This window comes from Schistocerca piceifrons, chromosome 4 (assembly GCF_021461385.2).
Source record: "Schistocerca piceifrons isolate TAMUIC-IGC-003096 chromosome 4, iqSchPice1.1, whole genome shotgun sequence".
NCBI classification, from domain to species: Eukaryota; Metazoa; Arthropoda; class Insecta; order Orthoptera; family Acrididae; genus Schistocerca; species Schistocerca piceifrons.
Genome location: NC_060141.1, coordinates 221,703,908 through 221,992,265, shown reverse-complemented (window position 1 = coordinate 221,992,265; position 288,358 = coordinate 221,703,908). Strand labels below are relative to the sequence as shown.

The 288,358-nt window shown below is 39.5% G+C and overlaps 1 protein-coding gene across 1 annotated transcript; it reads right to left on the bottom strand.

Moving 5' to 3' along the window:
- Positions 1–81,164: 81,164 nt before the first annotated feature.
- On the bottom strand, positions 81,165–270,289 carry LOC124794887 (multicystatin). The gene is made up of 17 exons (XM_047258583.1): positions 270,118–270,289; positions 261,204–261,347; positions 250,626–250,730; positions 233,730–233,834; positions 208,688–208,831; positions 206,424–206,528; positions 189,346–189,450; positions 185,584–185,727; positions 161,609–161,713; positions 154,003–154,107; positions 152,627–152,782; positions 151,600–151,704; positions 121,064–121,168; positions 120,727–120,879; positions 115,644–115,748; positions 105,725–105,835; positions 81,165–81,500 (listed from the first exon to the last, which is right to left on the bottom strand). The coding sequence occupies exons 1-16, from the start codon at positions 270,205–270,207 to the stop codon at positions 105,749–105,751; spliced, it is 1,863 nt and encodes a 620-aa protein (XP_047114539.1). The 5' UTR covers positions 270,208–270,289; the 3' UTR covers positions 81,165–81,500; positions 105,725–105,748.
- Positions 270,290–288,358: the final 18,069 nt, after the last annotated feature.

The window sequence follows — 288,358 nt, the reverse complement described above, 5'->3', positions numbered from 1 at the left end:
AGTTACTAAATAAGAACACAATTATGATAATTGTAATAAATTACTTAGGTTTAACAATGGCATTTCAATACTATATTGAGCATAATGTTGCTAATGAGGTAGAAAAATATATGTTTAAATTTATAGATGATATCCAGGCATACAGGGTGTGAAATTTTAACATGTAAAACTGTCACCTCTAGTAACAACAACAGCTCCAACCCAACTGGGTATCGAGTTGACCTTTGCTTATATGAAAAAAAAATCACATATGTCAATTGCACACTGTTTTGTCTCTTAACCAGAGTTCTTCAGTTGTAACGGCTGGCTGAGTGATAGCGTTCTAGAGTCTCAACAATTCATTATCAGAAGTATAACACCTGCTGTCCAGATTATCAGCTATACAAACTAGACATGGTTGTGTTGTGTTCCGAGTAGCACACCATTCTGTCACTTCAGGTTCTGGAACTGTGTGATGATGATGATGAATGCAATGTGCAACATTTTTTTTCTCAGAGACACTGTCACGGAAAGAGAGGCACAAAGTGAGCATCAGCACAATTAGCTAGTGCAGGTTGCCTACATCAAGGGTAAGTATGCATTCAGGTACACACCTATTGTTCTCTTTTGATTGACAGGTACTTAACCTATTATTCTGCTAAGACGGTTAAGATCCCCTGGGGATAATCCATCCTTTTGACTGGCAGATCTTTAACCTATTGTTTTCCCATCCCTCCCCCTCCCTCTCCTCCTCTCAACCCCTCAGAAAACCTCCAAATCTCTCCCCCTCCCCTATCATGCCTGAGTTATTGGAATAGCCTCCTTTTACTCTATCAATTTGATTGACTACTTAATTAAGTTGATCAATTAATTAACCTCTCCCCGCCCCTGGTAAATTTCCATCCCCCCCCCTCCCCCAGCTCTCCCCCTCCCCTATCTATGGCGGAGAGGAATAATGTCACGACAGCAAATCAAATTACAAAGCAGAAGGAATATTGTTTATTTATACAAAAAATCAGTTTGTGAGGGTTGGATCTCTCTTGCTCATCATTCTCGGCTGGTTAGAAAGATGCAAATATACTTAAATCATCGCCGAAACCGATCGCACAAGGAGTACCATCATGAAACACCCATCACACTTAATTTCAGTGTTAAAAATCTTTCGATCGTGAACTACTCACCGTTCGCCATCCCCTGTCCACTGGACTACACAGAACACCACCCGCACAGGCTGCCTGGAGTCGGGGTGCACCGGCGACAGCCTGAGAAGCGGCAGCGCGCTCGGGTCCCGTGATAGACATACCAGATGTCACGCTAATCCTCCAACTAAAGTACCCAACAAATTCCTGTCGAAACATGTGCTCTCTTTCTATTTCTCCTCGTGTAACGTGCCACTGCCGGGGCAGCACGCACCTTCGGTCACAGTCAGACCTAACTGCAAACAAAACAGCGTTTACCCTGTAAACCCCTGTGGAATACCAACATACAGGAGAACTCCTTCCAACGCAAATGCCTGACTGAGAATCGATCGGTAAATACTGCTGAGGTTAATAAACAATTAACTCTCGGTCACATGATCGTGATGTAGAGGATATAAGGCAGATGTGGTACCTCACACAAACAAACTGACGATGTCACAAAACTAGTAGCCGGCTGGCTTGAAGTATACTTTGAAAAGACATCTGTGATGTCATCTCCCTTATATATACAGTACATATAACCTGTACATATGCTGTATATATAATATGTGTAGAAGTAATGTAAAAGTAATGTGACATGAGCGTTTTGCCAACAAAATAATTATAATTTCTATGTTGTGGGTGGTAATGGAATCCAATATTTTTCCATACAATATACCCTGATACAGCACTGAGTCACTAATAGCTTAGTGTAGTGTACAAGCTGCCTCTGGCACGCTATTTCTATAATCAAAAAGCATACTACTTAACACATGAGACGGAACTGTCAGTTTTTTGGAAGGAAATGTTATGATCATATTGTATTCATAGCATCATTTTCAGAATCGACTTATCTAGATATTACTTGTCTCAATATAGAATACTGATGGCTCACTGTAACAAAAATCACTTGCATCCTTTGGATGTATCTAATTACACAGCATTTTCTACTAACACTACCATAGTATTTGTGACTGAGTATCTCTAATGCAGAATATCCCAAATTTCTATTTATATACCACGTCTCCCATGTCTAAAGTATAATATAAACCATTATGTTTTGGCATATGTCCCAGAAGTACCATGTTTAATTACCAGAACACAAAGAATATGATGTGGGAAATCTGCTAAAGAGGCTGCATGCACTACACTTACCATTGTATGCACACTGACACCCACTAACCTAGTAGCGGCAATATGTCAGCCATGGCTATTTCTCCTCTGCTATAGAACATTTACATTACAACAGTAGAGCTACATATACATTTTATACTCGAAATTCTTAGTAGGGACTGGTTCTTTTTCTTAAGACTTGTGGAATAAAATTGTTTGTGGCAGCCAGTTCTAATTCGACAATATCTCTATAATTGATTGCATTGTAGCGAACAATGTTCTGTACTGAGAAAAAAATGATTTCCTGCTTTAATACAACGCTTCCGCTTCGATAGCATTTGCTACATTTAGACAGTCCTCCATACCATCAGACACAAACAATCCATTCCACAGTTATAAATCGTAGTTTAAAAGTATATTTCCTCCAAATGGTCTCGAGTTCTCCCTCGTTCGTTTTTTCCAATATGCCTATTGTTGCCACAGCATTGCTCCCATGTAGTAGAAGTGGTAGCTTCGTCTTGACATCATGTCTCTAGAACGTTTAGTCGTCACCCTACTAAAATACAAATGAATGACATTATCTTTCTCTGTACCTAGTGTTCCCAGCTTCTACAGCAAATTCTGGTTACTTCCGTAATACAATGCTATTTTTCTAAGCCTATGTATAAATCTGCATAGCATTACTAAAGTAATATGATGTATTGGTGTGAGCAACGAATTATGATTCATATGTTACAGATTTATTTTTTTTTTTTTTTTTTTGCGGTAGAATCAGAATTTTTCCATGTAGCACACCCTGACCGAGCATCTAGTCTTCATTAGCATACTGGAATGTACTTGTGAATGTACATGTTACTAGACGATACAGAACTGTGTATTACACGCCCAACATGTGTTTGTAGACAAAGAATTGTAATTGGTATGGAACATAGTTTGATATTGTCTGTGGTATACTTTCTTCTGCAACCTCAGGTCGTTGCTAGGCTACCAGTTTGTAGAATGTGAAGTGGTGTCTGACATGCTGTTCTCACACCACATAGCATTTGTTACTGAATGGTATAGAACTTTGTAGTACAGATCTTAACAGTAGTACTCTGCAGGGAATAAAATGATGTTTTCAACCCTATGGAAAACTGCCTATATAGATAGAAGGTGGTATTGTCTGTCAGTCATACATTTTGACTCTAAACTCAAATTTTTTAATGCTGGTCAGTGTTTTTAAAGGAAACATTAAGAGCATAATATAATGTTATCTATCATATTAAGAACTGACCTTTATACGTATTATCTGCCTTGACACAGAATGCTGATATGCAGTATATCACTTTGAACAAAAAACAGCTATATGCTTTGGCTATATATAACTATACATCAGATTTTTTCCTAACTCTATCATAGAATTTGTGTCTGCGTATCTCTAAGCCATTGTAAACTTTGTGGAATATAAAAGAAGTTTACTTATCTCTTCTGAAATAACCACCTGTGGAATAACAAGATGCACATCGTGAAGTCCATCACAGGCAGATGAAGTGTAGTCAACTTCATTTCTGCAGGGAGTGGAGGTTTATAAGTAGAACTTTTATATACCTCATAAGGTAGCAGTAAATGTCTTCAGATTCTTCGTTGTCGACGATTCCACCTATGTGTGATCACCCTCCACTAGCAACTGCAGTAAAGACAGGTATAATGTATTCCCCGTTTGTAACACCGAAAACGCAAGTAAAATACCTTCTGCGCCCTCTCCAAAATTTTTCGACGTTTAATATCCATTGATAACTTGTAATATACTGCTCATTCTGAATCTGTGAGCTCTATGACAGAAACTGTATTTAATGCGTAATTGATGTAATAACGTATTTATTTGTGAGTGTGTATAACTGACTGTAATTATAATGTAAATATTGTAAACTGCTGATTATCGCCAAGGGAACATTGTTTAGATGTATGGATAGCAATGACGAAATGGCAGTAGCTGTGCCGTTGCTTATCTTTGCGTATGAAGAGTGGTGTGAATAGTCACTGGCGTCAGAGTCTAACAAAAATATTGGAACCTCTTAGTAGACAGACACTTCAGAAAAGAGGTCGCACATCTTATGTGAGCTTACTTAGATACTCCAAACAATGGAAGCAGTTTTCATTAACTAAAGACATAGCTGCGGAATCAGCACTCTCTGCAAACATGAAGAAATGAATACGCCAAGGAACGTTTCCCAGCCAGGAAAGAGCGATCAATCTTCAGCCTCCTTCTGACACAGCAAATAGTGCAAATAAAATTAGACTTGCTATAAAGCACACAGAGACATTTAAGCAGTCGTTATTCTCAAGCTCTATCCTTTACTGGAACTGGATGAGATCTCAATATAATGCACAATAAAGAGTACCCTCTGTCACGCACTGCCACTAGTTCACTCTGTCGTGAGCTGCAGTCTGGTGACTTAGATGCTCATGACGGGGCGATCAGACGGACGCAGTACTTTTTTACTTCTGAAAGACATTCGACTCATTACCACATCAATGTTTATTAATGTAAGTGTGACTGCTAGAGGAATGAAACTAAAATTGGGAATTTCAGTTCGATTGGGGACTTTGTTGGAATTGGCATTATGTGGGAATATGCAGTGATTTTAACGTTTTACTATTTATTAACATATCGTAGCCGCTGCATCGATAATTTGATGGTTGGTGAGGTGGTATTGTCTGCTGACAACTCATGTCGCTCGCTTTCTGTTCTTGTATCTGAAATGCTGCAATAATGTGTCAAGTTATTGTAAACAAACGTTGCAGGGACTTCCATGTTTATATGTGGTATTTATGTGTAACAACCGTATCGTAACAATGGATATCAAGATATTGTATTCTGTCTAACAAAGGATATTAAATTGAAATAATCCTGTGCTGAGACAGTTATTCAGTAGGTAGGTGAGGAATGGGTGTCAATGGACCTGGATTACTTTCACCAATCGTCGCTACTAGATGCACTACCGCAGGGCTCAAACAGTAAGTACATCGATGCAAAATCACTACTGCAGTGCCAATAGGCAGAAATCACATACGTTGGCAGCGCTTTCTAGTAGAACAACAAGTTTAAATACTTTCTACTAGCTGCAAACAGTACTCAGAGTGACATTAAGCAACAATAGCGCATCTAGTATACATATTTCACACATTTTGCTCCCTTATAAGCATTTAATAAAATATCCTTGATTTCATTTGTTGCATATCGGTATTCTAAGGGCTCTTGAGACTGTTCTTTTGAGACATTAATCATTGGCACGGCATACCGGAAATGTTATTTCGGTAAAACATATATTAAAAAAATTATACCTGTAAATTATATTCAAGGAAATTATGCAAGTTTGTCGCAGTGCAACCTAATACTTCCAGCAATTTACATTATGTTAATACATTGTATATTCACCAAGTGCTCTCGATAATTCGTTCTTTTTACATTATGATTGTTGTATCAAATCCAGAACAAATACTTTGCAAATCTAAACCTAACCACTAACACCCAAACATAATCAAATATTAAAAGATTGTAGCAGACCAGCACATTCCTTCGTTGGGAACTGATAGAATAGTATATATGATATGCTGTATTTACTTAAATGAAAATACTCATCACAGAAGATGATGCCTGAATTCGCAACTACATCTTTTGCATCTCCGCAAGAGAGCTGCTAGCACATTATAAGCATCTTCTTACGTTTTATCTGGGAAGTTTGCACACATACTATCTCGTTTTCAGGACAACCTCTGATTGACTTCCGAAAGTATGATGGCTAAGACTATATCGTGCCACCACAGGGAGCCTTCAGCAACGTGCCACAGCCTCTCTACCAGGGCCATATTTAACCTATTGGAGGCCCTGAGCACATTAGGATAATGGGACCCCTATGACCTTGACAGAGCACTATTTTGTTAGAACAGACAAAGAAAGTAGATAAGCGAGGTTCTAGATATATTTTTATTTCTTTACAGCCACATTAAGTCAACAGATAATATAATATAACCCATAGAAATAATTCATTTAGTATTCACAGGTTAGTGCTTAGAATCTATGTTAATTGAAGAGGTATCCTTCTGGTTTTGAGATGGGCAAAATCGTTAATCAATTCTTCAAAATCTTTTTTTTTTCAGTGTATCACATTCCATGGACATCAGCGTCAAACTGGCCATTTCTCTTGAAGCCTCGTACTTCTTAACTCATTTTCTATTCTTTTCAATCTGGAGAAGGAGCATTCCGCACTGCAGTTGGTTACCACCATGGTTAAAAAGATTTTCAATGCGATTTCTACATTTATCAAGGTGTCTTCAATTTATTTTCTTTCAAAAAGCGACATATTGCCAATATATCATTAGTTCCCTAATTTTTACAATGAACAGTTTTCCAGTATTCTGTTAAATGCAGACATTTCGTTTCCAACTCTTGCTCGTTAGCGTCTTCATAATAAATTTCAACAAATTCTTTGCAACGTTGTCTTAACTCTTAGGAATTCAGAGTTTTCAAGCGAAAAAATAAATCAAAACGTTGACTAATGTTCGCATACGAACTTAATCGCTGGCTTAGATGAAGTTCAGAGTATCAGTTATGCGAAGAAAGGTTTCCAATTTGAATTTCTCTTTTCCATTCAGTTAGACTGACAGTGCCGAGCCATAAAAAAAACTGGCGTGAGGTTCTATGTTTTGTTTATTGAGAGAGATCTTTGTAACCAGATTCTGGTTTCTTTCTTTGGCGGACGATTCGAAGTCATCAAATTTATCCCTGAGGTTAATGATAGAATCATCAAGTGAAGCGAACAAATAAGTTGCAACGTGCAGTGTTATCATTTCTTTCTGAAGATAATTACATGTTTTGTCTATTCTTTTCAATATAGAGCTCAAGATTTCCGTTAGTATAAGACATTCTAGCTTTCCCTTTTACTGCACCAGCTTGGGCTGACCATTTGGTTTATGAAAGTCATCTAACAACTTTTTTTGAACCTAATATTCTGTCAATGTATTCCATCTGTGGGTAGAGATCGACAAAAGTTATACACTTCCTGAATCACTTCAAAAAACCTTGTAGCCTCTGATATACACCCAGCAGCTTGGACATCTACCAAGTACAGTGGATGTCCTGCACATGGTACAAAGGTGGCAAATTCATATTTCTCCTTGATTCTTACTTGTGGACTAGTATACTTCCCTGACACTTTGAAGCATTTTTGTAGCTTTGTCCACTGCAGTCTTTTATGGAAATATCGTGATTCTCTAAAGAATTCAAGATGGTTTCCGCTAAGTACTCATATTTATGGTCTTCATTAGGCATATATTTCAGGAACCTTTCAACAGGAACATGGTCTTTTACGTATCGGATCATAAAAGTTAGCTGGTCAACGTGAGACAGATCGGGCATACTGTCAACGCTAATGGAAAAAAATTAGCTGATTTAACTTCATTTATAATTTTTTTAGGATCTGTTTTCCCATTACATCAATAAACTCATTATGGATATTCGCTGATAAATACGAAGTGTTACCCTTTCCAGGATTCCCAAGTGTTTGTAAGTGATATGCAAGAAACGGATCGAATTCACTGAATAATTCCACACATCCCAAATAATTTACACTACCGGCAATTAAAATTGCTACACCACGAAGATTACGTGCTACAGACACGAAATTTAACCCACAGGAAGAAGATGCTGTGATATGCAAGTGATTAGCTTTTCAGAGCATTCACACAAGATTTGCGACGGTGGCGACATCTACAACGCGCTGACATGAGGAAAGTTTTTAACCGACTTCTCATACACAAATAGCAGCTGACCGGCGTTGCCTGGTGAAACGTTGTCGTGATGCCTCGTGTAAGGAGGTGAAATGCGTACCATCACGTTTCCGACTTTGATAAAGGTCGGATTGAAGTCTATCGCGATTGCGGATTATCGTATCGCGACATTTCTGCCCGCGTTGGTCGAGATCCAATGACTGTTAGCAGAATGTGGAATCGGTGGGTTCAGGAGGGGACGTTTGCAAGACAAGAACCATCTGCACGAACAGTTCGACGACGATTGCAGCAGCATGGACAATCAGCTCGGAGACCATGGTTGCGGTTACCCTTGACGCTGCATCACAGACAGGAGCGCCTGCGATGGTGTACTCAACGACGAACCTGGGTGCACGAATGGCGAAACGTCATTTTTTTGGATGAATCCAGGTTCTGTTTACAGCATCATGATGGTCGCATCCGTGTTTGGCGACATCGCGGTGAACGCACATAGGAAGCATATATTCGTCATCGCCATACTGGCGTATCACCCGGCGTGATGGTATGGGGTGCCATTGTTTACACTTCTCGGTCACCTCTTGTTCGCATTGAAGGCACTTTGAACAGTGGACGTTACATTTAGGATGTATTACGAGCCATGGCTCTACCCTTCATTCGATCGCTGCAAAACCCTACATTTCAGCAGGAAAATGCACGACCGCATGTTGCAGGTCCTGTGCGGGCCTTTCTGGATACAGATAATGTTCGACTGCTGCCCTGGTCAGCACATTCTCCAGATCTCTCACCAATTGAAAACGTCTAGTCAATGGTGGCCGAGCAACTGGCTCGTCACAATACGCCAGTCACTACTCGTGATGAACTGTGGTATCGTGCTGAAGCTGCATGGGCAGCTGTACCTGTACACGCCATCCAAGCTCTGTTTGAATCAATGCCCAGGCGTATCAAGGTCGTTATTACGGCCAGAGGTGGTTGTTCTGGGTACTGATTTCTCAGGATCTATGCACCCAATTTGCGTCAAAATGTCATCACGCGTCAGTTCTAGTGTAATATATTTGTCCAATGAATACTCGTTTATCATCTGCATTTCTTCTTGGTGTAGCAGTTTTAATGGCCAGTAGTGTACATTATAGGGAGATCCTGTCACCTCGAAAAGGAAGCCTTCTAGATTCCAAAAAATTTACAGCTACAATCTGTTTTAAGTATATTTCTCCAGTAATCCACCTGTTTTTATGTTGAGATAATAAGTCTACATCTAACAACCACTTTATTCAAGCCAGATAAATCATCATAGATATGCTGGGCTATTTTCATGTGTTAAAATTATATGCTTCCAATCGTTAGACCCATTCAGAGAGCATAGATTTACATCAGAAGGGTTGAATAAGTAGCATGTAAAACAAAATACACAGTTTTTGGAAGGCGAGTACGACAACCATTTTCTTTCGACACTTTCACTGTTTCTTAATGTGCGAATGAATAATACTTTGTTGAAATATCTAGTTACTGTTTTATTACCATCTTTGTATGTTCTGGATGGCTCGGAAAAGTCAGAATCTTTATCTCGAAAATATACAGGTCCCTTAGGAATCAAATTTTCGCTATTTCTTTCTGTAAAATTTTCATGAAAATAATCAGCGGGATCGTGTGATATTTCTTGTGGGTTGGATAACTTAATGGACACACTTGTCGGGATTGTGAGGTCACCAAAGTTGTTACACTTTCGTCATAGGGACGGACGCTTTCTAATTCAATCTCTTTTCCTAAATTGGTAAAAATTTTAATTTGGTGTAGAACTTGAACATTCAGAAAGTCCCGCAATTTGTGATCGACACGACTCATCGTGTGGAAGATTTATTATTTGATTGCAACTTACAGAAGTTGCTCCAGTAGTAGTAGTAAAATATGCTGTTAATTTGGTAACTTTTCAATTACTTCCTTCTGATGTACAGCTTTTTTTTTCCTTTTTGCAGGACCACTAGGATATGGCCGTTTCGACATTTTGTATTATAGTTCAGTATTTATTTTTACACCGAAAACAGTCACTAACACAGAAGAAAAACAGGTAAACGACGATTTAATCGAAGAATACCTCGGAGCACAGTCAGTAACAACTACGAACATAGCAACACTGCAGAGAAATACAAGGGAATTCCGCATCATCGAGTCGGTTTATTTAAGTTGGTCGGTAATGTTTAATTTTACGTCGCTGTTCGCTCCATGCGGAACTGTGCATTGCACAAAGCTAATAAGCAAGTAGATAGTGTAGTCAGTCATTATCGTTCGATTTTTTCGAAATTAATTTGTTTTTCGGTAGTAAATATCGGTTACCCTTTGGTGATCTGGCAGGAACAAGGAGGCTGTTATCGATCGCGGGGCCCTGGGCACGTGCCCGGAGTGCCCAGTGGGAAAGAGGGGCCTGCTCTCTACCTATTCTGTCTCTCTGAAAAAACATTCATATGACCAATACCTGAAGACTGCTCTAGCGTATGGGACCAGTATCAGGTTGGACTAACAGAAGACTTCGAGTGTTTACAAAGAAGAGTGGTGTGAATAGTCACAGGCGTACGTGACTGGCGTCACAGTCTAACAAAAATATAGGAACGTCTTAATTGAAAAATACTTCAGAAAAGAGGTCGCACATCTTATGCCAGCCTGCTTAGATACTCCACACAATGGAAGCGGTTTTCATTAATTAATGAAATAGCTGTGGAATCAGCACACTCTGCAAACATGGCGAAACGAATACTCCCAAAAACGTTTCCCAGCCTAGAAAGTGGAATCATTCTTCTGCCTCCTTCTTACCTAGCACATAGTGATCGTGCAAATAAAATTAGACTTGTTATAAAGCACACAGAGACATTTAAGCAGTCGTTATTCTGAAGCTTTATCCTTTCCTGGAGCCGGATTAGACATCAGGGACATTTCCAGAGCAGTTAAAACAGGCAAAAGTTGTACCTTTGCTCAAGATAGGTTTTGCAGAAGCCATAGAAAATTACCGGCCCATTTCCCTGCTGTCAGAATTCTCAAAAATAATACAAGCAGTTATGAAAGACAAATTAATAAATTACCTGAATAAATACAATCTTCTAAGCGAATCACAGTTTGGTCTCCGAAGTGGCAAAAATACGGAGTCAGCCACAGTAGAATTCACAAAAGTTGTACTTGATGCTCTTGATAAAGATGAGTGTGTCACAGGCGTTTGATACAGTCGACCACAAGATACTATTAAATAAATAAGAAGCATTAGGAATAAGAGGTGTAGCTAATGACTGGTTTCGATCATACCTAACAGATAGAGTACAAAGAGTACAGATAACACATACTTCAAATAGATCTAAAAATGTAGTAAAACACGTATCAGAACCAAAATACATTAATGCAGGGGTTCCGCAAGGTAGCATATCAGGACCAGTACCGTTCCTGATATACATCAATGACTTTCGCAGTAGTGTTACTCATGGTGACAAAGTCGTCTTCACTGATGACAGCAATATTATAGTAATTGAGAAAACAAGAGAACTCCTTGCCGAGAAAGCAAATGAAACTCTCAAGGAATTTTATGATTGGTCAATAAGTAATAAAGTGACATTGAACATAAAGAAAACTAATGCCATGAATTTCAGTTTGAAGATAAAAAATGTTATACAAATAAATGATAATAATAATGATTATAAAATATCCAACATTCACATAACACCTTCACTTTATGTTTTTTTTTGCCTTCTTTTTTTTCCTTTCTAGAAATACGTACCCTCAAGATATGCATGGCAGAATACTAACACCTCTACCTCTTTCTCAGCTCAACATCTCGCTCATAATGGAGGGATACTGACTCAGTTTTTCAGGATAGCAAATGGAAAGTTGCGGTACAGAAAGTGGCCCAGTGATCGCCAGTGTATGTGTGTGTGTGTGTGTGTGTGTGTGTGTGTGTGTGTGTGTGTGTGTGTAGTGAGTTAAGTGTTATGAAACACTGAAATATCTCACTGATAGTGAGATAATAGTGAACAATGTGGCATTACATTATTTAATAAGTTATTTGTAAAAAAGGTATCGTATACCAGGAGTAAATCTAATGATTGTCTCTAACTAGAAGTCTGTAAATATAAGTGTATACGAATTAGGTTATTTTAAATTCATCTAAATTTGTAAATACATGACAAGCCCTATATCACTGTAATAAGAGATCTACGGTTGAGTAAAGCTACTACTACTACTACTACTACTACCTTAATACACTGCACAATAAAGAGTACTCTCTGTCACGCACTGCCACTAATTCACAATGTCGTGAGCCGCTATCTCGTGACTTAGATGCAAATGACGAGGCAATCATATGGATGTAGTAATTTTTGACTTCTGAAGGGCATTCGACTCACTACCACATCAATGTTTATAAACGCAATTGTGACTGTGAGATCGATGAAACGAAATTTGCAAGTGGATGGAGTGGATATTTACGTGTACAAAAATGGCAGCACAAGTGGTCACAAGTTCGTTTGACTCATAAGAGAGCTTCACGAAAACTTTAAAAGTTGAAATGGTAAACTCTTTGAGAAAGACGTCAAGTGTTCGGTGAATGCTTACAAGTTTCAAGAAGTACATTTAAGTGAGGAATCTAGGAAAAGCGGTACATTATAACGCCCTTCGTAGCGCTGCTGTTGCAAGTTTTAAGTTTTTGAAACTGCTGGTGGACTGCAATCTTAATTGAAAAATCAATGCCTACAATTAATGAAACGTCTTACTTCGGCTATGTTTGCAATATGCATGGATGCTGGTACGTGATTTAAACACAAATGACACAAATAACAATACGTATTCTGAAAGGGATAGATGCTACTCATCATATTGTGGATATTCTGAGTCGCTGAAAGACACAACAAAAAGACTGGCGCAGAGTGAGCTTCCCTCCAACAAGGCCTCTTTCGAAAATAACTTACACACACACACACCCGCAAACGCAAGTCACACAGATAACCACAGTCTCTGGCAGCTGAGGCCAGCCTTGGTCTGGCTTCGGCTACCAGATACTTTCGTCATGTGTGCATCAGTTGCGTTTGTGTGTGTGTGTGTGTGTGTGTGTGTGTGTGTGTGTGTGTGCGCGCGCGCGCGCGTCATCTATTTTCGAAAAAGGCCACGTTGGCCGAAAGCTCACTTCCCAACAGTCTTTTTGTTGTGTCTATTGGGTGCGACTCAGCATCTCCACTATACAGGGTGGTCCATTGATCGTGACTAGGCCAAATATCTCACGAAATAAGCGTCAAACGAAAAAACTACAAAGGACGAAACTTGTCTAGCTTGTACGGGAAAACCAAATGGCGCTATGGTTGCCCCGCTAGATGGCGCTATCATAGGTCAAACGGATATCAACTGCGTTTTCTTAAATAGGAACCCCCATTTTTTATTACATATTCGTGTAGTACGTAAAGAAATATTAATGTTTTAGTTGAACCACTTTTTTCGCTTTGTGATAGATGGCGCTGTAATAGTCATAAACAAATGGCTCACAATTTACAGCTGGTAACAGGTAGGTTTTTTAAATTAAAATACAGAACGAAGTTACGTTTGAACATTTTATTTCAGTTGTTCCAATGTGATACATGTACCTTTGTGAACTTATCATTTCTGAGAACGCATGCTGTTACAGTGTGATTACCTGTAAATACCACATTAATGCAATAAATGCTCAAAATGATGTCCGTCGACCTCAATGCATTTGGCAATATGTGTAACGACATTCCTCTCAACAGCGAGTAGTTCGCCTTCTGTAATGTTCGCACATGCATTGACAATGCGCTGACGCATGTTCTCAGGCGTTGTCGGTGGATCACAATAGCAAATATCCTTCAACTTTCCCCACAGAAAGAAATCAGATACGGTGAACGTGCGGGCCATGATATAGTGCTTCGATGAACAATCCACCTGTCATGAAATATGGTGTTCAATACCGCTTCAACCGCACGCGAGCTATGTGCCGGACATCCATCATGCTGGAAGTACATCGCCATTCTGTCATGCAGTGAAACATCTTGTAGTAACATCGGTAGAACATTACATAGGAAATCAGCATACATTGCACCATTTAGACTGCCATCGATAAAATGGGGGCCAATTATCCTTCCTCCCATAATGCCGCACCATACATTAACCAGCCAAGGTCGCTGATGTTCCACTTGTCGCAGCCATCGTGGATTTTCCGTTGCCCAGTAGTGCATATTATACCGGTTTACGTTACCGCTGTTGGTGAATGACGCTTCGTCGCTAAATAGAAAGCGTGCAAAAAGTCTGTCATCATCCTGTAATTTCTCTTGTGCCCAGTGGCAGAGCTGCACACGACGTTCAAAGTCGTCACCATGTAATTCCTGGTGCATAGAAATATGGTACGGGTGCAATCGATGTTGATGTAGCATTCTCAACACCAACGTTTTTGAGATTCCCGATTCTCGCGCAATTTGTCTGCTACTCTTGTGCGGATTAGCCGCGATAGCAGCTAAAACACCTATTTGGGCATCATCATTTGTTGCAGGTCTTGGTTGACGTTTCACATGTGGCTGAACACTTCCTGTTTCCTTAAATAATGTAACTATCCGGCGAACGGTCCGGACACTTGGATGATGTCGTCCAGGATACCGAGCAGCATACATAACACACGCCCGTTGGGCATTTTGATCACAATAGCCATACATCAACACGATATCGACCATTCCCGCAATTGGTAAACGGTCCATTTTAACACGGATAATGTATCACGAAGCAAATACCGTCCGCACTGGCGGAATATTACGTGATACCATGTACTTATACGTTTGTGACTATTACAGCACCATCTACCACAAAGCGAAAACAGTGGTCCAACTAAAACATTCATATTTCTTTACGTACTACACGAATATGTAATAAAAAATAGGGATTCCTATTTTTAAAAAAACGCAGTTGATATCCGTTTGAGCTATAGCAGCGCCATCTAGCGGGCCAACCATAGTGCCATCTGGTTTCCCCCTTCAAGCTAAACGAGTTTCATTCTTTGTAGTTTTTTCATTTGATGCTTATTTCGTGAGATAGTTGGCCCAGTCACGATCAATGGACCACCCTTTATATATTCATTACCCCCTGAACCATGGACCCTACCGTTGGTGTGGAGGCTTGCCTGCCTCAGCGACACAGATAGCCGCAAAACAATTGGTTCAAATGGCTCTGAGCACTATGGGACTTAACATCTTAGGTCATCAGTCCCCAAGAACTTAGAACTACTTAAACCAAACTAACCGAAGGACATCACACACAACCATGCCCGAGGCAGGATTCGAACCTGCGACCGTAGCAGTCCTGCGGTTCCGGACTGCAGCGCCTAGAACCGCACGGCCACCGCGGCTGGCAGATAGCCGCACTGTAGGTGCAACCACAATGGAGCGGTATCTGTTGAGAGGCCAGACAAACGTGTGGTTCCTGAAGAGGGGCAGCAGTCTTTTCGGCAGTTGCAGGGGCAACAGTCTGGATGATTGATTGATCTGGCATTGTAACATTAACCAAAATGGCCCCGCTGTGCTGGTACTGCAAACAGCTGAAAGCAAGGGAAAACTACAGCCATAATTTTTCCTGAAGGCATGCAGATTTTCTGTATGGTTAAATGATGATGGCGTCCTCTTGGGTAAAATATTCTGGAGGTCAAATAGTGCCTCATTCAGATCTCTGGGTGGAGACTACTCAGGAGGATGTTGTTATCAGGAGAAACAAAACTGGCATTCTACAGATTGGAGTGTGGAATGTCAGATGCCTTAATCAGGCAGGTAGGTCAGAAAATTTAAAAAGGGAAATAGATAGGTTAAAGTTAGATATCGTGGGAATTCTTAATCAGGCAGGTAGGTCAGAAAATTTAAAAAGGGAAATGGATGGGTTAAAGGTAGATATAGTGGGAGTTAGTGAAGTTCGGTGGCAGGAGAAACAATACTTTTGGTGAGTGAATACAGTGTTATAAATACAAATTCACATAGGAATAATGCAGGAGTAGGTTTAATAATGAACAAAAAAATAGGAGTGCAGGTAAGCTACTGTAAACAGCATAGTGAACACACCTACCACAGTAGTACAAGTTTATATGCCGACGAGCTCCGCAGATGACGAAGAGATTGGAGAAATGTTTGGTGAGATAAAAGAAGTCATACAGATAGTGAGGGGAGACGAAAATTTAATAGTCATGGGGGGCTGGATTTCGGTAGTAGGAAAAGGAAAGGAAGGAAAAGTAGTTGGTGAATATGGAATGGGGATAAGGAATAAAAGAGTTTTGTTTCTCCTGATAACAGCATCCTCCTGAGTAGTCTCCATCCAGAGATCTAAATGGGGGACTATTTGACCTCCAGAATATTTTACCCAAGAGGACGCCATCATCATCTAACCATACAGAAAAGCTGCATGCCTTCAGGAAAAATTATGGCTGTAGTTTTCCCTTGCTTTCAGCTGTTTGCAGTACCAGCCTGGTGGAATTTTGCACAGAGCATAACTTAATTATAGCTAACACTTGGTTTAAGAATCATGAAAGAAAGTTTTATACGTGGAACAGACCTAGAGACACTGGAAGGTTTCAGATAGATTATATAATGGTAAGACAGAGATTTAGCAACCAGGTTTTAAATTGTAAGACATTTCCAGGTGCAGATGTATACTAAAACTGATGAAACTTCAAAAAGGTAGGAATTTAGGGAGATGGGACCTGATAAACTGAAAGAATCAGAGGTTCTTAGAGAGTTTCAGAGAGAGCATTAGAGCACGATTGACAAGAATGGGGGAAAGAAATACACTAGAAGAAGACTAGGTAGTTTTGAGAGATGAAATAGTGAAGGTAGCAGAGGATCAAGTAGGTAAAAAGATGAAGGCTATTAGAAATCCTTGGGATAACAGAAGAGATATCGAATTTAATTGAGGAAGGGAGGAAATATAAAAATACAGTAAACGAAGCAGCCAACAAGGAATACAAAAATGATATGGCTAAGCAGGGATGGCCAGAGGACAAATGTAAGGATGTACAGGTACAGATCACTACGGGTGGGATAGATACTGCCCACATGAAAATTAAAGAGACCTTTTGAAAAGAGAACCACTTTTATGAATATCAAGAGTTCAGATGGAAAACCAGTTCTAAGCAAAGAACGGAATGCAGAAAGGTGGACGGATTACAAAGAGGGTATATACAATAGTGATGTGCTGGGGGCAATATTATGGAAATGTAAGAGGACGTAGATGAACATGAAATGGGAGATATGATACTGCGTGATGAGTTTGACAGAGCATTGAAAGATCTGAGTCGAAACAAGACCCTAGGAGTAGACAACATTCCATTAAAACTACCAATAGCTTTGGGAGAGCCAACTCTGAGAAAACTCTACCACCTGTCGAGCAAGATGTATGAGACAGACGATCTCAAAGAAAGCAAGTGTTGACAGGTGCGAAAATTACCAAACTATCGGTTTAATAATTCACGGCTGCAAAATACTGCCACGAATACTTTACAAAAGAATGGAAATACTGGTAGAAGCCGACCCTGGGGTGGATCAGTTTGGATTCTATAGAAATTTTGGAACTCGTGAGGCAATACTGACCCTACAACGTATCTTAGAAGATAGATTAAGGGAAGGCAAACCTACATTTCTAGTATTTGTAGACTTGGAGAAAGCTTTGGACAATGGTGAGTGGAATACTCTCTGGCAAATTCTGAAGGTGGCAGGCGTAAAATACAGGGAGCAAAAGGCTATTTACATTTTGTACAGAAACCCGATGGCGGTTATAAGAGTGAAGGGGCAGTAGTTGGGAAGGGAGTGAGACAGGGTTGTAGCCTATCCCCGATGTTATTCAATCTGTATATTGTGCAAGCAGTAAAGGAAACAAAAGAAAAATTTGGAGTAGGAGTTAAAATCCATGGAGAAGAAATTAAAAGTTTGAGGTTCGCCAATGACGTCGTAATTCTGCCACAGACAGCAAAGGACCTGGAAGAGCAGTTGAATGGAATGGGCAGTATCTTGAAAGGAGGATATAAGATGAACAGGAACAAAAGCAAAACGAGGATAATGGAATGTAGTCGAATTAAATCAGGTTGATGGTGAGGGAATTAGATTAGGAAATGGGACACTTAAAGTAGTAGATGAGTTTTGATACTTGAGGAGCAAAATAACTGATGATGGTCGAAGTAGAGAGGATATAAAACGTAGACTGGCAATGGCAAGGAAAGCGTTTCTGCAGGAGAGAAATCTGTAAACATCGAGTATAGATTTAAGTGTCATGAGTCTTTTCTGAAAGTATTCGTAAAGAGTGTAACCATGCATGGAAGTGAAACATGGCCGATAAATAGTTTAGACAAGAAGAGAATAGAGGATTTCGAAATGTGGTGCTACAGAAAAATGCTGAAGATTAGATGGAAAGATCACATAACTAATGAGGAGGTACTGAATAGAATTGGGGAGAAGAAGAATTTGTGGCACAACTTGACCAGAAGAAGGGATCGGTTGGGAGGACACGTTCTGAGGAATCAAGGGATCACCAATTTAGTTTTGGAGGGCAGCGTGGAGGGTAAAAATCGTCGAGCGATACCAAGAGATGAATAACTAACCAGATTCAGGAGAACGTAGGTTGCAGTAGGTACTTCGAGACAAAGAAGCTTGCACATGATAGGGTAGCATGGAGAGCTGCATCAAACTAGTCTCTAGACTGAAGACCACAACAACAACATATTCATTAATGCTATAAGTATTTACCTTTTCTTTAAAAATATTGAGTACAACACTAGGACCAAGAACAATCTCTACAAAGACTTCAAGGGGCTAATATATACACGGAAAGAAGTCAAACACATGGACACACATTCACTCAACAAACTATCAATTCATACCAAATGTCATCATGTAGATAATGCGGGATGATTAAGACTGAATTAAAGAACTTTCATCAGGGCAATTCCTTTTGCTACATAGAATATCTTCAGAAAAATTCTTAAATTTAATGTTTGCAGTTATTTTATAATTAGTATTAGCAATGTAATGCAGTAATGTAAATCATTTCACTGTCATGTACTTAAATTAAATTTACTGTATATTTCTGACTTCTTTTGACACCGTTTACTGTATATTTCTGACTTATTTTTACATCCTAGGGAACACTCCACATGGCATACGATTAAAGTGTAATGTAAAAGCCTGAAAAGGTGAGATTAGACCAATTGCAGTGGGTATAGAGACATTTAAGCTCCTCTTGCTCTTCGTATGTGGAAGCAACAAAACCGAAAATTTGTTATAGTGAAGAATAGCCTCTGGCAAGAACCTGGCAGCTATTTTCAGAAAATGGATGCAGAGATAAGAAATTATGGAAGACTGTCATTTTGTTTGCCTTGCACTCCAAGCTGAAGTGTTATAGTATGGAAAGACTGTAAAACCCTTGTGATTTTATCATGTAAGATCGACACGGTTATCTGAGCATGTATCATATTGATATTCTTATCAGGAACACAGGCACAAGTAATCATCATTTATGAGTTATCAGTAATAGTTAGAAAATATTATCTCACGAATTGTTAATCGAGTGAAGAGATAATTTAGAGATATACATCTACAGGTTTGTTGGGGCAATGTAGGCTTACATCAAAGACAAGAGCAGACTCACAGATACTATAACTGGAGATGGCAATGATAAATTCTTGCACACAGGAAATCACCGGTAGCACTTAAAAAGTACAGATGCGTAAATTCTCAGGAGCTAGTGCTTAAATGGAATTTTCAACTAGTGGGAAAAAACACCTAGTATGCCACAGAGTGGTGACCTGAAAATTTTAATTTGACTCAGCTCTTTACAATACCCAAGGTAATTCTATGCTCAGCACCACAACCATCAAAGGATCTGTTGACCATTGGGTTAGCCGCAAAGCTGATAATCACAAACAACTACACGTTAAGTGCCAAAGTGACAACATGTCATCCATACAGCAGTATCTATGGTCACTGTGCCATTCCACGTGCAGAAGTTTCACGCTATAAACCCCCAATTTCCGATGTTTTTAAAAGGACCTTCGTAACAATACATCTGCGTCTATGGTCTCAGTAGCGAAATACAGATGTGTTAGAATCGTTACAGCGCCGAAACGCTATGTATGAAGTAGCAGCGCACAGAATCACGGTTTGAGGAGCCCTGTTTCATTTATGAATATGGGGTAAAAAGGTTTTAGTTTAGCCTGGGCCAATAGGCAATCTATAGCCATTCAAACATCTGTCTTGCCGTAGCTATTTTGCGGTATATTAACCAACGTTTCAACGATGAAAAGGAACTGGCACCCTGTCAAATTGTGCGAATCGATTAAGTCCTTTTGGAAAAGTCTTTAACTGGAATGAAATTAGTGCTGAGCTATGGCACTGTTTGTATGTGCACTGCTCGGATTGCGTGTGCAAAAACAATCACCTTCGTTCGGTCACCCTTAAATAACTCCGACTGGAGCGACACTGACGGTTCAAATTCGGTCCACCAGTGTATCGGACCTTGGTCTAACAAGGGGAGACTACGACGTTCGGATCACGATTTACTTCAAATTTTGTAATTTATTAGTTGCCCATCAGGGCAACATAATGTGCAAGTAGTAAAGTCGGCGATTTCTAGATAACCGCAAGAAAAGTTTTACGCATCAATGATGTGCCAGTGCTTTGCAACGCGGAGGACAAGCTGGCAGCGGTCATGAGGTTAGCATTCAAGTTCCGTAATCGGTGGATTACTAGATAGTCCCGGTCACCATTCTTTAAAAAATTTATATTTTGTTTAGCACTAGTTATATTATTTTGCACATACTACATCTTAAAGGCAATATGATGTAAAGACATGTGTATTTGCAAGAACTTTTTTTGAATTTCCATTGTTATTTGGCTGTTTACTAATTTTTATAATTTAAACTAATATTATGCGACTTTTATTTCTGTAAGCAAGTTAAAAACTTCATCAAATGCCTTCAGACTTGTTCATATTTGATTGGAAACGAACTAGAAATTGCTTCTCGTGAAGATACTATTAAAATACATTCAATCGAACATCACCAATTTTAGGCACCGATATTTACAATAACGTTGCGTTATGCATTGTTTGCATCCAGATTGTCGGAAGAGAGAACAGTTTTTAAAAATGTCAATGAGCTTTGTGGTACCTTAGAAACGTGGACGATGCCTTCTGCATATGGGAAAATTGCATTCACTCGTTGTTGCAGTTTAATGAATTTTTTCTGTTTCTGTATGAAAATTATCATCCAGCAACATGCAATGTCTAAAACACATATGACAATTACTCATACATTACCATCATATTCTGGCATACTGCGAGCCACTGAATTATTGAGTAATGCTATTTACACCTTTATTTATCGATGTTTGACTTGTTCTTTTCAAGCCTGTTCCTTATCTTTAAGACCTGTGTCTGCAGATCGAAGCATCCATGTGTGAAGACGATCTCGGTACGTTATCCGGTTGCAGGTAAAGTGATTTCCAAAATCACATTTTCAGTAAAGCATTATGCGTTTGGAAATTCAATACAAGTCTCTTTTCATCATATTACATTTCAAATGTAGTACGGATGGTGTTGAAAAAATTTAAATTACAAAGAGAAAATACAGGTTGGACGCGATCCAGCGAGCCAACGATTACGGAGCTCGAATGCTAACCACGTATCACTGCCTGCTCGTGCTCAACATCGCAAAGCACTGGTACAGCACTTAAACGCGTAAACTTCTCTTGCGATTTTCTCAAAATTACCTAAGTAGCACACCTACTACTTGCACACTAATGTTGTCCCAGTGGACTACTTGTTAAGATTATTTATTTAAAACAGACTACGAAGTGCATATGATTTACAAAAACGTGGTTCCTCACAGATAACCTTTACACACACACACACACAAAGGTTCAGTTTTGTGACAAAGACGAGCATCCTCTGTCCTACCGTCCAAAGATTCAATTGTACACATATCACAAAGATACAAAAAAACTCGCATCACATCCGCCAACTGGTTGGTCCCGTGACTGTGTTCTAATTCAAGATCCCCATTCAAGAATCTTTTCCTGACGTAGAAGTGACGGACTTCTATGTGCTTTGATTTTCGATGATATGTTGGATTTTTGGACAGTTTTGGTGTACTTGCATTGTCAACATACAGTGTAGGAGGTTTCATTTGTTTGGACGTTCCAGTCAATTCATACAACACCCTTTTTAACCAGATTAGCTCCTTTGCTCCTTCAGTGGCTGATATTATTTCTGCTTCCATAGTAGATGTTGCCACTGTCTTTTGTAATTGACTGGTCCATAATACAGTCCCATGACTGATAGTTGCGACGACACCTGTCAACGAACGTCTCGTGTCCTTGTCAACTGCATAATCAGCATCACTATAGACTTTCAACATCTCTTTGTTGTTGTACTTAATACCATAGTCCACTGTATTCTTCAAGTGCCTAAAAATTCGTTTTACTTGACTCCAGTCTTGAACTGTAGGATCTTCCATCGTTCTAGCAGTTTTGTTCAATGCGAAAGTAATGTCCAGATGTGAGACCGTAGCCCAATACATCAGACAACCCACTGCCTCTCGGCTGTGATCTTCTCTTTGACGTTATTTTCTTCACATCCAATTGGAGCAGGAACTCCATTAGACTCAGCCATTCCAAATCTTTTCAGAACTTCCTTTATATAATTTTTTTGGTTCACTGCTACTGACATGTCTTCATTTTGCTGTATCTTCATGTCCAAAAAGTTGTTGAGAGACCCTCTGGTTGTATGAAACTTCAGCTTCAACATTTCAATGAACTCTTCAATATGTGCTCTGTTGCTGCCCACAACTAAACGATCATCAACATAGCTTGCTACATATAGACAGTTCTTCTTGCTCCAATGAAGTCTAGGAAACGTTTGTTCCAATGATGTGGTGCCTGTGTGAGACCATACAGACTTTTCTTCAGCAAACAAACACGCCCAGTACCATCTTCAAAACTTTCAGGTTGTTCCATATATAAATCTTCTTCGAGTACACCATTTAGAATAGCTGTTTTCACATCAAAGTGGTCGAGCTTCAATTTTTCTGCAGCAGCCACTGCCAACAGAGTTCGAATTGTATCATAACGCATGACAGGGCTGAACGTTTCTTCATAGTCAATTCATTGTCTTTGTATGTGTCCTTTGGCCTCAAGTCGACCCCTGGAGCGAACTTCCTATTTTCTGCGGTTTTGCTGCGTAAGACTCATCGATTTTGCAAAATTCGTACACCCTTGGACACTCAACTAATATCCAAGTATTATTATCTTTCAGGAACTTTAATTCTTCATGAATGGTCTCCAGCCACTGATTTTCATTGCTAGACTGCAAGTCTTCTGCATATGAGCTTGGATCCTTGTCCCCGATGCTAGGAGTTCCAACCATTTATACATAATCTCCACTGTTCATCCATTCTGGTTTCTCCCTCTCGCATGTGCTTCTTCGTTTCTCACTCAAAACTTTGCTTCCTCCAGAACTTGATACCATATCCAAATCTTCTTCGTCTTTCGGAAATTGAAGTTGTCTCCAACTCGTCTTCCACTTCACTTACTCTTTCTGTTCTCTCGTCATGGCTGACAGCTTCTGATTCCTTTTCCTCGCCAGAAGTCTGATTAGGCTGACTCTGTTGAACAGTGTCTTCATCAGCAACTTCAAATTCAGCAGCATTAGTGCGCAGATTGCATACTACATCATGACTTACCGTTAGTACAACTTTTCTTTGAGGTGGAATCCAGACCCTAAGGCCATCTCTGTCATTTACTTACCCCACCAGATGTCCAAGCACAGCTTTGTTGACAAATTTTGAACGAAAATTCTTATTCACATGCACATAACATTCTGTTCCAAAGATTCTCAGATGACCCAGGTTGCCTACTGGTCGTCCATGCCACAGTTCATATGCAGGTTTGTTTTCAGTAGAGGACTTTTCAGTGCAATTTAAAAAATATGCAGCAGTAGTGCATGCTTCTGCCCACAGTTCCTTTGACAGTTTACTGGGGTTCACCATAGAATGTGCACATTCCACAATACTGCAGTTATCTTTTTCTGCAACACCATTTTACTGTCCTGTGTAAGACGGAGTGTTGCAATGCTCTATACCTCTGCTTGCCAGCAATTCCGAGATTTCTTGCTATTGAACTCTTTTCCTCCTTCACACCTGAACTGTTTGACAACATGACCATTTGTCTTGGCTTCATTCAAGAACTGATCCACGACGGTACTGACATCACTTTTCTGCTTAGGAAAGAAAATTTTACAGAACTTGCTAAAATCATCTTTGAAACATACGTAATAGCGAGCTTTTCTGAGAGACTCTGTAGGCATAGGTCCATTTACGTCAGCATGAATTTGTTCACCTGTAGCCATTGGTCGACTCATTCTGTTCCTGAATGGCAGTCTATGCATTTTTCCAAGCGCGAATTCATCACAGAATTCTTCTTTGCACCCATCCACATGATGTCCATCTGCTTCAAGATGCATTTCACTTGTCGTTTGTGTTGATGTCCAAATCTCTCATGGCAAACTTGCAGCAAATCTGATGATATCACCAAATTCACCTGAGCTGGCTGTATTGGTTTTACGACATGTTTGTCAAGAACGTAGAGACCATGACTGACATTACCAGTCATCATTGTTTGCACAGTCACTTTGTCTTCAATTTCGACACTTTTGTTATCACGTCTGGTGCAAAAACCTCTTCATGCAGCTGCTTTGATAGAGAACATGTGAGCACTCGCTTCAGGAACATACAGTAAATCTTTCAATTCACCGATTTTTCTGACATTATTCAACTGCATTTGACTTTTCACGGTTCCTTGTCCATGAGCCAACATGCTCACACCTCTTTTCCAAAAAGAAATCTTTTCAGGGATGGCGAACTTCGTATATGATACGAAATATTTTTATTTGCAGCGATGTGATTTGCGGCACCACTGTCACAGTACCAACTGTCGATTCCAACAAAGTTTTCAATTGAAGCAGTATAAACAAGTGACAAAAATGCGACATTCTTTTCCATGTTCTTTTCAGAATGATTGAGGCTTATTTTTTCTGTCTTTCTCGTTGGACACTGTTGCCCAGTGGCCTACCTGCCCACATTTGTGACAAGGAAATCTTCGTTTCGCACGTTCAGTATTCTTTTTCGATTTTTCACTACCGATATCGTCACTTTTGTTTTGCTAAATTTTCTTTTTAGGGCAACCACGTGCAGCAAACGTAGCTGATTCAACCATACCTTGATCACGCAGTTCAGTTGTCAGTTTCTCAATCAAAAGGTTCAGACTTTGATTTTCAGATGGAACTGTGTCCCACAGATCCTTGAAATTGTCATATTCTTTGCCTTGTAGCGACGCTCCCGCGCGCTAATTCAAGCTCGCCGGTGTGTGTGTGTGCTGTGCACGTGTGTCAGTGCAGTGGTGTGCGGTCGTAATTACTTTACGCGACGTTTGTGTAGTTCCGCGCCCAGCCTCTAGAGGCGCTGTGTTTTCTAGCTTTTATATACGTTCTGTTTATTATTATTATTATTCCTTGTTTTTTGAGTTAGTGAGTAGTTCCGTGCCTCCTGACTTGTGTGGACGAGTACTGTTTTCTCTCCTAACCACGGAAGTTTCCGAGGATTAGGGATCCTCTGTATAGGCCGGAAGCAAATTTTATAGCTCCGATCTGTCCATGCATGCCGGGCGTCGTCAGACACGCGCTCGCAATAAAGTTATTGTTGCTCAACTGAAGGTCTTCATTCTTCTGAATCACGTTAAGCAAGGGTCGGACAGCCACCAGTTTAGCTGAACCCGACAAGTCGTGACCCCGACGTGATTCAAGCAGAGACCGACGTAATTAAGAAGAAGCAGCCGTGAGCTACGCAAGTAACGAGCACATAATGACCGAACAGCAGGCCGTCTCCAGGATTGCAGTCCGTTTGCCGCCGTTCTGGCCCGACAACCCGGTACTCTGGTTCGCGCAGGCAGAGGCAAGTTTTAGCTGCGCTGGAATAACGGTCGAAGCAACTAAATTTGCGCTGATTGTGAGCCAACTCGACCAACGTTATGCAGCCGAGGTGCAGGACATAATCACAGCACCGCCCGAGGCTGGAGCTTATGCCAGGCTAAAATCAGAGTTGATTCGACGGGTGGCCACGTCACAAGAGGACCGGATACGTCAGGTTCTGACACAGGAAGAAATTGGCGACAGGAAGCCTTCTCAATACCTGCGACATCTACGCAGCAAAGTTGACACCGTTACTGTGCCAGACAGTCTGCTCAGAACGCTGTGGAGCAGTAGGTTGCAGCCGCAAATAAAAGCCATAATCGCCTCACAAACGGACATGCCGCTGGATGACGTGGCGCAGCTAGCAGACCGGATTCAGGACGCGAGCACACCGGCTCCGGTCAGCGCAGTCGCGGCGTTGGACAACAGTGCAAACAGTACCGCGTCTGCAGCACGAGCCGACCATGATTCTCTCGCTGCCAAGGTTGAGCTTTTGTGCGCCCAGGACAGTGCGCTGCTGGCACGTGACGACGACAATAATAGAAGAAGCCGATACAGACGGCGGCGTTCGAGAAGCAGATCTTCCGGCGGTACTACCACTCCGCAAGGCGAGGTACCGTTGTGCTGGTACCACCGACGATTCAGCGATCAGGCAAGGAAGTGCACATCGCCATGTTGGCACCCAAACGCCACCGGCGGTCGACAATAGGCGCAACCGACTGCCAGTTATCCTCCAAGCGCCTGATCGTTACCGATAGGAGTTCCGGCGTTAAGTTTTTAATTGACACTGGGTCGGACCTGAGTATCATACCACGAACAGCCATACATCGTTGCCGGCCGGCAACTGCCTTCCGTCTGACGGCTGCCAACAATTCTTCCATCGCAGCATATGGCACACAGAGGATGGAGCTTAATCTCGGCCTACGTCGCGCGTACGAGTGGAATTTTACAGTGGCTGACGTCACGGAGGCGATCGTCGGGGCTAATCTCCTCGCGCACTACCACCTGCTGCCGGACGTCGCGAACGCACGCTTGGTAGACAGCGTCACTGGCTTAGCAGTCACGGGTTTCCGTCGCAGCACCGCAACGCACAGTGCCAAGTTGGTCCATGCTACGGAGGGTGAGTACACTGAATTACTGCTTAACTATCCGAACTTGACCAGGCCGCCCGGCGCTCCCAGGTTCATACCACATGACACGGTGCATCACATTCAAACGACTGATGGTCCCCCAGTAGCATGCCGACCTAGGCGTCTCGCTCCGGACCGATTGAAGATAGCGAAGGCAGAATTTGACGCCATGATTCGCGAGGGCATAATGCGGCCATCTAAGAGCCCGTGGTCCTCCGCATTACATCTTGTTCCGAAGAAGGGTGGAGCTTGGCGCCCATGCGGTGACTACCGTGCGCTTAACGCGCGTATAGTGCCGGACAGATATCCCGTTCCGTTACTGAGGGATTATAATCACGCTTTACATGGTGCCACGGTGTTCACAGTTCTGGACTGCGCTAAAGCGTATACACAGATTCCGGTGGCCAATGACGACATTCCAAAGACTGCAATAATAACGCCTTTCGGTTTATTTGAAAGCAAATTTATGACTTTCGGTTTACGCAATGCCGCTCAGACCTGGCAAAGGTTTATAGACTCGGTTCTCTAGGGGCTGCCGTTCTGTTTCGCCTACCTGGACGATGTGTTAGTGTTCTCTGCTGACCACGATCAACACCGACAACATCTGCGAGAGATTTTCGAGCGATTGTAGCGTTACGGTGTCGTCTTGAACGTGGACAAGTGTGTTTTTGGGCAGTCAGAGGTGACATTTCTTGGCCATAAGATTTCTGCTGAAGGCTCTCTTCCTCTGTCCGAGAAGATGGACGCTATCTTGCAGCTACCCCAACCAAAAGAACTACGTCGTTTTTTGGGGATGCTCAATTTTTATCGACGACACCTTCCTCACGCTGCGGAGCTGCAGGAACCTTTGACGGCGGCATTATCAGGCCCTAAAGTAAATAGCAAGTCTCTGATACAGTGGACAGAGGACATGTGTTCTGCGTTCGAGGCAACAAAGAGGAACATGGCCGACGCGGCGCTTCTCGCACACCCTCGGCTCGACGCGCCATCAGCAATTGTCGTAGATGCGAGCCAGACGGCGATCGGTGCCGCGTTACAACAATGGTCCGACAACGCATGGCAGCCACTGGCGTATTATTCCCACAAGCTTTCGCCTGCACAGGGAAAATGGAGCACATATGATCGTGAGCTCCTGGCAGTATACCAGGCAGTGAAATATTTTCGCCCCCAAGTGGAAGAGCGAACTTTCACGATATATACAGACCACAAGCCACTCACGTTCGCCTTCCGTCGGAATAGTGTCAACTGCTCTCCCCGTCAATTTCATCACCTTGAGTTCGTGGCCCAGTTTACTACCGACATTAGACATATTTCTGGGATCGACAACATTGTTGCGGATTGCCTTTCACGGATCAGCAGTGTTTCCAGTACCATAGACTTTCCTGCACTGGCACAGGCACAGAGAGACGACGAAGAACTCCTTGCCTATGTTAAAGACACGGCTTCCGCATTGCAACTGAAACTCGTTGATGTTCCGGGGGAAGATACACAGCTATACTGCGACGTTTCTCGCGGCCGACCTCGTCCCTTTCTGACGCCGGCTTTTAGAAGACAAGCCTTTGATATAGTACATGGATTGTGCCATCCCGGGGTACGCCCGACATTCCGCCTAGTATCGCAACGTTTCGTGTGGCCAGGCATGCAAAAAGACTGCCGCAAGTGGGTCCAATCTTGTCTTCAGTGCCAACACTGCAAGATTAACCGCCATGTACACGTACCGATCGGCGACTTTCCGGATACCAACGCCCGCTTTGCCCACGTTCATTTAGATGTAGTCGGACCACTTCCACCTTCGAACGGGCAAAGATATCTGTTTACAATGATCGACCATTTTACGCGTTGGCCGGAGGCAGTGCCGGTGGATAATATCACAGCAGACACATTAGCTTCCGCTTTTGCAATGACTTGGTTGGCAAGATTTGGATGCCCACTACATATTACCACTGACCACGGACGGCAATTTGTATCAGACCTGTTCTCACAGCTGGCCAAGTTTTGTGGTTACACCCACCATAAGACCACAAGTTATCACCCAGCAAGCAACGGAATGATCGAACGCTGGCACCGTTGTTTGAAGGCCGCGCTGATGTGCCACGAAGAAACCTGGACAACCGCACTACCAGTGGTCTTGTTAGGCTTACGGACGACTTTCAAACCAGACCTGGGGTCGTCAGCGGCAGAACTGGTTTATGGAGAAACACTTGCCTTCCTGGTGACTTTGTAGACGCTGATGCCACAGAGACAGTTGCTACTGGCCAGCCGGATTTCTTGAGATGATTGAGGGACCATGTATCAAAGATTCGCCCTCCGAAAGCCACACGTCATGGCAAGCCGCCCACTTTCGTGCACCAGGACCTGGAACATTGTCGTCACGTCATGCTCCGCACTGAGGGCGTTAAACCGCCTCTACAAACTCCTTATTCTGGTCCATATGAAGTGCTACGGCGCAGTGCCCACACCATGGATATCCTAGTGAACGGCAAAACCACGACTGTTGCGTTGAATCGGGTTAAACCTGCGTATGTTTTTCCTGACACCCCACTAGCGGCGTCGTAGGCGTCCACCTACCGCTGTTCCAGACACTGACGCCACATCTCCGGCGCCGGCTCTTCAACATCCGCCGCCCAACGCAGCACAACATCCGCCTCCTGACGTTGTTCCTCCTCCTCCGACGAGGACGACCCGTTCTGGACGTCGGGTGCACTTTCCGGCGCGGTATCTCGACGCCGACGCTCCGCTTCCGCCCGGGGGGCTGATGTAGCGACGCTGCCGCGCGCTAATTCAAGCTCGCCGGTGTGTGTGTGTGCTGTGCGCGTGTGTCAGTGCAGTGGTGTGCGGTTGTAATTACTTTACGCGACATTTGTGTAGTTCCGCGCCCAGCCTCTAGAGGCGCTGTGTTTTCTAGCTTTTATATACGTTCTGTTTATTATTATTATTATTCCTTGTTTTTTGAGTTAGTGAGTAGTTCCGTGCTTCCTGACTTGTGTGGACGAGTACTGTTTTCTCTCCTAACTACGGAAGTTTCCGAGGATTAGGGATCCTCTGTATAGGCCGGAAGCAAATTTTATAGCTCCGATCTGTCCATGCATGCCGGGCGTCGTCAGACACGCGCTCGCAATAAAGTTATTATTGCTCAACTGAAGGTCTTCATTCTTCTGAATCACGTTAAGCGAGGGTCGGACAGCCACCAGTTTAGCTGAACCCGACAGCCTAATGAGGAGAGAATTCGGCCATTTAAAATTCTTTCCGACAAAACGTTTTCATTTTTTCTCTGCAATTCGTCTTTCAAATCCACGAAAAGCTTCTGGAGTTTCGCGACTATGTGACTGCTTCATTCGAATCGTGCATTTAACTAATCCCAAATTTTACTTGCATGCGTGCATGTTAACACGAGCTCGACAACGGAGTTTCCCAACGCACTTGCTTGTAAACTTGCTGCTCTCGCATCGTCTTTCAGCCACTGCTGATGTGCCGCGTTTTTCTCCACATTGCATCGTGCAGCAATTCGGGACATTTGTATGTACCGTTTACGACGTCTTCAATCGCATTTCCTCCCAACTGCAGCGACATGGGCCACTTCCACTTCGCCTGGTCTTCAGATGCACGAGTTTTTCCACTTGTATTTTGTAATCACCAACACCGGCTGCCATTTACGTCGAGCACACAAGCAATGGGCAAATTCACGTTATTTTAGTCACGAGGGAAAACAATTACTTCGCAGTTGTTCACACGTGGTGTGGGCCCATAACCTGTTAAGATTATTTATTTGAAACAGACTACGAAGTGCACGATTTACAAAAACGTGGTTCCTCACAGATAACTGTTACACACACACACAAAGGTTCAGTTTTGTAACAAGGACGAGCACCCTCCGTTCTACCGTCCAAAGATTTAATTGTAGACATATAACAAAAACATGTAAAACTCGCGTCACACAGATATTAAACTACATTTCATTTTCCTTTTAAAATTGATACTATTAAAAATGTACAAAGTTTGAAGTAAATCCGTGATCCAAATGTCCTGGCTTCCCCCTGTAAGGCAAGTTTTAACCTTTTAAAAAAGTGTTGCTCTGTTTAGATTTGATGTGCAAAGAACATCTCTTTCCGAGAGGTTTCAGAAGCGTGCCACTTTTATACTTTAACCTTAAACAATTCACTTCAAATTTTGCAAGAAGGTTGATAAATGGACGAAGTCAAGACAAAATTTTTCCTCCCCGTGACCTTTATCCATGGTCGAGATATGGTGGTCTAAAATCGAGCTAAATTAGCACTAAAATCGTTCTTAAGTGAGTTGAACTCGAGAAACGGTTTAAAGTGAATCAAATAAATAAAAAATGCATTCTTATGTCGGAATTGCAAGCTCGCTTTTAAAAATATAGCTTCTCATCGATTTTACAAGCAAAAGACGTTTTTAGTGAGTTTCTTATACGCGTCTCCTATGTTTGAAACTTGTGTGAATCGCTTCAAATTTTGTAAGAATGTAGACAAATAGACTGCTCAGGCAAAACACTATGACCATCTACCTAATAGCCGGTATGCCCGCTGTTGGCGATGCATTTTGTTATGGAAGCAGTGAGGCCTTGCTAGGTCACTGGAGGGAGTTAGGCTGCATTCACAATGCCACCAAAAACAGTCATCAGACACCATCGCCAGATGTCATCGGCCGATAGTGTGGTCATTGTGCTTCTGATCTCCCTCTTCAGTTTTTGGCATGATCAAAGGAGGTTAGGTAAGGTTAGAATCTATACTATGTATGAAGTAAGTTAGAGTTTAGCCTCTTAGGGTGGAGCGGATACCACGATGCCTCTGTGCTTGGATACGAGTACTGCATAGCGACTTCTGCTATTAAAGAGATGCCGAATGCATGTGAATGATCTTTCCTGTCTTGTAAAGAAACACGATGAGTACCATATACTCTGAGGGGGAAGGCGTGCCAGTCCCTGGCATGAATCCGCCTGGCAGATTACCGTCAAGGTCTGATGTGCTGGCCAGCTTGTGGATGGTTTTTAAGGCGATTTTCCTTCTACCTTGGCGAATGCAGGCTGGTTCCCCTTATTCCACCTCAGTTACACTGTGACAATAATTGCTGCACAAACACTGTTTCCACATACAGACACACCATCATTACTCTACCATGCAAACACTTGGGGTTACACTCACCTGGTATGAGATGTTCCTTGGGGGGAGGGGTGTCCACTGGAGGCTGAACCGCACAATAACCCTGGGTTCAGTGTGAGGCGGTAGTGGAGTGGGTGGACTGCTGTGGCCTGTTGTCAGGTTGTGAACCACTGGGGGCAACAGTGGGACAAAGCCTGTCCATCGTTTCTAGGTCCCAGTTTAAAACATACAAACATACTTATCATATATTCTGTCCTCAGTTATGAGAATAATGAGGCACGTATTGTGAATATATGAGACGATGGAAGAAACGTTTTTACATTTGGCGGTGACCTTGAAAAGCAAGTTAAAAGGGTTGGAACTTAAATAGTGGCAACTATTTATTCAGAACCGATACAATAGAGTTACATGTTTGCACCTGTTATTGTCCTTCAAAGTAGTCACCAGCGTTGTATAGAACCTGTTGCCAGCGATGTGGAAGGCATAATATACCGTTAGTAGAGTCTTTTATGTTGATAGTGCGAATGAAGCAGTCTACTGCCTGTCGAATCTCTGGAACAGTTCTGAAGCGAATGCCACGAAGTGGTTCCTTCATCTTTGGAATAAAATCAAGGTCACAAGGACTTAAGTCCAGGGAGTGTGGTGGATGGTACAGTATTTCCCAGTCCCATCGACTGAACAGAGCAGCCATAGCTTGCCCTGTAGGCGCCCACCATTGTCATGCAAAATGATGGATGGGTTGCACATAAAGTGTCGCCACTCCTTTCATAGAGCTGGTCACATGTTATGCTCCAAAAAGAAACAGTAATACTGTGAACTGACGGTCTGCCATGGAGGAACGTAATGCATTAAGATAACACCATCACAAGAATCACCATAACTTTCACCTTACTGGGGCTCTGAAGCACTTTTGGCTTTCGCGGCAAGCCATAATAACACCATTCGTAGGATTGGTGTTTCAGTTGTGGCTCATATGATGTGGCCCATGTCTCACCCAGTGTTATGATGCGGCATAAGAAAGCCTCTCCTTCACACTCATAGCACTCCAAGTGCGTCTGAGCAGTAACGTAACCCATCCATTTCTGCATTTCCATCAAGTCTTGCGGAACACATTGTGATGCTTGATTTGATTCCGAAGATGAAGGAACCACTTTGTGACGTTCGCTTCAGAACTGTTTCAGAGATTTGACAGGCAGTAGACTGCTCCATTCACACCATCAACAGAACTGGCTCTGCTAATTGTATAATACGCCTTCCACATCGCTGGCAATGGGCTCTATACAACGCTGGTGACTACTTTGAAGGGCAGTAACAGCTGCAAACATGTAACTCTTTTGTATCGGTTGTGAATAAATAGTTGCCACTATTTAAGTTCCAACCCTTGTATAAAGACTCTGTTTTGCAGTATTTGTTTTATGTTGTGCAGATGTACCTCAATTAACCTTCAATGACTGTCATTTAACACACGAGTGAAAGACAAGCATAAAGTGTCTTAAGATACTCTGATAAACTGCAGCACTTAAGAGTGGAAATACATACCATACACCACATTTGCAAACCACTTCTTATTAACAGAATCATTACAATATTGGTATAAAACGCCAGTAAGCAGTAATAATAATTTGTAGACAACTAATGATAATCTACCACCAAAAAGATCCAGTACAGAAGCTTTAAGCATGTAAGATACACCACCCTCTTCACTTGAACAAATAATTTTTTGAGGTTATAGTCTATGGTTAAAAGTTCCAATTTAGATTTTGCGTATTTGAGGTTTCGAATGGACCAGTGATTTCAGTCCATAGATTCGGAACTATATTCTGATTATGATATTTTCATCATCAGGATGCCACAAACTCACTCTTTCTTGGACTAAACTTATCAGTTTCTCACACTCTATATTTCGTGTGCCAGAATGCCAGTCGATTTGACCAAAAAAAACACAGATTTGAATTTTACTTATTGTTGTCTGAAGTTTGTACATTTGGGAGATAAGATCGACAGTAGTGTGAGGATTTGAAAAGATCAGCCATCTCCATCGTCAGCGGAATCCTCCTATATCGGAGCCACTGTGACCGCAGCCTTAGCACCACGTCTGAACACACAAGTCACCTAATTTCCGTCAATTATTGGGAAGGAGGCCATGAGCTCTGACACCACATTCAATAACATCCGAGGTGTGTTCAACTGGATTCAGACCTGGCGAGTTGGGGGGGGGGGGGGGGGCCAGCACATCAGCCACACTCCTGGTCTTGTGACATGGCGGACAATCTTGTCGATAAATGCCACTGCCATCAGGAAACGTGAGAGTCATGAGGGGGTGTACGCGGTCTGCAACCAGTGCATGATACACCTTGGCTGTCATGATGCCTCACATAAGCTACATTGGACATATGGATGCCCACATGAGTATTCTTCAAAGCATAACGGAGATGCCACCAGCTTGTCTCTGTCCCACAGTACGTGTGTCAAGGAGCTGCTCCCCTGAAATATGTTGGATTCATGCCCTCCCAATGGTATGATGAAGAAGGTATTGCGGTTCATGGTGGCGCAGTGGTTAGCACACTGGACTCGCATTCGGGAGGACGACGGTTCAATCCCGTCTCCAGCCATCCTGATTTAGGTTTTCCGTGATTTCCCTAAATTGTTTCAGGCAAATGCCGGGATGGTTCCTTTCAAAGGGCACAGCCGATTTCCTTCCCCATCCTTCCCTAACCCGAGCTAGCGCTCCGTCTCTAATGACCTCGTTGTCGACAGGACGTTAAACAATACTAACCTAACCTAACCTCGAGGTTCATTAGACCATACAATGCTCTGTCATTGCACCAGTGTCCAGTAACAATGGTCCTGCGTCCATTGCAGTCATAGTTGCTGATGTAATGGTGTTAACATTGGCACATGCATCGGTCGTCGACAGCAGAGGTCCATCGTTAGGAGTGTTTGGTGCATTGTGTGTTCAGATACATTTGTACTCTGCCCAGGATTAAAGTTTCATGTTAGTTCTGCCATAGTTCAGCGCCTGTCCTGTTTTACAATCTGCCCATCCTATGACATCCCACATCTGTATGAGGGGTGGCCACCCACCCCACGACATCTGGATGTGGTTTCATGCTTGTTTCATGATGTGTTGAAGACACTCACCACTCACAAGTCATTCAGTTTCTGACATGCTCATGCTGAGCGTCTGGGCCATCACAATCTGCCCTCAGTCAAACTCAGATGCATTGTGCATCTTTCCTACTTTACAGATGGACAGCAGGCTTACTGATACTACATACACTGTTCATGTGTCTGACAAGCAGTCATTCCTCACCAGGAGACACAGCTATGCCCTGGAATCGTTTACATTAATAGTAGGTCAGTGGTCATAATGTTCTGATGAAAGGACACCAACTGGAGTTTACCTTTGAGTTCTGAGGAAAAACTAAAAATAATGATAAGGTAAGTGAAAACCATTTTATTGCTTCCAAAAGTTATTAATTTCTGCGAATATAATGAAATAAAATGAAAGAAATTTGTTTGAGTTAAAAAAGGTATAACTACTTATGTAAAAGTATGGAAAAGAATTTTATTAGGGATTATTTGTAAGAAAGGTTACAAGTTCATTATAGAGTGAAACATGCTGCAGCACATTGAAGTCTTCATGAGGTGGAAGCTGACTGGCAGTAGCAGATGATGTTGGTGATGAAGACTCCCCAGACTGTGAATGTGTAGAGGTAGGGCTGAGAGGTGGCTGCTGTTGGCTGTCAAAATGGGAGTTGGCAACTGCAAGAGCAACAGTTCAATCAATTAGGTGAAAAGCTATTTTCAAAAATTCTTGGAATTGTGGGGCAGGGGTCATAGCTTCAAAATCTGGAAGCAAACTCAATAAAAAAATACTTTCTAGCATTATCATTTCAGGCCATCGTTTTTGACCTGATGTAAGTCACACCTATTTCATCAGCATCAGTTGACTGGATTTTCTTCCTTCCTTTATTTTTCTTGGAAATAATAATAATATAATAATAATAAAAATTTTATTGTCTTTAGGCCATTACAGCAATTGACAACGTCAAATGAAGTTACAATTTATAATGCAGTGTGATAAGGTATTGACTACTGGAATATTTTAGCTTATATTACAATAAATGTACAGTGGGTCATCTGTTGGATTACTGCATGTTACAGTTGAAGAATTTATTGATATCATAGAACGGGTGGGCAATAAATCATTCATGCAGTCTTTCTTTGAATGTATGTTCAGGAAGATCCTGTATAGCATGTGGCAGCCTATTAAATAGTTTGTGCACTGTGACTTCATAGCTGTTTATTGATTTTGATAGTCTGTGGTAAGGCATGTATATGTGTTTAATGCTTCTTGTGTTGTAACAATGTACATTTTCCCTGCGTTTCACATCTTGTAGGTTCTTCTTCGTAAAGATTAAGACATTGTATATGTAGAGGTTTATTACTGTCATAATTTTTTGTTTAGTAAATAAGGGTTTGCAATGAGCCTTATGTTAAGAATTTGTAATTATCCTAATGGCTTTCTTCTGCAATAATAGGATGTCGTGTATATGACTACAGTTACCTCACAAGATAATGCCATACTTTGGAAAATTGTAAAATAAGATGATCTGATGTATGTTTCAGGTACACAATTTCTGAGTTGTCTTAATAAATAAATTACTCTAGATAGCTTACTACTAATATAGTTTACATGTTGGCCCCAGGATAACTTTTCGTCTAAATAAACTCCCAGGAATTTAACAGAACTAGGGTCATCAGATAGTGGCTTGTCTCTTAGAGTGAAGATTATTTGCTGAGTTTTATTTTCATTTAGCAGGAAACCATTTGCTCTGAACCAATATGCTGCATGAGTGAGTGTATTTTCAGCACAGGTTTTAAGATCATTAAGATTGTTACTGCTATGAAGAAAAGTTGTATCATCTGCATACAATACAGTGGTGGATCTAATAAACGAGGGGAGGTCATTGATCATTATCAGAAACAGGAAGGGCCCCAGTACAGATTCCTGAGGCACACCTACTTTAACATTTTCTGTATTTGACATTTCCTTACCAACACAAACTACCTGTTTACGGTTGTTGAGATAAGCTTTTAATAGTCTGAGACTGTTTTCTTCGATGCCGTAGAATTCTAGTTTCTCTAGTAGTGGCGTGTCCTCAGCACAGTCGAAGGCCTTGCTTAGGTCACAGAATGAGACCTGAGCTAAGCCTTTGTTCTCAAAAACTTTGAGGATGTAACTGACTACCGTGTTGATTGCATGAATGGTCGACAGATTCTTCCTAAACCCGTATTGTGTAGCATTAATTATTCCTAGATTCTCAAAGTGAGATGATAATTTTTGGTACCTGATGCATTCTATTACCTTGGAGAATGCGGGTACTATTGAAATAGGCCTGTAATTAGATGGAGAGTCTTTATCTCCCTTTTTGTATACTGGGACAATCCTAGACAGTTTTAACTCACCAGGAAAATATCCCTCAAGTAAGCACTTGTTTATGCAATGGGTTAAAGGGTACAGAATGCAATCACACACTTTTTTAGCAGGTTGCATGATATGCCATATATATCTAAGCTATCAGATGATTTCAGTTGTTTTATGACCCCTTGAACATATCTAGGTGATACTTCGGAGAAGGTTAGCATGCTTGTATTTAGTGACTGTCTACTCCAATTTTGGGAGAGTAACTCTGATGGACTAATGTCTGGTTTGATAATTGCATCTCCTATTTCTTTCACTGAATTAATAAAAAACTCATTGAGTGTTTGTGGTGGGATATTAATTTTGTCTTTTTTAGTATCTGTGGCAGCACTGTTAATTACTTTCCAAGCGGTTTTGCATTTATTGGTGGAATTATGTATGCTGCTGGCATTGTAGGTTTTTTTTGCTTGCAGGATAGCTTTTTTGTATTCATTTCTGCACTCCACATAGGCTGATTTGGCACTGTCAGACTTCATACTGTTGTATATGTTGTACAGTAACAAAACTTTTTTCTTTAGATCTGTCAGCTGTTTAGTGTATCATATATTTTGTATGTTTTGAGATCTGGATTTGTGGCTGCTGTCCATTATTTTGATTTTCTTTATGGGAATACTATGGTTAAATGGGGTCAAGAATGCATTAAAAATCTATCAAATATTATTTTGGCTGGCAGGTCATTACTTGATGTGTAATGTCCATCGACACTACAATGGCCAAACCAGTCTCTGTCAGCAAGGGAATTACGAAAGAGATACCATTGCTTCAGTTTGCTCTGAACTTGGATTTATTGCCTTGTTTGCCTTATTTTCTCTTCTCATAACCCCATCTTCCTCTGGACACAAATTTATTGCGTCACTGATGGCCTTATCAGGTTCCTGTTCTCCATGAATTTCACAGACAACTGATGAGTCATCAACTTCTAATAATAGAGAGCCTGTAAACAATCTTTCACTGAAACAGAATGTTGAATTAATGAAATACTGGTCATTTATTTTATTCACTGAAAATGTGTTACTTACCTTATTTATTTTGTTTTACTTTATTTTTCAAATATATTATTTTTCAGTTGCCTGGCTACTGGCAGCTTTTTGAAACCTTTAGCTCAGTATTTCATTAAAGGGGAACAAACTTATTGGTTTTCTTGTAGCTGTGACAACTGTAAAGACCTGTTTGCAGCCTTTGTACATGGCAGTTCCTGATGGGAATGTGTGGAAGCATAGTGCATACTGCTGTCAGCAACTTTGAAGCATACCCCACTGCATCAGTTCAGTATGTGGCAAGCATGTCGGAATTAGAAAATTTGAAAAAGCAGGATCAAATTATTTTTGTTATGAAGATTATCCCTCTGTGCAACTTATGGCACATGCTGGTGCAAATGGCTGTTTCACAACCACTGATGTTGTAGACCAAGGAAGAAACAGTGATGGAGATGTATTCTGTTCGTAATGTTTAGGTCACTGGTTGGATCGAGGGAGACTGAATTTACCATGAGCACAGTTGCTGTATTTAGTCATAAATCAGGTTCCTGTGTACTATCCCTTCACTGCCAATGATGCCTTCTCTTTAAAAACCTATCTCATGGGGTCATACCCAAGAGCTACTCTGACAAATGAAAAATGGATTTTCACTCTTCGATTGACTGTAGGTCACAAGAATAGAATGCACATTTGGAATGCTCACATCAGACTTCTGTGTATTTGATGTGATGTTGATTGTTCAGGAAAAACAGTTAAACCCATAGTGCCTGCATGTCGCAGAACTACGTCCGGAAATCAGAAGGTGCTCCATATACACCTAAAAACCCTTAACTAGTCATGATAATTAAGATCCGTGGATTCATATGGACACAAATTTAAGTTCAGGGAATATTTTACAAAATATTTCATGATTCCCATTATAGCAGTTCCTCCACAGGGAAGAAGATTAATGGAAACAGCAATTATGCAATTCAGTTTGTTTTTATACATGCATTCACTTTTTTTTCATTTTAAGCACAATTGCCTTGGATGGTGGAAATAGGAACATGATGATTAGGTAGTAACTTATTACATAACTCGGCATTAATATTACACTGGAGTTCACTTTTTATTTACTTACACGTTTTTAGAGTTGATATTATGTTCATCTGCTTTGTTTGTAAGTAAATATTTAAAAAATTTCATAACTACTTATGCATGGTATTTTTATTTGCTACAGTATGTTAAGTATACAAATACTTGAATCAAATCTGAATTTCCACTTCTTGTACCACTGGATCTCATGCCCTTCAAACTTTGCCCCTGTTGCTGTACTCCTTGAGGTGAAAATCATATAAAATCAGATGTTTTTGTGACAGCTTCCACCAACCACAATTGGAATGAGATGGCTGTCATTTATTACCTGGAAATACAACACAGAATTGACTACTTGAAACATGAAACCATTTTTACAAGTTTCAACAAACTCGGTTTCACGAATCCAAACAATCTAGTGTTTCATGAAATGCAGTGTGCATGGTCTGTGTTAACATATCTACCTGCTGCAAGCAACTTCAGTTTCATGTTTCATGAAGACAGTTTCATGAAATGGATTTCTCCAGTGTGCACCTTGCCTTATTCGCCTGATTTTTCCCCTTGCAATTCCTTCTTGTTTCCAAACTGGAAGAGATTGCTTGCAGACAAGAAGTACTGCTCAAATGAGGAGGTTGTTGATGACAGGGTGCCCTTTCTTAAGTTGAATGTGTTTTCTTTCTTTCTTTCTTTCTTCCTTTTTTTCTCCCGTATATACTGTGTGGTACATCATAAGCTATTCTTTCACCAATTTCAAAAAGGTTAACAACGCTGAAAAAATACATATAAATTTCAAACAACATAAACAGCAGCTGAAAAGACAGTGAATTATGTTAATGTTACGACAAATCAAACTAAGAGTGTAGAAGGGTACATCAGTGCAAATCTTGCAAATTTAGTACAAATTAATCATGCTAAATTGGAATCAAATTTTTCTTGTGTATTGTTTTGTGTGTTAAGATCAAAAACAAATTCAAATGCTGGTTTTGATGATTTGCCACTTGAGTACAGTTAGGTAATGAAACATTGCAGGAACCTTTTGAAAGTACTCCTAAAAATGCCAACTAAATTTTGCATAGAATCCAAAATATAGTTTGTGAAACAAACTGCACAGTCTTATGTTATGCATTATCCTACAGTTTGTGTGCAAGGGAGAACACGATATAGATTCCACATAAATGAATTTGAAAACTGATATTGGAATTTTTGATACTGGTTGGAAAATATTATCCATGCAAAATGTTTAATGGTAGGGAAACAGTTAATGGAGAGAGTACGGCCTATGATGGGACCAATAGAAAATAATGTAATTGCTGAGAAAACATAAAATTTGGGAATGCAAAAACAGGTTTTGCTGTAAGTATACTGTTAGCTAGTTTATGTTTATAACATAGCACTATAGGAACAGCTCTGTGGTAATGATGAGCAGATGACAGTGTACTCAAGTTTGTAATTCACATTTATGGAGAAAATCTTTTGCCCCTACCAACATGAAAATCTGTGGGCACCCCTGCAGTAGTCACTGTATAGATGTTTTGTGATTCTACAAAGTGGTAAGTTGGAGGTTGTAATACTGCTTTCTGATCACCTTAGCTTGATGGCATCTCTGACAATGACAAGTATTGGGCTTCACTCTCACTTGAAGGGCTTATTTGCAACAGATTTATTTTAATTAGAGAGATTGTAAAACCAATGTAGATATTGTGGTGGCGGTGGTGGGGAGGGGGGGGGGGGGGAGGAGGAGGAGGAATACTACAAATAGTAGAATTGAAATGGAGTTATAATAAGATGCAGTAATCATCAATATCTTTCCAACAGTGCTTGTAGAATTAGACAGCAACTGTACAAACTCAATTGGCACAAAAAGGATAGCAAATGTGCCCAAAATGGATTATACTAAAATAAAAACCAAATGTGAGTAATTGATTGCATAGTACTTTGCCTCTATGTTAGTGGGCGAGGCCTCTTAATTAGAGTAATAGCTGAAAAATTATCATTAAATTACAAAGCGTTATCTGTTACACATAAATGTCAACCATGAGCCTAGCTGTAGAGGGGTGACATGCATGCCTCAACAATACAGATAGCCAAACCATAGGTGCAATGACATAGAAGAGACAGGGCCATTTCTACCATAAGGCAAAACTAGGCAGCTGCCTAGGGTGGCAAAATTTTAGGGGCATCAAAAGGTGAAAAAAATTAATTTCAAATCAGATGGCAAAAAAATTGAGCAAAGGAGGAGAAGAAATAAAAAGGGAAAAAATAATACACCAAATTGTTTTCAATAGCATATGGAACATTTACTTAATAAGTTTTTACTTACTTTGCTGAAAGTAAGCTCTTTGCCTCCACTTACCTCAAAAATAGATCAAAGATGACCTTGATTCATCTCTGTCAAGCACTGGAGTGGGGCACTTGTGCTTGCTTGCAATCACATTGCGACTTAATACCATACATCTCATAGTCCCTCTGTTTGTTTTTGTCTCTGCAGATCATCTGTCATGTGTCATTTGTATTGAGAGGTATTTCCTTTGGATAATCGAACACATAGTCACAAGCTGTGTTTCGTACTACCTAAAAGGAGTAAAAGATAAGTGCAATTCATTATGTAATAATGAGTTGGTGTCTGTCTGTAAGTCTGTCTATGAGTGTCTGAGATTTGCAGCATGAGAAAAGAACTACATTTTGTTTTCTCAAACAAATTAACTCTCATTTTCTTAAAATTTGATGTACACACAGAAATAATAATCAGGAAAAGAGTGCCACGATGTTTATATTGATGTGACATAATTGTAGAAATTGTGTTCCTTATGCTTGCAAGCTGTTGTCTCTGTATAATGTATACATTAGTGCATACTACAATCCCTATGTTGCATATTGCTCTTTGCTGGTGGTTCCATTCACACAAGTAACGTGCGAAAGGATATTTTTTGCTTTAAAGTGTACAGAGACTAGGCTTCCTGCACTGTTAGGACAAGAACTCTTAAAAGCATTTGTAACCTTGAACATTGAAACTGAGATTATTAACTTGAACCCAGACTCATCTTGGACAAATGATCAGAAGCCAATTGCTTAGACCACTGTGCGACTGGGGCACCTAATAAAAGTTGCAGAACTCTTAATAGAAAATGCTTAATTGCAAGAAAGTGGATGCTGAAAAAGATAAGATTTTTTCCTTCATTCTAAAAAATATTTCAGTTAAAACAGAAACGAAATAACATCACAATTAATTATCCAGATGACGTAGTGTGATGTTTCAGCATCTCTATCATCAGCCTAGCATAATATCTAAATTCAAGAAAAATTCATTCATACCAGAAATTTGTTCCACGTCTTTATTATTCCACTTTCTTACAATTAAATAAAATTAGTAATTGATGTAAATATGGTTGCACAAGTATATTCAGTTGAGTTACAGTTGAAAATGTTCAGCACATTCTTTCTACTTCAATTATTTTGGGAAATTTCAAATAAGAAACTGAGAACATTTGTTGTCTTCAATCAGTTTTAAAGGAATTAAAGACCAAGCATGAAAATTGAGGACTATCTGCAGGAATGAGGATGTCTAGTCACCTTAGTTTAATGATTAAAACTATAGTGAGTGATTTGCATTGTTGTGTGATAATGGAAGAGGGGAGCAGATTTTAAGTTCTTGCCTAGGGTGGCAGACACCTAGCAACAGGCCTGAGTAGAGGCCAGACTAAAATATGATTACTGAAGAGAGGCAACATTCAAGTCAAGTGGATAAGATAACCCAATTGAGATAATGAAGTTCTTATATCCATTTGAAGTATGAGTACAGAAGTACAATCATCCCAACCAAGTATGTATTGTTTCCTTTTTTCTTATCACTTGGTGAAAAAAATGGCACAGAGACCACTGCAAGATGTGATATGGTGCAATATGGTGCCCCTTCTTTTTTCACCTCCTTAACTTCAGTGGCTTCATTAATAACAATTTTTGTGACATCATATTATCATATTTTGGATTCAAGAATTCTGAATAAAGTGCAAATAGCTTGATATTTCATAGAGTAAAGTAAACTACCATTATATTTCTATGTGGCTAAACCTTCCCACATACACCTGATAGGTTCATAGGATAATCCTCTCAGAGAGTGGCAGAAAAAATACAGGAGATACGTAAATTGGTTTCTTTGTTCTGTAGGTATTTCAAAGCCCAGAAAAAACTCTTTATACTCCCAAGTCTTATGAAAATGAAGATATCCTCCCAATAAATGCGGCAGTCCTACTGTTACACAAAGATATCCAACTATCTCCCTATGTAAGTTCCTCAAATTATTTTGCATTCTTGTTTTTAATATTCTGTTCTGGCTAAAATCAGCATCATATCATAATTGCTTACATATATTTTATGTGCCTATGCAGATAGTGTAATATAATATTAATTATTGTGTCATTGTTTCCTTAATTCTATGAATCTGTTTTCATATTTGTACCAAGTTATTTAAGCATGTTTCAACAAACCCAAGACAAATAAAAGTAAATAAATCTATTGTATATAGGATTTACTACTTCTGTTTTATCTTCTTCAGAAAACTTCACTGTTCTAAAGCAGCAGGGAAAATATGCTACAGTCATATATTTCTGTGATTGTTTTTGAGGTACTAATAATATTGTTTCCTTTTCAGGAAGAGCAAAGATGTAAAAATCATTGCAAGCAAAATCAACAGGATGAAAGTCATTATACAAGACCTTATATACTGTATTTATCACCCAAGTCACTTGAAGAGAATAAATAGTTCTTGATATACTTTAGTGTGCAAGAAAGCCTCTAAACCTGGTAAAATATGGCACACAACTGTGATACATGCAAGCTTCTATAAATACTATATAATTCTCTCTCTCTCTCACACAACTTTTTTTTTTTTTTTTTTTTTTTTTTTTTTTTTTTTTTTTTTTTTTTTTTAAAAAAAGTAGAGAGTCCTTTATCAGAAAGTTTACACATTTACACATGCAACTAATAGGGATGGGATGTACTGTTGGTACCCTGGCTTTTGCCAGGTGTCAATATGCAATTTTGAGCAACTTTTATGTTTTTGTATAACTAGGTTATAAACTTAGTATATAATTGAAAAGCAAATATTTGTAAATGTAATTCCAGATGGATAACAGACATCCTCTTATATTATATTGTTTAATGTCTTTGTTGTTTTGGTCTAATATTTTTCATAAGTGTTATTAAAAGAAAAAAAACCAATGAAATGTTCTGTTATTAAATCCATGATGGAATAATGACAATATTATGAAAGGGATAGATTTCTACCAGCCATACAGTACAAATGTTCAGCCACAGACAGGTGCAACAAAAACACTGCCAAGCATGTGAGCTTTTAACTGAAAGGTCTTCTTCCGAAGTAGACAGCACACACATTCACATAAGCACAAGTCATGCACACATGACCATTGTCTCTGGCCATTGAGGCCAGACTGCACACAACTGCACATGATGGGAGAAGTCTGGGTGGTAGGAGTTTAGGGGGACGCTGGGGCAGAGAGGGAGAGGGATAGCATGATAGGGGGGGGGGGGCGATGGTAAAGTGCTGCTTGTGAGAATGTGCAGGGGTGTGGTGGGAAAGGGCTCCTAGTTGCAGTCAGGAGGTTAGAAGGGGTGGGGGAGTGACAAAGGGGAGAAGTAGAGGATGGGAAGACTAGTGGTGAAATAGAAGGCTGTGTAGTGCTGGAGTGGGAACAGGGAAGGAATAGGTGGGTGAAGGACCAGAGGCTAACAAAAGTTGAGGCAAGGAGGTTATGGAAATGTAAAATATATTGCACAGTTCAGCAAAGCTCGTGTTGGTAGGGAGGATCCAGGTCATGTGGGATGTGAAGCAGTCACTGAAGTGATGAATGTTGTGTTGGGTAGCTTGCTCAGCAACTGAGTGGTCCAGCTATCTCTTGGTCACAGTTTATCAGTGACTATTCATGTGTACAGACAGCTTGTTGTATTGGTTGTCATGTCCATATATAATGCAGCACGGGTGGTTGCCGATTAGTTTATGGATCACCAGACTGGTTTCACAGGTAGCCTTGCCTTTGATGGGATAGGTGATGCTTGTGACTGGACTGGAGTAGGAGGTGGTGGGAGGATTTAAGGGACAGGTCTTGCATCTATGTCTATTACAGGGACATGAGCCATGAGGCCAGGGGTTGGGACAAGCGGTGGAGTAGGAATGAAAAAGGATATTGTGTAGATTCAGTGGGTGGCAGAATACCACTACGGGAGAGGTGGTAAGCAAAGTTGGTGGAATATTCCTCATTTCAGGGCACGGTGAGAAGTAGTCAAATCCCATGGCAGAGAATGTGATTCAGTTGCTCAAGTACTGGATGTTACAAGTTACAAGGGGAATGCTCCTTTGTGGCCAAATGGTTGGAGTGTTGGAAATGGTGAGTGGCTGGTGAGATAAGGCATAGGATATCTGTTTCTGTACAAGATTTGGAGGTCTCAGTGAGACCCTCTGTATTTTTTGACAGGTACTGCCTATTGCCCGTAATCTACCTTTTATATAAAAGACACAGCCATTTCCTCCAACAACTCTCTACAGTGCCATCCCAGTTCCTTTACCACACAGGTCCTGCTCCATACTATTGATGCCACATCTCTTTACATCAACATCCCAAATCCCCATGGCCTTGTTGCTACTGAACATTACCTTTCCCAATGCCCAGCTGATTCTGAACCTACAACCTTCTTCCTGGTCAGTATGACCAACTATATCCTTACCTGCAATTACTTCACCTCTGAAGGCATCACCTACAAACAAATCCATGGTAAGACAATGGGTACCCTTATGACATCATCTTACGCCAACCTATTCATGTATCATCTAGAGGAATCCTTCCTAACTGTCCAGATTTATGTATGATATCTTTTTGATCTGGATCGAGGGAGAGGACACCCTATCCACATTCCTCCAGAAAGATAACACTTTCTCTTGCATTCAGTTCACTTGGTCATGTTCAATCCAACAAGCCACTTTCCTTGATGTTGATCTTCACCTCAGAGATAGATACATTAGAACCTTCATCAATGTCAAACCTACTAGCCACCTCCATTTCAACAGCTGCCAGCCATTCCATACCAAGAAGTTTCTTCCATACAGCCTAGCCACCCATAGCCATTGCATCTGTAATGACAAGCAGTCCTTCTCCAAATATGCCAAGTGTCTCACTGAGGCCTTCACAGAAACAGATCTCCCATGTCTTATCTCTCCAGTCACTCACCATGTCCTAGACTCCCACCATTTGGCCACAAAGAACCATTCCCTTTGTAACTCGTACCACTCAGGACTGTAGACACTGAATCACACTTTCTGTTAGGGTTTTGACTGCCTCTCATTGTACCCTGAAATGAGGAATGTCCTTCCCATCTATCCTTTCCATCCTTCCCACAGTGGCATTCCACTGCCTGCTGTAGAACCTGTTCAATAGCCCTGTCCATTCTTACTCCACCCATGCCACGAATAACTTCTCTCATGGCTCCTATCACTGAAACAGACCTAGATGCAAGACCTGTCTCTTAAATCCTCCCACCACCATCTATTCTAGTCTAGACATAAGCATCACCTATCCTGTCAAAGTCAGGGCTACCTGTTAAACCAGCCATGTGATCTACAAACTAAGCTGCAGTCACTGTGCTGCATTCTACATGGAAATGACTACCAACGCAAGCTGTCTGTCTACATGAATAGCCACCATAAAATTGTGACCAAAAGAAAGCTGGACCATCCAGTTACTGAGCACGCTGCCCAACACAATGTTCTTCAGTCAAGTGGGTGCTTCAAAGCATACACCACCTAGATCCACCCTGCCAACACTAGATTTGTTTAACTGCACAATATATTCTACAGTCCTGTAACCCCCTCCCCCCCCCCCCCCCCCCAGCCAGAACTTTTGTTAGTCTCTGTCCATCACCCACCTACCCTCTTCCTTGCTCCCATTCCAGCACTACACAGCCTTGTATTTCACCAACACACCCACTGCAGCTCAACATCTCCTCTACTTCTCTCCTTTTACACTCCTCTACTCCTTCTAACCTCCTGACTGCCCTACCCCACCCTCACCACATTCCTGCACATTCCCACAAGCAGAACTTTACTGTCCTCCACATCTGTCCTGCTAGCCCTCTCTCTTCCTGCCCCAGCCTCCTCCTTACACCTACCACCCAGATTACTTCTCCCATTACGTGCAGTTGCTTGCAGTCTGGCCTCAGTGGCCAGACAGTAGTCATGTGTGTGTGTGTGTGTGTGTGTGTGTGTGTGTGTGTGTGTGTGATGCGTGCATGGATGTTTGTGTGTGTTGTCTATTTTAGAGGCTGGCCTTTAGACTGAAAGCTCATATGTTTAGCAGTCTTTTTGTTGCACCTGTTTGCAGCTCAACATCTCCTCTATATGGTGAGTAGCAATCTATCCTTTTCATGATATTGACAAATGTTCTGCTATATTAAGTAGCAGTGAAATTGGTGATATGCTGTTTGTTCCCTGCATGTGTGTTCAGTTATAGACAGGGTAGTTTTTTAACTGTTAACAGACTGGCAAAAGATGTTCCAGAGACTATATCCATTGTGCCAGAAAGTTACTGAGAGCATCTAAAGTTCTGTGTTGTTCTTAATAGTTACTCCTTGATTTTGTACATGATATTTAATATAAATGAAAATTGATTTTCTATTTCTTGAATGATGAATGAAGTGGGTCAATGTAATTAGCACCTGTATGAAGTGTTGTTGTCTGTTTGTCTTTGACAGACTGGAGGCAACAGGCATCAGAGGACTGGGAGGAAACTGTTTGAGTCCTATCTCCAAGATTGCAAATTCATCTCAAAACAGACAAAAAAATAAATTGGGTGTAAGATGCTAATAAACTGGGAGCAGGTGTCCCATAGGGTAGGGTTCTTGTCCCCCTATTATTCTTGATCTACATAGATAACATTATAAGCCCCAACAGTTCATTCCAAATTATTTCACTTGCAGGTGATACGAGGATAATTCTAAATGATGACAGAAAATCCTTATCCATTACAGCTGAAAAAAAGTTCTGAGATGTGTGCTATGATGGTTTCATGCTAACAAGTTAACACTTAATTTATATAAAATAAATTACATACATATGATAAAGTAAATGAGAAGGATGATGTCCACTTATTATTCAGTGACCAGGAGAAAACATGATCTACAAAACTTTTGAGTGTGTGCATTGATCATGACTTGTGCTGGAAAGACCATGTCATAAACACATCTCAAAAACTCAATTCTACATCTTTTGCACCTAGAATAATTTGTAGAGTTTGTAGTACAGCATGTGTAAGATTAGTGGGTTTTTCTTGTTTCAGTTCTATTGTTCCTTATGGAATAGTGTTATGGGTTGTAACAAAATCTCACTTGACAGAGAGTTTTAAATTTCAGAAAATATCCATTAGAATAATTGCACACAGCTCTCCACAAAAATACTGCATCTCTTTATTCGTGCATTTAAAAATAATTACATTGCCATCTTTGTGTGTATTCAAAAGTGTACTGCATACATGAAAACATTTGAGTTATTCACATACATATTCAGGTTTCCTTAACTACAGTACATGAATCAGTAAGAGTTTGCATGTAGAAAGAGCAAGAAAAACACAAACACAAGAACATATGAATCATTCTGGAATAAAGCTGTATAATGCTTTGCCAGTTTGCATCAAGGGGATGGAAGATGAGAGAAAATTTAAGTTAGATTAAAAAGTTACCTGTTAAATACATGTTTTTAGAACATAGAGGAATATTTGGAATTCCTAAATCACTAACAGATACTTTTATTTTCTTCATTGAATCATGCTTCCTTCATTGTAATATTATGAAAAGGATACACTGCAAGTCACTATATAGCAGAGATGCTGAGTTGCAGACAGGCATAATAAATAGACAGTCAAACAAGTAAACTTTAAGCCAGAAAAGCCTCCACCCAAATTAGACAACATACATACACACACACTCATGCAAATGCAGCTCACACACACATAACCATAGTCTCTGTCTGCTGAAGCTGGACTGTAAGCAGCAGTGCATGACGGGAGAAGCAATCTGGGTGGTGGAGGTAAGGAGGAGGCTGGAGTGAGGAGGGGGACGGATAACAGGGTAGGGATGGAGGATGGTAAAGTGCTGCTTGTGGGCGCATACAACGATGAGATGGAGAGAGAGTAGGGCAGCTAGGTGCAGTCAGGAGATTCGACACAGGGCAGGGGGTGTGGGGGGAATGGGGGCAGTGATATAGGAGAGAAGTAAGAAGACTGTGGGTGCATTGGTGGATAGAGGGCTGCATAGTGCTGGAATGGGAGCAGGGAAGAAGAAAGGTGGGTACAGGACAATGATTAATGAAGGTTGAGCCCATGTGATGGCCTGGGTGGCTAGGCTGTCCCTTCCAAGAAGTCCCTTCCATGCAGCCTAGCCTTCACATCAGTAGTTATGAGCAGCCCATCTCAAATTATACTAGGGGTCACACTAAGGCCTTCGCAGACTGCACTTACCCTCCCAACCTTGTACAGAAACAGATCTCTGTTTCTCCAGGCACCCCCATGTCCCAAAGTCCCACTGTTCAGCCACAGAGGAGCATTCCCTTTGTGACTCAGTCCTCAGGACTGGAGGAACTGAATCATATTTTCTGTCAGGGTTTCAACTATCTCTCGTTGTGCCCTGAAATGAGGAATGTTCTACCCATTATCCTTCCAGCCACTCACACAGTGGTATTCTGCCATCCACCAAACCTACACAATATCCTTGTCCATCCCCGCATGACAACAGCTTCCACCCCCTTGCCTCAATGCTCACGTCTATGTAATAGTCCTAGATGCAAACTCCAGAAAAGAGCCATAAGAATAATAACCAAAAATACTAGTCAAGCTCATTGTAAAGATCTATTCAGAATACTGGGGATTTTAACTGCTCCATGTGAATACATTTACCAGTCAGTTGAACACATCAAAAATAACATTGGTATTACTGCACAAACAGCTCTGTCCATTACCATGCAACAAGAAATAAACTCAACTTACATTTACCAACAAAAAATAAACATAACACTCAAAACAGCATTTTCTACCAAGGAATGAAACTGTACAATAAATTACCAAAAGAGATTAAGAAATTTCAAAAATACGCTTATTTAAAAATGCAGCTAAAAAGTACCTGTTATGCAATACATTTTATGCATTGAAGGATTACTTAGCTAAAACAGAGTAGGAGTTTGATAAAAAATGTCATACAAATAAATAATAATAATAATGATTATAAAATAACCAACATTCCACGTAACTACTTCACTTTAAGTTTTTTTCCTTTCTAGAAATACTTACCCCCCCCCCCCCCCCCCAAGCTATGCATGGCACAATACTAACACCTCTTTCTCTTTCTGAGCTCAACATCTCACACATTATGGAGAGATGCTGACTCAGTTTTAAAGGATAGCAAATGGGAAGCTGCGGTACAGAAACTGGTCCAGAGATCACCAGTGTGTGTGTGTGTGTGTGTGTGTGTGTGTGTGTGTGTGTGTGTGTGTATGTAGTGAGTGAAGTGTTATGAAACAATGTGTGTATAGTGTGTGCAGTGATTGATAGTGAGATATGAGTGAACAATGTGGCATTACATTATTTAATAAATTATTTGTAAAAAAAGTATTGTATACCACTACTCTAACTAGAAGTCTGTAAATACATGTGTATATGAATTAGCTTATTTGAAATTGATTTAAATTTGTAAATACTTTGGCGTGTCCTGTATCCTTGCAAAAAGAGATCTATGGATGAATAAAGCCACTACTACTACTACTACTAGTTGGCCCATACATCCTATCACCACCACCTAATGCAGTCTGGTCACATGCATCAACTATCCCATCAGAGGCAGGGCTACCTGTGAAAAAGGTCATGTGATCTACAAGCTAAGCTGCATCCATCGTGCTGCACTTCACATGGGCATCACAATGAACAAGCAGTCTGTCCACATCAATGGCCACCGACAAACTGTGTCAAGAAACAGCTGGACCACCTAGCTGGTGAGCACCCTGCCCAAGACAACATTCTTCATTTTAATGACTGCTTCACAGCCTGTGACATCTGGATTCTTCCTGCCAACAGCAGCTTTCCTGAACTGCATAGTTGGGAACTCTCCCTGCAATATATCTTACATTCCTGTAACCCTATTCATCTCAAACTTAGTTACTCATTGTCCTATACCAACCTTTCCCCTTCCCACTCCAGCACTACACAGCCCTCTATTCCACAAACACACCCATGGTCTTTTTACTTCTCCTTTTCTGCTGCCACCCCCTGCTGCCCACTGCCCTTTGTTAACCTCCCAGCTGCACCCATCTACCCTATCCTCTCTCCATCTCACCTCTGTATGCTCCACAAGCAGCACTTTATTGCCTCTTCCCATACCCTGCTACTCCCCCCTCCCCCCAGGCTCCTCCTTACCTCCACCACCCAGCTTGCTTCTCCCATTGTGTGTGTTGTTACTCGCAGTCTGACCTCGGCAGCCAGAGACTGTGGTCATGCATGTGCGAGTTGCATTTGTGTGAGCATGTGTGTGTATGTTGTCTAATTCAGGTTGAATGTCTTTCTGGCAAGAAGCTGAGTTGTTTGACTGTCTTTTTTTGTGCCTGTCTGTGACTCAGCATCTACACTATATGAGTAGCAATCTGTCCTTTTTATAATACTGTCATTACTCCATCTTGGATTTCTCATTGTTTGATTTTGTCCTGATATTAGATTTTATATTTTTGTTTGTACACTGTTCTAACTCTAAGAGATGTGATAAATGTGTTTTCCAAAGTTTTTACTGCATATATGTCAAATCATTATATACTTGTTCAGAGAGCATGTATAAGACCAATGCCTTAGTTCATTGTATCAATTTTCTTAATACAATGCAAAAAGTTAATTTGTACTTATTATATTAATTTGTGGAATTGTGCTGTGTGTGTGCTGTACGGTATTATGACAATTCCTGTATCTCGTAAGTAAGGCAAAGCTAACATCCACTACTCAACGGACTGTGTAAAATGGCATTACAATTTCCTGCCATCTTTCCACATACTAAAAGTTGTTAGTCCAGTTCACAGCTAAAAATCATAATTAAATTTATATCTGAGAACTTTCAGGACCATGGAGATGTGCACAGAAGGCCCAGGTAAGTTATCTCTGCAAAGGTTGCATTCCTATTAACTTCAATGCTGTTAAACCACTATATAATTACTAACAAACTTACAGTGCTGAATAGCTATTTAAATATCAATAAGCAGTGAGCAGTAGGATTTTTCCCAAAGTAAATTATTCTGATACTAATCACAGAAATCATTATGATTTTTTTGGTTTTAATGGGAGATCACTTGCCACACATATGCACCCTACAAAATTACTATAGCTATCTCAATATAAAAAACCAACTTTCCTTAAATGTGCAAAATACGTACCCTTTAACATTAGTGTATCACACTACATTAAATGTGGCTTCCTGTATCAAGACTTTAGGTGTTGTAAATATCTACATCTACATCAACATCTATACTCTGCAAACCACTGTGAGGAGCATGGCAGAGCGTACATCCCATTGTACCAGTTATTATGATTTCTTCCTGTTCCATTCACATATGGAATGCAGGAAGAATGGCTGAATGCATCTCTGCGTGCAGTAAATATTCTAATCTTATCCTTGCAATTCCTATGTGAGCAATATATAGGAAGTTGCGGTATATTCCTAGAGTAATCATTTAAAGACAGTTCTTGATACTTTGTTAATATACTTTCTGGGGACAGTTTGCCTCTGTCTTCAAGAATCTTCCAGTTCAGTTCCCTCTATACCTCTATGACACTATCCCCTGGCTTAAACAGACCTGTGAACATTCGTGCTGACCTTCTCTGTGTATGTTCAATATCCCCTGTTAGTCCTGTTGAGTACAAGTCCCACACAATTGAGCAATATTCTAGAACCAGTTGCACAAGTGATTTGTAAGCAATCTCCTTTGTAGACTGATTGCACTTACGCAGTATTTTACTGATAAACCAAAGTCTACCAGCTGCTTTACCCATGACTGAACCTATGTGATCATTCCATTTCACATAACTACAGTGTTACACCCAGGTATTTGTATGAGTTGCCTAATTCCAACAGTGACTCACTGATATTATAGTCAAAGAATGCAATGTTTTTATGTTTTGTGGAGTGCAAAATTCTACATTTCTGAACATTTATAGCAAGTTGCCAGTCTCTGCTCCACTATGAAATCTTATCAAGATCAGAATGAATATTTATGCAACTTCTTTCAGATAGAACTTCATTACAGATAACTGCACATCTCCAAAAAGTCTGATTTACTATTATAATAATACTGCCTGCAAGGTCATCAGTATGCAACATGAACAGCAAGGATCCCAGCACCCTTTCATGGGGCACACCCCCTCAGTCCAGTCACAAATTTCACTTGATACCCCATATAATCATACTTTTGACAATAAGTGTAGTGTGGTACTGAATCAAATGCTTTTCAGAAATCAAGAAGTACTGCATCTGCCTGATTGCCTTGGGTTTCACATGGTTGATGTTTTCAGAATCCATGCTGGTTGGCACTGAGGAGGTCATTCTGTTCAAGATACCTCATTATGCATGAGCTCAGAATATGTTATAAGGTTCTGCAACAAATCGATGTCAAGGATATAGGACTGTGTTTTGTGGGTCACTTCTACTGCCCTTCTTGTAAATGGTTGTGTGACCTGTGTCTTTTTCCAAGAATTGGGCATGATTTTTTTGTCTGAGTGACCTACAATGGATTGTAGTTGGAAGAGGGGTTAACTCAGCCACAAATTCAGTATAGAATCTCACAGGAATTCAATTGGGCCAGGGAGTTTTGTTCAGTTTTAATGATTTCAGCTGTTTCTCAACACCTCTGACACTAATACTTATTTCATTCATCTTTTTAGTGGAATGAGGATTAAATTGGGGCAATTCTCGTGGGTCTTTCTTTCTAAAGAAACGTTTGAAAACAGAGTGTCCTCGGAGTCTTTTGCGACAGCATGCAAGAATAAAACATTATCAGTTATCAAGCCGCATCAGTTTGAATAAAATCCTCAAGCTTTCAATGACCATCTCCGCCATCATCATCAGGAGTTCACTGACTGCCGGGGCTGCTACAGTTTCTCACTCATATAGGCATGAGGACATCATCAGCAGCCAATCAGACCCAATGTGGGGCGCGCGCATAAGTTGACCCGGGCAACTAGTGGAGCTATTGCCCATGGCAGCACCAGTGATGTCAGGTGGTGCCAGGAGCAGGCACCACGTTTGAAACTGCCACTCCTGCATCATGCATCAGTCTTGGCTTACTTTTGATGTACAACACCCACCCCCATGCCCTGCTCAGTGCGTACCCCTGGTCTCTGTTGAAATTTTTGTTGTTTAAGTGAATCTCAGCTGCTTCCTTTATAACAGAGTCCTAATATGTAGATGCAGGAGCCAACACTTTTGTATTTTTGAACTGTATTTTATGTCCGTTCTCTAGGCAATGCTCCACTATGGTCGACTTGTCAAGCTCCCTTTGTTTTATATGGCGCTTGTGCTCAGTACATCGCTCCACAACCATGCAAATTGTTTGTCTCATATACATGCTGCCACATTTATAGGGTACACCATACATGCCAGACACTCAAAGAGCAGCATTTTTCATCTGGAATCATTAAGTTGTTCCATCACATCCTGTTGTTATTGTTGTTGTTGTGGTCTTCAGTCCTGAGACTGGTTTGATGCAGATCTCCATGCTACTCTATCCTGTGCAAGCTTCTTCAACTCCCAGTACTTACTGCAACCTACATGCTTCTGAATCTGCTTAGTGTATTCATCTCTTGGTCTCCCTCTACGATTTTTACCCTCCACGCTGCCCTCCAATGCTAAATTTGTGATCCCATGATGCCTCAGAACATGTCCTACCAACAGGTCCCTTCTTCTTGTCAAGTTATGCCACAAACTCCTCTTCTCCCCAATTCTATTCAATACCTCCTCATTAGTTATGTGATCTACCCATCTAATCTTCAGCATTCTTCTGTAGCACCACATTTTGAAAGCTTCTATTCTCTTCTTGTCCAAACTATTTATCGTCCATGTTTCACTTTCATACATGGCTACACTCCATACAAATACTTTCAGAAACGACTTCCTCACACTTAAATCTATACTCGATGTTAACAAATTTCTCTTCTTCAGAAATGCTTTCCTTGCCATTGTCAGTCTACATTTTATATCCTCTCTACTTCAACCATCATCAGTTATTTTGCTCCCCAAATAGCAAAACTCCTTTACTACTTTAAGTGTCTCATTTCCTAATCTCATTCCCTCAGCATCACCCAACTTAATTTGACTACATTCCATTATCCTCATTTTTCTTTTGTTGATGTTCATCTTATATCCTCCTTTCAAGACACTGTCCATTCCATTCAACTGTTCTTCCAAGTGCTTTGCTGTCTCTGACAGAATTACAATGTCATCGGCGAACCTCAAAGTTTTTATTTCTTCTCCATGGATTTTAATACCTACTCCAAATTTTTCTTTTGTTTCCTTTACTGCTTGGTCAATATACAGATTGAATAACATCAGGGAGAGGCTGCAACCCTGTCTCACTCCCTTCCCAACCACTGCTTCCCCAAGGTCGGCTTCTACCAGTTTTTCCATTTGTCTGTAAAGAATTCGCATTAGTATTTTGCAGCTGTGACTTATTAAACTGATAGTTCGGTAATTTTCACATCTGTCAACACCTGCTTTCTTTGGGATTGGAATTATTATATTCTTCTTGAAGTCTGAGGGTATTTCACCTGTCTCATACATCTTGCTCACCAGATGGTACAGTTTTGTCAGGACTGACTCTCCCAAGGCCGCCAGTAGTTCTAATGGAATGTTGTCTACTCCTGGGGCCTTGTTTCGACTCAGGTCTTTCAGTGCTCTGTCAAACTCTTCACGCAGTATCGTATCTCCCATTTCATCTTCATCTACATCCTCTTCCATTTACATAATATTGTCCTCAAGTACATCACCCTTGTATAGACCCTCTATATACTCCTTCTATCTTTCTGCTTTCCCTTCTTTGCTTAGAACTGTATTTCCATCTGAGCTCTTGATATTCATACAGGTTGCTTTCTTTTCTTCAAAGGTCTCTTTAATTTTCCTGTAGGCAGTATCTATCTTGCCCCTAGTGAGATAAGCCTCTACACCCTTACATTTGTCCTCTAGCCATCCCTGATTACCCATTTTGCACTTCCTGTTGATCTCATTTTTGAGACGTTTGTATTCCTTTTTGCCTGCTTCATTTACTGCATTTTTGTATTTTCTCCTCTCTTCAATTAAATTCAATATTTCTTCTGTTACCCAAGGATTTCTACTAGCCCTCGTCTTTTTACCTACTTGGTCCTCTGCTGCCTTCACTACTTCATCCCTCAGAGCTACCCATTCTTCTTCTACTGTATGCCTTTCCCCCATTCCTGTCAATTGTTCCCTTATGCTCTCCCTGAAACTCTGTACAACCTCTGGTTTAGTCAGTTTATCCAGGTCCCATCTCCTAAAATTCCCACCTTTTTGCAGTTTCTTCAGTTTTAATCTACAGTTCATAGCCAATAGATTGTGGTCAGAGTCCACATCTGCCCCTCGAATTGTCTTACAATTTAAAACCTGGTTCCTAAATCTCTGTCTTACCATTATATAATCTATCTGATACCTTCTAGTATCTCCAGGATTCTTCTATGTATACAACCTTCTTTCATGCTTCTTGAACCAAGTGTTAGCTATGATTAAGTTATGCTCTGTGCAAAATTCTACCAGGCGGCTTCCTCTTTCATTTCTTAGCCCCAATCCATATTCACATACTATGTTTCCTTCTCTCCCTTTTCCTACACTCGAATTCCAGTCACCCTTGACTACTAAATTTTCGTCTCCCTTCACTACCTGAATAATTTCTTTCATGTCATCATACATTTCTTCAATTTCTTCATCATCTGCAGAGGTAGTTGGCATATAAACTTGTACTACTGTAGTAGGCAAGGGAATCGTGTCTATCTTGACCACAATAATGCGTTCACTATGCTGTTTGTAGTAGCTTATCCACACTCCTATTTTTTTATTCATTATTAAACGTACTCCTGCAATACTCCTATTTGATTTTTTATTTATAACCTTGTATTCAGCTGACCAAAAGTCTTGTTCCTCCTGCCACCAAACTTCACTAATTCCCACTATATCTATCTTTAGCCTATCCATTTCCCTTTTTAAATTTTCTAACCTACCTGCCTGATTAAGGGATCTGACATTCCACGCTCTGATCCGTAGAACCCTAGTTTTCTTTCTCCTGGTAACGACGTTTTCTTGAGTAGTCCCCGCCCGGAGATCCGAATGAGGGACTATTTTACCTCTGGAATATTTTACCCAAGAGGATGCCATCATCATTTAACCATACAGTAAAGCTGCATGCCCTCGGGAAAAATTACAGCTGTAGTTTCCCCTTGCTTTCAGCCGTTCACAGTACCAGCACAGCAAGGCCATTTTGGTTAGTGTTACAAGGCCAGATCAGTCAATCATCCAGACTGTTGCCCCTGCAACTACTGAAAAGGCTGCTGCCCCTCTTCAGGAACCACACGTTTGTCTGGTCTCTCAACAGGTACCCCTTCATTGTGGTTGCACCTACGGTACGGCCATCTGTATCGCTGAGGCACACAAGCCTCCCCACCAACAGCAAGGTCCATGGTTCACGTCCTAATTACAACGTACTTTTTTTACTGTGATGAATATTATGAGATGACGGATGGCACAGCCATGGGATCACCACTGTCTCCAGCAGTCACAAATTTCTTTATGGAGCACTTTGAGGAGCGGGCTCTACAAACTGCATTACGGCCATCTTGCTTTCTATGATATGTTGATGACACCTTCCTGATATGGCCTCCTGGTGAAGATATGCTACAGCAGTCGCCAATCACATGAATGGTGTCCATCCCAACATTAAATTTACTGTTGAGATGTAGAAGCATGGCAAGCTACCTTTCTTGGATGTTTTGGTTGAGAGGAAGGCAGGAGGCCACCATGGTCATTCGGTGTTCCGGAAACCAACACACACTGATCGGTACTTGAACGCCAATAGTTTCCACCACCCTGTACACAAGAAAGCGGTCCTGAAGACGTTGGTTCATAGAGCCAAGATTATCTCTCGTAACGACCACCTACAGTCTGAATTGCAGAACTTAAAACGTTTTTTCGGGGAAAATGGATGCAGCAAAAGTGACATCGCAAGCACTTTCATAAGCCACCAATGAAAGACATCTGGTTAATCAGTAGAAGAGGCCAAATGGACTGCATTCCTGCCATATTGTGGAGCAACTAGCAGCAAGTTAGGACGTCTGCTGCAGAAACATGAGCTAAGACCAGTGTTCTGCCCCGCCCTCAAGATACGAGATATGTTGCTCCCCGTTAAAGACGACATTGCTCTTTGAGTGTCCAGCATGTATGGTATACTCTTTGAATGTGGCAGCATGTATATTGGACAAACAATTCGCATGGTTGTGAAGCATTGTACTGAGCACAAGTGCCGGAAGAAACAAAGGGGGCTTGATTAGTTGGCCATAGCGTTATAAAGGAAGTGGCCGAGATTCATTAAAACAACAACATTTTGAACAGAGACCAGTGGTACACACTCAGCAGTGCATGGGAGCAGGCATTGGACATCGAAAAATAGCAAAGACAGATGCATCACAGAGAGAGGCAGTTTCAAACGTGGCAACTGCCCCTGGCACTACCTTAAGTCACCAGTGCTGCCACGGGCAATAGTTTTGCTAGTTGCCCGGGTCGACTTATGCCCGCGCCACATTAGGTTTATCTGATTGGCTGCTGATGATGTCATCATGCCTATATAAGTGAGAAACCATAGCGGCCTAGGCAGTCAGTGAACTCCTGATGATGGCAGATGGTCATCGAAAGCTCGAGGATTTTATTCCAACTGACGTGGCTTGAAAACCGAGAATATTTTATTCATTTGAAAACAGAGTTAGGCATTTCAGCTTTTGCTTTGCCACACTCAATATCAGTTCCTTTCTCATTTGCCAGGGACTGGACACTAACTCTAATATACTAATAGCCTTTATGTACGCCCAGAATTTTCTTTTTTAAGGTCGGGTGAATGATCACTTGCCAATATCCTGCTGCAGTAGTCACTGAAAGCATCATACATTGTTCTCTTGATAGCAAAATATGTTTCAAATGGCTCTGAGCACTATGGGACTTAACTGCTAAGGTCATCAGTCCCCTAGAACTTAGAACTACTTAAATTTAACTAATCTAAAGACATCCCACACGATTCGAACCTGCAACCGTAGAGGTCATGCGGTTCCAGACTGTAGCGCCTAGAACCGCTTGGCCACTCCGGCCGGCTAAATATGTTTCATTCAGCATCTCTGTATCTATAGCCATATGCTTTGTTTTACAAATGTTTTTTGGAATGTTGTCATATGTATTGTAGAGGTTGCGTAAAGTATATTTATTGTAGATATTTGTGTGAAGTGGCTAATTCATGTACTGTAATCTGTTCCATCTGGTGCTGGTGTAACTGTGCTGAGCTTTGAATTGTCACAGGTTCCTCCCACACAAATTGCAGTCCACACAATCTTAATGAGGCAGACTTATTTTCTCCATTTCTCTCTCCAGTGCCAGTCTTGGTAGTAGTATCTCATCAGCTATAATTCGTTTCTGAGCTAATAGTCTTGTACTGATATAGCAATTTTCTTTTCCTATTTTCTGAGTAGGATTAGGAACAGTAGATAGACACATTTGGAATGTATATGATTTTTATTTTTATGTTGTATTTTAATCATAGGCTTCATATAAGACTTTAATCTGTGTATTCCCTAACAGGTATTCATATAGATGTAGTTTTTTTGTATAGTTAAAACTCTCACAAAATACAGAAGGGAACATAAGAAAAATGTTGAGAATGTTCAGTTCATGGAGGAAGTCAATCAAAGATATCTCAGCAAATTAGTGCTGATCCTTAAATGTACATTTTGCAACAGCTAAGTACACCAGTTACCAATGTAGCCACATTCACAACTAAACACAGAACAAATCTTTACTCAGCAAAATGAAGTGGCTGCCAGTGTAGCCACAGTGCCAACGAAACAAGATGAAATCTTTAATCGGGAGAATGAACTGCTATGACTATAGGAAATTTACTACCAGCTCGTCCATATTGTCTAAAAAGGTTACAAGCATGTCTATTAAGAAGGATCTGGCTGTAGTGACTTGCCATGTTATGCAGTTAGCAAGACAGCAGACTAATCAAGTGGTATGAGTTGCGAATGAGAGTGTCAAATTAAAAAGAGCTAAGGATCAATTTGCTCTCAATAAGCAGAAGGTGTCAACAGAGATATCCGAAATTAAACAGCAACAGGAAGAAAGAAATCTTCAAGTCAAACAGCTGTCACAGAAAGTAGTTAATATTCCTTCAGATGAAGGGGATTTTGTTGTATAATTATTTGCATGAAGCAGACTTGAATGCCCACTTCCAGTCTAAAGAGGAACAAGTTGAACAGAATGTCAACCAAACCATTCAAGTTGCAGTACAAAATTGGCCTAGAGCAAATTCTTTGGTCAGTCCACAACTAAAATAGACTTACATGAACTGAAGGACAAGTTAGGCCCAGATTTTCTCATGTGGAAAGGTCACTTAGCTGAAAAAATAGGGAATGTGGCTCAGTACCTTGAAGAGGTCCAGGCTAATCCAGTCCAGGTTAATCCAGCTCAGGACAGCTTCTGAGAAGCAGGTAGACTCAGACAATGAGCCCTGGATCACATTTTGAATATTTGCAGCCTTGTGATCCCTCTGCTAATATACAGGGTGGTCCACCTGAAGTTTCAGATGAGATTATCTTGAAAACTATACATCATGTAAAAATAGTGGGTAAGACAAGTTCTTAACCTCAAGTGGGGACATCAAATGATACTACACGTGACCTCCAGTCCCCACCCTCTTGGGTGGGGCGGGGGCAACTTTTAAATCTTAAATGGAAACACCCATTTTTATTGCAGACTCAGATTATCCATAAAAAAGCAATCAAGTTTTGTCTGAAACATTTTTTAAACTATTGACAGATGGTATTAAAATCGAGAAAAAAGTAAAATTGGCGAAGAACTCTGATTTATTTAGAATTATCCAAGAAAGATGCATCAAATCGATAAAAAATGTGCACCAATTCTTTCGTTACACCAAATTAAGCTATTTTTGTACAAAATGTACTGTATCCTACTTTCAGCATTACTCAGGAACAACCACATGGACATAGTAGGATGATGTTCCCATCGGTGCTTCATTACTGTGAGTCCCCTTGCCTCTCCCATGTTGGGGTGCTTCATTAGTGTGAGGCCATTTGCCTCTCACAATGTGGGTGCTTAATTAATGAAATTAGCCACAAAGAAATTGTTCAAAATTATCCCCATTTACTTCAATCATCTGTGAAAGTTGTCCACAGTTTTGAGCACCACATCCCGTGGTTTGGTTGCACACACTCTTCGAAAGCGTTGCTCCATATCGTTTTGGGTTGTGGGCTGTCTTTCATAAACAATATTTTTTAAATAACCCCACAAGAAAAAACCAGGAGATGTTAGGTCTGGTAAATGTGTAGGCCACTGAACTGGTCCGACGCGTCCTATCCACCAACCAGGGTACCGTAAATTTAAAATGTTCCACACATATTTAGCATAATGGGGAGCTGCTCCATCCTGTTGGAACCACATCTGTTGCCTAGTTTCTAAATCCACATCTTCGATTAGCTCCAACAAATCATCGTGGAGAAGTCATAAAAAAGATTCCCCAGCAACATTTCGATCAAAGAAATAGTCCTATCAAGTAGCCATTTAAAATTCCACACCAGACCATTTACGGCCATTTGTGTTGATTGTCAACGGATCTGTGCCAGTGTGGATTGACAGGGGACCAATAATGAAAATCATGACAATTTAATTCACCATTGTTTTTGAATGTGGCTTCATCGGTGAACATAACATATCTAAAAAAATCATTGTCACCTCTTATCATTAACAAGGCCCATTCGCAGAAATGCACATGTATTTGCATATCTTTCAGCATAATTCTTGTGTCAGTGTGATATGATACACATGATATTTATGTGCCTCCAAAATCCTCAAAACAGTTGATTTCGGTATTCCAGTTTGTCTCTGAATCGCACAACTACTAATTTCATTGTATTCGCGATGACGAGGTGGACGGTGCATGTATCCATTTCAAGCTCGTTGAGTGCAGTTTTGAATAATGTTTTCACTTGGATGTCATCTGTTCAGCAAACGATCCGCATACAATTGCACAGCTGCAACGTAATTATTATGGCATTCACCTAAAATTAACATCATATCAACAATCTCTGTAGAAGGATAATGAGCCGTGTTTCACTAAAGAATAATTTACTTTCATCAGTTGATGTTTATGGTTCACAATCTGAAAGTGAAGTGACATTTGATTGCATTGCACTGACCTTTATGCTGAGCCGTATTTCACAGTTTGGCCACGGTGGCACCACAGTCAGGTGAGTAATGCAATTGTGAAGAGTTCCCTAACGAGATTTTAATACCATTCCACCTCCCTCCATCGAAAACTGTGGCAGGTAGGAAACATTTCATAAAAAAATATCGTAATTTGGCGTAATGAAAGACTTGGTGGACATTTTGTATCGATTTGTTGTGTCCTCCTCAGATCATTCTAAATAAATCGGAGTCCTTCCCAAAATTTTAATTTTTCTCGATTTCAGCGCCATCTGTCAGTGGTTTAAGAAAATGTTTCAGACAAAACTTGATTACTTTTTTATGGAGAATCCGAATCTGCAATAAAAAAATGTGGGTTTCCATTTAAGATTTAAAAGTTGCCCTCCACCCCATTCAAGGGGGTGGGGTCCAGGGGGTCATGTGTGGTATCATTTGATACCCCCCTGTGAGTTTACAAACTTGTCTTACCCACTATTTTTACTTGATGTATATTTTTCAAGATAATCTCATCCAAAACTTCAGATGGACCATCCTGTATGTTCATCTCCTGGCTTGCCTCCAACAACAAATGTGTATGCATAATTATCGATGGAAGAGAAGCTATTTAAACATTGTCATTTACAAATATTCTGTCCAAGTAAAAAGTTTGTAAATCTGGTAATGTTCATGTGATGTTTTCGTGGTCTGTTACCAAAGGTGTGTAAATGAGTCACATTTCTGGATACATGAGCACTGTGGGCTACCGATGTCGTAGAGACTTGTGACACTTATGAAGATTTTGAACACACCTTTGTCTCAAAATACTGGTCATGAGGGATCCAGGAACAGATGCGAAAAGAGGTATGATTGCAGGTCATGTCACCATCGTCTTCCTTGCCTTACTCTTCTCGTTTTTTCTTTTAGGGACAGTTAGTCTGTTGTTAACTTGTTTATCAATAATCACAGGCACATCCACACAATATGCAGTGTCCTAGAATTTGTGTTCACAACATAAACTATGTATGATGAAAACCTGAATAATATTATAAACCTCATGAAACAACTGGAGACTTTTTTGTCATAGAAGGGTTTGCAAAACTGCATTACACAGCATTGGATCTTACACAAGAATTTTAGTTGTGGGAACAGAAACTGAAATAATAGTTCAGCTCATGTTGCAGATGAGATTTTTGGATACGTAATAGTGCATCGTGATGCAACATTTTGCTTAACTAGATGAGGAAAAGGAAGTGTGAGTTGTAAACATCTAGCCTGCCTGCTTGAGAAGGTGGAAGAAAGACAGAAAATGTAATGAATATTGCGGTAATCACCCACAACTTCCCAGCAGGAAGTCAACTCAAATTAGCCAACCAGTGATTGTTAATTCCTATTACAATTTTATATTACTCCAGACCAATGTTGGAGAGAAACACAAAATTACAGATGTTCCCCAAAGTAATTTTGAAAAGTTGAGTGCATAATGTGAATGGTCAGTCATGTTATGCTTGCGGTTACTTGAGTGTCGGATTTCATTTCTGACAGACAGCATGTTCATTGGTGTACAATAAAAGGTATGACAATTTGTTAATCAGTATTTAGATCACACCAATGGCAGATGGGCTCCAAATCAGCACTTTTTCACTTCTTTCGTGAATAGCTGTAAACAAAGCTGATAATTAAAAATTAATCCAAAGGGTATGTTTGTGTTGTTAAATAAATAAATATTAAAGGTATTCATTTAAATATACATAAATATGTTTATTGTTCTTAAGAGCTAACAAGCTAGATGCTTGCATAGAGAAAGCTGAAAGAAAAAAAGACAATGCAAAACAGCAAGGCCTCTCCTTGCTGGCCACAAAAAAATGTGAAGGCTGTACCTTCCTTCATTATCACAGAAAGTCTTATAAGTACTTATTAATTTGTGGACTCTCTGTTCCACACATTTCATAAGGAAAAATTTCTTAGGTGTCTTACAGAAGACACAGCAAATTATGCATTTTACTGTTTTTATCCTTTTATTGCAATGTTGGATTTGTACAGGGTGCAGCAGAACTGACTAAGCAGTTTCTATCGATTACTGCTGGGGCTGTGTTGGGGGTAGGCAGTTGCACGTGGTCTGCCTTTGTTCAGTTGTTGACCCCATTTCAGTAGCCAACATGGTCTGCACTGGTGCACATCGTGGTTTTGCTGTTCACGCTGATTATGAAAACAAGAGACCTGTGATCGCTACACAATGAGCTTTTCGGTGACAGTTCAACATTCCATGCAACAATGCTGTTCCTAATGAAAACACAATTCAGGCTTGGGTTCGGCAGTTGGAGGAAACTGGTAGCACACTAAGAATAGATACACATGGCTGATGCAGATTCATCAGAACACCAGAAAATGTGCAGCAGGTGAGAACAGCAGTTCAACAATCGCCGAAACGTTCTGCTTGATGCAATGCTATCGCATTGGGGATTTCGGACCACAGATTGAGAAGTATTCTGCAATGCAATTTGAAGTTCCATCCTTTCAAAATAATGATTGCTCAAGAATTACACACAGCAGACTATGCCAACCATCAAAATCTGTGTGAGCAAACGCTTTCTCAGATCCCTCTGAATGCATCTTTCTTCAGTAGTGACGAGGCACATCTTCATCTTAGTGGGTGCGTGAATAAGCAAAACTTTCACTACTGGGCTGAAAATAAACCCCCAAATTATTCATGAAAGACCACAACATTCTCCTAAATTGACAGTGTGGCGCACCATATCACAATTTGGCATGGTAGGCCCTTACTTTTTTGAGGAGGAAGGGGTGACTGTGACAATGAATTCCACACTTTATGTTTCAATGTTGCAAAATTTCCTGCAGCCTAGAATGGACGAGATTGTTGAAGAACATGGACTGGGGGACTCGTGGTTCCAACAGGATGGAGCTAATGCTCACACATCTCGAATTTCACTTGATGCTTTGAGGGAAATGTTTCTGGGACACCTCGTCTCTTTGAGGGGTGATGTCAGGTGGCCTGCATGATCACCAGTTTTGAGCATTTGTGACTAATTTCTTTGGGGATATCTGAAGGAAAAGGTTTTCAAAAGCCACCCTCACACCCTACCAGAGTTAAAAGAGTGGATTATTGATGAAGTGAATGCCATACCCCGCGATATGTGTGCAAGAGTGGCTCGAAACTTCAGAGATCATGTACAACAATGTATTGATGCTAACGGCTGCCATCTTCAGGACATTATTTTCAAAACTAAATGAATGTAAAATGGTATATTGTACTAATTTAGAAAATAAAAATATTTTTTCTCTATACATCCAGATTTACTTTTTATTGCTTCTTAAAACTGCTTAGTCGATTCTGCCGCACCCTGTATTTAACAAACTATATGAACAAAAATCCCATTAATTGTACTTACCTCATTACTCAAGATGTGAATGTCTGAGTTTGGATTTCTCTGTAGCTTTGAATTGTGTGCATAATTTACTTCTAGAAATCTGTAACTGACTTCATATATCACATACAGTTAATATTTTCTGAGAGGCGGGTGATTCAGTATCATAGTGTTACTAATTTGATTGGAGTCATTCACTATTATTTGAACTGTTATTGGGAAAAGGTAATCACTACTTCTAGGCGCTTCAAGATAATAACAAGTGTAGCTGTATGGATTTATAACATTTCTTATGCTGAAGTGGTAATGCTTTGAGGCTCTGTTCTTGGCAACAGTTGAATATGAAGGAGCAGAGGCCCCCAGTGTATTCTGTAAATGTCCTTTGCTTTCATACCTTCCTTTACGAAATCCTTTATCACTGCTAAAATCTCAGTTTTTTCCATCTTCATAAATCACTACGCAGGAACAACAACACAGTCATGTCACCGCCACAGCTCTCTTCCAAGAGCACTGACATGGAATGTATTTACAGGCAACAGTCCAATTAATATCATGTGAACAAATCGTTACACTAATGCTGACCTCTCATGGTGATTTGGAGAATTTCTCAAACCACCCTCGTATATTGAAAGGATATGTAAATGGAAAATAGAGGTGGTTTCTTTGTCACAGTACACAAGAAACTCAAATCTACCAAGGTAGAAATTTAAGCTACCTATGAGACTGTTCAGGCAAGGCTCAGTATCAGGAGTGGGCATAAAGATACTTCTGATGTTACTGAAAACTTTAGAGAAAACCTCAGTTCACTTGTATGTAAGTTACCAAATCATGCCATAATTGTCAGTGGAGTCTTTAATCATCCAACAATTGATTGGGAAAATTACAGCTTTGTTAGTTGTGGGCATGATAAGACATTCTGTGAAACTTTACTAAATGCCTTCTATGAAAACTACCTAGAAAAGATAATTAGAAACCCCACTTGTGAGGGAAATATATTTAGAAGGGAATCTACATGGCATACAGTCACTGTAAAGAAGCTTCTAAAGAAACAGAGATTACTGCATCATGGGTGTAAAACAAAGCATAGGGCTATAGATAGGTAGAAGCTGAACGAAAAGCATTTGGCTGCCAAGAGAGCAATGCATGATGTCTCCAAATACTACCCTAACAGAATATTGGTTAGTGGCCTTTCACAGAACCCCAGGAATTTCTGGTCATATGTGAAGGCTGCTGGTGGCAACAAAGTTAGTGTCCAGTCCCTGGTGAATGAGGCAGGAACAGAAATTGAGGATATAAAAGCAAAAGCTGAATTGCTTAACTCTGTCTTCAAATAATCCCTTACAAAGAAAAACAAAGGAGAATTGCCCCAATTTATCCTCATGCCACTAAAAAGATGAATGAAATAAGTATTAGTGTCAGTGGTGTTGAGAAAAAGCTGAAATCTTTAAAACTGAACAAAACTCCAGGGCCTGATGAAAACCCTGTCAGATTCTATACTGAATTTGTGGTTGAGTTAGCCCCTCTTTTAACTATAATATATTGCAGATACCTCAAACAAAAACCATGCCCAGTTGTTAGAAAAAGGCACATGTCACACCCGCCTACAAGAAGGGTAGTAGACGTGATCGACAAAACTACCGTCCCATATCCTTGACATCAATTTGTTGTAGAATCTTAAAACATATTCTGAGCTCAAACATAATGAGGTATCTTGAACAGAATGACCTCCTCGATGCCAACCAGCATGGATTTCAAAAACATCGATCATGTGAAACCAACCTTGCACCTTTGTCACATGATAGACTGAAAACTTTCGATCAAGGAAATCAGGTAGCTGCAAAATTTCTTGATTTCCAAAAAGCATTTGATTCAGTACCACACCTCTGCTTATTGTCAAAAGTATGATCATAACAAATATGAAGTGAAATTTTTGACTGGATTGAGAACATTTAGATGTAACTTTGATTGCACCCCAGGGATGTGTTTTGCAACCCTCATTGTTCATATTGTATATTAATGACCTTGTAGACAATATCAGTAGTAAAATTAGGCTTTTTTCAAATGATTCAGTTATCTATAATGAAGTCCTATCTGAAAAAAGCTGCATAAATATTCAGTCAGATCTTGCAATGGAAAATCCAGGATGGAATGTAACAATATTATGAGAAGGAAAGTTGCTACTCATCATATAGCAGAGATGCTGAGTCACAGATAAGCACAACAAAAAGGCTCTCACAATTAAAGCTTTTGGCCATTAAGGACTTCATCAACAACAACAACAAAACACACACACATACAAATGCAACTCACAGACGCGACTCAACTCTCAGGCAACTGAAACCACTATACATTCTGATCTTGATAAGATTTCAAAGTGGTGCAAAAATTGGCAACTTGAAATGTTCAGAAATGTGAAATTTTGCACGTCACCAATAGGAAAAATTTAGTATCCCATGACTACAATATCAATGAGTCACTGTTGGAATTGGCCAACTCATACAAATACCTGGGCATAACAGTTTGTAGGAATGTGAAATGGAATGATCACATAGGTTCAGTCATGGATAAAGCAGTTGGTAGACTTTGTTTTATTGGTAGAATACTGAGGAAGTGCAATCAGTCTACAAAGGAGATTGCATATAAATCACTCATGTGAATCTGAACATTCTTAAATTCAAAAATAAAGAAAACTGTGAAGTATACTAGAAATGCAAAAATAATTATGTTTCTCATAAAACAGTTAATTCATATTAGTATTATGCTCATGTGAATCTGAACATTCTCAGCTTCACAAATGAAGAAAACTGTGAAGTATACTAGAAATGCAAAAATAAATATGTTTCCATTAAAACAGTTAATTCATATTAGTATTACGCTCTATCAGTGTACTTTTACTGAAAATTCTAGAAAATTGTACAATTTGTGGCTACAATCTCTTTGGATTGTGTTTTAAATTATAGTGTAATGGGTTCATTGATACTTTATGAAAAAGAAATTGTGTTGAACAGTTCCATTACAATAGCCCACCAAGATTTCTGTTAACATGAAGATGTGAACAAAATTCAGATACCAAAATAATGGATTTGCACAAGACTGTGTATAACAAGAAAAAGATAAAAGATTTTGGCCATAGTGGATGCAATTACTGCTCATGTGTGCAACAGGTGTGCTTGGTTGTCTGAATGCTTTCTTTTATTTTATGAAGAAAGCTCTGGCTGAAAGGTAATGTGTAAAAGTCTTTTCATTGTGCCTGTCTGCAACTCAGCTTATCATCTTTACAGTGAGTAGCAGTCTATCCTTTCCATAATATTGTAGTGCGAGTGATCATTGTTTTTATACAAGAAAGATTCATGTCAACATACAGTCTACTGCAGAGTGAAAATTTCATTCTGGGAACAGCCCCCAGGATGTGGCTAAGCCATTTCTCTGCAATATCCTTTCTTGCAGGAGTCCTAGTCCAACAAGTTTTGCAGGAGAACTTCTGCAAAGTTTGGAAGGTAGGAGACAAGGTACTGATGGAAGTAAAGCTGTGAGGATGTGTTGTGAGTCATGCTTGGATAGCTCAGTTGGTAGAGCACTTGCCCCTGAAAGGTAAAGATCTCAAGTTTGAGTCTTGGTCTGGCACACAGTTTTAATCTGCTAGGAAGTTTCACATCAACACACACTCAGCTACAGAGTGAAAATTTCAATCTGGAACCCACAAATTGGTGGCAAATTCCAGATGGACTCACCCATCTCCTTGCATGAGGCAGTTTGCTTAGCACTTTTGCATGATGAAGCAGACTGATTAATTTCTATTTCATACAATAATGAGTTGTGACATATCTTCATAACTGAAACCAATTGCAGACAATGTAGGCAGCCATGTTTTACTGACAGATGTCAGTCTCCTTGCTGTCCTACATACAGAAGTAGGGCATGTGGATGCAAATTGTCCTGAGTCATAACATAGAGCAAAGCATGGCATGGATGTCTCCCTGCAGAGGGAATGGATGGAGAACAGATGCACCCACCCAACACCATCCCCAGTAAGGACAGTAGGATGTGGCAAGTATGACTTTAATGGATAAGATACAGGATATAAAGGCGAGAATTTTAATTGGTGTGTGGATACAAGTAAGTCTAGTGTTTCTTGTCCTCAGGTGATAAGCATGTCCTAAAGTTGCCTCATTATCGTTTTATTGCCTCGAGTGTTGAAGTTAAGCCAGCTGGGATGTGTTCTTTTAAGTTGTAAACCAACGAAGGAGTTTATGGTTTTAAAAATGGAGGTATTAAGGAAGTGAGGTTGGGATTTTGATTTCATCCTGGGGAATAGCTTTCTACATCATTAAGAGGGTCTGACTGACTACAGGTCACATGCTATTCGATGGCGTGAGCCATCTCATTGCTTCAACGATGACTGCAACACACACAGACACAAGAAACCCTATTTCTTCCATTCTGACCAAACCACATGCTACAGCATTAAAACGCCCTGATCACCATAAGCAGCCGTAGTGGTTGGGCCCTCTGGCTGACAGTCAAAATTCAAGGCCCAACAGGAACTGTCAATTTGGTTGACCCAGTGGCTCAGAATGGTGCTGTTCACTGATTTCAGATCCATATTAGATGCATCTGTGTATGGCAGAAACACTGGGGATGAGAAATGAGTTCCAGTGTGCTTAAATAATTTTGCAACAGGGGATACAGTAATATAATGTTGAACTATACTGGCCAGTATACTGGAACTACTTGAAAATGAGATACCTCTCAAGGAAGGGAGGCTGTTTAAAATAATAAGAGACAGAAGTAATTGCCCATAAAGTAAATATACACAACCATGCCACCCCCTTAAAAATCATATGCACGGTAAGTTATACCATTTTACTGAGTCTGAACAGTCTGTTGTACCCAGTCTTGGTAAAGTCCCCTTGATTGTTGAAGCTACTGACTGCATCTACCCCAAAATTCACACCAAAGATGGCAGACCATTAGCACAGAATCCTATAACATTTACATTCAGTTATGAAAGAAAGTATTCAGCAACACGTCACTGCAGGAATTATACAACCCTCTGTTTGCCCCTGTGCATAACCAATAGTGGTTGCCCCCAAGAAATCTGTTAATGGTGAGAAGACTTATGGTCTTTGTGTGGATGTCAGGATTGGTAACAAAGTCACTACCCCGACTTGTGCCATTTGCCTCATATTGATGAAACTTCAGGTAGACTGAGAAACTTCAAATTCTTTGCACTGTCTTTGTAATGCCCTCTGGATTGTACAAACTTTTGAGCATGCCTTTTGGTTTAAGAAATGTGCCTGCCCCATTTCAAAAATTTGCAGACTTCTTGTTATGAGGGTTAAAGTCCATGACATGTTGGTCTATTTAGATGATATTATTGTATTTTCTAGGACAACTGAGGAACACACTGAGTGATTAAGAAATGTGCCATCAAGATTACAAGGTGCTCATTTGAGTCTGAAATTGGAAAAATGCTCTTTTGCAGAATCATAGGTTCAGTATCTGGAACATATTATTTCCTCTGGTGGACTAAAGCCAGATTCATGCCTGATGGAAGAGCAGACAACTTTCCTACATCTTCTAATATAAGAGAGTTGCAAAGCTTCCTAGGATTGGTGAATAATTATCATTGATTTGTAACAAAACCCCTGACAAAGTTATTGAAGAAAGGAGTAGCCTTCGAATGAACTGCAGAAAGCAAAACTGTAATATAACAAGTTAAAAATGTGTACAATGTCATACGATGCATCAGATTTTGCTGTGGGTTGCATTCTGGGACAGGAATAAGATGGCAAAGAAAAACTGGTTGTATGATTGAAGATGGAGAGGGGAGGAAAGGAAATGAAATGGAGGGTATTGCTGCTCTCAGCTGCATTGAGACATTACACAGAATCAGCAGCGACAAGTGAAAATGTTTACTGGGTTACGATTTGAACCCAGACACTCCTGCTTACTAGGCAGGTGCATTAGCCACCGTGCCATGCAGGACACAACGTTATTGCAAATGCGCAGACTATCTAGGAATGCCCCACAGCCAATTCACACTCCCACTGAGCAGCACCTATCTGCAGAGTCTGTTCATTTCCTCCATGTTTGCTACTCTGAGATTTTCACAGGAGGTTGAATGTATTTGTGTATCCACACTGAAGAAGGTAGATCCATTGTGCACCTAGGCAAGTCAATTATATGAATGTGTGGTTTCTGTCCTTACAGACATGTCCAAAAGAACAGACACCATGCATTCATATATATATAAAAAAAAAAAAACCTGTTGGTTACTCATGTCACCAACTCAGTATGGCTGAAGTTAATAACAGCACAACAGAGGAGGAATTGTTAGCCTTGCTGTTTTGAGTCAGTTATTTTAAATGCTATTTGTATTGCAGAAAGTTCATAGTGGTAACTGACCATGCTGCTCTTTTATGGCTCTGGAATTTAAAAGATCCCATCAATTATTTAACATGTTGGGAATGAAATCAAGTGAGTATGACTATGATGTACATAATAAGGTGGGAAAATTTCATCAGAATGCAGATGCCTCAAGTAGAAAGGCCTGTGTAATACAAGCACAAGATACTTATTGCAGTCACAAATCAGTACGAGTGGCCTTCCTGTGCGTACTGTGTCCTTAGTGACATCTGTTTTGTTCTTGACTAGGACATCCAAAATAGGGAGCTCATCATCCTCTTCCACATCTGTGTTGAATATGGTGCTCGGGTGCAGAGTGTTCAGGTGTTAGCACCCCTGGATCCTTTCACTCCCATGTGGCCACCAACAAATGTGTAACAAACACATCAAAGAAGCATGTGGACAATGGTGCAGCTTTTTCCAGAGCTTGATCTCCAGAATCTTCCATGAATAAGTTTCCCATAACCAGCGACAGAGGGCACTCTGTGGAGACAGTATCTGTTTGTTGATAGCAGTTGACACTAAAGAGACTGTAGGTCTGAGGACAATTTCTATGATGTTAGTCATTGTGGCACTGAAGTTCTCTCTGATCAGCCTAAGCGAATCAGAAAATGGTACTCTGGTGAAAAACAGACCACATCAAAACTCTTCACAAAGCCCTGGTTATGAAGATTTTTTTGGCAGTCTGTTGTGGGAGAAGGGATGGGGACTGACAGAAAGCAAAGACACTCATTCCACTGCTATCATTCAATGTTGACAGCAAATATTGTGTTTCATGAATAGCTGCAGGCTGGACATGGGAAAGCAATTCATTCTAACTGTGTCTTTGTGGTCCCTACGGGAGCAATATATACAACAGTCTCATTTTCCCAGATCCCTCACTTAATATTTGTTCTGGAAACGTTGTATGTAGGTGTTCCTAGGCAACATTATAGCATAATATGATTAAATGAAGGAATGGATTTATAGGAAACATACTGAGGTGCCAAGAATTATTTAATTTGGTAACAGAGTGTGGAGTAACAACAGGATATTTTCCTTTATTAAAAATATGATTAAGATAGTTGTTATTCTGATTGATTACAACATTTAAACAGCATTTATGGTCAATATTTTCACAAAATATGTTTTTTTTTTAAATTAAAGCTTAAAAAATCATTAAATATCAAAATCTGGTCACGTGATCGAAAATGCTCTGTTAGTGGCTGATGCTCTGGTAACATCATGGACTAGAAGTGAGACGAAGCTATATGTGTGTTATAAGAGTGTTACTTGAAGTTACGAGGTTTTTACATACTTTTTCTGTGAACAGTTTACTTATTCAGTGATGGAAAATGCAATTACAACTTTTAAGTAACAATAGAAAGGAATTTTATGAACAATGGACATTCTTTTCCCTGTTCCCAGCAACATCATTAAACTCACTCAGAACTAAGGAATTGTAGAACTTTTGCAAATGAGACTGTATATCATAACTAGATTGTTGACGATCAGTTATGAGCTATGACCCAAAGCACAATAAAATTATTCTTGGCAAAATTCAAACAATGGAAAATCCAGAATGGAATACAACAATGTAGCTTGCAGCGTGGCCACAGTTGCCTGAGACTGCAGTTCTGTGCATGTGAGTTGCGCGCGCGTTTATGTGTGTGTGTGTGTGTGTGTGTGTGTGTGTGTGTGTGTGTGTGAGAGAGAGAGAGAGAGAGAGAGAGAGAGAGAGAAGAGAGAGAGAGGGGGGGGGGGGGGAGGAGTGTCATCTATTTTTGACGAAGGCCTTACCTGGCTGAAAGCTTTATTTGTGACAGTCTTCTTGCTGTGCCTATCTGCGACTCAGCATGTCCACTATATGGTGAGTATCCAGAAGGTGTGCAGGGGCACAATGTATAACATTTATGACTGCACAGGAAAAGATCACATGTTCAAATACTGGAAGAGTAATATATTTTTAAAACCTTTACACAAAATACAAAATAGTGTTACCAAGAACTCATTGTAGCAGTTGTTTCAATTGTGGGATGTATTACTTACAGCTTTACATTAGTCTTAGTCTGAGAAATGGATAACAGAAGACAAATGCATTTATTTTGCAAACAAACAATTTACCTTTCTGGGAAGCATTGCTAGTAGTGAAGATACACTATATTCCCACACTACAATGAGATGTAGGACGATGAGATTATGTGGAGAGATATAAAGCACGTACAATATACAATTGACAGAAATGTAAGGGCTGCGATGTTCGTGAGTGTAGATTAAAGTTAGCATCTGAAGCAGACTTAATTCATCTTTATGTAAGATGATGAAGCCACAAAAGTTTAAACAATAAGGATCCTATCTGGACAGTATGAATATAAAAACATCGTTTCTAATAAAGCAAAAAGTGTGGGGTGACATTAAGTAAAAAATATATTTTTTAACGTGACCCGTGAATAGCAATTGCAAATGTAAGTGCATGTAAAAAGGAAGCAAAACACAATAATAATGTGTTTATGATCAGTGTGGTGAAATTTTGTAATTGTGATTTGGTTTTCATATGAGAGGACTGTTGAGTCATTTTACGAAGAAGTTAAAATGTTCTTTCTGGATAGATTCAAACCAGCGATCTATGGACATTATCTTGTAAAATTCAATTGTCTTCCACGGTAACAACTTTTTTCACTTTGCATAAGAGATTCTTAAAAAATCACACACACAGTTGCCTGAGACTGCAGTTCTGTGCATGTGAGTTGCGCGCGCATTTGTGCATGTGTGTGTGTGTGTGTGTGTGTGTGTGTGTGTGTGTGTGTGTGAAAAGAAAAGCCCCCCCCCCCCCTCACTTCCAGAACACAATTTCTGAATGTGGAAAGAGAAGATATGAAGACTTCTGGATTCATGGCTGTCTTCTCGATGCTTATTTGTGACCAGTGAATTTGGACAGTTATTTAATTAATTAATTTATTTATATTTAATTAGTTTTATATATAGACACACACACACACACACACACACACACACACACACACACACACACAAAATCAAAAAAGTGCTCATGCCCATTGCCCACAGATCACCTGAAAATCTTCAAACACCTTCAGTAGAAAATGTCATAATTTTTGTGTTAGGTTGGAGTTCGCATCAGTATCGAATGTTGGTTCTCCAGGAATGTTCTATAATCACAAATGGCATGTTCCGTGTTGCTTAATATGCAGTACACGGTAACTCCCATTAGCCAGTGCACTGCATTTCTCTTTGTCCTTGGGTAGGGGATGTCATCAAGGTAAAGTAAGAGCATTGTAGTAATCACTTGTGGCATGGTGCACTGGATGAGGGTCAATTGGTGTTTAACAAACTCCTTTGTTATGCACATTGGATGGCCGTTAATTGTAATAAATTTTCATGGAATTAAAATATTGTTGACTGGGTCTAGTGGTAGTTTTAAAGAAAAAATACTCATCTCGTTTTTTAAGGAATGCCTTCAGCCTGCTGTTTGAATTTACTTCTGCCTGGAAACCAGGTTCTCTTGTAGGTCTGAAAGCCCTATAGGTTGACATGTTTGTAGAATAATGCAGACAACGAAACTGATTCATAAGTAATTTTCATATTTAATAGTCCTAGATGCCTTGCTGCCATAAATTTACAATGTTCATTCAGTGAAATACATTCCATTTGTACCAACTCCAGAAAACTTTACATTTCTCCTTCCTTCCTTCCTTCCTTCCTTCCCGCCACACACACATGCAAGCAAACTGCATCCACTTAACATCATTCCAAAGTACATCAGTAAAGATATAGTCATACTAGGATCAAAACATAGAACATAAAATCGAAAATAATTTATAAAAAAATGACATTTACTCAACAGCACAACAGAACAAATTATGATACCATATATTCAAATAAACAAAAAACTATATCTTTTCATAGTACAGTAATTTCATGACATTTGTTTTTTAAACACAGGGGTTAATTGTGTTATATGACATATACTACTGTACAGTCGAAGTTTAAGACATTTCAAACAAGATTGAAAGAAGGTTAAGACCATAAATTTGAGAACATACATTGTCCAAACAGCTTATTGCACATTACAGGTGGCAGAGCAGTTGTCATATTTCGTTTGCTGTTCTGCAAACTAGCTGGTGAATGTCTGCATCATGCATATGGCAGGTCTTGTATAATGGCTTTGGTGTGAGATGAATCTTGTGCAGACACGTCTGTCTGGTATTTACCATTCCATTCACACAATACTACCATGTAGTCCACACCACCATTGATAAATTGGGTGGGGGGGGGGGGGGGGGAGGGGGGGGGCTGTATATTACGCCAGACCGTATTCCAGTTGACCGTATTCCAGTCAACTGTTCTGTCCCATCGTGAGGGTGCCATACACCCTGCGGACTGCGGGCAGATCATCAGTATGCAGCATTCTCCTCAGGTAACTGTAGTCTAGCAGAAAATTGCAGCAGTGGCACAAAGCTGCAGGGGTATGGTGAATATCTGTCAGTGGGTCCAGGTTGGCTGAAACACTCTCTGTAAGGAAGAACAAGATCAGATGGTTATGGTTGTGTTTTCGAGGCCACCACCAATCACCAGGAAAGTGAGTGCTGTGTAACTTACTTTGAAGAGATGTTCTTGGTTCACATAATGTCCAAAGCCTGCCTGGAGTCAGTCTGCTGGTGCTCTTAGCATGGGATATATTCTTGCCAAATATATAATCTTCAACACCAATTAATTCAACCTTTTTGAGTGCATCGAGGGATCATAAGGAATGTAGGCAGACACAGGTGTGGGTGTTGTTCAAGAGGCATTTGCAGTTGAGAGTGACTGTGCAGCACATTGTCTTAGTGTACACCACCCCCAAACACCTCTTTAATGAGTTCTTCTGGTTGCTTGCGCAGGTAACCCGCAGTTAATGTTCATAATTCCCGATTTTCGCTTGTACATTTGTGCCCCAGCCACTTTTCCATATCTCTCAGTCAGGGCTAGTGGCATGTCAATCTCTTTGTTCTGCACATACTAAAGAGACTACATCATTTGTTTAAGCCTGATACACAAATTTATCTTCTTGCACATTGACGCCCCGTAGTGTTTTGTAAAGTTGAAACAACAGCGGCTCAATTGTGAGTGCTAACAGGCTTATGGAGAGGAGACACTCCTGTCTGACAGGGCATTGTATATGTATTGGTCGTGTTAAAAGTCCTTTCACTATGACCTTTGACTGTGATCCATGAGGAATGTCGTGATGAGTCATTGTGGAATTTTCATTCTTGCACACAGAAAGTCATGGATGACTCCACAAAAGGTTTTCTCTAAGTCGACTGCAAGCATGGCACCTTGAATACTGTATGCATCTGTGATGGCTATCAGAGCACAGTAATCACGTAATGTCATGTGAATAGCGCGGTTGTCACAGACTCTTGTCTGATCTTTTCCTGTCAATACTGTCAGAGGTGTGATATGTTATTTCCTGCACTTCTTTTGTGGAGTTTCTGAATCCCCTCTTATCTCATGCACGTCAGTGACCACAACCACTTCTCCTCTTCATATAGGTTCAACATGTGCTGAGACAGTGTGGCTTGGGGCGTCTTCCACCGGTCTCAATGGTTGATCCACTACCGGTCCATCCTCACGCTACTGTCCCCTGTGGTTCACCAGTAGACACCTGTGCAACGGGGAGCGGTGCTGTAGTTTCTCATGCCTTCTCAACATATGTGAGGGGCCATACTTGGAAACGTTGTGGTTCAGGGCTCTCTCTCACCGGCAATTGCTCAGTTCATCACTGCAGGCACTATGATCGCCCATGACCTTCGCCACTACCGGAGCATGTGCATAGTTGCCCCTCATACATAACAACCACACAGTAGCCACAAATGTATACATAAGAGGGGATGTGTTTCCAAAGATAGATTCTCATTTCACGTACACCACTCAGAACAGGATTCGTCTCAAAGTTCAACCATTTTTCCTCCATATGGGCGAGAATTCTCCTGTATTGCAACAGTGCCAATGTTACTTATTGTGCAGTCACCTCAAATGGTAATTCAAGAACATGTGCCATTCTTATTCCAATGCCTGTGGCTCCACAAGGACATTCGCTACATTTTCATCAGAGTGAAGGAACTTATAAGACCTGCCTGGCGTCTGAATGAGTCGGTCACAGTAATCACCATTGATAAGTTTTACATACACGGCACTTGCTACTCTTGAAAGATGAATGCCAATCAGTTCATGAGGATCGAGTTTCACCACTTATATCAAAAAACATTAAACTTCAAGTACTTTTGGTTGGGGAAACTGGTTCTCGAATGTGAACTAGCCATGTGAATGTCGTCTGTGCACTCTGAACGCTACGCAGTTATCACAATACTTACCTCTTTCTCTATGCTGTTTGCTGGAGCTAGGACAAAAAAACATGTTCTCACTGCATGGCTTCTCAAGGCCAACTGAGACTGAGCTACCAAATAACTGATTTGTAGTCAGGTAAAATGATAATTTTCACAAGGAGTTCAATTGCATTGAACTGCACTAATCTTTATTGTAACAGTGGGAGAATATATCTCAGAGGTAAATTAATGTTAACTACACAGTGAAACACATTTTTAATTAAGTTAATGAACTTGTGCATCAACATGGTAGCAATTTGCCGGTACAGTGCAACCACATTTAACGCATCTTCCCTTTCCTGGGAAGACTCAAAAACAACTTTTCAGGAATATTTATACATGTAATTGTACAGTATGGTACTACACACCACTTGTAACCTATTTTCCGAAAATTTAAATTCCAAAACAAGACATTGCTGTGAATTAGCATTATGACAGTAGAAGCAGTGAGGTAGTCAATGATGTCACAGGCATCACATGACTCAAATGGAGAGTTTTAGCAGACTTTTAAATTATTTGAATTTCATTTCCTTTTTTGTAGAAGAACACTGAAATTCAAGTGGAAAAAAGCATGTTAGCAGCATAAAATTACACAACTAATCATTGAAGACAATTTCCAGAAAACAAATACACTAGTGTAATGGGAAACTGATGCTTAAGTACAGTAAGCATATTCAAATGTAAGTAAAGTGCAGTGGTGATGCAGATATGAAGTGAGTTGCCTGAGAAAGACTATTGTGGAGAGCAATTGGTTTGTCAGGGCAGGGAACTATGTTAAATTCTAACATTGGCATAATATTTCAAATCTTATCAGATATTCAAAACTAACTTTGCTTTTTCAAAATTTTGTCAGTGATACATTATCCAAAAGAAAATGGAATATTTTTAAAAACTTTCTCAATGTGTAAGCACCTTTGAATCTAATGACACCTCAACAATATACTTTGGGATTTTCTTTCCACATCTTTTTAAAATCATCAATGAAGTTCATTTTAAGTGTGTCAATTTTCAGTAGAAAAATCTGTGTAGCTGGCAACTCTGGCTTTAGAATGTTATGGCTGAAAATTACATTTCTGAGCACTCGTCAACCATGATGGAAATCGTGTCCATGTCAGTTTTCACGTTGAGTGTGAAGATGGCTTTACTCTCCTTCACTACAAGAAGCTTATTAATAATTCCTCTTCTCTAAAATTGGGAGATGTGTAGAGTAGAGTGACAAAACATTAACTTTCTTTGCCTGCATGGTTACTTACGCGTAAAGAAATGGAATTAACAAACAAAGAAAATTTGTAGCATACTCCAGTCTGATAACTGATGCTTGACTTAGGACTTCATGTTTTGCACTACCATAATCAGTTTTTGGCAGCTTCATAGTTTTACTTCCTGCAGCAATATGGTAAGTAAAATGTGCACTGCTATCCTGTTCTCATGTTCTTGCAAGTGACATCTAGGACTGAACAGGGAAACTTTAAATCTATTACTATAATTGTATATAAAATTTGACAGTACACGTTGAATATATTGGAAACAAGATATCAATTTTCACCAAATGTTTTGTAAAATGAAACTACGTAGAAAACTATGGAATGGAAGCTGTAAGCAATTTTGTTTCATTAAAAAATATACACATGCATTTTAATTTAAATGTTCCTTTATTCTTTCTTCATATCTTTTACATTAATCTGTTTAAACATTATATGAAAAAGCTAGTTACAACATAATTTTTTGTAAATTTTTCCAGGCTTCCTCACAGTACATGTATTTTTTATACTTTAGACTTAAGATCAGATTAGCCACATCATGCTATTTGCCAATCCTTGTTTTTCATCAGCTTTAGCAATGGGCCCTCATTTAATCATTTTTTTCTGATGACATATGAATACATTATGTTCAATCTGGAAGTTATCACAGCCAGTTTTCTCAGAAATCAGCAGCTATGAAGAAACTTGACGTGACTTCAGTAGCATTCCTGGAAAACAAAAATAAAGTTTTTCACATTTTTACAAAGATAAAATTTCAGAATAGAATTCAGTCATTTGTTCAAAATTATTTGCAACTGACAACTGAATTCTAGTCAGAAATTTATACTAGAGTTGCTGAAAAATAACAGCTGTGACTAAAGCAATAACGATGGAATTGCATCAGGTCTTTTAAATGCCGGAAAAAGAGTAAAGAAGAATGTGTAAAAAAACTGCCCACTAATTACAAATACATTTTCATTTTGTTTGGACACAAACAGGAGACAACTATTTTTAAGCTCTATATTCTTTACCTTAACTTACAACAATTTTAGGTTTGTGTAGCAAAACTATTGTGCGCAAAATAATGGATTGTTAACTTCTATGGTAAATCAATGCATATCAGTTCTCAGGAACAACATGTATTTTGGTAACTCAGCTTGGTGGGCAGCAGAATAATCAAAAGATTTGCAGTCAATCTAAGATTGACATTAAGGATTCTTTTCTGGAGAAAGTTTAATACCATGTATTCACAGTACGTCGTTCTTAAGAGGGAAGACAACCAGATGCAAAAGTAACATCTGTTGTGTACCAAGGTAGTCTGATAAGTCCACTACTGCCACTACTGCTCACAATATACATAAATTATCTTATAGATAATGGATGTATTCCTGTTTGCCTGATGGCAGACATGTACAGGGTGGTGGCATCATTAGAAACTTAATGCAAAAGCCAGTGACACATTCAGGTGATCATTGCCTTATGTAAAGATTACTAGCTTACCCTAACCACCATAAAGTAATGTGATGCACATAAACAGATGAAAGGATCTAATTTCACTGCACAATTAGTGAAAAGATGCAATAAGTATCTACAAGTTTGTATGAGAAGGTTTAACGTGGAATGAGCACACAAATCTAGACATTGGGGAAGCAGATGCCAATCTGATTTATTGGAAGGATTCTATGGAGAATTAATTCATGACATAAGAGGTTTTACAAAACCTTGGTCACTAACCCACTATTAGAGAAATTTTGGACAATACTGAAGGGTACTAACAATCTCTCCCCGAGTACCATTAGCAAAAGGAATGGGAAGGGGAGACAATGGTACAGAAACATTATGTTTGCAATGCACTACCAAGGTATGGGGAACACCACTAGGTGGTTTCTCTAGAAAATAGCTAGTGGCCAAAGAGACTGGGTGGAAGGCAGCCAATCTTACACAAACCCAAAAGGACAAACCAAGGGGAATTCAAATGTGAAGCCAAGAATTATTAACGGCACACAAACAATACCTGAACAGTAAACTGAGAGAAATAACCGAGAACAAGCATGTTACTGTGTGTAAGGAGTAATGTCAGCAACCAGCCTGATGAGCCTCAAGCAGAGGTAGGTGTAGACAGGACACAACAAACTTTCAATAGGAAATTGAAAAAGAATGTAGGAAAGGCATCGAAAAGGAAGAAAGTTTTGTTGTTAGGCAGTTCTCATGCCAGAGATGTAGGCCAACTTCTGCAGGAGGAATTAGGACCAGAATACCAGGTCACAAATTTTTTCAAACCAAGTGCTAGTCTGGATCAGGTGACAGAGGATTTAGGTTCACTCTGTAAAGGATTTACCAGGGAAGACACCATCGTTATTGTGGGAGGGCCAGGGAATAGCATCGACAGAGATCCTGGATACAGTACAGAGTGTGACCTGGTAAAGATTGCGTCGGCATCGAGACACACTAATGTTGAATTTGTATCTGTCCTGAGACGCCATGACCGGCCTCATTTGAACTCTTCTGTTGGGAGAGTTAATTTGGAGTTGGAACAGCTGCTTGGGTCAGGTGCAGGGGTGGTTCCTGTTGATTCTCTCAGTAGGTGGGACTATACCAGGCACGGCCTACATCTCAACAGGAAAGGGAAGAGGAAACTGGCTGGGGTAATAGCAGGAAATTTAAGGGGGGGAGGCACTGCCATGAATGGTAAAATACCAGTGGTTACAGGTGTTGGAGCAGCACCTTTTTTAGGATAGGTAAGACAGAACAATGTCAAGTTCTACGAGAGGTCAGAATTGAAACAAATCTTCAGTTTATAAATTTTCACCAATCACCAGAAATTTTATCTCCACCAAGTTGTATCTCAGTCCTAGGTAATTGCATTGATGAATTAAAGTCACCCAACCCAGTTGACATAATCTGCCTCTCTGAACACCATGTGACCACTGGTATAGGAACTAGGCCTAAGCACAATGAGAAACTCAGACAGGAGAGTACTGCAAATGTTACAATGAGGAAACGTTCTCATAAAAGTATAATTAAAAATAATGGAAGTATATTTCATCAAAATATTGGGAGTTTAAAGAATAAAATAGATGAGCTTCTGGTTTGTTTAGAAGATTTAGAAGTTGAGGATGAAATAGATATACTATGCCTGTCTGAGCATCACATTGTTACTGATATGGATAAGGTAAATGTAAGTGGATATAAGCTCTCTGCACATGTAATGAGAGAAAATATGGAGAAAGGAGGAGTTGCCATATATGTCAACAGTTATCTTTGTGCAAAAAGTATAGAAACAAAAAAGTTTTGTTTAGAGAAACATATAGAAGCATGTGCCCGTGAGCTTAAATTAAATAAAGGCACATCTATAATTGTAACTCTATATAGGTCCCCATCAGGAAATTTTCATCTACTTCTGAAAAATTTGGACTCCTTGTTGTGCTATCTGTCAGACAGGAGGAAGCAAATTACTATTTGTGGGGACTTCAATGTAGATTCTCTGAAGGAGGGTAATAGGAAAAATGACCTTGAAGTATTACTCGGTTCTTTCAATTTGACACCCATTATTGATTTTCCTACTCGGGTGGTAAAGGATAGCAGCTCACTGATAGTTAACTTCTTTATAGACCAAGATAAGTTTAACCAGATAAATGCTCAGCCTGTTGAGAATGGTCTTTCTGATCATGGTGCACAGCTAGTTACAATATATGACATAGCTCCATTCAGCAATACTAAACAGTCCTCCAAAGTAGTACGTTCAGTCAATGATTTAACAATTGCAAATTTCAGGGAAAGCCTACAGCAGTTAGGCTGGGATGAGGTGTACCGTGAACCTGATGGCAATTTAAAATATAATTTATTTCATGACATTTTTGTAAATGCATTTGAAAACTGCTTCCCCAAGAAAATAGTTAAATATACTCGTAAGAAACCTTGTAACAAACCATGGCTTACTACGTTGTTGTTGTTGTGGTCTTCAGTCCTGAAACTGGTTTGATGCAGCTCTCCAGGCTACTCTATCCTGTGCAAGCTTCTTCATCTCCCAGTACCTACTGCAACCTACATCCTTCTGAATCTGCTTAGTGTATTCATCTCTTGGTCTCCCTCTACGATTTTTACCCTCCACGCTGCCCTCCAATGCTAAATTTGTGATCCCTTGATGCCTCAAAACATGTCCTACCAACCGATCCCTTCTTCTACTCAAGTTGTGCCACAAACTTCTCTTCTCCCCAATCCTATTCAATACCTCCTCATTAGTTACGTGATCTACCCACCTTATCTTCAGCATTCTTCTGTAGCACCACATTTCGAAAGCTTCTATTCTCTTCTTGTCCAAACTGGTTATCGTCCATGTTTCACTTCCATACATGGCTACACTCCATACAAATACTTTCAGAAACGACTTCCTGACACTTAAATCTATACCTGATTTTAACAAATTTCTCTTCTTCAGAAACGATTTCCTTGCCATTGCCAGTCTACATTTTATATCCTCTCTGCTTCAACCATCATCAGTTATTTTACTCCCTAAATAGCAAAACTCCTTTACTACTTTAAGTGGCTTACTAAGGGTATAAAAATATCTTGTAACTGGAAAAGGGAAATGTATCTGACAGCAAGAAAGAGTAGTGACCCAGAAACTATCAAACATTATAAAAACTACTGTGTTATATTAAGAAAAGTTATTAAAAAATCCAGAAGTATGTGTATCATGTCTGAAATCAGCAACTCTGATAATAAAATTAAAACAATTCGGAATATTATTAAAAGAGAAACAGGTGAACCAAGAGCACAGGAAGACAGTATTACCATCAAATTGAATGAAAACTTTATGAACAAAAAGTCAGAAGTTGAAAATATTTTTAATAATCATTTTCTAAATGTTGTGGATATAGTAGGATCCTGGTGTTCATTAGAAGATGCTAGGCTGTTAATGGAAGAGGCCATACCTATGCAATTTGATACAATTGAAATCTCACCCACTTCTCCCTCTGAAATTAGGAAAATAATAAACTTGCTTAAAAGCAAAAACTCATATGGAATTGATGGCATTTCCAGCAAAATACTAAAAGCTTGTTCTAAACAGATAAGTAAGATTCTCAGCCACCTGTGTAATAGCTCTCTGGAACAGGGCATTTTCCCTGATAGACTGAAATATGCTATTGTTATACCTTTGCATAAAAAGGGGGATAGATCTGATGTCAACAATTACTGTCCAATCTCCCTTCTAACAGCTTTATCCAAAATTTTTGAGAAAGTGATGTATTCAAGAGTAGCTTCACATATCTGTAAAAATGAAGTACTAACAAAATGTCAGTTTGGTTTCCAGAAAGTGTTTTCAACAGAAAATGCCATTTATGCCTTCACCAATCAAATTTTGAATGATCTGAATAACCGAACACCACCCATTGGGATTTTTTGTGATCTCTCAAAGGCTTTTGATTGTGTAAATCACGAAATTCTGCTAGACAAGCTCAAGTATTGCGGCATGAGTGGGACAGTGCACAAATGGTTCAATTTGTACCTAACTGGACGAGTGCAGAAAGTTGAAATAAGCAGTTCTCATAATATGCAAAGATCAGCACATTCCTCAAACTGGAGAACTATCAAGAATGGGGTTCCACAAGGGTCAGTCTTGGGTCCTTTGTTGTTCTTAATATATATTAATGACTTGCCATTCTATATTCATGAAGAGGCAAAGTTAGTTCTCTTTGCTTATGATACAAGTATAGTAATCACACCTGACAAACAAGAATTAACTGATGAAATTGTCAATACTGTCTTTCAGAAAATTACTAAGTGGTTCCTTGTAAACTGACTCTCACTGAATTTTGATAAGACACGGTACATACAGTTCCGTACAGTGAATGGTATGACGCCATTAATAAATATAGACCTTAATCAGAAGCATATAGCTAAGGTAGAATATTCCAAATTTTTAGGTGTGTCCATTGTTGAGATATTAAATTGAAAGAAACACATTGATGATCTGCTGAAACGTTTGAGTTCAGCTACTTATGCAATAAGGGTCATTACAAATTTTGGTGATAAACATCTTAGTAAATTAGCTTACTACGCCTATTTTCACTCATTGCTTTCATATGGTATCATATTTTGGGGTAATTCATCACTGAGGAATAAAGTATTTATTGCACAAAAGCGTGTAATCAGAATAATAGCTGGAGTCCACCCAAGATCATCCTGCAGACGTTTATTTAAGGATCTTGGGATATTCACAGTAGCTTCTCAGTACATATACTCTCTTATGAAATTTGTTATTAACAACCAAACCCAATTCAAAAGTAATAGCAGTGTGCATAACTACAATACTAGGAGAAAGGATGATCTTCACTATTCAAGATTAAATCTAACTTTGGCACAGAAAGGAGTGAATTATACTGCCACTAAAGTCTTAGGTCACTTACCAAATAGTATCAAAAGTCTGGCAGACTTAAGAAGAAATTAAAAGAATTTCTGAATGACAACTCCCTTACTCCATAGAGGAATTTTTAGATATAAATTAAGAAAAAAAATTATAAAAAAATAAAAAAAAATAAAAAAGTTGTTATATTAACTTAAGTATGTTGTTAAATTAACTTAATTATGTCATGTATTGGAAAATTTGACTCATTCCGCATCATTACAAAATATCGTATTCATGATCCATGGAACTAGTATTAATCTAATCTAATCTGATCCAGAAAACTTTGGATGCATCAACACAACCGGCCGTTGAATGCACACACACTTTCCTTGTTGCCTATGCCGCCAGACAGCCTTACCAAGAGACCTGGAGAGTAGCTGTGACATGATAAATCTCAGGAGGGTTAATCCTGATACATTCATCTCTAAAACAATGTCCAAATTCAGCGAAAAGTCCTCCTCACTTTAATGGGGTGTAAGGTTGGAAGTGAGCAGACATGCATTTCAGCCACTGAGGCAAGGGGGAACATCGTGCCCTGGCAGTGGCTTCAATGATATCTCAATTTCCAAGACTTCCATCCCTTTGCCACAGTATCTGTTCTCTGCCTTGCTCATTAGGGGCTTCAGTTGCTGCTGATGCACTGAGACAAACAGCAATTGCAGCAATGGAGGAAATGCCTCAACCTCCAGGGGTGCACCAGTTCAGTTGTCACTGCTGGTAATGATGGTGTGGTGAGACATGCATGAAAGAGCTTGGTGATATCTTGTGGGAAAATGGAACCGATATACTCCAGAGAATCACTGAGTGACACATTGAAAAACAAGCACCAAAAATTATCAGGATGTTGTCTGTTCCAAGTTTTAGTTTCTTCAACTTCTAAATTAATTATCTCGAGTCATTTATGTATGTAACAGTCTTTCCCACACATGGCTGGAGCAGAGAGGTCATGTGTTTTGCCAGCTTATACATTTGTGAGCCAGGAGCATCAACAATCAGTCTTAATGGGACGTTATTCTTATGTATCTTTGGTAATCCATAGAGCCAAGGTGGTGTGGCTTCTGTGTTGCACAGGTTCCTCTCTTTGCCTGCCAAGAGAGAAGATGCCTTGATTAACAAGATTCCTTTCTGTGTGATCTGCTGAATTGGATCTGCATTTAGTTTTTGGTATGTTGTTAGATCTAATAGGCCCTGGGTCTTCTGCTTGTAATCTTCAGTTTCCATTATGACAGTCACATTTCCCTTATTGAGGAAGATCAACAAGGATCTCAGATTGGCAAAGGAGGAAAGGGACCCACTTTCAATGTCAGGGAATATACCGCGTGCCACATACATGAGGAAAAGTCTGTGTCGGAATGACAGGATGATCAATCAACACCAGTATCACCAAACATAAGTAGCATTGCAGGTTGGTGGAGATGAAGAAATTGGCAATGGCAGAACACGTGCTGTGTGAGACCAATTACATAGTAAAACTTGACAACATGGAAGTTCTTGCTGTGCAGGAGAGGTATTACATCTGCCTGTTCAAGGAAGCTGCAGCAATACACACACAAGACGATAGCTTCAACAAGAAAAGAAAGCCTCAAGGTGAATAGATCCTGGATTCCTATGCTGCAACAAATGACCGTTGCACATAGCAAGGGAAACACCACAACGATAATGACTGTGGAAAAGCCCTTGGATAGTAGGTCCCATGAATGTATAACCTGGGGTTGTGAGCTTGATTTTAGCCCGCCATCAGCAATCGAGGATGAACCTTTGACAATGCCAACCACTTTTGCTGCTGAAACATCAGAAAAATAATCAAACATAGATCAGCTGAAGAACCCCAGACAGAAGCCAACAGGAAATTTTAAGAAATAACCTGCCACTGCAACACCCGCAGGCAGTGGGAGTCCAAGTGCTGGTATGTTTCCTGGTTAATCAGAGAAATGACTGCCCCAGTATCCATGTGGAATTGAGTATTAAGACCACTGATATACAACTGAATGAGGAGTTTATTAGGTGCCTGGCCAGGTTTTGCCAGGATGGGAGTTGGAGCGAACATCAGTGACTGGTCAGGTTCTGCTTCCCACAGTGATTGGCGAACATTTGCGCATCAGCATGCAGTGCTGTTTTCCTGCCATGGCACACAGCTGCCCCATGCCATTGCCTGTGACCGGCATAGCGTGTGTCAAAAAAATACACCCACTGGAGACACTCGTAGCATGTCCAACAGTCTGGACAAGGCTTAAGTAAGTATCAATAAGAGTGAATCCAATGCTGAGGGGGAACTTCTCTAATTAACGAAGGAATGTGATCTACATTGAGACGTCTGACTATGTTGCATTTGCTTCTTAAGATACTGAAATCTACTTGTGAGCAAGAGACATTTCCTTGCCTATGATTCCTCACACCCTGAGTATACTCTGGGGAAATAATTTGACAGTATGTGGTGGAGAGCTGAGCAATGTACCAACTACCAGAAAGTGCATTTTGAGCTGCTGCTGACACATCAAACATTTTGGCAATATTTGCTATTATGCTTAACTTGAGGTCAGACAGTTGCTGGTGTTTATCTAACAATTACATCTCTGTTTAAGGAATATGTATGTGAGACAATGCAATTTGTACATTCAAATTTTCATTTACGGATGAGGCCTTGCAAATCCACTCTTCACAATGCTCAAGGTATAAGTGGCACTAAAGATTTGCACATAGGTAACTGCACTGCTGCAATTAATGATCACATCGCAGATGAAAATGAATCACAATATGTTTGGAGCTTATGCTCGAATAATGTGTGTTGATCACCAGTGTGTGCAGGAAAGTTATTTGTTTTGCATACAAAGTTTATGATTCAAATGAAGCATATCCTCACTCTTGTCTGCTGTACACAGAGTCACTGTGCCTTCAACACTGTGTGTTTCAAGTAGCTTCCATAATATGAATTTGATCCTTACTACCCCAGCAGAAGTAATGTCCATCATAAAATCTTTAAAATCAAAAACATCTAGTGGGTATGATGAAATATCAACAAAGTTAATTAAAGAATGTGATTCTGAGTTACGTAGCATATTAGGCTATGGTGTAACCAGTCATTTATCAGTGGAATATTTTCTGAATGGTTGAAATATTCTGAAGTTAAGCCACTGTTTATGAAAGGAGATAAAGAAATAGCATCAAATTTCCATCCAATTTCACTTTTGCCAGCATTCTCAAAAATTTTAGGAAAGTTAATGTACAATTGGGTTTATAACCATCGTATCACAAATAACATACTACCAAAATTGCAGTTCAGATTTCCAAAGGGTTCTGATATTGAGAAGGCTATCTACACTTACAGTGAAAATGTACTTAATTTGTTAGACAAAAAATTGCTGGCAACTGGTATATTTTGTGATCTATCAAAGGCATTTGACTGGTAAATCACAATATCCTTTTAAGTAAATTAGAATATTATGGTGTAACAGGAAATGCTGCAAAATGGTTCAAATCTTATATCTCTGCCAGGAAACATAGGGCATTATTAGGAAGGAGACACGTATTAAGCTATCAGGCATCATCCAACTGGGAACTGATTACATGTGGGGCCCAACAAGGTTCCATCTTAGGTCCCCCTACTTTCTCTTGTGCATACCAATGACCTTTCATCAGTAACATTACCAGATGCAAAGATTGTTTTGTTAGCTGATGACACAAACATTGCAATAAATAACAACTCAAGTGCAGTCTTAGAAAAATTGGCTAATAAAATATTTGTGCACATTAATCACTGGTTCCTAGCCAATTCTTTGTCACTAAACTTTGAAAAAACACACTACGTGCAGTTCAGAACTTTTAACAGGTGTCCCACGAGTATATGCTTAACATATGATGGAAAGCAGATAGAAGAGGTGGACACTGTTAAATTCTTGGGATTACAGCTTCATAATAAATTCAACTGTGAGGAGTACACCACAGAACTGCTGAAGCATCTAAACAAATCTCTATTTGCAATGCAAATTCTGTTTGACATAGGGGATATAAAAATGAAAAAGCTGGCATACTATGCTTACTTTCACTTCATAATGTCATATGGGATTATTTTTTGGGGTAATTCGTCAAGCCAAGCTAAAGTTTTCCAGGCACAAAAACATGCAATAAGATTTATATGTGGTGTGAACTCAAGAACATCCTGCAGAGGCCTGCTTAGGGAACTAGGGGTACTAACTACTGCTTCCCAATATATTTATTCCTTAATGAAATTTGTCATTAAAAATATATCACTTCTTCAAACCAACAGCTCAGATCATGGAATCAATACTAGAAATAAGAATAATCTGCATAAGGATTTAAAGTCACTTACTCTTGTACAAAAAGGTGTGCACTATTCAGGAACACACATTTTCAATAACTTGCCAGCAGCCATAAAAAGTTTAACAAACAATGAAATTTAGTTTAAGAGAAGCCTAAAGGATTTATTGGTGGCCAACTCCTCCTACTCCATTGATGAATTTCTCAGTAGAACCACCTGATTTTTGTGTGTGTGTAAGTATTGTAGTAGTTCTATTATATGTTTATTACCTTAAAAATAAATTTTTAAATTTTTAATTCAGTGCATTAATGCGATCTAATTTCACTTGGGATCTGTGGAATGGTATATTAGCTTATTTGCTTTAGCTGTAAATATTTGTCATGTATTATTGTTTTTCTGACATGTTCTACATCCTGGAGGACCTCCTCACTATGGATGAATTGGAATGAAAGTAAATCTAATCTAATCTTCAGCTGATGTAATGTAGTGGCACAGTCCACCTATTTTAAAGATCTTCTTATCCATGTGCACTTGATAATTTCGTAAATACTGAAAAAAAAAAAATATTTATTCTAGCTGAATGGCTTTTGGGTCGTTCTATGTCAAGTTGACCAGTTTTAGTAGTGGTCACCAACCAACCAACCACTCCCAATCCAATTGAATTTTTTGAGCAGGTTCAGCAATGTGTTATATGCACACGTGTGAAGTTTTAACTCAGTATCTTCTTTCTTTCCACTTCTCCAGCATCTTGAAGACAGGGGTGCCAAATTTGCATCACCTACACACACCAGAAAGTGCCAAGTGTTGATAACTATTATAAAAACCGCTGCTTTTGCATACTTAAAACAAATTTCTGTGCACAATAAAAATATATTACTGATTAGATTCTCAAATACATTTGGTGACAACTATAATTCTTTAAAAATGGAAGAAAATTCATTGAGATACTTGGAGAGCCCATCTTTAATAAGGCATAAATCATAATTTCATACTTTTATGGATGGTTTCAGCTAAGAATTTGTGCAATAGCTTCTGTCATTTTCTATCAAAACGTGTGTACCTGCAAATTTGACAGAACTTTTCAGATGCCAAATTTTGGGTAGTTTTGGGGGCCCATATCTCAACTGTATATTATTTATCTGTTTTATCTTGCTATATCTAGAGAGAGTAATCTTTAAGCATCAGAAGGCAGACAGTTCAACTTTTGGACCATGCCTGCTTATGGCTGAAAAACATCATGCAAAGTGATACGTGGTCTACATGCTGGAATATGACTAAACTGTGAGTAAAATCAGTGAAAACTGCTTTTTGGGCCATAAAAATAAAATTTTTGTTAAATACCAATCAACTCCAAGCCGTAATCAGCAATAAAACAAATGAAACTCCACAAAGTTAGAACATCAAACACACTTACGACAGGAATAATCCTGTTAACTTTGGACTGAATAAATTGCTGATAGTGTTTTCAGATTCTAAGTACATACGTTACCTTCCCGATGTCGCTTTTATGATTTTAAATATATGTTGCTCTGGTATCCAGCAAGTATCTTTAGCAGATGGTCAGTTGAAGGAAGGGGGCAGGACCATGTAGTGTAAAAACTTTTCTTTACGTAATAAGTGTAGTGTAGTATACTGTTGAGAAGTTTGCTTTTTTATGTCCATGTATTCTGGAGTGGAGGGACGTAGTGTACCTGCAAGCTGGGATAATGATAGCAATCTCACTATGGTCACAGTACTGGCTGTCTGGGTACTTCATTCTGCATTGTTGGATCCTGTCTTGGAAGAGGAATGGCCATAACATGTGCAGTGATGTAACAGGAATAGGACAGAAACTTATCTATTAGATTTATTTCAATTCTTCTTCTTCTTCTTCTTCTTCTTCTTCTTCTTTTGTCCATACTGATGTACACTACTGGCCATTAAAATTGCTACACCACGAAGATGACATGCTACAGATGCAAAATTTAACCGACAGGAAGAAGATGCTGTGATATGCAAACGATTAGCTTTTCAGAGCATTCACACAAGGTTGGCGCTGATGGTGACACCTACAATGTGCTGATATGAGGAAAGTTTCCAACCGATTTCTCATACACAAACAGCAGTTGACCGGCGTTGCCTGGTGAAACGTTGTTGTGATGCCTCTTGAAAGGAGGAGAAATGCGTAACATTACGTTTCTGACTTTGATAAAGGTCGGATTGTAGCCTACTGCGATTGCGGTTTATCGTATCGCGATATTGCTGATCACGCTGGTCGAGATCCAATGACTGTTAGCAGAATATGGAATCGGTGGGGTCGGGAGGGTAATACAGAATGCTGTGCTGGATCCCAATGGCCTCATATCACTAGCAGTCAAGGTGACAGGCATCTTATCTGCATGGCTGTAACGGATCATGCAGCTACGTCTCAATCCCTGAGTCAACAGATGGGGACGTTCGCAAGACAACAACCTTCTGCACGAACAGTTCGACGACGTTTGCAGCACCATGGACTATCAGCTCAGAGACCATGGCTGCAGTTACCCTTGACACTGCATCACAGACAGGAGCGCCTGTGATGGTGTACTCAACGATGAACCTGGGTGCACGAATGGCAAAACGTCATTTTTTTTTCGGATGAATCCAGGTTCTGTTTACAGCATCATGATGGTGGCATCCGTGTTGGAGACACTGCGGTGAACGCACATTGGAAGCGTGTATTCGTCATCACCATACTGGCGTATCACCCGGCGTGATGGCATGGGGTGCCACTGGTTACACGTCTGTCACCTCTTGTTCGCATTGACGGCACTTTGAACAGTGGACATTACATTTCAGATGTGTTACGACCCATGGCTCTACCCTTCATTCGATCCCTGCAAAACTCTGCATTTCAGCAGGATAATGCACGCCTGCATGTTGCAGGTCCTGTACAGGCCTTTCTGGATACAGAAAATGCTGCCCTGGCCAGCACATTCTCCAGATCTCTCACCAATTGAAAATGTCTGGTCAATGGCGGCCGTGCAACTGGCTCGTCACAATACGCTAGTCACTACTCTTGATGAACTGTGGTATCGTGTTGAAGCTGCATGGGCAGCTGTACCTGTACACGCCATCCAAGCTCTGTTTGACTCAATGCCCAGGCGTATCAAGGCCATTATTACAGCCAGAGGTTGTTATTCTGGGTACTGATTTCTCAGGATCTATGCACCCAAATTGCATGAAAATGTAATCACACGTCAGTTCTAGTATAATATATTTGTCCAGTGAATACCTGTTTATCATCTGCATTTCTTCTTCGTGTAGCAATTTTAACGGCCAATAGTGTATTTGTGGCATTCCAAGTAACAAGGATCTGTTATTAACTGTCATTGTACAAGGAGAGTGCAATACATGTCACATTATTTATGAGAATTGTCATATTTATTTTGAGAATTTGGGCTGTGAATTGGATTCTTGAGTTTCAGCAACACCTGCAGCACTTTGAGAAACAGAGTCTGACCAAGAGTTATTGATGACTGTGAAGAAATAATCAGTTGAACAACTCAATAACAGGGAATTATAGGTCCCAAACAACTTTACATTATCACTCAATAACATCGGAACACTACAACTACGGGCATGCATAAAGCTGACCAAGGTATCTTTTTGTTCTAGTGAAACTTCACACACATTTCCCACCTAACAAGCAATGTTATACATAAAAGCAACATACTGCCTGGGATCCTCCAGATCCATCACAAGGAGATTTCCTATGGCTGCTTCCAAAGAAATTCCACTCAGCAGAGGTACCAAAGTCCTTTTTATCCAGACATAAATTGATAATATTCTTGTACTGGGGAGCAGATCTCTCACTAACGTAGTGAACGTACTTGATTTCTCCAATCATTATCCTCAAATATTTGACCAGCCTCATTATGAATGCATGATCTGCAATGGCATCATGACTAAGACCTCTGCCAGGCACTTAAATGTGATTTGCAGAGTATCCATGTAGATGTAGATGAAGGCACTAATAATACAGATGCTCATATTCTGTAGTGCTTTGCCAACAAAGTAAATACAAAGGGTTTAATGTGCTTCACTGCTCTCCCAAAGAAACTCTTGAATAGCATTTTGAATGGTAAGTTAATAATCACTTCACCATCTGCAACATTATTTCAAGTTCCTCAGATATGAACTTTGTTGTTTTGAAACAAAATGGCGGATTGTCAGACTACAAGTTTTTAGAACCTTTTCCTCTATATACCCCCCTACAGTTGCATGCCCTATCTCCAGTGTATTCCTGTCAGTATGAAGCCACTATTTGTTTTCTGCCATTTCTTCTGGATCATATTCTTTGGAAGCATCTGCCAAATAAGCTTCCAAATCAGGTTTTCCAGGACATTGTTCCTGGTGTTGCAGCATGCAGTCTTTTGATTCCAAACAGCACACAGTATTCTGCATTAGTTCCTTGTAGTTATCATCCTTGATAGGTTCCACAAAATTTTGAGAGAACTGCCAGATGTTTGTAACTTCCTGCCACAATATTTCAGTACAGAGCCTTCTGGCCATCTTCAGTTGATACTAGCGAAAATGCACTGAACTTTGATATTTAACACCTGAAGACGGCCAGACGACTCTGAAAACTCTGCATCAAAATATTGTGACAAGATGTTACAAACATCTGGCAGTTCTCCCTAAATTCTGTGGAACAATATATATGCTGAGAAAGTTTTAAATCTCACATCAAGCATTTCTATAGGGAGGAACTGATGCAGTGTATTTGAAAATTCGATAAGTTACTTGAAAAAAAGATTGAGGCTACTGATCTCTCTGATATTTTTATTAAGTTGCAGACACAAGGGTATTATTCCAAAGTTTACAAAAATAGTGCATTTTATTAATAGTGCTGCTGCAAATAACATCAAACGTAAAGCAAGTATGCCTTTCCTGTGCAACATAAATTTTATATTGGTGTTTTTCTCTCGTTTATGTTTTTTTGCTGCAGTGTTATTCTGCAGCAGCAGGCTAAAGTGAAATTCTCTGTCCGAGTATCAGTTCTTACCAGTCAAAATTACAAAAATTTAACCCCAAACTAAAGCAATAAAAATTCCTGGAATTCTAAAAAATTCCAAGGTTTTTCCCTGTTTTCTTCTGGACGAAAAAATCCCCAGGTTTTTCCCTTTTGTCCTGGAGCATATACATCCTGTATAACCAGATACCCTTGGAGGAAGGTTTGAAGTTGGTTATATCATTCATAACAAAATGGAACATGATGCCTCCTTCAGATTAGCTAGAGGTGCCACTATTCTCTGATGGCTAATGGATACCGTATTTTCTGACAAAGTTTAGGTATGTGTACCATTATCTTCATAATTTAATAGCGTATAGTAGCTTGCTTCAGGAGAACATATAGCACCTGCAAGAGGTTTTTGAGTGATTAAGACAGGCAGGCCTGACATTAAATCCACAAAAGACTGTATTTGCCTGTTTCTCTATCAAGTTTCTAGTGCACGTAATTTCAGGTGAAGGGATTTGTATTGATCAAGAGAGAGTAGATGTCATTAATCAATATTTTTTAAGGAAGCAGAAAAGGCTGCTCCACTTAAAGAGTTGTGGAGAGAGGGATGCAAATTTCTTTGGAGGCTTTCACAGGAAGCCTCATTTTTGACACTTAAGAAACCATTAAATTCTGTGTTGGTCTTAGCCCTACTGGACTTAAAAGTGGAATTCATTCTTCAGGTGGAAGTTTTGGCTCTAGGGATTGGAGCCATTTTGTTACTGGAGCTGGAAGGGATAAGAAGGAGATTGCCAATGTCTTGAGGGGATTAAATGAATCATAAAAAAGGTACTCAATTTATGAATAGGAAGCCTCAGCCATTCTGTCTGGCATGGAAAAGATTCAATACTATCTGGGGCATTGAAAATTCATTCTGAAGACTGACAATAAAGCACTCAGTTGGATGTTAACCAGACCATGAAAGACTAGTCATAATGGCAGGGAGCTAGGAGAATTTTAATATTTAAGTTCGAAGCTCATTACATAAGGGACTCAGGAGATGTGATTTCATATGGGTCAAGTCATAGGTTTGATTGCGGTGACAGCAACCAAAGAGATAATCAGCTGATGGAAGATGGTGCTTCAGATCCAATGATGACCTTGATTATTACACAAGTGTGTCACCTATTTCGTGACTAGAGAGAAATCCAAGATCAGAACAAAAGTACATGTGACTTTAGGGAGTGGCTTCCGAAAGGTGAAATAATAAAGCCCTACATTTTGAGATGGAGAGTACTATGTTGCAAGTCACATAGGGGCAATGGATTGAAGATAGTGATTCCTAAGGAATTAGTTCCACTACTGTTCCCAACCTTTCATGAATCATCCATGGGTGGCCACTTAGGAGTGAGTAAGGTGCTTGAGAAGGTACGTCAACAGTTTATATGGTCTGGGATGTATAAGATAATTTGTGGAAGACTATCTGGTTGTGAAGTTCCTGCACTCAGTAAACCAGCACAGAACAGTCAGATCAGATATTTGGCTTTCAAGTTGGCCAAGGAGGGCTTTCAAAGGATGTAAATTGATTTAGTGTGATTATTACCATGGTCGAAGATAGGAAATGATATATTTTGGTTTGTGTGGACATATAAATGTGTATCAGCACAGTTGGTCATTCAGAATTTCCAAGTGATGTTTGGTACCTCTGGGGCTTCACACGCCTTAATCACCTATTATGTGACTTCATTTACTGCCAATTGTTTTAAGGAATTTTGCCTTTGCATGGGAGTCTGCCATGTAACAACAGCACCTTACAATCCCTATTCATCTTACACAGACCACATGAACAGAAATCTAAGATCTGCCCTGATAGCCCTTCATAGCAGTGATCAGAGCGAATGGGACCTGTTAACTGTGATGTTTAACACAGCACTATCCACACCTGCTAATTTGTACCTGGGCTCCCATACAGCAACTCCACTGCATAATTTGTGGTCCACTGGCGACCTACTGCTTGAAAAGAGAAATGCTAGTAGGTGGTTGCAAAATGCATGTTCGCTCGAAAGAATATTAAAGTGACACATAGCAGGGAAGCCATACAATACAATGTGGGCAGCAACCAAATAATTACTGAGTTGATGACAAGGCCTTTATTATGTATTTTCAAGGAGTTTGTAAGCCTCTGAAAAGATGATTAAGAAAATGTTGCCCAAATTTAAGTGTCCCTTTGAGATTAAAAGATTTCTCACCTTAGTCACAGTTAGTAACAGATCTACAAACAGGCAAGAAAATCAGAGCTCACCTTCCTCAGATTAAGAGGTTGTATACAGGGACAAGAAATAAATAAATTGAAAAAAAATTGCAGATTTTTCTTGGATTTCGTAGCCGAAAATGCACTTTTCCCCAGATAAGAAAATCTTATACCCCAGGTGAAAGTAGATTTTTCCGTGCTAAGTAACTATATACTTTCCCTCAGAGCTGTACAACTTATCAGTTCTTGAATGGTACAAGTTTTATACACTAATGTTGAACTTCCTGGCACTTTAGGAAATGAAACCCAGGAAGAAAAAAAAAAAAAAAACAATGCACTTAGGGAAGATCTTTGATCATGGCAACATGTACACTGCATATTTTTGTATTATGAAAGTATAAATACGAATTTCACCAAATTCAACACGGTAACTTCTGAAGCACTGAAATTTAGATTGCAACATGCTTTTGTCAGTCAATCACAATTCACGTCACATGATCTTGCCAGCCGCTGACAGTAGATATTCAGCGCACAGCATATGTGATATCAGCCAGTAGCAACATTATTTAAATAGCATGAACACACAAATAGAAAACGTTGATACTTTAAATTAATATACATACAATGTATACAAGAAAAGTTAAACATGCATAATCAATATTGGTCTTTTTTAATGTGCGTTACTCTTTAAGATACATCAAACACAAATGTGTCAGTAAAATTTTAAATTATGGCATAAATGGCGGGTCTTCTTGGCCTGAAATTCTTCTAGGCAGCTGGTCCTCAAAATATTAAATTTTGAATGAGAGCCAAATGTTTCATATTTTAAGAAATTCATCACACATTCTCACATGTAACATAATTCAGCCTGTGTAAAAGAAGATTTACTTTGAAAGTAATGCTTCTCAAACCACCATTCACAATATTTTCCAGTGACGTGTTAGAAATGTAAACTGTTGTCATGACATGCTCACTGAAAATGGTTTGTTGTTACGAAGTACTGCTTAGTCTTTATCCTAAAGCCTTTGACACATTTTGCTGTTGGTAGATGCTTGTGAATGCACTGCGTTTACTTGTAGTAAATAGTGCATTTTCTATGCAATTAAAGTTTTATTTTGCTGTTATTCATTCATTTATGTTTTATAGCTACAGTATTATTCTACAGTAGTGGGCAAAAGTAAGATTCTATGTTAGTGTATTGGTTCTTACCATTCAAAATTACAAAAATTTAACTGAAAACTAAAACAATGAAAAATTTCAAGAATCCCAAAAAAATTCCCAGATTTCCAGTTGCCCTATAGTTTATACACCCTGATTAAACCAAATTCTCCAGGTTAATCCGGTTGTCCTTGTCGGGTTGCTGAACTGAAAGGGTGGGGGGGGGGGGGGGGGGGCATATGTCAAGTGTCACACTATCTTGGCTAGGTTCCTAGTTTGGCAGTACTTCTTGGGGTTTAGCAACTGCCTTGTCTGGCACAACTCTCTGGTTGAGGAAATATTTACCCAACAGTGTGGATTGCAGAGAGGAACCGTGATCTGAGTGAGCAGGCTTCACAGTACTGGTTGGTCAAAGGCAGAAGTACAGCTGGAAGCTGAGAGTAGGGCTTGTTTGTGTGAGGTCATCAAGTATAGACCAGTGTTTATTGCTTGTTAGAGCTGAGCAGACAATAGCCATTGTAACTTCTGGTGGGTGTCAATGTTTCTTCTATGTCAGACACAATGCAGACGCCTTGTACATGCCGTGTATGTGGTTAGCTGTGCTATTCATCATTCTTTTCTGAACAGCTACTGTAATCTTGTCTTTGTTAAATCGGCATTATCTGACCACTATCCCTGAGCAGTGCGTCACTATACTGCGTTTATAACTCATGACATTAAGGTGGCTGCTAACAGTGTATTACGTTCACTGTACATGATACAGATCTCATATTGACTGTGTGTGGTCAGTTGGACAGTTGGTTGGCTAAATGTTTTTTGTACACTGTGGTGAATGGTGATTATGACTGGTCATAGGCACTAGGAGCTGCAAATGTTGTTAATACATTAAGACAAGCTTGTTTCCTGTTTCTAATACTGGACTAATTCACAATTATTGTGTACTATTTCCTTGAATTTTGTATATGCTAAGACGTACCGATGTTCAAGTAACAAGGTACATGTTTATGAGAAGGTGCAGTGAGAGAGGCCCATGGAGCACACAAGGGAAGCTCCTGTTGTTTTTATGACTGTATTATTATATAAACTCACATCTTTCCCAAGGTGCTTTGCACCAACTTGTTTTCTTATTGTGGTTTATAATTATGATTTTAAATTTATTTGAATTGTAATTAAATTGAGTTCTGAATATATAACTTTGCTAAAATATCTATTTTAAATGTTTCATCTTTCAACTCAACATGGTATGGAACCTGCTTTCAAATTGTTTGCTTATGCTTACTGTTATTGTTTTAGGGTACTAAATGCATTTAAATTACATTGAATTTAAGTTTCTGTTAACAATTTGTTACTGATGTGAGCCCATCGATTTTGCTCAGTGGTCGATTTAGAATGCAAAGATATTAATGTTTGGTGCCAGCTAAGAGGGCATGCACCACAGCCATTGGTAGGGTTTTTATCTGACATTACACATAGTGATGGAAGTGGCTTGGTGATCAACAGAGTGCAAAGCTGTGGAGGGCCAACATTGATATCATATATTGTGTAAATGTCGATAGTGGCAGGACAGTGCGAGCAGAGATGGATAGCTGCTGTCAACCAAAGCATGGTTCAGAAGAGTGCTTAAGTCTATTGGCACTGGGCTTATGGACACTGCAATGGGTTTGGTGCCGAGTTGTGATAGAGGCTGTATTTGGCTTTGATTGTGCTTTGCCTGTGGAACTACATCTTCCATGTGATTTCAACATCTCCTGAAATTACCATGTACAGTGTGCTGAGATATTGGGAACTGCAAAAGGTTATGTTAAAATGGTGCCATTCACTGTGTGTAAAGCTGATGGAAAGTTTGGCGTGCCATGTACGAGTATCACTGATTAACTGTATGAAAAGCTCGTATGCCTTTCTTGGTGTTGCTCTATATTATTATGCTTGTTGGTCCCTGCTTCAAGAGAATTTAGAGCCTTGCATTTAACTGTGTTGCTCTTTTGTTTTTCTCTTGGTTATTCGTGGCCATGTTCTTGAAGCAATGTGGCTTTGTATGTTTCTGGACTCCCTTGATTTATTACAGTCCTCCTTGTTGAACAGAGTGTAAAAGTTTTATATTAACTGTAATAGCAACTGTACTTTCACGGGTTATTATGGCTGTCTGTTAGAAAATAAATTGTACCTGACATTTCCTGATTTGTCTAACTGATAGTTTTTCCTGGCTATTAATACCTGGCCATTTCAGTATTAACTCTCTTAAATTATTGTGTGTTCAGCATAACTGGTCAGAGCTGTTCCACATGAGATGTTTAAATTACTTACCTGTTGACAGAAATAGTGGCTTGGTTAATACTGTCTGATATTTCCTATTAAATATTTAATCTAACCGCTTTTACTAATCAGTCACGCCAATCCTTGTTAATGAAAAATTTGCATATTATATACTGATACTGCCAATTAGTCATGGCCAATCTTTTAGAAAAATTATGCCATGTGTTCTGCTGAAATTATTGGCCTGTTTAAAATTTTGTGTCTCAGCCACTTCATGAGGAGATTTGTGTTATTAATGGTTCTGACTGTTGCTCTTGTAAGGGCGAATGAAATTTTTGTGTTTTGCAACTAACTAAATTTGCTCAAAGGGATTTGAGTTGACCATAGCCATCTTACCTAGTAATAACTACTTTAAATTTATCTTGTTCATGAAAATGTTGGTCAGCCATGGCCATTGGCGTGGGGTGTGGAGCAAGTATATGTGGTGATACAACTGAGACTGCTCTCTGGAATTAGTGGACTTAAACTCCTTTCAAGAAAAGAGTAATTGTTCTGGATTTGCTTGAGACAAATTTAATGTCAGTACAGATTTAATTGAAAATGTATTTTTTAACACAAGAGCTTTAATGGTAATTGTTTTCTGTTATTAATAGTGCTTGCTTTGTTTTCTTTTAGGAAGGAAGTGTTTTAATTATATATATTTCCTGTATTGTTCAAGTATCATCTTATGTACTGTTTACTTTGATGTTAAAATAAATTTGGAAAGATCTCAGTGGCTTACCACTCAGGGATCACAATGGCCAAGCAAAGCAACTCCAAGGTTAAGTACCACCCATCAACTTCCCTCCTAGGTCCCTTTCAGTTACCATGCTAAATTACTTATCCAGTTAAACCTGTATCTTTGTGGTGCTCTTTATAAAAGTTGTCAATAAATGTACAAATGTTGTACTAGAAACCAAAGCTCAATCAGTTACACCTTTTTATCGTATGGGCCATAGGGCATGTAACAATATTAGTGCTTCAGCTGAAATACAGACATAACCAGAAGAGATACTGATTTACAATGACCTAATGAGTTTGGTTTCAATAGCCCATTTGTCTCCCTCTCTGTTTTTATCTGCCATCAGGAAGAATTCCTGAATTTAATAGCCAATGGTTTGAGTATGTCATCCAGTGTCCTACAGCTACTGTCCTCAGACTGTTGAATATCGTTGCCTTATTGAGTTCGCCAACTTCATGACTAGCCAGGAAGTCGCACAATATTTGTACGTGAAAAAGTGTGCAATAATGAATAAAATTTTATACCTATGAGGGATGACTCATGACACAAATTCAATTACTGTTAATACTTACTTTTCTTTGCAACAGATGGAAAGAGAAACAATGTTCTTTGTTTCAAACTACTTAAAAGATGGAATGGAAGTATCTACATCTACATCTACATCTACATTTATACTCCACAAGCCACCCAACGGTGTGTGGCAGAGGGCACTTTACGTGCCACGGTCATTACCTCCCTTTTCTGTTCCAGTCGCGTATGGTTCGTGGGAAGAACGACTGTCTGAAAGCCTCCGTACACGCTCGAATCTCTCTAATTTTACATTCGTGGTCTCCTCGGGAGGTATAAGTAGGGGGAAGCAATATATTTGATACCTCATCCAGAAACGCACCCCTCTCGAAACCTGGACAGCAAGCTACACCGCGATGCAGAGCGCCTCTCTTGCAGAGTCTGCCACTTGAGTTTGCTAAACATCTCGTAACGCTATCACGGTTACCAAATAACCCTGTGACGAAACGCGCCACTCTTCTTTGGATCTTCTCTATCTCCTCCGTCAACCCGACCTGGTACGGATCCCACACTGATGAGCAATACTCAAGTATCGGTCGAACGAGTGTTTTGTAAGTCACCTCCTTTGTTGATGGACTACATTTTCTAATGACTCTCCCAATGAATCTCAACCTGGCACCCGCCTTACAAACAATTAATTTTATACGATCACTCCACTTCAAATCGTTCCGCATGCATACTCCCAGATATTTTACAGAAGTAACTGCTACCAGTGTTTGTTCCGATATCATATAATCATACAATAAAGGATCCTTCTTTCTATGTATTCGCAATACATTACATTTGTCTTTGTTAAGGGTCAGTTGCCACTCCCTGCACCAAGTGCCTATCCGCTGCAGATCTTCCTGCATTTCCCTACAATTTTCTAATGCTGCAACTTCTCTATATACCACAGCACCATCCATGAAAAGCCGCATGGAACTTCCGACACTATCTACTAGGTCATTTATATATATTGTGAAAAGCAATGGTCCCATAACATTCTCCTGTGGCATGCCAGAGGTTACTTTAACGTCTGTACACGTCTCCCCATTCATAACAACATGCTGTGTTCTGTTTGCTAAAAACTCTTCAATCCAGCCACACAGCTGGTCTGATATTCCGTAGGCTCTTACTTTTTTATCAGGTGACAGTGCGGAACTGTATCGAAAGCCTTCCAGAAGTCAACGAAAATAGCATCTACCTGGGAGCCTGTATCTAATATTTTCTGGGTCTCATGAACAGATAAAGCGAGTTGCGTCTCACACGATCGCTGTTTCCGGAATCCATGTTGGTTCCTACAGAGTAGATTCTGGGTTTCCAAAAACGACATGATACGCGAGCAAAAAACATGTTCTAAAATTCTACAACAGATTGACGTCAGAGATATAGGTCTATAGTTTTGTGCATCTGCTCGATGACCCTTCTTGAAGACTGGGACTACCTGTGCTCTTTTCCAATCATTTGGAACCTTCCGTTCCTCTAGAGACTGTTAGAAGAGGGGGAAGTTCTTTCGCGTACTCTGTGTAGAACCGAATTGGTATCCTGTCAGGTCCAGTGGACTTTCCTCTGTTGAGCGATTCCAGTTGCTTTTCTATTCCTTGGACACTTATTTCAATGTCAGCCATTTTTTCATTTGTGTGAGGATTTAGAGAAGGAACTGCAGTGCGGTCTTCCTCTGTGAAACAGCTTTGGAAAAAGGTGTTTAGTATTTCAGCTTTACGCGTGCCATCCTCTGTTTCAATGCCATCATCATCCTGGAGTGTCTGGATATGCTGTTTCGAGCCACTTACTGATTTAACGTAAGACCAGAACTTCCTAGGGTTTTCTGTCACGTTGGTACACAGAATTTTACTTTCGAATTCACTGAACGCTTCACGCATAGCCCTCCTTACGCTAACTTTGACATTGTTTAGCTTCTGTTTGTCTGAGAGGTTTTGGCTGCGTTTACACTTGGAGTGAAGCTCTCTTTGCTTTTGCAGTAGTTTCCTAACTTTGCTGTTGAACCACGGTGGGTTTTTCCCGTCCCTCACAGTTTTACTTGGCACGTACCTGTCTAAAACGCATTTTACGATTGCCTTGAACTTTTTCCATAGACACTCAACATTGTCAGTGTCGGAATAGAAATTTTCGTTTTGATCTGTTAGGTAGTCTGAAATCTGCCTTCTATTACTCTTGCTAAACATATAAACCTTCCTCCCTTTTTTTATATTCCTATTAACTTCCATATTCAGGGATGCTGCAATGGCCTTGTGATCACTGATTCCCTGTTCTGCACTTACAGAGTCGAAAGGTTCATAATGGAGTTCAGCACTCACCTATGATTTCTTCTTCTGGCTTTCTTACTTTGGAACACACTTTATGTTTGATGCCTCAATTCTGTTTTCCCATAGCACTTCATATACTTGCACACTGCAGATCTGGTTTCTCTGAAACAATAAGTACAGGTAATGAAAAGCTGTTGTTAGTGTCAGTGGACATATTACAAGTGCTACTACAAATCACACTTCTGTGCTTGTGTCACAGAAGTTTTACAATTCCTTAGCAATATAAATTTTGTGTGCTCACCGTGTTTGCTCTGTAAAAAGTTATGCATCATTATCTGAACGAATATTCTACCTAACATAAAAAATTAGCCCACAGAAGACATGGTCACATGTTGATATAACATTGTCAACATATACACCATCAGAGGGAATGGAAATGAATGAAGTTTCAATATTCTGCGACAAGTAGAATGAATACTACACTGCGTTAGTGTTGTCCACATTTAGTGTTGTTACCAGGTCAGCAGGGTATATAATGAGCATAAACAGACTCCTATGATAAGTGATCACTGTAGAGGACATGGAGATGCTGTGTACTTGTATCAGAGAGCTTTACCAGTCCCTAACTAAGTCTGAAAGGGCCCTCATTGTGGATTTCCATTTGGCTGGCTGATCTAATCAAGCAATATCCAGATTTGTGGGGCATTTGGATATGACACTGGCCTGTGACCAAATGCTGCACAGTACTGGAACTTGAAGACAGGAATAGTCATTGTCTAGTTTCTGGCCAACCACATCCAACCACCACTTAGGAGGACAGACATACTGTGCACCTAGAAGATCACAGCCTCTTCACATCTGTGTTTACGACTGAGAACAATTAATTTACTTCCTGCTACATTCTGCATCATCGTATACCATTGGTCAGCCTGACTAGGGATTTACTGTCCTATGTATAGGCTGCCATAAACATCACAACACAAATGGTTGTATTTGAAATGTTGCCATGACCAGGAAGCCTGGACTGCTGATAAATGACGCTGCATTCTGTTTAATGATGAATTGTGGTTTTACACTGCTCTGGATGACTACCATCAGCAAATATGTCAGTGACCTAGAGACAAGTCCCATTCTTCCAGTGATTGGGAGAGACACCGCAGTGTTACTCATGTCATCATGCAGAGGGGCGCCATCAGGTATGACTTCATATCACAGCTGGTAGTGATTAAGGGAACTCCGATAGCACAACAGTACATCATGGATGTTCCATGCCCTCGTGCATTACCTGTCAGGTGACAGCCTCACAGTGCCATTTTTCAAGGGGACAGTTCACATCCACATATGGCAAATGTCTCTAAGGAGTAGAACAAGCGGTTCGGCACCTTCCTGAAGAGGCATCAGATGAGGTAAGGCTTGCAACAGCCAAGCCTCCTAAGTCCGATGTAAGCAGAGTGGAGAAACTGGCATTGAAATCATTGGGCAAGGATGAAGAGTTAGTTGTACTACCAGCCGACAAAGGGAATGCCACAGTTATCCTCAAAGTTACCGATTATCATAAGAAAGTGGCCCTATTATTGGAAGATGCCACATATCGGATTCTTAAATGGGATCCTACAGCAGCACTTAGCAGGAAGACAGGGGAGCTACTGAAGAACTCTGGCCTCCCAGAAGAACTAGTCAAGAATCTACGACCAAGAGCACCAAGGCCACCCAGGTTATATGGTCTACCTGAAGTCCATAAGGATGGGGTCCCGTTGAGACCTATTGTTAGTGCTATTGGACCTCCTACATATCGGCTGGCAAAATACTTAACCAAATTATTAGCACAAATAGTTGGCCACTGTAGCCATCATATTAATAACTCAAAAATGTTTGTTGACATCATAAAGCAGATGAGGATAGGTCCGAATGACATCATGATCAGCCTAGATGTGGTCTCTTTGTTTACAAAGGTACCGGTGGATGGGTGCTCATTTCTCTCCTGAAATACTGAAGTTATTTCGACACACTTTGGCGACCACCTATTTTTTGTATGGTGGAAAATATTATGAAATGACTGACGGAGCAGCCATGGGTTCGCCACTGTCACCAGCCATAGCTAACTTCTTCATGGAGGATTTCGAAGAAAGAGCGTTGAACAGTGCTCCCTTACGTCCATCCTGCTTCTTCAGGTATGTTGACGACACATTTTTAATCTGGCCACATGGCTATGAGGCACTGCAGCAGTTTGTTGATCATTTGAATGGTATACATCGGAACATACGATTTACAGTGAAGGTGGAGAAGGATGGGAAGTTACCCTTCTTAGATGTGTTGGTGGAGTGAAAATCAGACGGACGTCTCGGACATTCTGTGTACAGAAAACCGACGCATACAGATTTATATCTAAATGCGCGTAGTTTTCACCACCCAGCTCAGAAAAGAGCTGTGCTGAATACCTTGGTACACAGAGCAAGGACTATTTCGAACAAGGATCGTGTCGGCTCCGAGATTAACCATCTGACGACGGTATTCAGAAAAAATGGATATTCCGATCGTGATACCAGATGTACTCTGGCGAAGAAACCTGGGAAGGTTGCTGTTCGAACAGATGAAGAGGACCAACACATGGCACGGCTACCATTCTGCGGTGCAACAACCAGCAAGATTGGCAGAGTCCTGAGACGGCAGGGAATCAGACCGGTCTTCCGGCCACCCAGGAAGCTCAAGGAGATGTTGCGACCCGTGGAAGATAATCTCGGCCTCAGAGTACCGGGAATTTACAGCATTCCTTCCGAGTGTGGCAAAAATTATGTGGGCCAGTCTATAAGAACTGTTGCCGATCACTGTGTGGAATATCAGCATCACCTGAAAAACAGGTATCTAGAAAAATCAGCGGTGGCTGAGCACAGTTTGTTAAATAAACATAAGATTTTATTCGATGAAACAAGAATACTTGCTCATGCTTCAAACTATTGGGACTCTGTCATCAGGGAAGCAGTTGAAATTAGACTCTGTGAAAATAATTTCAACAGAGACTCCGGTTATGCACTCAGCAATGCATGGAAATGAACAATTGATAAAGAAAGAGCGTAGAGGGAGACTTCTCACATTACTCGCACTTCTCCGCCTGTTGCGATGGATGGTGCTGCAAGCAACGCTGGATAAAGCATGCAAAGAAAATCTATGGACATAGAGGCCGCCACCTCAGTACGCGCCATTTTCACCGTGACGTCATCCAGCCAATGAGAAGCCATCCACTGCTTATAAAAGCAGAAGACTCACCGGTCCACGACAGTCAGTTTTACCCCTGACGAAGATGACGGAGGTAGTCATCAAAAGCTTGGGATGTTGTCCAAATTTGATGCGGCAAATAAACCGAGAACTTTTTATGCAAGGACTCCATCGCGAAAGACTTCGTAGTCATGTCTCTAAGCATTGTCAGTGTGATGTTGTGTGCTCCCATGGTCAGCAAGATCTCAAGATCTGTCCCCAGTATGACGTGTGCAACCAGAGTGAGCATCAATTTCATCCCAACAGCAGTTTCCCGAATATCAAGGACCAGTCACTACAGTTGTGGGCCACCTTGCTCAGGAGGAGATACAATGGCTTTATGACACCCTTCCAAACTGAATCAATGCACACATCTAGGCCAGAGGGTATGCAGCATATTGAAAAGTGGGCTCATACTCCAAAGATCATTGTAAATTGGACTAGATTTTGTAATAACTGCCTTAACATCATACAGCCTCTCAGCTTACGAAGTTTCATTTCATTTCATTTCCTCCTCTCCTACCACCTGCTTCACTTTTTTTGTCAGGAAGCCCAATTAACTTCTTTGAATAAATAAGTATTCTCATCATCTGAGCTGAATAGTTTACAATAAACTAAGTTCAGACAGATGTCCCTGATATCATCTTTAGTAGAGATGAGCATGCATGCCCCCCTGAATCACAGTGTGCTGGAAAAGTTGTCCAAGGCTGAACACTGTGCCGGAGATGGGCATAAAATACTATCTGAAAAGATGAGAGGTTTTTCCCATACATCTTCATTTGGATATTCAATTATAAAAGAGACAGCCATGCTTACACTAAATCATAATAATTTTAACAATGATCAGGGGTACACACTTAGTAGAGCATGAGATCCATATTGGACAATGAGTGAAACAAAAAGTGGATGCACAATACTCGTAGGGAAGTGGTCCCTCAAGCTATCTGAAAGCACTTCATTGCACAGTGGACTGGAGCTGACAGATGCTCCACAACTCACCTGCTCACAAATGCATCATTTCAGCCTTCTTCTGGAAGGTTCCAAACTCTCCTGCCTCACCTATTTATGCAGAACACACCATGCCAAGCCCAGCATACAGCAGTTACATTGCTCAAGACAACGAATGAGTTGACTTCAGTTACCATGTGTTGTATTTATCGCATAATTTCAAGAAAATCGACTGCATTCAAATCATACAACATGAAACTAGTTTGACTACCCCAGTATCAAGCACGTTTAAATTTTCACTTGTGAAGAAACAATACCATGCAACTGATTTTTCCAGTTTTCCAGGATTGGTCAGCTGTCATGCTTCACTCAACTCACTTGCTGTTAGAGTAGGAATGACCAATTTCAGTTTTTTACAGGGGAAATAAAGATAAAATAATGTTGTATAAGCCAAAACACAATAAAAATAGAAAGGGGGTAGATTCCACATTACTCAAAAGAATGAAATACTGCTTTACTGGAGCACTGGAAGTTTTGTAAGGCTTTTGGTAGACAATGCTTTTGCCTATAGTAAGGTTGCAACACCAGAATACTGTAGGAAAATTCAGAAGTGCCTACAGAAGGTTGACAGTTAATGCAGTGGCTTGCAGTTGTCAGCCACTCTTAGAAACATATCTACACTTTCATACTCTAGTTTAAAGTGACAAAAATTTCTTTCTCAGTGAAAACATTATGTTGTGAAATACTGTCCATTTCCATCAATTGAAGCCATGACAAGAACTGTTTTCTAACATGGAGAGGTATATAACAAGCAAAAACCAAGTGACTTGCTTGCATGCACTTTCACCTTTATGGGTCAAAGTGACATTCAGTTATGTAGCATTGTTTCTTCAACGATGTTTTGTATGTGCAATCTGGACTCATTTTGTGTGTCACAGGGTATCTATACATGCTGCTGCAATTCAGACAAGGAAACAAAGAAAGTTCCCGGATTTTCCCCAGATTTCCTGGTTAAAAATACACTTTCTCCCAGGTGAAAACACGCTCTTACCATGTTAAGTGACAGTATATTTTCCCTTATCAATCCTTCGATGGGTTATGGTTTTATCCACAGGCATGGAATTTCCTGGCAGTTTAGAAAACGAAACTCAGAGAAAAAGACACGTTTTAGAAATATCTTTGATGTGCAGCAACATGTACACTGCATATTTTCATATTACAAAAGTATACATTGGAATTCCACCAAACACTGCATGCTACTTTCCGAATCACTGAAATCGAGATTGCGATGCGCTTTTGTAAGCCACTCATAGCTCATGTCACATGATCCCACCAGCCGATGACAGCAGATATTCACAGCATAGAACATGTGATGTAGTCAGCCAACAGCAACATCACTGTTAAGTAGCATGAACACACAAACAGGGAAAGTCAATAGTTTAAATTAATATACATAATGTCGCTATACGAAAAGCAAAGCTTTCACATATTATATTGGTCTCTAAGGTTAATAAGCTGCGAGAGAAGCTAAGCTTTCGCATATAGTGTTGATCTTTTTTGTGCATGTTACACTTTAAGATATATATCACAAATATGCCAGTAAAATTTTTAATAATGACAAATGTCTGATCTTCAGGGTTCGAAATTCTTCTAAATGGCTCATCATCAAAGTGTTGATTTTTAAACGAGAGTCAAATGCTCTGTGATTTAATAAATTCATCGTACATTCTCGCACATAGTTCAACTTACGTAAAAGGATATTTATTTTGAAAGTAACACTTTTCAAACCATCATTGACAATATTTTCCCGTGACCTGTTAGAAATAGGTTCGTTTCAGCAGTTGCCAGAGAGCGCAGATAACAGGCGACACTGCGCTTGCTCAGCTATCACGACATAGGAAGCCTGTATGTACATATGTGTAAAACTTTGAAACATCATACATTATGTCATAAAAGAAACACGACATCAGAGGATACTCCACGAGAAACGGAATTTCGAGAACTATACTAAAATGTGCACATTTAAAGTGCATGTTCATATGTCCAGATTCCCAATGTAGACCTCGACCTGATATTAAGCTTTTCCGTGTGGTTTTCGGGATGTAAATTATCTTGGAGCACCTGTACTGTATTATATCGTGTTTGGTTCTTTATTATGTCATAATGCCATACGTGCTAGAAGATGAAAACGTGCACTTGAAATGCAGCGAACAGTTGAAACTAGCCAGTACTGTGGAATTAAACATTTCGTTTAAAATACATAGACTGTCCCTGCGGAAAAGGTTAATGAAAGTCAAATTTCTTTAGCAAACAAGCAAAAATAACTTCATTATTCCGCAAGGCAATTAATGCTTGACTGTCAGAAAGGTGGAAATAAAATAAAATCTGGAACTATTAACATATTTTTGCATTCCGTAATTATGTGAATGTATTATAATTCACTTGATAGCTCCTGGTCACAGATATCCATTTTGTTTTCATTTGATGTGACAGAAAACAAAGGGGAAACAGCAAAATCACTAAACGTAAACACGGGTCACGTGGAGGCTACCCACTATAACTCAGATTGCTCTGTGCATCAGCCCCGAATCTACGATATTTGCGAACCGGGTCAATACTAAAAAAATAGAATTTTCAAAAATATATTCATCTTATAGCACACACCTCTCTGAAAAGTCTAAAACATAAAACATGTGTGTTCGAAGAAATGAAAGTGCATTGCCACGACTCTTCATAAAGCATCCATCTACCGCACATCACTGTATTTCACTCTGTGTAATTGAATCGTAAATATTTTGTAATGGATGCCACCAGACTATATTCAGGACAGTGAAAATTGGAATGTCCTGTGGTGCCTCTTCTGCTCCCAGTCAGCCGGTTTGACAACTTGCCAGTCTTAAAAAAAATCGCGGAATTAATAGCGGAAGGCATTATTTGTAATCGGGAGAACAAGAACTCTTCAGTAAATTTGCACTCTCTATTGCCTATTAGCTTATAACTTGCTGTTTTGTGTGACATAAAATTAAATACTGGATACATAAAACCAATAAAGACAAGAGATAAGCAAGAAATTACACATATCTCCAATCCTTAGCACCTAGCATTTTTTTCTCTCTAATCTTGCTACAGCTTTACATGGCGTGTTTTCCTTTCTGTGAAAGAATCTATTACCTCATTAAAGTTTGTCAAACGTTTTGCTGCATGAAAAATCGAAATGTCACTATCTAATAGTGAAAAAGCTGTTAACACAAATAATACCCAAGACTAGTGTGGTTTCTCGATCTGATTACGTCTATTTTGTCACTGCCTGCCAGATAAAACAAAATAGGCCTTTCTAATATTGCAGCAGTTTTGTAACACACACCAAATAAATGAGACTGTTTTGGCACAATTGGCCAATTTTATAACAAGACAGAATATAATCCACGAAGTACCAATATCAAATGCCCATTTGGCCTACTACAAGCAAGAAGCTTTATGTTAGGAAATAGTTTGACATTTCATTCATACGTACCAGTTTCTCAAGCACGAGATCGAATAGTAGTATTACGTAATTTTTATATAAATTTGGAATTGTCTTATTCTTCCATAATTTGTGTGATGTTCCTGTTTCTTCTCCTTCCTCGTTCTAACAAACAATCTTGTCATCATCAATTCTGTAGCTATTCCTGTCATCGTCAAAATTTGTTCGCCGATTAACTTCACTAACCCTGCCCGAATCACAGGTTTAGTTATCCCGTGACTATTTTTCAGTTAGGCATTATTACGTGTCCGTACAACACGTTTTCTGCGTTACTTCCAGAATATAAATTAAGCGGCTGCTAGCCGGGGACTGTACAACTGGTCCTTACTAGTGTAGCGATCTGGCCAAAAATTTTCTGTTGAAATTTCATTTTCTTGGATACACTGATAAGATAATATGTAATCTTTCTCACCTGTTATTCCTGTCAGTCAGTAGCCTGAATCTATGGATTTCGCTAGTAACTGTAACAACGCAATCAATCACATAATCAGACAGTGATTGGCATTCATCCATTCGGCTTTACACTGCTCAGCTCGTATAGCCCCATCCCCTTTTGTCAGTGGAAAGTTTATTTCTAGATGCGACGAGGATTCTCCTGACAGAGACATCACATACACTATGCACACATTCAAAAATCAACTTACGATTATTCAGAAATCAAGTTGAAATGTGTTCAAAAATGTTCAAAAATCAACAGGGAAGAGTTTCAAAATCATATGAATAATCGATAGACAAACATGCGCTGGATGCTAGGCACTTTGTGAAACAAGTTTTTTTGGTCAGGAATATGAATTTTCCCGGTAGCATCTAGCTGCTTGCACAGCCAACAGCCACATTCCTGTAGCCAGAAGCGGGAGAATCTACTACACAAACACGACTCAACTGCACATGCGCAAGAGCCTGCTTGGATCTGCTAAAACGAATCTAATTTAAACAGTTGTGATTCTCACTCATCGGAGGCAATTTGTTGTTATGTAGCACTGCATAGTCTTCCTAAAGCCTTTGACACATTTTGTTGTTGGCACATGCTTGCATGAGCACTGTGTGTCGTTGTTGTATATAACGCATTTCCTTCACAATTTAAGTTTTTTTCTCTCGTTTATGTTTTATTGTTGAAGTATTATTCTGCAGTAGCGGGATACAGTAATATCCTTTGTTAGAGTATCGGTTCTTACCAGTCAAAATTGCAATACTTTAACTGAAAACTAAAACAATGGAAAATTCCCGGAATTATGAAAAATTCCCGGGTTTTTCCCAGTTTTCTCCCAGATGAAAAAATTCCCGGGTTTTTCCCAGATCTCCCAGTTGTCCCGGGCCGTATACACCCTGTGCATCTGTTAATCCAACTGGCATAAAGCAGACTACTCCCCAATTAGTGCAAACAGTGGCCTAAAAGGATCATTGCTACTTTCAGTGACACATGTGTCATTAGTTTGGGGCAGGAAACTCTTGTTCATTATGACAGGCTATGGTGACTTTAAAATGTCATAATGTTTTCACATTATTACACAGATGGCTCATAATAGTTGCCTACAGGTGACACCAGCTCATGGCTAGAACTGAATTACAATCTGTTGCAACCCAGAGGCAAAACTAACTGAAGTACTACACAACGCCTTCCTGGAGCCAATGGGGAGAACTTTTCAGCCCAGACTGTAATCAGCTGTCTCAGCACGGAAATTTTAGTCTACACATAACTAGAGTAAATTTTTGTGTATGTGGGGGAAGAATGGGGTGGGAAGCGGGGGGTTTGGAGTGACTTAATGAATTCTAACCCCTTGCCATGACCCACTTTTCCTTATTACTAATGGATCATTGTCCCCCTTAACTCAAAAGCTGCTATCACTCCCTGCTCAAACTGCACTATAATCTTCAAACAGTACTACTTTTCTGCCCCTCATTGCAAGGTGACACCTCATTCCACCACAGTCCACACTTGCCTGTACAATGATATGATAATGTTGTGATGACAGCAGACACGCACATTGCGGGCTACTACATCCTGAATTCAGTATCTGTATTTGTGCTCAACTAAATATGGCTGTGCAGTGGCCAGGTCACTCTACTATGCACCTGTTTCATGACTTATTTTCTACAAAAGAACTGTACACAGCATGGGTGGCCCACACAGAATATGGGGGAAGAATACCATTAAAAAGTCTCAGGGCTAGGAATTCACACAGGGCATACAGGAAACAGAGGTAGGGAACCTTATGTAAGTGTCTTAATTAATTGTGCCTGGCTTACCGATTTATCCTGCACCGTACACTGTGCAGTGGCAACATCGTTTCCTTTGGTACAGTTGCTCTGTCCAATTTCTAGTTCAAAATTATATAACCTTCCTGCAACAACCTGGAAATACAAATAATTTTTAATTACATAAGCATTGCTGAGTAATATCAAAAATTTTCACACAGTAGTCAGCAGTTTGTGATTGTGCTGAGAGAGATCAAAAGTCTGTTAATGACACTGGCACCACCTGTAAAAGCAGTTGATGTCCAAAATTTAACTTGACAATGTTGCTGATTAAATAATTTTGTGGGCATATAAGAGATTTACAGTAATAGAAATATGCTTGCACATATTGCAAACTGGGGTGGGATGGAAGAGAAGCAGTTACTTTCAGACTTATGGAAAAGAAATGTATGCAAAATGGGTGACCCACACGGAAGATTGGGGAAAGTACTTTAAAACATTCTGATGGCTAGGAATTCAAGCAGGGCAGACAGAAAACAGAGGAAGGAAACAGACTACAACTATTCATTCTGCAGACCCACAATGAGGAGACCCTCAAAGTGGAACATGTAGGAAAACAAAAATATATAATAAATGTTAAAAAAAAAAAAAAAAAAAAAAACATGTTAATATTTAGTCTAGATATCCTAAGGAAGATGATTGCCAAGGACACTGCAGTAGTGTGTAGTTTGTATGATACATTACATACACTCTCACTGTATTTGTAAATAGTGTTCTCAATACCATAACACTTTAGAAATCCAAACTGTAACTTTGACAATATGTTATTTGTAGTCAGTGTAAAGAAACTGTATAATATCTAAACTTCTCTAAAACTTTTGTCAGAACTAGGAAAAGTAAAACAGACTGGAAATTTCAGGATATTTATCCACTACAGAGGCCAAAAGATGTAAACGACAAATGCGGAGTTGCTATGGGGAAGAGAAAGCAGGCAAAATTCTGGATCAGCAGCGACATAAAATCCAGAAAGATGCCTCGAGGTCCCTGGATCATGAGAATCCATGTTTGAATTTCAGGGTATCATGACATGGCAAATAAACTAAAGACAAAACAGATCACAGCAGGGAAAAGGGGTAATCAATTATGATTCCATTACATTATTTATTTATTTTCAACTGGTGTCAGCTCATACAGTTTCCAAGCATGTAATCACCTGAATGTAAAAATCCTACATAAAAAGAAGTCAAGTGCTGACATGTATAAATATTTTGAAACAATCAGTTTAGTAAGTCATGGCTGCAAAATGCTGATACCAATTATTTGCTGGGGAATGGAAAAAGACGTAGAAGCCAACCTCTGGAGAGATCAGTTTGGGTTCTGGAGAAAAGTGAGAACAGGCAAGGCAGTAAGAGCCTTGTGACTCATCTTAGAATATATGCTGCAGAAAGGCAAACCAATGTTTGCAGCATTTGTAAAATTAGAGGAAGCTTTTGACAGTGTTGACTGGAATATACACTTTTAAATTCTGACGGTAACAGGGTTAAAATACTAGACTGCAGTTGTACTAGTCGAAGGACATGAAAGGCAGCAGTAGTTATTATTCAATTTGTACACTGAGCAAGCAGTAAAGGAAACCAAAAAGAAATTTGGAGTGAAGATTAAAGCTCCAGAAGAAGTGAAAACTATGACATTATAATCTAATGAGAACTGATAAAGGACTTAGAATACTGGTAGAAAGGAATGGATAGTGTCTTGAAAAGAGGTTATGAACAAAAGTAAAACAAAGGTAGAGTATAGTTGCATTAAATCAAGCGATGTCGAGAGAATTAAATTAGGAAATGAGACACTAAAACAGTTTGGCTTTCAAATATCTAACAATGACCAAAATAAAAAAAAGACATAAAAAACAGGTTGGTATGACAGGAAATGCATTTTTGAAGAAGAGAAATCTGCCAAATTAAAATATCATTTTGAATGTTAGGAACTCTTATCAGAAGATATTTGTTTGGCGTGTGGACTTGTATACAAATGAAACAATGATAAGCTGTTTGGAAAGTATGAGAATATAAGCTTTTGGAATGTAGTGCTACAGAAGAATGATGAAGCTTAGATAGGTACATCAGCTAGTAAATTAGGAGGTACTGAAGTGAACTGGTAAGTGAAGAGATCTATGCATAACTTTACTAAAATAATGGATCACTTGATAGGACACATCCATATGCAGCAAGGATCCTCAACTTGGTATTGGAGGAAAGTGGCATTTTGCCGTTACATCCTCTTATCTAATTCCTTATGATACTCAGCTTCCTCTTCACAATCTCTATACTGCATAGAATGAAAGAAGAGCCCTGAAAGCTGGCAGCACTGTTGCCAGCTTTCAACTCTCAAACACAAAAGGTTGCTTGTGATACGTTACTGAGCTGCAGTAATACAGAGAAATATACAAAATCACATTACATGGTCGGCAGTGGTAGGCACATGAAGCAGCTACACCACTTCAACTTTAAGGGCTGTTCTTTGTGTGTATAGACTATAACTACTCGTTGCATCATCTGTGGCTACATACCAAAGTGGGCACAAAAATGACTTACATATGCAGACTCAGTTATTGCAGGGATGAGATACCTGTTCTTGGGGTGGGGGTGGTGGTTGTGCTGGGCAAGTGGTGGCAAGAAAACACAACTCTGAAATATCTGGAGAAATTTTGAGGAAACTAGCTTCATGTGTATTATTACCTTGGGGAGGGGGGGAAGGGTATGTGGTGGTGGTGGTGGTGGTGGTGGTGGTGGTGGTGTTGTGTGTGTGTGTGTGTAATCTTTAGAACCACTTGGAGTGGGGAGTGAATTTAGGAAGGAAGTGATGAGTAACAACAAATGAAACAACTGATGTTAGTGTTAAATTCACAACTTCCAAGGTCCATAGGCTGACTGAAATCAGTTTCCATGACATTTCACCTGTGCGTAAGACTGGAATGAATAGCTAAGTACTGGGTTATCAGCTATTTGTCCATAAAGCTTCTTATGACAAAATGTCTTGATCTAAAAGAATACACTATGGTATTCCCAATCTTTTGCCTACATCTGTGTTTGGCTCTCACTTTCTGGAATAAGAACACAGCTCAGCTAACCTCAAACAGGTGCCAGGCTGAAGCAATCTTCAACCACACCTCAAAATAACTGTCAACTATCCCACTAGTATTACTGTCTCTGTGTTAACAAAGCTCTCACACTGTGACGAAGCACACTGGGATAAATTTAAATCTCCTCTTGTTTTGCCATCTGCCTCTTTAAATTCATTTTTTTTTCAATTTCAACTAATTACCATTAACATATGTGAATATAATCTGCATTTTCATAAAAGAGAAAGATTCGCTCTTAGTTTTAAAGAATATAACACCAGATCTAATTTTGTGCTTAGTTTTAGATATGTAATTGATTTTCAAATTTATTTCAACTATTCCTACTTAGTATCTTTTGTTATAGGGTGAAATCAGTAATTGTTTCATAACTTAAATTCTATTGTTGATGTATAAACAAATATAAATTCTGCACTAGTTATAAACATTTGGAAGACTAAACACTAGTATTCTTAAAGTATCTATTTGTCTCTAGTTGAAAACATGTTAGCAAAACCAGCCCTTCATTAATTCCAAAGCAATTAACAGTTTTGTCAAAAGTATTGTTTACATAACTATATTTGTGAATTTCATGATTTACACAAATAATTCGGCTTAACCCTTGTAGTAAAAGAAACTGTTAATAAGACGGAATTTTTTGATGTAGTCAGTTAATTTAATGAATTAATTTTTAATTGTAATTTCTGTAAATTTAACTTCGATCAATGTGTAGTTTCAGCACCTATTATTGTGATAATATTTAAGGGCCCAGACGAGGAAACTCTGTTGGTTAGATCAATAACAATGCATCCATGAAATAAGTGTTACACAATACGCCATGTGTAAAAACAATGACAGTGACTGTTTCCATACGTACGGTACCTTTCTATTCTTCAATAACTGTGAACTTCGTGGTTATGTTTTTACTGCTCGTAGATGCTCAACAGTTAACTATAGTAGCAGTACTTGGAGGTTCATCTGAAAACTATTATGAGGCTTATTGGAAGTTATAACAATAGTGCACTGGCCGAATAACTGCGTATTATCGGGGAGTTGCGAAAAGTGATAATAATAGACTGTGAAATGCAACTATGCATCTGTCAGCTACATCATTTACAGAATACACAACCCATTTTTCAACCAGTGTAGCAATGCAGTACGTCAATACCGAGGACAACAATCGAAGATATAAAAGAAGGTGGAACCGCTACAACACCTTGTCCTACTCTCAAATGTAACCTCTTAGCCACCATACGAAGACGTATTGTGTCAACCCTCCCTGAATAGATTCATCCGTCATCCTACATGGATCCCACATCACTCACCCACAAGCATTTCTTACAGCCACTAAGAATGTCAAACATAAAACTTTGCCTCACTATTTCTTCTCATATCATATGAAAACAATGAATTTGCGTTTACTGAATCATGTTACATCATGAATTTTCCAGCAAATATGAGTTTTAAAAATCTGATGCTTGACTGCACAAAAACCATGCCGAAGGGCCTCTGGAAACCCACTGACAGAAACAGATAGAAAAGATGTAATATGTGTCACATGTTCAAGTTAAATGTCTTAAACAGCAGAAATCTCTATGAAAAATCAAGATATCTGCCTATAAGTCACTTGTACAATGAATTAATATTTTTCATGTGAGTTTTAGAATTTTATAAGAAAGAATGAAGAAACGGTTATATTCTAGAGATAAATAATACTTAATGTGTTTGGGGCAGCGAAGAACTCAATAAGTGGAGAATTGAAAATCCAAGAAATATGAAACTATGTGACAGCTCAAGAACTTGACATTGCGGAAAAACTAGGAGCCAAAAGGAGTAACTGACCTCTCCACATAATGAGATCATAAGTAGACATTCAATTTTTGAAAATTACTTGTTTGTTTTTACAACGTTCTTTCACACTAGTTGGGCAAAATATTGTTCCACTAGCTGCAAAGTGCTTACACAGCTTGCAATTGCTTCATAATAGTAATAAATGTTACTAATAATAAATATTCTTACCTGTGTTTGGGCACTCACAATCTTAACCAAGACCAGCTTGGACTCTGAATCTTGTTGCTTATCAATTTCGCTTACTGCAAAAGCTGCAGCATTCTTGACACTATCATTTATCTCAGCATCTTGGAGACCTCCTGGAGGGACATCAGGTAGTACCTGTAATTTAAGGTTTGTTATGAAAAAGAGTAAAATGTGTGCAGACTGGAAAGAAAATTATCATGACATAATCTATTAAATCGGTAGACAGCTTGCAAAGTAATTAGGAGCAACTAAAACAAAAAGAAATAATTTCAACAGTAAAGAAGAGAGTAATCTTTTATTTATACTAATTAGTACTAACTGCTCGTCTCGTTCTGTCCAACTTGGAAGAGCACTGTATTTCCGTAATCTCACGCTTGTTTAGCCATGGCCTGTCCCATATCTTCACATCACAGACTTGGTTATTCTGAAATGACAAAGAAAACCAATGAAAACTTTCAACAGTCATATTCAACAGAGGGAAAGCCAAGGGTAGTTGTAACACTTGGCACAGGAAAATATTTGTTGGACTGGAAAGCCCCACTTTAGGTGCACTCTTGTTAACTGATTTGATGCTACCTGCTGCAACCTCCTCTTTCGTGCCAACCTCTTTACTTCAGATCAGCACTTACACCCATTGTCCTCAATTATTTGTTGGATATATTCCAATCTCTGTCTTTGGCTCCAGTATTTGCCCTTTATGGCTCCCTCTACTCCAATGGAAAATATTCCTTGATGTCTTGAAACATCCTCTAATCTTCTAGCCAATATGTTCCAGATATTCTATTCCTTATCTATTATTTTATGTAAGTGACTTACCCCTAAATATAACTTCCCATTTAGTTTTATTTGCAGACGATATTTGTACTCACTGAACGTGAAAACCATAGAACAAATCTCTTAAAGAGCCAATAATACCCTAAAAAGCTAAGAACACTAATCAAACTAACATAGTCTAAAAATCTAGTCAAAATCAAATCACTTTTAAATTATCTATAAAAACCAAGAATTAAGGGAAACAGATTCAAATAAATTTCAGGAACTATTTCTATAAAAAAATTATTATGTTCTTCACCCACAAATTACTTGGAAAACAAGTGAAATAGTCTTGCATTAACAATGACAATATTGTCCAAGTCATCCAATTATTCATTCTTATATGAAGTGACATTAAAAAAATTTTGAATTTGAGAAAAGCTAGAGTAGACTTGATAAGATAGTAACAGATTTGGCAACATAACTAGCACCACACTATCTGTAGTTTTTCCAACAGCCATTGGAAGGAGCATGCCGAAGGATTAACACAGCAATCAAGTTAGTGTTACAATTTTCATTTTCATTAACCCTTCTTTGACACTGCTTTAAAATTTTGTGAAAAATATTATTTTAGTGGTTTTCTTCCCAGGGAAATTAGAGTTTCTGATTGAAATGAAGTATCTATATAAATTTGTTTTAACAAATATAGGATTTAGCTCATCAGAAACAGAGCCTAAAGCATTACTTTATTTTTATGTAAATCAATATAAATACACCTGTTTACACTTTATAAAATGAACCTACCAAATCTGTTTGAAAATCTTCCCCTTTGGTGTCCTTGCCAAACTGATGTACATCAGATGAGATGTTCAACATCAAAAGTCAGAGTGACCCGTGACTCCACCGTAAGCAGCACATCTATTGCCTAAATTGGGCAGTGCCCCTGGAGACTTAACATTCTTGGTTTGACACCATGGACTCTGAAGCCAGCTGCATGTTAACAACTGCCCGCATTCTTATTTACTTGGCTTATACGTGCTCAGATAAGTTTTGTGAATTCTTTGCATTGTTACACTCATATTGTTCTGTGTTTGGACCTGATAGTGCCTTTGGACACATCTTGCTAGTTAGGTACACACATTATTTTTCTCATGAGCTCCACATGTCATAATACTTCATGCTTGTCTCAAGTGTTTTTTGTTATGTTATGTTATGTTATGTGGTTTATTCATCTCATTACATACAATTTTCAAATCATTTGATTTGATGTACAGGAGACATGTCAAGGTTTACAAAAGAAACTTTTTTCACTTTTTTAAGAGAACTACAAAAGTTTACATTATATTTTACATTTCTAAGTTACAGCTACACATGTACATAAAATAATAAATGTATTACAATCCCTGTGTTCAGGTTGTGAAGCTGTCCTCAATGAATTCATCGACAGAATAATAACACTTTTCCACCAGGAGAGTAAAGAGCAATCTTTTCAGTGAACCAATCTCCATTTTAAATATATTACTGCCTTTTATTTTATTGAAAATTTTTAACCCCATATACTCTGGCGTTTGGGCATAAAGTTTTAAACGATGTGTTGGAAGTTTGAAGTTATCTCTGTGGCGAGTGCTGTAGTTGTGGTCAAAACGGAAATTGTCTAGTGTATGTTGATTTCTATATAGGAACACCACCATCTCATATATGTAAAGTGAGGGGATAGATAGTACTTTTAAATTTTTTAACAGTGGTCGACAGGATTCCCGTTTTTTTGCAACACACATGTTTCTAATTACTTTCTTTTGTAATACTAGGAGCCTAGTGACATTTGCTGAATTTCCCCAGAAGATTATGCCATAACGAATAACTGACTCAAAGTAGCAGTGATAAACTATCTTTCTGGTATCTATGTTTGTGGCACCTGACAAAATACACATTGCAAATGCTAAGTTGTTCAGTTGATTTGCTAAGTAATCTATGTGTACCTTCCAATTTAAATTTTTGTCAAGATTTAGGCCTAAGAACTTCACGTGGTTTGCTTCTGTGATATCCTGATCATTGCAAGTTATCTTTATTTCACTCCTTTCTACTGATTTAGCTTCAAATTGCATCATTTTGGTTTTAGTTACATTTAGTTTTAGTCCATTTTGATAGAACCAAGATTCAAGTTTTTCTAAAGTGTTTTTGGCTTTTTCTGGAATATTTTCAGATACCTCATTTTCAATTAGAACTGATGTATCATCAGCAAATAAGACTGAATGAACATCAATAGCAAGTGGTAGGTCATTTACGTAAAAAAGAAACAGATAGGGACCCAATATCGAACCTTGTGGGACTCCTTGGGGAACTGTTTTCCAGTCTGATGAATAATTGGTTCCATTTGAAGTTAAAATTACTCTTTGTTTCCTACCTGACAGGTAAGAGCTAAACCATTTTAAAGCAGTGTCTCTGATTCCATACATCTGTAATTTGTGGAGGAGTAATGCATGGTTCACTGAATCAAAAGCTTTAGTCAGATCACAGAATATACCTGTGACCTTTCTACCTTTATCTAACGTGGAGCATATTTTTTGGATAAACTCATTTATAGCATTCGCAGTGCTTTTACCCTGTTGGAATCCGAACTGGTTTTTAAAAATTATATCATTTACAGTAAGAAAGTTATTAATTTGTTTTGCTGCAATCTTTTCAAACACTTTAGAGAAGACCGGCAAGAGAGAGATAGGGCGGTAATTCCCCATATCTTCTGTCGATCCTTTCTTGAATAGAGGTTTGATCTCACCATATTTCAATACCTCTGGAAAGCATCCCTGTGCATAAGATTGATTTATAATAGTTGACAGTGGTTGGGAAATAATATCATACACATACTTGATTACAGATGTTGTTATTTCATCCCACCCATGTGAGGTTTTGTTTTTTAGAGACAATATTTCCTTTTCCACATCCCTTTGGGTTATTTTTTCAAATTGTTTAAAAGATGTGTTCTGGCTGTTTTCCAAATTTGTGATGCCCTGATAGAATGTCATATCCACATCCGATCTTACTACGTTTAGGAAGAATTCATTGAAACAACTTGACATCTGAACAGGGTTTACTATAATTTCATTTTCATGTCTAATTTTCAAAATCTCATGAATTTTTACTTTGGCTCCTAGTTCAGACTGAACAACTGACCACACTGCTTTTGTCTTATTTCTGTGTTCTCGTATGAATTTATTATTTGCCATTTTTTTAGCTGCCGCTACAACTTTCCTAAATACAGCTTTATACTGTTTGACATAAATGACAAAATCTGAATTTCTGTTTGATTTTAACTCATTGTGGAGCTCTCTCTTTCTGGCACTAGAGATCTTTATTCCTGTTGTAATCCATTTGAGTTTACCATTAACCTTCTTTTGCTTATATCTACGAGGAAATGATTCATTAAATACCTCTAAGAAACAATTTAAGAATTTGTCATAGTTAATCGAGCTTGGACTATTGTAGTCTACAGGCCAGCTTATTATACCTAATTTACTCCGGAATAAATCCATTTTACTTTTACTGAGATCCCTTTTTATACACACTTCTGGAGACTTTAGGTTATTTGCTTTTGGGAGCTCAATAAACAGAGCTGAGTGATCTGAAATACCCAAGTCTAAGCAGTATTTGTGCTTATTTCCACTGTCAAATATGTAGTTAGTAATAATATTATCAATGCAGGTCACTGATCTGCTGTTTTCCCTAGGGCCTTCAGAAAAATTTAGCTTGAAACCAGATTTCTGAATTAAGTCACGAAATTTTGTGGAATCATTGCTTTCAACTAAGACATTTAAGTTGAAGTCTGCTGCTATAACAACTTTTTTCTTACTTTCTTTCTGGAGTTTTTCCAGGAGGCATTCGAATTTGGTTAAAAACACTTTTGTTACCGCACATCCAGGAATTCTGTAGATTGCTATAACCAATGTATTCAGATCACTCAGCTCTACAGAGCAACTTTCAAACACGCTCTCTTCATTTAAATAATTAAAACTATCTCTTACTGTATAACTTATGGAAGAATTGACAAGAATGCAGGAGCCTCCACGAGATTTGCTTATTCTACAAAAGTTAGCAGCTACCTTAAAATTATTAATACTATTTAGTACTTTTATACTATCTTCTGTTAACCAGTGTTCATTTAGGCAGATTATTTTAATATTTACGGATTCTGAAAGCAGAATTTTTAGTTCGTCGATTTTTGAGAATTTACGATTTGGTAGTTCTGCCCCTAAGCCATTTATATTCAAGTGCATCAATAGATCATTTTTTCTTTTAGTTATTTCGCGTGCATCCTTTGTTTGGTACCTAAACTTTTTATTTTCAGTTTGAATTTTTTCTTTGTCACCCCTATCACAATGAATTAGTTTCCCTTGCTTCTTAGGACTTTACACACGTCTATGAACATTTTACTAAGGTTCACAGAGCCTAATCTATTCAAGTGTAGGCCGTCTTTTCCCAGACACTTGCAGTTTAAGAATTTGTTTGGGTCAATGAATACTGCACCGAGTCTGTTGCACTGTTCCCTAATGCCGGTATTTACCCTGTTGATGTAAGTATCACTTACCGATCTTCGATGAATGATTCCACTAATTACCAGCCTGGCTGTAGGGTATACAGTTTTCGCCGATCTAATCAGATTCCGCGTTTCATTCACGATTTCTTCCTCACTGTTACTGCGGATGGAGTTTGTGCCCACGTGGATTAAGACACCTCTGTAATCGTCGGTACTTAAAGTTTTGTTACCAGTTTCGCCCGTGTTTCTTTTCGTGGACAATACATTCTTAAAGTGTTTGTTGAGCTGATGCGATCGGATTCCAGGTCGAACATCGACCTTGCAGTCCGGCACAATAACATTTTTTAATATAGAATCACCTATTAACAGAAAATCGTTTTTGTCATCTTCTTTGTTCGTTGCACTTTTACGTTTGCCCTTCTTATTATAGGAAACTGTTTTCCATTTATACTTATCACTTGTTTCACTGACAGAGTTCTCTGATGTATTATTTGCCGTATTACACAAATGCGGATGTTTGCCACTTTGTTCAGTAATGGGTTGATTTCTACACACGCAGGATTTTCTTTCAATAACCAGTTCAGAATTTTGTTGTTTCAATGCTAAAATTTCCGCCTTCAGCGCTTCAATGTCACTTTGAAGCAATTTAATAATTTCTTCTTTTGAGTTCACGGTACTTACGAGTTCGGCCGTCTCCATACGCAAACAATGTGGACACGACCATGGAAACTCGTCTTTTATGAGTTTTAAATTCACTTTCGCGCATTTTTCATGAAACCAGTAGTTACACTTCACACAAAAGATGCCTTTCATGACGCGTTTCGAACATTCCCTACACGATGAACTATTTAATTTAACCTTTTTTGAGGACTGAGATGTGTCACAACACTCTTCTATCGGCGCCATCTTTGCATTTGTGGTTGCAATCATCTCGCTACAGGAGATATAATAGCTGGTGATGAGAACTCGCTCTTGATGTTAGTGTTGTATATTGTTGCCATCGCTGACAGCATATTTGGAGTGTGGGAGGCAAGAAATGCAGCTGCAGGAGGAGCAGTTCAAACAACAGCAGCAGAACAGTTGCAACAACAGCATGAGCAAATGCAGGAACCCATCCTTTTGCTGTCCCATAGCCAGCGACACACGTACAGGCGGCACAGCCTGAACCACCATCAATGGCCCCATTTGCTGGTTTTGATGAGATCCCAGAAATGTGGGAAAATTATTTACGCTATAATGCCAGGTAAGGTGAATCACAGCCAGTGCATCAGAGCATTTTGTTGCTGTCAATTAGCAATAGTTTGTAAGAGGTGGTACAGAAATAACAGAGCACTTGCAGACCATGAAAAAACAGGATTTTTAGAGTTGCGTACATTACTAATGCACTACTACAGTCAGCAAATGCATGTATCAGCTGCCCACTTGCAGTTCAATCAACATCGCAAGTGTCCCGCCCAGTTGTATGAGGAGTGGATAGCCAACTTACATAGGGTTAGCATGTAGATGTACACTGGGGTGACGGAAGTCATGGGGTAGCTCCAATACTGTCTCAGGCCTCCTTTTTCCTGGTGTAGAGCAGCAACTCAACATGGCATGGACTCAACAAGTCACTGGAAGTCCATTGCAGAAATACTGAGCCATGCTGCCTCTGTAGCTGTCCATAATTGCTAAGGTGTTGCATATGCAAGATTTTGTGCATGAACTGACCTCTCCATTATGTCCCACAATATTTTGATTGGATTCCTGTTGGGTGATCTGTGTGGACAAACCATTCACTTGAATTGTCCGGAACGTTCTTCAGACTAGTCATGAACAATTGTTGTGAGGAGACATGACATCATTGTTTGGGAACATGAAGTTCGTGAATGGCTGCAAATATCCCCAAGTAGCTGAACATAACCAGTTCCATTCAGTTGGAACAGAGGACCCAGTCCATTCCATGTAAACACAGACCACACCATAATGGAGCCACCACCAGCTTGCACAATGCCTTGTTGACAACTTCTTGGAGTCTGCACCATACTTCAACCCTACCATCAGCTCTTACCAACTGAAACTTTGACTCCCCTGACCAGGCCATGCTTTTCCAGTTGTCTATGGTCCAACTGATATTGTCACAAGCCCAGGAGAGGTGCTGCAGTTAATGTCGTGCCATTAGCACAGGCGTTTGCATCAGCTGTCTGCTGCCACAGCCCATTAATGCCAAATTTGGCCACACTGTCCTAACAGATTCATTCGTCATATGTTACACATTGATTTCTCCAGTTATATCGTGCATTGTTCCTTGTCCGTTAGCACTGACAACTCTATGTAAATGCCATGCTCTCAGTCATTAAGTGAAGGTCGTCGGCCACTGCATTGTCCGTAACACCTGAAATTTGGTGTTTTCGGCACACTCTTGACACTAGGGATCACAGAATACTGAATTCCCTAACGAATTCCAAAATGGAATGAACCGTGTGTGTAGCTCCAGCTTGCATTCCATGTTCAAAGTCTGTTAATTCCTGTCGTGTGGACAGTTCCATCAGTGCACAGCCCTTTTGTACCTTATGTACAAGATACTACTGTTATCTGTACATGGGCATACTGCTATCCCATTACTTTTGACACCTCAGTGTAACTGAGTGTAAGCAATGCAGCGTGTCCTATGTAGCTCCCTCCTAACTTGCAATGTACTGTTACAGGTGGCGGCAAACAGAGCGTTACAGACTAAAGTGACAACACTTTCAGATCAAACATTAGATGATGTAGCATAAATTGCATAATTGGAGGAGTTAATTTCTGTAGTCAAAATGCATTTCTGGGCAATTTGCAGGTGGCAGGTGACATGTCACTCCAGCAGGATTGGTCCCCATTGGCAACTACTCATATTTTAGCAACCAAGTTGTCGAGTTGGTTGGTCGAGCTTGGTAACAGAATGGGTTCTCTGGTGTCCTGGCACCAGTCTGCTACAGAGGTAGGGGTCACACCAGATTGCAGTCAGTTTCTGCTGCATTCAGTCAATCATGCCGTTCACAGCAGCACAGAGCTCTGTTGTTCCATGGTGCTGGACTCTCACTCACAAGCACAACAGTCTTGCCCTGATTGCTGGTCACTACATGAGAGGAGGTAATGCCCTTTCTTTGGCCCTTATCAAGCCTGCCGTATTCCACAACATTTAGCAGCTGTTTGTAGTAAATGATAGTGAACAGTGGCACAGGACAACTTTCCCATGTTCACAATCGAGCCCCCATGTATGTCAGTGGGCCCACAGTTGCACTGCATCATGGTAGACTTGATGATAGCTGGGTGTTGTACAAAGTTTGAATAAGGCACAGGGGACTCAGCTATTTTGATCACCTTTCAGTGTTCTCAGTACCACACAGTATTTTACAGTAGGTAGCTGATTCCCTTGCACAGACAGATACCAGTCATGGCCCAGTCGAAATCGTGGAGCACCAGATCATATTTTTGGTTGTAAATTCACTGTTTACAGAAAATATTTTTGGACTTGGTGCTCTGGATTCAAATTGGTAGATGAAGTTAACTTCATTTCTCAGGTTGTACAATTTTTGAACGTCAAGCATTGCTGCAGTCATTTAATCAACTTTTCTGTAAGGATCTGGGTAGAGCTATCAAATCTGAAGCCCAAATAACTCTGAAACCATCAACAGTTCCAAGTTCTGTCTCACCCACCCCATTGAGTTTGCTATGGAAGACGAAGTGAAAGTAGAACTCGACAGATGGCAGATTCTTGGGGTGGTGTCACCAGTGTCATCAAGCCAATGGGCTAGCCCCACCCCAGAAACCAAACAGTGATATTAGACTTTGTGGTGATTTCAAGCACACGGCCAATGCACAAAGTGAAATAGAAGATTATCCCATAATGCATCGCAAGGAATTGCTGGATAAATTGGCTGGCAGTCAGTATATCTCCAAAACTGATCTCAGAGATGCATACTTGCAGCTGCCACTGGATCCCAATTGTTGACAGATATTAATACTGAGTATTCCTCTCTGGATATACCAGTTCAACCATTTGCCATTCTGGGTAACTTAAGCTCCAGAGTTGTGCTGCATCGTCTATTTGAATGACTTCTGGGTTACTGGCTCCATGAGACAATAGTATTTACAAAATTTGCAGGTGGTTTTCCAGTGACTGTTAGACGATGTGCTCCATTGCAAGCTTGAGAAGTGTGGTTTTTTTCCTAGAGTACAATACTTGTGGTCCATGTCATACCAATGGCAGACCATATTGCACTCACAGGAAATTTGCCTTTTCATATTAATATTGGGAAGTTACAGTTACTTTTAAGGAAGGTAGATTACTGCACAAAATTCAATCTACAGGTTGCTCACTTTTGTCATTTGTTGAATCAGCTTCAGAAGAAAGAAGGAAGGTTTGTGTGGTTTGAGGTGTGTCAGTCGGCATTCCAGACATTGAAACATCATCTCTTCTTCACTCCGTGTTTGACCACGTTCATCCTCGGTAAGCCTTTGACTCTGGAGAACAACGCATCTCAATACAGCATTGGTGCCATGCTGTCTCTTAGAAATCCAAATGGATTCACATTTGCCTCTAAGACCTTGTAAGCAGCACAGAGCAATTATCGTTAAATTGAGAAGGAGGTACTAACGATTATAAATTGAGTAAAAAAGATCCATGTTTTCTTGTACGGCAATAATCTTGCTTTCATAGTCAATGACAGTTGGAAATATTCTACGCTCTCCTTGGCAAACAACTGTCTCAAGTTAAGCAAATCTTTCTACTCATTCATGTAATAAAGTGAACTAATATTTCATCTGTTGCAGTTAAAAATGAAACTTCTCCCAGAGCACTCAAAGAACCCACAGTAGTGTCTAGACAATGTTATCTTGGCTGGAATTTTGAATTGAATTGAATAGATGCAGTTATCTGTTGTGACACACTGTCTGGAAAACACTGCACAAATATTCAGCTAGACATTAATAAGATTTCACAGTGGTGCAAAAGCTGACAACTTCAGAAATGTAAAACTGTACAATTCACAAAACAAAAAAGATAGTATCCTATGACTTACTACTGTATCAATGACTCCCAACTGGAATCTATAAACTACTGTAAATATCTGGATGTAATACTTTATAGAGCTATGACATGGAACAATCATATAGTCTCAATCATAGCTAAAGCAGGTGGCAAACATTGATGCATTTGCCGAATATTGGAGAAATGCAATCAGTCTACACAGGAGATTACTTCCAAATCACTCATGCGACCCATCCTAGAATATTGCTCAAGAGTTTGGGAGCCGTACCGAACAAGACTATCAGGAAATATTGAATGTATACAGGAAGGGCAGTGTAAATGGTCACATGTTTGTTTGACCCATGTGAGAGTGTTGCAGAGATACTGAAAAACCTGACCCTGCAGACACTTTAAGATAGACACAAACTGTTCTGAGAAAGGTGGTTGTTGTTGTGGTCTTCAGTCCTGAGACTGGTTTGATGCAGCTCTCCATGCTACTCTATCCTGTGCAAGCTTTTTCATCTCCCAGTACCTACTGCAACCTACATCCTTCTGAATCTGCTTAGTGTATTCATCTCTTGGTCTCCCTCTACGATTTTTACCCTCCACGCTGCCCTCCAATACTAAATTGGTGATCCCTTGATGCCTCAGAACATGTCCTACCAACCGATCCCTTCTTCAGGTCAAGTTGTGCCACAAACTTCTCCTCTCCCCAATCCTATTCAATACTTCCTCATTAGTTATGTGATCTACCCATCTAATCTTCAGCATTCTTCTGTAGCACCACATTTCGAAAGCTTCTATTCTCTTTTTGTCCAAACTATTTATCGTCCATGTTTCACTTCCATACATACATAGCTACACTCCATACAAATACTTTCAGAAATGACTTCCTGACACTTAAATCAATACTGGATGTTAACAAATTTCTCTTCTTCAGAAATGCTTTCCTTGCCATTGCCAGTCTACATTTTATATCCTCTCTACTTCGACCATCATCAGTTATTTTGCTCCCCAAATAGCAAAACTCCTTTACTACTTTAAGTGCCTCATTTCCTAATCTAATTCCCTCAGCATCACCCGACTTAATTAGACTACATTCCATTATCCTTGTTTTGCTTTTGTTGATGTTCATTTTATATCCTCCTTTCAAGACACTGTCCAGTCCATTCAACTGCTCTTCCAAGTCCTTTGCTGTCTCTGACAGAATTACAATGTCATCGGCGAACCTCAAAGTTTTTATTTCTTCTCCATGAATTTTAATACCTACTCCGAATTTTTCTTTTGTTTCCTTTACTGCTTGCTCAATATACAGATTAAACAACATCGGGGAGAGGCTACAGCCCTGTCTTACTCCCTTCCCAACCACTGCTTCCCTTTCATGTCCCTCGACTCTTATAACTGCCATCTGGTTTCTGTACAAATTGTAAATAGCCTTTCGCTCCCTGTATTTTACCCCTGCCACCTTTAGAATTTGAAAGAGAGTATCCCAGTCAACATTGTCAAAAGCTTTCTCTAAGTCTACAAATGCTAGAAACGTAGGTTTGCCTTTCCTTAATCTTTCTTCTAAGGTAAGTCGTAAGGTCAGTATTGCCTCACGTGTTCCAGTGTTTCTACGGAATCCAAACTGATCTTCCCCGAGGTTGGCTTCTACTAGATACTAACAAAAATTCAAAAAACAGCTTACAATTATGAATCTAGGAATATACTATAATCCCCTATGTATCACTCACATTGCGATCATAAGGACAAGATTAAATTAATTACAGCAGGCACAGATGCAATTACAGAATCTTTCTTCCTGCGCTCTGTACTTAAATGGAATGGTAAGAAGCATTAACAACTGGTTCAATGGAAGTACCCTCTGCTATGCCCTTCACAGTGGTTGCAGAGTTTGAATGTAGATGTACATAGTCAATGGATAAGTGTAAATGGATTAGGGGTCTTAGCTCTTATACAATGGCTAAGAAAACGAAATTTGATTGAGAGCAATTTGGGGCATTTGTGACCATGGAAGTTATTGGAAACATTTACTGTATTAGACCAACAACTTGTAGACACTTTTAGCCAGTTATGTCAATCATCACAGTTGCTGTTTTAATCCTGTACCTTATACCAAGCATTCATGTAACTTAAAAAGAAGACTGTCTGGTATGAAGTGTTGTATTAACTGGTTTTCGACACATTATATAAGGAGTGGCTAATAACATACTCTTTTTAATTTGTTTTTTTAATATATTGGTTTCTCACTTTCCTGCCCAATGTCTGTCATCAACCTGTTACAGACATTTGCACCAGAATACAAAACTTCATTCTAAGCCCTAGAAAGGGCCTTATAGTCTGTAAGTAAACAGCATGAAATGGACAGGAAAGGAAACTATTCCCTAAGTGAAGTTAAGTATGATGTGCTAACATATATGCAAAAAAGTAACCAGTACTTTGTAGAGTCAATTGTTTTGATACAGTAGCCAATACTATGTTTACAGAGAGCCCTAATATATGAATCATGAAACAGCTCATCAAATTGTTATAATGTAATTGGATTGATAAAAAATCTACTCACAAAGTGGTGGCAGAACACACACATAAAAGAAGATTATAATTAGGCAAGCTTTCGGAGCCAGTGGCTCCTTCTTCAGGCAAAAGGATTGAAGGGGAAGGAAGTGGGGTGAAGGAAAAGGACTGGAGAGGTCTAGGGAAACGGGTAGATTTCAGAAAAAACAACCACAACTGCAGGTCAGGGGAGACCTACCAGTTGGGATGAGATGGAAAGACTGGTTGCTGGGGGTTGCATCGAATGAGATTTAAAATCCCGAGAGGTTAAAGGTGGAAGACAGGGTAAGACAGAGATTACTGCTAAAACATCGTGTACAAGTTAATAAGAGTGAAAAGCTAAGTGCACTGCATGTAACAGAGATGGGAAGAGGATGGCAGAAATAGACAGGTAAGAAAATGAAAGACATAGAAAACTAAAACAGAGTGAAGAAAGGAGTAGTTACTGTGAAGAAATGCTGAGATGGAAGAAATTAACATAAATTAAGGCCAGGTGGGTGGCAAACACCAAGGATATGTTGTAGTGCTACTTCCCGCCTGTGGAGTTTTGAGAAACTCTTGTCTAGGGGAAGAATCCAGATTCCGTGTGTGGTGAAACAGGCACTGAGGTCACAATTGTCATGTTTTACAGCATGCTCTGCAGCAGGATATTGTGTGTTGCCAAGCTGGTATATGACATGTCATTTCAAAGCTGGCTCTCCCCTTGATAGTATATGTTTTGCCAGTTACAGGACTGGAATTGGTGATGGAAGGAGCGTGCATAGGGCAAATCTTGCAGTGGGGATGGTCACAGGGGTAGGGGCCATAGGGCAGGGAGATGGGTGCAGAAGGAGCATAGCGTCTGACAGGAATATTGTGGAGATTGGGAGAGTGACAAAAAGCCATTCTAGGTGTGCTGGGCAAAATGATCACATTTCAAAAAATGATTTTAGGAAGTAATGGCCTTGTCTAAGTAGCTGATTAAGGAATTCCAGGCCAGGATAATACTGAGTGACCAGTAATGTCCTCTGAAGTTGTTTTTTGGAGGGATCAGCAATGCCAGGACTGGATGTGATGGCCCAGGAAATGTGCTTATGAACTAGGCTGGTGGGGTAATTACACCGAGTGAAGGGTGAGGTGAGAATAGTGGTGTATTGATGTAAAGAGTCTGCATCTGAACAAATACATTTGCCTCAAATGCCAAGGCTGTGTGGGAGGGAACATTTGACATGGAAAGGATGGCAACTCTCAAAATTTCAGTATCATTCTTTGTTAGTCAGTTGTATGTGGACAGAAGTGTGATTGACTTTTACTGCTGTATCCTACATTACTTTAATTGCCAAGCTAAGTAGCTTACATTTTATTACATGACTTTTTTTCTGTTCACACAGTTTTTAAAATTTTGTCTTTTTTCACAGCTTTCCCAACCAATTTAATTCCAATTTTTTTTGTATGATATACATCATTTTTATGGTGAGCAATTCTCACCCACTCATTACCTCTTGTTAACCGTTGTCAGTTGTCATCATTTTTGCATGAATTTGTCTGATTTTTTTCAGAATGTTTTCCTTGTTTTTCTTCTGTTTTACTATCATTTATCTGCCTTCTGCTTATCTTTTTTGCCACTCCCATGATTTTTGACGCCCTTACTGTCCTGTTTTGCCTTGATGAATCCCATCACATATTACATCCGTTCTCTTTGGAAACATGCTGAGGTCCCCCATTCTGTTTCTTGAAATCTGCTTTGTTCCTTGGAGTTACTCCAAAAGGCCTAACATTGAAAGTTCCTGTTTCTGGATGTAATCCTATTCTACTCCAGGCTCTTTTACAGTTTCAAATACAGCAATATCTTGTTCCTACCCAGCTAATCTGTGACCTATGTGCCTCATCGGCCAATTTCCACTCCACCACACTTCTCTCCTTCTACAAAATCCTGCAGTTATCTGCCCCTCATGTTTCCTTGGATGGTATCAGCCACCAAGCCAACTTCAAACTGCAACACCACCAACACAAGACTTCACCTCAAAAAGCTATCCCACCTTCTCTGAAACTACTTGAACAGTGGCTTTCCCTTCCTGTCCCTCTACAGTTCCCTAAACAGTGACACCATCAATCACCACTCATCTCCTACAAACTAAGCTTGGCCAATCTCCTTACCATCCCAAAACCTTCACCACTGCCTCCCAGACCAATAATAACTCACACTTACAAGAACCAGTCACAACAGTACAGTGTCCTCGACCTCTCATCTAAAGCACTCTCCCCTTCTGAATTATCTGTATTATCCGCGGGTCTCACTTTCAGCGCTAAACCTACATTTGATCATGCTGCATTGGTGAAGGACCTGCTTTCCTTCACATGTAATGTCACCTGGAAATATTACTTTGCAACCCTATCCCGAAACCTTTCCAACACAGGGTGTATACGCGAACAAGGAAAAAAAATTCCCGGATTTCTCCCGAATTTCCCAGTTAAAAATACACTATCTCCCGGGTGGAAATATAGCTTTTCCCTGTTAATTGACAGTATATTTTCTCTCGGAACTGTATAACTTATCAATCCTTTGAATGGTTATGGTTTTATACATGGGCGTAGAATTCTCCGGCGCTTTAGAAAACAAAACTCGGGGCAGAAAACACCTTTTGGAAAGATGTTTGATGTGCAGTAACATATACACTGCATATTTTCGTATTATGAAAGTATAAATTCGAATTCCACCAAACACCGTATGTTACTTTCCGAAGCATTGAAATCAAGATTTCGATGCGTATTTGTAAGCAAGTCATAGCTCATCTCACATGATCTCACCAGCCGATGACAGCGGATATTCAAAGCTTCGGACACGTGGTGTAGTCAGCCAATAGCAACATCACTGTTAAGTAGTGCAAACACACGAACAGGAAAAGTTAATGGTTTAAATTAATATATATAATGTTGCTACAAGAAAAACATAGCTTTCACATATAATATTGGTCTCTTAAGGCCAATACGCTGAAAGAGAAGCTAAGCTTCCACATATAATTTTGGTCTTTTATTCACGTATTACATTTTAAGATACATCACACAAATGTGCAAGTATATTTTTTAATAACGACACAAAAGTGTGATCTTCAGAGATATAAATTCTTCTACATGGCTCGTCATCAAAGAGCTGATTTTTAAATGAGTCCCAGATTCCCAGTGAAGTAGGCATCGACCTGATATTAAGCTTTTCAGTGTGGTTTCGGGATGTAAATTTTCTTGGGTACCACTACTTTGTTATCTCATGTCTGGTTCTTTGTTATGGCATAATGCCATACGTGCTAGAAGATGAAAACGTACACTTGAAATGTACCGAACAGTTGAAACTAGCCAATAGTTTGAAATTAAACCCTTTGTTTCAAATATGTTGACTGCCTCAGCGGGAAAGATTAATAAAAGAAAATTTCTTCAGCAAACTGATAAAAATAACTTCATTGTTCAGCATGGCAATTAATGCTTGACTATCGGAAAGGTGGAAATAAAATAAAATCTTAAACTAATAAAGCATTTTAGCCTTCCGTGAATATGTGAATGTATTTTAATTCACATGCTAGCTCCCGACCAAAGAAATCAATTTTGTTTTCATTTGACGTGAGCGCAGTAGACAAAGAGGAAACAGCAAAATCACTAAATGTAAACACAGGTCACGTTGAGACTACCCGCTTCCCTATTATAACTCAGACTGCTCTGCGCATCACACCCGTATCTACGATATTTCCGAACCGGGATGATAGTAGATAGTGGCGTCCCTCAAGCGTTTGAGATAGGACGTCAAAAAAAGAAAATCAAATTTTCAAAAATATGTTCATTTTGTAGCGCATATCTTTCTGAAGAGTCTGATATATAAAACATACGTATCCGAGGAATTGTAAGACATGTTATCTGATTTTAAGTGTGCCAAAGTGCAGCGCCACACCTCTTCACACAGCGTTCTTCTATCGCACGTCACTGTATTTCGGTCTGTGGAATTGAAACGTGTGTATTTTGTACTGGACGCCATCAAACTATATTCAGGACAGTGGAAATTAAAATGTCTTATGGTGCCTCTCCTGCTTCCAGTTGGCCGGTCTGACATCCTGCCCCTCTTTTTTTTAAAAAAAAAAAAAAAAAAGTCAGAAAATTTGCAAACTCTATTCCCTATTAGCTAACAACTTGCTGCTTTGTGTGACGTAAAATTAAGTATAGGATACATAAAACCAGTAAAGACAAGATACAAGCAAGACAGCACACATTTCTTCAATCCTTAGCACCTAGCATTTTTTTCTCTCTAATCTTGCTACAGCTTTACATGGCATGCTTTCCTTTCTGCAAAAGGATCTGTTACCTCATCAAAGTTCGTCAAACGTTTTGCTACATGAAAAATCGAAATGCCACTGTCTAATACTGAAAAAGCTGTAATTACAAATAGACACAAGACTGGTGCGCGGTTTCTCGATCTGATTACCTATATTTTGTCACTGTCTGCGAGATAAAACAAAATAGGCCTTTATAATAGCACAGCAATTGTAACACAAGCCAAATAAACGAGACTGTTTTGGCAGAAATGGTCATTTTTATAACACGGCAGAATATAATTCACCAAGTACCAATATCAAATGCCTATTAGGCCTACTACAAGCAAAAAGCTTTACGTTAGGAAATAATTTTACACTTCATTCATATGCTCCAGTTTCTCAAGCACGAGATCGAAAAGCAGTAGTGCGAAATTTTTTTATAAATTTGGACTCGTCATATTCTTGCATAATTTAAGTGATGTCACTATTTCTTATCCTTCCTCGTTCTAACAAACAATGTTGTCAACACTAATTCTGTATCATTTCCTGCTGGTGTCAAAGCTTATTTGCCGGTTAACTTGACTACTCTGCCAGAATCACCAGTTTAGTTATCCCGTGATTATTCTCAGGTTAGGTGTTATTATGTGTTCGTACAATGTGTTTTCCGCGCTACTTCCAGAATAAACCTTAAAGCGGCTGCTAGCCGGAGACTATACAACTGGCCCTTGCTAGTATATCAATCTGACCAAAAGTTTTCTGTCAAAATTTCATTTTCTTGGGCACACCGGGAAGGTAATACGTAATCTTTCTTACCTGTTATTCCTGTTAGTCATTTATTCGCACTCTGGTAGTCTGAATCTATGGATTTCGCTGGTAATCATCATTCGTAAACCCAATCAACCACATAATCAGACAGTGGTTCAGTGGTTGGCTTTCTTTCTTTCGGCTGTACTCCGCTTAGCTCGTGTAGCCCCTTCTGTCTGCAGGAAAGTTTATTTCTAGATGTGACGAGGATTCCACTGACAGAGACATCACGTACACTATGCATGCATTCAGAAATCAACTTATGATTGATTCAGAAATCAACCTAGAATGTGTTCAACAATGTTCAAAGTAATACGAATAATTGATAGACCAACGTGCGTTGGATGCTAGGCACTTTGTGAAACAAGGTTTTTTCCTCAAGAACATGAACCATTGATGCCATCTCTTCCTTTACCAACATCCTCCATGTACCTGGTCTGTGTGCTGCTGAACATTTCCCCAGCTAGCACCCAACCAATTCCAAATCTTAATCAACTTTATACTTATCAACAACTACTTCACCTTTGGGGGGCAGACACACAAACAGATCAGGGGTATGGCCACTGGAACCGGGAAGGCTACTTCCTATGCCAACCTTTTCATGGGTCACTTCGAGAGGGCTTTCCTGGGATCCAAAAAAGTCTTCAGTCCCTCGTTTGGTTTAGAAACATTGATGACATCTTTACCACATAGACTCATGGTGAGGCTGACCTGTTAAAATTCGTGGAATCACTGAATACCTTCTCCGAATGAAATTTCACATGGTCCTATTCCGAATCCCGTGCGACTTTCCTTGATGTTGATGTTGATCTCGCCCTCACCAAAGGCCAGTTACAACTTCTGTCCACACTAAACCTGCTAACAAATAACGGTATTTACACTTAGACAGTTGTCATCCTCCCCATGTCAAATGTTCCCTCCCATACAGCCCTGGTGTTTGAAGCAAACATATTTGTTCAGATGCAGACTCTTGGATAGCAGTACACCACCATTCTCACCTCAACCTTAGCTGGATGTAATTACCCCACCAGCCTAGTTCATAAGTAGATTTCCCGGAGCATCACATCCAGCCCTGGTACTGTTGATCCCTCCGAAAACAACTTCAGAGCACACCACTGGTCACTCAGTATTATCCTGGTCAGGAATGTATCAATTAGCTACTTCAACAAGGCCATGACTTCCTAAAATCATGCCCTTAATGCGATCATTCTGTCTGAGGTTTTTCCCACTACACCTAGAATAGCTTTTTGTTGCCCTCCCAATCTCTGCAATATCCTTGTCACAATTGTGACCTCTGTGCCCGTTTCGTCACATGTGCCATCTGAATTCTTACCCCCATGCACCAGTTTCTCAAAACTCCGCAGGTGGGAACTAGCACTACAATATATCCTTGGTTCTTGCCACCACCTGGCCTTAATTTATGTTAATTTCTTCTGTCTCAGCATTTCTTCATAGTAACTACTCCTTTCTTCACTCTGTTTTAGTTTTCTATGTCTTTCATTTTTTTACCTGTCTATTTCTTGCCATCCCCCTCCCACCTCTGTTACGTGCAATGCTCTTACCTTTCACTGTTATTAACTTGTACACGATGTTTCAGCAGTAATCTCTGTCTTACCCTGTCTTCCACCTTTGACCTCTCAGGATTTCAAATCTCATCCAGTGCAGTCCCCAACAACCAGTCTTTCCTTCTCATCCCATTTGGTAAGTCTCCCCTGGCCCGCAGTTGTGGTTGAATTTTCTGAAATCTACCCCTTTCCCTAGACCTCCCCAGTCCTTTTCCTTCACCCCTCTTCCTTCCCCTTTCAACCCTTGTGCCTGAAGATGGAGCTACAGGCTCTGAAAGCTTGGATAATTATAACCTCCTTTTGTGTGTGTGTGTGTGTGTGTGTGTGTGTGTGTGTGTGTGTGTGTGTGTGTGTGTGTTCTGCCACCGCTTGGGAAGTGGTTTTTTTTATCTATCCAATGACATTATATTGTCTAAAAATGATTGTTTTCTTTGCTATATATTAGCTCATCACGCTATTAGTTAGGTGCGCATATGTACTACTGTTTAAAACACAAGTTGTAGTTTAACATAGTTAGCAGAAGCCTCAAAATGTTCCTGATCGACCTATATCAAATTTTTACACGATGCTCCAATATACATTCGGACAGACAAAGGCCATATATTCCTTACATATATAATATATCAGTATGTATATGTAATATATTAAAGGAAATCATTGTTACAAAAAATCTCAAAAATTTCTTGACCAGTTTACATCACATTTTCACACAATGCTCTAAAAAACATTCACACAGAGACAAGCTATATATTTCTTGAAATATATAAAACAAATAAATATATATTTCTATCTAAACTTACTGCATAAAGTCATCATTGATTAATGTTGTAATCAAAAATCACCCAAAAGTACTTGGCCGGTTTTCTCAAGTGTACACACATGTAAAAAAAGTTTTGCGTCACCTCAGTTCCAGGAGTTCCAGAAACTGTACAGGAAATTGGAATAGAGATCAACATAAACATCATTTCCACCCTTTTTATTGCTCATGTTATACCATCATACAGTGAGACCTTCAGAACATGGTGGTCCAGATTGCTGTACACACCGATATCTCTAATACCCAGTAGCATGTCTTCTTGCACTGATTCACGCCTGTATTTGTTGTGGCATACTATCCACAAATCCATCAAGGCACTGTTGGTCCAGATTGTCCCACTCTTCAACGAAAATTCTGCGTAGATACCTCAGAGTGGTTGGTGGGTCATGTCGTCCATAAAAAGCCCTTTTCAGTCTACCCCAGGCATGTTCAATACGGTTTATGTCCGGAGAACATGATGGCCACTCTAGTCGAGAGCTGTCGTTATCCTGAAGGAAGTCATTCACAAGATGTGCATGACGGGGGTGCAAATTGTCATCCATGAAGACGAATGCCTCGCCAATATGCTGTCAATATGGTTGCACTATTCGTCAGAGGATGGCATTCACGTATCGTACAGCGGTTATGGCGCCTTCCGCGACCACCAGCAGTGGATGTTGGCCCAACATAATGCCACCCCAAAACAGCAAGGAACCTCCACCTTGCTGCACTCACTGGACAGTGTGTCTAAGGTGTTCAGCCTGACCAAGTTGCCTGCAAAGCACATCTCCTACGATTGTCTGGTTGAAGGCAAATACAACACTCATCGGTGAGGAGAACATGATGTCAATCCTGAGCGATCCATTTGGCATGTTGTTGGGCCCATCTGTACCACGCTCCATGATGTCATGGTTGCAAAGATGGACCTCGCCATGGATTTCGGGGGTGAAGTTGCGCATCATACAGCCTATTGCACACAGTTTGAGTCATAACACAATGTCCTATGGCTGCATGAAAAGCATTATTCAACATTGTAGCATTGCTGTCAGGGTTCCTCCGAGCCGCAGTCCATATGTAGCAGTATCCATTGCAGTAGTAGCCCTCAGGCGGCCTGAGCAAGGCATGTCATCAGCAGTTCCTGTCTCTCTATCTCCTCCATGTCCGAACAACATCACTTTGATTCACTCCGAGACGCCTGGACACTTCCCTTGTTGAGAGCCCTTCCTGGCACAAAGTAACAATGTGCATGCGATCGAACTGCGATACTGACCGTCTAGGCATGGTTGAACTACAGACAACACAAGCCTTGTACCTCCTTCCTGGTGGAATGACTGGAACTGATCGGCTGTCGGACCCCTCATCTAACAAGGTGCTGCTCATGCATGGTTGTTTACATCTTTGGCCGGGATTAGTGACATCTCTGAACAGTCAAATGGAGTGTGTCTGTGATACAATATCCACAGTCAATGTCTATCTTCAGGAGCTCTGGGAACCAGTGTGATGCAAAACTTTTTTTTATGTGTGTAAATGCTCAGATGGACAAAGGCTACATTTTTTAAATTATGTATGTTATATAAGTATATGTCTGATACCTTGTTAGCAAAAATCTCAAAAAGTTCTTGACTGATATACTTCAAATTCTTACACGACACACTAATAAATATTCGGACTGACATAGGCTCCGTACTTGTTGTAAATATATGTGGTACATAAATACGTATGTGTTACATGAAGAGGAAATGATGTTAGCAAAAATCTCAAAAAGTGCTAGATCAATTTATTTCCTGTTTTTACATGACGCTCTAATAAACTTTCAGATGTACATTTGTTGTATATTCTTTTAAATATATGTAATGAACAAATATATAATATATTAAAGAGGAAACATTGTTAGCAAAAATCTCAAAAAGTTCTTGTCTGCTTTACTTCAAATTGTTTCATCATACACTACAAACATTCGGGCAGATATAGGCTTTATATTTTTTTAAAAACAATGTATATATTTTCTGCTAAAACCAACAGCAAGAAAGGAAATACTGTGTTGTGAAAAAGTGTGGTTTTATTTTCTTTCTTGCAGTCAGTTTAAACTTAGATATCTGGACATTTAAACCACTTGGCAAACTCTTTATGCTTGTGTATAATTTTAAACAAAAATTATATTTTAAAACAGTATTCTGTTTTGTTTTTTCCATCACAGTCAGTTTTAAGAGGAAATTGGAACACTGTATTCATGGATTATCAATTTATGATTAGGATACTACTGTGGAATCTGAATTGTACAAAACTATGCAATTCCACCCATTCACAGATTAGAACTATGAGAAATACTGTCATAGACGCTACTATCCCCACGGACCTAGCAGATGGAGAGGTCTCTCCTGTACCCCTTATACTAATGATCCCAACAAATTTATGCATTCATTTTAAGTGACCACATTTCCCAATCAAGGTTTCATTTGCAGTAACAATAAACAAGACTCAATGTCAGAGAGAGGAGATGGACAGAGAGCGAGAGGGGGAGAAAATGGACACAGATGGACTAAGAACTAAGAAAGGAGTGGTGAGGAGATGGAGAGAGATTTCTTTCTTTCTTTTTTTTTGGGGGGGGGGGGGGGGGAGAGAGACGGACAACGAGTGAGGGGAAGAGGAGGAGATGGAGGAGAACATGGACAGAGAGAAGAGAGAAAGGCAGATCAGGATGCATATACAATTCCCATACATATTTAGCAATTTCGAAGCATTGCCAGGTTTATTTGTTACATAAACTGGAATGACTTGACAGAGATTAAGAGCAAACCTACAGGTATTCTCAACAGAACCTGGGAAGCAATATATATAAAGCATGATTAAGAAGGTACAAAAGGAAGAGTCAGGAAACACACATTTGGAATAATCGGACAGTCACGATGCTACAGAGAAATGTTCGTCTTTGGGATGCGGAAAGATTAGGGCTAGAAACTGTGTATACTGTTAAAGATATAAGATGGCGTGCACTCAACTTCACCTACGTATGGGAGAGGTAAAGGGCAGGTGGGCTCACGGAAAGTATGGCATATGCGTAAGTCAGATGAGGTCACAGAAGGAGTGACCTGAACTGTATAATGAATGTGCTGAAGTTTAAAGATTAGGTGACTCTTGTAAGTGATGGCCTATACCTAGGTCAGACGAATCCATGGATGGAAAGTCCTGAACCGTTTTTTATTTATTTTTTTATAGAGGAATTGATAAAGGGACACTTGCACGGAAAAGGTTAGAAGGTATTTACACAGTAGTTGACCATAGAAGAAAGCTTAAGTGCAGCTCTTAAAGAGATAGGAAGCTGTATAGTGACTTCTAGTCACACTGCTGAAGTGTTCTCCAAAACAGTTAAAGGCTAGTAGACTTATCTGGGCATTGGTGACTGTTTGCGAAATTGTAGTGTTTGGTGCCAATTAAACAGTCAACATCTAACTCCTTATGGTAAAAATGAAATTAAACATTTTCTATCTCAATAAATTTGACAAACTTATGCTTTTGTGATCAATGAAACAATGAATATATAAACAAATGGGATGATAGTGCAATAGGAAATATTATATAAAGAGAGATAAAATATGAAATGGAAAAGTCATTAACCAGATTCTAAAATGCAGTGAACTACGGTTCATAGATTACATGTACACCTATATTTGGAACAAAGTATGTTACGTATAACCCTATCCTTTGTCTAAGCAAGCTGAATTGCTTGAAGGGGATTTCTTTTTCTTTAAAAATAAAAAGGGGTGGAAATATGGTGACCAGTATTGAAGTGTGTATAAATTGTTAAGTGAAAATTAATTTCTTGGTGTCTGTAAGTATATAAATTGTTCATAAAGGAATCCAACTTTATTCTACACTACAAAAATGGTACCATACAGAGTGTTTTGGCGCTATTAACTTAAATTACTCAAATTTGCATGTGGAGTGTTTGCGTGTCGTGGTCGTCAGTCCGCAACTGAAATGTTTGCCAGTGGTCAAACGGAAAGTGTATTGACTTTTCTACAGTCTGTTGTGGAAAAGTGTGAACAGTATTCTAAAATGCTTAAAAAAATGATGCAAAGCCTTTGCAGCAATCTAGACGGCACTACTAGCAATGAAAGTCATGAACATGTTAGGTCAATGAAACAAGTGCATTGCAGACAGAATGAAAACACGTGTCTTCAAGCAGAAAACAGTCAGTCAATGATACAAAGCCTTCATAACAAGTCAGACAGTAAAGCTAATGACAACAGTCATGAACATGTTAGGTCAATGAAGTGCAAACACTGTGAAAACATTTGTCATTCAGCAGTTAATGGTTGTAGAACTAAGGCAGAAATGGGTGCAGGGAAATCTGAAGTACATACAGAACACAGAAGGCCTACATACAGTCATGTGCTTAAAAACACAATGTGCAATACACAGAGTGTGCTGAAGACAGAACTACCTCCAAGTACAGCAAACTTTACAAACAAACATGTGCAGATAAACATGAACTTCAATTCCCAGATTTCCAGATTTAAAATAATGATATACTCTGATAGCCACTGATGTGGCCTTTCTGGAATCTTATGTGATGATTTTCATGTAAATGCTGCTTCCATTGTAAAACCTGGAGCACCTTTGGATGAAATCTCAAGAAACATAAATGCTGAAAATATCTCCAGTTCGTTACAATGCACAATATTATTGGGGGGTGGGAGGGGGGGGGGGTGCTAATGATGTATATAAAAATGTAATATTTAAAGCCACTAACAATTTGAAAGAAATGTTGAACTCCACTAAAAGAATACCTGTAATTGTCATAGGACTCCTCGTAGACACGACTTTATAACCACTTCTACTGTGAATGATGTAATCATCAAGGCCAACAGACAGTTTGAAAAGATTTGCAAAGCATTCCAGAACTTACGTTTCTTATCCATAGAGTTCCTTGAGAGAAAGCACTTTACACAACATGGTCTACATCTAAATATTAAGGGTAAGACACCAGTATGCCATAAAATCTGAGACATCATAAATTCAGCAAGGAGAATGACCCCATTATTGTCCCACATCCTTCCTGCCAGTCAACAGCATGCTTCACTGCACAGCAATCATCATCAGAAGCAACAAGACATCCTACGCTACTGACATCAACAACAACAGTGTCAACTAAACCACTTGATAGGCGGGTGATTTTTACTGCTTCAAGCAAAAGAAAAGTGTGACCACCAGGCTACTACAAGGATTATTTATTGAAGACAAGCAGCAACCAAACTCTTGAGGTGAGCAGTATGACAGTTCCCAAGGACAATAAATCATTAGTAATTTTTTACCAGAAGTTCGGGGTATAACTAGTAAAACTGCTGAATTAGAAGTACTTTCACTTGATCAGCTAAAGGATATTTCAGTTTTTTGTGTGACAGAACATTGGTTAAAGGAACACCAAGCATGTCCTGCTAGAATAACAGGATTCGAAATTATTAGTAGCTTCTGTAGAGAGACTTCTATAGGCGGAGGAATATGCATATCTGTTAAGCAAGGAATTGAATGCTAAGAAATTGGGTTCAGTAACATAAATGACATTGAAAAGTGTTTTAATATTGTGTTTGTGAACTTAAAGAATCCAAAATAATCTTTGTGTGTACATACTGATCCCATCCGGCAACTTTATGGCGTTCTTGGACAGTGTAGAAAAACTCTTTAGTGAATTACGGAATTTTAAAGAAAATATTATTGTAGTTGGAGATTTCAACATAAACCTGTCAAAATGTGTCTAAACTGAACAATTTGCTATATTCACATAATTTATAACCCACTGTCCATGAATACACTAGACTTGGAAAGACCAACTGATCAAACATTTTTTGACTTGCAAACATTTGATCATAATGTAGAAGTGATTGAAACTGGATTTTCAGATCATGAAGCAATAAAATTTAGTGTAAATAATGTACTCAATACAAATCCCAGGAAAAGTGAGAAATACTTCTACAGAAGAGGTATAAATGAGGACAACATTAGAATTTTTAATACATTGTTAAAAAATTCAGACTAGAATTTGGATAAATATGACAATGCAGATATGAAGTTTGAGTCTTTTTTAGCTTGTTACAAGTATAACTATGAAACAGCATTCTCTCTAAAGAACATTAATGTAAAAACCAGAACTAACACTTGGACAACACAGGGGATAAGAAAATCTTCAGAGCTGAAACAGTATGTAAACTATTACAGAAAAGTGTACAAGAAAGTCATTACAGCAGCAAAAAACTAAAGCAACGATTCATACATAAAAAAAACATGGATAGCAAAAAATGAAATCAGTTTCGAATGTGATAAATACAAACTCCGGCAGAATCAAAGCAAACACCAACATTGTTCTTAAAAGTGAAGGCAAAGCTATAATGGTCCTTTACAAATTGCCACTATAATCAATAACCACTAGACAAGTTTAGTGCAAAATCTTATAATAAATCAAAGTCACATAAAAGTTAATCATAACATCTCTGTAAATCCTAAAACTTTGGTTTTGCATCCTGTAATAGTACAAGAGGCAGACAATGCAATCAGCAAACTAAAAACTAAATTTTCCTGTGGTTCAGATGTCATTCCTGACAAAGTCATTCAACACAGCAAATATATTGTTCCTCGGCTCATTGATATAATTAATGTTTCTTTCAGCACTGGTACTTTCCATAAAGAACTTAAGCCATCAACAATAAAACCAGTATGTAGAAAAAGTGATTCTTATGATGTAAAAAGCTACAGACCCTTACCAAAGTTGTCTTGTTTCTCAAAAATTGTTGAAAGTATAATGTACGAAAGACTCTACTTTTTTGAACAAATGTGGAATATTTGCCAAAGAACAAAATGGTTTTAGAAAAAAACAGATCAAGTGAAACTGCTACGTACAATTTCCTAAAACTTGTTCTAAATTCCATTTATCATAATGAAATGAACTGTGGATTGTTTTAGACTTATCTAAGGCATTTGATGTTATTCATCAAAAAATTTTGCTTGAAAAACTATACTGCTGTGGAGTTCGTGGCACTGCTCGTATGTGGTTTAAATTGTACTTACGTGCTACATACCAGAAGTGGAAATAGTTCATGATGGTAAATCATCCTTATCAGGATATGAGAAAGTTACTCATGGAGTACCCCAAGGATCAGTGTTGGGACCCCTGTTGTTCTTGATATTCATAAATGACTTACCAAGTTACTTAACACAAACCGACGCTGCACTGTTTGCTGATGATACTAGTCTCTTTGTTAAAGCTCAGAATGTGACTGACTTACACAAAAAACAGAAACAACAAATGATAAAGTAATTAAATCGTCTATTTATTAATACTTCAAATAACATAATCCCTAACATGATAGTGAAGTTAAGCACGCATGAAATACTACAAGCTTCAAATACTAAATTTTTAAGGGATTTGGTTAGATGAGCATCTTGAATGGGATAAACATATAGAATGACTCAATAAAAAACTAAGTAAATGCTGTTATTACTAAGAAGTGCAGTGAAGAAACAGTGATGAGTGCCTATCATGCATGGTCTATTGAGATATGGTCTCATGTTCTGCAAAACACTCCTTTAATATTCAGAAATGAGCGATAAGAATTATAAAAGGGATTGCACCTACGGAATCCTGTACAGAAATATTTAAAGAACTGAAAGTTATGACACTTCCATCTATTTATATCTATGAAAGTACATGCTTTTTTAAATTCTATCCCTAGCTCTTTTCCTTGAACTGTGATTACCATGACACAGAACTGACTTCCATAGAGAAGTACGAAAGAAATCACTGTATCAAAAAAGTGTACTACATCGTCCCAAAATTTTTTTTTAGTGCCCTTTCCTTAAGACTTAAAAAGATACCAAAGCTGCAAATTTTTAAAAATGAGCTTATGAAAATACTTATAAATGAAAGCTTTTACAGTGTTGATGACTGTAAATTTTACAAATTTGAAGACATCCATTACTTAAGTTAAACATAGCCATGTGTCATTGGATATAACGTAAACTTAGAATTTGTTTGGTTTATGTATTGGGTTGTCTGCATGATTTTATACGTATCTGTATGATTTGCTTTTTTTATATACTTAATTATTTGCACGCGTTGTATAGAGACACTATTATTTAAGTTTTTTTGTGTTAACGTATGACACGTTCTATATCATTGTACACGATAAAATGGATGATCAATAAATAAATAAATCTTAAGGAACTCTACATACTGGTAGTAGTACTAGTAATAATAAAAATAATAATAATAATATAAATGAAAGTACCTATTGTTATTTAAAGAATATTTTTTTTAATGTTATGAGATATTGTAATTAGTTTAGTAAGTTGGGTTACATGACATCCTTCATTTCAGTGGGAGCATCTGTGATGTAACATAGTGATTCTATGGTACAACATGTTCCACTTGTAAGCACTTAGGCTGATGAAAGGTGTTTGTGGAAAGTGAAAACGTAGTTTATGTAGTAGTTAAGTGTGGAACATCTCATTGTGCACACCATGGTTTGATGCATGTGCAAGTGGATGCAAAAGGAAGTCATCTCAGCATATTGAGAAGGTGCAATGTTGAATGCGCATCTCCACCTGCTGCGGAGGTCCATTAATACTTTGGTGACCTGGAATAGTAATGCCTCTGAAGTAAAAGAGAAAAAGGGTGTGAGAAAGAATGTTAATGGCTGAACAAATGAAGAATACTTGAGAACTGTCATTCGAGTATCTAATGCCAAACCAGTACAGCTGTTGTGAGCTATGATACAGTAGTGATCTGTATTACCAGCAGTTGTAAAAGTAATTGTATAGAGAAGACACTGCAATTACAATGCAGAAGAACTGTTGCAAAACAGTTTATGTCATTTAGTAACTTGACTCGATTGGAGGTGTCTTTCAGCACCTGCCCCAACTGCAAAAGGTGAAGTCACATGGCACGGTCTAGTGGCACTGCATAGCAGGACCACTCAAGCAGTTAACTTCAAGAACCATGACCACAAGTTATTTTTTTATGTTTGCCGTCAACTCTATTTGGTAAAAATATTGCACAATAGTAGTCTGCAGGAGTTCTTTAATGACTTTTTCTCTTTTGGCAATAAAACACAGTCTTTGGTTTGCCTTCAATATTTTTTTCTGCTCATTCCAGGTCAAGCTATGAATAACTGTATTTCCTAGATATTTTTCTGAATTTGCATCATTTACCATGTAGCAGAACTTCAATGGTATTCTCTTACTTCTCACATGGAAGACCTCACACATTCTATTACTCAGAGCCAATAGATGTTTTTTTGTGCCACTGAGATATCTTGTGTAAATGATTTTGTGATACATTTTGATGTTCTTTTGACTTCAATAGATGGCAAATGACATTATCTGAATTATTTACATAGATTTTGAACAAGAAATGACCCATCACAGTTCCTTGGGAAATGCCAGCTACAATTATTGTTTCAGATACTAATTCCCATCAGTTACTTCATCATGTGAATATCCTAACAGGGAAACATGGCTACAATCACACAGCTGCAATTATATCCCATAGATACACAGTTTTATTAAATACCGCTTATAAGAAAAGATGTACAAAAGCCTTCTTTAGGTATATCCACTTGAGATCTTCTCTCAATAACGCTGATGCTTTCATGCAAATAGAGAGGCATTTGTTTCTCATAACAATGAGATTTTTTGAACTAATGGTGGTATGTCATTTCCTTTGAGATAACTTAATGTTTGAACAAATCTAGGTTCCGAAGTTCCACTACAAACCACTGTTTACATACAATGTCATTAGTCACCTAACTAAAACCACAGGCATGTGAATAGTTCAGATTTCAGAAATACTGCCCCCTCTTTCCCCAAAAGTTTTACATCTTAAATAAGCCACTCAGTGACAAATGAACAGAGAGAGCCTGTCATAGCTGTTTTGGCCAGCCAATGTTTTGTGATGTACATCATGAGATACACACATACCTCACTTCTACGTTTCATAATATTGTGACCTAACATGATGGTCATATTCACTGTTAGGGTTCATGACACAAAATATATAAAAACAAAAAAATCAAAGTTACAAATGATCTGATACAGCAGAGGGGCAAGAGGTGTGAAATTGCACATTAAAACAAGAAGAACTGTGTACACCTACACTGGGTAATGTGTCCAACTGATTCACCTCAAATAATTATTGACTTGTTACAGATATTTGTAGTCTCTTTGTACCTTTATCATTAGTGATCAGGTGCACATGAAAGAAAGACTAACATCTTTTTTCAACTTAATTGTCTCCTTTTTCATGGGATTAATAGCATATTATAAGAAACAAATTCAGTGATATACCTCTTTTGCTGGTCTGAAAAAGAAATTGCATAGTAATAATGGCTTTAACAGCAGCAGAAAATATTACAAAGGAAACAGAGTAAGCTAAGGAAAGAGAATATCAGAGAGAGAATTTAGAAAACAAATCCAGTCCTCAGAGGTAAAGGGATGTAAATGCCATACCCAAGAGGCAAAGGGATTCAAGTATAATTTCAGCAGTTTTGGCATTAGACCATATTTGTAATACCCCCTGAATTTGTTGATGTTCAGCTCACCGAATTCTCCCTCAAAGTACATTCTGAAGTTGCTCCACTGTTTGCATTACTACAGTTGCTTTCTCCAATTTCCAGTTTCAAGTGATGTAATGACCCAGCAACAATCTGAAAACAAATATGTGTAGTCAAAGAGTCCAGAAACTTAGCTTTACACAAAAATGTGTAGTTTTATTACATGGTCTACTACTATTACTGTCTATCGGTTACATTAATGACTATCGAAGAATAACTGATGACTGTTACTTACAAGCTGTATAAACAGATAGGCCTATCATCATTTTACCACGCAAACAAACAAGTATCATCATCATCATCATCATATACAAATAAAATTGCCATACTGAACTAAACATACAGGGAAATGACTAATAATTAAAATTCTGAGTTTTTAAAGGACAATAGACCAAACATGGAATGATAATGAATGTTGCTGTAGACTATTCAGTATTCTTGGCTTATTTACAGTTGGACACAAATATCAGACACAATACGTAAAGAACATAACACACACACACACACACACACACACACACACACACACACACACACACACACGAGACCACAGCCTCTGGCTGCCAAGGTTAGACCGTGAGCAGCACCACATCGCCAGAGAAGCAAACTGGGGAGGTAGTGGTAAGGAGAAGGCTGGGAAGGGAGAGGGAGAGATAGCAGGATAGGGTTGAGTGACTGTAAAGTGCTTCTTGTGGGAGCACACAGGGACAAGGTAGTGAGGGGCAGGGCATCTAGGTGCCGTCAGGAGGTTAGTTGTAGGGTAGGGTAGGGGGGAGAGGCAGCAGGAAAGGAGAGAAGTGAAAAGACTGTGGGTGTGTTGGTGGAACAAGAGTGCTGTGAAGTGATGGATTGGGAATAGAGAAGGCGACAGGCGGGTAAACGACATTTATTAACAAAGGTTGAGGCCAGGAAGCTTATGGGAATGTAGGATATACTGTAGAGAGAGTTCCTACCTGCACAGTTCAGAAAAGCTGATGTTAGTGGGAAGGATCTATGAAGTTAAAAATAATCTTACCTGAGACTGTGCTCTGAGAATCTGAACCAAGATAAGTTTGTCATCTGAATTTTGCCGATTATTGATTTCAGTCACGGCAAATGCTGCAGCACTTTTTATGTCAACATTCTCAGTGTCAGAATCAAAAAGACCTCCTAGTGGAGTTATGTCAGGTGCCTGTAAGTTCAGTTTTGTTAGAAAAAATTGTAAGAACTTGGAAAAATTGTTCATATATTTACCTTACGATGAAGCTATTTGGAGACCATAAACAGAGAGATGTAGGTCATAGATATGATAGGAGCGGAGAGGGGGAGGGAGAGAGAGATATATATATATCAATAGATAGATAGATAGAGACAGAGATAGAGAGAGAGAGAGAGAGAGAGAGAGAGCAACCACAAATGGGAAGAGAGACGAGGGGGTGGCCTAGGTAGTCCACATTAAGGTATTTAGTGTTTAGCAATTAGAAGTCTATAAAACAGCTGATGCCATAGGCTTATCAAGAGGTAGAATATGATACACTTGGTGAACTGACAAGGAGAAATCTTTCTGAGCAAAATTTACGAGTATGTCAAACTTTCCCCATGTAATGTGTGTGTGTGTGTGTGTGTGTGTGTGTATGTGATACAATTTGTTTGATCTGTACAGGAATTGATTCTTAAGGGTACAACACACAAATGAAATACTGATATCTCATATTAATTAGGTACCTATATTTCATGTTAAATTAATGAAACAAAGACATAAGAATACATACAAACAGTCAGTCGAATTTATCGTTTATGTTTACTTCTAACTTACGGATCATGTTTACATTTATCAGTACTTACGATTTTGGATGGGGTCCACCTTTAGCAATACACAATTTTGTTTTATATCCCAAACATGTTTCACTACAGTTGCAGCCATCATCAGTGGGCTTTTATTTTATGGCTTTCTACCACATGGCATGGTTTTCCTGAGGCATTATGTTTTTATAGTACCTGTTTTCTTTCACAGTTTGTCATGCTTTCTTTTTTCCTCATCTTCTTCACAGTGAAATTCTGTATATTGAGCTGTTTACAAGCTGTAAAAACATCTTGTCCTCACAACTGGTAAACAGTGAAACAGTGATTGTGACAACTCAATGTACAGTAAGAAGATGACGAAAAGAGGAAACATGATGAACTGTGAAACAAAACAGGCAGTATAAAAACATAATACCTCAGGAAAACCATACCATTTGGTAAAAAGCCATAAAATAAAAGCCCACCGATGATGCTGCAACCGCAGTGAAACATGTTTGGGATATAGAACAAAATTGTGTTTTGCTCAAGGTGGACTCCATCCAAAAACAAATGTATTGTTAAAACAAGCACAGACAAAAGAGCTTCAAGCTCAAGATGATCAGTACTCACTGTTCGTCTCGTCCTTGCTGACTTTGCAGTGCAATCAACTTGTGTAACCTCTCTCTTTTTTAGCCATGGCCTGTCCCATACTTTTACAGTACAGATTTGGTTGTTCTGAAATGATATAAACAAGAAAAAATAACAGAATGAAATATATAATAAACAGGCCCATACTTAGCGAATGAGTGTGGGGGAACATGTGTCAGAATCCTGCACCACCACTCACAGCAAGGCTCTAGTGGAAGTGATTTTTTCCAGTTCTGCAAATGAAGCATCAAATTGTGTATGTGGCAGACTGTTATGACTGATAGGACAGAGTCATCTTAGGTTTGTATTGTTGTAGTTTAAGGGAAGGGAGAGTGTGAAACGTGGTGCCAGCACATAGCCAACACTCTTGAATAGCACCAAGAGGGGCTTGGGGCTTAATATCCCCATCCGATGGACAGATGATCAACAGTGTCATGTGCCGTCTCTTCGTGAGAAACTGCGGAGAGGTTTGGAATTTAACCCAGGACATTGGTAGAGAGACTGGTGATCAGAATCTTTACACCACCACCTCTCCCCCCCTTCGTGAACAAATACTGGCAGTGAAAATTTCATTTACTAAACGAATTTGAACAGGCTTACCTCCAACTGCAGCACCACTGCAAAGGCATGCATTACTGATATCAGCTATAGAGGTGGTTAACACAATGAAAATGCAGCAATAAATAGGTTTCATAGCTGCTGTAATACAATGCAAAGGCACATGTCACTGGTAAACATTTGGGCTCATATCCAACAGTATAATGATTTTGTTTGCAGCCAAACAAAGGGAAGTTCCGCACATTTTTCAACCTAATTTTTGAAGAGATATTTGCACAAGTGGCCACTTAAGCAATAGGTAAGGCAATAAATGGACAACTGTAGCGAAGTCCTCCAAGACACTTAAATATCTCTTATTTTTACAGTGACAATACATTCAGATTTCCTAAAACATTGTAAGAGTTGAAAAAAAGGTACAGGAGGATACAGTTTGCTGAAAGGAAATTAAAGTTGTATTGGAAAACATAGACAAGTATAACGACATACAAATCGGAGATGGGAGGTGATTCGATCTGCTACCCCTGTTTATTAGGTTTATCTGACAACTTTACTTCAATAGAGTCCTTAATTAAGCAGCCCCAGAAACTTGGTGTTTGCAACACAATACTGGTCTCACTGTATTCTGTTTCATGATTACATTCAAGGCAGTGCTCAGTGACAGCTGATAGATTAGATTAGATTAATATTTGTTCCATAGATCACGAATACGACACTTCGTAATGATGTGGAACGTGTCAGGTTAATAAAAAATGTCTGTACAAGATATTACATTACACAAAATATTGCATGACACTAATGTTGTTGCAGTCAGATGTGTCACTGATGTTCCTTGGCTCTCTCCTCAACTGTTTTAACAGAGGGGGCAACAACTATTCCTCGATATGTTAGTTAAGTGGAAAACAGACAGATACCTAGCCCACAGGGTGTATAGAAAACCTATGCACACTGACCTTTATCTACATGCCTCAAGCTGTCACCATCCATTGCAAAGAAATTTAGTGCTTAAGACTTTTGGTCCATAGAGCTCGATCAATTTCAGATAAGGAGAGCTTTGCTGAAGAATTTCACCACCTATGAATAGTGAATCAAGAATCATGAAAGAAGGTTGTATACATGGAAGAGGCCTGGAGATACTGGAAGGTTTCAGATAGATTATATGATGATAAGACAGAGATTTAGGAACCAGGTTTTAAATTGTAAGAGATTCCCAGGGGCAGATGTGGACTCTGACAACAATCTATTGGTTATGAACTGTAGATTAAAACTGAAGAAACTGCAAAAAGGTGGGAATTTAAGGAGATGCGACCTGGATAAACTGACAGAACCAGAGGTTGTAGAGAGCTTCAGGAAGAGCATAAGGGAACAATTGACAGGAATGGGGGAAAGAAATACAGTAGAAGAAGAATGGGTAGCTTTGAGGAATGAAATAGTGAAGGCAGCAGAGGATCAAGTAGGTAAAAAGATGAGGGCTAGTAGAAATCCTTGGGTAACAGAAGAGATACTGAATTCAATTGACGAAAGGAGAAAATATAAAAATGCAGTAAATGAAGCAGGTAAAGAGGAATACCAATGTCTCAAAAATGAGATCGATAGGAAGTGCAAAATGGCTAAGCAGGGATGGCTAGAGGACAAATGTAGGGATATAGAGGCTTATCTCATTAGGGGTAAGATAGATACTGCCTACAGTAAAATTAGAGAGACCTTTGGAGAAAAGAGAACCACCTGTATGAATATCAAGAGCTCAGATGGAAAGCCAGTTCTAGGAAAAGTAGGGAAAGCAGAAAGGGGGAAGGAGTATATAGAGGGTCTATACAAGGCAGATGTACCTGAGGACAATATAATGGAAATGGAAGAGCATAAAGATGAAATGGGAGATATGATACTGTGTGAAGAGTTTGAGGGAGCACTGAATGAGGGAGCACTGAAAGATATAAGTCGAAACAAGGCCCCAGGAGTAGACAACATTCCATTAGAACTACTGACGGCCTTGGGAGAGCCAGCCCTAACAAAACTCTACCATCTGGTGGGCAAGATGCATGAGACAGTCGAAATACCCTCAGACTTCAAGAAGAATAAAATAATTCCAATCCCAAACAAAACAGGTGTTGACAGATGTGAAAATTACTGAACTATCACATTAATAAGTCACGGCTGCAAATTACTAACACCAATTCTTTACAGACGAATGGAAAAACAGGTAGAAGCCAACCTCGGGGAAGATCAGTTTGGATTCTGTAGAAATGTTGGGACACATGAGGCAATACTGACCGTACAACTTATCTTAGAAGATAGATTAACGAAAGGCAAACCCACGTTTCTAGCATTTGTAGACTTAGAGCAAGCTTTTGACAAGGTTGTCTGGAATACTCTCTTTCAAATTCTGAAGGTGGCAGTGGTCAAATACAGGGACCGAAAGGCTGTTTACAAAATGTACAGAAACCAGATGGCCAGCAGGTGTGGCCGAGGGGTTATAGGCGCTTCAGTCTGGAACCGCGTGACCGCTATGGTCACAGGTTCGAATCCTGCCTTGGGCACGGATGAGTGTGATGTCCTTAGATTAGTTAGGTTTAAGTAGTTTTAAGTTCTAGGGGACTGATGACCTCAGATGTTAAGTCCCATAGTGCTGGAGCAATTTGAGAAACCAGATGGCAGCTATAAGAGTCGAGGGGGCATGAAAGGGAAGCAGTGGTTGGGAAGAGAGAGAGAGAGACAGGGTTGTAGCCTATACCCGATGTTATTCAATCTGTATATTGCGCAAGCAGTAAAGGAAACAAAAGAAAAATTTGGAGTAGGAATTAAAATCCATGGAGAAGAAATAAAAACTTGGTAGTTTGCCGATGACATTGTAATTCTGTCAGAGAAAGCAAAGGACCTGGAAGAGCAGTTGAACGGAATGGACAGTGTCTTGAAAGGAGAATATAAGATGAACATCAACAGAAGGAAAACGACGATAATGTAATGTAGTCAAATTAAATCGGGTGATGCTGAGGGAATTAAATTAAGAAATGATACACTTAAAGTAGCAGATGAGTTATGCTATTTGGGGAGCAAAATAACTGATGACTGTTGAAGAAGAGAGGATATAAAATGTAGGCTTGCAATGGCAAGTTCTGAAGAAGAGAAATTTGTTAACATTGAGTATAGATCTAAGTGTCAGAAAGTCTTTTCTGAAAGTATTTGTGTGGAGTGTAGCCATGTATGGAAGTGAAACGTGGACGATAAATAGTGTAGACAAGAAGAGAATAGAAGCTTTCGAAATGTGGTGCTACAGAAGAATGCTGAAGATTAGATGGGTAGACCACACAACTAATGAGGAGGTATTGAGTAGAACTGGGGAGAAAAGAAATTTTTAGCACACCTTGACTAGAAGAAGGGATCGGTTGGTAGGACATGTTCTGAGGACTTTTGTCGCCAAGCAGTGTGTCAGCAGTGCACAAGTGACAAGTGGCTTATTTAGCATTCATATATGTGTTGCAGTCAAGTTGAAAATTTTTTGAGTGTTCTTAGCGCAGTCATTTAGTTAAATCCGTCAAATCATTGTGTAGTTTCGTATTTAGCAGGGGCAGATTTGCATTTTAATATCTGTGACGTGTAAAGTCGCATAGTCTGTCTTTTTTTTTTGTTTCTTTCAAATAGTCTTTGTACGCTACTGACAGTACAGTTAGCCTTCTGCCGCCGTGCAGTGTGTCAGCAGTGCGCAAGTAGCATAATTACTGCATTTACTAGGCAGTCTTGTATTTTAATAACAGTTAAAATTTTGTGTCGAATTGTGTGCGGTGTCTGTAGATTAGTTCAGACGTTCTTTGCACAACAGTATTTAGCATGGATAGGGACTGCGACTGCCGTGTTCGGATGTGGGCTGAGTTGGCGTCCCTTCGCTCCCAGCATCAGGCAGTGTTGGCTTCGGTCACACAGCTTGAGGCTGTTGCCAATGGGCATCACTGTAGGGGTCCGGATGGTGGTTTGTCGGGGACGGCCGGCTCGACCCGCGCATCCGCCGATCAGACTACGGCTGTGGCTGCCCAGGATACTGCCCACATTGAAGCTGGCCCCTCACCCGTGGTACAGTGGGAGGTCATCTCGAGGTGTGGCAGTGGGCTAAAGACATTCCGGAGGGCTGAACGGAAAGTCTCTCCAGTTTGTCTGACAAACTGGTTTCAGGCTCTGTATCCAGCTGATACTGATCTCCAGCCGGACATGGCTGCTTGTCCTGTTCCAGAGGTTGCCCTTCAGTCTGCAAGATCCGGGCAGTTACAGAGGGTGGGCTTACTGGTAGTTGGGAGCTCCAACGTCAGGCTCGTAATGGGGCCCCTAAGGGATATGGCTGCAAGAGAGGGGAAGAAAACCAATGGGCACCCCGTGTGCATACCAGGGGGGGGAGTCATTCCAGATGTGGAAAGGGTCCTTCCGGATTCCATGAAGGGTACAGGGTGCACCCATCTGCAAGTGGTCGCTCATATCGGCACCAATGATGTGTGTCGCTATGGATTGGAGGAAATCCTCTCTGGCCTCCAGGGGCTATCTGATTTGGTGAAGACTGCCAGTCTCTCTAGCGGGATGAAAGCAGAGCTCACCATCTGCGGCATCGTCAACAGGACAGACTGCGGACCTTTGGCAAGGAACCGAGTGGAGGGTCTGAATCAGAGGCTGAGACACTTCTGTGACAGTGAGGCTGCAGATTCCTCGACTTGTGCCATAGGGTGGTGGGGTTTCGGGTTCCGCTGGATAGGTCAGGAATCCACTACACACAGCAAGTGGCTACACGGGTAGAAGGCGTTGTGTGGTGTGGACTGGGCGGTTTATTAGGTTAGATGGCCTCGGGCAAGTACAGAAAGGGCAACAGCCTCGAAGGGTGTGGGGCAAAGTCAAGACATGCGCGGACCAAGCAGCAATTGGTATTGTAATTGTAAACTGTCGAAGCTGCGTTGGTAAAGTACCGGAACTTCAAGCGCTGATAGAAAGCACCGAAGCTGAAATCGTTATAGGTACAGAAAGCTGGCTGAAGCCAGGGATAAATTCTGCTGAAATTTTTACAAATGCACAGAAGGTGTTGCATGCAACCAGTAGTGGTGTGTTTGTCGCTGTTAGCAGTAGTTTATCCTGTAGTGAAATAGAAGTAGATAGTTCCCGTGAATTATTATGGGTGGAGGTTATACTCAACAAGCGAGCTAGATTAATAATTGGCTCCTTTTACTGACCTCCCGACTCAGCAGCATTAGTGGCAGAACTGATAAAATCTGGAATACATTTCACATAAATTTCCTCAGCATGTTATAGTCTTAGGTGGAGATTTCAATTTACCAGATATAGACTGGGACACTCAGATGTTTAGGATGGGTGGTAGGGACAGAGCATCGAGTGACATTATACTGAGTGCACTATCCGAAAATTACCTCGAGCAATTACACAGGTTTCGAGAGGGTGCGTTTCTGGATGAGGTATCTAATATATTGCTTCCCCCTACTTATACCTCCCAAGGAGATCACGAATGTAAAATTAGAGATTCGAGCGTGCACGGAGGCTTTCCAGCAGTCGTTCTTCCCCGCGAACCATACGTAACTGGAACAGGAAAGGGAGGTAACGACAGCGGCACGTAAAGTGACCTCCACCACACACCGTTGGGTGGCTTGCGGAGTATAAATGTAGATGTTGATGTAGATGTAGGCATCAAGAGATCTCCAATTTAGTATTGGAGAGCAGTGTGGAGGGTAAAAATCATAGAGGGAGACCAAGAGATGAATACACTAAGCAGATTCAGAAGGATGTAGGTTGCAGTAGGTACTGGGAGATGATGAAGCTTGCACAGGATAGAGTAGCATGGAGAGCTGTATCAAATCAGTCTCTAGTAGAAGTAGTAGAAGTAGTTGGACTGAAGATCACAACAATAAAAAAATGAACAGTGTTCTGAAGGAATGGGTATACAGATCATCAAATTGAACAGGCATTGCAGTCAAAATCAAGACTGCCTGAGAAAGAGGTTGAGACTAGGACCAAGGAAGAGAATCTAAAAAATTACTAATCTATCTTATTCAAGCCCCATACCCAGAAAGATCAGTACACTCCTATCGAAATAGGAGCATACCTTCCCACTCGGGAAGCAGTGCGTTAAACCACACTGCTAGCCACGCGGGCCTATGTGGGGCATACCATCAGAACATTTGAGGGGAGATGTGACAAACATCGCCAACATATCCAACTAGAAAAACCAAACAAACAAATCAGCTCTCTCCGAGCACTGCCTTGAAAATAATCACAAAAGGAAATATGACGACACCAGTATTGTTGTGCAAATGCCAAGTCTCTGGGCTAGCATTGTGAAGGAGTCTACAGAAATAAAGGAAGGGCACTAAGGGCATTAAATGAGGAAATGACTGAAACTGAGTGCAATTCGTTGCAAACCCAAAGGTTTTTGACGTTTCTAGGCAGGCTAGTGACAGCTCTATAACATTCATCTCATATTGATGGGGGTGTGTTGCAAGAGAGTGACATGTAAAAATAACTGGAAATAACTGGCATTAGAGTAATCCATAGTTTCCAGAGCTACTAGACTAATTCATGGCAGTTCCAATGATTTTCATCTCAACATTTGGTTGACCTGAATGAACTGTACCCTTAGAACCTTCTGGTAGGCAGTAAATTTGCAGAAAAGTAGTTTTCCATCCCTGTGTGTCCTGAATAATCATTGATCTCTGCATGGGCCTCCACATAAATGTACTCAGGAGGAAACATAAATCTACAATTGGCATTTCTGATATGAATCAGTTTGTTAGTTTCCAACGTTATCAAGCCACAAGACCTAAGTCAACATAATGCTTCAATATGCTAAATGAGAGGTTTAGCAGAGTCATGGGAAATCATTTCTAGAAGTGTAAGAGAAGTCTGTAATAAGTGCAAACTCTGTAAAAAGGTGATGGGATTCCAAGATTTCATACTATGATTCAGTGGTCTAAAAATATGGAATTAAAATAACGCACCCATGATAAATGTTCTATTGTTTATTTACAATTTGTTTCTATACTTGTAAACTCACCGATCCTTCTCTCAGACTGCACTCCGAAGCAGGTTTATTGCTTCCTTTGTCACAACTGCTCTCACCAACTTCAAGCTGTAAATGGTACAAGACTCCAGCAACCACCTGAAACAAATTACTTCTAAGCAAACCAGAACAAAATGCAACAACAAATATTATAGTCCACATATTTTAATTATCCCCTTGAAACTCATCTACCTGCAATTGGGGATTACATTTCCTTCAGGAAAAGACACAAACTGTTATATTCTCTAAGTTTTGTGGCATGCTTACTTGTAAAGATGTGGGAAATAACAAACTGTCCACATCTTTACCTGTGACCAGCAAATCAGTGAACTGCACTGTAAAAATCACTTCTTACTTAAAGAAATTTTCTTAATACTTGGTAGATTCATTTCACCTATAGGACATCTTTGTACAGTCTACTGCACACAAAACTCAAGAGATTCTATTGTAATTGCAGCACTGTTATACTGCTCATCAAACACACACATTTTCATCCTATTTTTTATGGTATTTTTGTTCTTTTTTTGTCTGCATTACCTACATAAGGTAAGAACCATGGACCTTGCATTGGTGGGGAGGCCTGCGTGCCTCAGCGATACAGACAGCCGTACCGTAGGTGCAACCACAACGGAGGGGTATCTGTTGAGAGGCCTGACAAATGTGTGGTTCCTGAAGAGGGGCAGCAGCCTTTCCAGTAGTTGCAGGGGCAACAGTCTGGATGATTGACTGATCTGGCCTTGTAACACTAACCAAAACGGCCTTGCTGTGCTGGTACTGCGAACGGCTGAAAGCAAGGGGAAACTACAGCCGTAATTTATCCCGAGGGCATGCAGCTTTACTGTATGGGTAAATGAAGATGGCGTCCTCTTGGGTAAAATATTCCGGAGGTAAAATAGTCCCCTATTCGGATCTCCGGACAGGGACTACTCAGGAGGATATTGTTATCAGGAAAAATAAAACTGGCATTCTACGGATCAGAGCGTGGAATTTCAGATCCCTTAACCGGGCAGGTAGATTAGAAAATTTAAAAAGGGAAATGGATAGGTTAAAGTTAGATATAGTGGGAATTAGTTAAGTTCGGTGGCAGGAGGAACAAGACTTTTGGTCAGGTGAATACAGGGTTATAAACACAAAATCAAATAGGGGTAATGCAGGAGTAGGTTTAATAATGAATAAAAAAATAGGTGTGCGGGTAAGCTACTACAAGCAGCATAGTGAACACATTATTGTGGCCAAGATAGACACGAAGACCACGCCTACTACAGTAGTACAAGTTTATATGCGAACTAGCTCTGCAGATGATGAAGAAATTGAAGAAATGTATGATGAGATAAAAGAAATTATTCAGGTAGTGAAGGGAGACGAAAATTTAATAGTCATTGGTGACTGGAATTCGAGAGTAGGAAAAGAGAGAGAAGGAAACATAGTAGGTGAATATGGATTGGGGCTAAGAAATGAAAGAGGCAGCCTCCTGGCAGAGTTTTGCACAGAGAATAACTTAATCATAGCTAACACTTGGTTCAAGAATCATGAAAGAAGGTTGTATACATGGAAGAATCCTGGAGATACTAGAAGGTATCAGATAGATTATATAATGGTAAGACAGAGATTTAGGAACCAGGTTTTAAATTGTAAGAGATTCCCAGGGGCAGATGTGGACTCTGACCACAATCTATTGGTTATGAACTGTAGATTAAAACTGAAGAAACTGTAAAAAGGTGGGAATTTAAGGAGATAGGACCTGGATAAACTGAAAGAACCAGAGGTTGTACAGAGTTTCAGGGAGAGCATAAGGGAACAATTGACAGGAATGGGGGAAAGAAATACAGTAGAAGAAGGATGGGTAGCTTTGAGGGGTGAAGTAGTGAAGGCAGCAGAGGATCAAGTAGGTAAAAATATGAGGGCTAGTAGAAATCCTTGGGTAACAGAAGAAATATTGAATTTAATTGATGAAAGGAGAAAATATAAAAATGCAGTAAATGAAGCACGCAAAAAGGAATATAAACGTCTCAAAAATGAGATCGATAGGAAGTGCAAAATGGCTAAGCAGGGATGGCTAGAGGACAAATGTAAGGATGTAGAGGCTTATCTCACTACGGGTAAGATAGATACTGCCTACAGGAAAATTAAAGAGACATTTGGAGAAAAGAGAACCACTTGCATGAATATGAAGAGCTCAGATGGAAACCCAGTTCAAAGCAAAGAAGGGAAAGCAGAAAGGTGGAAGGAGTATATAGAGGGTCTATACAAAGGCGATGTACTTGAGGACAATATGATGGAAATGGAAGAGGATGTAGATGAAGATGAAATGGGAGATACAATACTGCGTGAAGAGTTTGACAGAGCACTGAAAGACCTGAGTCGAAACAAGGCCCCCGGAGTAGACAACATTCCATTAGAACTACTGACGGCCTTGGAAGAATCAGTCCTGACAAAACTCTACCATCTGGTGAACAAGATGTATGAGACAGGCGAAATACCCTCAGACTTCAAGAAGAATATAATAATTCCAATCCCAAAGAAAGCAGGTGCTCACAAATGTGAAAATTACCGAACAATCAGTTTAATACATCACAGCTGCAAAATACCTGCAAAATACCAACACCAGTTCTTAACAGAAGAATGGAAAAACAGGTAGAAGCCAACCTCGGGGAAGATCAGTTTGGATTCTGTAGAAATATTGGAACACGTGAGGCAATACTGACCTTACGACTTATTTTAGAAGCTAGATTAAGGAAAGGCAAACCTACATTTCTAGCATTTGTAGACTTAGATAAAAGCTTTTGACAATGTTGACTGGAATACTCTCTTTCAAATTCTAAAGGTGGCAGGGGTAAAATACAGGGAGCGAAAGGCTATTTACAGTTTGTACAGAAACCAGATGGCAGTTAAGAGAGTCGAGGGGCACGAAAGGGAAGCAGTGGTTGGGAAGGGAGTGAGACAGGGTTGTAGCCTCTCCCCAATGTTATTCATTCTGTATATTGAGCAAGCAGTAAAGGAAACAAAAGAAAAATTTGGAGTATGTATTAAAATCCATGGAGAAGAAATAAAAACTTTGAGGTTCGCCGCTGACATTGTAATTCTGTCAGAGATAGCAAAGGACTTGGAAGAACAGCTGAACGGAATGGACAGTGTCTTGAACGGAGGATATAAGATGAATATCAACAAAAGCAAAATGAGGTTAATGGAATGTAGTCTAATTAAATCGGGTGATGCTGCGGGAATTATAGTACGAAATGAGACGCTTAAAGCAGTAAAGGAGTTTTGCTATTTGGCACGCAAAATAACTGATGATGGTCGAAGTAGAGAGGATACAAAATGTAGACTGGCAATGGCAAGGAAAGCGTTTCTGACAAAGAGAAATCTGTTAACATTGAGTATAGATTTAAGTGTGAGGAAGTCGTTTCTGAAAGTATTTGTATGGAGTGTAGCCATGTATGGAAGTGAAACATGGACGATAACTAGTTTGTACAAGAAGAGAATAGAAGCTTTCGAAATGTGGTGCTACAGAAGAATGCTGAATATTAGATGGGTAGATCATATAACTAATGATGAAGTATTGAATAGGATTGGGAAGAAGAGAAGTTTGTGGCACAACCTGACTAGAAGAAGGGATCGGTTGGCAGGACATGTTCTGAGGCATCAAGGGATCACCAATTTAGTGTTGGAGGGCAGGGTGGAAGGTAAAAATCGTAGAGGGAGACCAAGAGATGAATACACTAAGCAGATTCAGAAGGATGTAGGTTGCAGTAAGTACTGGGAGATGAAGAAGCTTGCACAGGATAGAGTAGCGTGGAGAGCTGCATCAAACCAGTCTCAGGACTGAAGACCACCATAACAACAACAACAACAACACCTTCACCGAGGAGTCAAGCAGTATATTGCTCCCTCCTACGTATATCTAGCGAAGAGACCATGAGGATAAAATCATAGAGATTAGACCCACAAAGAGGCATACCGACAATCTTTCTTTCCACGAACAATAGGAGACTGGAACAGAAGGGAGGGCCGATAGAGCTACTCAAAGTACCCTCTGCCACACACCGTCAGGACAGTGTTTGCTGCAAAATGAAATTATTCCGTAACAAAATAATATAGATTACAGAAAATAAAAGGAAAATAGTGTGGTATATCATGAAATAAGAAAATGGAAAAGGCAGACAAGTATAACAACAAACAAATCAAAGTTGGGGGTTGGAAAGCCTCAGAAATTGGCAATTTTTGTAAATGACTATTTCTCTGGTATTGCAGAGAAGTTGCATCAGAATCTTTCTGAAACACGTGTAGCACCCACAATGACTTATGCAGCAATTATAATGATGATGATGATGATTCCTGCTGTGTCGTCTGAACAAGACACAGCCAGGGGAAAAGCACCACAGGTCCAAAGATGCGAGCTTGTGCCAGTGACAGACACTCGCCAGCAGTTTCAGGAGTGGCACGCGTGGTGCTGAGGATGAAGATATCTACTTCACCTCGGCCAATTGCCGGCCCAAGACAGTCCCCCAATGACCGGACGACAATGGCAGAAGCCTACTCGTAAGACAGAAGAGCAGCTCTCGCCCACTTGGTTACCGATCACCGTCCAGGGCTGATTTATACAGGGAAAGTCGTTTAGTGGATTCTTAGAAGTGAACTGGCAGTAGTTGTACATTACATTTGCTATGTCCTGTGAAGTTTACCTACAAATATTCGCACTTGGCTATTGAGGGCCGCTTTTTGATTACATTACATTCAGTGTTGCAGACTTCATTATACAGCAAGTCTCAAAAATATGTAAACCTTTTAAACTCATTTGTGTGACTTAGTTACTAATTTGTTGGAGTGTTGTAGAGCCTTTGTTCTCCTATCTTGTTAACTGGCCCTGGGCATAGCTGTGTAATAGTGGCAAGCAGAAATTGCCTCAGCAGCGTATTGCCCCAGAAGCCATTTCATAAACTCACAAACTCGGTATACCGTAACACCAGTGGCATTTCTGTCCACAGCAGTAGCAACAAGGGTTTACGAAACTGGTGACAAGGGTTTACAAAAATTACCACAATAGAGCTTGAAGACAGAAAGACAAGGCAGAAATTAAAAAGATAAAAGATCAGCAGGTATAAATGAGGTTCCACTCCGTATTCTGAAAGACTGCATAGACAGCATATAATCTGTAGTAATAAACATAATGAACGAGTCTTTCAGTTCAAATATTTTTCCAGAATATCTACAGCATACATTGTTTGTGTCCCTACTAAAGGAAGCCAAAGTGGAAAGTACTGAAAATTACAGGCCAGTTTCACTGGTGTCTTCATTCTCAAAACTAATTGACTACATCATTTTAGATGTACTAAACAGTAACATGAATAAATATAAAATAAAACAATCGAAAATCCAGGGTGGAATGTAAGAATCATGAAAAGAATAGTTGCTACTCACCATATAGTGGATATGCTGAGTTGCAGACAGGCACAACAAAAACACTGTCTGGCTGAAGATTTGGCCAACAAGGCCTTCATGGAAATAGACAAAATAGACAAAACACACACACACACACACACACACACACACACACACACACACACACACACACACACACACCAGTGTCTGGCTGCTGAGCCAGACTGTGAGCAGCAGCACAGGATGGGAGACACAATCAAGTGGTGCAGGTAAGGAGGAGGCGGGGGCAGGGAGAGGGAGGGACAGCAGGATAGCGATGGGGCACGGTATGGTGCTGCTTGTGGGAGTGTGTATGGATGAGGTGGAGAGAGGATAAGGAAGCTGGTGCAGTTGGGTGGTTAGACGGATGGCAGAGAGGGGAAGGGGAGATAGCAGAAGAGGAGAGAAGTAAAACGACTGTGGGTGTATTGGTAGAATAGAGGGCTGTATAGTGCTGGAATTGGAGCGGGGAAGGGGCTAGATGGGTAAGGACACTGACTAACAAAGGATGAAGACAGGAAGGTTACAAGAATGTAGGATATATTTTATGGAGGGTCCCAACCTGCCCAATTCAGGAAAGCTGGTGTTGACAGGAATGATCCAAATGGCACAGGCTGTGAAGCTGTTACTGAATGAAGAATGTCATGTTGCTCAGCATGCACAGCAAGGGGATGGTCCAGCTCTTTCTTGGCCACACAGTTTGTTAAGGGCCATTCATGCAGATAGACAGCTTGTTGGTTGAAATGGCCATGTAGGATGCAGCACACTGGTTGTAGCTTAGCTTTTAGATAAAATGACTGCTTTCACAGGTATCCCAGCCTTTGACAAGACAGGAGCACAGGATGGGAGAGACAACCAGGTGGTGAAGCTCTTGACAGGGATGATTGTGTTATTCTTAGACTTTTGACACTGTCGGCCATAAAATACTACCAAACAAACCAAGAGTGCTAGATGTAAGAGGAATAATGAACAACTGATGCCAATCTTACCTGGAAAATAGTGTGCAAAAGACAAAGGATGTACACACATATGATGATGATAACACAGTTTTGGTAAAACAATTGTCAGACAAGAAATATACAAACATATGCATCCTTCAGACTTTTGTATTTGGGAGTTCTGTTCTTAATATACACTGATCAGCCAGAACATTATGACTAATGACATACTATCGATACAAACCCATCCAGGTGATAGCAGCATCAGCTGGCGAGGAACGAGTCCTAGCCAGACACACACATGGCGCATGTAGTATCAATGAGCGTGCTGTCCGCATGTAGAATGGGGAAAGCACACGATCTATCTGAGTTAGACTGACAGCAGACTGTAATGGCCCAGAGACTTGGCATGAGGATTTCAGAAAATGCATGACTTGCCATGGTTTCAAGAAGTGCTGTGGTGAATATCTTCAACAGGTGGCAAAACCAGGGTGAACCATTTCCCAACATCCTGGTGTTGGGCAGCACATCTCATTTCCGATGTTGGATGTCATAGTCTGGGTGGACTGGTAAGGCAGTGGAGGTGGCAGAACTAGCATTAGACTTTAATGCTGGGCAGAGTACAAATGTGTCTGAACACACAGTGTACTGACCACTCCTAAAAAAATGGGCCACCGCAGCCAGCAGCCCATGCATGTGCCGAAGTCGACACCATGACATCAGCAACTACAACTAAATGGACACGGGACCATTACCACTGGACATTGGAGCAGTGGAAGATCATTGTATGGTCTGATTAATCCAAATATGCTCTTCACCATGCCAATGGGAAGGCACAAATCTGTCAGCTTCCACAGGAACAGCTCCTTGACACTGCTCCTTGGGACAGGGATAAGCTGGCAGCACCTCCATTATGCTGTGGGGAACATTCATTTCCATATCCATGGGTCCAGTGGAGTTCATCCAAGGTGCCTTGTTGGCCAAGGTGTATTGTACACTGGTTGCAGACCGTGTACACCCTTTCAAGCAGTCATATTTCCTGTCAGCTGTGGCATTTTTCAACAGGATAATGCACTGTGTTACAATGCCAGGAGTGTGATGGAGTGGTTTGGGGAACACAGTGGTGAGTCCAATTGATGTGCTAGCCCCCTCAGCTCACCAGATCTGAAGCTGACTTAACACATCTGGGACATGACAAATTGATGTCAGAGCTCATCACCACCCTCCCTGTAATTTACAGGAATTGTGTGACTTGAGTGTGTAGATGTGGTATCTACTTACTCCAGCGACCTACCAACGCCTCATTGTTTCCATGCCAAAATGACTCACTGCTATTATCCATACCAAAGGAGGACATACTTGCCATTAGGTAGGTGGTCATAACGTTCTGGCTGATTACTGTATATCAACAACTTTTGACGTAATATTAGACATGGAAGAAAAGATATCTTCAATTATGACAGCACCATCATAGTCTCTGTACCAATGCTCTCATTAGAGAACGCAAATGAAACCCTCAAGGGTGTTTATGACTGGGCAATTAATATAAGATAAACACACAAATGTACTGGAAAACAGAACGTCATCAGCTTATTATGCTCTTAGAGTTTTTATCATCAGTGTGTAACTGCCAATGTCTTGTGGTGACATACTATTCCTTCATATGCTCAGTTCTCAGCTGCAAGTTTCTTTCTAGTGACTGAGGGCACAAAACACAGACAATTTTTGAGCTGCAGAAAAGTGCCCTGAGGATAGTAACTATAAGTAGTAGTCAGGCTCATTGTACAGAGTTATTTTTAAAAAAATGGGCATGCCTACAGCATCAGGTGAGTGCATCTGCTAATATGTGGTGCATATTTGGGAAAACATTCCACGGTAAGTATTTCACTAATAGTTCTAAACAACCGCCAGTCTGGGCTTCAATTTACCAAGGAGAAACAAACAAAAAACTCAAAAAGCATATTCTATCAGAGAATAAAATTGTATAATACATTGCCCAAAGAAATTAAAGAGGTTACTAAAATACATCTGATCAAAACGCTACTAAAACATTCTTACAAAAATTATTCATATTACACAGTTAAAGATTACTTGGAGGTTATTAATAAAAGGCAATAGCTACAATATCCAATTGTATTTCAATACATGACCCCAGTCTTACAAACAGTCATGTGTGAAGATGTAAAGTGCAAGATAGTAATGACTTGTCATTTTCCTGGGTTTGTCCCTTACTCATCATGGAGGGGATGCTGACTCCAAATGGACAGAGGGAAGGAGAGGAAGCCATATATGGAATACAGTTCAATGTTTTTGGTCCTGGAGCCAGTTTTCCAAACTGCCTGGAGTTAGTGCAAGAGGCATAGTAGCATCTTCATGGCTCTGAAGACTGTTTTTAGTTATTATTCTTATGGCACTCTTCTGCACCTGAAAAACTGTGTCAGTGTTCTGTGCCCTGTCTTCAGCAATTGTCCTCAGTGTGTGTAGCGATGAAGAGTATAACTATGGTTTTTATTATAAAACATCTGAAGCAAAACTGCCTGTAACAGAAAGAACATTGTATAACAGGAACCAACTGAATGAATCAGTGCAGCTATCAAGACAGTGTCCTGTCCTATCCTCATAGAGCATACTTATGTATTTTGTGTGTATCTATGTTTTGATCTCATTATTTTCATTGTATTGTCTTGACAATTCCTACTTCATTGTAATATGATCCTTGGTTGAATAAAAATAAACAAATAAATACATAAATGAAATTTCACATTTATTTGACTTGATTTATTAGGGGCATATAATTGTCAGAGCTTGCTGATTCTCTTTGCAACACTGAAAGTGCCGTCTTGTGTGTAAGTAAACACATCTAAAGAGAAGATGGCAGAAAGAAGTAAGAAAGTTGTTGATACATAGGGGTTTATATTTTACTTTGCTTGTAAGAAAAAAATTTACAACTACATTTTGTACATATATCTATTAAATTATTGAGTAGATAAACATATTTCACATGATCAATTGTCTAACATATTTCACTGGACAATGCGTCAATTACAAAGTGTACAACTTTGCTTCAACCGTTTGCCGATAGGGGGCGACAACGGTAAGTAGCAGTTGAAAGAAACAGATCACAGACGTCGGACAGTTAGCTAGGACCCCTGTCAACAGAACCTCATTGAAACATTAGTCAATTTGTGTCTGCATCACAAAGTTGTTCTTGATTGAAAATGTCAGTTTGCTGGCCTAATTCTCATCATTTTCAGGAGGTGTTACTGTTTTCTTTCAATATGAAGAAAACAGCAGTTGAGTCTCATCAAATGCTCTCAAGTACATAAGGTAAGGATGCTATTAGTGGCCGGCCGGAGTGTCCGAGCGGTTCTAGGCGCTACAGTCTGGAACTGTGTGATCGCTACGGTCGCAGGTTCAAATCCTGCCTCGGGCATGGATGTGTGTGATGTCCTTAGGTTAGTTAGGTTTAAGTAGTTCTAAGTTCTAGGGGACTGATGACCACAGCAGTTGAGTCCCATAGGGCTCAGAGCCATTTGAACCATTTTGCTATTAGTGAAAGAACATGTAGTGAGTGGTTTCAAGGCTTCAAGAACGGTGATTTTAACGTCGTAGACAGACATAGTGGTGGAAGAGAGAATGTTTTTGAAGATGCAGAACTGGAGACATTGCAGAGTGAATACTCACATCAAACTCAAGAAGAATTGGCACAATTAGTGGGAGTGACACAGCAAGCCATTTCAAAACGTCTCAAGGCTGATTCAGAAAGAAGGAACTTGGGTCCTGTGTGAGCTGAAACCAAGAGATGGTGAACGGCATTTGTGTGTTTGTGAACAGTTGCTTCAGAAGCAAAAACAGAAGGGATTTCTGCATTGCATTGTGACTGGGGATGAAAAATGGGTTACTTACAATAACCCTAAACACAAAAAATCATGGGGATATCCTGGCCATGCTTCCACGTCGACAGCCAGGCTGAATATTCATGACTCCATGATCATGCTCTCCATTTGGTGGGACCAGCTTGGCGTCGTGTACTATGAGGTGTTGAAACCAAGTGAAACAATCACAGGTTCTCATTACTGAAAGCAATTAATGCGTTTGAGCAGAGCATTAAAAGACAAACGGCCACAATACAGTGAGAGGCACGATAAAGTGATTTTGCAGCACGACAATGGCTGATCCCACATTGCTAAAGAGGTCAAAACGTACTTGGAAACGTTAAAATGGGAAGTCCTACCTCACCTGCCGTATTCTCCAGATATTGCTCCCTCTGACTATCACCTGTTTAGATGAATGGCACACTTCTAATCTCGTGAAGAAGTCACAAATTCGATCAATTTGTGGATCGCTTCAAAAGATGAACAATTTTTTCGACATGGGATTCATACACTTCCCGGAAGATGAGAGAAAGTAGTGGCCAGCAATGGAAAATACTTTGAATGATACATGTGTAACCAATTTGTCTCATTAAAAGCTCAAATGTTGGGGAAAAAATGGCAGAAGCAAAGTTGTACACCTTTTATATGTACAGTATACGGTACAATGGTTGTCAAATGATGTAATATTGTTTAGGGTAAACATTATACTTGAAAACAATTCAAGTTATTTATAATTTGATTGTTGTTACAATGCAATCTTTAATAAAATTTCTCATAAGAAGACTAAATTTAGTGTAATTTGTCCATATTACAGGATCTTTCTCTCAGAAAAGTGACCCTTGCAATGCACACGTGATACTGAAGCTACTAGAATTACCTGTCAGATGATTCAGGTGAAACAGAGAACACAGACAGCTATGCACAAGAGCCACATTAGGTTAGTGCCAGGTATGTTGAAGAATTAACCAGACATGACAGAAGTTGAACGTGGTGGTGGTCATGGTGGTGGTTATTGTGGTGGTTATTGTGGTGGTGGTGATAGTTATGAAGTAAAAATGTAAATCTTAGCACACAATATCAGCTTACAGAGAAACTAAAACTGAGACACACCACTGCCCTATTACTTCTTTAGATGCAGCATACAATTCAGCAAGAAATTACTGGTGTTACCCCTGAAGAGTGTGTCACGTGGTACATACCAGATGAATTACATGACCTTATTACTGAATCTTCAAATAAATATGCCCTTCAGAAAAACACAGTGTCACTCAGTACTACAACTTATGATGAAGTAACAATTTTATTTGGCCTTCATTTAGCAAACGGTGCTACAAAAACTGCCACATTTGAGAATACACTGTCCCACAAAAAGTGAAACAGCCAGAAGGCATGGCCAGATAGCACTGTAACTCCATACACATACACACCATTGGTGGGTATGTAAATGAGTAGGACTGCAATCCCATGACACAAACAGCTACCAGAGTGCGTTAGCATTGTTCATTTTTAGCACTGTTATCGGGCCTAATAGGTTATACTAGAGGCATAAACAGAGTCAGGTGTTGAGTGATCATTGTAAAGGTTCCAGAGATGCCTTTCTTTAATCAGGGTGTATACGCGGACAAGGAAAAAAAAATCCTGGATTTCTCCCAGATTCCCCAGTTAAAAACACACTTCCCCCCAGGTGAAAACACAGTTTTTCCCTGTTAATTGACAGTACATTTTCTCTAGGAATTGTATAACTTATCAATCCTTTGAATGGTTATGGTTTTATACATGTGCATAGAATTTCCCACCCCTTTAGAAAACTAAACTCAGGGGGAAAAAAAACATGTTTTGGAAAGATCTTTGATGTGCAGCAACATGTGCATTGCATATTTTCATATTACGAAAGTGTAAATTCGCATTCCACCAAACACTGCATGTTACTTTCTGAAGCACTGAAATTGAGATTGAGATGGGCCCTTGTAAGCCAGTCGTAGGTCATGTCACATGATCTCGCCAGCCGATGACAGCGGATATTCAGAGCTTAAGGCTCATGATGTAGTCAGCCAATAGCAACATCACTGTTAAATAGTGCAAACACACAACCAGGAAAAACTAATGGTATAAATTAACGCACATAGTGTTGCTACAAGAAAAACAAAGCTTTCACATATAATATTGGTCCCTAAGGTTAATACGCTGCAAGAGAAGTTAAGCTTTCACATATAATGTTGGTCTTTTATGCGCATATTACACTTTAAGATATATCACACCTGTGCCAGTAAAATTTTTAATAACTACATAAATGTCTGATCTTCTGGGCTCAAAATTCTTCTAAGTGACTCGTCATCAAAGAGTTGATTTTTAAATGAGAGTCAAACGCTCTGTGATTTAAGAAATTCATCGTACATTCTCGCACATAATTCAACTTCCACAAAAGGAAATTTACTTTGAAAGCAACGCTTTTCGAACCACCATTCGCAATATTTTCCTGCGACCTGTTAGAAATAGGTTCATTTAAGCAGTTGCCAGAGAGCTACAGATAACAGGTGTCACTGTGCTTGCACAGCTACGTAGGAGGCCTGTATGTTCGTATGCATAAAACATTAAAAGATCTTACATTATGTCATTAACGAAACAAGACATCGAAGGATGCTCCAAGAGCATCGGAATATTGTGACCCATACTAAAATGTCCACATTCGTATGTCCCGATTCCCAATGAAGTAGGCCTCGACCTGATATTAAGCTTTTAAATTGTAGGTTACGGGATGTAAATTTTCTTGGGAGTACCAGTACTGTGTTATCTCATGTTTGGCTCTTTATTATGACATAATGCCATACGTGCTAGAAGATGAAAGTGTGCACTTGAAATGCAGCAAACAGTTGAAACTAGACAATAGTGTGGAATTAAACACTTAGCTTCAAATATATTGACTGCCTCAGCGGAAAAGATTAATAAAAGAAAATTTCTTTAGCAAACCGACAAAACTAACTTCATTGTACTGCAAGGCAATTAATGCTCGACCGTCAGAAAACTGGAAATAAAATAAAATCTGAAACTATTAACATATTTTTGTATTCTGTAATTATGTGAATGTGTTTTAATTCGCTTGATAGCTCCCGGCCACAGAAATCTGTTTTGTTTTCATTTGACATGAGAGCATTAAACGGAGAGGAAACAGCAAAATCACTAAATGTAAACACGTGTCATGTGGAGACTACCCACTTCCCGACTATAACTCAGACTGCTCTGTGCATCAGCCTCTGCTTTACGATATTTCCGAACTAGGCCAATACTAGATAGCGGTCCCCCCCTCCCCCTTCCTCCCTCGAGCGTTTGAGGTAGGATGCCAAAAATTTGAAAAAAATCGACTTTTCAAAAATATGTTCAGGCATTACTCAACTGTGCATGTGCATGATCCTGCTTGTAACTGCTAAAACAAATCTAATGTAAACAGTTGTGACGTCATGCTCATCGGAGGCAATTTGTTGTTTTGAAGCATTGCATAGTCTTCCTAAAGCCTTTGACACATTTTGCTGTAGGCAGACGCTTGTATGAGCACTGTGTTTTGTTGTATATGGCGCATTTCCTTTGCAATTTAAGTTTTATTTTCGTTTCTTCTCTAGCTCATGTTTTATTGCTGTAGTATTATTCTGCAGTAGTGGGATACAGTAATATCCTTTGTTAGAATATCGGTTCTTACCAGTCAAAATTACAAAAATTTAACTGAAAATGAAAGCAATGAAAAATTCCCGTAATTCTAAAAAATTCCCGTGTTTTTCCCGGTTCTCTCCCGGATCAAAAAATTCCCGGGTTTTTCCTGGATCTCCCAGTTGTCCCGGGTCGTATACACCCTGTTAATAGAAACAGCCAATACCAAGAATATTTTCAAATCTTGTATAAGTGAACATTACCTCAGCTGTTGCACTAAAAGAATTTTATATGATTTTGTATATGATGTATTATATTTCAGGCTAAAATTTATAAAAAGAAATTCGTGTGCCTCAGTTGCATTTTTGTGAGTGTGTGTGTATTGTTGACAAAGGCCACTGGCTGAAAGCTTTAATTGTGAAAATCTTTTTGTTGTGCCTATCTGTGACAGCATCTCTGCTATATGGCGAGTGACAACTTTCCTTCTCTTAGTATTCTTACATTCCATCCTGGATTATCCATTGTTTAACAAGAATTAATTTGTTACAATTGATACATATTATATTAACTCTCTATGTACAATTAAAATTACTCTTCATTTAGAAATATTTGAAATTACAAAATATCTGGCATACTTAAAATTAATATTATTAATTGCACAATACTGGGAGCTATAAGAAATGATAATGCTGAATACAGGTTAAGACCAAAGAGAGAGCTATACTGGAAAAATGAAAAACTAACTGATGTAATGAGGAAGAGAAGATTACAGCTTTTGGGCATATATTTAGAATGGGTCAACAACAGACTAACCAAGCAGATATTCATATTACTCAACACCTACAAATCCAAGACCGCATGGTTCACAGAGACTGAAAAGATAATGGAAAACACTGGAATTACAATAGACACAATAGAAAACAGAACACATTTCAGAAAGGCAGTTCAAAAGGAAGAATTTCAGGACAGAAAGAAAACAGCTCGATGAAAGTTTACTCAAGAAGAAAGGGGACAACGCTCTAAAAGGATGAAAGAAATTTGGAAACCAAGGAAATCTAATACAATGACCAGTAGCCAAAGTTGATTCATCGTAGCCTCCAAATGAGTTATTCGAAAGAAGAAGAAAAATTGCACAATCTAATGCTAATTATTAAATTTATTTCTGGATTCATTTACAAGGTAATGATATAAGTTGGTGATGATTCTTCTTTTGCTGAGAAAGTCTGCAAACTATTTTGAATATTATTAGAACTGCAGATTGAGTAAGAGTAGTGTGCATGCCTCTGATGGAATCTGAAGTGTTTTTATGTTTGGCAATAACAATGTAAATTTCTGTTATATGGAAATGGAGATTGTGACATCAGTGTGATTTAGAAGAATGTGGCATAATAAAAAACAGGTGCAATCAGAAATCATGCAAAAGGCTTACTTAAAATTTATCTAGTCACCTGGAAACCACAAATTAAAAAAAAATTTCAGTCTGAAGAATCTAGCCCTTGACATGACAAACTGCAGCCAAAAATGAGAAAATGATTATAGGTAAATAAGTTCTTTATTGATCTTATGCCTCTTGATACTTTTGAAACAAATCAGTTTTTGTGAAGAGACTAAAACTTTACTGCTGATTTGTGGGAGTGTAACATTACAGAGTACTTGTGTGAGGCACAATTATTAGCAAACACCGTGGGGCATCATTTTGAGCCCCCATTTGCCAACTGGTCAAACTGTGCAATTTCCAGATCTTACATTCAGATTTGACAGTGGCCTAACATCCGCTTGCATGGAAATGTGAGGGCGGGTGTACTTCTCTTCAAGGTCAGCAGCATCTGACTATTGCAAGGGTGTATCACCATACTGTGCACCGAGCACACCGTATTTCCTTCACACTTGAGCCTGCCATTCCAGAACACGTAATGGACTCCCTGCAACATTATGTCATCCCACACCATTTGTTGGAGACTATCAGCAGCTGAACTGGTTAATTACCACACAATGAGTAGGCTGCCATTAAAACCAGAACCCAAATGTCCTTATTTAAAGTGGAGCCACAGGGAATATCAGACTGCTGATGGGTGGTGTTGCATTGTGTTTATCTAAGAATCGTGGGTCTTTACTAACCTGGACAACCATCACCAGTATGGCGATAAACTTGGGAGAGGTCCCATTCTTCCAATGTTTTGGAGGGACACAGCTGTGTTACTCCTGGTGTTATAGTGTGAGGAGTCATTAGGTCTTGGATAGTAGTGAGTGAGCCAACTCTGATAGCACAACAGTGCATCACAGATATACTGCATCCTCATGTATTATCTTTCATGTGACAGTATAATCCCCAGATCTGTCCCTGATACACATATGGGACCAACTCAAATTTCAACTCTGTCCGAATGCCAGTATCCAGGATTTAATGAACTGGTTAAAACAGTTGTGGGTTGGCTTGCATTAGGAGAGGATACAAACCCTGTATGACACTTACACCAAGCAAAACAGTGCAAGCATCCAGGCCAGAGGGCTGCAACAGCACACCGATAAGTGGGCTCATACTGCCAAGTTCTTTGTAAATTTGACTCAGTTTTGTAGTCACTATAATAACATAATGTACTCTCTCAACTTGTGAATTTTCATTGTTTCCTCCTCCCCTTCTGGGTGATTTACTTTTTTTGTCATTGTTGTTGTGGTCTTCAGTCCTGAGACTGGTTTGATGCAGCTCTCCATGCTACTCTATCCTTGGCAAGTTTCTTCATCTCCCAGTAGTTACTGAATCTGCTTAGTGTATTCATCTCTTGGTCTCCCTCTACGATTTTTACCCTCCACGCTGCCCTCCAATGCTAAATTTGTGATCCCTTGATCCTCAGAACATGTCCTACTAACCGGTCCCTTCTTTTTGTCAAGTTGTGCCACATACTCCTCTTCTCCCCAATTTTATTCAATACTTCATCATTAGTTATGTGATCTACCCATCTAATCTTCAGCATTCTTCTGTAGCACCACATTTCGAAAGCTTCTATTCTCTTCTTGCCCAAACTATTTATCGTCCATGTTTCTTTCACTTCCATACATGGCTACACTCCATACAAATACTTTCAGAAACGACTTCCTGACATTTAAATATATACTCGATGTTAACAAATTCCTCATCTTCAGAAACGCTTTCCTTGCCATTGCCAGTCCACATTTTATATCTTCTCTACTTCGACCATCATCAGTTATTTTGCTCCCCAAGTAGCTCCCCAAGTAGCAAAACTCCTTTACTACTTTAAGTGTCTCATTTCATAATCTAATTCCCTCAGCATCACCCGACTTAATTCGACTACATTCCACTATGCTCGTTTTGCTTTTGTTGATGTTCATCTTATATCCTCCTTTCAAGACACTGTCCATTCAGTTCAACTGCTCTTCCAAGTCCTTTGCTGTGTCTGATAGAATTACAATGTCATCGGCGAACCACAAAGTTTTTATTTCTTCTCCATGAATTTTAATACCTAATCCGAATTTTTCTTTTGTTTCCTTTACTGCTTGCTCAATATACAGATTGAATAACATTGGGGAGAGGCTACAACCCTGTCTCACTCCCTTCCAAACCACTGCTTCCCTTTCGTGCCCCTCGACTCTCTTAACTGCCATCTGGTTTCTGTACAAACTGTAAATAGCCTTTCGCTCCCTGTATTTTACCCCTGCCACCTTTAGAATTTGAAAGAGAGTATTCCAGTCAACATTGTCAAAAGCTTTCTCTAAGTCTACAAATGCTAGAAACGTAGGTTTGCCTTTCCTTAATCTATCTTCTAAGATAAGTCGTAAGGTCAGTATTGCCTCAGGTGTTCCAATATTTCTACGGAATCCAAACTGGGCTTCCCCAAGGTCGGCTTCTACTAGTTTTTCCATTCGTCTGTAAAGAATTCGCGCTAGTATTTTGCAGCTGTGACTTATTAAACTGTCAACACCTGCTTTCTTTGGGATTGGAATTATTACATTCTTCTTGAAGTCTGTCTCATACATCTTGCTGACCAGATGGTAGAGTTTGGTCAGGGCTGGCTCTCCCAAGGCCATCAGTAGATCCAATGGAATGTTGTTTTGACTCAGGTCTTTCAGTGCTCTGTCAAACTCTTCGCACAGTATTGTATCTCCCATTTCATCTTCATCTACATCCTCTTCCATTTCCATCATATTGTCCTCAAGTACATCGCCCTTGTATAGACCCTCTATATACTCCTTCCACCTTTCTGCTTTCCCTTCTTTGCTTAGAACTGGGTTTCCATCTGAGCTCTTCATATTCATGCAAGTGGTTCTCTTTTCTCCAAATGTCTCTTTAATTTTCCTGTACGCAGTATCTATCTTACCCCTCGTGAGATAAGCCTCTACATCCTTACATTTGTCCTCTAGCCATCCCTGCTTAGCCATTTTGCACTTCCTGTCGATCTCATTTTTGAGACGTCTGTATTCCTTTTTGCGTGCTTCATTTACTGCATTTCTATATTTTCTTCTTTCGTCAATTAAGTTCAATATTTCTTCTGTTACCCAAGGAGTTCTACTAGCCCTCGTCTTTTTACCTACTTGATCCTCTGCTGCCTTCACTACTTCATCCCTCAAAGCTACCCATTCTTCTTCTCCTGTACTTCTTGCCCCCATTCCTGTCAATTGTTGCCTTATGCTCTCCCTGAAACTCTGTACAAACTCTGGTTTAGTCAGTTTATCCAGGTTCCATCTCCTTAAATTCCCACCTTTTTGCAGTTTCTTCAGTTTTAATCTACAGTTCATCATAACCAATAGATTGTGGTCAGAGTCCACATCTGCCCCTGGGAATGTCTTACAATTTAAAACCTGGTTCCTAAATCTCTGTCTTACCATTATATAATCTATCTGATACCTTCTAGTATCTCCAGGATTCTTCCAAGTATACAACCTTCTTTCATGATTCTTGAATCAAGTGTTAGCTATGATTAAGTTATGCTCTGTGCAAAACTCTCCCAGGCGGCTGCCTCTTTCATTTCTTAGCCCCAATCCATATTCACCTACTACCTTTCCTTCTCTCCCTTTTCCTACTACCGAATTCCAGTCACCCATGACTTAAATTTTTGTCTCCCTTCACTACCTGAATAATTTCTTTTATCTCATCATACATTTCTTCAATTTCTTCATCATCTGCAGAGCTAGTTCGCATATAAACTTTTACTACTGTAGTAGGCGTGGGCTTCGTGTCTATCTTGGCCACAATAATGTGTTCACTACGCTGTTTGTAGTAGCTTACCAGCACACCTATTTTTTTATTCATTATTAAACCTACTCCTGCATTACCCCTCTTTGATTTTGTGTTTATAGCCCTGTATTCACCTGACCAAAAGTCTTGTTTCTCCCGCCACCGAACTTAACTACTATATCTAACTTTAATCTATTCATTTCCCTTTTTAAATTTTCTAATCTACCTACCCGGTTAAGGGAAATGACATTCCACTCTCCGATCCGTAGAACACCAGTTTTCTTTTCCCTGATAACGATGTCCTCTTGAGTAGTCGCCGCCCAGAGATCCGAATGGGGGACTATTTTACCTCCGGAATATTTTACCCAAGAGGACGCCATCATTTATCCATACAGTAAAGCTGCATGCCCTCGGGAAAAATTAAGGCCGTAATTTCCCCTTTCTTTCAGCCGTTCGCAGTACCAACACAGCAAGGCCGTTTTGGTTAATGTTGCAAGTCCAGGTCAGTCAATCATCCAGAATGTTGCCCCTGCAACTACTGAGAAGGCTGCTGCCCCTCTTCAGGAACCACATGTTTGTCTGGCCTCTCAACAGATACCCCTCCATTGTGGTTGCACCTATGGTACGGCTATCTGTATCGCTGAGGCACGCAAGCCTCCCCACCAACAGCAAGGTCCATGGTTTGTCAGGCAGTGTATATTGGAATAATATTATGCATTTCCAGAAAGTAAGTGTACTCGATTTTCATACACTTTTGTTGGAAAGAGTGTATTTGAAAAAAGAAATTGCAGGATATTGTTGATACACTTGCTGACTATTTTTCTATATAATTGCCGCCCCATTCAATGCATGTGGTGAACCATGGCACAAGCTTCTTTATGCCCTACTCAAAAGAGTCTCACAATATCGTTGAGCATTGATAGTCTCCCCTGAGGCAGAAATCCGACCAAAATGACGCCTTTTCAGTTCCAAAACATGGAGGCCATGATTTTTTTTGCCCAAAATTGGGTTTTGAATTTTTTGACAGTTGTGGAATTGGTGTAATACCACTGTGATGACTTTTTTGTCTCAGGCATGTAATGAGCCACCCAAATTCCATCTCCAATCACAAAGAGCTCAGAAAATAATCACTTCTCAACTCATATTGCTCAAGATACTCATGAGCAGTACTGACCTGATTTTTCTTGTGCTGTTCTGTCAGCTGTTTTGGAGCCCATCCTGCACACACTTTCCAGTACTTCAGCATTCCTTCAAGAGTCTTATATAAGAAAGTTTTGGAAACATCACAAAAATATCATACACTGTCAATTCGCAGTCTTCACAAACAGTTTCCTTTATCTTTTGCACCAACTCATCAGTCGAAATGGAAGGCCTTCCATTCCTCTATTCATCATTACATCTGTTCTGCTTCCACTAAATTTCCTACATGACTTAAGCACACTTATTTTGTTCATAAGACCTTTGCCATAAACCGTTTTGATTTGTGAAAAAATTTTGGTATACATTGTTCTTTCTACGAGAACAAAGAAGATCTCAGCACATGGTTTGCATCTGGCAGGATTTATTACCAAAATCTTTCGTGCAACCATGTACTACTGTGTTCCTGAAATACTCAACCTGGTCAGGGGATCTCCTGTACCACTCAGTGGTGAGAACCCCCAAAAAGAAAAAACACAGCCCGCTATGGTCACCATACACTTACTTTCTGAAAACGCCTTGTACGTGTAGCACACATATGTTTCAAACAAGGTTTTTTCTCCCCCACCTGAGATGTAATTTACACTTGGTAAACAGTTCGGAATGACCAGTCATTTGTCAAGACAGGTGTTTCAATATCAAACCAACATACAATTCAGTTATGAAAATGAGCTTACTGTTCCATTTGGGAAGCTAATTTTACATTGTCGTAAAAGATTCCATTTCATGGAGTACTAGATGTGAGCAATACGCAAAAAGAAAACTTCATCCTTGGGGAATTAAGGCTGGTTCTGTGTCACCCAAACAAGACACAGCCAGGGCAAAAGCACCACAGGCGCGAAGATTTAAGCTGATGCCAATGCCATGGAGTCTCACCACTTGTGCGAGTCCCATCAACACCACTGGCGAGGCTGACGATGAAGATATTGACTTTGTCTCAGCCAATTGCCACCCCAGTACAATCTGCCAATGACTGGACGACAATGGACAGAAGCCAACTCAGAAGATAGAAGAGCAGCTCTTGCCCAATTGGTTACAGATCATTGTCCAGGGCTGACTTACACAACTGAACGTTTTTAGTGAACTATTAGAAGTTAATAGACAGTTGTGGTAAATTGCATTTGGTATGTACTGTGAAGTTTACCTACAATTATTTGCACTTAGCCATTGAGGGCCTATTTTGTGCTATATGCAGCTTTGCAGACTTCATTATTCAACAAGTCACAGAGATAACTAAACCTTTTTATCTCATTTATGTGACTTTGTTACTAATTTGTTGGAGTGTTATAGAACCTTTGTTCTCCTATCCTGTTACCTGACACTGGGATAGCTGTGTAATAGTAACAGGGAGAAATTATCTTGATGATGTAATGCACCAGAAGGCTTTTCACGAACTCATAAACTTGGTATACCATAACAACAATGGCAACTTGGCCTCCACAGCAGTAGCTACGAGGCCTTTACAAAACTGCTGACAGGGGTTTAGAAAATGGAAAAATGGTGCTAACTTATTTCCTATCATATCGAAGCAATACTATTGAAATAAATCACACACATCTTGCCAGGTGTGTCATTCTACTTCTCTGTAAAAGACTATCTTCTTCGGGCTATGAAGTATACTTTGATGATTATTTTTCATTAATGGCTTTGTTGCATACACTGAAAATTGAGAAAAAATAGCCACCAGGTATCATGAGGAGGAACTGCTTTAAGCATATTCCAGTTATATGTATTTGGAAAAGAATACAAAATGAAACCAAGGGACCAATGAAGAAGTCTGGATTACGATTATATAAAATGGCTTGGCAATAAAGGCTCAATGCTGACCTCCAGCTGTGTAGGGATAGGGAACTAGCGTTGTGTGCGTAGATGATACAAGAAAAATGCAAAATATTCTGAAATCCTAAGCCTTGAAAATGCCAAATTTATAACCAAAATGCAATAATTTTCAATTTTTTATTGCAAACTGCACTGTAAAACTCAAAATTCTTTAGATGTTAAGAATAACTGCATTCATTAAGCAACATGAAAGAATTAAACTAAGTTGTACTTGTGACATTTTTTCCACAAGAAACCTTCAGGTCCCATGGAGACACTGAATTGTTAAGCAGCACTCCAGTCAGAATACACTGCCTACAGTACATTGAGTACCTTTTATGATGTTAAAAAGAGACTGTTGATAAAATAGGCCTAGAGTAATTTGTGTTAATTCATTTTCTGTGTCTGAAGGGAACAAGACTGGAAAAATCCTTACTGTGTTGGTACAAGTGTAATAGCAACAATGGACTGTCATAACACAGTAATTAGTTGGTACAGACACTTCCAGTGAGATGAAACAAATATGAATGATGAATTATGAAGTAGCAGACTATCTCTCTGAGGACCCCAAAGTAGAGGCTCTGGTGCTCAAATATTAGCTTATCACAATCAAGGCAATAGCGCAAAAAGTGAGAAATCAGTCCTGGGTTAGTTTTCAAAATCTAATATCCTTAATATCTTGCAAGGCATTTCGAACTTGTGCGAGGGTCAATGCCCACTACATTTCTTGGGCTCTCACATCCATTCTTGAAATCGCTATGAATCACAATCCATAGCAGCAAAGCAAGCAGTGGAAATATGTGGACCTACCACTGCAGAAAAAGTATTGTACCCAACTAATATCAGGCAAGGTGATGTTGTTTACATTAATAACTAAAATCATTGTCAATTCTACTGTGGTGCTCAACATGATCAATAGTGTTTTCTGTCCGCCTGGCAAGGCAAAATGAGAAGCCCTAGCAATTCAACGAATTAGAAAAAAGTGGCAACCTGAAGATGTTCTAAGAACATAATAGGTTGTACCACAATAAATGTTTAATGCTCCAGCTGAGCTGGTTTTCATTAATTATTAAAACTAATCACTTTAGTCTTCCAGCCCACAGCTTTTAAGCTGCAATCTCCCTCTAATTCTATAACATGACTTGGAATTTTATGCAAAACCTTCCAGTATTTCCTTCAAATGTTCTGCCGCTACTGCACCTGAGGCACCGAGTGAGCTGCCACAGTAGCCATCTTACTGGGCTTGCAGTTGGGAGGATAGCAGTTCAAAACCCAATCCAGCCATCCAGGTTAAGGTTTCCCACGACTTCCCTAAATCACTCTAAGCAAATGCCAGGATGATTCCTTTGAGACAGCACAAACAATATTCTTCACCCTTCTTGCTTAATCCAAGTCTGTGTTCTGTCTCTAAGGAATGCATTGTCTACTGGACATTACACTCTGAACTTTCTTCCTTTGCAGCTGAGGCATGAGGTCCATAAAAACATTCAATTATGCCTAAGTTTACAACATAAGGAAAAGATAGATTGTTGCTTACCATAAAGATGTGCCTGTCTGTAAGTTAATGTATCATCTTTACATTAAGTAGAAATCTATGCTTTACTTGTTGACATTCCAACTTCGAGTTTCCTTTGCTTGATTATGCCTAAGTAAGCATGTTTTCGATGTTCCAATTCAGTTAGAATGTGGAGTCTTGTCCTACAGGAGAAGTTATACTGTAAAAATAGTCAACCAGTGTTTATGCTATACCACACTGTGAAGCAATTAGAAAACCATTTAGCAGTCAGGCAGTTACGGTACTCTTACTCTTCCTTCCAGTGAATTAAAATTTGAATCTCAGCTACGACACTGTGATGCCTGCAGCACAATGAATGTAATGACAAATGTTCTCACCTGCTTCTTTGCACTCAGAATCTGAACTAGTGTCTGCTTGTATGCTGAATTTGATGTCTTGTCAATTTCGGTGAGGGCAAAGTCTGCAGCTTTTTTGACACCTTCTTCATTGACATCTGCATCTGCAAGGCCTCCTGGAATCGTCTAGAGAATAATTAACATTCAGTTAGGAACATAAATAGATCACTACAAATGATGATACTGTGACTTACCAAACGAGAAAGTGATGGTAGATAGACACAATAAAAAACACACAAACACACACACAAATTTCAAGCTTTCGCAACCCAAGGGGGAAAAAGGGACAGGTATACAGTAGCGCGCATGCACGCACGCACGCACGCACGCACGCACACACACACACACACACACACACACACACACACACACACACACACACACACACACACACACACACGTGTGCGAGTGTATACCTGTCCCTTTTTCCCCCTAAGGTAAGTCTTTCCGCTCCCGGGATTGGAATGACTCCTTACCCTCTCCCTTAAAACCCACATCCTTTCGTCTTTCCCTCTCCTTCCCTCTTTCCTGATGAAGCAACTGTGGGTTGCGAAAGCTTGAAATTTGTGTGTGTGTTTGTGTGTTTTTTATTGTGTCTATCTACCAGCGCTTTCTCGTTTGGTAAGTCACAGCATCTTTGTTTTTTAATATATTTTTCCCATGTGGAATGTTTCTTTCTGTTTTATTCACTACAAATGTTGATTTTTATACAAAATTAAATTTAGTAACTAACTGCAAAAATGAGGTAAGTTGGCCTGAGCTATAAAAAGTAAAGTATCACCTTAAAACATAATTAGAAATATGGTAAATGTATAAAATGAGTGCTCAATGCAGGTCAGGCTGTTGTGGCTATGACAGTGTAGAAAATAAATTACTGAAATCTCGAACAACTTGTTGATCTCTCTCTTCAGTTTTGCACACAGTGATTATTAGGTTTTTATTTATAATTTAAGTAATAAAAATAACAACTCACCAAATAGTGTAGGTGCTGAGTCAACAATAAATATACAAAAAAGTCTGAGAACTTGTTTATGTGACAATGAATGACTCAGCCTCTCCACTATTTGGTGAGCTGTCCCCTTTATTCCTTAAATTATTTATATTACATTAAGTACATTCTTTAATCATTCATATTTATTTGCACAGAAATATTCTATGCTCAATGTTCAATTCTCAACCCAACACAGAAATGGCATACATGTGAATAAACTCTTGATTTGGTTGGGCAGTTGATCTTAAATGTTAATGTACATCAACTGTGAGATTGGTTGCTGGAGTATTTTCTTTTATCAGCTTTTTAACAAAGTCACATTATGAGTTTCATTCAAATAGATGAACCAGAAAACCAATCAATCATAAAAGTCTTTGTTTTGTACACATTGTCATTAATTAAATTCATTGAGAGTTGGTGAAGGTTTGTAACAAGTTTTCTTTTATTACTATTCTTATATTTTTCAGTCTCAGATAAGACAAACAGTAATATTACAAGTTTGAAGTTACAAGTATTATCAAGTCATCATCAGATGAAGTATTTTAAAAAAGGTAAAAGGGGATATTAAAACAGAAGGAAACTAAATTATAAATCTACAATTCTACATACAGCTATATGCACTGTAATACATAACATAGTACTCGTCAACTCAACTGGGCGAGAGAGGTATATCTTCTGATAACTCAGTAACAAAACAGCTTTTGGTTGTCCCTTTAAAAAATGCAGACAAAATGGCACACACAGGTAAATATTTTGATACCTGTCTTTATGTTCTTTGATTTCCATAACAATGACTTTTTTTAAAGTCTTTTCTTATCTGTTATCATGCCTCTCTTCTCCCTGCTTTTTTGTTTTTTCATTTGTTAGGATTCTTTTCAAGGCAGTTTGTACATGTCTAATAATAGTTTGATATGAGTGTTGTTTCATTATGGCAGTTTAGTACACAAACATAGCACCCAGCTAATAGTTTGCTATTCACCATTTTTGTCTGCAGGTCGACATATTCTATCCTGCTTCTGGTGCAAACCTCACTTATCTACACCGGTAGTTAAAAAATTTTGTGGTTTTAGCTTTGAGAAGGCTTTCTCTCTACTAACTTTCATTTTGTGAATTTTTTTATGTCTCTGATTTAAGATTACTCATCTTCTTATCATTATGTAGCTAACTGTAGCCTTCAGTTAGAGCAAATACAATTACATTGTAAATGCCTCTCTGGATCTGTTCAGTTGACAATTTACCATGTAATATGTTCAAATAAGTAATGTTGTGTACAGAAGTTTGTTTGCTTTGTAATTTAGATACCTAGTGTTTTGGTATCACCTTTTAACTTCCTTTTTAAACAGATCAACTGATTCAGTAGTAATTCAAAACTGGTAATATACTACTTACATGACATAAAAACTTTAAAACTGTGCCTATGCTTCCCTAAGGCAGCATACCCAGCCCATATAAGTTTATAACAAGTTTTAGACTTCTGTTTATGACAAGTGTTCTTGTTGTTAAGAAACGAGAATACTATTGTTGTCGTTTGACCTCAACATGAACCAGATTGCAGGAGTGGCAAACAACAGACCCCAAAGGAACATACTTAGAGAGTAACAATGATATTATGACTTTCTTGTTCACAGATGAGTTGCCTGTTAACATTGGATTAATAAGACAACTTACAAACAAATAAAAGTAACAGAAATGAATAAAATACCAGGTACATACAACATCTGAACATCTTGCTGCAGATTAAAAACAATAGCTACACATAGCGAATACTTACAAAGAGCTAAAATAATGTTTAATAAGGGAATAAATTAATTGGTAGCTTCATTTAAATATTTTGGTTGCAATATACCTGTTAATGAGAGTAACATGGACACCGAAGACAACTTTTAAGAAACAGTACAAACTGAATGCATGCATAAAGTGACACTTGGAAGAAATCTCTAAAAATCAGAATAAAAGCATCTCTGTTTCACGGAAGTGAAACATGGGAATTAAAGAAACAAAATGAGAGAACAAACAGTGCATCACAAATGAGATTTTTTATAAAAGACAAGGTGAGTGACTTCAATAATGTGTTTGGGACTGATGATAGCTACAGGGGACTTAATGGTGATACAATGACCAAAGAAGTACATAACTACCGGTCTGTCTCCACGGCAACTACACTTTTATAAATGCGTAGGAAGATGACACAATTGCCAACTGAGACTCTGATAAATTCAACAATTTTATTATTATTTGAATGGTCCACCCCCTAAAAAGCATTACTTGAAAGTAGAAGAAGAAAACATAAGCAGCAGAACATAACATTACAGAGCTGTTTTAGTGATTATCCACTTGAAGCTGCAACCATAGATGGAAGCTGAAGAAGGGGGATGGGGGAGGGAACAAGGAAGTCTTCATAAAAGCATTAATTGATTGATAATTAAAACTTCATAAAATGGGTGATGCCACAGGCTTACATTTTAATTGGCAAATAAACAATGAGAAAGCTTTCTGAAACAAGTGTAGGTGCACATCACACTTTCTCCATGTATTGTGTGTGTAATACAATTTGTTTGATCTGTACAGGAACTTTTTTCTTAAGAATACAATACATAAAAGCGGTATTGTTTCCACATATTAACTAAGTACCTAAATTCATCATTAAATCAATGTAACTCCAAGACATAAAAACCCATACAAAGAGTCAGTCAAGTACATCATTCAAGTTTATCCGTAACTTACTCCTCCTGTCTAGATTCATCAGTACTCACTTGTCGTCTCCTCCTTGCTGACTTTGCAGAGCAGTGTAAGTGTGTAACCTCTTTCTTATTTAGCCATGGCCTGTCCCACACCTTTACAGAGCACACTTGGTGGTTCTGAAATGACAGAAACAAGAAAAAATAACAATGAAACTTAAGCTCTAAATAGCTTTTATATGGCTGCTAAAATATGATGCAAGTGTAGAAGGGGCCTCACACTGGTATACATCTGGGATTGCATCCTGCAGTGTAATGTGAAAGTTGGGGTACTTCCATCTTGTATGCTGTCAAACAGATGTCCTGGTGTGGTATTTATTACGCCTCATATTAAATTCTTTATGTTCTTCAAACTAACTTTTGGAAAACACCTCCACAGTGCCAACATCAGCAACAGGTTAAGATAATAAATGGATAACTTCATGTATTAGAAAGTCCTCCAAAATACTTAAATAGTTCAGTCTTTTTTTTTTTTTACAAAGACAGAACACTGATCCAGAGTTCCTAAATTATTAACACAGGTAAAAAAGATAAAGCAGGATGCAGTTTGTTGAAAGAAAATAAAAGTAAAGTAGTACGGGAGAATATAAAACATTAAACTGGAAGAAAACAGACAAGTATAAAAACATACAGACGGAAGGAGATAAATAGATAATACAAAGGAAGAAGCAAATTCTGTAAATACTATTTTTATGGTACTGCAGAAAAGTTGTAAGAGCGTTTTTCTAAAACTGATACAGCGCACACTGTTAACTATGTATCCAGCACACTATAACCCCAAAACTAAGTATGCAGTCAGGAAGAAAATATAAAGATTGAAAAGTAATGGATCAGCAGAACCTAGATGGAAGTGACAAACACTTTTCTGAAGACATGTGCAGACAACCTACAAACTCCATTAACACAATAAAACAATCATACTTTAGGTATTTTCTGCAGAGCAGCTAAAGTTCATGAGCTGTGCCACTAATAAAAGAAAGGTAAAGAGAAAAGTATTGAAAACTACAGTTTCACTGCTCTATTCCCATCACCCTCAAAATTAATAGAATAAAACATGAAAGATAGGCTGATGAGTTACCTGAATAAGTACAACCCCCTAATGAAACACAGTTTAGTTTCTGAAGTAGTAGTAGTAGTAGTAGTAGTATTATCAGTCATAACAAAAATTACAAAAGTCTTAATTGAAACTCTTGACAAGGACAGCTATATCGCTAACATATTTTCAGACATGTCCATGGCTTTTGAACTGTTGACAATAAAATAACACTAAATAAAATATAGGTACTAGGTAGGAAAAAACCACAGAATTGTTTTTCCATTTTTTAAAGTCAATAAATGACCACCAATCTAGTTTTCTTAAACTGAGAAATGTGAAGGGAACTTCTGAACATTCCCGTGTGAATCCATAAGCCAGAAGCCAGGAGGAAGCAGCAAGACTACTCTACTTTCGCACATTGAAAACTGCATTTTTCTTTGAGCTGTTGACTACCCTTTCCATTTATAGATCCAGCTTCACATGGCACAAGACTATACAGATTGTCACTCTTCACAATGCATGATCCACAAGTTCTTATATGAATGCTCATACTCTAGAATGAGATGTGATATTTCCCATACCTTCCCAGTTCTTCCTGATGGAACTAGGACTTTGGTGTGTAATGTGATACATCATGAGAATAATGTGCTGATCATGAGGTTCTTCAGTGCCTTGTTAAATAGTTAGCTCATAGTCTATTTTGTGAACAGTAAGTCCGCGAAGAATAAATATGGTTCTTCCTCATTTACTACCCATCAGCTATATCAATGACTGTCCAGACAGATGAGACATGGAGAAAAAATTTCTGATGACAGAAATATTAGAGTCACTGATGAAACACAAGACTTCTAGTAGAGAAGACAAATGAAATCCTCTTGGGTGCTTACAGTTCAGCAGTATGAAACGAATCTATAAGGAACACGGAGAAAAACAGCACTAACTTCAGATTACAAAGGGAAAACAACTGTCACATTATATATAAATGATAAATTTGTACCCACCCTATAGTTGAGGTGTTGAGTTGTTGAAAGGCACATAAACAAGACTGACACCATCATTAGATTTCGAACAATGTGTCGGGTAGAGTGGGCAAGGGAGAGAGGAAGCCAGCAAGCAAGTGGGAGGGTTGGGAAGGGTGGTTGATGGCTGGGAGGAAGAGGGCAGCAAATCCATGATATAGGGCATAGGAAGGTGGCACTGGTGAGCTTGTTCTGGTTGCAGGCAATGGAAGTTGTGCAAAATGTGTGATGACATGGAGCAGTTGGTTTGGAGGAGTCATAGGACAAAGTAAGAGGGAGACTGTGGAGAAGAGGCTGGGTATTCAGGATGAGTAAAATAATATTCTTGGTGCAGAGGCGAAGTTGGGCACAGAGCAAAAGCTAGTGGAGATTGTGGAATCAATGACTGTGTTGCAAGAACAATTCCCATCTACATAAATCAGAGAGGGTGGTGTTGGGGGAAAGGATCCAAATAGCACAGCTTGTGAAGCAGTTACTGAAGTTGAGTATGTTATGCCCAGCAGTGTGTTTTGCTACTGGGTGGTTAGTTCTGCTCCTGGCCACAGTTTGGTGGTGGTCATTCTTTTAGGTGGATGGATGATTAGGGCTCAGGCCCAAATACAATATGCTGCAGAAATTACAAGTGGTTCTGTCTCTGATTGGATACTACATGCTTGTAAGAGGTGGATGTTTCAGATAGATCTTGCACTTGTTTCTCCCACATGGTCTGATCCATGTGGCAAGAAATTGGTAGTGAGTGTGGTGTATGGACATTGGACTTCCACTTTGGAGGAGTGAGAAGATTTGAGTAGCATATCTCAAATATCCGTGATTGACTACTTATCATCAGCCAGGTTCACCAGCGCCACATTCATACCCATGTGCTTGCTGCCTCTCCCTCCCAGCCACCAGTCACCTCTCCCCAACTCTCCCTCCTACTCCCCACCTCCTCTCAACCCAGTCCCACGTCCAATGACATAACCTCTCATTTCAACTGAGCTGCAGTACTGGCAGAATGTAGGCAGCCAGGACATATAGCCATGCACGTGTACAAGTGTTCTTTTTTCCTCTGTAGAAAGCTTTGTCTGACAACATTCTCAGTCTGAATCATGTATCTAGTTGTGATTGCGAAAAACTTTCATGGATGAATACTCATAGTGAATTGAAACAGAATGAATACACAAAGTCAAAGAGAAGGTCTTCAGCATGGAAACCCCTTAGGGTCCTATCATCAGAATGCAACAGACATATTGCTTCTATTTTATGTACATCCATCTTCTTAAGGATACTGAAACAGCAGCTACTATGTTTATGTGCAATAATAATGCTGCCTTCAGCTGTAAGTATTAGTTTTTCTTTATTTATGAAGGTTTCAGTGTACAGGCCACTGTCGTCAGGCCCGCAGATACATTAAATATGTGACTCATTATAGTATACAAGAAACAAAACCATTACATTATAGTGAAGACATCAACTAGAGAAAGTGTCTCCATTGTAAAAATGTGTAATAATTTTTGGAGAACTAAACAGTCTATACTGCTGGTATGTAGGGTTTTTGAGGACTGTATGCTTTGTGTGTATAATATGACAGTAACAGTCAATTAGGTTACAGTTGAAGATGTGTGTTAGAAAACTATCCAAGTAAGGTAGAAACACTATTTGTAATACCAGAGGAAAAATGCTCCTGTCAGAGCACAAAATAAAGGCAAATATGTTACTCTTTAAAAGACTGCCAGAAAAGTGGGGAACTAGCTGGTCCTCATTCTGCCTTCCTCCATAAATTTTGATATGTGAACATATTTGCTCTCTTTTAACACAGAACATCCTAATTCCTTTTAATCAGTCTCTCTTTGTAACTAAGCCTTCATATTCAGCACCCTCTCTCTTCTAATGTCTCATGGGCATTGATGACAGTCTGTAGACAGCACTGCTACAATCTGCAAGTGCTGCTGTTACTGCTGCAAGGACATGCCCGCTGTGCCCATCTATCAGTGCTCACCTTGGCCTTTTGAAACCAGTGGTGCAGCAGCTCTGCATTCAATCATGATTCATCTGCACTGTTGTACTAACATTTCTACACAACTTTCTACTGGTTCCAAATTTGCTTTGTCTTCAGTTTTGATTTTTGTTTACTTGTTGGACTTATTAATCTGGTGTTCCATTTCACTGTTTGCCATTTTCTTGGTCAAGAAGTTGGCTGTCACACTCCTGTTCAAGGAGAAGAGTTTGTTGCTGCCAAATTGTTATTCGCATCAGTTCCATGGGGTCACACTGAACCTTGAGTTCCACCAATACCAAAAGCAACTTGGTCAATCAACCCACTCATCAGGGATGGATTTGCAAGGACTTAGTTTGTAAAACTTTCTATGCAGATTGAGCCAAGACACAGATGTCCTATTGGCTCCGAGTCCAGAAGTACGCACTGCAGCCCTCAGACTAAACAATCCTTCCTTGTATGATATCTTGAAAATTGCGCATTCTTTCAGGATCACACAGCCACCCCAAGAAGTGGTGGTCCAGCTGCTGTCTTGGGGCTGGAATACTCATAAGCCTTTTTCCCAATGGTAGCATCATGATTCATCAGTTTCAGATGTGCCAGTGGTCTCTGAACAAATGTCACACCCTGTCGGCATAAACAGTGAGGTCTCCCATCAAGTCATGACTGCTTCACAGCACATCTGCATGTGGACTGTATGGATCACTGGGCACACTTCACCCATTCCGGAAAAGATGAGCATGTCCGAGCCGAACTGTCAGTCATCAACAATCTGGAAAGTTAGACACTACTTCACACATGCGTCAACGGACTGAGCATGAACTTCAGGCAGTTGTTTCTCCTCAGGGCAATCCTTCCATCACTAAGTTGTTTACCACCCTAATAATTGTGAACCAGGATGTCCACTACCAGGTGCACAAAGGAGCTATCGTTTCCTTGATTGACCTACAGACGTATGCTTCCTTGGTTCCCCTGCACTGGCCTCCCTAAATGTTAGGGGATGGGACATGGAAAAGTGGTGGCATGTAAGCACAACTAACATCTGCAGCAATTTTAACTGACGTGTTACGTATATGAAGTACTATTAAAAAAAAAAGACTGTTGCGACAAGACATCCACAGCCCCTTTAGAGGGTGCTACGAAACTGCGAATGCACTGAAATTAAAAATGAACAATTTTACTGTCAACTCTGCAGTTTTTGTTACTGACCAGCTAGTTGGCAGTGACATTTGTGGTGGCATTTGACTCACAGCAGCAGATGTGGGAGTGGATGGGGGAGGGAGTTGTCATGAAAAAATATTCTAAAATAGTGACTGCTTGAGTGACTGATGGCCTACATTCCTGACGACATCTCACCTTCACTAGAGTGATATGCATGAAAGGGCATTACATGAATAAAATTAGTTTCAATTCAAAGGTTTTTGAGGTTGTTAGGCAGATTAATCACAGCCACAGTGACATTTATCGCCTTTTGATGGAGGTATAGTGCAGAGAAGTGATATATAAAAATAACTGGAAATCACTGGTATTAAGAGTGTAATCTATAGTTTTGGAGTTTTAGACTAATTTGTGACAATTTTTTTTTAATTGTATTGATCACAAAGTTTTTTTGAACAGAATTCAGCTATTTAATAGCCATCATAATCATCAGAATCTATAATAGAAGTAAAAGAAAAAAAGCATCACTATATATTACATTATGAGATTAAAAAAACCAAGAGGAAGAAATGATTACATAAATACAATTTACCTATAACATAAATACAATTTACCTACATTCTTGGTTGTGTGTAAGTATGCAGAGTATATACACATTTTTAAATATATAACTGAAAGAAAAATCTATTTATTTTGGTAAAAACAATACGTAATGAAACTGAAACCGCAAAGCAAATCTAACATGAAGTAACAAAAAGAAGTAAAGTAAAACATTTAAAATAACATACAAGAGACCTATATCAATGAAAATGAGAGATAGCACGATTTATACTGGGAAAGTAGTGAAGTGGAGTGGTCATCACTAGGATGTGCAGGCTACTCGCAGTTCCATGTTAATTTATCTTAGCTGTATTTCTTGTTGTGCTATTCAAGGTAGTGGATGTTCCTGCAGGAACAGGTGCACTGCCCCATATTATGTGTCCACACAGAGCTGTAGATGACAGAAGCACTGCTGACCTCCAGAAGCCTTTGACAGCATGTGATGACGCTTCACACTAGGAATTCAAATATCAGAAAATAAGTTCTTCAAAGATTTCAAAATAAAAGTTTTGGCTCAAATCACTTTGGTTGTTAAGAACATTATCAGGATGATTTCTCTTACTGCCAAAAGTCTCAACTTCCTCCAATATGCTGAGATACATACTTTTGGGAATGGTGTGCAAAATTTTCAAATTAAGTGTTACATCCATTAGTCTATGTTTTTGATTTTTTAAGTGATCAGCAAATGCTGTTTTATTGCAGGTACATGTGTGTTCCTTAAATCTTATTTCAAAAGTATGTCCTGTCTGCGCAATATAGAAGCAGCTGCAATCATCATTGTTATTTTATAAACACCTGAATTAAAAAACTGACTGTGCTGCTGGCCATTTTTATGGGAAAAATGCAGTTGTAAACCATTGTTAGTTCAGAAGCATAATTTGTGAAAATAATTTTCAGTTATATATACTGTAGCCATTGTCAACCGAGATACAAAGGAATTAAAGACATTAGATAACAGGGGCTTATAGTAGCCACAGCAACACAATGGTGTCCGTTCTTTTGGACATGTCCGAAAGAACAGACAACATATACATAATTAAGGTGAGGACAGCCAATGATCCCTTCAGTGCAAATGCACACCATGCTCGTATTCTCACAGTAATCGGTGAAATGCCACAAGCAACGGGGAAATGGGCAAAGGCCACTACACCTGTAGTGTGTGGGTAAGTTGAGAATTTGGATCTGATGGGATGAGTGCAAGGGCAGTCCATGCATTTGCAATGACCACTGTGTCCAGATGGCATAATGGTTAGCACATCTGTCTAGTAAGCTGGATACCCAGGTTTGAATCCCGGTTCAGCACAAATTTTCGACTTTATCCATTGATCTAAACCTATGCCCACTGGCAGCTAATGTCTTATAATCCTTCATGGTTTAATTTTCAATTGTTTGAGACATTACCGACATTCAATCACGACATATTTTGTTTTCTTGCCATCAACATTCTTACATTTGTTTCCATATGCTGTGTTCCACTTTTTGGTCTTGTAATAAACATTCATTATGCCTTTACTTTTATATTAATTAGCACAGGTTATTTGTTTAAGAATTTTGAGTTCTTTATCTATTTCTTCTTGTGACAAAGGGATTCGTGCATGTAATGGATCATCAAATTCAAGAATTATTTTTTATATTATGAGGATGGCATGATCATACACGATCTGTCTGTGGTGGTGGGTTTTCTTTAAGTTAGTAATGTCGAGAAAGGCTAATATCTAACCTCCATATATCATCGTCCCAGACAAGGGCATACTGATCATTAAAGCAAGTTTGGTTATGAGGGAAAGTCAAAAATTAAGGAACTTTTGAGGAAAGGAATATTTATTTATTTATTTAACCTGGCAAGATTAGGGCCATCAGGCCCTCTCTTACATCTAACCAGGCATTCTACTTATTTTACATTCATATGTTTTAGTAGGCATGTTAAACTACATCTAGTACAAAAAGTGAAATAAACAATTTGAAAGGTACACCTGGAAAAATACATACATATAGAGTTTATATTCTTAGGTCACAAGTACTGTTATAATTAGACATTATTGAAGAGACAGATTTTAGATAGGAGTGCTGGCAGCAGGGAGTATGAGGGAGACTCATGGTGAAGGGAGGAGAAGAATAGAGACGTAATGAAACATAATTAAGGAAATATAAAGGAAAAGAAGATTGCATGGCTAATAGAGATAGATGAAGAGGAAGGCATCTCAGGAGCAAGATAGGAGAGGCTAGCTTTGCTATTTGACAGATGAGGGGATTGTCCTTGTACATTAATTTTGTGGAGAACTTTATGAGGATGATAGTAGGAAATGCTTCAACTTCTTCTTAAAAGCAGCAGGAGATCGAATTTTGCGCAAGGTAAGGGGCAGTTTGTTCCAGAGGCGGACAGCGGCAACTGAGAAGGAGTTTGCAAAAGTTTTTGTTTTGTGAGTGGGCACAGTTAGGATACCAAATAAGAGTGACCTCGTGTTTCGATTATGATGACATGACAGGTTTTTAATCTCTGAAGCAAGGTACTGGGGTGCTTGCGCGACGAGGAGTCGGTGGAGTAGACATAGATTGTGGTAGTCACGCAATTTGTCCGGCTGCAGCCACCCTAGCTCGGAGTAGGAAGCACTAACATGATCATATCAGCGAATGTTGCAGGTGTAACGCACACAGGCATTCATGGTTAGCTCTAGCCGTCTTTTGTTTTCACTACTCATGCCTTGTTGAATCACATCACAATAGTGGAGGTTCGGTAGAACGAGTGCATGCACGAGCTGGCATTTCAAGTCCTGTGGAAATATGTTCCGAAACTTTTTGAGAGCATAGAGACAAGCAGACGTCTTTCGGCACACTGCGACTGTATTCTCCGCCCAGTTGAGATGCTCATCCAAAGTTACACCCAAGTTCTTCACTGTTTTCTGATATGGTATTGGAGTACCATCGAGCAGAATAGGAGGTAGCCGTTCGCGGAAATCTGAACTTATTAATTTCTGATGGGCTATTAAGATTACTTGCATCTTTTTTGCATTTTGTTTAAGCCCCAGGTTTTTCGCCCATGTCACTACTGAAGACAGATCATCATTCATCTGAGCGATTGCAGTGTTTACATCTTCAGGTCTGACGCTTAGGTAGAGCTGGAGGTCGTCGGCATAGAAACGATATTTACAGGAGGACAGAACCGACGAAATATCGTTGACATATAAAGAAAACAAAAGTGGTCCTAAGACTGATCCTTGTGGCACTCCCGAGGAAACATGTTTCCAGGAAGATTTTTCATTTACGCAGACAACACATTGCTGTCTGTCTTTTAAGTAGCTTTCAAACCATATCATTGCACTATCAGAGAAATTAATCTGTTGCATTTTTCTGAGCAATATGTCAAAGTTAACAGTGTCAAAAGCTTTGCTGAAGTCCAGTAGCGTCAATATTGTTGCCTTTCGATTGTCGATGGCATATTTCAGGTCATCAGTTACTTTAATTAGAGCAGTGTTTGTGCTGTGATGTTTACGGAAACCGGATTGAAATTTGTCATATAGGCTGAATTCATGCAAGTGTTCAGTGATTTGGTCATTAACAATATATTCAAGTGCTTTGGAAACAGCAGGCAGTATGCTAATTGGTCGGTAATCACTAGGCAGTTGCGGGTTTTCGATCTTAGGGATGGGTCGAATTAGGCTTCTTTTCCATGCAGTGGGATATATTCCGTTCACGAGGGAAAAATTAAATATGTCAGTTAAGACAGGTACTAAGATATCGGCAACATTCTTAATCATGGTTATACCGATACTGTCGTTGCCTATTGCATCAGAAGAGATTCTCGTTATTGCTTTTCTTGCCGTATTTGTTGTTACATGTTTTAGATGGAAGGTATCGTTGTTAGTTATCCTGTTTGGGGATTCTTGTGGACGGTAATTATCAGCTGTGTTGGTATTCAGAGGTGCAGAGAAGAATTCATTTAATTCGTTAGCTGACACATGAAAAGTAGTTTCCGATTTTGCCTTTCCGACCCCCAAGCTACGGAGATTCTTCCATAGAGTCGTGGGCGTCAGATCGCTGCATACAAGGGAGCGAGCGTGCCTGATTTTAGCATTGCGAATGCATTGTTTCACTCTGTTCCGTAGCTTTCCATATTCTTCGAAACGCTCAGGTTTCGGATCTGCCTTGAAACGCCTGTGGGCAGCATCCCTATTAGTCATCATTTGACGTAATTAAGCTGTCAGCCATGGAGCAGGAGATTTTCTTACACGGATTGTGCACACAGGTGCATGTTTGTCATAGAGGGCAGTGAGTTTATCACCAAGTTCATTAATTTTGCCGTCGATTGTGGGTTTTCTGATTATTTGATGCCATGAGATTTCTGAGCAATCGGCTGTTAGAGTGTCAAGGTCAATACGTTTCATGTTCCTACAAGTTATGTAACGCGATTTGATCCTTGGGGGCTGCACAGAGTAGGCCAGGAATATTACATCATGTGCTGAGAGGCCAGGGGCCGATGTTTGACCAACATCTCTTACTTTGTCAGTCTGTTTCATTGCGATTACGTCTATAAGAGTATGACTGTGCGCCGTATGGTGTGTAGGTTGTAATCGAAGAATGTTCATGCTATTGCAACTAAGCAGTCTTCTTAGGTTTATTGCGGAGGGAGTGTCTCTTAGCAGGTCTATGTTCAAGTCACCCATTACGATGACATGTTCGTATTGACACTGAAGTGAATGGAATTCCGACTGGAAGGAACTCATTGAGCTTATTTTTTGCGGCTTGTACACGACGCCAGTCACGAATTTCCGACTTTGTATATTTATTTTAATGAACATGAATTCAGCCTCTTTTTCTTCAGCAGGATTTGACGTACGTAAGACTTTCGCTTTGAGATCTGTTCGTATATACACGCCGACCCCGCCACCTCGCTTTTTTGATCTGTCTGCCCTAAGAAATGTGTACCCTGGGAAATGAAAAGATGCAGAGGATATGTGTGGTTTCAACCACGTTTCGGATAAGAGGATTACGTGGTAGTTTAGTTGGTTGAAGAGGAGGTTAAGTTCTTCGTAATGCGCAGGTAAAGACTGGATTTGCAATGAGCTGCTAAAAGCTCTGACGCGTTCCGCTGAGCAGCCTGGAGTAGGGTGGCAGACTGGTTTGTCCCTTTGTTAGGCACTACCTGCCGCGAGGGGCACTGGCCGCTGCTTCCGCCAAGTGACATAACACAGGGGTGTCCGAGATTTTGCGCGCCCTGTTTGTGACGCCGCGAGTGCCGAAAGAAAGGCGACTGCTAAAGATTTCCTGAGGTTGCGGGAGTATAGAAAATGGATTAGTGGCATTCGGTGCAAGGAGAATATGACCAAAATAGTGACGGCTGTGTGTCACTGTGTATCCTATGTCGTAAGAGGCGAAATGTAATTAGCGTATTTGAAACAGCTTAGGGTGGAAATAAGGGAAAGGGGAGTAATTTAAGAGGCCGATGCTGCCAGCAGAGAGAAGTAAGCTTAATAATTAATAGATTATCGTAGGAAGCTAGAATTAAACTGAAATTTACTAAAGTGATACTGGTAGTGATTATCGTAGGAAGCTGCAATTAGATTGAAATTTGCTAAAGTGATACTGATAGTGATTTTTGTTATGAACAATTTATACCGAAGAGATGGGTGATTAATGAACTAAAGGAGAGACTAATAGTTGCAATAGAACTATTTCAGAACGGAAGAGAATAAACTGAGAAAATGAAAAGAGTATTAGCAGTAACTAAAATTAAGTAATGGTTAGAGCTACAGACACAAAAAAATAGTGAAAAGTTAATACAGTTACAAAAACAATTAGTTGAAGGTACAAATATGGGTATAATTAAAAAATTAATAAAATTACAAGACTATATCTGAGTATTGGGGCTGTTACAATTGCAAATGGTGTTAAGTTTGCACCTTTGGCTCGAGTAGCTTCACTTAATACTATTCAGTTCTGTCAGGTTTGTGACTGTCTTCTTTCCAGCTGCTGTCTTAATGATTACTCTGCCATCCTGAGTCCACACATTCTGAAGACCGAAATGGGATATGGCACTGTTTAAAATCTTCAGCCGTTCGTGTGTCAGATCTTCCCTTATTGTAAGCCCTGTCCTTGCTAACTTCTTCTTCTGGGTAAAGATCTCTGCCCTTTTTCGGTATGAGACAAATTTATTTATTATTGGACGAGGTTTGGTGGCACCTGGTAGTTTTCGTTCCACCCGATGGCTCCTGTCAATGTCTGCCTTGGTCACTTCAACGCCTAATTTTTCACGCGCAACCTGTATAAGCAGGTTGTCCGTGTCTTCTTCCTTATTTTCTACTACTCCAAACAGTCGTAGACTATTTCGCCTTTGGTACTGTTCTAGTTCGTCAGTTGTGCCAGATAGGTTCACTTCCAACTCTCGTGCCTTTTTCTCGTATTCAGACACAGACTTTTTTAGTGCTGTAATTTCGGCAGTATTGGCCTCAACGGTTTCACGCATTTTGGCCAATACTGCTGCCATTACAGTATCTGATATAGTGCCTGCTATCAGATCGAGATTGTTTTTGTCGCGAAGCGCAGCGTTTACCTCAGAGTGGACCAGCTCCGCTATACCGGGAGCCGCGGCCGCACCTTCCGCCAAGAGCGGGCCAGCCGCACCTGCTGCTTCCCCATTGCTGGACGCGCTGCTGTTCACTCTTCTGTTTACCATTTTCTCGAAGATATTGGCGGAGCACAGAAAAACAAATAGCACTACTGCACAGAACACTGTTGTTTATTCTAGTGATAGGAAACTAAAACATACATTATTTTTCTACATAACCTCCCTGCACTCCAACACTCTTTGTCAAGCATTTCAAGAAGTTTTTTTATTGCACATGTAAACAATTTTGCACCATATAAGTGACATCTGCATTGGTTGCATATCATCTTCCCTTGAGCACTATCTTTAATGGTCCAAGCATATGAAAATTCACTTGGAGCCAGATCTGGACTGTATGGCCGGTGTTTTAGCAATTTGAATCCCAATTCCTTTATTGTTTTGGCCGTCCATTTGGAAGAATGTGGCCGAGCATTATCTTGCTGCATGATGACATCTTTTCACAGTTTTCCAAGATGATTGTATCTCATTGCAGGTAAATACTAGGAGATAAGTACTGTAAAAATCATTGAATTTATTGAGATCTTTCAAATAACTTTACCTTCAATTGTTCTACTTATAATAACAAAATATACTAACAAAAGAAAGGCGTAACTATGGCAAGCAGCATGGCAGAAATTTTTATTAATTTTTGGAAAATGAGTTCCTTATTTTTAAACAAAGTACTATATATTTTAAAAGACATGTGGGTGATGTAATTTTTCTGTACAAAGACAGAGTGTCTCAAAAAACTGAAAATTATTTTCGAAAATTCAATGTAAAATTAGTCTACCATACTAACAACACTTTGCAATTTGGTCTTTGCCATAAAACAGGCCACAATCGTGGTAAATTTTCTAATTCAGGCATTTATAAAACTATATGTGATGATTGCATCTGTTTGTATATTGGGCAGACAGGACATAGTTTTGCAATAAGATTTAAAAAGCACGCATATACTTGCAGTAAAACAGCACATGGTGATAACTTAAGAAATCAAAAACATAGAATAACAGTTGTAGCACATAATTTGAAGATTTTGTGTCCTGCTCCCAAAAGTAAGCATTCTGATCATGTTCATACCAAGAAAATTGATTTAAGCAAAAGCTACTATTTTGAAATCTTTGAAGAACTTATTTCCTGATATTTGAGTGCCTAGTGTGAAGTGTCATCATGTGCCATTGAAGGCTTGCGAAGGTCAACAGTGCCACTGTCATCTACAGCTCTGTGTGCATGCACAGTACACAGGGCAGTGGCCCAACTCCTAGAGGAAAATACCTTGAATAGCACAACAAGAATTACACTCAAAATGAACTAATGTGGAGTTACGAGTAGCCTGCACTATCTAGTGATGACCACTACACTATCTTTCCAGTATAAATCATGTTATTGAAAAGTTGTCATAATTTACTTAATTTTGTTATTTCATGTCCAATTTCCTATCTATTTTCATTTTCATTACTTGTTCTAATCACAAAATATATTGGAATATAAGGAACAAACTCAAACATTTCCTCAAAGTTTTTTTCCCCCATTTTCTTCCTATATAGTATTAGTTCTAGAGCCATCACAACAATTCAATTTTAGAATGATTTTTGTATAAGGGCACATTTGTGTGGGAAGACCCTATACCTCGAAGGTGTTCTCTAAGTTTTTGAAACAGATGAAAATCAGATGGGACCAAGTCAGGACTGTACAGCGGATGATCGATGACAACGAGCCCAGTGTGGTTAATTTTTGCAGCTGTCACAGTGCTTGTGTATAATCTGGTATTGTCATGTCGAAGGAGGAACGAGTGCTCCACATGTGGATGAACTCTTCCGATTCATGCTTTCAGTTTTCTCAATTACAGCATATTGTTTCTCATGCACTGTCATAGTTACATTACACACTGCCATGTTACATGACAATCTGAAATCCTCTAGCAACAGAGAGTTGCAACTCATGTCAGCGAAGTAGGAAAGGTGAGACATCCAATATCTCAATCGACATTGAGAACAGAATAAAAAATTTGGCGGCATTACTTATCAGCACACCGTCACAATCAGTTTTATTTCTTGAACATTTTGCTAATTTCTGATCAGCTATAAACTGTCAGAATTCAAACAGGTTTTTCATATGGCTAAATATAAAAAAGAATATTTTTTGCCTACTTATATAATAATGAGAATGTTTAGACAACTATACTTTTACATGACCCTCCTTTTAATTACTTTGTATAATTATCTGTACATTATACATGTACCAATGACCGCTAGGATACCATTTGCATCATATACATACTGGTTGAGTCATGCATGGCAACCCTGGCTGGTTTTATTTTTACATGGTTATGACATACTGCAGTGCAGCAGAGTGAGAGATGTACTGGGTTTATGTTATAATTTTTATTTCTTTTTTTTATCTTTTAAAGTAATAGATAGTAAAGCTATTTCTTTTAATTACGTTGACTATTTTGAGGATGGCTATTGTATCCAAATTGTCATTTTATGTCAGATTCTATTTTGTGGCACTTCCAATGATGTTCATGTGGAAGTTTTGTTGAGTTGAACAAATGGAACTCTTTAGAACCTTCTGGTAGTAACTACATGTGCAGGACAATATTTTCCCAGCCCTGTGTTTTCTGAACAGTCATTCATCTCTGCAAGGGTGTCCACAGAAATTCATCCAAGAAAGCAGGTTTACTTTATGTTTTAAGTTTGGGGTAAATTAGTAACCAGGCAATGCTGGGCAATTGACAAGTAATTTTATAAAACAGTATAACAACTATCAGACTTGTTTCCTATGAAGAGAGATGACTTCTTTCTTTATTTTTCTGAAATTATGTTTTATGTTTCATTTTATTCTGTTATTTTTCTTATTAATTTCTCCACTTTTAATTTATTTTTATTGTGAAGTGTGTATGAGAAACTTGAGAAAAAAATTTACTCCACAGTTAATTGCAAGTAACATTTTAAAATATGATGTAAGTACAATATTTACACATTACTATGTCAGATATTCCAGTTTATACATTCTCAAAAAATGTGCAAAGGCACGGACACCTGTCACAAAATGTGTTCAAGTAAGCTAATAAGTTGTTAAGTAATGAGTATGAAACTTCATGTACCCAAATAGATAATAATGAAATGTTGTGTTCCTTAAAATTGTTTCCATTGGATCTCAGTGTACATTGCACATTCAATTAACTGATTGTAAGCTCTAACATACTAATTCCCCTTAATGCAAGGTTATTTGATTACAATAACATCACAGTGGAATTTTGCATGCTAATATAAACTGGCACAAGAAAGGATGGGAAAGTAATGCACAATAATTTTTTTCTCTACTTGTATTGCAGCTAGAATTTTGAAATTTCATGGCAATGTAGTTTGATGTTTAAACTACAGAGAGTATTTTGTTTTCATTTGCAGTTCTAGCAACAGAAGCCTGAGCTATGAAACAAACATGGCGCACATATTACCGTTGTCAAATTGTGAAGAGCAGCAAAGTGTAGTTTGATATTTGTGGGCTAAAGTGCATAAACCAAGTGAAATTCACAGAGACACACGTGGCACTTATGGGGACAGCTATATGTGGCATAGCAATGTCTCCTTGTGGTTTCTATTCTTCCAAGGGGGTCATGTGAACCTTAGTGATTTGCCACATTTCAGTATGTCTGTAACAGCTGTAGCCCCATACAATGTTGGGGCCATTGAGGCAGCAATCTTGAATGACTGTCACCTGCAAACGTCAACCTAATCACAGCGGTTCAACATTTCCTATGGTGATGTGTAAGGTACTGTTCATGACACATTGAAATTGGGTGCCTAAGACCCTGACAGACAACCACAAGGGGCAGCAAATGATGACAAGCTTAGATGACTTTACACATTACCCTACAGAAGGGCATGACTTTCTCAAATCATTACTAGTGATGAGTTGTGGCTGTACCACTACACATCTGAAACCAAGCAGGCCTTTACAGAGTGGAAACATGCTGGCTCCCCAATATGAAAAACATTCAAAGTGACTCAATCTGCTAGGAAAGTGTTTGTGACAGTGTTCCGGGATAAGCATTGTGTGTCATTGGTGGACTATGCTCAACATGGGACCACTGTCAATGCTACAGCCTACATTAAAACTTTGGTTAAGTTGCATCATGCCCTTCATGACAAATCACAACATTAATGCTGACAGTGTCAAACTTCTTCATGACAATGCTCATCCCCATGTTGCTGAATCTGTTCATGAGAAAATCACCAAATTTGGGTGGGAAGTGTTCCAGCATACAGCATACATTCCAAATCCTGCACTGTTGGTCTTTCATTTGTTTGGTTCCATGAAGAAATTCCTGGCTTCCCTATGCTTTGTGACGGATGTGGAAGTGGCATCAGCAGACCACAGATGGCAATAGCCCAACTAAATGGACTTCTACAAAAAGGGCATACTGAAACTGGTACCACGTTGGGAGAAATGTGCTGAGAACTTGGTGACTATGTAGAAAAGTAGGTAAAAGATTCAAGTTCATTTGTGATTTTTTTTTCTTTTGTTTTGCTCCCTATTGAATCTTTTGGTAATAAACTTATTGTGCCTTACTTTCCGATCTTCCCTTGTATTATATTCCACTGGCCTTACTGGACGACAAATGCAAAACAAAAAGAGAACACCTTTGTGAAGATTTTCCTGATACTTCCTTTCAATCTGTTTTATTGTTGCAAAACTCACCGATCCGTCCTTCAGACTGCATTCTGTAGCAGCTTCGCTGCTTCTTTTATCACAGTTACTATCACCAACTTCAAACTGCAGATAGTACAAGGTTCCAGCGACCACCTGAAGCAAGTTACTTATTAGTAAAACTGATTAAAGTGCGACGTACAAAGCACTGCTCCAGATCTTTCAATTTATATTTAAAAGTTAGCATCAATTACAACTTCTCACAATTGCAGTAACTACTTCTATACTACAAAAAAATATTCCATGGATTCATCTGCTCACATATACAATGTGGAATTGAGATTTGGGGGTGTAGCATTTGTAATGCACATTGAAGAGCCAAAAAAACTGGTACACTTGCCTAATATTGTGCAGGACCCCTGGGAGAATGAGGAAGTGCCACAACACAATGTGGCATTGACTCAACTAATGTCTGAAGTAGTGATTCAGGAAACTGACACCATGAATCCTGCACAGCTGTCCATAAATCTGTATGAGTACGAGGTGGTGGAGATCTCTTCTGAACAACATGTTGCAATCCATCCCAGATACACTCAATAATGTTCATGTCTGGGGAGTTTGGTGACCAGCGGAAGTGTTTAAACTCAGAAGAGTGTTCCTGATGGAGTTTCATATTGTCCAAGTCCATCACAATGCACAATGGACATGAACAGATGCAGGTGATCAGACGGGATGCACACGTATGTCACCTGTCAGAGTCTTATCTAGACGTATCAGGGGTCCCACATCACTCCAACTGCACATGCTCCACACCATTACAGAGCCTCCACCACCTTGAATAGTCCTCTTGTGACACATAGGATCCATGGATTCATGAGGTTGTCTTGATACCCATACACGTCCATTCACTCGATACAGCTTGAAACAAGACTCATGTGACCAGGCAACATGTGTCCAGTCAACAGTCCAATGTCAGTGTTGACAGGCCCAGGCGAGCTGTAAAGCTTTGTGTTGTGCAGTCATCAAGGTTACACGAGTGGACCTTCGGCTCCGAAAGCCCATATCGATGATGTTTCATTGAATGATTTACACGTTGACACTTGTTGATGACGCAGCATTGAAATCTGCAGTAATTTGCAGAAGGGTTGCACTACTGTCACAATGAATGATTCTCTTCAGTCGTCATTGGGCCCATTCTTGGAGGATATTTTTCTGGCTGCAGCGATGTCGGAGATTTGATGTTTTACTGGATTCCTGATATTCACGGTACGAGGAAAATCCCCACTTCATCACTACCTCAGATTTGCTGTGTTCCATAGCTCACGCGCCAACTATAACACCACATTAAAACTCACTTAAATCTTGATAACCTGCCATTGTAGCAGAAGTAACCAATCTAACAACTTTGCCAGACACTTGTTGTCTTATATAGGCATTGCTGACCACAGCACCATATTCTACCTGTTTACATATCTTTGTATTTAAATACACATGGCTAAACTAGTTTCTTTGGCACTTCAAGCTCTAGAATAAATTGATAAGAATGACTGTCAATCTAAGCTGATGTCAGCCCTTTAGAGAGTATTTTATTAAATATATTTTGTATTTTGTATTTTATTAAAACACTCACAGTCATATGCACATAAATATAGAAAATATCATGATGAGTAGAGACATTCACCATTACAATATATGAACCAGAGATGATTATTGTTTGGTACTGAATAATGAAATGACAACGGGTCACAGTCCCGTTACTGTTGGAAGAGATTACTAAAACAGCCTATCATGTGGTATAAAGCAATTTCCTGTCAACTTTAGCTATAGTAAATATTTAAGGATTTATTAACCATAATATCTAATGTCCCATGTATCCTTTATATTTCTGATGTAATTTTATTTACGTGGATGTAAAAAAAGTGAACTCTGAGACTGCAAAGTTATCATAGTCAGATAAATATGGTGGTACTGGCGGTGGTGATGGTGGTGATAATAATAACAATCAGCATGTTACACAGTTTTTCCAGCTGTGATGGACTTTGGAGGCTTGCCCTACATGAGATGATGTAATGTAAAAATATATACTGCCAGTGTTTATACTACACTGAATGATGCAACAATTAAAATACATTATACTAAATGCTACTAGGTTCTATTCTGACATAAAAGCTGGATGTGTGACATATACATGCCAGTTAAAATTTGAACCTCAGCTTTGAGAATTCATTGCCTTCAAACTCACAAAACAACTAACAACTGTCAAATGTTTGATAAACATGTTATTGTGGAGAAATAACATAACTACGTATTCTCACCTGTTTCTGGGCACTCAGAATCTGAACTAGTGCTTGCTTGTAGGCTGAATTTGATGACTTGTCAATTTCAGTGAGAGCAAAATCTACAGCATTCTTGACACCTTCTTCATTGACATCTGCATCCGTAAAGCCCCCTACAAGTGTCTACAGAAGAGTTTACATGTAGTTAGGAGCATATATTGCTGTTTGTTCCAAATTAAAGCTACCAAACACGTAAGTCTGAGTTATAAAAAGTAAAAGATCACCTTAAAATCTAAAGGGTAAAAGTGAAATGTATGCCAAAATGTAAGCACACTAGGAAAGGTACATTGAGATGTTCATTGATAATTCAAAGTAAGAACAAAATAAATCTTAGAATTGTAAGATTAAATCTGCTGGAGACTGATTTCACCACTATCGCTCCTTATGCATGGCTAATAACAGCATTAGGAAAATTACTAGATAACTGGAAAAATACTTTGAATATGTCTAACTAATGAAAATTTGTGCCAAACCAGAGCTTGAACCTAGATTTCCTAGTTATCACGAGCAATCGCCCTAACCTTTAGGTTATGTAAGCATGCCCACAGGTATCAAATGGTTCAAATGGCTCTGAGCACTGTGGGACTTAACATCTGAGGTCATCAGTCCCCTAGAACTTGGAACTACTTAAACCTAACTAACCTAAGGACATCACACACATCCATGCCCGAGGCAGGATTCGAACCTGCGACTGTAGCGGTCGCGCGGTTCCGGACTGTAGCGCCTAGAACCACTCGGCCACCCCGGCCGGCCCCACAGGTATCGTTCAAACTTACATTGTCACTGGTGTTTCCACCTATGAATCCCTAACCAATCACAAGTACTCCCATGGGTTTTGTAAGAATAGCGCACCTGGAAGAATTGAGTCTTGAAGACTATGGCTTACCTTGACACAAGGAATGTATTTCAAACAAATTAGATTCTCCCAATTCAAATTTATGAAGATCTTTTGCTACTGTCATTTCATGGCATTTTATCTTCATTGTAATGCATGTTATGTACCACATTTTGCAACTGTAAAAAAAAGTCTTGTTTGAACCATATGTACTACACTTCATTTTAAAGCATCTTCAGAGGTCAGATTTTTGGCTTCTTACTATGTGTGGAAGAACATTAGGAATCCGGTATAAAGTTAAATAAATCCAACCACTGCAGATGCTTTGAAATAAATTGAAACACGTTTGGTCTAAATAAGACTTATTACATTTTTAGATGGTATGTTACCAGTATTACTTGCATAACTGTGAGCAAAAAGACACATATGTATATCTTAGACCCAGATGCAAGACCTGTCCCGTATATCCTCCCACAACCACCTACTCAAGTCCGGTTACACACATCACCTATTCCATCAAAGGCAGGGCTACCTGTGAAACCAGTCATGCGATCTACAAGCTAAGCTGCAACCACTGTGCTGCATTCTATGTGGGCATGACAACCAACAAGCTGTCTGTTTGCATGAATGGCCACTGACAAACTGTGGCCAAGAAACAAGTGGACCACCCTGCTGCTGAGCACGCTGCCAAACATGACATCCTTCATCTCAATGACTGTTTCACAGCCTGTGCCATATGGATCCTTCCCACCAACACCTTTTCTGCACTGTGCAAATGGGAACTTTCCCTGGAATATATCCTACGTTCCTGTAACCCTCATGGCTTCAACATTCATTAGCCATTGTCCTTACCCATCCAGCTCCTTCCCTGTTCCCATTCCAGCACTACACAGCTCTCATTCCACCATCGCACCGAGTCTTTTTACTTCTTTTCCGCTACCCCTGCCCCCTGCCCCCTGCCTCCCCATCTCTCCCCTGCCCCCAGCTAACCTCCCGACTGCACATAGCTGCACTACACCCTCTCTCCACCTTGTCCCTGCGTGCTCCCCAGGAGCACTGCACTGTCCACCACCCCTACCCCACTATCCCTCCCCACCCCAGCCTCCTCCTTACCCCCACCTGAGACTGCAGTCTTGTGTGTGTGTGTGTGTGTGTGTGTGTGTGTGTGTGTGTGTGTGTATTTTGACAAAGGCCTTACTGGCCAAAAGCTTTTACGTGTGACAGTCTTTTTGTAGTGCCTATCTGTGACTCGGCATCTCCACTGTATGGTGAGTGGCAACTTTCCTTTTCATAATATTATATCTTCATTGTATTCATCTCTCACCATCCATTCATTTCATTTCAGTGCGTGTAATTCAAATGAGAACAAAATGATTCTTCTAGTTCTGAAAGGTTAATAACAGACTAATGAAATGTTGTGCCCATTTGTTGGGTCTCATTTTCAGCTATCTTTATATTCAGTGACTCAACAGTTCTTTTCTAAACAACATAAATGAAAAGCTCCTGCGCTGTTGCAGAGATGATGAATATGTCAATAAAACTTAATTCCTTTACACTAGTCCACCTCGTATATTCACACTAGTCAGCTGCCAACTAGACATATGAAGTAGATTCATTTACAGCAGTCACACTATGTGTGTTTTGCAAATGGATTAAGTGGGATAACAGTTCATCATAAAATACTTTGTCTTTGGTGGTTTACTACCAACAAAAATACATCCAAAGCAAAGCTGGTCAACAGAGCTCATTAACTAGTGAGCAGGTCAGAATTTTCAACTTGTTCACTCCTTCCAGTTATATCCGATTCTGCTGTAGGAGGGTAGGAGGCGGAAAGCAAATGGGAGAGGCGGTCATCTGATGAAAGACAGCAGCAGGACATTGACACTGTGTGTCCCAGTATACTGTTGCAGAACTCATCCAGAATTATTACCATATTTACTCGAATCTAAGCCGCACTTTTTTTCCTGTCTTTGTAATGCAAAAAACCGCTTGCGGCTTAGAATCGAGTGCAAAGCAAGCGGAAGTTCTGAAAAATGTTAGTAGGTGCCGCCACAACTAACTTCTGCCGTCGACTATATGTAGCATGCTTTGTAGACACAAAGATAAATACTGGCGCCAAAACCTCTGCGTCAATAAATAAATTTTAAAAAAGGTGGAAGACGAGCTTTTTTTCTCCGTCCCGAGTTTCCACCATTTTCATACATTATCCAACAAAGTAAATACAAATTCCGTATTGTTCATCTTCGAATGTAGCAGAATTTCAAAGTACTACGAACATACGACTCGCAAGACTGTTTGGGATGTTTGTCAATATGGCCAACTCTACGTTCTGAATTTTTTCCTACCTGTGAGAAGAGATGGTTGCTAATAGGAACCTGATGCAATGTGAATCACATGCACTATTCTCTTCACCATAAGAATAATACGAATATAAACATTTTGCCATGTATTCTTTCGTGTTTGCTGCTATCTCATTTAAATCCTGTCTGCCTCATAAACTACGAAACTAGAGCGAGACAACAGCAAACACGGAAGAATATACGTATCGTGTCATGTTTATATTCGTATTATCTTTATGCCTAATAGAGATACAGTCAGAAATGAAGCACGGCAACTGAATAGATTTTTAAATCTAAGATGACTAATTTCTGTGCAGAATTTGATGTACTAAAGAAGCGGCCGCAAAGATTTTCAAACGGAGAAAAATTTTCGCCTAACTCTCGTTCAGAACATGTTCTATCATACACAGTCTATTATTTGGTTCTTGTTGATCATTATCAAAGAAAGCAGCAGTGTAAGTAACAAGAAATAGCAGTCTCTTGCCATTGTTTCACTAATGAGACGATTCCTCTCTCTCTCTTTTTTTTTTTTTTTTTTAATTGTAAGCAGCGGTAGAGCGCACAAAAGCAAGCCATGCCGCGATCAGCGACAGGCCGTAAACACGCACTATCAGAATGCGACAAACAGTGCATGACACAGTACAGTAATGTATTTTCAGCTTACAGTGGCGTAAACACCTATAACAAAGAAAACGGCACTTATCAGATCAAAGCAAAATAAGCAATCGATTCAAACCAGACGAAGCACGTGAAAAAGGAAGGGTACCCGTATAAATACTGACGGAGCGCCTGACGCATAGCAATGGCTACCTGGTAAAGCTTAACTGCTAGGCTTACGACTCGAACCAAACTACTGTAGCTGTATCGTCATTCATTCGACCTAAATTGTGTCTCATATTACAATGGACCAACTTTGTTTCAATTTCGATGTGCGGCCTAAAACTTTTCTCTCCCCTTGAATTTCGAGTCTCAAATTTCAGGTGCAGCTTAGATTCGGGAAATTTTTTTTTTCCTTTATTTCGAGTCTCATTTTTCAGGTGCGGCTTGGATTCGAGTAAATACGGTATCAAAAAAAAAAAGAGAGAGAGAGAAGGAGAAGAAGAAAAAGAAGAAAACTGCACACTTCCATTTGAAAAATCTAATTTCATACCTGCTTCTCAGTGGTTAATACTGTTACAAAGAAATGCAGCTATTATTTTATGATCCCATTGTGTCTATTTCTCCAAGTGAAAGTAGATTTCTACATCTATACTCTGCAGACCATCATAAAGTGCATGGCAGAGGATAAGCCCCATTGTACCAGTTATTAGGGTCTCTTCCCATCCCATTCACATATGGAGAGCAGGAAGAGTGACTGTCTGAATGCCTTGTGCATGCTGTAATTGTTCTACTTTAGTCCTTAACATCACTGTATGAGCAATACAAAGGGGGTTGTAGTATATTCCTAGAGTCATCATTTAAAGCCAGTTCTTGAAACTTTGTTAAGAAAGTTTCTTGGGTTAGTTTAGACCTATCTTCAAGAATCTTCCAGTTCAGTTTCTTCTCTCTCACAGATCAAACAAACCTGTGACAATTCATGCTGCTCTTCTCTGTATACATTCAATATCACCTGTTAGCCCGATTTGGTGCATGTCCAGCACATTTCAGCAATATTCTAGAATGGATCACACAAGTGATTCATAAGCAATCTCCTTTCTAGACTGACTTTGCTTCCCCAGTATTCTATCAATAAACTATGAACCATGAGGTAAGGGATTGGGAGCAGGGTTTGTGTAAGGATGGACGTGTATATTGTGTAGGTTCGGTGGACGGCAGAATACCACGGTAGGAGGGGTAGGAAGGATAGTGGGTAGGACATTTCTCATTTCAGGGCACTACAAGACGTAATCGAAACCCTGGCGGAGAATGTAATTCAGTTCAGATGCAAGACCTGTCCCACACATCCTCCTACCACCACCTACTCCAGTCCAGTCACTAATCTTACCTATCACATCAAAGGCAGGGCTACCTGTGAAAACAGTCATGTATCTACAAGCTAAGTTGCAACCACTGTGCTGCATTCTATGTAGGCATGACAAACAACAAGCTGTCTGTCCGCATGAACGGCCACCGACAAACTGTGACCAAGAAACAAGTGGACCACCCTTTTGCTGAACATGCTGCCAAACATGATATCCTTCATTTCAGTGAGTGCGTCACAGCCTGTGCCATATGGATCCTTCCCACCAACACCAGCTTTTCTGAATTGCGCAGGTGGAAACTTTCCCTGCAAGACATCCTACTTTCCAGTAACCCTCCTGGCCTCAACCTTCATTAGTCACTCTCCTCACCCATCCAGCCCCCTCCCTGTTCCCATTCCAGCACTACACAGCCGTCATTTCAACGCCACACCCAGTCTTTTAATTTCTTTTATTTTTATTTCTCTCGTTTCCGCTACTTACCTCCTCCCCCCTCCGCACCTTCTCTCCTACCCTCCATCTAAACTGCAACACTTCACTGTCGGCCACTCCCACCATACTATCCCTACCCCTCCCCGCCCCAGTCTCCTCCTCCCCCTACGCAGTCGCCACTCCCATCATGCACTGGTGCTGCTGCAGATGCGTGTGCAAGTTGCTCTTGCATGAGAGTGTGTGTGTGCGTGTGTGTATGTATGTATGTCTACTGCTGACAAAGGCCTTAATGGCCGAAAGCTATGTTTGTGCGAATCTTTTTATTTTGCCTATCGCAGCTCAGCATCTCCACTATATGGTGAGTGGCAACTTTCCTTCTCTCGTATTGTTACATTCCATCCTGGATTTTCCATTGTTTGACCAGAATTTCTTTGAGTTTTGTGAAAGACCATTTGTCAATATTCTGCTACAGTGATCACTGAAGGTTTTATGCATAGCTCTCTTGACAGTGAGACAAATGCATTTCATTCTGCATCTCTATGTCTATATAGTCCTACACATTGTTTTATAACTATTATGCAATTACCAATATTCTTGGCATATCAAACAAAACACCTACACTAAATGGATGCCTCACCCTATATTTCGTATTTGTCGAAGTGATGCTACCCTCTATCCCGGTTTTCGCTTTACTTAGACAAAACACCTCCAGTTGTTTTGATAATAGTACCTACAGTAAAAATCAAGAGGTCAAATTATGGAGACTGGTAATTTGTTGAATTGTTTTTGGTTAATACTTAGTGATTCAAAACAAGAACAAACATCTCAATGAGCTAAGGCATCAATCAATGCCAATGCAAGTGCAGTCAAGACACCTGACAGGAACCTTAGAAAGCAACTGAGCCAGCAACCAAATGTCAAGAATATGCTAATTACTATCTAATTACTACCCACTGAATGCACTGATAAAAGGTAATGTAACAATACTGGTGCTTACTGGAAAGGTAAATGGCAATCAAAGCAGTGGACGGAATCCACTGAGCATGCACAATAAATTATGAAGTCCATTTCATCTGCTGGAATGTGTTTGGTCTGTATTTCTCAGATGCAAATTGAATCCATCTTGCTGCTTGTCTTCTGCAATTGCATAAAAAGAAACTGGTGGACACTACACAAATGAAGCCACAATTCCAAAGGAAAGAAATCATAGTTCATCAGGACAGTGCACGTCATGACAGAGGACACTTTGGCAATCCGAGAACTGAGAAATCTGAAGTAAAAACAACCACACTTTTTTGATGTGGGAACACACATTGTGTCAAATCTTGTAAAGACGTCTGTAGTGAGGAAACGTCCCAAGATCAATAGATTATTTTGCTAACCTCCAGAATCACACTTCAGGAATGCTACCAGTTCAGTAGAGAAACATTAGCTAATGTACATTAACCTAAAATGGGACTACATCAAAATTAAGAGCAAGTTTTTTGTAAACAATGTCAAGTTTTCATAAAAGGCTATGCAAAATTATGATACATAAAAGTGATGGCAAAAATAATAGAGAGAAAGAGCTTAAAAGGAAGACGGAAGGAAAAATAGCTGTACATACACACTAATTTCATACTTTACTGTCTTAAAAATAATAATAATAATAATAATAATAACAACAATGTTAAAATGTAATCTCACTTTTCACTTGACAAATGATCAGTTTTTTTTGTTATTTAATTAATTAATTAATACTACTCTCAGATTCAATTTTATCTAAAATTTCAATTACAGCATTAATGTAAATTTACTGCTTTCATAAGTCAATGCAGCTATGTACTGGAGAGCTAAAATCAATTTAATACCCACAATATTGTTAGCCAGAATTTACATCTCTGAGGCTAAAGATGAAAGCAAGTCAAAAAGTAAAGGAGTTTTTTTAAAAAAGAAACTTTTCATTGGGGAAACAACAGTGCCTGTAACATCATTTTTCCACATAATCTCCTCAACTTTATGCACTTGGACCATCTCTTGACAAACTTTGTATGTCTCCACAACCTCATCATCAGTGAAAATGAGTAATGACAGAAATGCTCCTTCACTGAATAAAAAGTGTAAAAGTTACTTAGAACTAGGTCAAAATTGAAAGGTGAGAATTTCAGTAACTCTAAAATGCAAGATTTTGAATGTACCATTTGTTTTCTCACTTGTATGGTGGTGAGAATTTTCTTTAAACAGCGTCATACTTTTTGAATTTTCCTTCTCCTCTTTGCTTTGTTTATGGGTTTAAAATGTCACAGTAACTCACTGTAGCTGCCGCTATTCAGCTGTAGGAGTGTAATGAATCAGCACTGGAACTTCCACGTCCCAAAATAGTGTCATTAAACATCCTGCAAAACTTGGCTCGAACTTTTTTGCTACATGTAAAGATGGATTTCTCCACACCAAGCTCTGCTCTGCCATTTACTCTGTGCTTCACAGTGACGAATCCATGGAGTCTTCTCTTTCCTCTTCAGAATGCCTTAATGTGATTTTGACATTTCTAAATATACTTCTTTGTGTCTGTCTGGCAATTTAATGGTACCAAACAAGCACAAACTTAGCAATAGTTTAGAGATTCTCGAACTATTGCAGTAACAGAACAGTGGCTGATGTTCAGCCTGTACACAAAGTCATCATTCTGGCATTATGATTATCAATTATGATGAATCATTTGCTCAGCTGTCTCTATGTTTTTGAAGTGGATGGTGTACCCTAGCACTTTTCATGTTGTTGTTGTTGTGGTCTTCAGTCCTGAGACTGGTTTGATGCAGCTCTCCATGCTACTCTATCTTGTGCAAGCTTCTTCATCTCCCAGTACCTACTGCAACCTACATCCTTCTGAATCTGCTTAGTGTATTCATCTCTTGGTCTGCTTAGTGTATTCATCTCTTGGTCTCCCTCTACGATTTTTACCCTCCACGCTGCCCTCCAATGCTAAATTTGTGATCCCTTGATGCCTCAAAACATGTCCTACCAACCGATCCCTTCTTCCAGTCAAGTTGTGCCACAAACTTCTCTTCTCCCCAATCCTATTCAATACCTCCTCATTAGTTACGTGATCTACCCACCTTATCTTCAGCATTCTTCTGTAGCACCACATTTCGAAAGCTTCTATTCTCTTCTTGTCCAAACTACTTATCCTCCATGTTTCACTTCCATACATGGCTACACTCCATACAAATACTTTCAGAAACGACTTCCTGGCACTTGAATCTATACTCGATGTTAACAAATTTCTCTTCTTGAGAAACGCTTTCCTTGCCATTGCCAGTCTACGTTTTGTATCCTCTCTACTTCGAACATCATCAGTTATTTTACTCCCTAAATAGCAAAACTCCTTTACTACTTTAAGTGTCTCATTTCCTAATCTAATTCCCTCAGCATCACCCGATTTAATTTGACTACATTCCACTATCCTTGTTTTGCTTTTGTTGATGTTCATCCTATATCCTCCTTTCAAGACACTGTTCATTCCGTTCAACTGCTCTTAGAAGTCCTTTGCTGTCTCTGACAGAATTACAATGTCATCGGCGAACCTCAAAGTTTTTACTACTTCTCCATGAATTTTAATACCTACTCCGAATTTTTCTTTTGTTTCCTTTACTGCTTGCTCAATATACAGATTGAATAACATTGGGGACAGGCTACAACCCTGCCTCACTCCTTTCCCAACCACTGCTTCCCTTTCATGCCCCTCGACTCGTATAACTGCCATCTGGTTTCTGCACAAATTGTAAATAGCCTTTCGCTGCCTGTATTTTACCACTGCCACCTTCAGAATTTGAAAGAGAGTATTCCAGTTAACATTGTCAAAAGCTTTCTCTAAGTCTACAAATGCTAGAAACGTAGGTTTGCCTTTTCTTAATCTTTCTTCTAAGATAAGTCATAAGGTTAGTATTGCCTCACGTGTTCCAACATTTCTACGGAATCCAAACTGATCTTCCCCGAGGTCCGCGTCTACCAGTTTTTCCATTCGTCTGTTAAGAATTTGCGTTAGTATTTTGCAGCTGTGACTTATTAAACTGATAGTTCGGTAATTTTCACATCTGTCAACACCTGCTTTCTTTGGGATTGGAATTATTATATTCTTCTTGAAGTCTGAGGGTATTTCGCCTGTCTCATACATCTTGCTCACCAGATGGTAGAGTTTTGTCATGACTGGCTCTCCCAAGGCCATCAGTAGTTCTAATGGAATGCTGTCTATTCCCGGGGCCTTGTTTCGACTCAGGTCTTTCAGTGCTCTGTCAAACTCTTCACGCAGTATCTTATCTCCCATTTCGTCTTCATCTACATCCTCTTCCATTTCCATAGTATTGTCCTCAAGTACATCGCCCTTGTATAAACCCTCTATATACTCCTTCCACCTTTCTGCCTTCCCTTCCTTGCTTATAACTGGGATGCCATCTGAGCTCTTGATATTCATACAAGTGGTTCTCTTCTCTCCAAAGGTCTCTTTAATTTTCCTGTAGGCAGTATCTATCTTACCCCTAGTGAGACAAGCCTCTACATCCTTACATTTGTCCTCTAGCCATCCCTGCTTAGCCATTTTGCACTTCCTGTCGATGTCAATTTTGAGACGTTTGTATTCCTTTTTGCCTGCTTCATTTACTGCATTTTTAAATTTTCTCCTTTCATCAATTAAATTCAATATTTCTTCTGTTACCCAAGGATTTCTATTAGCCCTCGTCTTTTTACTTACTTGATCCTCTGCTGCCTTCACTACTTCATCCCTCAGAGCTACCCATTCTTCTTCTACTGTATTTCTTTCCCCCATTCCTGTCAATTGTTCCCTTATGCTCTCCCTGAAACTCTCTACAACCTCTGGTTCTTTCAGTTTATCCAGGTCCCATCTCCTTAAATTCCCACCTTTTTGCAATTTCTTCAGTTTCAATCTGCAGTTCATAACCAATAGATTGTGGTCAGAATCCACATCTTGCCCAGGAAATGTCTTACAATTTAAAACCTGGTTCCTAAATCTCTGTCTTACCATTATATAATCTATCTGATACCTTTTAGTATCTCCAGGATTCTTCCAGGTATACAGCCTTCTTTTATGATTCTTGAACCAAGTGTTAGCTATGATTAAGTTATGCTCTGTGCAAAATTCTACAAGCCGGCTTCCTCTTTCATTTCTTCCCCCCAATCCATATTCACCTACTATGTTTCCTTCTCTCCCTTTTCCTACTGACGAATTCCAGTCACCCATGACACCTAAATTTTCGTCTCCCTTCACTATCTGAATAATTTCTTTTATCTCGTCATACATTTCATCAATTTCTTCATCATCTGCAGAGCTAGTTGCCATATAAACTTGTACTACTGTAGTAGGCATGGGCTTTGTGTCTATCTTGGCCACAATAATGCGTTCACTATGCTGTTTGTAGTAGCTTACCCGCACTCCTATTTTTTTATTCATTATTAAACCTACTCCTGCATTACCCCTATTTGATTTTGTATTTATAACCCTGTAATCACCTGACCAAAAGTCTTGTTCCTCCTGCCACCGAACTTCACTAATTCCCACTATATCTAACTTTAACCTATCCATTTCCCTTTTTAAATTTTCTAACCTACCTGCCCGATTAAGGGATCTGACATTCCACGCTCCGATCCGTAGAACGCCAGTTTTCTTTCTCCTGATAACGACGTCCTCCTGAGTAGTCCCCGCCCAGAGATCTGAATGGGGGACTATTTTACCTCCGGAATATTTTACCCAAGAGGACGCCATCATCATTTAATCATACAGTAAAGCTGCATGTCCTCGGGAAAAATTACGGCTGTAGTTTCCCCTTGCTTTCAGCCGTTCGCAGTAACAGCACAGCAAGGCCGTTTTGGTTAATGTTACAAGGCCAGATCAGTCAATCATCCAGACTGTTGCCCCTGCAACTACTGAAAAGGCTGCTGCCCCTCTTCAGGAACCACACGTTTGTCTGGCCTCTCAACAGGTACCCCTCCGTTGTGGTTGCACCTACGGTACGGCCATCTGTATCGCTGAGGCACGCAAGCCTCCCCACCAACGGCAAGGTCCATGGTTCATTACAGAATAAAATCTTCTCGGTTTTCACGCTGTGTCAATTCCAATATAATTCTCAACCTTTTGATGGCTAGCTCTGCCATTGTTGCCAGGAGTATTGGAATTGACAAGGCTTGAAAACCAAAAAGATTTTATTCAGTCATGTCACCACAAAGAACTCCTAGGACACTTTTCATCATAGCCATATCTGTCACTTAAAACAATGTATCACTCAATTTTTCTTTGTTTACAAAGAAAGCTGTCACATACTACACCTACATTCTGTGAATAATCTTCGCAGCTTTAGACTCTTCAGAATACAAATTTCAATCACCCCCTCGTTTCTTCCTTGGCACATGAAGTTAACAGGGTACTCATAGTAAATTGCTCTGAAACTGCTATTGATAGAGTATCTGGTGAACCAACACAGCTTTCACACAAGAACAACAGTGAGATTGGGGTGTGCCACTGCTGAGTCGGTGCTGTCAACTTATGTAGGAGAAAGAAATACTTTTATTTACTGACTTGCCTTCACATTCTAATGAACTGTACAAAGAGTGGCTAACAACGCAGTTTTTTTGCTTCGTTTCTTATTACCGTATCTGAGGATTTTCAGTTTCCTGACTTCTACTACCAGCTGTTACAAGAGCTTTTCACCAAATATAAAACCATGGTCTGAACCCTGGATAGGGTGCATAGTCTACATAGAAATAATTTTCATTTCTAATACTGTGAGTGTGAATTTTACAGTTAATTCCATCATAAATTCACCCTTGTTAATAACCAGAAACACAATTAGAAAGCATATGTTTTAGCATGTAAGATAACAATTCCGGGGTCAATATTATTCTTATTGGGTGCATCTGTAAAATAAATACTTTTGACCTTAATTGGATTGTTCCAGTAGGACAGAGTGGGTATGCAAAATATACTAGCAATCGCATCTGCAAGTCAAGGCAATGAGAGTTATTTGTAATTGCAAAGCAGGCAGAAATGAGCCTTTCAATTAATTAACCAAATGTCATCACACAGCAGTTTGCTATCCATCTGAATGCCTAAGAACTTTGTATGTGGAGCCTCACAGAGTGTGCCCATTGATTTAGACTTTTTGGGCCTGTCAATCATTTTTATTGGTTTGATATAACAGATATTGCATCATGGATTTCACTTTCTGAGGCCCTTCCCCCAGGCAAAAATCTGCAGTGGAAAATGCGGAAGTCCCTCAACAGACTAAGAAGTGGGGTGGGTGGAACAAAGGATAATAAGGCCAAATGGAACTGTCTTGGGGACCCATCAACTTTATGAGAATGTGCAGCCAAACAAACCACCAAATACCTGTACAGATGTTCTCAGTGGCCAGTTTCCTGCACGTTAGAGGACCTATTGTGGGCAAGGGTAATGTTGTCGAGGTCGCTAAGTTCTGGTGTGATTGTTTAGTGTTTGTAATCTGTTTATACATAACTATTGTTATATGACTCTAATTGCCTCACATTGCGTCTATATTTCCTTTGTATGTATTAATTTTATATATTTAGTCTGTTTTTTTTCTTTTTGTCTATTTTGTATGTAACACTTTTGACACAAATAAATAAAAATCTTTGTACCATAAGATAAAGGGTCAGATGTGAATCAACTGTAAGCCTATTTCCATTACTTCCTGGCTGTCTCATATGTATGTGTCTGGATCTTTTATCTGTATAACTCTGTCTTAACCAGACACCACAATGTTCAAGAGTCCTCCAGTTTCTCAAGAAAACCATGTATGTAGGTCAAGAACAAGAGCACCTAAGTGCCAAACCTTGTGGGACATCATATTTAGTGTTTCCCATTCAGAAGTTGGCCTTATTCCTGTCGCACATATTGTAGTATTTTAGTAGTCTGGTTGAATTACCAAATGCTATTGCTTTTTGAAGACCTAATGATTTTTACGACCACTATAGCAAATTATTTGACAAAATTAGTGCCCAGTAGTGGAGATTGCAGTGTGTCTCCATGTAAGTCTAATAGGTGTGCATTTGACGGACCATTTCTTGATGCACTATTTTCAGCTACCATTAAGAAGAATTCATGAATTCAGTGACTGATGATCTGAATAATATTATCTGTCTCACTGCTACTTTCACAAGGGAGTAGAATATCATTTGTCTTAATGAGTTTATTTGTATCATCCTAAACAATGCTCCAAACTGCTCTTACCTTGTTCCTGGACTTTTGAATTTTTTATGCGTAATGTGTGGTTAAAGCCTTTTTGATAATATGGTGAAGAATTTTGGAATACTACTTGCAATACATTTTTAGGTCTTGGTTAAAGACATTACTCTGCATCAAGTAAAGCTGCCTCAAACCAGCACAAGATACTTTGATTCCAGATGTCACACACCCCCTCTTGGATTTCACTAATTATACCTAACTTGTTGTGAAGAAAAACTAGTTTTATAATTTTTTACAGATATTGTTAAAAAAATAATGAAATTTTTCATCTACTATGTGCCCTTGGTAAACTTCTTTTCACAGTTCATCCTGTTAATTCTCTCTGAACAGTGTAATTAACTTAGTATTTGTGTTCTGTTAAATTGTGTTTCTTTTCTGCTCCATTCTTAATTAAACTTGATGGACAGATTTGCTCTATCGCTACCATTGGACCATCATAGTCAGATATAATTTATTATGCAGCTCACAACTATTTCGTAAAGGATAACTGAATTCAGAAGTAAATTATCAACACTGTTGCATTATTTATTCCTGTTCTTGTTGGTAATGTTACTGTGGATGTCAAACCAAAGCTGGACATCAATAACTTTAGCTGCACACAATCAAAGCTACACAAAATGAAATAAATACTGAAACCTCCCCCACACAGTGTCTTTTGCAGTTATTCCTGGTAAGTGTTACTGGTGTTTAAAACATTTGTCATTTTGAACCTTACACTGTCAGGATCACTATCTTATATATTTCCAAAACTATTACTGAAGTGCAGCACTTCAGGACTTTTCAGTGCAGTACCCATTTAGGTCTAAAAGTACATGTAGTCACTGTCACATTCTTCATGTTACATCTGTAGTAATGTGATATTAACTAGTATCCAACAAGTAGTGGATCAGATTCCTTATTTAACAATTTTCTCATGATGTGATGGAAAAGTCCAGATGCATGACTGTTACCGTCTGAAATGTCCAAGTTGACATTTTTTTGTGTTCAGCAGCTTGAAACAGGGCAAGGTGGAATAACTCCCTTTATTCTGACATTATTTTAATAATGCTATTTTTTTCTCTTATATGGGGCGGTTCTACTAAATGGAGACGAAAGTGAAATACGCGAGGTAGTGGAAAGAATGGGTGGAATGCACAAAAAAATTAAATACATTGTGGAATCTGAAGAAGAAGGAAGTATAAGTTTTTTGGATCTCAGGTTAACTAAAAGAGATGGAAGACATAAGATTAGCATACTTAGGAAGACAACAGCCACTGACACTATTATAAATGTGAAATACTGTCACCCCAGGAAGCATAAATGGACAGACTTCAGGGCTATGATCAACAGGATGCTAAAACTGCCACTTACCCCTAATGACGAGGTGGAAGAATTAAGCGTGATTAGTCAAGTAGCTAAGTCAAATGGATATAAAGATTATGATGTAATGGAACATTATTACAAACTGAAATCAAAAATGTGGAATTCGTCAGGCATTGGAAAAGGTAGTGTTCAATAGCAGTAAGACCATGGGCATTACGAATGTTAGTGTACAGGGAGGTGGCATCAATAGTGACGAGCAGGGCACCATGTGGTAAAGGGACAGGAATTGTGGAGAGTCAGTGGAGGAAATGGTTGGTATCTTTTATATGGGACGGTAGGTTCCAGGCAATAGGTTGAAGGTGTTGGTCTATGAGAGCAGAGATTCTCTCAGTGGGGGCACAGTAACTGGCCACAATGGGGCATCCTGGGAGGTTAGGCTTATGGACTTAAAAAAGCATGTAGAAGGTAGGAGTGCAGGATGGTAGGGGTGAGTAGAGAGATGGACTCCGGGGAGAGGTTCTGGGATGGGCCTAAGGATTTGAGTAGTGACTGGAGATCCTGCTGGATTACTGGAATGGGGTCACTGTGGCAAGGATTGTAGGTGGAAGTGTCTGACAGCTGGCAGAGTCCTTCCGCCACATAATCCTTGCAGTTCAGAACTACAGTGGTGGAGCCTTTGTCCGCAGGTGGGATTATAATGTTGGGATCAGTTTTTAGATGGTGGACTGTGGTTCTTTCTGCAGATGTAAGGTTAGTCTGCACATTGAGGGATTTGGGGAATGATGGTGAGGCAAGGTTTGAGGTTAAGAGACTCTGGAAAGTTAACATAGGGTGGTTTGGGGGCAATGGGGGTGGATCACAGTTAGATGGAGGAGTGAACTGAGTTAGGCAAGGTTCAATATTGGTCTTTGGTTGAGTCTGCTTGGTAGGGTTGGTGGCAAAAGTGTTTCCACTGTAGAGACTGGGAGGAGGAGAGAAGGTCTTTAACAAGTCCTGCATGACTGAATGTGGAAGTGGGGCAAAAGGTGAGGCCTTTGGAAAAGACTGATTTCTGTGGGGCTTGTGTCTGTGTATGTGTGGATGGATATGTGTGTATGTGTGTGTGTGTGTGTGTGCGCGCGAGAGTGTATACCTGTCCTTTTTTCCCCCTAAGGTAAGTCTTTCCACTCCCAGGACTGGAATGACTCCTTACCCTCTCCCTTAAAACCCACATCCTTTAGTCTTTCCCTCTCCTTCCCTCTTTCCTGATGAAGCAACCGTTGGTTGCGAAAGCTTTAATTTTGTGTGTATGTTTGTGTGTCTATCGACCTGCCAGTGCTTTCGTTTGGTAAGTCAGACCATCTTTGTTTTTCAGGGAAACATTCCACGTGGGAAAAATTTATCTAAAAACAAAGATGATGTGACTTACCAAACGAAAGTGCTGGCACGTCGATAGACACACAAACAAACACAAACATACACACAAAATTCAAGCTTTCGCAACAAACTGTTGCCTCATCAGGAAAGAGGTAAGGAGAGGGAAAGACGAAAGGATATGGGTTTTAAGGGAGAGGGTAAGGAGTCATTCCAATCCTGGGAGCGGAAAGACTTACCTTAGGGGCAAAAAAGGACGGGTATACACTCGCACACACACACATATCCATCCACACATATACAGACACAAGCAGACATATACAGAGGCAAAGAGTTTGGGCAGAGATGTCAGTCGAGGCGGAAGTACAGAGGCAAAGATGTTTTTGAATGACAGGTGAGGTGAGGTATGAGTGGCGGCAACTTGAAATTAGCGGAGATTGAGGCCTGGTGGATAATGGGAAGAGAGGATATATTGAAGAGCAAGTTCCCATCTCCGGAGTTCGGATAGGTTGGTGTTAGTGGGAAATATCCAGATAACCCGGACGGTGTAACACTGTGCCAAAATGTGCTGGCCGTGCGCCAAGGCATGTTTAGCCACAGGGTGATCCTCATTACCAACAAACACTGTCTGCCTGTGTCCATTCATGCGAATGGACAGTTTGTTGCTGGTCATTCCCACATAGAATGCGTCACAGTGTAGGCAGGTCAGTTGGTAAATCACGTGGGTGCTTTCACACGTGGCTCTGCCTTTGATCGTGTACACCTTCCGGGTTACAGGACTGGAGTAGGTGGTGGTGGGAGGTTGCATGGGACAGGTTTTACACCGGGGGCGGTTACAAAGGGGGGGGGGGGATGAAAGGATGAAGGGATGTGGGTTTTGGGGGAGAGGGTGGGGGGACGGGTGGGAGGGGGAGGGATGAAGGGATGTGGGTTTTGGGGGAGAGGGTGAGGAGTCGTTCCGGTCCCGGGAGCGGAGGGACGTGTGTGCACTCGCACACTCACGCATGTCCATCCACACATGTGCAGGCACGGGCAGGTATATTTGGGGGCGGGGAATTTTCAGTTTTCAGTTTTCCTGGCGGGGTGGCCGCCGGCCGCGAAAGCCCGAAATCTTGTGTTTGTGTTTTTTTTATTGTGCCCATTTCGAGCTTTCACGGCCGGCGGTTGCTTCGTCGGGAGGGTTGAGGATTCTTTGCCTTTAGATGTGTCTGCTTGTGTCTGTGTGTGTGTGTGGATGGATGGATGGATGGATGGATGGATGGATGGATGGATGTGTGTGTGTGTGTGTGTGTGTGTGTGTGTGTGTGTGTGTGTGTGCCTGTCCTTTTTTCCCCCCTAAGGTGAATCTTTCTGCTCCCGGGATTGGAATGACTCCTTACCCTCTCCCTTAAAACCCACATCCTTTCGTCTTTTCCCTCTCCTTCCCTCTTTCCTGATGAGGCAACAGTTTGTTGTGAAAGCTTGAATTTTGTGTGTATGTTTGTGTGTCTGTCAACCTGCCAGCACTTTCATTTGGTAATATGTGTCTGGATGGTGAAATTAGTGGGTGTGAACTGGGACAGAACAGTGAAAGTGGGGGGGGGGGGGGGGGGGGGGTTCGTAGGATGGGATACAATATCGTGTGGCACTGGAAAGGTATGGGAGTAAACATGCAAAAATATATGAAATGAATCAGCAGGAGAAATGTGGGACATAAGGTGCCACACCAACAATCAGCTTGGTCTTGTAGCTGTCCATTTTGCGGGGCCGAAACGGTTGATACAGTGTGACTTGTAAGTAGAGCGTGCAGTGCGATTTGTAAGGCAACAAGAGAAACACATGAAAGAAGAGAAAGAGGACAAACATTGAGTATAGTGATGCAAAAAAAAATAATAATGAAGAAGAACAGCACCGGGTTAGGATAGAAGAAAAGCTGTCAGGCAAAACTCAAACAATGGAAATTCAGGATGGAATGTAACAATATTATGAGAAGAAAGTTGCTACTCAGCATATAGTGGAGATACTGAGTCGCAGATAGGCACAACAAAAAGATTTTCACACTTAAAGCTTTCGGCCAGCACTTTGTCAACAATACACACACACACACGACTGCAGCCACAGGCAACTGAAACCACACTGCGAGCAGCAGCAGCTGCTGCTGGGAGTGGCGACTAGTTGGGGAAAGGAGGAGGCTGGAGCAGGGAGGGGGAGGGATAGTATGGTGGGGATGGCGGACAGTGAAGTGCTGCAGGTTGGGCAGTGGACAGGGTAGACGTAGGGGGTGGGGGGGGGGGGGGGGAAGTAGTGGAACAGGAGAGAAATAAACAAAAATAAATAAATAAATAAAATAAAAAAAGAAGAAAAAAGGCTGGGTGTAGTGATGGAATGATGGCTGTGTAGTGCTGGAATGGGAGCATGAAAGGGGCTGGATGGTTGAGGCCAGGAGGGTTACAGGAATGCAGAATGTATTGCAGGGAAAGTTCACTTTTTATTTTTATATCAGATATGTCTGACAACATTCACACTGCAAATACAGATTTGTTTCAACATTTCAGCAGTTTCTGTAATCCCATGAATTTAACACAGTCAACTTCTTCCATCTGTCATCGTCATATTTTTTACGCATATACTAGCAGGAAACAAGTTCTAAGCTATATGTAGTGTGGGTTTTTTTTTTTTCCTCCCCCTCCCCCCCCCCCCCCCCCCCCCCCCCCCAAATATCAGTAACAAAGAATTGGCTAGAAACCATTTATTAATGTTCATGAAAATTTCATTAACCAATATGTCTAAGACTACACTTGATTTGCTGTTTGTTGCAATGTCTGTATCATCCGCAAACAAAACAGACATGGCATATGGTACTGTTAGTGATGAAATGTCATCACAGGCACATAAAAAAGTAAGTTCCCTAATATGGAACCTTGTGGGACATCCCACGTAATTCGTCCCCAGTAGGATGTTGCCTGATAGCTTAATACATGTTTCTTTCCTATTGACACCCTTTGTTTCCTGTCAGATATAAAGTATTTGAACCCTTTTGCAGCATTTCCTGTTATACCATGATATTCTAATTTACTTACTATTGTGATAAACACAGTCAAAGTCTTTGACAGATCACAAAATATACAAATAGCCTGCAATTTATTGTCTAATGAATTAAGTACATCCTTGCTCTGTATGCAGATAGCTTTCTCAGTATCAGAACCTTTTAGAAAGCCAAACTGTGAATTTGACAATATAGTATTTGTTGTCAGATGATTCAGAAGCTGATTCTACATTACCTTTTCATAAAATTTTTGGAGAATGCTGGAAAAAGTGAAATTGTAAAGCATTATTATGGTATTTCATTACCATCTTCCTTAAAAAAAGTTTAGCTTCAGCATTTCAACCATTCAGGAAATATTCCACTGGTAAATGACTGGTTACACAGAATTTCATTTGTTACTAAACTCAATGAACAAATTCATAATAATCATGACTAAATTCAATATATTAATTTTATTTATATAAAAACTGGACTGTTCAACACTGTGAGCAGGAAAAAAAGCATTGGTACCAACAGGAACTGAACGTAGGTCCACAGATCACAACTCTATTCATTTGACCACTTTTTTTTTAATTATAGAGGGCAGCCAGTCCTGCGAAAATGCCGAGCTGCCGTCCTGGCGACCACTTTGCCACTCTCGTGTTATGACAATAGCTCCTCAAAAATCCCTTATACTTTTTGCACAGACCTTTAGAGAATGTTTTACCGTTTCCTATGGCCCACTGCCCCCCCATGAACCATGGACCTTGCCGTTGGTGGGGAGGCTTGCGTGCCTCAGCGATACAGATAGCCGTACCGTAGGTGCAACCACAATGGAGGGGTATCTGTTGAGGGGCCAGATAAACGTGTGGTTCCTGAGGAGGGGCAGCAGCCTTTTCAGTAGTTGCAAGGGCAACAATCTGGATGATTGACTGGTCTGGCCTTGTCACATTAACCAAAACGGCCTTGCTGTGCTGGTACCGCGAACGGCTGAAAACAAGGGGAAACTACGGCTGTAATTTTTCCCGAGGGCATGCAGCTTTACTGTATGATTAAATGATGATGGCGTCCTCTTGGGTAAAATATTCCGGAGGTAATATAGTTCCCCATTCGGATCTACGGGCAGGGACTACTCAAGAGGATGTTGTTATCAGGAGAAAGAAAACGGGCGTTCTACGGATCGGAGCGTGAAATGTCAGATCCCTTAATCGGGCAGGTAGGTTAGAAAATTTAAAAAGGGAAATGGATAGGTTGAAGTTAGATAAAGTGGGAATTAGTGAAGTTCGGTGGCAGGAGGAACAAGACTTCTGGTCAGGTGACTACGGGGTTATAAACACAAAATCAAATAGGGGTAATGCAGGAGTAGGTTTAATAATGAATAGGAAAATAGGAATGCGGGTAAGCTACTACAAACAGCATAGTGAACGCATTATTGTGGCCAAGATAGATACGAAGCCCACACCTACCACAGTAGTACAAGTTTATATGCCAACTAGCTCTGCAGATGACGAAGAAATTGAAGAAATGTATGATGAAATAAATGAAATTATTCAGATTGTGAAGGGAGACGAAAATTTAATAGTCATGGGTGACTGGAATTCGCGTGTAGGAAAAGGGAGCGAAGGAAACATAGTAGGTGAATATGGATTGGGGGGAAGGAATGAAAGAGGAAGCCGCCTGGTAGAATTTTGCACAGAGCACAACATAATCATAGCTAACACTTGGTTTAAGAATCATGAAACAAGGTTGTACACATGGAAGAACCCTGGAGATACTAAAAGGGATCAGATAGATCATATAATGTTAAGACAGAGATTTAGGAACCAGGTTTTAAATTGTAAGACATTTTCAGGGGCAGATGTGGACTCTGACCACAATCTATTGGTTATGACCTGTAGATTAAAACTGAAGAGACTGCAAAAAGGTGGGAATTTAAGGAGATGGGACCTGGATAAACTGAAAGAACCAGAGGTTGTAGAGAGTTTCAGGGAGAGCATAAGGGAACAATTGACAGGAATGGGGGAAAGAAATACAGTAGAAGAAGAATGGGTAGCTCTGAGGGATGAAGTAGTGAAGGCAGCAGAGGGTAAAGTAGGTAAAAAGACGAGGGCTAGTAGAAATCCTTGGGTAACAGAAGAAATATTGAATTTAATTGATGAAAGGAGAAAATTTAAAAATGCAGTAAATGAAGCAGGCAAAAAGGAATACAAGCGTCTCAAAAATGAGGTTGACAGGAAGTGCAAAATGGCTAAGCAGGGATGGCTAGAGGACAAATGTAAGGATGTAGAGGCTTGTCTCACTAGGGGTAAGATAGATACTGCCTACAGGAAAATTAAAGAGACCTTTGGAGAGAAGAGAACCACTTGTATGAATATCAAGAGCTCAGATGGAAACCCAGTTCTAAGCAAAGAAGGGAAAGCAGAAAGGTGGAAGGAGTATATAGAGGATCTATACAAGGGCGATGTACTTGAGGACAATCTTATATAAATGGAAAAGGATGTAGATGCAGATGAAATGGGAGATATGATACTGCGTGAAGAGTTTGACAGAGCACTGAAAGACCTGAGTCGGAACAAGGCCCCGGGAGTAGACAACATTCCATTAGAACTACTGACGGCCTTGGGAGAGCCAGTCCTGACAAAACTGTACCATCTGGTGAGCAAGATGTACGAGACAGGCGAAATACCCTCAGACTTCAAGAAGAATATCATAATTCCAATCTCAAAGAAAGCAGGTGCTGACAGATGTGAAAATTACCGAACTCTCAGTTTAATAAGTCACAGCTGCAAAATACTAACGCGAATTCTTTGCAGACGAATGGAAAAACTAGTAGAAGCCGACCTTGGGGAAGACCAGTTTGGATTCCGTAGAAATATTGGAATACGTGAGGCAATACTGACCTTACGACTTATCTTAGAAGATAGATTAAGGAAAGGCAAACCTACGTTTCTAGCATTTGTAGACTTAGAGAAAGCTTTTGACAATGTTGACTGGGATACTCTCTTTCAAATTCTAAAGGTGGCAGGGGTAAAATACAGGGAGCAAAAGGCTATTTACAATTTGTACAGAAACCAGATGGCAGTTATAAGAGACGAGTGACATGAAAGGGAAGCAGTGGTTGGGAAGGGAGTAAGACAGGGTTGTAGCCTCTTCCCGATGTTGTTCAATCTGTATATTGAGCAAGCAGTAAAGGAAACAAAAGAAAAATTCGGAGTAGGTATTAAAATTCATGGAGAAGAAATAAAAACTTTGAGGTTCGCCGATGACATGGTAATTCTGTCAGAGACAGCAAAGGACTTGGAAGAGCAGTTGAATGGAATGGACAGTGTCTTGAAAGGAGGATATAAGATGAACATCAACAAAAGCAAAACAAGGATAATGGAATGTAGTCTAATTAAGTCGGGTGATGCTGAGGGAATTAGATTAGGAAATGAGACACTTAAAGTAGTAAAGGAGTTTTGCTATTTGGGGAGTAAAATAACTGATGATGGTCGAAGTAGAGAAGATATAAAATGTAGACTGGCAATGGCAAGGAAAGCGTTTCTGAAGAAGAGAAATTTGTTAACATCGAGTATAGATTTAAGTGTCAGGAAGTCATTTCTGAAAGTATTCGTATGGAGTGTAGCCATGTATGGAAGTGAAACATGGACGATAAATAGTTTGGACAAGAAGAGAATAGAAGCTTTCGAAATGTGGTGCTACAGAAGAATGCTAAAGATTAGATGGGTAGATCACATAACTAATGAGGAAGTATTGAATAGGATTGGGGAGAAGAGAAGTTTGTGGCACAACTTGACTGGAAGAAGGGATCGGTTGGTAGGACATGTTCTGAGGCATCAAGGGATCACCAATTTAGTATTGGAGGGCAGCGTGGAGGGTAAAAATCATAGAGGGAGACCAAGAGATGAATACACTAAGCAGATTCAGAAGGATGTAGGTTGCAGTAGGTACTGGGAGATGAAAAAGCTTGCACAGGATAGAGTAGCATGGAGAGCTGCATCAAACCAGTCTCAGGACTGAAGACCACAACAACAACAACAACAACAACAACAACATGGCCCACTGAAGCGAAATATTCTAAGAAGCTGAAAGGGGCAGCAAGTCAATATCCATACTTACATATTTTTATTTTATCTGTAATTTCTGTTAGTGGAAACAAAGGCCTTTTGGAGATCAACAAACCTCTACTGAATTCAGCAATCTGTGGCAAATGATTGACTTCAGATTAAATATTTGTTCAAAACTTAATTTGTCCTTCATAAAACCACCTGGATATTCAAACAAATTACTCTCCAGTGTTGTTCCTAGTCTGTTTAGTATTATCTTGTAAAATATATTATATGTAACTGGTTGCCATGAAATTCATCTGTAGTTGTTAACATCCTGCTTATTGCCTTTCTTACGTATTTTAATAATGGATAACTCAAAGGCCACCTTCCACCCTCCTGGGAGTTTCTGTTTTCCAAGTTTTCTCAAAAACAAAATTTTAATTCATTTTTTATTTTTGGTGGAGACCATTCCAAAATTCTGCTGTAATAGAATCTTCTCCACTAGCTTTATAAAGTTTTAATAGCTTTCTCAATTTCTTTTGTAGTTGTGGGTAAATCATAATCTAGATTTTATAGTTGTGAGTATTGGTTCTGGACAGTTTATTTTTCAAATATTTATTTTTCAAATACTTCAAAATTTTCAGTGTTATGTAAGCCAAAGCCGTGAGCCCCATTAGATTTACATTAGAAGTACATCTACCAAACTCTTTAAATCACATTTTATCTTCCAAAGATCAACTGGAAAACTATGTCTTCAGCAAATCAACAACAGAAAAAAATCTTTCATACTAAATTTTCTCAAATATTTACTTTTTTTTACCACCACCCAGCCTATACCCTTTTGAGTTACAAGGGCAGTAATTGTAACTAATTCTGAAATATCAGGTACACCAAGATTGCTTGTATTTCTTGTTTTAGTGAACTGTTTGACAGATGTTTGATATCATCATCAAATCTTGTACACATTAAGAGAAGTTCATGATCTTTACAGACTTGCAAGTCACATAGTAATGCAAATGTGTAAAGGTAATGAACTTCTGCAAGTCACACAGTTATGCAAGTCTGTGAAGATCACAAACTTCTGTTGATGTATTACAAAATCTGATGATGACATTACAGATCTATTAAGACCAGTGATCAATAAAAAGATTTGCAAGTGATCTTGGTGACCTTATATTTCAGACTAGTATAACAATTTGTGTCACCCCAGCAGTTGACACAATGTCAAACATATATAATTGCAACTGAACTGAATACATGATGTGAAGCTTCCTGGCAGATTAAAACTTTGTGCGGAATGAGACTAACTCAGGACCTTTACCTCTTTAAGGCAAGTACTCTACGGCTGAGCTACCGAAGCACATCTCATGACCCATTCTCACAGTTTTACCTTCAACAGTACCCTGCCTCCTACCTTCTTCCTTTCAATAAGCCAGGAAGTTTCATAGTGTTACTGGATGACATTGCACTAATTCATTCTTAAGAGCACTTCACTCACCTCTCTTTTCCTCTTTGAAGTTTTTTCAGAACAAGATAATTCTGTGACTTGACGTGTAGGCAACCATGGTTTATCCCACACCTTTACATCGCACACTTGGATATTCTGGAATAACACCACAACATACAATGAAAATTTGTGGATTTAATTTAACACATATATACACAAATAATTAAGTTGTATGAAAAGAAGAATTCACATGAGAAAACTTTAAAACTTCAAGAAGACTGATGTCTGGCAAGTGCTTACTTTCAGGAGGCAAAATTCCATGTGCTGCTGATGGACATGAAAGTAGAAAAAAACTATACAAAATTTTTGGAGTGTTTACTTCCTTCCTCAGGCAATAAAGAGGCGCAGGTTGCAGATGTTGGCAAAGATGGTAAGGCATCAGATATTAACAATTTTGAAATACTATGAAGATTTTTGTTGGGTTTTCTTTCTTTTTCAGTTTTTGACGTGCACATTTTTATATTCTGTAACTTAGATTAATGCTGATTCTCAGAAGAGAACATGGAGACATCTCATCAGAGACTGATATGTAACAAACAAGTTTAGGAAGCATATTGTACTGACTGATACCATAACTCTTAGTTCTTCAAGGGCAAGTGATCACCCAGATTCCAATTAATATCTGAAATTATCATATTCTGTTCTAATTACTATATAATGATTACTCAGTTTTCATCTGTTAGCCAAAATACCTGAAACAGAGTTTGATAGAACCTGTAAACTGTTATTATCTATGTGTATAACAAATGTATGTAATGAGAGTCACTAATTTTCAAAATAATCAAGACAATTTGGTATTATACAACCCAAAATCCAACAACTACTCATCAATAGATACCATCTGTAAAAAATACCATTATTGTTAATAATATTAGAAAGCTCTATTCAAATATATGTTGAAAACATGGGAGGAGAGTTCTGCTTAGTTCTGTCTTCACACAATTAAAGAAAATATAAAATTCACTGTTTGTTCTGAATATTTTATGTAAACTTGTGTGCCAACATTTTTCTGGCTGAATTGTCTGTCTGAAACTGATACGAGTATTTGAAACAATTTTGTACGTATGTCAAAAAACTTAATGTCATGATTTTTAACTGTAATATCTAAAAACTGTACTATTAACAATAGATCAATTGTTCAAAAGCCTATATATGAGTGGGAATTGATTCACTACAGAGGGCGGTTGATCAGAGGTTTGTGACGGACCACTTGTGTCACTTTGAACAATAAAAATGTAATGAAAAGTACTGGGAAAAATTCTAGGACAACAAGCAGAAAACAAGATAAGTACCTAAATACACTACCCATAAAAACTGTTCACATTGTGTTCAGTTTAAAATTACAGCAAGTTTATATAATTTTTTACTGTTAAGAATGGAAATACATTTATTATAGAGGACTGAAAGATTATGTTGCATTACAACATGACAGAGGAGCTGGGATCCACTGAAATTAATCAGAGTGGTCACATTAATAGTTTTTAAATTTCAGGTATTATCACATCACATGTACAAAAGCCAAAAAAATTTCTCCAAAGTCAAAGTCACACACAGCACTGTGTGTATCTTCTTACAAGACACAAAATTGAGTAACGGATGTGGAATAAACTCAAGTTTGCTGCCTGCTGTTATCAAAAACTGAAACAGAAATATGGAACAGAAAAAATGCGACAACTAGCACAACGAATGTGGAATGCCAGAACGGATGAGTACTGTACAAAGTTTGTATCCTACTTTTGTAGGTGCTATGCAGAGTCATTGCATGTGGTGAAATTTTTTTGTGATACTTTGGACTATCAGTTAACTCAAAAATGTTGAAATTGGACTGAACGTCGGAACAGAGGACAATAAGAACGGACAATTTTGGGCAAACATAAATAGAAACTAAAAGTTATTCAGTATCTGGGTGTCGATCATGTGAAGAATTTATAGAATGGCTTAAACCGCACAAAGGTAACAATATAAGAGGACAGACTACCAAAACAGACTGAAAGTGTGACTCACGGGATCATAAATTAGTGATAATGAATAATGAAACAGTTGTGTTAAATAATGAACCACAGAATCAAAATTTGCAGCCAGAAGACAACCTGACAACTGCCAATATAAGCAGTATTCAACTTGCTGAACTTAAATTAAAAATACATGAATTGTTGGCTATCGACAAATCTGAAGTAGAACAAGAAAGTGATCAGGCAAATCTTGACTTTCAGAATGAACTAAGTGGTGCAGTTACTGCCAAAAATGTTATTGTACCTAATAATGACAGTGTAATTAACTTGTGTGATGACAGTTTCAAGTGATATAGATGACAAGATTAAATGATTTCTGGTATTAAAAGACAAAATTTAAGTGAAGATCAGGAAGACATCATATTTGAAATTTTGTAAGTGACCAAGTTTACATCTTTAAGTGATGCTTAGCTTGTGCATAAGCTAACTGTCAAATCTGAGACAAAACAGTCATGTGAACAAGCATATTCAGTTTCAAAAAACTGATCACAGTACTGTGACTTACATGAAGAATAGCCAGGCATCAGATATAGTTAATGAAAATCTAATTATTCCATGCAGTGACTATGTAGAAAAGGATATTTCAAATGAAAAAGATGACCAAGTGTTGTGACAGAGTTGCTGAGCTGTCTGAATTAGTCAGTTTTCCAGCAGACTGTAGAAAAAGCTTTTTGAAACCTCTCTCTGTGTGTGTGTGTGTGTGTGTGTGTGTGTGTGTGTGTGTGTGTGTGTGTGTGTGTGTGTTTTTGTGTGTTGAGGAACACACAAAATATATGAAACTCAAAAACATGCTAATGTGTGGGAATGTTTATTAGAATTTCATGAACATTTACAACTTGACTGGTAGAAGCAATACATAAATAAATTTCACAATCAGTTCAAAAAGGTGGAAGACAAGTTTGTAGAAACATAGTGAACGATGTAGACTTGTTCAAGACACTTGAATATGTAGAGAAACAACATATACAACTCTGAGACACCTACTTCTTGAGCTGCCCAAAAGCTACATGGTATTGTATTGAATGGTTTTGATCCATTACGTGTTTCAAGTGAAAAAGTAACAGTACTTTGTAAATGCAGAACTGTGAATGTCTAAAAGGTCAAGTAGCTCAAACATGAAAGTAGATGTGGAGGAAAAATCTATAGCAAAGTAGAGAGACAGAAGTGGGTTCATTACTGCAGAAAAGATTCTCAAATTGTACTAAATGAGAAGTCAAGGAGACCACCTGGTAGAATAAATATAATACAAGATCATTAGTGATGTACAGAAGTGTGTCTCCGAGAGGAAATAATATTAGCTTTTTTTTTTTTCACCCTGTTTTCTGTATGGACTAACTTTGGACACTGATAATGTTTGTGTCTGGAATTTATGTAGGACTCAAATAATTTGATTACTATTTGATGCTTTTGATTATTTTGTATTAGGAGATACACTAAAATGCGAATACTGAGGACTAAATAGGAGTTTACTCATTTTCCACTTTCAGTAATTAAGTGATAGGATTAAGCCATGTTTGGAACAGTTAATATTTTTACTCTTCTTTATGTCTTTTTCCATAAAATGGTTTTGCTTCTTGTTATTTTCATGACATGTGCTGAGAAATGTGATTAGCTGTACACATTAATTTGTGGATTTCAGTATACAGTAACTAATGCTAGGAAATAAAATGCAGCAATGCAGTCCGTTGACTCAGCTGCTATGTTGGGAGATTACTATTATTACATATAATAGCTGGTATAGGAAGTTCTGCTGAAATTTTACTGGATGAATTACTGATTTTTGATATGAAGAAACATGTTACGTTACGAATGCCTTGTGTTATGCTGCTAGTGAGGATAATTTTGTACATATACTTATCAAATAGACATTTGTAAATCTGCTATATGGTTAACCTTACTTTGTAGTGATCAACATCAAAGATTAGGTTGCATTATGATGTGTAGATGAAGTAATAATCAAACCTGTTCATATTAATCAGTAGTCAGTGAAATGTGTTCTAGTATGCAAAGCTAATGATTGATTATAGGGAAGGTGATGCATTGTGATGATTCAATGATTGGGCTATATATCGTACCATGGGCAGATTTGAAACTGAAATATTTTATCTTTGTCTATAATTTATTATGTTTGAGGAATGATATACTAACCTGTAGCATCTAAAGTTGATTCCACATGATGTTTTTTAATCACTATACTTCTAGTTAAAGCATAATTTAGCTCGTACAAACACCTGCATTAACCCTAGGACACCTAAGGGGGGAGGGGGGGGGGGTTCGTTGAACCCACAATTTTTTTATGTCCCCTGCTTTTGCCCAAGTAACTTTCATACTACATATTCCCTTTTGAGTTAAGGTTTGTTGGCTATTTTATGAATTGTTAGTGTCAATATCCCCCCCCATGAACCATGGACCTTGCCGTTGGTGGGGAGGCTCGCGTGCCTCAGCGATACAGATGGCCGTACCATAGGTGCAACCACAACGGAGGGGTATCTGTTGAGAGGCCAGACAAATATGTGGTTCCTGAAGAGGGGCAGCAGCCTTTTCAGTAGTTGCAGGGGCAACAGTCTGGATGATTGACTGATCTGGCCTTGTAACATTAACCAAAACGGCCTTGCTGTGCTGGTACTGCGAACGGCTGAAAGCAAGGGGAAACTACAGCCGTAATTTTTTCCGAGGACATGCAGCTTTACTGTATGATTAAATGATGATGGCGTCCAATGGGGTAAAATTTTCCGGAGGTAAAATAGTCCCCCATTCGGATCTCCGGACAGGGACTACTCAGGAGGACGTCGTTATCAGGAGAAAGAAAACTGGCGTTCTACGGATCGGAGCATGGAATGTCAGATCCCTTAATCGGGTAGGTAGGTTAGAAAATTTAAAAAGGGAAATGGATAGGTTAAAGTTAGATATAGTGGGAATTAGTGAAGTTCGGTGGCAGGAGGAACAAGACTTTTGGTCAGGTGATTAAAGGGTTATAAATACAAAATCAAATAGGGGTAATGCAGGAGTAGGTTTAATAATGAATTAAAAAATAGGAGTGCGGGTTAGCTACTACAAACAGCATAGTGAACGCATTATTGTGGCCAAGATAGACACAAAGCCCATGCCTACTACAGTAGTACAAGTTTATATGCCAACTAGCTCTGCAGATGATGAAGAAATAGATGAAATGTAGGACGGGATAAAAGAAATTATTCAGGTAGTGAAGGGAGACGAAAATTTAATAGTCATGGGTGACTGGAATTCGTCAGTAGGAAAAGGGACAGAAGGAAACATAGTAGCTGAATATGGATTGGGGGGAAGGAATGAAAGAGGAAGCCGCCTTGTTGAATTTTGCACAGAGCATAACTTAATCATAGCTAACACTTGGTTCAAGAATCATAAAAGAAGGTTATATACCTGGAAGAATCCTGGAGATACTAAATGGTATCAGATAGATTATATAATGGTAGGACAGAGATTTAGGAACCAGGTTTTAAATTGTAAGACATTTCCTGGGGCAGATGTGGATTCTGACCACAATCTATTGGTTATGAACTGCAGATTGAAACTGAAGAAAATGCAAAAAGGTGGGAATTTAAGGAGATGGGACCTGGATAAACTGAAAGAACCAGAGGTTGTACAGAGTTTCAGGGAGAGCATAAGGGAACAATTGACAGGAATGGGGGAAAGAAATACAGTAGAAGAAGAATGGGTAGCTCTGAGGGATGAAGTAGTGAAGGCAGCAGACGATCAAGTAAGTAAAAAGACGAGGGCTAATAGAAATCCTTGGGCAACAGAAGAAATATTGAATTTAATTGATGAAAGGAGAAAATATAAAAATGCAGTAAATGAAGCAGGCAAAAAGGAATACAAACGTCTCAAAATTGACATCGACAGGAAGTGCAAAATGGCTAAGCAGGGATAGCTAGAGGACAAATGTAAGGATGTAGAGGCTTGTCTCACTAGGGGTAAGATAGATACTGCCTACAGGAAAATTAAAGAGACCTTTGGAGAGAAGAGAACCACTTGTATGAATATCAAGAGCTCAGGTGGCAACCCAGTTATAAGCAAAGAAGGGAAGGCAGAAAGGTGGAAGGAGTATATAGAGGGTTTATACAAGGGCGATGTACTTGAGGACAATATTATGGAAATGGAAGAGGATGTAGATGAAGACGAAATGGGAGATAAGATACTGCGTGAAGAGTTTGACAGAGCACTGAAAGACCTGAGACGAAACAAGGCCCCGGGAGTAGACAACATTCCATTAGAACTACTGATGGCCTCGGGAGAGCCAGTCATGACAAAACTCTACCATCTGGTGAGCACGATGTATGAGACAGGCGAAATACCCTCAGACTTCAAGAAGAATATCATAATTCCAATCCCAAAGAAAGCAGGTGTTGACAGATGTGAAAATTACCGAACTATCAGTTTAATAAGTCACAGCTGCAAAATACTAACGCAAATTCTTTACAGACGAATGGAAAAACTGGTAGAAGCCGACCTCGGGGAAGATCAGTTTGGATTCCGTAGAAATGTTGGAACACGTGAGGCAATACTAACCTTACGACTTATCTTAGAAGAAAGATTAAGAAAAGGCAAACCTACGTTTCTAGCATTTGTAGACTTAGAGAAAGCTTTTGACAATGTTAACTGGAATACTCTCTTTCAAATTCTGAAGGTGGCAGTGGTAAAATACAGGCAGCGAAAGGCTATTTACAATTTGTACAGAAACCAGATGGCAGTTATAAAAGTCAAGGGGCATGAAAGGGAAGCAGTGGTTGGGAAAGGAGTAAGACAGGGTTGTAGCCTCTCCCCGATGTTATTCAATCTGTATATTGAGCAAGCAGTAAAGGAAACAAAAGAAAAATTCGGAGTAGGTATTAAAATTCATGGACAAGAAGTAAAAACTTTGAGGTTCGCCGATGACATTGTAATTCTGTCAGAGACAGCAAAGGACTTGGAAGAGCAGTTCAACGGAATGGACAGTGTCTTGAAAGGAGGATATAAGATGAACATCAACAAAAGCAAAACGAGGATAATGGAATGTAGTCAAATTAAGTCAGGTGATGCTGAGGGAATTAGATTAGGAAATGAGACACTTAAAGTAGTAAAGGAGTTTTGCTATTTAGGGAGTAAAATAACTGATGATGTTCGAAGTAGAGAGGAAACAAAACGTAGACTGGCAATGGCAAGGAAAGCGTTTCTCAAGAAGAGAAATTTGTTAACATCGAGTATAGATTCAAGTGCCAGGAAGTCGTTTCTGAAAGTATTTGTATGGAGTGTAGCCATGTATGGAAGTGAAACATGGACGATAACTAGTTTGGACAAGAAGAGAATAGAAGCTTTCGGAATGTGGTGCTACAGAAGAATGCTGAAGATAAGGTGGGTAGATCACGTAACTAATGAGGAGGTATTGAATAGGATTGGGGAGAAGAGAAGTTTGTGGCACAACTTGACCAGAAGAAGGGATCGGTTGGTAGGACATGTTTTGAGGCATCAAGGGATCACAAATTTAGCATTGGAGGGCACCGTGGAGGGTAAAAATCGTAGAGGGAGACCAAGAGATGAATACACTAAGCAGATTCAGAAGGATGTAGGTTGCAGTAGGTACTGGGAGCTGAAGAAGCTTGCACAGGATAGAGTAGCATGGAGAGCTGCATCAAACCAGTCTCAGGACTGAAGACAACAACAACAACAACAACAACAACAACAACAACGTCAATATATTTTATAGAAAATTCCTGCTTTGAAAGAAAAAATGAACTTATTATGGGTCCAACAAACGCCCCCCCCCCCCCCCCCTTAGGTTTCCGTGCTATAGAAAATTTCCCTTAGTAGGATTTCGTATTTCTTATCTCTACAACAATGCACGTTAGTTTCTTGTTGGTTGGTATTCTTGATATTCACAACAATCTGTTTACTTTCAGAGGAAGTGATTGTTGATGTCAGTCAGCTGTTATTTATCTTGTAAACTTGCAGTGAGTTAGTGCAGTTCCCAACACGTAGGCCTCCAGTTACTTTGGTGCCCTACACAGCAAAAATGAAACCAAGTAAAAACTTACTGATGTTGTCAACAATGCACCAAGATAAAGTCACTGTTGGAGGAGAGAAGAATAAAACCGAGATAAATGCATATTATAATTCCACTAAATGTGGAATTGATATCATTGATCAAATGGTGCGTATGTACACCTGCAAGAGGGGAACGAAGAGATGGCCTCTATATGTATTTTACTCTCTCATCGACATTTGTGCTATCGATGCAACCACCATATTCATCCCGCAACATCCTAGAGGGAATGAAAAGAAACACAACAAACGGGAACTCTATCTTCTGCAAGCTGGGATGGAACTAGTGAAATTGCAGGTAGAAGAAAGAAGTGCCAATGCAAGAGGGTTATCTAACCAAATTGTTCAATCAATGGAGACTATTCTACAAAAGAAAATCAAAGAAGTGACAACAAAGCACGTCAGCCTCCTGCAGGGAAAGGTCGGTGCCATATTTGTGCAAGAGAAGCTAAAACAAAGAAGCAGAAGTACAACAATCTAAGTAAACCGAAACAGTATTGTGGACAGTGTCATAAACATGTGTGTAACACACATTCAGAAAAAATTGTGAGGTGTGTCTCTTGCCTTGAAGTTGAGGACTCAGAGTAGTCTATTGTATATGAACACATGTGTATTTTGTATTGTAATATGTCAATTTTTTATTCACTCAATACAATATTTATAACAATTAACAACATTTATAAACCAATGCCTTAGTTAAAATACATAAACAATTTTGAAAGTTGTAATTTTTCGTCAGTAAACTTATTTAATACCTGTGGGCTTGCCGAACCCCCCCTTAGGCATCCAAGTTAGAAAAAAAAAAGGCTTGGGCGTCCTAGGGTTAAGATTATGTTCTGTATGACTGTGTAATTTTATTAGTGTTAAGTACTATCTAGTTTTAGTAGATTTGGAAGCATTGGCTACTCACTTTGCAGTTTATCTGATTACATGTCGTGTAACCTTACATATTAGTAAGAGATTTAGAGACATTTTGGCTTTTCTTTGTAAGCAACTAGTAATGGAAGGATTACAGAGTGTTAGTGTAATTTTCTGAGATTATATTTTGGGAATTTTCAAATTACTACTCATTATTCATTGGTATGAAGTCAAGTGTTATTTAATTTGCATTATACTGGCACTGTTGTATAAGATGTTTCTGTAAGTTGGTGCTGTACGAGCACACAGTCATTAGTAAGAAATAAGTTAGGTTGTATTTCACTTTTCCTGACAAATTCATTAAGACTTGGGAGAGCAGAGTACAGTATGTGTGATTAATAACAAATGTTGCAGATTATTAGTACTCTTATGGATACATGACTGCAAGAAGATTATAAGGTGCAGTGATGATGCATTTAACTTTTCCTGATCAGTTAAGGACACAATTATTTCGCAAAAATAATGAACTCCAAAGTAGCTATGTTTATGTGGACAGTAAATCTGTTGCCGTCATTACTGTTCATTCTATGCAAATTTGAAATCACTGGCTAAATAGTTCACTGTTTAACGAATAGTTGCATTCTGTTTAGTTTGTGACATATTTTGTGAAAGTTGTTGTTGTTGTTGTTGTTGTTGTTGTTGTTGTTGTGGCCTTCAGTCCTGAGACTGGTTTGATGCAGCTGAAAGTTACGCAGTAGAAAAGGTTCAGTGTGTTAATGTAAGCATGACTTCTGAGATGTTACGATGATGATGATGATGATGATATTCATGCAAAACTTATAGGATACTATGTCTGTGATAACTAATTATATTTTAGTTACTGTATGGTGAATAATTTCTGTATGGAATTAATTTAATTAACACTTATACTAATTATGCACCCTTTTACTGAGTTTTCTTATCTGCCTTTCCTAATGATGTGCTATAGGTGACGTGTAGCAATTGACTTGAAGAATGATGTTCCATTAAGTTGACTGATAATTAAGCTGCCATTAACAGAATAATTTATGTATATATGCAGACTGAAGCAACAAATGAAAATTTTTACAAAGCCAGGATTATGCAGACTGAAGCAACAAATGAAAATTTTTTACAAAGCCAGGATTTGAGCCCAGGTCTCCTGCTCACTAGACAGACGTACTAACCATTACACCAACCTGGCACAGTTGCTTTGCACAACTGCTTGCACTACCCTAGCACACCTTCTTCCTGAATTCAAACGCCCATTCACCCCTCATTCCACTTAGCATTCACCCTAAACTCAAACAGCATTGCAGAGACTCTCCAGATGTATAGGAATAGCACAGCAGCATTGAACAAAATGCAATACTGTTTGAGTTTAGGGGGGATACTAAGTGGGCAGAGGTGGGAATTGGAGTTTGGAATGAGGAGGTAGGCATGTTACGGTGGTAGGTGTAGTTGTGCACAGCCATCATGCCAGGGTGACGTAGTGGTTACCGCATCTGCCTAATAGGCAGGAGACAGGAGACTAGGGTTTGAATTCTGGCTTTCATACAAATTTTCGTTGTCGCTTCAGCCTGCTATATGTACATCGTAGATTTCTGAGACTTGAAATGGTCTCTGGATCCATATACTTTCAATCAAACAGAATAATTAGTGTAATTAACAAAATTAACTAACAAGTAATTCTAATTAACTATGATTATTAATTATAGCTTACAGAAAAGAAAGGAATGATTTACACTTTTAAGAAAAAGCAGAACTTAATTACATTTATCATAAATACATAAATTTTCAAGATTTCTTGCTGTAGGATTGCTTTCTTGTTCTGTTGGAAGAGGAATACTACTGACAGGGTAATGGGAAGGGAGATCAGTGATTAACATTAATATTGCTAATCAGTAATTAAAGAAATTTAACATGTAGCTGCCTTTTATTAAAAATGTTTCTTGCTAACTTTAACAGAAGGTGTCTTTATGAGAATAGTCATAGGTTCAGATTTACTGTAGTAAGTGTAACAACATATGACATTTTAACTGTTAGTGGATGCTAAAATAAATCTTTGAAGATATTCATTTAATTGTGCTTTCTTAATTCTCATTTCATCATTGGAAGGGAGGAGTCTCTTGTGCTGTAATTTAATTTTATGTGGGTTTACGAGTTCATTCTGTCACACATTTTAGTTGCACTTCAATAGTTATTACAATGTATCCTGGAACATTGTGATTATAATGAAACATTTTGCAAAATTTTGTAAAACTATGGACTGGCAGGGGGGTTGATTTTTATTATCTCTACTGTCATGGTATTGTAATGAAAATTAATAACTAACGGAAGAATATAGAAGTAATTAAGTTCTACATCGGAAACAGAGAGCTAAATGGAAATATTTGTCATCTGTACCAGCTATTTTTGCTCTTTCCATTCAAGTTTTATGACTTTTGTAGACCATAGAGAAGAATAGTTATGTAAGAAGTAAGACATTGTTATTCAATGAAAATCTTGTAAGAAAGCAATTACTGAAGTAATATCTACTCTTTTCATTCTTGATCTGAATGAAGTAATGTTGGCTAATGTGGTTCAGAATGTTGCCTATGTTGCAATGGTCACAGGTTTGTTCAACCCAGCGAAGAGTGTCACAGAGATACTGAAGGAACTGAAATGGCAGACTCCCGAAGACAGATGTAGACTATCCCAAGTAAGTCTATTAAAAAGATTCAAGAACTGGCTTTAAATGACTGCTCTAGGGACATAACACAATTCCCCATGTGCCACCCACACAGGGATTGTGAGGATAAGATTAGAATAATTCCTGCACACACATTCAAACAATCATTCTTCCCACACTCCATACATGAATGGAACAGGAAGAAACCCTAATAACTGGCACAATGGGACATATTTTCTGCCATGCCCCTCACGGTGGTTTGCAGAGTATAGATGTAGATGATGATCAAGCGAATACTGTTTTGCTACTTTCATGATATTGTAATTATGTGAGTGGTAAATATTCTGAGATTTGAAGGTCTTATGCATTTATTGGGAGATGATATGAATATAGTTATTTGTCAGGGATTGTATAGGGCATTTTATGATGGAGTTTGGATTCTTCAAGGATAAAGATTGGTGTATGGATTATTGTGATGATGTTTATGATGATGATACGAGTCTGATGATAATTTAGTAGATAGGATGATGAAGCTATGGTTAGGGACTTTATACTATGGAATTTGGGTCATGTACATGCAGTAACATGGAGTGGATTAATGGTAAAAGTATCAGTAATTTTGTGCAAGTAATTAGTGAAATAATCTGTGACAAGAGAAAACGTAAATGTTGTGAGCAGCTTAGTATGCAATGTCTGAATTTAACTGTATATTGAATACAGATGATTGACTGAACTATTGATTAAAATGAAAATGTTGTAATTGCAATATACAAACCATAACACCAAAAGTGAAGTAGAAACCCACACTGATGGAGAGGAGTTGGAATGTACAACGACGTAATATGAGAAATGGAGGGTTACTATTACTGATTATGGCAAACATTAACTAAAAGTAAAATTTGACATATACATGAATTAGGAGAAAGAAATTAGAACATTCTCCTACGTTAATTAAGGAAGTATACTTCATCACTAGCTATTAATTTATTACCATATTCTATGTACCACAACATTTAGTTATTATTTCAAATTTTACAATGGTAGTGAATTTTTTGTAGGGCTTGAAGTTTATTTTTAGTTTCTGCATGTAAATCTGTTCTGATGCATGCATGCCATGACAAAGTCTCACCCATGCTTCTATGTGCGATACTTTGGGGGGAGGAAGGGGCGGGGGTGCAAAGTGACACAGAATAGGATGACTCTTAATGAAAACTGCAATGCCTCCTGACCAGCTGAACCATTCGTCACCACTTTGCAATGTACCAAATCTTAATGAAGACGTGTTATAATGTCACTAAATTCATGAGATTATGATACTTTGAGCACAGTTCTGATGAATTATAATGAAACTGTTATGAAACATAATTTTTATTCAAAGATGTACTCAATGAATGTGAACAAACAGCAAAACACTCATTTAGAAAATTCTTGCAGTAAAACCTATTTGTCATTACTGTTCACTTAATCTCGGCACCAACACCCAAATTCAGTCAGTGTTGTTTAAGATTTTGTCAGAGTCAGTTTTGTATCTTGTGATGCAATAATAATGTTTTAAAACAGACTTATATGTTTCAGTTACATCATTTTATAAAAGAAGATTAACTATGAAATAAATTTCCTGCCCATTTGGGAAGTCTAGAATCTAATTTTCAGGTGGAGCAGACCACAGCGAAGAGATTCACCTCATCTACAAACATCAACAATGAAAGCTGAGTATTTTGAGTTGAGTTTCCAAATTTAAGACGTTACATTACGAAATGAATAGCCTCACTTCAGAATCCACTATCACTTACTCCTTGTGTAGCTGCATTTAAAATTTCTGTACATTCAGTGAGGACACCTGGAACAGTGTGATAATAGAATCCTGTTATTGTAAATTTAACTTTAGGGAAACTGGAAATCTGATGAAGTTTAATTCAACAAAAGCAGAATTTTATCAATACCTATATTTGCTCCTATGGGCATCTTTGATTTTAGATCTGGGGCATTATCAGAGGAATGACCGGAACGGAAACCTTCCTCTCAATATGTACTGATGATGTCTGGTACACGTAACAGCAATCTGATAAATGTGGCTACAAAACAATTTTATTCGGCGATGATCAGATACAATAACACACACATTAAAGGTTGTCATCGATTATTGCCATCTTCTGACATGGTGGTTTACACACATACACCCATTGTGCCACATTGTGACTCACCAGATGACGGGTATAATGAGCTAATCCAGCATTCTATGTGTACCTAATGTGATCCTACTGTGAATAAAATTGTTTGCTATTTCAGTCCAACCTGAATCCACAGATACACCTAATTTTCCAACCACCACCACAAATAAGTGGCAAAGGAGCACCCTCATTTTTAACCAATACCGTAAGTGAATGAAACAACTGGGACACGTCCCTACCAGGTTTTCAACTATCATTCCTCATGTCCTGCAATTAGGATCATCCTTTCCTTCTCTCCTGAACTGGTAATCTACAAATTATCTGGGCTATACTTATGCCACACCTACTCCCAAAAACCCTTGTTACATGGGCCATACCCATGTGGAACACACCCACGCAAGACCAGGCATATACACCCAAACAGTGTATCCTGTCTAGTACATCCACCCGCATTCATTCTTTCACACATCATTCATAAATCCTATCATAAGGGAGAACCTCCAAGTACATTCATAATACAACACAAAATGCACAACATTTTTCAAAAACTCAACGCTTGTTGTAGATCTTTGGTATTCATGGAGGTCACAGAAATATTCTTCTCACTTGTATTCAAATTTAACTCAATCTGTTTCCACAAGTCGTGCTGTTGTAGCATTCTGTCAAGATGGCTGCTGCACTTTATATTCGTCTGAAGTAACACTCTGTTATAGAGTTCCTGTGACCCGAGAACAAGACAGTGACAATCATTTATAAGAGCTCAAAAAAGGTGTATAGGGATGATGCTGTTGACCACAGTACAGTTAGTTGTTGGGCAAGCAGATTGTCTGGTGACAGTGGGAATGCCAATAGTCAGGACCTTCCGCTCAGTAGCAGACTGAGCATTGCACAGATTCCTAACAATGTGCAGCATCTAAGCATATTCACAACCCGATTTCTGCTCAAAACACACAACAGTGAACAAACTGTTGATATGAATGGTCATTTTTGACAACATTGGTTAAAACATGCTTTCTGTTATTACATAGAGGCAGAGGGTGTTTTTTATTTATTCATTCATTCGTCCAAAAAAATCTTTCGAGATTGTGGGACACACAACAAACACAAAGCAAAACAGTAACACAACACAGTAAAAATACAGTACTATTGTAGTAGATACATAAATTTTAGCTTTATCCACAAAAGAGCTTGCACTATTTGCAGCAACTGCACTGTCTTGTTGCAAGTCTCTTGTATCTCAAATGTTATAAAAATTCTACTAGTGAATAGAAGCAATCATCTAATAAGAATGCCCTTAAGATTTTACAAAAGAGTGTGAATGATATGATTTTTCCCTTATGTGCAAGACTATTGTAAATTTGTATACCACTGATGTCATTACTGACTGTACATTAAGCTTTTCCTTTTGTCTTTTATCATGCTCATGGATTTTAAAATGTGCATATCTTTTAAGTTCTTCCAACACAACAGATTCCTAGTATGTACATACAGAGAAGTGGGAGGACTGATGACTTTTGGAAGAGGGGTTTGGGTTTGCAAGACTGTTTGTCGAGTATGTTGCATTGCTCTTACAGAACTTTTCTGTGTTTGGAAAATGGGTGAACTGGGTGGTGTATTACCCCACAATATACTTCTGTATAGTATGATGCTAAAGAATTGTGCAAAGTAGGCAATTCAGACAGAGCTAAAACTTGCTTTAACAGAGAGTAACTGTAAATTGTAACATATTTTATTTTGTGTTCAATTTATTTTGTTTATATGTGTATGCCATTTGAAGTTATTTTGAAGCCATACGCCTACAATCTTTTTTCCCAGAGGAGACAAAATTTTGTTGGAGTTCACTGTCACACTAGCGTTGCATTCCTCATCTTTTGAACAGAAATTTAGGAATGTTGTTTTTTTGTGTTCATAAGTTGTTTATTCCAAGTACACCTTGCTTTCAGTTTCTGCCACCTAAGATTTGACAATATCTCTGTTATACTCTTTCATCAGTACAACAAGACTATGGCTTTTTGCACCATCCTTCTTTGTATACACTCAATGTTTCTGCAATGATATAAGTCCCATAGTCTTGAGCAGTCTGCAATCATGGGCCACAGATATGTTTTGCATGCAGTCTTTTGTAGACAAACTAAACCTGATACCCTATCTGTAGCCTGCCATTTGTTTCACCTGTTACTGAGGTTATATGGTCGTTCCACTACATGTCTCTGTGCATCGTTACTCCTAAGTATTTGTATGACATGACTCATCGTAATTAATTAATGCTGTAGTCAAAGGATATCACACTTATTTGTCAGAAAGTGAAAAATTTAACACATCCCAGCATTAAGAACTACTTGTCAGTCTTTGCAGCAGACTGATATTTTGTCTAGATCTAAACAAATACAACCACAATCTCACTGGATTGCATTTGCTCATATATAACTGCATCATTTGTGAAAAGCCCAAGATTGCAACTAATACTATCCATCAAAGCATTGTGTATAACTTGAACATCAATGGTCTGATTACAGTGCTTCAGGACAAACCAAACCACCTTTAGTTTCTGCAGATTACCCTCAATTCAGGATAATGTGCTGTGTCCTGTTTATCATGAAATTTTCAATCTCATTGCAATCCTGGTTTGATGTCCTACAGGAATGTCTCTGTCTTAGAAGACATCAAGACAATCATCCCTACTGTCATTTTGCTCAGTAAGGTGGAGATGAGTGGGATAGCAAATTAGGGAAGGAGAGGAGAAAAGTAAACACAAAAGTCAGGTTACAGCCAACCCCATTACAGCCGTATATATGAACCCACAGTAAAATGATGGTAACAAGATGCAGAGCAAAGCAAGGTTTGATATTAGATTTGAATACACTGGAATACAGGGAACATTCCAAATGGGAGAATACAGGATACAAGAGGCAAGGCTCAAATAGTAATACTCTATACATATATGAAACTTAAATGTCATAATAACTATTCACAGTGGAAAAAAAAGATTAATAAGGTACACTTTCAAATATAGGTGTCAATGAGCACAGGAATTACAAAGGGAAATCCGTATACATGAAATATGAACTGTTTTTATTTGAAGTGTCGATGATAGAACTCTTACCGATCCTGCCTTTAAAGTGCATTCAGAATTGGCATCATCTTTTCCCTTACGGCAGTTGCTAGCACCAACTTCTAGCCGGAGGTGATAAAGAGTACCTCCAACAACCTAAAACAAATGTGCCTTTTTATAAATCAAAACCACAATCGAGTCCAAATCTGAAGGCAGGTTCATCAGTGAAGTACAACACTTAAAAGAGAAAGTACATTTATTTCTGACACCAACATATTGCCAGAACAGAACTGACCTCCTGGACAGATAGTGCAGCTATTTATACAAACATCAAACATTGCTGAATGCTGATCGTTACACAAACAGCAAATATTCCTGAATGTACAGAAACTACAAACTTAAGATATTTCAAGAACCTTTGAAAAATGACAAATACTAAATCTGTGTGTGTGTGTGTGTGTGTGTGTGTGTGTGTGTGTGTGTGTGTGAGAGAGAGAGAGAGAGAGAGAGAGAGAGAGAGACATCTTCTCCCAAACCCTCAAATGTGGCACAGAAACAGCTGGCCTCAGGTCTCATGAGTATCAGCACTGTAGGGTTAATAATCTCCTAGCTCCAATAGGAGTGGAGATACAGGCAAAAACACTTTTTTTTCCAGCCCTTGGCATGTAGCATCCCTGCACGACAGGCACGTGTGGGAACAGTATGTGCCTGCCAAATCAACCTGCTTTGCAGGTCAGCATACTCTTCAGGAGCAAGAAACAGTGTTACAGGCCCCGGTACATAGATTGTTCTGTGTGAAAGGTATGCAGTACTGGAGTAACATCAGCTTCCATTACCAACCTGCTTCGCATGTCAGCCTGTACATTAGGGGCAAATAAATGATTTTCAGGCCTCTGATGTGTATCCTATCCCACATGTTGAGGGAGCAAATCAGCCTGCTTCACTGAACTGTATGGAAGGGGTTAACATGACAATGAACATGGCTGGGGACAGTTTGAGATGGATAGCAGAGAGGATGGACAGAGTGAGAGGATGAGCGGGAATGTGGGAGGTGAGGTGGAAGGTCTAGAGGGGTAGTGGACAAGTAGAAAAGGAAGAGGAGGAGACAGAGATGGAAAGGAATTGAGGAGGAGGCTATAGTCAAAGGAAGGGGAGAGGAGGATATAGTCAAAGGAAGGGGAGAGGAAGATATGGTCAAAGATGGGACGGAGGAAATGGACAGAGAGAGTAAGGAGGACGAGGTAAGCACATAGAGTTGGGAGAATGGGGTGTACACAGAAATGGGAAGAGGGACATGTGTTCAATATACATGTCTGAACACACATGCAGGTAAAGCCAGGTGGAAAAGGCTAGTAATAAATAATTGCTGGTGATCAAGTTTCAACTGGCAACCCATGTCACACCAGCAAGTGACGCTAACCACTATGCGACGCTGCATGCCCCACAGTTCACTGTGTTACTCACTGACCTAGAGAACCAGCGACTCATTGTTTCGTATGTTCTCATTCGAGCTGACTACAGCACACTAGTCTCTTAGGCTTGTCAATGGTCCTCTTTATGGTGGTGCTGGTGGATCTTCACATTCTGGTCAAGTTGTTACATCCTCTTCATTATGATGTGCGTCGAAGGTACCGCTCCACCAAAGCTTCACAATTGTGAAGTGTTGACTTCATTTCCTTGAACTTTCCATTGTCAGTCTGTGCCTCTGGACTGTAGGTAGGCTTCATAGGGAGGACAAGGATGAAGGGTGATAATCCTTGACTTCTTATATGACATCTGAGAAGTAATGAAGTATATGAAAAGGTCCCAAGTAGTGCTTTAGTAACTTTTTTCATAGTCCCACTGCCCACACAAGCACAAAAATCCAGACCAAGTCTCCTAGGCTCTATGTGACTGGCTCGGGCTTTGCTGAATACTGAGTGCAGGTTTTGACTGGGGTAGACTGACACAGTTTGTTAAGAGGGATTTAGCCAGTTGACCATTGTGAGAGGCAGGCTTTTTAGTTAGACACAATATTAAAATCCCTGGGGTGAAGGTAAAGGACTGTAAGGTGGTTCGAAATTAAACTTGTTAGAGGCACTTAATACTTGTAAGTTTATTACTAAAATACTACAAGCTCAACCTATCTGCATTGATGGAGGTGTCTCCATGAAGTGATGAAGTCTCAAATACAGACAGTAACAGATTCTTTCTGTTCTGCCTCCTACAAGTGAACCTGCCCATACAAACAAGACCCACACAACCAACACACAGGGTCCCACAGCTCACTAACAGCTCTCTATGGTCCCATCAGATCACTGCCTCCCTGCAGCACCCTCTGACTAACTATTCCTGCAGCTTCCTGATGGCAAACCCACCCACAGCGCCTCTGCTCACTTAACTGCTGTCTATAACTGTCCAACTTCTCTTATCGGAGAGTTTAACACCAACTTTTGTTCACATTTCTCCTTCAATCCTGCCGGCTATTGCCATCATGTAATGTAAAACAGCTCTCACCACCTTATGGCTCTACATTTTTAATTTCTTCACCAGTTCTTCAGAGGCTGGGTGGAGGGGAAAAGGTGCCTCTCTTCATATGGTCAGATGCTGACTCTCATGACTTAGCATTGTCCCCACCAAAGGCCCTCTCTCTGCCTCCCTCTCATCCCACAGTGCTCTCTGTCTAACAAGAATTGTTGCTCTTATCATTGTATTATCATTATAAGCTGAATGCACTTTGACTCCATGCCTATGAATGGACCACTGACCAGTAATGCCCTGTGGACACACTGTGTGTGCTTATATCTTATCTTAATTGCACCTTACCAGAGGACTAGCATTTGGCTCGTCGCTTTGCTTCCCAGTGGCTCCTTTGGCCCGCCCCATTGTTCGACTTTATTGTTACTTTGTCAATAACATTAACATGAGGCTTCATTTTTTCATGTGGACACAACAGCTTGTTATGTAGCAATCTTGGTCTTTCTCCTGGATGTCCAGTGTCTAGCCGGCTGGAGTGGCCGAGCGGTTCTAGGCGCTACAGTCTGGAACCGCGCGACCGCTACTGTCGCAGGTTCGAATCCTGCCTCGGGCATGGATGTGTGTGATGTCCTTAGGTTAGTTAGGTTTAAGTAGTTCTAAGTTCTAGGGGACTAATGACCTCAGATATTAAGTCCCATAGTGCTCAGAGCCATTCGTCCAGTGTCTGTGTGCAAGCCAGCTGCCTTGCTTTTTCGATGCTGGTGATGAGGTGTTTCATGTAATCATCAGGAGTATCATCTGAAACTGTAACAGGTTACCTATTGTTGATTTGGCCTCGCAACAGTGGAGCAGAAAGTGTGGTGTGATGCTTGCAGTGTTTTAGTTTGCTGTGTTGTATGTGAATGTCATGATGGGCAGTATTGTATCTCTGTTATCTCTGTTCTACATTAATGTATACTGAGAGCATATCTGCCAACATTTTATTAAAGTGTTCCGTGGAACTACTCATCTGTGGACTGTAGGCAGTTGTCATTCTGTGGATGATTTAACAATCTGATATCACCTTTGATGCTAGTCTCAACTGCAAAACTTTTGCACCATGAGAGATCATCACACAGGGTGCTTTGTGCTACCAAATTATGTCTTCTATTAGAAACTTCATAATGTGCAGAACTTCAGAAGTTGGCATAGCAGGTGATGTAGCTGGTGCAGTTCCTGTTTGTGCAATCCCTGTTTGTTGACTTCAGGAACTTCCATGAGAGGTCTGTTCCGATTTGCTGCTACAGGTGGGATTGGTACTAGATGCCCCATAGGTAATGCAGCACATTATTCTATCATTGACACCCCTTACAGTCGTTCACAGCATAACTGACCTGTTGAGTCCTCACCAGCGATTCCTGTTTCTGTCTAGAGTCTTCATGAATCCCAGGTCACCTGATATTGGAGTGTCATGGAAATACTTGAGGACAGCTGGCCAAAGATGATCTGGAATGACTAGCAACATTTCCATCCAACTGGGTCATAGTTCCTCTTATACAGTGCCCCATTTATTACTTAGAATTCCCTTTTGTCATTTCCTGCTCCTTCAAGACTTCTACAGTTTTCAGGAGTGCTGGATCTTCCCTCTGTTCAACGTAATGGCATTCAATGCAGCAATGACAAATTTCATCCACACTGCTGTGTTTCATTAAAGAATTACCTAAAAGGCAGTCGGCGACCTTGTGTTTGCATCCACTTTTGTACACCACTCTGACATCAACTCCCAAAGCTCCAGTGTCCAGCTCTATTATCAAACCGATAGATCATTCAGGCTTATCAGCCAGCACAGAGAATGGTGGTCCATCACAGTGGTGAATGGTGGGCTGAACAAATACATCTGGAACTTGTTGTAGCCCCAAACAGTTGCAAGGCACTCTCTCTCAGCTGTAGAGAAGTTCACCTCTAACTTGTAGAGCACTCAGGAAGCATAAGCTGTCACCTTTTAGCAGCCTTCCTGAATTTGCACTATTCCACAACTGACAAAGTCATTGTAAAGTTCTTTCTTGACATTCTCACATAAAAAAAAAGGTTCAAGTGGCTATGAGCACTATGGGACTTAACTTCTGAGGTCATCAGTTCCCTAGAACTCAGAACTACTTAAACCTAACTAACCTAAGGACATCACACACATCCACGCCCGAGGCAGGATTCGAACCTGCGACCGTAGCGATCGCACGATTCCAGACTGTAGCACCTAGAACTGCTCGGCCACCCCGGCCGGCTCTCGCATACAATGCTAGGACTGAAGAAGTTGCTACCGCATTCTTAAGGGCGAGTAGAGAGCTTTCTTCTTCCTCATGCCATGAAAATTTGTCGGCTTGCTGCAGTAGTTCTTGCAATGGATGTGCCTCAGTGCAAAAGTCCCTTAGTAATTGCCAGTAGCATGCGCACATTCCAAGAAAAATTCTCACATCACGAATGTGCCCGAAAGTCAGAAAATCTGTGACTGTTCTTATTTTCCCTGGATAGGGACAGACTCCATCGTCATTCGCTATACACCCCAAGATTTTAATTTCTTGGTTGCCAAAGATTGAGGCGGAAGCCTGCACACTGAACACACTCATTGTGGTCGTCAGGTGGCTAAGATATTCTTCAAATGTCTTCAACAAATGACAGTATTATCCATATAGCAAAGATACATTGTCCAGTTAATATGTTGAAGCACGATGTGCATCATACACCATTGCATTACACAGTCCAAACAGCATAACTGTAAATCAGATGTTGTCGAGAGTTCTGAAGGAAGTTTCTTCCCAGTCAGCTTATCAATCTTAGTTTTACATCCTGTTGACAACAAGGTCATTTGAGCTAATCAATCTAGAGCTACCACTAGCATGTCACCATGTTCATAGTTGAGAAATATGTAGTTTGCTCCCTTCAATCAGTCTAGGATGTCATCAAAGCATGGCAATGGAAAGACATCTTTTTTCATGATTTTGTTCGGTCGTCGGTAGTCACCAAATGAACATCATGTGCCATACTTTTTCAACAGAACCACTGGAGATGACCAAGAACGCTCTGAAAGTTCAGTGATGTCATTTTGCAGCATCTTCTCCACTTCCTCCCAGAGTATCCGTCGTTCACCCGTCGACACTCTATATAACAGCTCGCTATGTGATTTATGACCCTAGTGTTTATGCAGTGTTTTACCATGGGCTGATTGGTTGTCCCATCTCCACTCTGAATCTGAAAGCACCGAAAAATTGGCACAGAATGGCTATCACTTGCTGACATCATTTCTTGATCAGGGCAGATTCTAATGGCAGTTCAATAGAAGGATTTTTCATCAATGATGCCCTTTCTGGACTGGTTTGGCTCTCCTTAAGCACATACCTTTAGGGAGGAGTTGTGACAACTCATGATTGTGATCCAAAGTTCTCCTTAACCACCCACAATACTTACAACTGTGGCTGGCACTTAGATTTTCTTAGAGAGCCTGAGGAGCTTTCTGTAATCCACAAAAGCTTGACAGTTTAACTAAACATCTTGACTGACAACTGGGACTCATCTCATTGATGATGGTGTGATAGGCAATGTCTTCAATGACAAGCAACCATTCAGAGTAACCTTTGTTATGTGTGCTTGTTGGAATAACTTCGTTAATCTGAAGCTTTGATATTTCAGTCTATGACTGCTTGTGGTGCCTGCAAGAAGTTCCATCCAAGAATAACCATACGACTACATTCTGTTAAAGTGACAAATTCAAAGGACTGTGTTCTGTCATCGATAGTTATTCTTGTAATACATGTTCCTGTCAGCTGGGCATATTATCCATTTGAGACATATCACAAAACAAAGTATTCTTTTGCTGCTGATGATAAGCACTATATATTACAGAAAAGGAAGCTCCTGCATTGGCTAGTAGCCGATGATGAAATCAATGAGAGTTCCAGACATATTATGCATCGTGATTGTCATCACTGGAGGATTTGCATCTGTGGTGGGCCCACCTCCATAGATGGCCACCTCACTTGGCTTTCCAGAATTCAACAGCTAGGTGAGCAGCTGGTACAATTGTCAGGTGACAGGAATGGCTGTGGTGTGTTGGGGAGTAACCTCATTCAGGGTACAGCATTGGGCTTTGTCCCACATCACAACTATAATCATCTGCAGTTAACTGGTGTGAGTACACCTTTTGTGATGGCCGACATCTGGTGGTAGTTGTTGAAAATTTACTTCCTTTTTCTGCATCAGCATCCAGCACGTCCAGGGCATCCATGGTGAAACCACACCAATGTGTTGTTCTCTGTCCTCCAAATGTCCGTTGTTCTGTGGAGTATTGTACTTGGTGGAGGAATTCGTTACACCTGTATTGGTCAAAAGCTGCATAAGTCTTAGTTGGTCAAGTCCATTCCTCTTGCACATTTGACTAGTGGAGGAGATGGGTGCTAATAATTGATACAACTCTTCTTTCACATTCTCCATTACCTCCTGACTTATTGTGTCAACATTCATTACTGCTATCTCTTGTGTACATGGTCCAATGTTTGTGGCTGCCATGCACTGCTGTATCTATTCTCTTCATATCTGGTGTACGAGAGAGGTGAACTCATGGTGGTCTTCCATAATTGCCATAGAGATCACATTCAGCAATTTGTCGTACATCTTTCATTCAACGCTTTTTCTGTGACATTTCCTCGATTCACTGGCACTTCATGAATTCCTCTGTGATCATGATACCTTTTACCAGAAGGCCTTGGTGCATGTCTTCTTTGGCCCCTCTCATCAATGTATGATTTTTTTCATCTTCTCTCATATTTTGATTCAAGACGTGGCATGGGGCCAAAACTTTCCGCATATATGACTGTCTCGTTTCCCATAAGAGTTGGCATTGTTCTTCAATTGTTCATCCACTATGCAGACTTACTGTTCATTGTTGCCCCATATTTTCCTCAGTTCTGGGTGGAATTTGTCCCAATATTGAGCTTCACTTCATTGTCCTTGAAACATTGCTGGGTTGCTCTGTCCAAGTAAAAGTGCACATTTGCCAAACACATCTTGGAAACCCACCTGTTCTAACTGGTTAACAGTCAAACTCTTAGCAATTTCATCATGTCCTGAGTAGCATCTCCCAAAAATACTGATGGACGCCTGATGTGCAGCTGACTTACAGTGCTGTATATCTTCTCGTATGATCTGGTGTATGAGTGTCTCCAAAATATATGGATCTTAGGAACCATGTACAGATTGTATTCCAGTTTCTGTCCATGCAGGTGACAGTTTTTACACTGCCTAATTGCAACCATGGTGATGTTGATGTTCTGAAGTACTCAGCATCTCCACCAAACAATGCCACATTATAACCACGATCAAGTCCAAATCCAAAGGCAGGGTCATCAAAGAAGTACAAAACTTAGAAGTGAAAGCACATTTATTCCTGCCAGCTGAAAAAGAACTGATGTCCTGGATGGAGAGTGCAGCTATTTATACAACCATCAACTATCCTAGAACACACACAAACAAGAATCTTCTAGTAAAGATAAATACTAAATAACAAATAACTGTTGTGGTATGGTTTGAACTGGTGACCCATAACGCATCAACCCCATTCTTTTCTCTCCCATTGCCATTGTCTCTTTCTTTCTCACTTACAGTCTGTTGTCTTTCTCTTCAACAACGATTGTCTCCTCTCTGCACATGCCCTTGGGGATGGAATTCGGGAGGGATGGGGGGGGGGGTCAACTTTAACACGTGGGTATGGGGGATGGAGATACATGGGAAAATTTTTACGTTAAAGTTTGCTCGGCTGGGTGTGTCCAGACCTTGCATTTAGTTGATCCTTTTTTGTGACAGAAGCCAACATCACATGCACAGCACAAGATAACTCTAATTTTAAACATGAACAGACATCTGAGGATGCATCTGTCAGCTTGAAACCAAAGTGATACTACATGTTTTTAATAAATAGAATTATTAATTTAATATTAATTTTACTTTTTAAAATAATTAACTTTTATTTTACACTACCATAGTCCTACTATGGCACTTTTCAACAAAATATCATACAAACATACATGCTTTTGTTTAAGTGAATTTAAAATACACACATTAAAAAAAGTTTTGCATCACCCCAGTTCCCAGAACTCCTTAAGATAGACATTGACTGTGGATATTGTATCACATACACAGTCCCTTTGACTGTTCAGAGATGTCCCTCAACCTGCCCGAAGATGTAAACAACCATGCACGAGCAGCGCCTATTAGACGGAGGGGGTCCAACAGCCAATCAGTTCCAGTCATTCCACCAGGAAGGAGGTACATGGTTCGAGTTGTCTGTAGTTCAACTATGCCTAGACGGTTACTTTGTGCCAGGAAAGGCTCTCAACAAGGGAAGTGTCCAGGCGTCTCTGAGTGAATCAAAGCAATATTGTTCGGACATGGAGGAGATACAGACAGACAGGAACTGTCGATGACATGCCTCGCTCAGGCTGCTCAAGGGCTACTGCTGCAGTGGATGACCCTTACATTTGGATTATGCCTCGGAGGAACCCTGACAGCAACACCACCATGTTGAATAATTCTTTTCATGCAGCCTCAGGGTGTTTTGTTATGACTCAAACTGTGTGCAATAGGTTGCATGATGTGCAACTTCATTCCCGCCGTCCATGGCAAGGTCCGTCTTTGCAACCACGATACCATACAGCATGGTACACATGGGCCCAACAACATGCCGAATGGACCGCTCAGGATTGGCATCCCGTTCTCTTCACCAATGAGTGTCGCATATGCCTTCAACCAGACAATCGTCAGAGACTTGTTTGGATGCAACCCAGTCAGGCTGAACACCTTAGACACACTGTCCAGCGAATGCAGCAAGGTGGAGGTTCCCTGCTGTTTGGGGGTGGCATTATGTGAGGCCAATGTATGCCACTGTTGGTCATGGAAGGCACCATAACAACTTTACGATACATGAATGACACCCTACAACCAATAGTGCAACAATTTTGGCAGCATATTGGCAAGGCATTAGTTCATGTACATCTTGCGAATCTTCCTTCAAGATAACGACATCGCTCAGCTAGATTGGCCAGCATGTTCTCCAGACTTTTACTCTATCAAACATTCCTAGGTTAGACTGGAAGGGGTTGTTTATGGACAATGTGACTCACCAACCACTCTGAGGGATCTACACCAAATCGCCGTTGAGGAATGGGACAATCTGGACCTACACTGCCTTGATTAGCTTGTGGATAGTAATGAATAGAAGCATGCATCAGTGAAAGAGGACGTGCTACTGGGTATGAGAGGTACCAGTGTGTACAGCAATCTGGACCACCATCTCTGAAGGTCTCGTTGTATGGTGGTACAACATGCAATGTGTGGTTTTCATGAGCAATAAAAAGGACGGAAATGACGTTTATGTTGATCCCTATTCCAATTTTCTGTATAGGTTCCGGAACTCTTGGTACCGAGGTGATGCAAAACTATTTTTTGATGTGCATATTAAAATACGAATGACAACAATGGAAAGTGGAAAGCTTCAGAAGCCTATCAAAACCGAAGGAAAACACATGCTTTGGAAAAGAGTACTAATAACCCTGATGTTATATAAAAACCAATTCTGTTGTAATATTTTGAGCAAGATAAAAAATGGGGCTTTTTAACAATATAAATTCATCTATGCACCTATAATCGAAGACATACACAGTCTCTCAGAAATTTAAGGGAGTGGAAAGATTCTCGCAGGATGCCCAGTTCTAAAAAAAAGAGGTAGCCTAATGGTACCACTAAAGAACTCCTCCAAATGAACCTCATCACTTCAGTGAATATCACTGACATACATGTGCAAGAAGTATAATTTCCAGCAGCTCATTAATACAGTAGCAGCAAAATTTTCATAATCAGACTCAAGGGTATCAAGTAAAGGAACTTCAACAGAATTTCTGCAGTAATAGTTTTTATGCAATTAGCTCTAAAGAGTTAGAAAGCTCTTACTTTTGTTGATCATAATGACAACTATTCAGTAACACACTTGAGTATTTCATGTTATGAGTTTATGTAGATATGTTCTTGTAATTAATAATGTGTTCTTCATAATTAATAGAAAGAAAAAGGACAGAAAAATTGCAGCACATTAACTGCAGCAGTTCCAAATGTTAGTATCACATTCTGGAGTTTACTTTTTTTTTTTACCTGAGTTTTAGCACTGACAATCTGAACTAACGCTTGCTTGAAAGCTGAATTCTGTCTCCTATCAATTTCACTCAATGCAAAGGCTGCTACATCCTTGATGTGTGGATCATTGACATCAGCATCTGAGAGACCTCCATCAAGTGTCTGCAAAATAAAATAAGATTTCAATAAAGGTGTCAAACCTGGGACAGGATATATATGATGCCATGCTGAAAAGTAATGCCTCTGAATTTTTTGTGGAAACTCGGAAAGGTTTAAAAAATAAAAAACTTCATTAATATTCTAATTCTACATCTTTATTCTTCATGTCTACATTGTTATTTCTTAACATAGTAGCACTGGTGACAAACATATACCTCCCAGTGAGAGACCAGGTTGTTGATACAGTCACTGTAGAATGTTTTACTTTGTTGCTGGAGCCACAACTTCACCTCTGCTTCCATCACTTCACCACTACCAAAGTGAAGTCCTCAGAGGTGTTCTTTAAGTTTTGAAAACAGATGAAAATAGGGTGGGACCAAGTCGATCTGTATGATCGATGACAGTGAACTGAAGGCATCTGATTGTTGCAGATGTCACAGCACTTGTATGTAACCTAGCATGGTCATGCTGAAGGAGGGGTGCTCCATGTGTGGATGAACTCTTCGAATTCACGCTTTCAGTTTTCTCGATTACAGCACACTTTTTTTCATGCACTAATACAGTTACATTACAGTCAACAACGTGACAATTCAGAGTCCTGTAGCAGCAGAGGGTTGTAGCTTGTGTCAGTGAAGGGGGAATCTCAGCCGAGTAATATGCACGACTTGTAATGACTCAACTAATATTGAGAATGCCCATGTATTACAAACATGACATGGTCATGAATCACAAAAAACTTTAATATCTCATTTCAAGTTATTTAAGTGTTTAACAAAACACAACGGGCAGAGTAAAATCTTCAACCAGGTCCCTTGAGATTTTTCTCATAATTATATTAGCTAGCTGGGAACACACAACTTCAGTTCCTCTATTTACCTCATAGTTTCTTTTTTTGTCAATACTTTGCCCTCTGTGTCTCTCTCATTCATGATATTTTTCCTACCCTCAAGACCTAAATTATAGACTTAGTTCTAAATGAGTTGCTGTCTGTTTGTTCTGATTATATGATTTGTTTCTCAGTTTCTTTGCCCACAGTTTTGTGATCCATGGTAGTCGACTTCTTTTTTCAGAAATTCAGAAATATTTATTTTCTTAACCTGACCTAACAGGTTTGGTGGAAAAGTTCAAAAAAGGTTTGTCTTCAACTCAGATAGTTTACACATATTTCTGTTGGTTTATTCATACATCTGCAGATTGTTTCATTGTTTCTCATTTTCCAACTATTCTGTTTATTAAAAACAATTTGTCTTTATAGCACCTTTAGTCCACCCATCTTGCAGTTCTGATTTATGCCTTCAAATGCGTATAAAGGTCCTGACCTTACAACTGTAGTATAGTGTTTTAGTTTTGTTATTTCTAGAGTTGAAATACTTGTTGCAAATGTTTTTAGACAGCCTGTAAGCTCTTTGCTTTTTATTAACTACCAGTAAACTCCCAATTCCTTAAAAAATTGAATCCCATGCATAAAGCAGATTCACACTTCTGATCACTTTACTACTTAGAGTATTAATTGTATGACTAAGTGTGTAAGTAAGAGAAAGTTTAGAAAAGTTTTGATATTATGTGTAAAGTTGATAGAAAGTCTAAGTGCTCCAATGATCAAACACAAGCTGAGTATAGTCTGGGTAATCTGCACTGTGTTTTAAGCAAAAGCTAGTTTGTCATGCATCTCGACATTTATGACTCCATATGACATTAAGTATGTGACGTACTATTACATAATTTTGCAGGTACAGTTAGTGGCATATGTGGATAATATCTGCAAAATATTATGTGAATAGATTTAGTAGTAAAGAAATAATAAAGTAAACTGTCATGACTGATGTGACAGTTTTACAGCATGAACAGTGATTTTTATTTTATTTATTTTTGAGACCAGTAGATCCTTTATCCTCGTGCTTTGCTAGGCTGTAGAACATGTAAGATTATATTTAAAAACATTTATAAATAGTCATGAGATTTACAATCTAAATTAAATGTTAATAGATACATGAAAAGTGAGATGAAAGTGTCAATATGACAACAGTAACAATAGTCACACATATAAATTATAAGGCTTATATTCTAATTCACAAATAAAGCATTTTGTAAATAAGTGATACAACAGAGCTACACAGTAAGTTTTCTTGGCAATGCTTAAAAGTAATTGCAGTTCACAACGTATTACACATTGTCAAAAAATTCTTGTAAACAGTAGAAAGAGCTACCCAAAAGACACAAGTCGGCTGTTCTTTGGATTTAGTCAGATCCCTAGTGACTGATTTGGCATGAAAAAATGATTCAAATGGCTCTGAGCACTATGGGACTTAACATCTGTGGTCATCAGTCCCCTAGAACTGAGAACTACTTAAAACTAACTAACCTAAGGACATCACACACATCCATGCCCGAGGCAGGATTCGAACCTGCGATCGTAGCAGTCATGTGGTTCCAAACTGAAGCGCCTAGAACCGCACGGCCACACCGGCCGGCAATTTGGCATGAATCGGAAGTTTATTGTACATTTTATGGTTAAATAACGTGCTCCTTTCTGTGCCATGCTGAGATTTTTTACATCTCTGTGAAGATCATATTTACTTCATAATCATGATACGCACTGTTTACTTCATAAATTATATGATTCTTGTTGAAAATGTAGTAAGCAAAAACATTTTTGCTTTCATCATTTTATGGTGGTGTCAGTGGAAAAAAGTATTGTAAAGATTCGAAATGATGTGTTGCGCTTCTTAAGTGCTCTCATTCTCAAGTACTGGAAGAATATAATCTGGGTATTTGTGTGCACTGACTTATGTTGCCCCAGTTGTAACAATTGTCTCAGTGTGTTGAACCTTTAACACAACACCATACCTCTTAATAAGTACTTAATGAAAGCACTCTAAATTTTTAAGTTCTATCAATAATCACACAAAATATGAAAACCAAGGTTTGGTTGCCCTGGAAGCTGTTAGACAGGCAACCTGCTACTGGTTTCATGATCATGTACCGGGATAGCCATCCAGCAACATAGATTAAATCATTTGCTGGGCTTTGGATCCACTCTCTTGCATTGTTTCTCCAAGATATTAAAATCTGCTAACCCTTTCAATTTTAACAGTTAGTTTTCTGTATATTTCTTGTTTATGTTTGCCATGAATTTTAGTTTTTTCAGTTAAAATGCTGGGACCAGTTCTGTGTGCTGTTTCCACAATAAAAATTATTTGTGTGATTGTTTCTGTCAGATTTGCTTTGCAAATGCTAGGCAGCTGACCTATTTCCTCCCCACATTTTTAAATTCTTATTTATCTACCTTCTTTTTCTAAAAAAAAACCTCCATGTGTTTTTTTTTCACTCAATCATTACAGTTTTAAATGGTAGCAACAGTCATTAGAGAAAGAGTACAAACACAGTCTCCACAGTAATGTGTTAATAATGAAAAGCTTGTCCTATAAACTCAGTGGGCATGCTGAAAAGTAATGCCTCAGAATTTTTATAATGTTCTCAATAGCGACTGAGGCATTACATGTAATGGATATTACTCAGTCAACTTTCCCGATTTGCTGACACAAGTTGCAACCCTCTCCTGCTACAGGCCTCCAAACTGTAGGATATAACATGGCAGTAAGTAATGTTAGTATGTCCTTGCATGAGAAACAGCGTGCTGTAATTGAGTTTTTAACCACAGAAAACATGCCTCCAACTGAAATCCATAGGAGACTGAAAATTGTGTACAGCAATGATTGTATCGACATCAGTAATGTATGACATTGAGTTGTTATGAAGCTAACGGCTGACAAGACCCAGTGGAGTAGGGTTGACGAACTCATCTGAGAAAATCATCAGATAACACAGACACAGCTGTCAGGTAAGTGTGGCATATCATGAGAGGTGATGCTGTGGCTCGGGTCAATCAAGTCAAACATTCAACAGTGATGGTATTAACAAAGCGGTCTTTTGTTGGAAGAAATGTGTTCACTTTCAGAAGACTATGTTGAGAAATTAATACGTAGACGTGAAAAATAAAGATGTAGCACATTAATAAAGTTTGTTTTATTTAGAGACCTTTAGAAGTTTGCACATAAAAAATTCAGAGGTTTCACTTTCCACCAAGTCCTTTTACTTACACAGAGATTTGTTGAAATTGTAGAAACACTAAAATGAACAACTTGGTCAGAAATTGGAATTTAGTCATCCAGACCTTGAGTGCAATGTTTCTTTACAGTCTTACCTACATATAATTACCAAAAATCTGTACAAATTGGTAATTGAGTTTAGTTCCAATTAATGCTTTCTAAGACTATTATTTTCACACATGAGAAAATATGAGGCTACTTTCAGAGAACATCTTAGCTGATTTCTATAAGAGAGATTTTTGAAGATGGTTTATTTTCCAGCACAATCAGATATATTTTAAGTAAGAAATTACTGATGTTTCCTGGCACTGACCATTTTGAGATCACAAGGGGGAAGATGGGTGCTGACCTTAATTTCCTTCCCAGATCTTTTAAAATTTTTATTTATCTACTTTCTTTTTCTAAGCAAACCTCCAAGTGTATTTGTTCACTCAGTCATTAGAGTTTTATATCCAACGGTTGTTAGAGGCAGAGTACAAACACTGTTCCCATAGTAATGTGGCGCACTTGATGAGAATCACATTGAGGAAGTGATTTTCTCAAAATGCTTTGGAGTGAACTACTGTTTCCTTCTTGTGATCTGAAAACTAGAGCCAGACAAAACCAGTAACTTCTACTTGAAATTGTATGTGACTGTGCCAGAAAATACACAATTTAAACAAAACATTTCAACAGTCAATGATATCTCCAGTACAATATACTTTACAGAGATTTTTTGGCTTGATATGCGAAAATTGGTCATTTATACCTGATGTAATGCTTCATTTAATTATACTGATATATCAAAACTTAACAAGAGTGGATTTATGATGAGATGTAAAATTAACAAAAAGTAAAAGTAATTGCTATATAAACTATAAATCTAGCTAATGTTTAAAATGGAGTTTTATATCATAATGAAAATTTATTTTACAGGACATTTATGAATTGAAAATTCCTATATACCAAAAACAGGGTTCCTTATTAATCACTAATTCTACAATTTATCACAACATTTTGGGGGTTTCTATTCCAGTTAACACTAACAATCACATTAAACAAGTCTTAATTTTACTGTATTAAGGCAGCTGACAGTGTTCTTAGTAGCAAATATTAAATAAAAACAATTGCTGAGTAGTGTGAAGTATAAAGCAGTGGTTTTTTCTTCTCGGAGTAGCTGTGTTTCATGTATTTATAAATTAATCTAGAAGTAATGTCCATAATAATTATCAATGTGAGTCATTAATTCCATTCATTAATGTTCTACAGATTATATCAAGTATAATATCTAATACTCTTCTTTCAATGTGCCTGTCTGCCACTCAACACTGCTTCTACGAGGGGCTGTTCACATGATATTCGTTGGACTGTTGCCTGTAAACACGTGCCATGTCAGTGTTCTTGGAAGAGAGCTGTTGCAGTGACATGGTTTTTGTTGTTGTTCCCATGTAGTGATTTGCGAAGACAGAAAAAAAAAATTGAGATTCGAGCAGTGATTAAGTACTTTGTAAAAAAAGGTATGAAAGCAAAGGACATTCAGGCCGATTTCCAGAATACAGGGGAGAGCTTCATATTCAACTGTTGCCAAGCGGACAAATGAATTTAAATTTTGTCGGGAGAGATTAGATGATCTGCGCAGTGGTCAGAAAGATGTATCACTATCCCAAAAATCATTTCAAAAGTGCACAAAATGGTCATGGAGGATCACCGACTGAAAGTGCGTGAAATTCCTCATGCTTGCCAGATGTCACCTGAAAGCATATAGCCTATCACATTTTAAATGAAGAATTAGAAATGTAAAAATTATCTGCACAAGTGGTGCTACGACAAGACAATGCATGCCCGTGCACATGTGCCATCGCCATGGCAAAATTACACAAACGAAGGTATGAATTGTTGCCACATCTGCCTCATTCATCTGATATGGCTCCGTCAGACTTCCATCTCTTCCCAAAACTGAAAATTTTTCTTGGTGGACGAAGATTCACTTCAAATGAAGAATTGATAGCCGCAGTTGACAACTATTTTGCAGGCCTGGAGGAAACTCATTTGCAAGATGGGATCAATGCACTGGAACATCGTTGGACCAAGTGGATTATTCTACAAGGAGACTATATTAAAAAATAAAGTTTCAGTGATGTAAGTACCTTTATTCTATTCCATTTTGAGTACTTTTCAAACCACCTTCATATGTGGCAAATCTATATATTTTATATTGATGACTGACTACAAAGATAGCATGGAGGTCACTACACAATTTTAACATTCTACTGGAAATACCATCATAGCCTGCAATTACCACTTTTTTGTGAATTAGGTAAGATCCTCTGGGGTGGTATGGTTGAAACTAATATCTGTAGGTCGTGCCTGCAGTGATTTAATACATCTGTATGTACTATATTTGCCACCCATGTAAGGAAGTAAGAATGAATTTCAATGCATCAACTGTTTTGCCGGGTACTTTTGGGAACTCAGTATTATTCACATTAATACATTTGTTCAATTATTGTTTAACAACCCTCAAATCGCTTTATGATTTATTTTTGTCTATAGTGCCTGTGCTTCTTTTAAGTTAGGCTGAAGAATGTTATAACACTGGTGATAATGCAACTTCAACTCTTTATTACAATTTGTCCATCAAGTTACATAGAACTCTCTCTCACTCTAACACAAGACACTTTAATCCAAAGAGTTATACATTCCCTGTTCTTGCTTCCGCTCAAATTCATCCTTGTTTGTTCTAGGGGTAAACAAAACTCTGCAAATATGTTTAAAAGGAAGCTTAATTTTGCGTCTACACTGTCAACTTAGAAGAAAATGTTCCCATAATTTTTCTCCAAATACTATGATTAGGTCTTGTTTATGATTTTGTAATACAGTATTTCTCTTCTTTGATGTGAAATTAACAGCTCAGTGTATTTTATTGTTTATGTTTTACCGTCAGCATCACGTAAACCAGTAACTATCACTTTTACATTTAAATCACTGAAGGGGTTGGGACTATCACTAAAATGTCAGTTGCTGTAGCAGTAAGTCCCTGAATCCTCAGTGGGGGCTTCACGGTGGCAAATAATCAAAAGTTGGACACCAACAACTCCAGGTGCCCTCATTCATCACTGTTTCTACACATTTTATGAAGCTTAATATATCCCCTGCTGGTGAGCTGTAAACTATAAGTACTATACAAGCTTGGTGGTTTCTGACACCTATTGGGACACACCATTCAAAGAGCTGGACCTGGTGTTTTCTTGGAACAGACTAAATTAATAAGATCTGTGGCTGGGTCCAAGATGACGCATTTCGTTTTGCTAGTAGCCAATTCATGTGTAACTATATTTATTCCACCTCTGTTTTAGATGAATCTGAGCATTTTAGCACTTGTCATAGATAGTTACCAGTACCTATACCCATACTCCACAAGCCAAAGTGTGTGGCGGAGGCTACTTCTGATACCACTTCCATTTCCCCTTTCCTGTTGTGTTTGCAAGTGACAGCCTATACGGGAAGAATAAGTGTTAGTCAGCCTCTGCACGAGCTCTGCATTGTCTGATCTTGCCACGGTCATTTTACAAGAGGTTTGTGGGAGGAATTAATACAGGGTTTGACTCTCTCTGGAACAAACTAAGAAATTTAACAATAAACATACCCATGATCCACAACACATCTCCTATAATGCCTTCCACTGCAGTCTGGTACGCATTTCTGCTCTACTTTAAAAAAAAAAAAAAAAAAAAAAAAAAAACCTATTACTCTACCTCATAATGGCTCTGGACTGCCAAGCATATACAGAAGCTGATTCTGCTAATTGATGGGTGTGACTACTACTCCACATCCCTAGACACTCTCCTTCATAATGCTGTTTATTGACACAATAGGTGAATGAATCAATGAATAAATGGATGGATGTCTAACAGTAAAACTGTAGGCTTCTGACAAATTTACTGCCCTCAGCCTAGTATATTTACATTTACATCCTACAAATCACTACAATGCGTGTCTCAAACGAATTTCACATTGGTAAGCACATTCACCTGTGAATACTGAAGCAGAATAAACAAAATGAAAAGCAACATTATGCCACTTTCAATTGAGGCAGGTTAATATAAATTAATGAAATACATTGCATAAAATTTTTTTGTTCGAACTTAAATACACATCCACACACGATTCAATTTCTATTAGTTGAAGCACCTTAAATCATTGTACACACTACTGATTTTGGCATAGATTGAATAATGTAAATAATGCACGTCAGATAACAGTAAAATACTGCATAAGAGGTAAATAACAATAAAACCATACAAATTTATAAACGGGTCGAAATGTAAGGTTCTCTAGTATATGATTCGGGGATTCTCAATCGACTAACTCATTTTTTAAAGTCAATCTTGAACAACTTTTCGATAATACTGAGACTGCTGGTGAAGGATGTGTGTTAAAACGATTAATGTCCAGGTATAAACAATTACTTTGTTTTTTGCTAAGTCTAGAGGGGACGTGTAAACTTTATTTTTTCGTTTTGACATTATTCCAAACCAAATAATTAGTGAAACAAATATAAACCTAACAATTTCTAAACTCCCCTTTTATTTTATTTTTCATCCACATTCAACGTTGTTTGCTACATAGTTGCTAGCAACGTCAGTACAAAATTGTATACCGGTGTCTGAAATTTTTGAACTTACCTCTGTCACATTGGAGACCGATTCCGAAACAGGCTGTGCATTTGATGATATGCATAAACAATATAACACCACGATATAAACCAATTTCATGATAGAAAGATTTACAGCTGAAGCAGCGTAGCTACACAGTCTCCCTCCGCTCCCCTCGTGACAACTAACGATACGAACAGGGCGCCGCGAGTATTAAAGTGTGAGTCATTGGCGGTGACGTTACGATGGAGGGGGGCTTGACAGTAGTTGAGCCGCTATTGGCTGTACACCCACTTCTTATTACCTCATGCCTCGAAGCGCTGATGTATATTGTATACTGCGTACTTCGTAATTGTGTGTATGTAAAATGAAGCGCGAGATTATACCGAAGCAAATTATCCTGCTACCACGTAACAACTGTACAGCAGCAGAAAGAAAACAAACAAGCTGGCGAAAACTTTCATAAGACGAAAAAAGGAAGTTAAAACCATCAGTGTTGTCGCTCTCCAACCATCTACACCAAGGCACAAAACCATTCGGCAACGGATATTGTTCATTAAAACTTAAACTGCTCTGTCATTTCAATAAATGAACACTGGCTTAGCAATGATGAACTAAAGTGTACCATTTAGATATGAATTGGCAACCAGCTACTGTAGAACAAGTATTAAACATGGTGGCATATGTTAAAAATAGTGTGAACATAATCCATGAAGTTATAGGTGAAGTGGACTGTATATAGAAGCAAAATTTGAAGCTGCAGCCATAATGTTGCCAAACCAGGAAATTATAATAGCTTCAGTATACTGCCCCACCCCCCCCCCCCCCCCAAAAAAAAATAAAATACAATGAAGACCCGGTTGTGGAGCTTCTGGAGAAGCTGATACTCTTGCTATTCAAATACAAAAATTACAGAAAACTAATATTTGGCGATATCAATATAGACATTAGGTTTAAGAATAGAAATGTTGATCACTTGCTAAATACATTAAGATCCCTTAACTTCAGTTGCGTAAATGGCAAACCCACAAGACAGGAAGCATGTCTAGATAACATAATTTCTAATTTTCATCTAAACAAACCAGTATTCAACACAATCAAGCTAGGCATTTCAGATCATGAGGGACAATGGTTCAGACAAACACTTAACAATAAAGCAACTGAAATTTCCACAGACTGTAGAAAAATTATAAGGTCAATTAACGAATCAAAGCTAAACAAGTTGATAAGTAAATTGAATTTAATAAAATGGGATAAAAATAATAACCACTGCAGGTGCAAATGAATCTACCAACAAATTTCTAGAACTGTGGACTGAAAATTTTGAAGCATGTTGTCCTAAACACTGCAAGAAAATATCAAAGCAAAATTGTTGCACCAAACCACAAATCTAAAAAGCTGGTACACCTCGCATCTAAGTAGAATAAGAATCATAATGTTACTCTATCATGAAAGGACCAAGCACAATAATGCTAACAAGGAAATGTATATGAAAGTGAAAAAGACTTACAGGTCTGAAACCAAGGCAGCTAAGTGCAAAGCAAATCTTACATATATACTGACATCAGCGAGTGAATGCAAAGCTCCATGGGAAATTATTAAAACAGAAACTAACTGTGATGATAAAGTTAACCAGACGCCAATTGAACCTGATATTCTAAATGTGCATTTTGTCAGTCCTCAGTCAGATAACAGCATAATGGAGAATGTGTGTAAGGCAGAGGCACTGCTGCCAGAAATGAACAGAAAGCAGACAGGCAGCTTTCACTGGACTTGTGCAACTGAGAAGATGCTCAATGAATCAATAGCTACACTCAGTAATTCCAGAGCAGAGGATTACTATGGTCTCTCAAATTATGTTATTAAATATATCAGAAATCAAATTGGAAAGCCACTGACTAAAATAATCAACAAAATTTTAAATGAAGGTAATTATCCAGAATGTTTAAAAATATCTGTAGTTAAATCATTACATAAGAAAGGAGATACAGCATCACCAGATAACTATTGATCACTTATACCCATAATATCAAAATAATAGAATACCGAATGCATAAACAGATGAGTCAATATTTTGAGCATAATGATGTACTCAACTCCTCACAGTATTGCTAAGATCCAGCCTTTCTACAGTCAAAGCAGTTTAGAGTATGGTAGCAAAAATATACAATTGTTTTGGAAATAGAGAAATATCTGTGCAACACTGTTCGACCTCAGGAAAGCTTTTGATATGGTCTCCCACAATATTCTCATAAAAAACCTCTACCACTACGGAGTGAGAGAAAATGTTCTATGCCTAATGCAGTCATACTTGGACAATAGAAAACAGTTAGTTAAGGTAAATAATCAAATATCAGAATGTCTCCCAGTTGTAAAGGGCGTACCTCAAGGATATCTTCTTGGACCAATCCTTTTCACTATTTATACAAATGATTTACCTGCAGTTGTATCATGTGATGCAGTGCTATATGCTGATGACACTACACTCATCACATGTGATACCAATCTTGAAAATGTGCAACACAGCATGGCAGTGGCAATGGAGAGGTGCACTACTTGGTTTGAGGCAAATATACTGCAGAAGAATGATAGTAAAACTGAAGCTATTGTATTCAATCTGAATGCTCCCAGTCATGATAACAAAACAGTAAAATTATTGGGATTTCATATAGATCAAAAGCTCATCTGGGATACCCATACAGGAAAGGTATGTGGCACATTGGTACGTGCCATATATCTGCTGTATAAGCTGTGGAGCAGTGTCAGTAAAGAACTTCTTTTATATGCATATTTTGCATTCTTCCATTCGCACCTGAGTTATGGAATGCTATTATGGGGGAATTCTGTAGGGTCAAAATTAGTGTTCAAATGGCAAAAAAAGCCTTAACGTGCATAGCAGAACTTAGCCGATATGAATCATGTCGAGATTATTTTACGAAACTAAATATAATGACAGTGTCTGGCCTGCATATTTACAACTGTCTTGTCTTCATCAAAGACAATTTGAGTAAATTTGACTTAAGGAGAACAGTTCATGATCATAACATAAGAAGTGGACATACAATTAATATGCCATATGCTAAGCTTGCAAAGGCACATTCGATTATTTATTTGTCATTCACTGAACAATGCAGTTCTTTTATCTTGTAATTGAACTGTTAGGAAACTTCTTGTTGTTATTGACATTTGCACAAATATGTACTGTTGTATCCATCTTGGATTACTATACTGTAGTTCAGGGCTTCCCACCCTTTTCAGCTGGCGGACCTCTTCTTCAGTCGAAAATCCATGGCGGACCCCTAGTCAGTCAAGATCACAGTAACTTCACATTTCAGAGCGAAACCCATGGGAACTGAAAGCTTCTTAATGCAAGTGCCATGTTCCCAATGACCCCCCCCCCCCCCCCCCAACCCCCGAAGTATGAATAGTCTTTGGTTTAGAGATGACTGAAAACAACTTGAAATTAACGATCCAGTTTGAACTCCCACTGTATCCAGACGCTTACTAATGGATTTACTCCCTTTGTTCAACACACTATAGCCTGATTAAATTACTTGGTAATTATATTTCACACGTTGGAGCTGCCTTCCTCCAAGAGCAATCAACGTCAGGTCCAAACTGTTCGCTGTTGACAAGCTGCCGCTTGTGGTCTGTTCACTTCCCTGTTTGGCTACTGTTGTGTAAGGAGCATGCATATTTCGTAACAGTCGTGTGTGTGTGTGTGTGTGTGTGTGTGTGTGTGTGTGTGTGTGTGGTTTTTCGTGAAATCCGAAGAAAAATGTTCAAATGTATGTAAAGTGTATGGGACTTAACCTGCTGAGGTCATCAGTCCCTAGTCTTACACATTACTAACCTAAGTTTAACTTCCGCTAAGGACAACACACACACACACACACACACACACACACACATACTTACATACATACACACACACACATGCCCGAGGGAGGACTCGAACCTCCAGCGGGAGCGGCCGCGCAATCCACGACGACATGGCGCCTGAGACTGCGCGGCCATTCCGCGCGGCTGTGAAGAAAAGAGGCAGACCCATGATTCGGGATACGAACACATCACAAAAGAAAAGAGGCCAAGGAATTGCCTTTAAAGAACTATTGCGACATCTGTTGTGCAATGTGTGGGAATACATTCACCCAGTTTACATACGTTTCCAAAACCGGATTTCGTAAGCCGATGTCCCAGTTCTGTTTTTGTTTGGTCAGGTAAACACTTCAAAATCGATTCTGGAAATCTGCTTTTATAAAGCCGTTTTCCAGTTCCACAACCGATTTTCGTGCCCATGTAAATAGCTCGGAAAGTCTAGTTATTTTTACGTCTTTGCGTATCTACTGAACGGCAGCTGTCAGTCCACAGCCGGCAACTAGCAGGCGGCTTTGCAACAATGTACTGTCGGTTGGTAGCTGGCAACTGGCAGGCGGCGTGGCCACAGTCTAGCCACAGCTGACAACTTCAACTACTACTTGGACACTATATCGTGGCAGTCAACCTCGACTGTAAACAAACTAGGAAAAAAAACAAACAGAGTCTCTTATTTCTATATAAGAAAACAAAGCATTTCACAGAACGTAAGACTTTTTTTCTCAAAGGAAACAATTCTGGCAGAGGAGGTTAACCTTTTACAAGATGGCACGTGAAAAGTCCTCATTTGTTTACGCTCACAGTTTGTTGCCACAATATAGCGTCAGAGTAATTGTAATTGAAGTATAGACAGGCCATATTTTTAACTGAGAGGACGGAATATATTATAAAGAAAAGAAATTAGCTTTAGAGATCATTTTAATTTTCGTAACAAAAATATCAATTCCAACAGAATTATTTTGTAAATGAAGACAGAAACAAAATTCCTACAGAGTTACAGTTCACGTACGTTCACTGAGCATCTACAAAGAAAAATGCTTTCTTCTTTACTATAGATGAGTCGGTAGGAATAATAATGGAAACCTAATGTGATGGTTGAGGGTGCTTCTGCTGACACAATTTTGAAAAGTTGGGTTCAATTCTTGACAACTGGAGACGGATGTCTGGTCCCGCATCGAGACAGCTTCGGTACTTAGTTTTGCGGGGAGCATAGATCGAGAATCCAGATTCACACATGTATGTTGTGGCAAATCGAAGAAGTACACCTTTTGCCTTTTCAGCAAGGGGGTAGTATTTCTTGTTATCCAAACGAATCCAAAAGTGTGAGTAACTGTCAATGTCAAAACTTGATTTCAAGGTAGGGTCTGTGGCAATTTCTATCAACAACTCATATTCATTTGATGATAGAATGTTCGTCTTTTTGGATACAGTGAATGGGTTGACCACCCATTCGTATTTTTGCAGCTTCTCATCTTCAGCTGTTGTGAAATAATGCTCCAACAATGACATCAAGCTTCGGAGATGTTCCAGGATTTGATGAAACAAATTCTTCCCAAGTGCAATGTTTTGTTTTTCAAAAACTTCTTGAGAAGAGGAAAACACTCGACCACCCCCTCCTCAACACTCTCTGCCCAAAAATTGATTTTCCTCTTGAATGCTCGAACTTTGTCGATAGCAGTGACCTTTGTTTCACTTTACCCTTGGAGTGAAATATTCATTTCGTTCATTTTGGAGAAAATATCTGACAAATAGGCAAGTATACACTGCCAATCTTCGTCATTAATAAGGTCTGCTAATTTGGTGTTATGCTCCAAAAAAGGAAAGCTAAGACTTCCAGCCTTACTTCGTACAACCGAGAGAGTGTATTCCCACGTGAGAGCCAACTCACCTGTGTGTGGAGAAGCAGGGAACGATGAAGGCTTCCCATATCTTCACACAGTATTGTGAAAAGTCTTGACTTCAACGGCCTTGATTTTATGTAGATAATGATTTGAATGGATTCGTCTAAAACTCTTTTGAACGAAACAGCCATTTGTTTCGTAGCTGAAGCGTATCTGTGGAGAGCACAATGACAACTGCTGCAATTCTTGGCGTTTTCTTTTATTTTCGTTATTGCTCCGACTGTAGGACCCGTCATAGCTTTTGCACCATCTGTGTACACATCTATGCAATTAGACCATGAAACTTGGTTAGTCCTTAAAAAATCATCGAATAGATGAAATATTTCAGCATCTGTTGCGTTGGCAGGTAGTGGTCTGCACAATAAGAGGTCCTCCTCAAAACATCCAGAATATTCATAACGGACAAAAGCCAGTAAAATCGCTAATCCTGCAACATCAGTGGATTCATCTATCTGCAGAGAAAATGAATTGTGTTGGATGCGAGAAACAAGAGTGTCTTTCACATCATTTGACATGTCAACAATGCGTCTCTTGGCAGTATTGTTTGATAATGGCAACGAAGATACAAGCTTTACTGCCTTTTCGTCTAGCATGCGAGAAACAATGCTGAGAAGAACTCTTCCTTTTGAAAAAATCGATGTCTTAAGCCTGGAAATCCGGATGAGTACCTTCAAAACGATGGCGCAATTTAAAAGGAACCATTGAACTGTTCGGAAGGACTCGCGCTCAAATTACGCACTGAGCTTTACCCTCCTTTGTCTCCATAAAGCCCATTTCTAAATAGCTTTCGTTGTACTTACGCTTCTTGGTTATTCCACTTGCACAGGATATTGCAATCAATGGAGTACTTGCAGCGTTTTCACGTAATAAATCCGTCTGTGGAGCTTCTTTTGATTGTACTTCCTTTGGTCGTCCTCTCTCCTCATTCATTTCAACTGGAAACTTCCCTTGTTGTGAAGGCGATGGAGAAACTGCACCCTTCTTCAATGATCCTGACTTCAGCCAGCGATCCATGTTAGAGGTAATAAACCGGCCAAAGATCGACTTATGAAATAGGTAGTGCACTAACAAAGCAAGTTTAACATTTAATGATGCCTGGGGCCGCATACGTACCAGCGAGCGCTGTGATTTGCCGACAAAGCTCGCTTCGCGCATGCGTAAAAGGTTTCAGCGCATCTAGCGCCGTGAGCCGGCGCACAAACGAACCCCGTATTGTTACGAAATAGTCGATCAGAGAAGCCACATTCTCCCGCAACAAACTGTGTATGCGTTCACACTTAGGAGCCGCAAAGTCTGCTTGGGAATACGACCTGAAATAAAAGTACACATGTTTTTCACACGAAAAAAAAAATTGTGATGAATTTGATTTTCACATTTTTATTCAATATTTTTACTCATTATTTTACACGATTTTGTGATAGGTGGCCGCGGACCCCCTAGAAAGAGCCAGCGGACCCCTAAGGGGTCCGGGGACCACACGTTGGGAAGCCCTGCTTTAGTTAATAACATTTGTCATATCGAAGTTTATATTATTATTGTTATTATTATTGTGTTAACACTGACAACACCAACTGCGTGTAAATACGCTCAACGGTGGAATAAAACATTTGTATTTGTAATGTTTTTTGCGTTACACTGATGGACGCAGCGAGTGAAGAATGAATGATTTCTTACAGGCCTCCGTACGAACTTTCAGTAGCAATTTCGTGTTCTCTGTTTTTAGACAATATTCGTAGATTTCAGTCTGAAGATAGTTTTTTTACTAGATTTCGCCCGAGATATTACTCTTGTTTTAGCAGTGTCTGCTAACCAAGATGTTAAACCAGTTATCCGACTTCCGCGCGAAGCAGACACGTCAGTAAGAAATTCACGTCGCCCATCAGTGCAGACGCTGCACGCCTATTGTCATTCCCTTTTTTTCTCGCACTTGGAAACGTAGTGAGTGAAAAACGATTGCCTGTGTGCCTCCTTTACTGTATACGAGCGGCGATCGAAAAGTTTCTAGCCCGAGATAGTTATCGTTATGTCTCGCACTAACAACACCACCCACTTATACTGTGACGCTTTGTGGGCATGCAAGTCAGACTGCGCGAGTCCAGCTTCGTTAGTTTTGCCGCTAGGATGCATTGTATACCGTAGTGTAAGCAAAATGGCGAATATCGAGAGAATCAAGAACTGTGCTTTGATTGAATATCTTCATTTGAAGGGAATGACGCCCAAGGAAATTGCGGGGGACATGCAGAATACACTTAAGGACAGTGCTTCGTCTTACGCAACAGTGAAAAACTAGATGTCCGACTACAAACATGGAACAATGAGTGTAGAATATGCGCCAAGGAACGGAAGACATGTCACAGTTGAAATTGATGAAACAGTGACTGCAATTCACGATACGATTTGTAGGATCGTCGAACAACGTTGCAGCAAATTGAAACCACATTTGGAATTTCCCATGAGCGTGCTCGTGACATTGTTGTGAATATTTTTGGAATGCGAAAAGTTTCATCTCGGTGGGTCCAGAAAGACTTGAATGCAGATCGGAGACGGGAGCGTGCGCACTGTTGTGAAGAAATCGTCCGCCAATTTGAAGTGGATGAAGATGACTTTTTTGCAAGGTATGTGACAATGGACAAAACGTAGGTTCACAAAACAACACCCCAAAAAAATTCCAGGTGCAAAAATCAACCGGTAAGATGCGAGGTGACGGCATCGGTCTTCTGGGATGCACAAAGGATTACTTGCGAAAGGGCGTAACCGTCAATGCATCATATTAGTGCACCCTCCTGCGCCTTTTGAGACAAGAGAAAAAGGCGCGGAAAATTGGTGCGCGGAGCTCTTTATCGCCAAGACAACGCGCCGGCGCACAAAGCCCTCGCAACACTGGAAACTGCGTGACAGCAGGTTTGGATTGTTACGTCATCCACCATAGTCTCCAGATTTGGCTTCATCAGACTTTTTTTTCCAAACCCGAAAAAAAAGACCTCGAAGGATGGCTCATCATACTTTTTTTTTCAAAACCCGAAAAAAAAGACCTCGAAGGATGGCTATTTGACAATGATGATGCAGTGATCGATGCTGTGAACGCTTGGTTGGACTCGAAATCGAAGACCTTTTATTTGAATGGTTTGGAGAAGTTAACTGAGCGTGTCTGCAAGTGTATTTGTATTCACTGGTATTATATTGAAAAATAAATTGGCATTACGAAATTTCTGTCATTATTTGTTAGGCTAGAAGCTTTTCGACCTCCCTCGTACTGTTCTTACCGCGAGAACAGTTCTTACGTTGGCGACAGCAGAACTGTGCAGCAGCCTGTATCAAATGCTGGTTCTCGCAAACTACTCAACAGCGTTTCGTGAAACGATCGACTTCTAGGGATTCTAAGCTCACCGAGTGTTTCCGTAACACTCTTGCATTACCCAACCGCGAAGAAGCAAACCTAGCAACACGCCTATGAACTGCTTTGACGTCTTCGTTTACACCGACCTGCTGCGGATAACACTCTGGGGTATCCAAAATTGGGTCGCGCGAGTTTCTTATACCCAGTGTCCTTTATGGGTGTTTAACTGGCTCAGAACTCCCCAAAAAAATTCTTAGTCAACCATTCGCCATCTCTAAAATTGAATCTGTATGGTCGTTCCGTTTCGTTTCATAATCTTATTCCTCGATATTTAATCGACGTGACAGCCAATCTACGTGGCATTAATACATAAACGGTTGCTGTTCTCACAGCTCATCAGTATATCTATATGTGTATGTGAGAGTAATGGGCAATAGCGTTGGCAAACGGCCCATACACGGCCAGTATTACTACGGTATAAAATAATGATGTGCAATAATATTGAACTTCTTCCTAGAATGTTCAATAAAAATGTGCAATATTTTAATAGTGTTTGAAATTGTGAACGTCCAGGATGCTGCTGCTGTGGCAATTGCTCTACTTGAGGCGGAACGAGATAAATGTCTATCAAAATGTTTTACTTGATGGTCCAACATCTGATACATTAAGGTGGTTGTAGCTATACTTGTTCTTAAACGAGTTCTTTTAGAACATTTTTTCTTTGTATCTGTAGGTTAGCGTCTCTGTCTTTCGTGAGCAAGAACGCAGAAAAATAATGCTTCATTTTCCAGTTTTATATTCATCTGTTCTAACATCTCACAATGCCTGCAGTGATTTATACATTTCGATGCATTCTAATATGAATAACCTTTCTTCTTGTTTTGAACTCATTTAAGGAGATGAGCAGGTATTATCAATACTGCCCACAACGGCACAATATTTCTCATATAACGCAATACATTTCAAGAGTTTTCGATATATTCTGTGCAACTGCTGAATCTCTCAACCTAACACTTGCACATTTAATATTTTTGGACAGGCGGTAATACTGAGCATAAAGAATGACTGTCTACGTAGGGATCGTTTACATCTCTGGCACCAACATGGGTTTTGCCAAGGTTATTTAAAAGGGGGTTTTGCTTACCCTGTGTTTATCGCGGCAGGCAGTGACAGTAAATTTGCACAGTCGTTAAAGAGCTGTCGTCGTTCTTAAATGGTTATATGGATTGGCCTCGCAAGTTTTCGGAAATAGTAGCTGGTACATGGGTGAATTTAGCTATTTGCCACCCGCATGCACAGAAAAATACTTCCGCCCCTCATTTCGACAGGCCAAGCAACTTACATCTCTACGTAACTGAATACTACGACTGCTACTACTACTATTAATCAGTACTATTTTTCTGGGGGAACGCTGGGGGATGCGTACCCCTAAACTTTTCATCGACTAAGTAGTTTTTTTGCGATGTTGAGAACTTGGAAGAGTGCCTAAGGTTTATTTCATGGACGTAAATTTTTTATTTCATTTTTTCGTGTTGGTAATTGCAATACGAACGATACCAGTGCAGTTTTTGGTGGGAAAAACGATGTCATTGACTGTTTTAAGCATTTCGAAGCTGCGGTAACCGTTCTCGACAACTGAATCGCTGGCAGCCAGTTCGACAAGCATGTATGCCCTAATAGTGGGCGATGGTAGTACTAAACGGATATGCGTTAGAGATGGGGGATCCGCTCCTGAACTAATTCATAGTTGAATCTTTCAAAGGAGTGAACAATCAGTGATTCAGAAGAAAAGAACGGTAGCTCCAAACGTTTCCCACAGCAGAGAGAGAGAGAGAGGGAGAGAGAGAGAGAGAGAGAGAGAGAGAGAGAGAGTCGGAGCAGACCAGTGGGGTCTCTGCTGGTCAGAGCACACTGCACGCCACAGAACACAGCCAGCGCCGGCCTCTACCCTGCTTCTGCCTTGGCTGCCTGCATTGTGCAGTGCCCCATTGGATTTTGTGTTTCACACATGCCGTGCCGTCTCTGTGCTTCCTCTGCCGCGTGCAGTGTCTGGCGCACCTGAACTCTGTCAGCGATCGTTTCAGTCGCACGTCCTGCCCTCTGGGCAGTTGATGTGAGCAACAGGACAGAGCCTCCTAGCGGAGAACATAAGAACTACTTGCAACAACCTGCTCGCAAGAGAACGGACTATTTGTCTCCGAGCGGGTGAGTGGTGGCCGTTCACCGCTCCCCCCACCCTTGGAACTCATACCCGCTCAACGCTCGCCACACCGTTGTCGACTCTAGCCAGAGCGTTGAGCAAAGCAACACAGGTGTCACTCTGGTCTCTGCGGTCTCAGCTCGCGCAGTAATACAGCTCGCGGCTCGACCTGCTTGACTCAGCGCCTCTGCATCGGAATTCGTCTCTACTGGATATTGTTCTTCGTAGTAATACCGTTATGTATTTTACATAATTATGTTATGTATACATCATTTGTTTTTATTTTATTTTTATTTGTTTAAACTGATCAGATTTGGTTCCTGATGGCTCCTCTTACTATAGGATTTTTTATTATGGTCACTAGAATTTACACTTTAATTACGAGCGAACCGATAAACGTATAGCAAAAGTGATACACCAATTTTTCCTTGTTTTATTCTGCGGAAGGCTATATGCAGCACTTTGGTCTTACAGTCAAATTTATGTATTTTTTTCTTATTGTAATACGGATTTTGCGATTTTAGGCGTCTTTGGAGGGAAATGTTCACTTTAAAAATATATGGCTTGCGATGTATTTGTACGAGGTTAATGAAATTTTAATACAATATAGCCAAATATATTGTTAATGTAAATCTCAAGTTACAACATTTTCCGATCACCCAAAAAACCACGATAGTGCAAAATAAATCAATAATCAAAAACTTTGTCATATCGTGGAAATTTCAATAAACAATACAAAATTCTTACTCATTATCTGTGTTACTTCAAAATAGGATCAAATAAGATCAAAATACAGGTATAGTACTGGAATAAACCAAGTTTAAAGGGCAATGTGCCTTCCATTTATTTTCTGTTGTGAATGAGTGGTGAGTCATGAAAAAGAGCCAGTTCATTTCAGGGAGTGAACAGTTCTGATCCGATCTCTGAAAAGAACAGTTTTGTCCATCTCTAATATGCGTACGCTCAAACACCGAGCTACCGATAGATGTCTCTGCGGTCCCGCTACCATGATCCTTCGCGAGTCATTGCCATCTTTGTTTTGTTGTTCTTTATTCGTTTGTGTTTGCTGTTACGTTCTTGTCGGTTGTGCGAAGTTTTACAGTGTGTCCTGTCTTTCGTTGCAACTTGTAAGTTAAGTTGGAGGTGAGAGATGAGCAGAAAACTAACAACCTATTTTACTTGTTCTCCTGCTATAGTAATGTCAACTGAAGAGTCTGATACCATTTTTTATTCTTTTTTAGTTCGACATGTTGATGACGTCATGGCTAAAAGCAGACGGATGGCATCCCATGCTTCAGTTATAAGTAATTTTCGCTGCATTATATCCATGTCGGAGTACCCTGAAACTTTTTTTAGAAAAATTAGGCACTGCTATTAATAATAATAATAAATAATAATTACGAGCGTATTGAGCTCGCCACACCCAAGCCAGGAAAGGCTTGTTTAGCACGTGCTTTCTTTGTAGCAAATTTTCGATTACATAGTCAGTCTAGTTGCTGTGTTATGCGAGAACTCAGGGAGACGGCGTCAAGACTGTTGGCTCTATCTTGCGGCACGGATGACCGAAAATAGTTCCTATGTCGTTTGAGGAGTTTGAAAGAGCGATCGGCTGGACAACTAGTTGCAGCGGTTGACAAAAATATTTGTATTGCAGTCTCCAAATTAGGAATTTCTTGAGCGTGGTTTTCACGCAATACTGTTTACAAAGTACTTAGGGAGGAGGTTTTCCAAAACGGCAGGGAAGACGATTGGCGAGTGAAGCGCTGGGTGTTTGCGACTGATGGCGATTGGGATGAATTTCTTTTTTTTTCAATTTTTTTCTTTTGCTTTTATCAAATTTCAGAAGCAAGTCCCCGGATGGGCGACGCCAGCTGGGAACGCCCGTGTCCTTGGAGTGAGCCAGGTGCCAGGTATGAGGACCAGTCCCAACCGCACTAGGTTGGCGTCTGTGGCAGTGACGGCGCGCACCCCTCAACTGCTGGGAGTGAGAGGCCAATGTATGACGTCCCATGCCCCAGATTAGGCAAACTATAAATTCAGAAATAATTTTCCACGATATTGAGCAATTATACACTACTGGCCATTAAAATTGCTACACCAAGAAGAAATGCAGATGATAAACGGGTATTCATTGGACAAATGTATTATACTAGAACTGACATGTGATTCCATTTTCACGCAATTTGGGTGCATAGATCCTGAGAAATCAGTACCCAGAACAATCACCTCTGGCCGTAATAACGGCCTTGATACGCCTGGGCATTGAGTCAAACAGAGCTTGGATGGCCTGTACAGGTACAGCTGCCTATGCAGCTTCAACACGATACCACAGTTCATCAAGAGTAGTCACTGGCGCATTGTGACGAGCCAGTTGCTCGCCCACCATTGACCAGACGTTTTCAATTGGTGAGAGATCTGGTGAATGTGCTCGCCAGGGCAGCAGTCGAACATTTTCTGTACCCAGAAAGGCCCGTACAAGACGTGCAACATACGGTCGTGAATTATCCTGCTGAAATGTAGGGTTTCACAGGGATCGAATGAAGGGTAGAGACACGGGTCGCAACACATCTGAAATGTAACGTCCAGTGTTCAAAGTGCCGTTAATGCGAACAAGAGGCGACCGCGACGTATAACCAATGGCACCCCATACCATCATGCCGGGTGATACGCCAGTACGACGATGATGAATACACGCTTCCAATGTGCGTTCACCGCGATGTCGCCAAACACGGATGCGACCATCATGATGCTGTAAACAAAACCTGGATTCATCCGAAAAAATGACGTTTTGCCATTCGTGCACCCAGGTTCGTCGTTGAGTACACTATCGCAGACGCTCCTGTCTGAGATGCAGCGTCAAGGGTAACCGCAGCCATGGTCTCCGAGCTGATAGTCCATGCTGCTGCAAGCGTAGTCGAACTGTTCGTGCAGATGGTTGTTGTCTTGCAAACGTGACCATCTGTTGACTCAGGGATCGAGACGTGGCTGCACGATCCGTTACAGCCATGCGGATAAGATGCCTGTCATCACGACTGCTAGTGATACGAGGCCGTTGGGATCCAGCGCGGCGTTCCGTATTACCCTCCTGAACCCACTGATTCCATATTCTGCTAACAGTCATTGGATCTCGACCAACGCGAGCAGCCGTGTCGCGATACGATAAACCGCAATTGCGATAGGCTACAATCCGACCTTTATCAAAGTCGGAAACGTGATGGTACGCATTCCTCCTCCTTACACGAGGCATCACAACGTTTCAACAGGCAACGCCGACCAACTGCTGTTTGTGTATGAGAAATCGGTTGGAAACTTTCCTCATGTCAACACGTTGTAGGTGTCGCCATCGGCGCCAACCTTGTGTGAATGCTCTGAAAAGCTAATCATTTGCATATCACAGCATCTTCTTCCTGGCAGTTAAATTTCGCGTCTGTAGCACGTCATCTTCGTGGTGTAGCAATTTTAATGACCACTAGTATTTATCATATGTAAAAGAAAGTCTATTGATAGTCAAGGTATAACGTTATTACAATGAAAAACTATTATCTGTAACATAATTATTATTATTATCTTTGTTATTTTTTGTATTGGCGTGAAACAAAAACGCCAGACATTCTCTTGCTTGTTCTTGTTCGGATAGGACACCATTGTGCGCCATCTACGTAATAACGTGTGTACATGTTTTATTATTTGAGCAGTGAGCTCTAGTACATGTCTTAAGTATTGCTGTTGTTAATTTTAAGTGTAACCTGCACCACATATCCCGTTTGCTTGTTCCATCATTTTTAAAAGAACTTCAGACGCCGCGCCGGCAGCAAGCTGAACATCGCTGGACGGCGACGATTGGCCGCCATTAAGCGGCAATTTCAAATTACCGTAATTATTATCCCGTTCTTTCCAATGGCGACTCTGGAGATCGGCGATATAATTTCCTTCATCCATGATCTGACATTTTCAAAGTACTTTAACGATATATTAAGACGATTTATGCTACGTGGAAAAGGACACAGAGTTGACCTGCACTAAGACGTAATTAAATCTCACGTAGGTCCTTACGTATTGAAAATGGTGAAATACTTTTTTGTATGTGTATCTAGTATATAACGATTAACTGTTTTAGAGCAAGACTTTGTCTAAGTAATTTCAGTAATTATACAGGATCCCACGCTACATTTTCGTGTCAGTAAAATCTAAGAACGATCCGTGCCTTCGCATATCTTTGCAGTGGAACCCAAAATCAAATTAAAAATAAAAATAAACTACAGATTAAATAAAATAAAATAATAAAACACACTCATTAATATGTTATAGATAGATGTACGACAACTTGCGCTGGCGCCCTTTGTCCGTGGGACCAGAATAATAGAAAATAGACGTAATTTCAAACATACTTTCTTAGTAATATTTGTATTTTTGTGGTTTTATGTGTGTGTATGTATCCATAATTTGTATACTAACCAGAACCCAAACTTCTTTTACATGAAAATTACTAGCATCTAAGGAATGTTATATGGATGTGAAGAAAACCGATCTTGAGATATAGGAAAAGGAGAGCTGCCAAGCTGAAAACAAACCAATACCGAATACAGTAATAAAAGTAAGGACTACCATGCATACTACCCAGTTGTTGCACTAAAGTTTGACAAAAAAAAATGGTTCGAATGGCTCTGAGCACTATGGGACTTAACATCTTAGGTCATCAATCCCCTAGAACTTAGAGCTACTTAAACCTATCTAACCTAAGGACATCACACACAGCCATGCCCTAGGCACGATTCGAACCTGCGACCGTAGCGGTCGCGCGGTTCCAAACTGAAGCGCCTAGAACCGCTCGGCCACACTGGCCGGCTAAAGTTTGACATGCACTCCTAAACTGATGACTCATGGTAAAGCAGAAATTCATTTAAAGTTACAATTTTAGAACAATTACTGATAGAAAGACAGTGTAATGCTATAGAGCTTAACTTTCACTTTACCACAACAACCAAGGTTAGCATTGTGCATTTGTAATAGTACTTGCTTTTAACGTGTGTGATTGTAAGTGCATATGATTATGTGCTATGTCTAAGCGTGTGCAGACTTGTTACAGTAGCAAAATCAAGTTATGGACAAAGTGGGTAGAATTATGGATGCCAAAATCTAATACACATTTTGTTCAGCATGATAACGTGCAAGACATGAGTAGATATGTTGATGATATTACAGCCACTGCAGGTGAGATGCTGGGGGCATGTGGCAGTAGCTGTCAGGTGGAACACCTGACACCAACAAATATGTTGGATGTAGAGGATGCCAGACCGTTAACGGAAAATGTTTTGACACCGAACAGGCATGTGGAGAGAATTTTTATGTCACTGTGTTCTCTCCACTGACCGATCCATTTGCGGCTTTACTACGCGAATTGGAAGAACTTGATAAGGAACGTGATAGTTTACAAGCGGAGAGAGATAGACAATTGTGAGAAAGAGACGAAAAGTTAAAATGAGAATTAGAAGAACGTGATCGATTACAAGCGGAGAGAGATAGACAGTTGTTGGAAAAAGACGAAAAGTTAGAACGAGAATTAGAAGAACGCGATCTAGTGCAAGCTGAGAGGGATAGGCAACTGTTATCACATGTTAGCTGAGCGAGAACAAACTAATGAAAAAATGCTATTGGATTACGTTGAGAAAATTTCCTCAGAGGTAACCGAATTATAGAATTCCTACCAAGGGCTGCCTGAATTAGACATCAACTTAGCTTTGGAGGTAAAGGATATACAGGCAGCACAAATGACTTTGAAGAAGGAGGTAGATTTAATAACGACTCGCATGGAGCATCTAGAAATTTCACAGCGAGAGTGTAATGAAAATAATTTAGCCGATCAGGCTGACAAAATCGAGCAAGAATTCCAGGAATGGCTGGAATTGAAAGAACAAACAATAGTACAACAGGTAGACGAAAAAGTAAACATTGCGATACAGCGTGTGACTGGGAGCGTTGACCTTGCTAACAATCGAGTAATGGAACGGTGCAAACAGAAGTCGTTCAGCTGAGCGATAAGTTACGCGCAGAGCTGCCACACTGACAGCGCGAAGTGAGAGAGCGTATTGCCAACTTCAGCGCAAGGCGCTCGGCTGTCAGAACATTAGAGAAAGTATATCACGCCTACTCGTTAAGTGTATGGTAATGCACCGAATATGGTTACTAATTATGATCAACCACATGATAGTGGCCGGAACAGCCACAGTCCTAATAGTGTATCGACAACGCTACCTAGCATTCCGGGGGCGGCGGTACAGGCACCGAACCTGATGGTAGAGGAAAGCCTACTTAAACACAAGCAATTCCAAATTTTTAATAACGAAAAGAAATCAGGTCACCCAGTCATTTTCATTAAAAGTTTTAGAAACATCTTTCCCAGTATGTGAACAGAAAAGCAAAAAGTTCAGTTTATTGTGTCTCATATACAAGGAGATGCTGGACTCTGGGCAAATGAGGCAATGGATAGGTGTCACAATACTGAGAAATTTAAAAAGGCTTTCTTAGGCAAGTATTGGTCACCGGGTATTCAGGAGAGATTAAGAAATGAAGTCTTTTGTTCAGAAATGTATAATCCCAGATACGGTAGTCTACGGAGATATTTTGAGAATTACATTAGGAAGACCAGGTACTGGGATGAGCCAATGGCTAGTAAAGACGTGATCCGGCTGCTAAAGTTGCGGCTGCCCAGACATATCAAAGATAATTTAATTAATGTTGTCGAGGAAGATTTGTATGTATTGTACTGTATGATAACCGGGGACCTAGAAACGACGGAGAGACTCCGTCCCCGCCGCAGCCGCAGTGGTCCACAACCCTACGACGACTACCGTAGTCTACTGCACCCCTCCGCCGCTCCACACCGAACCATGGGTTATCGTGCGGTACGACCCCCGGTGGCGTTCCCCCCCTCCCAGGCAACACCTCACACCAGACGAG

What these genes read in the sequence shown, in the direction of transcription:
- LOC124794887 (XM_047258583.1), bottom strand. Translation starts at nt 270,207, where the DNA reads ATGAAATTGGTTTATATCGTGGTGTTATATTGTTTATGCATATCATCA. An exon ending in TTCTCAGAGCACAGTCTCAG is followed by an intron (nt 151,705 to 152,626) that starts GTAAGATTATTT and finishes ATTTGTTTTCAG; the next exon opens with ATTGTTGCTGGGTCATTACA. An exon ending in GTACTTTGAGGGAGAATTCG is followed by an intron (nt 121,169 to 151,599) that starts GTGAGCTGAACA and finishes TTGTCATTTCAG; the next exon opens with AATAACCAAGTCTGTGATGT.